Source organism: Sebastes fasciatus, chromosome 14 (genome assembly GCF_043250625.1).
Source record: "Sebastes fasciatus isolate fSebFas1 chromosome 14, fSebFas1.pri, whole genome shotgun sequence".
NCBI classification, from domain to species: domain Eukaryota; kingdom Metazoa; phylum Chordata; class Actinopteri; order Perciformes; family Sebastidae; genus Sebastes; species Sebastes fasciatus.
The window spans coordinates 16,873,024-17,154,348 of NC_133808.1; the positions used below are offsets into that span (position 1 = coordinate 16,873,024).

Sequence of the window (281,325 nt, forward strand, 5' to 3'; positions counted from 1 at the left end):
AACTTACCATGGCTTTCATCTGTCTGTTGATCACACTCGTCTCAAACCCGCTGCATGTATCCTCCTCTGATGATGATGAAGCCTTGAACATCTTTGGTTTCTCTGCCATCCTCCTACTGGATCTTAAGATGCTCCTCTAAAACACGGGACACAATCATTTAGTTGCAGATGGTGTTGCAAAGACCTCACACATTTCATTACCATTTAATAAGAATGAGAAGATTTTAATTGTTACCGTATTTGCAAAGCCTCCATCAGAGCCAAAGCTATCGCAGCTGTCATCAGACGAAGAAGAGGAGGAGGTCTCCATGGGAACCAGAGGGACATTGCGGAAGCTCCTCAGACTCATCCTGGTAGATGGAGGCTGGGCTGCCAGTGTCTGTAAATGATAACAAGGTAAATGAGCCTTTTTATATAACCAGCTACAAATGTTCCTTTTGGGTCTATAAGTTTATCAAACATCAGAGGATACCATTGACCTCTGAACTGAGCAGACACAGTATCAGGTCAGTTCAGACAACTTTATTTATCCCCAAGGTGGCAATTCATTTGTAGCATTCCCAGTCAATACATCCATACATACAACAGACAACCAATAATTAGTTAAGTCAAAGGAAACATATTAAAGGCATGGGGCAGTTGGAGGGACAAGTTACAATAAGACCCATATAAATACATAGGATTATGGCAATAAAGGACAAAATAAGAAACAATATATAAGAACAACATATCTTCCGTATCAGTATCAAATAAGCTTGTGTTACAAATATAGGCACCAAGTTATATATTATAATAGCTAATAATTGTATGTTTTTTCAAGAGATCTTGCTTGCAAGGCTTCCAATGGATTATGGTAGGGCTAAGTAATGATTACTCTCATTATAAATTAAGTTATTGATTAATATTAATGGTCTAAAAGTGAGTTTAGCTGATGTTACACACCCCTGCTGGCAAACTTAGCCTTATTTTGTGGCTTATATCACTCGATTTGATCATGTTTGGAGCCAGTACATTAACTTTAGAGTTTAAATACCAGCCTTGGTAACAGTTACAAAGTGGTCCTAACAGGATGTTCTATTATCAAGAATATAACACAATATTGCAGATAATGTGATGAGTGAAGATGCATATTAAGTTGTTTTTCTTACCTTGGAGCGGGTGGATGGCATTTTTCTTTTTTAAAACTATGTAGCACACACACACACAGAGAGAGACAGACAACCTGGTTTGTGCAGCAGCTCTGCAGTAACAATGCAGGTCCTGCAGCTGCAGGCGGGCAACACACGCTGTTCATTTCCCGCGCCACCGGAAAGTCCTGAAAGATGTATAAAACAAAGTCAGGTAGTTTAACAAAAAAAATACACTTCTTGTAACACACTGGAACCAAAATGTTTAATTAAGATTTTAAAATGTGTCTGAGAATTATTTGAAGAATACATTTATTAATTTATGAGGCATTTAGGTAATAAGAGTGGTGTCTCTTCCAGGTACTGCGCCGTGGCGCGAGTTTTTCATTTGTGAATTTGCATGCAAGGCGCGTAAAATGTTGAGCTCTGTCCAACTGTGTCCAACCATAGACATACTGTATATACATAGGTATGTATGTATGTATGCATGTGTGCAACTATTGCAAACTTTAAAAGGTCATTTTCAGACTGAAGAACAGCAGTCACTCACATTATAGCAGACAGGACATAGTAATAATAACATATATGCATGCTTTGTTCAGACTTTATAAAATATGAATATGTCAGTTACACTTTATGTGGGTTTGAGTTGATAAAGGAATTAAAGGAGGGAGATTTATAAGCAAAAGGAAACGGGGAGATATGGGGATTTCTTTCAATAAAGCTGAATCAAATAATAAAAGATAGCACTAAAGACTGGTAACAAAGATGAGATAAGACAGAAAGAGGGTGACTTGAACAGCAGGAAGTGAATGATTGAAGCATGAACATAACAAGGCTGGGCTGGGGCACACTAGACGTAATAAAACTTTGCACTTCTGGGTTTATAAAGTTTACTTTTACATTATACTATATATCTAATACTATGTTATATTATGGTTTGTTGATAGGTTATACTCTTTTAGTACATTATATACTTCTATATTAATACAAACACTATCATTAATCATATTATGTATTAGTCTGGTGTATGCTGTTTATATACACATGCTGACTCTGCTGTTACTAATCACATCCCACCGCTGTCACGTTTGCCTTGTAATGTTGTCTTTAGTGCTCTGTAGTTTCTTTTTTTAACTTCTATTCTTATTTTAGTTTTTTATACCTCTTATTATTTATTTTCTACTATTTGTCCGTACTTCTGTCCTTGTGCTGCTGCAACAACCGAAATTTCCCCACTGGGGATCCATAAAGGCGTATCTTATCTTATCTTATGTGACATTGTCAAACAATGGATTCAGTAGATTATGTTATATTTCTGTGCCAAAAATACTCCACAGAAAGAGACACACTAAAGAGGCAACTCAGAAAGTATGGATTTGAAGAAATAGACATTTTGCAATGGGGTGTTATAACAGTTTATTTGAAACCGGGCTGATAAATAAAATAAAATAAAAAAATGTAATAACTCTGTTTGCCATCTGCTGTTTAATAGAAGGAAGAAAGTGAAGAACAAGGACTGAAATGTTCATTTTTATAATGATAATAAATCATTTTGTATTCACCTGACAGGAGTCAGTTTTTAAAAAATAAAACCTTATCTTCATACTTATATACATCATAGGCATCAGTGCGATTTTCTTACAACAAGCAGTTCATTTTGAGCATGTAAGCAGGCATAATTCATATGTAAAACCTTTTCAGCGCATGATATGTTAAGAAGCTGTCAGTTCATGTGTGGCCCACATTAAGTTCTTCCTCCAGCACCGCGGCCTCCCCTGCCCCCTCTCCTCTGTCGACCTCTGACTTGTTTATTGTCCTGACGTGGTAATCTTTTCTGTCGCTCCACTTTGATCCACCCTCCATCGCTGGCTTTGGCCCCCTCTTTTTCCTCACCGGGGTTTTCTGTCACAGACAATATACCTGGTATCATGGAGGGGCGGTTCTGTGGTGCGCCACTGTAACTGTTGGACCGTGGCCTCCATGGCGTTCGTGAGGTTTTGCTGGTTTTATTATGAACATAGTTACCTCTAGTATTGGTCCATGCATGCCCCCTACCCTGCCCCCCTTCCACAGTTAATGTGTTGCCAAAGTAGCGGTTCCTGCGGTGGTCGTGCACTGCTCCAGCGCTCTGTGGGCGCTCTCGTTCCCTCTCTGAGGCGCTCTCCGACGTAGTGCTGGAAGGGCTGCTGCCCTTTGACCCAAGATGGAGCGAGGAGAGTTTGGCCGACAGGCTGGTGGTTGGCGAGGAGCTGCGTGAGTCAATCCAAGGAGATGTATGGACGCGGCTCGGAGAGCGACGCAAAGCTGCAGCATAAGAACACCCCTGGCTTTCATGTGCAGACAGGAACTGAGGCAGAGTGCGGGCGTCGGAGCGAGTGAAGGCAGTCAGAGCGGCTTTCGTCTGCGGGGATTTCTGGGTCATCAACTGCTTCTGCCTAACGTTGTACATCCATGTGGGATCAATATCTAAAAAAGAAGATATATATTGATAAATATAGGAGCACAGTCTGGGTTTAATACTGTTAAATATATATCTTGATATCTTGAAATGAGGAAATTCATCAATCTTTATTTGTCCAGCAGTGAAAAATTGTTGCTTTGGCACTCTTCAGGTCAACAAAACTATAAATAACACAATTACCAGAGTAAGACTGGTCCATGGGGCTCCAGTCGATGTTAGCTGGTGTTGTTTCGATGACCAGCTCCATAGTCTTGATCACGTCCTGTCCCCCGCTGGGACTCCACGTCACTGCACAGCTGTGTCTGGTCGACTTTGGTGACTTGACATCATTCTGAAGTCAGAAGAAAAGGAGACTATGAGGATATTTAGTGTCAGAAATACGTATACTTGTTGCACTGGATTATATGATGCATTTGATGCATTTTAAAACGTATATTTCAAATGGCTGATGTGCATGTTTGCTTTGTTTTGTGAGGTGCCTCTCACAGCTGCTAGAATGACTCACCTCATAATTGACTGTGTAGTCCACTTTCTGGTTCTGCTGTATTCCAACGATCCATTTGTCCATCACAAAAGGAGGCTGCATTGCAACGACATTAGTTTAAAAAATAATCTGAGCATGCAAACACAATACAACAAATGCAGTCAGTTAGGTCAGAAACATAGACAACATTTAACAGATTCAAACATGAGTGTTTCTGACGACACCTTAGTCATTCGCAGGATTTCCACATCTTGTCTGTTGGCGTTAAAGATCACATCTTTGATGTAGGTTACTGCGACGTCATCTCCATCAAGTTCCATGTACATTTTCCATTTGCAGTCCTTGAAAGAAAAAAATAAATAATGGTGAGATAATGTAGATCTGGTCTGGTGCTCTGAGAAACAACACCTGATTGTATGGAAAAGTTTATAATTGCAGTATTCTGTGTGGAGAACTTGGTTACTCTTGTATATAAACCAACAGCACAACCTAGAGGTAGTTTAGTGGTAGTGGTGAGTTATTGGCCACAAAGCCTCTTAGTGTGGGGGGAGGACAGAAATTATAACATTGCAAGGGGATGAAAAATTAGAAATATCAAATGCAGTTTGTATGCAATATTAATAATATTATCGGAAATCCGTCCTAATACCTCAACATTGTAGTGAGAATTGTCACATTTCATAAAATTACTATAACAGAGAGATAGAAACAAATCACAACAGTAGCAAATATTTTTCTGTAGACGCTGTAAATTCCTTGTCAGTCACTTGATGTTATTATTCTCCCAGGATTAATTTCTTGGAGCATGAATCGGGTCGATTTTAGGTGATAAGGGTGAAGGTTTTTCCTCATGAGTTGCTGCATGCGGCACACATCAAATCCTCACTAGGAGGCACGAATCTGAACAATTCCCCAGACCTCTTCTCCTGCATACTGAATGCTGACGAAGCAGTAATGATTCTGCCAATCCCCAAAAGCCGGCCACGAAGCCACAGGTCACCGCTTAACCACACAGGGTTCATGGCACAGGCCAATCCATTGTGTAGTGATCACAGAGAAAGACATCAGAGGAGTGGCACTAACACACTCGTCTGAGGAGCCTTCGCCCTCTCCTGCATCGTCCCCAGGGGCTGGAGACGGCTCAAAGGGGAAGCTTCAGCAAGCCTCTGGCTCGGAAACATACCAGTGGCCCCGCGCTGGCCTGTTGTCGGCACTGGACGGTCGCACCGGGGCTCCCAGGTCCATGCTAGTCTAATCACTCCAGCAGAAACAATGTCTGGTAATGATGCCTAGGACCCGAGTGCGTCTAATGACAACTCATACATAATTCAGCACCTTTCACTTGGCTGCACGGTGATATCCTCATTAGTAGGGGACCCTCAGTGGCTGTCAGATGGTGGCCGCACAATCGCAGGCCCTCATTTTGTCTTTGAGAAGTGCAGCTGCTTCCATGACATCGCCAGCAAAGAGGGGCGAAGAAAAAAATGCAGTGCGGGTTTGTTTTATTTAGTGCAAAAAACCTTCCAGTTTGTAAAAACAAGGCTGACACGGAACCTGACACCAGGCAGGGGAAAATAATTAGCTCTCATTTTCTCAGCCTCCTGTTTCCTTCTCCCTGCTGTGTTTTCTACCCACTAAACCACCACATGTCAGAAGAAATGGGAGGCAATTAGCAGGCTCGTTTCAGCCCTGCCGAACACACTGAAAGAGGACTATTTATGATGGGACAATGAACAGCTGAAAGATTAAATAACGTTTGCCTTTTAAAAAGAAAATGACTTCTGGCTAAATGGGCTATTTTTGATTAAATTCAAACAGCAAGTGAAGAGCCACCCTTTCTCCACAGTTTGAGACCCTAACAAAGGGCTGTGAGCGAGTCGAGGTGGATGTGGTACATGGCTGAGAATGAAATGTTTATTTGTCTGGTTTTATGCATGTCTAGTGATGCCTTCAATGGTCAGTATAACAGCCATCATCATGAATCCTCAGAACAAACAGCTTCAATACAAGGAGGCTGATTCAATCATGGCAAAAACTTCTGTACTATTTACGAAGGAACAATTATTACCAAACTTATTAAAGATGTTAACAATTAATAATTAAAGCAGATTTCAGGGCTGTCAAAATTAATGCGACAACGACGCATTAACGCAAATTCGTTTGAACGCCACTAATTTCTTTAATGCATTAACGCAACTTGCGATTTTTAGGTTGTAGCGGGCTCAGTTTTAAAGCTAGAGTGAAGATACTGGCATCATATAAAATTAGAAATCCACAAGGTATCCATTGGTACCAACCATGTCATACTAGCTTGTTGCGAAGGAGGTTAAATAACCCTCCAAACCAACGCTACATTTTGGCGAGAAAAAACTGGCATGGCTATTTTCAAAGGGGTCCCTTGACCTCTGACCTTAAGATATGTGAATGAAAATGGGTTCTATGGTTATCCACGATTCTCCCCTTTACAGACATGCCCACTTTATGATAATCACATGCAGTTTGAGGCAAGTAGTAGTCAAGTCAGCACACTGACACACTGACAGCTGTTGTTGCCTGTTGGGCTGCAGTTTACCATGTTATGATTTGAGCATATTTTTTTATGCTAAATGCAGTACCTATGAGGGTTTCTGGACAATATTTGTCATTGTTTTGTGTTGTTAATTGATTTATAATAATAAATATATCCATATATTTGCATAAAGCAGCATATTTGCCCATTTCCATGTTGATAAGAGTATTAAATGATTGACAAATTTCCCTTTAAGGTACATACACAGATAAAAAATGGGTGATTAATTTGCGATTATCTATTGACAATCAGTTGGTACACAGCCCTAGTACATACATTTAATTGTGATTGTCCTCATTTTTTTTGGTTGCCCTTCACAGAACAAATCTACATCTGATGCTCACAGCTGCAGAATATGTTGATGCAGCCAGTGTGTGTGTGTGTGTGTGTGTGTGTGTGTGTCACTACAAAACTTACAGATTTCCCAGTTCCTGGTTTCCAGTGATACCCAAACACCAGCTCCAGATTTACAGTTTTACCCTTCTCCACCTCCTTTCCCAGCTCATCCTAGAAAGAAATGAGAGTTTAGGCACCAAATATGCACAAAAAAATAACTCTTCCTGAAGATAAAGAATAAACTTTTATACCTTTAACAGAGGTGGGAAATGGACCATCCCCAGGTAGTCATTCGTTAGCTTTTCAATTTCACCCTGTGAAAGAGAAAATGTGAGATTCACTGTAATTCCAAATATCAATGCGATATTATGTTTTGTGATACTGTATCGATTCTCAAAAACTAATGATTTTTAATGAATAGTTTACATGCAAAGATGAACTCAGTCAAAACTTGATTTCATTTGCAAAGAGATGCACCCTCTCAGTGTATGTGTCCTCTCAAAGTAGTGCTATGATGTTGGATGTTACAGGGACTGTGATAAATGCAGATCCCACTGTTCTGATTGCATAAAAAAGTAAACTTCTTTTTAGTTTATACATACGTATGGTGGTGTGCTCTTTATACTCTGACAGTTTACCTAAAATTTGATTTAAAAATCACAATACATCGCCTTGCTTACAGTATCACAATATATCGCAATATATCAAATCGTTACCCCTGTATCATGATACGTATCGTATCGCCAGATTCTTCCAACACACAGCCCAAATGAAAAGAAATAAGACAGTTGTGGTTAATGGTTAACTGTGCCTTACCTTAAGGTGCATGACGTGACCTTTGGACTTGACCCCCATGTCCCGCATGTCGTTCTCCGTGAGCAATAGCAACCTCTGTCCAGTGATGTGATTTTCTTTAAACAGGTCAGCGTAGAGCTGCATGCCACACGGGCCCTCCCCTGAGATAGAAAAAGGATAGTTTTTAAACAACAGATCACAAATAAATTGAGTCTGAAGATGCCAAAGTTGGATTAAAGATGAAGTAAATGGACAAACCTGCTCCAAATATTTGCTGCATCCAGAAATACTGAAGGAATAAAACAGTAACATATTAGTTTTAATTAGGGCTGCAACTAACGATTATTTTGATTGTTGATTAATCTGTTGATTATTTTCTTGATTAATCGATTAGTTGTTTGGTCTATAAAATGTCAGAAAATTGTGAAATCAATTGAAATTGCAGCTCTAGTTTTAATAGTAATAGTATGTGAACATTTTTATTAATATACTAGTTATGAGGTAAATACAATGATACTGACCACATGCTCCTCTGTCCATGTATAGATGTCTAGGGTGGGCAGCAACTGCATAAAAACAAAAGACAAATAGACGTAACAGCAATAAAATACAGACAGTATGACACATGTGTGTATTCATGACAGACAGATTTAAAAGTAAAAATCACAAGACTTAAGTAAATGTTATTAAAATGGAAAATAGCCATGTTTTCCCTGTCTGCGAAGCCATTACTTTTCCGGTTATTATGCTCGCCTCTAATGGTCTATATCAAACCGAAATGTCCGTCTGACTGATCTAACGTGATCTGTCTGAATGATAAATCATTTATTGCTCATTAAATGTAATCAGGCAGAAACTTGCCAGCCAAAATAAAGATTTCATCATTGTGATCATGAGACTGGTGTGTAATGACAGAAATAATGCAATGGAAAATTGGAGGAAAGATGACTAAATGAATGAGTAATCCCCCATTCACTGTCTTCTTCCCACGACATCTGATAACAGCTCAGATTATGAGCTGAATGCCGGTCTCAATAGAGACAGTCGCTGCCATACATTCAGTGCAGCCCCGCCGCCTCATAAAGCCACTCAGCCCTGCAGCGTTTTCCGCCTCCTCCAGTGCTGCAGTTCGGAAGTAAACAGATTCAGAAACACTCTGCCGCTGCCAAAGTCTCATTGGAGTGACTTAACATCACTTTTCAAGCAGCATATTGTATTTCACAAATGTGCTGCCATGCTTTTTTTCTCAAATTCAAAATGGGGAGCACAGTTTTTGTGTTTATGATATGTGTGTGTGGAATCTGCAGGGAGAAAAAAGACTCTGAGTTGGGTTTAGTTCACACAATTCTGCCCCCATGTGGCAAGTAGATGACGGGTAACCAGACCATGAATACTGGGAGTTACAAAGTGCCATCAAGTTAATATCACAAGAAACAGCTCAATGTAAATGCCTAGTGAAGCAATATATTTTACAATCGTATTAAAATGGGTTTAGTCGCGCTCTGTTCTGTCTTCTCTCATAAAAGGTTTAGTAATAATAGCAGTAATACAACATAATTCTCATGAAACAGATCAGCAGAGAGTTGAAAGATTTATTAAGAAAACAGTGAAGGATCCAGGAAAATAAGTCACATCAAGAAGCTGCTGGTTGTATGATTTTGGTGAAAGCTTTAAGTGTGGAGGCTGAATGTTTATGAAGTGTCTGCATTTCACACAGGGAAATGTAAATATTGGTAAGAGCCTGTGTTAATTGTCTAGTCTAGTGTGTGTATAGGGCTTGATGGCGATGTTTGAATATTAGCTCATGGCAGGATGCTAACAAGCAACAACACAGGAATACAGAGGATTACGTCCTCATGAGACTGACTGATGATAACAAGCCAAGGGGACAATTTAATGTGCTACGCTCAAGGAAGCATGTCCTTCCCCCAGATGAAGCCTAATACCTAACTGAACACTAATGCTAATACGATTTTCTCTACTGTAAAGTGCAGGTCTTGAGGCTAATATTCAGTTAGACCGTATGGTGTGATCCTGTGGGTAAAATCTATGTTTGGTCAAATCTGTGACTTCTGATTGAGGCCTTTTAACCTTTTTAGGGATGCAGGATATATATCCGGTCCAATAAATTATCGGCCTTTAATGGGAAATTATTTATATTATTATGTATTATTCCCATAAGGAAATTAGAGTCGATAAATTATCAGCTGATAATACGAAGCATAATTGCTTTCATTAACTTAAAGGACCAGTGTGTAACATTTAGGGGGATCTATTGGCAGAAATGGAATATAATATAATAAGTATGTTTTCTTTTACTGTATAATCAGATGATAATAAGAATCGTTGTGTTTTCATTACCTTAAGCTGTTTATATCTACGTAGGGAGCGGGTCAGCTCTCCATGGAATTCGCCATGTTTCTACAGTAGCCCAGAACGGACAAACCAAACTCTGTTAACTTTTCTTGCTTGGGCCGGAGTCCATAACGTTACTCACTGCCGTCACCGCCACTCTCTCTCTCTCTTGCTTCATCACTCACTTCCCGCGTACACATAGGCCTACACTCTACACACTGGCTCTGCTCCAAATGACCTACGCTACTTTTACAACAACTGACTTTAGAGAGGGCCATTAGCGTTTTTGCGTCGGCCACCACAGTTCTCCTACACGCTTGGCACACGGGAGAAGTTTCAGTTGGTTGCAATCTGCAACCTCACCGCTAGATACCGCCAGATCCTAGACACTGCTCCTTTAACAAGCGCTATCTACAGTAGGTGGAGGTATGCACTTTTAAAGTTGGTTTTGCAATCCGCCAATAAACACAGAAAAGAAGAAGAACAAGTGCAGCCAAACATGTCGTTGCTGGTGTGGATGTGTTTCAGAGGAAGTCAACACAATTTGCAATTTGCAATACAATTGTTTTTGATGCATTTTACTAGAAATGAAGAAATGAAGAAGAAGAACTGTTCTTTGTTTTTGTTGTGTTAAAAATAGTGATGTCAGTAAGATTTGGTTAGGTCAGAGCTATGGAATATTAAATCATCCATCTTTGCTCACTATATCTTAGCTGTTCTTACCCTCAGGTGTGCATTAACTACCGGTTATGAACTTCACTTTAAAATACAAAAATGTAAAATGATCTTATCGGTATCGGTGTAGAGAAGCAGATAATTAACGGTTATCAGTATCGGCTGAAAAAAATCCATATCCAATCCTAATTGTTATTATTCATTCTTTCTTAATTTTTTAAATCTTGTCAGGCCTAAGCAAGAAGCCTGTCTTGAAAAGTAAAACGTAAAATGAGAGAATGAAGCTGACAGTCACACAGCAAAGTCCCTCTCCTGCTGTTTTGAACCCGGGTCAGTCAGAGGAAAAAACATGTACTTTCTCATCCTGGTAGGAGACTGCGTCTCAACAACTGCACTCCACCACATCCAGAACAAATTGGCCAATCTTAATGTCAGCAAAATGTCACTTCATCATAAAAGCCTGGCCTTCTCTAAGCAACTGGCTCGTGTGGCTCTTTCTTCACAGCATGGCACTATACATCCAGTAGATTAGGCATACGGTAAATGACATCCATAATATCCATAGGTGGAGGGCTACAAATATATTCTATAATATCTCTGTGCTACATTTCTTAATACAACTTGAAAGCAGAAGAAACAGGAAGCCAAGATATGTTTTCTGGTGTTTCTCATGATTATTGAAATTATCAAAATAATCATGACTTAACAAGCAATTCATTATGAAATAGAGCTTCCACAACACCAATAATGCATTAATCGAGATTACAGTATTTGACAGATGCAGCTGTGGCGACACAGAGCGTCGGAGAGCTTTATTCACTGTCGTCAGACCAAGTGAAGCGTCCCATCCCCAGAGTCGTGTTGATTTTGTGTCCTTCTCTGACACAGCTCGACACGGAGGAGTTCTGCCTGGCCTGCATGTCGACCTGCATGCCCGAGTGCAGGACGGGCCGGCCAAAGTCCAAGGAAAACATGTCCTCAAAGCCCTTCATCACAGACTGCAGATTCACCTCCTTGTTACCAGAGGTTGTGATCTGACATGACATCTGTGAACTGTTTGATTCCTCCGTCTTAGACCGATAGAACGACTGAGCGCTTATCTTTTTTGCCACAGGTAAGAGGAGCTGAGAGGCAGAAACAGTGGAGAGAGCAGGGAAAGAAGAGAAGAGAGGATAGAAAAGAAAAGGAAGTAAGTAATCAGTTTCAAACCACAAAATAGCTGTAAATAAAGTAAAGTGGATAATTTTAACCCCCGAACCAAGAAGAAATAGAAAAGAAAGAATAAGGGGAGGATAGAAAAAGAAAGGAAACACAGGAAGTGATTTCAGTGTACTCGATCCAAAGGTGTTCAAGTTATCTATACTGTACACTACTGTGGCATTCGGTCACACACGATTTTGAGGAAAACAACCGTGTTTCGTTCACAGGAACACAAAGTGCAAACAATGATATAATCTGTTGTGTCATTTGCATGCAATGCAAGGAAACAAAAGCCAACAGCAAAGCTGTGTGAACTGCAGTTCTGCAACGCTCACAATTCAATATGAATTCTAGTGAGAAATGCAGCATTCACTCTGTGCATCATGATGCAAATGTACTTGTAGGGCAACCATGCACTACACTGCACATAAATGAAGTAGTGCCAATAATATACACTGCGCATTATGTTCTCATAATGTGCTTTTCCCTTCACTTCTCATTCCACACTTTTTATTTTCATTTCACTGCTTTCCCATTTCCATGTCGCCCCAGAGGAGGATCAGGGGAATTCTGTCCCTCTCCCAGTGGGACTGAGGAAACATGTGAACAGCAGTGTAACAGTAACGTGATGTGCTGCTGCTGCTGTGACCACTGTGGTGGCGGCTGTCCTGAGGGTGAAGGTGGACCAAGGTGGAGAGGAGATAATGAGGAACTCACCGGGGTGCTGGACTGGTCGATGAGTTTGCGCTCCCACATCTTTAGGCGGCGCTCTCGCTCCTTCAGCTCCTGCTCTTTGGTACTCAGGTCTCTCTCCAGCTTCTTAAGTCTCTCAAGTGTAGCTTCAATCTCATACCTGCAGTATACAGTAACAGAACAATGTCAACAACTCACCAAATATCTCCACATTGAATATTTTCCATATGTTAAAGCCATGATAACATGTTTTTCTTTTTATCAACAAATCCCATAAAAAAGACCAAAACCATCAATGTGTTGAAAAAAGGTGCTGGCGCTCAGAAAAGAAAACGCTATATGGACACTCAGCATTAGTCCGTCTCTTAATGCTTTCTAACTTCCCTACCCTGTCTGTGGTACTCAGCTCCAAGCCTATTTCTTCCTTATAAAAAGGTAAATCTTTATGGGTCGCAAATATATATTTTTTTAAAAAGGCTGTCTTATGTCCTAAAACAGCTGGGCACGGTAGTTTTTAGCAAAACGTCTCAAACAGGACTAAATAGTGCATTTGTTGGGAACTATTTTCAGCTGCGGATTAATACACATTTGGTGCCCTGCAGACAATTTTTGCAGCAGGATGTGTAGGTGGGATTGACTCAGTAAACTACAGTGTTGACTGAAATGAAGGAATGTGTCATCCAGTGCAACGCTGTGACTCATTAATGTGTTTCAACCATAGACTGTATATAAGAAGTGGATGTAGTCAACGTGACGTCAGCCATTGGTTTGTGGACTACTGGTTTGAAGCCTCGAGTTCGGCATTTTGGCTGTTGCCATCTTGTTTTTTTGCAACCAGAAGAGACACGAGAGGACAATCGAATGCTGAATAAGACATTTTTAGGCAACCAAAAACATTATAATTAACTTTTTACGAATTGAAAACATACTGTGAAAAGGTTAAAGTTGTAAGACGAATACGCGGACAACTCCCAGACCGGACAACGCCGTGGTAGCGACCTGTCAATCACAAGGTAGCCATTTATGGTCATTTTGACTCTAAATGGGACCATAATTTACTAAATGAACATCATGCTGTATTGAAAAAGACTTCAAACTAGCGATTGAGACCATAAACTCATGTTTACAATGTTTACTGAGGTGATAAATCAAGTGAGAAGTAGGCTCATTTTCTCATAGACTTCTATACAATCACACTTCTTTTTGCAACCAGAGGAGTCGCCCCCTGTTGGCTATTAGAAAGAATAGAAGTTGAAGGCACTTGGAGGTTGCCCACTGGTTTCAACCCCTAACAATCCAGGTTTCCCTACTTATTTTCTTTAACTTAATTAGCTTTAAGGTTAACTGTCATATAATATGTGTAAGAGTCCATGTTTTTTACGGCTGCATCATACCATTCAATGTAAATATTTGGCATCTTTGGAAACTTTAGGATTTCCACTGGAATTTGAAATTAAGTTATGCGATTCAGCCGCACAGCAGTTGTTTGCAATGAGTAACTCACCAGCAGGTCAGTGTGGTTTAAGAGTGAGTTCTTAGCTTAAGTTTTGTGTTATTTCATTGGATTTGTTGACAATAAGAAAATATAAAATATCACCAGCATTATCCTTTAAACAACCCAGAGTAAAGAATAGTGAAATTAGTCTCAATTAGAGTACTAGGGCAGTAAGCAGTGACATATACTAGAACAAAATAGAACTGTAAACAACACCAGTGATGCCCTGCAGTCAGAAGGTGATTAGTCTGTGTCTGAAGCTTCGAATGCCAAGAACAGAACAATGTCTCATGTTCACTTCACGTTGGGGGAAGTTTGTTTTGCCCAGCAGGTGGGGTTGCACAGTGTGTCGTGGAAATCCATGCTGAGCTTCTGCCCAACAAAAACTTAGTTCTCACACTTTCTGTTCATAAACACATGAGGCAGGAAAGCCCATCCTTACTCCTCCCGGTCCTCCGGATCCTCCAACCCAAAGCCTCCCACTTCAAACAATTCCTATTCTTGCTCAACTTCCCAAATGATTTGCTCTCTTTCCTCCCAATTTCCTGACAAAGGTTTTGGGATTTCACATCGCCCTGTACACTGATGAAGTCTATTTTTTATTAAGTCTGTTCTTATTCTGTCCAAACTGATCTGATACAGAGTGTAACATGGTATTCAATGTGGCTCAGTCTATATTTACTTCTTGGACAGATAATTAGATCACACAACACAGTATATTAATTTACTGGTTGTAAGACAGAGCAACCATTCAACTATATCAGCTGCTTTTGACTATTACACCCTCAGAGTTTGACATTTGATCTTTGTCTGTACAAACTATGTACAGTGCAGAATGTAAGTACAACAACACTGGATCTGGCATGAAACAATGAATGTCAGGATGAAGTAGTGACTCTCCTGTTTAATTTAGCATCTAAACAGTGAGTGTGTAAGTTAAAATGCAGTGATGATGGAGAGCAGGAGAGACTGTCTGCTGCACTGCTCGACACATGTTGGCTGTCATCAAGTTTTTCTTATTCAACAACAAGAAAAAAAAAGAAAATTTGTATTACGCAAGTGTTTATGTGTGTTTTTGTTATTGCTGCTGCGTACTCTCTTGTTTCGGTCTAGTTCTCTGGCTTTTCTTGAGCTGTGTCATATGTTTTATATGTTTGTTTGCATGTTGCTTACTTGTATTGCACTATAAACAAACAAAACAAAAAAGATAGATATAAATTAGAATACATAACCTTCAGTATAGTATAAAATAGAATATGAAACATAAATAAGTCAATTCATTTTATTTTCTGGGAACATTTAGTAGTCAAATTAGTAGTACATTTCTCAATGGTTCAAGAAATTAAATTGATATTGCTAAAGTATTGGTTTAGTGTCTCAAATCGACTAACAAAATATACTTTACATATTCCTGGCACATGTTTTATGTACAATGTCATGTGATGTAATTAAAAAGAGAGAGAGGAAACAAGTTTTTTGCTGTTCATTCACATCCCCCTCAGGATGAATTGTAATAACCTCACCGACTTTTCTTTTAGCACCATCATCAGGTCAAAATTTTTAATTTGTCCAATACTTTGATGTATGACAAAAAGCCTGAAAATCTAATGACATTCCCATCAGCCTCAGTTGTACCTTGTGTCTAGTGCTAATTAGCAAATGTTTTAGCATGCTAACACACTAAACTTGGATGGTGAACATGGTAAACATTATATCTGCTAAACATCAGTATGTTAACATCATTGAGAGCATGTCAACATGCTGATGTTAGCATTTAGCTCAAAGCACCGCCGTATGCGTAAGTGCAGCCCATGGATGTATACTGGATACGGTGACGCCGCTCAGCCTTGATTTCCCTTTTTTTCCAGTAGCCTCTCACCGTATTGCAGCGAAAAGTCTGCGGCCCAAAAGGTATTTTCCCCATAGACCACTATTGTTAAAGAGACGTCTGTAAAACTGTTGGAGGACACCTCAAACTGCAAACAAGTTTGATTATGACTCTTTCTATTATGATTTTTTTAATCCATGGAGGTATTATAATTGTATAACTTTCCTCGATTTTAAAATCTGTGACGTCATCACAATGTAAAGTCTATAGGCTGAGCAGGAGCTTGTGGGTTAAGGCCAGTGGGAGAAACACTACTAAGCATATTCAGTGGGCCGCAAACCCAAGAGTATTGATTGGAGGCTGGGACACGGTCTTAAGTTACGGGGTATGACAAAAGCCAAAAGTTAGCACTTTAACCGTACACTTTTAAGTTTGCACTATATGCTCTATCTATTTCTTGGTAATTCTGCGGCAATGCAAATGAGCTAACTGAGAGAAATAGTAACAAGAGATCAGTCAGATCTCACTGCTCTGAGGCCAACATAACATCTCTCCGCCCTCTCTGGTGAAGCTCCCTCCTGCTCTGATTACCCACAAGCCTCTCCTTCCACTTTCAGCCAGCTAATGCTCATACTATCAAACCTCTTGAGCTACAACAAATGCGTCTTTCTGTGTCACACATTCTCAGTTTCTGTTTTCCAGCAGCGAGATTCACTCCGACCTGATCCACCTGCAGATGGCTGCCTGGACATGATGCCACCAGCACAACTTCTGAGGGAAAAACCTCAGAGCACAGACAAGCCCCGCAGAGAGGCAGACAGAGAATAAAGTAACAGCTGAGACTCAGGCTGTGCTGAACACCACCAAACCTCCAGCTGCTCATACAACCCAATTAAACACTTCTACTTGAAAAAGATGGTGATTATTTTTAGGGCCTTATGGGTAAAGAGAGGAAGTATATCCAGATGGATGATTCTTTGGAGGTTTTCATGCCTTTATGTAGCTATCAGTGTAATTATTAAAGATCTATATGCACGATCTCAAGTCCTTTTTTGTATTTCATGGCCCCCATCAGCTACATTTCCACATCATTCTTTGAAAACAGTTGCACATTTCCTTAGGCTGAGGCAGTATATTGGTGAAAAAAAGAGAGTTATAAATTCATTTACTGGGCCTGGGAGAATCACATTACCTCCATTCAGCCTTGTTGTGAAGGAAAGAGTTGCACTGTTGAGGAAGTTGGCTGTCGTTAGACATGGACTCCAGAGTAGAGAGGATCTGCTTGAACATTGGCCTTTCCTAAATCAACACACAAACATTTTCTCTGTATGATCCAAATGAAAGCATACATGTGTTGTCAATTTGCATGCTAATGGGACTGAGCGGATCACTCACTTTTGGCTCTGTTGCCCAGCAGTTCCTCATGAGCTCAGCAAAGCTGGCAGGACAGCCACTCGGGATGGTTAACCTCTGAAAGACACACAGTCAGATGTAGGATGAGCTGCTGATTTAAAGGAATAGTTTGACATTTTGGAATATATAAGCTTATTCACTTTCTTGCTGAGAGTTAAAGGGATAGTTCGGGTGTTTTGAAGTGGGGTTGTACGAGGTACTGATCCATAGTCAGTGTATTACCTACAGTAGATGACGGTCAACACGCCCCCATCGGTTAATAAACTTGTGACAACACCGATGTTACCGATTACACCAGACATTTTACAAGAAAAGATGATATTCGATATCTGTAGAGCGCTTACTAATAACTAATAACTGAGAAAGAAATTACAGAAATGGTAAGAACGGCCCTAAACTTTGACTCATCAGTCAAAAAATTCTTAGTTAAAAAGTAAAACTGCGCAACTTTGTATAAACAAGCTGAAAGTGACTTTTTGCAGTCTAAATTGGCCAGTATACTATACAAAACTGCTTGTCGAATAGTCGGATTGTAGACATCTGGAGCTCTAATTTGGGAGATGGGATCAAGTCATAACATAACGTTGGATGGATGTGTGTTTGACCTCTTCGGACTTCGCTGCGCACACCGGCTGTAACTCACCGGCTGTCCTCCGCACGGCTTCATACCAAACATTTACAGATTGCCTCATTAACATTATGGTTCCCTTATAGCATTGGACTTAAATCCGAAATATTGCCAAATAGGTGCTTTTGTTTTTCGCTCTGACACCAAATCCTTCGCCTCCTCTCTCGTCCTGCCTCATGCTACTCTGTGCTGAGACGCTGTGACACTTTCACTTTCAGTTCTGTCTGACGGCAAGATAAAACCGTGAAAATAAAAATGGCTAAAATATGTTTTGCTATCGGCTCCATCCACAGTAGTACATTGCTTTGGTAACTCCTGTCTGTTTCTCCAAACCGGGGGCGTGCTGACCGTCATCTACTGTAGGTAATACACTGACTATGGATAAGAACCTCATATATACATATGTACTGTATATATATACATATATATATATATTATAGATCTGTGATACTCTACTCTACTATCTACTATTAATATAGAACTAAAATAGGAAGGAAGTTTATTTAACTGGACAATAATGATTCCCCAGTTCCAAGTGTGAATACTGTATACGGTATATATTGTACAGGTAATCACACACTACAGTACCTCGTTTTTCTCCACCACGAGCCAGGCCACTTGTAAACCTTCCAGGCCTTTGAAAGGAATCTCACGGGTGAGCATTTCCCAAAGCACCTGCCACAGAAGTCAAGAGCCAAGGTCAGTAAACAAACAAGTTATAATAGTGTACAATTATACACATACATATGTGTATGCTCTGTCAACATGCACAGCATCTATAAATCTTCTACTTAACCTCTAGGTTGGCTTTCACTAAAGGTATAAATACATAAATATTATATAAGTAGTTTTTATCTGTTTGTACAGCATGTGCATTCATATACAAATAAACATTAAAAACACTTTTCTTTCTTTCTTGGAGACCAAATGAAACATACATAATAGACAAAAAGATGAATTTTAGATTTCCAACAACGATTAAAGGCTGCTGTGATTTCTGAAGTACAATAACAGTACTCCCTTAATAATTTAGGTGCTTCTCAGTTGGTATTCAGCAGTGTCAGAAATAACAACCTGCGTCGACATGTTTGAAAAATTAGACCGTGAAAAGGTGAAGGAGAGTCATTTTTCAAACACCCAAGGGCTCTACTGTATATGTCGTGTACCATATTTCTGCATTTCTGCACTCGCCAGCTGCCTCTCATTACATGTACTGTATGTATTTAACTGCAGAAATCAGCTCCTCAGAAAAGTGTCTGCATACTTACTGTAACTCTGCAATCATTTTGCAGTACCTCTGACATAGGAAGCACTCATTGCAATCATAAACATTGTCTGTTTTGCTTGTAAAATCCTACCTACTGTATATCTGAGGACATATTTATTATGAATTTATATCAAAAATGTACTCTTGTATTATAGGAACTGACATTTTTAAGCTGGTAACTGGTTTCCATTTTGAAACTATTCCCAAAAGTCTTTAGTCAGCAACTTCACAAGAGTTTCAGGAAGAAGAAAGACACAGAAAGTTACTTCTGCAGAGGTCAAAATAACTTCTACTTTCCACTTAAGCAGAGAAAAAAATGTAGGAATGAAAATAACAGAGGGACTGGTTGACTGACAGTTGTTGTTTTTTGAGCCGTGAGTGTCTTCAATGCAATTCCTACAAATGCATTGAACTTATTTGATTCAATTTAACACAGGTTTGTCTTTTAAGGCTTTGTAAATTTGTAGACCTTTTACATGCACAAAAAACGATATAACATACAAGGGAAAGAGGAAAAGAACAAAAGCATAATGGGTCCTCTTTAATTCTAAGAATAAGGGCAACTGTCCTAGACCCTATATGTCAGTCTGATGATTGCTGGCTCTTACCCTGAAGAAGACAATAAGCGCCAAAACAATGATCAATAGAATCTAAAATGTAAAACTTATATCAGCGTTATGAGATTGCTACTTTCCCCTCCTTCCCTTCTTGTCACTCACCACACCGTAGGAGAAAGTGTCACACTGTTCAGACACAGGCAGACTCTGGATCACCTCCGGAGCCATCCAGGGAAACGTGCCCACCAAGGACATGTGCGTTGTGTGGGTCAGGAACTTGGATGCCCCAAAATCACAGATCTGAAGTGACAAAAAACAGAGCTGAGATTATCTTTGCAACTAAATCTAAATGTTTGTTTTTGGTATCCATAACCACCATCCATATAACAATGTACTTATTATGCACTAATCAAACTAGCAATGCAGATTTGTGTCTGTAATAATCTGCAAGTGTGCATCTGGTGGTGATGCTGGTGTTAGTAAATGCTACAAATGTGGGTTTCTACTGTACTGTAATCACATCATTAAGGCCTGGGCTCAATTGCTATTTTCGTCACTGCAATTTGGCACATTATGCTCTTGTCTCTATGATACATCTGATACATACAAAAGAGGCTTCAGAATATGTCTGGAGTTCTTGAATAGTTGTTCATACTATACTACCTCTCTTTCAAATAAAATGTACAATATATTGTGAGGAGTTCTTGTTAAATCTCCTTTCTACTAGTCTCATATACTGTGATGCTGTCAGTTCTTATACATGCTAAGTTAGTCACTGCCCTCTTGTGTCCACATACTGTAGGTAAATAACGTACCAGTATTTCATGCTCATATTCCTCTCAAATTCAACGATGAAACAATCAGCTACCAGACAATATCACCTCATTAAAAAGAGCCTATTGTGCAACAAAATGTATCTGAGATGAAACTTTACAGGTTATAAGTCATAATGAAAACCCACCTTGAGAACTTTGTCTGCTGCCACAACAACTGGAAGAGAAAATAAAAGTGTGTATTCACTTTTAAAGAATATGAAGCATTCATGTATAAACACATAAAATGATTCTAGAAATCAAATCAGTTACCATTCCTGGACTTTAGGTCTCTGTGGATCACCTTAACGGGGGCCTCTGAATGTAAATAGTGCATTCCTAAAACAGAAATAAAGAGATGTATTTCAGAGGCAGATCACTGGAAACGTATATATACCGTATACACTGGTGGCTCTGATCAATCACAGGAGAAAATAATGCATCTTTCATCCTGTTTGAAATACTGTATGTGCAGAGCAATGAGAGCTGCTTTGAGTGTAAATGTATACTATTAGGATTTTATTAATGAGCAATATCAAGACTCATTGACTCCTGTTTATTTAAATTTCCATGTAAAAGTAGACCTAGAGTGCCTGCACACACACACACACACTGTTCATCAGTGTGAACATCTATAATGACTGCAACGAATGCGGACTTGAGCCAGGAGCCAAACATTTTTTGTAAAACTTTGAGTACTTTCCCAGCCGTGGCTGTTTCTTGTTTCATAATTATAAATGATGTTTGAGGTTGTTTAAGGGCAGGAAACGCCCACGGTTTGACAGTTGAATAGGCCTGTACTACTATATATGATGGACAAATGTAGAAACAATTGATCTTGTGCTTAATAATTTGCTCAGTTTTGATTGCATCCAACAATCACTCATCAATCTAAATCTTGTATAAAACGAACATATAAAAATAGAGAATCTTTGTGCTTTTCTCGATCTTTTCTTCCATTTATTCACAATATTTTGAATGTTTATAAAATAACAAAGTATCTTGACTTTTGGGGAGATATCAAGCTGTCTTTTAGGGTCATATTCAAGGAAGAGACATAGAAGCTTAAATTCAAAGTTGACTTTTATATAGAAACAGAAAATGTTTCACTGAAGAAGGTAGTAAACAATTGTTCCCGGCTTCATTTCGTGTAACTATTGACATTGCTGGCATAGTTTATAAGCATATATCACAGTTTTATTATAACTGTTTGCTATCCAAACAAAACATCTCTATAGACAACAAGCAGCGCTGCCTTGTTTTCATTTATAAAACCCTGACACAAAACATATCGCACCAGCCTTTAAATTCTAGCTGCTGTCTTTCTCATATTTTATTTGTCATATTACAACCATCGTCTACATTTAGTATAAATTGTAGTTGTTCAGTGGGATTTCATCATCATGAACCACATGTGTGTAACCTATTGATATTTTGTAAAACTCTGCTTGCTCTCAATGACTTACCCCTGCAAAAAAGAAGGTTTCCAATTAATTAATTAAAACAAAGACACTGTTATTGGCAGGTACGATTCTTTTGCTGTTATTTACTGATATAATCAAGAAGATAAAATAATTGTCATATTTACCTCTGGCGATCTCTGCAGCCCATGTCATGATCTGCCCCATGTCCATTTCCTCACTCTCAGCGCTGGACAGGTAATCATACAACGCTCCACCGCTTGCATACTCTGTGGACAAATGTCATTATGTTTGACAGTTTGTGATGGTGAACTATCTTACATGGACAAAACTGCTCTCTTGAGGCGTTGCATTGTACATGTGAGTGCAGTATGTGAGAGCATTACGTGAAAACAATTGGAAATTGAAATTCTGCCAGAGGACTCCTGGAAGCCAGCTGACAGCGTCTTGTTTACAGATTGCTCCTGTCACTGACCTGCCGCTGTGGATGAGCTCAATTTATCACAGCGTAACTGAACACTGCTCCCTCAGGAGCCCATGTGTTATTAGCTTGGCTAATCAACTCTATCTAAAACACAAATTAAAAGCCTTTCTGCTCTGTTTTCTAAAGTTTAATGCACTTCGAATGGGGCCCTTCATGTCATTCAACCATGTAGCCCACCCTCACAAAACTGTCCAACACATACAGATAAAGCTTTGATTAAACAACAAAGATAAGTAGAACAGGCAGATCAACATTTTTGCTATCTGTAGACAGCCTTCGTGTGAGGTAAAGTGCCTGAATAAAGATAAACAAGCTCTATCATACCAGCTAAAACAGCAGGAAACCTCTGTTTGTGCATAATAACGATAATAACCCAATCATGTACCACCACAGTGTAAACATGCACAGGCGCCAAGACAGCAGTCTAATTAACAATCATAAAATACACCAATGTTTTTTTTTATTATTATGAATTTTGCTTTTTTTATTTGCATTGTAGCAAAAGCTGGCTGACAGCAGACGTACAAATAAAGCTCACCTGACTTCACCTGTGTGTGCAAGTGAAAACTTGTGGCTCCTGTGATTACTGTAATGTGTTCATCCACATTCCACGGATAATATGTGGCTCTGTTGTAAACTGCACTTTCGTTTTAATCTCATCCATTTAGTCTAGTGTCATTGATGAGTTTCAATCAGTTTGTGTGAAACAACAAAGCAGCAGAGGTGTGGACTCGAGTCACATGACTTAGACTCGAAACAACCAGTGATCATTAACAGTTAAGTGAAAGCATATGAAGTTGTGATCACTAAAAAGGAAAAGCTCATGGCACCTCAGCAGCTGCTGTAGTATTTTGCAAATGTGAAAGAGAATGGTTTTGTTGTTGTCAAGGAGCTGGTCGATGTCTCTGTTTATCAAAGCAGAATCTAATTAGCACCAGATACAGGAAAAAATGTTTATGGCCATCCTGACCATGCCATGTCCACATTCATCAGCTCTGTTATAAATTTCCTCTGTCTGTTGACATACATCATGAGGCCGGGCAGTTCCCTCTTTCTGGCAGCCAATATCTACAAGCTATCTGAGAAACCTGCTCGTTAACCTGCATCATGAGTTTAACGAGATCTGCTGTCACTCAGCTGCCTCATAAAACTGATGAATCACAGTACGGTTAGTTATTGTTTCAGGGTAAAGGTACATTCACCTGTGAGATACATTGCAAGGCAGAGGACGGACCAAGTCATTGTTTTACAAGTCACAAGTACATCATAAGTAAATCTCAAGTCTTTGCACTCAAGTCCCAAGTCAAGACTGACAAGTCGTAAGTCAAATCCCAAGTCAAGTCCCAGTGAGTTTTGAGTCCTAAGCAAGTCATAATGTGCTCTTCAGCAATGTAATGTCATTTGCGTCTCCGTCTGTAATTTTCGACCCTCATGTTTTCTGTTGACCACCGCGTAGTTTTTGTGTCTTTGGTATATTTTTTTCCTAACTGCTGCTCAGTAACGTAACGTTAGTTCTTTATGGTTTTCTCCTGCAACTTGATTGGATGCTGTCGGATTGGTTCAGACAAACTGGATCTGGTAAATTGGGTGTTGACTTAAAAATAAATAATAAAATAAATAAATGAATAAATTACTCAATAAATACATTAATATAAAATGTACCAAAATAATATAAAAAATAAATGTCGGCATTAATTAATTTATAAAATGTGTCATGAATTGATATTTCTGTTTTGATTTGCTTTGTATTTATGCACCTTTGTATTAATTCCCCTATTTATCTAATCTTATATTTAATTTCCCCTATTATTTATCTATTTATTTTTACTAACTTAAATGTATTTATTTATTTTTGCATTTATTTTTTATTCATTTAAAATGTATTTATTTATTAATTAATGTATTCATTTATTTATTTATTTGTTCAATTTTTTATTTATTTATTTTTATTAACTTAAATGTATTTATTTATTTATCCAATTTTTTATTCATTTAAAATGTTTTTATTTATTAATTCATATATTTATTTTTTAATTTATTCATTCATTCATTCATTTATTTTTTATTTTTATTTTGGCAGGCTCTGTCCTCCATAGTAAGTTGGCCTCTGGTGTTTGCTAAATAAATAAACAAAGAGGATAAACACCTGCAGGACATGGAGCAGCTGTGTGAATGTAAGGGAAAGTATGGGAAGTAGTAGACTCTATAGTGGCAGCAGTTGCCCAACGTTGTTACAGTGTCATATTGTTGCCCAACGTTGTTACAGTGTCATATTGTACAATGTGAGATTTCATAATACTGTAATGTCCATTGCTCAATAAAAGTACAATTATTTCAGCATGGTGATGGGAATTTTTACAAACACAAATCTCACGTCCCTGAGGTTATGGACTTGACCTGAGATGATGATGCCATCATGCCAACGATGGATGTGTCACACAGGAAACATTTCAGTGGGTGTGATGTGGAGAAAAATATAGACCCGGATGTAAATAACAGGGAAGTTTACAGTAGAAAAATAGAAATGCAAAATAGACAGACCAACAAATGCGGGGCTCTTTCTATAACGTCTTTAAAGAAAAAGCACAACCACGACCTCTCAGTGTTTATCATTCACCTTTAACCCTCCACATAGCCTCACATCAACACATGCTTGTGTGTTTAGGAAGCCAAAGCTCTTGTTCTTCTGGAGTTTGAATGCATTTAGTCTGAGGTGCTTCAGACTTAAGATTCTGTCAATAACTCTAATGTAATGTAACAACACAACGGGTTGTGGGAAAGAAACAGATCTCAGTTTACTGCATTAGATAACACCCCATGAAGACATTTGATTTAGTGAGGACAAATGTGAACTATGGGCTCTTTTATTTATCGGTTTCATTGTTCGCCGGAACAAAGAACGTCTTGTATGTGTTTGAGCTGCACTGTGGGATTCTGTGTGTTGTCTCCCTGTTCAGGATTTGAGGAGGCTGCTACAACTTTCACTGACAGTGTGCTCAACTCCTGGACAAGACATTACAATTTTATGACTTGAGTCACAATGTTTCAGTAATCCCTGAATGCCACAGACATTTTAATAATAGCTGGACTTTCAGTTGGTGGAGCTCTGATGTTTCAATGAAAAGAGTTTTGTTTGTTTTGCTTTTCAGAGATCGAATCGTCTTCATTTGAGCATTTGAAATCTCAATTACATATAGTGCTTAAATAATTAGTTGATTAATTGATTGACAGAAAACAAATGGCCAACAATTTTTTTAAATCACTTAATTGTTTAAATTCATTAATAAAGTTTCAAATATCAAACGTTTGCTGTTTCCAGTTTATTATATCATTGAATATCTTTCTGCGGTTGGTCGGACAAAACAAGGAATTTTAAGATGTCATCTTGGGTTGGGAAATTGTGATTTTTATTTTTTATTATTATATTATATTATTATATTTTTTATTTTATTTTACTACTGTTTATGCTTGCGGTGAGTTTTTGTGTTTATAGATATGTTTGTGTTATGTGTTCTTTATTTGTTTTTTGTTGTGTTTTGCTTTAGAAGATTATTAATGTCATTTTTTTTATTTGTTTAAATATGGAGGACTTTCTTCTAATGAACTGAAATCACTGTTTTCTCCTATTGTATGTATTTTATATCCAAATAATTGTGCAAATAGATAAAAACCTGTGGTGGATATTTGGCCACTAATTTCTTTATTATTATTATTATTTGGCATTTTCGCCTTTATTGGACATTGGATGTAATTGACAGATTAATCATAATTGGAAAAGTAATTGGTAATTGCAGCCCTAACTACATTAGCTATATGCTACCTGTGTAGTTGATTATCATTAGCCTGTGATTTGGGGCATCATCCGTACAGTGAACAGCACAACAACACTCACATAACTCATATAACATAAGAGTGTAGGACAGCGTTGGCGTTAAGGGCGGGCCTTGGGGGTCCAGGCCCGTCCAAAAAAGGTCACTGTTCCCACTCAGCTGAATTCTCTCCTGACAAAAAAACTAAACTGAAATACTTTTACAGTTAGGCTATAAGTAAAATTAAGTCATACAGTTTGGTAATGGAAGGACTTAACACTGCAATGCAAAATAAGGCACAAAACAGTGCTAGTTTTGCATTTATGAAACAACTACGACATGTACTTGGGCTTGATTACATTGTTTTTTTATTGGAGTGTCCTAACTGGCTGTGAGCACAGAAGATGCAGTATCGTGGAATAAAACAATTGACTGATGTTACATTATACAGCAAGCTGAGCAGGGACAATAACTGGGGAGCGAAACATCCACATTTAGTCTTTATTAACTTAAATTGTGTTGGATTAATGTGTTGTTTAACTCCCTGTTTATCTCGGCACCTGTCTGTGTGCACATTTTGACCTTGGCACGAGCAAGACACAGGGCGTGCCTGAGGAGTTATCTGTAGCCTACAACACCTCCTCATTTTACTACAGAAACCATTTAGGTGTCAGCTGGCTGGAGAAGATCGCTAGATAACAACCTACCTGCTCTTGGCTATATCGTATGTTATTTCCAGTAAATATCACAATATAAAACATGTGTTTTCTGATTAAAAAGTAGGCTACAAAAGTAGGAAGATAACAACTAACCCATCTTTGAAGTGGTTACGTCTCCAGCTCCAGTCTGATATGGAGCTCACAGCAGATATGTACGTGGTTTGTTTACATGACGTAACAGAAGTGCAGATTTAACGTATTCAGTGTGGACAGAGAGCGTCCGATGCGCGATGTGGCGCCACAGTCGGACGCTCTCATCCAGTTAGGACACGGTGTTAGTTTCTAACCTGTTTTTGTGGACATAATAGCATGTGTATGCGTGCGTGCGAGCCTGTCCGCCCCTAATACTCTGGCGCCGACCCTAGTGTACTGTATACTATAACAGTAAGAAACACAAAACAGCAACAGAAGAGAGAGTTTAAAATACAATAAAACTTAAACTACATCTCCACAGCAAAGTGAAAGTTTGTGCAGAGGCACCGATCGAGGGCCCCACGCTACAGGAGCGTTATTCTTCTCAGCCTCTAACCTAAACACATACAAAAACACAGCTACTGTATCAATGTGTGCACTTCCTGAACCCTCTGGCATTCACTAACGCTCCCATAGAAACCTCTGCACCATTCAGTGTTGAGCAAACTGCAGCTGATGCAAACAGATTCAGCTGCTGCGTTTTCTATCAGGATGTAGCCCGGCAGCTCCGGTGTACAGTACACTGATTATCACTGAGACATACTGTATTTATGACACGGTCAATATGAAGGCTTTAAATAATCTTACCGGTGACGATTCCATAGTTGGGAGCCTCGACAATGGCGCCGTAAAACTGGATGATGTTACGGTGGCTGAGGACACTGAGGATTTCAGCCTTAACAATAAACACACAACAGGAAAACATAACATGAACGTTTTGATGATAATGCTCCCCATATATGAACATCATTATATCTAAAGAAACAAGAGTCTGCAGCTATGCTAGTGGCTAGTGGTGCTTTGAGCTAAATGGTAATGTCAGAATGCTAACATGCTGATGCTAAGGAGGTGTAATGTTTACCATGTTTACTGTCTTAGTTTAGCGTGTTAGCTAGGGCTGCCCCGCTCTTAGTCGATTTTGACGACTAATCGGTTAGTTGATTTCATCGACAGATCTGTAAAACTGAGTTTTTCCACAAAGAATCACAAAAAAAGCGCCACTTTAAATCTTGTGTTTACCAGAAAGGTGCTCATAAGTTTCTTAGAAATATGTGATAAGTCATTCAGCATGAAAAAAGCCTAAAAAATGACTTAGACTTAGACCAAAACGACCGATTAGTAGACTAAGAATTTCTTTGGTCGAGGACAGACCTAGTGTTAGCATTTCGTTATTAGCACTAAACTAAACGCAAAGTACAGCTGAGGCTGATGGGAATGTCATTAGTTTTGCAGGTATTTGGTCATGAACCAAAGTACTATGTATAAATATATCCAAGATGAGTGTGATGATCATGTCATGCAACTGCTGAATTAGGGTCCTAACTCTTTTTTTGGTCCAATTCAGGCACTGGTCTGGACCAAAATAGTGGACCGTACGACAGACGAACATAGAGCCATGCCGCAAGCATGGGACTAAAGGTATATATAAATATATATTAATATAACATACTGGCCCAGGAAGATCACTGTGAAACCATTCCTAGAATGAACAGAAACCTGACAAAACCAATTCATTTAATTGTAGCCAAACACTGTAATTAAATGAACAATTGGTTCAATGTGAAAAGATTACATTATGATTTTCACTGAACAATCATCTCTCCAACACTTGAGTGAAGTTGAATGGATATCTGTGATCTTTTACAATTTCAAAAAAGAAAACCATGAATCACTTTTCTGAACATCCCATCACAGGCCTACAAATGTAATACAATTTCCCTGACAGGATTTCAAAGATAATTCTTTTTTTGTCTGTAAGACAATGAGCCAGAGCTTTCAAAGAACAGTCCCTGCTGTAATTGGGCCAAACACGTTCTTTCATTTGGAAATACTGTTTCTTTCACATTTCTTAGAGTGGGGGTGTATAATGACCACGAGTGATGGGTACTGAAGTCACCACATCCCGCTAAATGGGTATAGCAATTAAAATGATTACTACACTGACAATTAAAAAGTATATGAAAAGCAATTATGACTTCTACCTCGTTTTCAATCTTGAGCAGTTTCTTCACCGCCACCTCTTTGTCCTGGGAGATCCACCTGGCTCGGTACACACTCCCGAAGCTGCCGCCGCCACAGTTCTCGAAGAAGAGGACGTCATCGAACTTGATTTGCACGAAGGAGGCGCTTGGAGACGACATCTCATAATGACACTCAGCACCAACTCTGCTTCTGAGAAGTGGAAGGGAAGGGAGGAAGTCTGGCTCACTCAACAAAGTCCTGTATGGTAAAACAAACGTCCTCATGCTGTGCTTCAAAGAATAGCTTCACTCTGAAACACCCCGTTTGAGAGTGTGACTCCAACATGTGGCTGATATCCCTGGTTTTAGCTCTGTCATTCACTGACCATCTCTTTTCTCCCTCCTCCTCATCAGTACCAGTAAGCACTGAGCTCACGATCCAGACTCTGCTTGTATAAGGACGATGGCATGCCTGGTATGCTGCGATCATGCAGACAAAGTCACACACTATTCCAGCTCCAGCTACTGTGTTCGGTGCAAGTAAGGCCACAAGTAAAGAGAGCAACAAAATGATCCGTCTCTGACTGTTTCAAGACAAAAACACAGAGAAAAACCTCATATTCTCTGAGGTCATACATGCGGTTTTTGTGTTAAAACGTAATGCTCCAAAACTGGATTGATTATAACACCCTTTTGTTTGTCCGTAAGAGCATCTTGTAAAAGACATAATTCCATCATTACAGGAAATTGTAGCTCTGTTATTGTTCATAGGTTTCCCATTTCAAGCTGAGCAATTATGGCTTTTAAAAGGCTGTTACCTGGGCATTCATTGGGATTGCTATCCATCCCAGCGGGGAATGCCTCCATTGTCACAAAGGGGGGTCATTGCTTTCTGCTGATTTACTTGTATGCATGCTATACTTAGCCTCGCAACAATCTGCTCAGTGTGGACCAGCCCACAGTGTTGTCCGTCCACTCAAGAAGCCAGGGTTACTGGGATATGGTAGCACTCCTGCACTCCTTCCTGCCTGTTCTCACTTCATAGCAAACACTGCAACAATAACGGCCTGATAGCCATATGTCAAACCACAGATAGTCACTGTAATCAAAACTAAATGAAAAACAAATCACACACAGATAGCAGATAGTAGGGTCAGCTGTCAGCTTCAAGTTCACAACCGAACAGTCTGCAGCTTATTTAATCACAGACACATCCAGATGTTGATATCACAATCTTAAAGGTATAATATGTACAGTATCTGTTGTTGGTTGCTGTTTGTAAACGCACAGCATTCAAAGTTGGCCACACCTCCACAGCTCAACGAGCCAAGAGGGAGAGAGAGAGCAGCGACGGTTCGAGCGAGCTATAGAGTGACTGAAGAGAGGGAGCGGCGTTAGTGAGAACAAAGCAGCAAATCAGAGGAATAAAACTTTGTTTTCTGATTGTTTCCCAGCGGTTACGTTCTTAAACACACAACTAACTCCGCACAACTGGGAAGATGCAGAGTTGCTGGATTTTTAATGCTGCTATCATTGAACTACAGACATAAACCGATCATAGTTGCACTCACAGCACAGAGAGGAGCAGGGGGATCACTGGAGCACATGCACATAACACAACCCATTCTCATCCGTGAAATACGGCCGCTTTGTATCTAAAGCTGGGCATACACTGTACGATTTTAGTCCATTTCTGGCCCGAATTTCGAGCTGCGCGACTCATTTTAGAGTCTGACCGAATTTCAGTTTCATCGGGCATCCTTTACCGTGCAGTGTATAGGGGGCACAAAGGACCGATTAACTCCTCCCGACCGGCCATTGGACAGTCGGATGAATTTCGGACGTGTCCAAAATTTTGGTCGGCCGTCCACAAGCTCTTGCACAGTTGAGCCACGAGCCGATTCCCCAACGTCATTGTTTTTTTTTCTACTTTTTTTACAGTAATCAGAGCGTAGCTATCAATATAACAATGTACTAGGGCATCACGTTTCTGCCTTGTTAGCATTATTGTGACCCGTACAGACGTCTGCTAGCAAACAAACTTTACCTGCCTCGGAGCTTTCAAACAAATCTTGATTGATAACTGTCAATAACCAGAACGGCCCTCAGGAGCCGACAGGCTGTTTTTTTTTCTATTTTACATGTACAGTGTGAGCACTCAAATCGCAGGCTGACAATCGGACCGTACAGTGTAAGTACATAAATCGTGACATTTGGCTTCACATTGCAAACGATCTACTCGTACAGTAGGAGTAGGAAGTACACAATAACATTTTTCAAATCGTACAATGTATGCCCAGTTTAACAGAGTAAAGGGGGACTTGTGAGTCAGTATCAGAAGCCAAGCGGCGATATTTGACCACCTGAACGGGCTGCGTGCTGTTATTGGCTGGGGGTTACACCCCCACGTGGGGCCTAAAGGCTGTTTGCAGACGTCCAGCAGCATCCCGAGTAAATCAAACTAAGAAGAAAATAGAAAATACAAGCAGAGGGCTGCAGGATCTCTGCAGAAACAGACACCACCTCACACTTCTAGTGGGGCTTAAGTTTGAGAGGGATCATTTTTTCATAATTTTTTTTGTTAATTCTTATATATTATTCCTTTAAATACATGGTATTGATTATGCTCCGTGTGGCTTAGATCAGTGGTTTTCAAAGTGGGGTCGGGGGACCCCCAGGGGTCCTTGAGGGATTTTCAGGGGGTCCCCCAGCAAAAAGGTTGAATACATTATTTTCACTATAAATCCACCCATGAATAACACAATGACAGCATGCATGACTATTCTGGTCATGGGTTTCATACGCTTTCTGTAATAAAACATCTAAAAGCAAAATCAGATGGGAGACAAAATCTTTGTCAAAAACAAAAACAAAGTTTGGAAACCACTGGCTTAGATTACCGACTAACATGTCTATATAAAGACATGATGCACTGCACACATCTCACAATATTCAAACCTGGAATAGCCAAGGATAGTTTAATGCATAAGGGAAAAATAACATGCATTACTTTCACTATTATTATGACTGTACTTGTTTTCATTACACTTTCACAGAAGCCCTTGATAAACACTCAACAGCTCCTAAACAACCTGTAAACATGTATAAATATCATGTGAATCATGCTGTACATGATAAAGCAGCCTCCCAGGAGACTTGTAGCTCACATGGAGGCCAGTCAGCCTCCATGTGAATACTGTCTCTAACTTTTTACTCTCTGAAATTGTATAAACATAACGTTACATACCGACATGAAGGGCGAGGTTTTCCTCTTCAGAGCAGCTCGTCGTCGGTGGAAAAACGTTTACAAACGTCCTTGTAAAGAAAAACCGGAGAAGTTTTAAGAGTTCCGGGAATCTCATGTGACGTTTCTTCTTTACCGTCTCCAACTCCTCTCTCTCTGTTCGAGGTGGTTTTACTGGTTGCACAACTTCTCCCACTAACAGCAGCAGCAGCAGCTCAGCACTGACTGGACTCAGTTACTGTCTCCATCCTGATGAGACAACAGCGCCCCCAGCCGGACCTCAGCAGGACACACTCCCAGGGGCTGCTGCACTGTTGTTGTTGTTTTCCTGCACCGTCCTGGGACAGTGGGGCTCAATGTGTGGTCCGCGGACCAGTCGAGGTCCCCACTAATATGTTGCATGGGTCCCTTAAAGGTCCCATATCGTGCTCATTTTCAGGTTCATACTTGTATATTGTGTTTCTACTAGAACATGTTTACATGCTGTAATGTTAAAAAAAACAACTTTATTTTCCTCGTACTGTCTGCCAGAATATGCCTTTATTTACCCTCTGTCTGAAACGCTCCATTTTAGCGCATTTTGACGGAATTGCAACGGAATTGCAACAGAATTGCGTTGCTTGGCAACAGCTTGGGTCCATGTGTACTTCCTGTCAGCTGCAGACATTCACATACACTGCAACCAAGGCCTATGGAAAGGAGGCTGGGTCACGCGTCATCAACGTGTCATATCTTTGGGGTATAGCACATGCGCAGTAAAATCTGGTCTGCACTCGCCAAAATTGAGCCAATCGTAACGCACGACCGCAGCTTCTGTTACACTGCGCATGTGTTATACTCCATACCTTAAGACCCATGTCCGCCCGTGACCCAGCCTCCTTTCCATAGGCCTTGACAGCAACCAGGAATAAACTGGGACACATTTAGAATGTTTACGTTTAAAATTGTGTCAAGGGTCTAAATATTGTATATTTGTGACATCACAAATGGGCAGAAATCCTGACAGCTTGTTTCAAATGCAGAGTTTCTGAATACGGGCTGTGTGTATTTCCCTTGCTCCAAATATTGTGCTCCTCTCCTCCTCAGTCCTCTCATATGATGACATCTTTGACAAACCTGAATGAAACTTTATACTATTTTAACATGCCATGATTTTAAACAATGTATTAACGAAACAATACCAAACAATTATGACAATACGACGCACAAATACATCTAAAATATTTAATACTTTCAGCACACAAAAGGTTTTCAGACATTTACTGCATCTCCGGAGAAAAATGTGCTCACATGAATAATAAAAAGGCAAACGATCATAATAACTCTTTGCATGCTGATGTCAAAATAAATATTTGTTTACAGTTTACAACGCAAAAGATTCTCACAAACTTAAATATGTATAAATATTGTTTGATACAAAAGATATGAAACAACTGAATATCAGGAAATATCAAGACTTTGCATTTTTAAAGCATCACATAGTGTTTACATCTGAAATGTTAATCTGATGAATGAGATCCCCCCCCCGAAGACTGTTAATTCCTTCAATTGTTGCTCTTGTTTGACTAGGAGATGATGGTGCAGCACAGTGATACGAGAGGTACTTCACCCACCAACAATTACTGCTGTTAAAGTATCACAAATTACTGTAATAAAAGGCTTAACAAGTCAGGCATCTGAAACAATATCTCATTATCTGATACGTCATTGGGTCCTCCATGTGATTGCCTGTGTTGGAGTAAATTCATCCCAATGTAAGTGCGTGTCATGTCATGTAGTGCAGCAGCATCAGAGTATAACATTTCTGTCCCTGAGTGGTTTCAAGTCCTGCGGGGCTCGAGTCCATGAGAGAGCTGAGTCAGCGTCCTTTGGTTGTCGATCACGTTGAGCTGACGTACGTACGTCCGAACTTCTGGGTGGTTCTTGCTGGCCACAGGTGAATCTGGACCTGATTAACGTGGAAAGAGTAAAAATGGAGTTAGGCATGGGACGATATGAAAATTTCAGGTCCCGATTATCCTGGCCAAAATAATTGCGATTCACGATATTATCCTGATAATAATGAAAACATGCTTAAAATTCTTAAAATTGCACTAAATCATACTGGAATCACTACATTTTGCTAAGAAACAAATATGTATATAGCAGGTAAACACAAATCTTGTTTTAGTGAGCATCCTTTTTAGTGAAAAACAATCAATCTTAAATAAGGTAATCATAAATCATAAGGTCCCCCTGCATAAATAAAGGATAAATAAATGAAAAAATTAGCAACATTGTGTGAGTCGGTTCTCTCTTATGTGATAATACCTGTATTTTTAACTCAGGCTCTATTTTTCACTTCTTTACCATGATAGCTAGACAGCTTTGTCAAGTCACTCGTGACCATATTCATGATTATCCCGATGATGGAAATTCATCATGATCAACTTATTGTGAGTGTTTTTTATTGCAATCGGCGACATAATCCTATAACATCCCATCCCTAATTGGAGTCTAATTCCAATTCATTATTTGTTATCAAACCATCTGATATTTCCTCCCAATTTTCATGGCCGTGAAATAAACCTTTGGGATGCACACTCACTGAATGGTTGGCTCCTACAGAATCTCACTATCTTCAACGTGTTAGCGATCATCCGCTGAAAGACAAAGAGCTATAATCAGCAACAGATATCAGCAATTAACTGAATGGTTAAAAATAGATTTACACCAACTGACAATAATGTCCACCTCCAGAGCCTCACCATTTTCTCAAAATTGACCAAATAGTCGATAAACGTCTTGTTGCCCTCGTGAGTGAATGTCATGTCTGGAAAAGACCAATTGTTTAGATGGTTAAAGCTGTTGAACAACAACAGAACAACTGTGTCGTACAGGTCAAAATTATGTTGCATTAAAAATAAATGGTCATAAAAAAAACAAAAAACAACTCTGACCTTTGATCAGCAGCGGCATGAAGGGAATGATGGGAGGCTCCAGCTTGGCAACTGTCAGTCGGTACGCCCGGTGGTTCCTGGACGGGTCCTGTGGAAACAATCACACTGTTCTGAGATCTGCCGTCGGCGTGTTAAACACATCCATCACAGGATGATGCTGCTAAACCCTCGCTGGACCAGCTGACAGCGCAGGATATGCTGATTTTAGACAGAAAACACTACAACTCAAAGATGGAGACGCTTTGAAGTACAAAATGAGTCGTTTCAACTTACCATCATGTTCTCAAATTCACCATAAAACTTCTTGAATTTGCTGGGAAGTTTCTGTGAAAACAGACGACACTAAAGGTTAACTTGCAGTTAGGATAAGAATAGTTTTGACACAGACAGGTACCCACCTCCCAGGTCTGATTCAGTCTGCACACTGCTGGGTTACTCAGGCCCATAATGACAGCAAAGAAGGCGTTCAGATTCCTGTACTCCTTGCAGCTTTGACAGAAAACATGAAAAGGTATTTTAGAGTGGTGAATAAACAAAACTGCAAAGAAAGGCAGAATAGAAATCAGGTCCACTTACTGGGCGGCAATCTTGAGGAACTTCTTGAGAAGTTGCACCCTCTTGCTGAGCTGAGAACACAGACACATCTCTGTGATCACCCAAAACTGAATTTCATTAAACCTCCTCAGGAACAGGTCCAGGTTCACCGTGGTTTTCTTCACGTTTTGCCTCCCAAATGTGTGGTAGATGAGCTCAAGCTGTTGGACACCAAAGAAAAACACAAAATAGTGGATAAAGTGAGAGTAAACCAAACCAAATTTTCTTTAATTTATACTATAACACTAAAAAAGGTGCACTAGTAATGAATCAGTTCTGCTGATGGCACTTGGTCTCACAGTCGTACCTCATGAACACAGTGAAACAGCTCCCAGTCATAGGAAGTCATGTGGTACGCCACATCCTTGGAGCTCATCATCTCAAAGCTGGCCAACAGCCCCGTAGAGCAACCCTCCTGCTCGGCTAGAGGGGTCTAGAAAATAAGAAGACAGCCTTTTATATTTGATAATCATGTAATCTACTGTTTCAGGGAATCTTGTTTTGCAATTTGAAAAAATGATGATGTTGCTAAGACCAAAAGAGGCATACAGTATGTCCTCTTGTGACATGAACATGAAAATATTGGTAAAGAAAAGACAAGACAGTAGTTGAGCTGCTTATAAGAGTAAACACTGCAGTTTGGCTTTACAATGAATACAAAACAATCTGCACATTCACTAGGTTGCTTAAAAGCTAGCTGGATTTTAAAAGCATAAACATTTACACATGAGAAAAGTGTTTACAGCACCAGACATCAACCCACCAAAGAATCCAACTGATCCCTCCGGCAGGCAAACAGCCGTCCATTTACACTGAGAGTGGAGAACACTGAAACATCGTTGGGCTTGAAGATGACTTTCTCTATAGAACAAAAACACAACACACAAGGAGTGTAAAAAGATTTAAATTTGTAATTGTCCTTTTATGGAAAATGTTGCACACCATCAGTTTGATGTAATGTTAGATCCTTCTATAAAACAACTCCAAAAAACACTAGAAATCACATGAAAAGGACAAAGTGAGGACTCTCTACAGCCTTCTTTAGCCATGCTAACACGGCATATGACGGTCTGTCTACCACTTTGGTGCAGATTGAAATATCTAAATAACTAACCCTACTATATGGATTACCAAACCAGAACAATCACGGTTCCCAGACGATGAATCCTACAGACTTTTTCTATAGCGCCACAATGTTTTTTAGTGACGTGCCTCGACAACTATTTGATGGATTACCATGAAATTTGGTTCAGACATTGATATTTCCCCTAGGATGAATCATAATAACTTTGGTGATCCCTTCACTTTTCATCTAGCGTCATCATCAAGTCCAAATTTTAAACTTTTTTACTATCCATTTGTACAAATACTCGCAAAACTATGACATTCTCATCAACCTCAGCTTTGTGTTTAGTGCTAATCACCAAATGTCAGCACGCTAACACACTAAACTATGATGGTGAACATGTTAAACATTATACCTGATAAACAACAGCTTGTTAGCATTGTTATTAAGAGCATGTTAGCATGCTAATGTTAGCCTTTAGCTCAAATTGTAGCCTCACAGAGCCGCTAGCGTTGCTAAAGAATCAGTTGTTTTTTTAACCTTTTTCCACTGGGCTGTTTAAGGGGAGATAGCAGGTCAACAGTATATGTAACATATAGAAGTCATCTGAGTGCGGGGAACCAGAGTATTAACTTGATATTCAGCTCAGCACTGTGTGTCAAGTTGCTCTTGTCATAAATCATAAATAAAAATATAATTAATCAATTAAAAGAAATTGTAAAAGTGTATAAGGGTTTTAGAACATTATGATAGAAGTATATGATGGTCATTCCCATGCTCACTTATGTCTCATAAGTTCAAACTGTATGTGATTATCATAAAGTGGGCATGTCTTTAAAGGGGAGACTCGTGGGTACCCATAAAACCAGTTTTCATTCACAGAGGTCAGAGGTCAAGGGACCCCTTTTAAAATCCTCACCTATTTAGCCTCCTTGGTGACACCAGTACCTTCACTCTAGCTCTACAACCCGAGCCTGCTACAGCCTCTGAAAGTTTTCATTTCTAAAAATACTGTGTGGTTGAGGTAGTTATGGTATTGGACAACACCTTATACCATTACAATATGATACTATCTGTCCAACAAGAGCTCTCTCATGCTACATTGTATGTGATTAGTTAGGGTTAGCCTTGGTTTTTCCTTGCAAAGCTAAAGTTAATTTGTTAGAGATACAGTATTTGAGCTGTATAATGAGCTCTGTATCTGTTTACTGGCTTTGATAAGGAAAGTGCAAGGTCAGGTGTGGAAGAGTGAGAGCTGCATTAGAGCTTTCTGGCAGAGACAGTGGAACATTACTACAATAAGGAGCAGCCAACAGCCTCATGCTGAACGTCATGAGAAAGACTGAGCTCAGGTTTTTCTCATGCTGCTTTAAAGGCCATTCTTTAGCACCTGCTGTCTGCAAAAGGAAGTTAATTCCTCACTAAATCAGCCGTGGATTCATTAGTATATCAGCCTGCTTGGGCTCTCCCTTGTGCCGCCTCCAATCATTTGATTAACACGTAGCTGCCGCCGCTCTCACCTCCTGCCGAACTGAGGTTGACCAGGAGCAGATCCTCCGCCGACCCCAGCTTGTCGGCCACAGCACCGATGACCTCCCTGACCGAGGCGGCCACAGGGACGCGGATCGTTGTGTAGGTGTGGTCACAGCAGTAGACTTTGAACAGAACTGGAGGCATGAATCAGAGCAAATATGGGACTGTCAGCGACAAGGAAACAAGGAGCGGTAAAGCAGCGCAGGAAAGTTGGAGGCAGTTGGATTAATACTATAGTTCCACACCTACGGGTCACAAAACAAAAACAAACCATATTTGTAAAAATGTTTCTCTAATCTTTGTGAATCTTGTAAAATCCTCTGCAGTTTTACCTACATGTAAATGAAACAACACATACTGCTTTATTTTAAGAGGTCATGAGCCAAACAATTAGGATTTACCAACAAGAACTGACTTTGACTAAGCATATGCAAACATTAAATGTCCATTTGTGTTACTGTGAGTCACTGCAAAAGAGGTAATGAACACCAATGACTCATTTCCTCTTACTCAGAAAGAAAAGCCACATTAGATAAGGAAATCCGCTCTGCCAACGAAGGTGTGAGTGTAGTTTTACATAGACATCAGTTGGCAGGTAGAAACCAAACTTAAAGGTACAGTGTGTACGATTTGGCGACATCTAGTGGTGTGGTTGCATAATGCAACCAACTGAGTACCCCTCCGCTCACTCCTCCCTTTCCAAGACTGTGGTAACGTGAGCCGCCGAGTGCAAAATCGTGGTAATGCCGTTCGCCTCGCTCAGAGGCCGTCCCTACCATGATAACACTACTTTAAGAGCAACGGAAGTCAGATGGTGGCTGGCATGAGCGTTGTCAAAAATATATCGATACATATCGTTACTCAATATTTGAAATGGTTTTAATACCCTATTTCTTCAGTATCGATACAGGTAAAAGCTGCGATTTCTGCTCTCTCTACACTGACAAAAATGTTACGCCCTCAATGTTGTTTAAATTTTTTCCCGTGGTATCGAAAATGGTATTGAATATCCATAATTTTCAATGTATTGTATCGAAGTTAGAAATTCCAGTATCGTGACAACACTAGCTTGCACTCTGCGGTTTACATTACCGCAGTTTCACATTACCGTGAAGAGCACCCGCTCCCTATGTAGATATGAAGGGCTCATTCTAAGCTAACGAAAACAAAACAATTCTTAGTTTCAGATGCTTATGCTCTAATGAAAACACAGTTGTGAATATTATATTACATTTCTGTTAATAGATCCCCTGAAATGTTACACACTGTTCCTTTAAAACAAACAGGCGTGTTTGTCTAATGAAGACCTGATTGCTAAATAAAAGTTTCAAATAACGGATATAATGTAATAGTGACAGACAGCAGCGTGCAGCAACAATATACTGTTTATGATGCTTACTCTGAGAAAAAATGTTGTGTCACACACTGATCCAAACATGTGGAGACACATCTGTTACTCACTTTCATCATTACTCTTGATGGGCTGACGTTTCTGAAGCTTCTCATCTCCCATACTGAACTGCCGCAGTAGGACTTTGTGCTGCGACAAAGTTTAACAGATTCAGATATTTTCGCACGACACAACAAAATCTACACAACAACTTTAATTTGAAAGGATAACAGTCGGTATCTGACCTTTTTCTGTGAACCTCTGGCATCTTCAGTGCTATAACGTTAAGAAATATGCAGAAATTAAGCTAAAGTTCTGTATGTTTGTTCATTTACCAATAAAACTTGCCCATTGCTTTTTAATTATGTGCAAATACAGACGGCCAGCTTTAGGATTAAGATTCATTCATTCATTTACTTTTGCTTTATACTTCTCTCCAGTTCTGTGAGTTGATCCCTGAGGGCTGGAATCACTTTGGCATCATTAGATACCGCCATGAGAAACTCCTGAAAAACAGGACAAGCTCTGAATAAAAAGAAGCATTTAGTAAACAAAAAGTAACATTCAGGATCTGGAGTCATATCATAGACACAAATCGAAGAACAAACATGTAAATGCAGTCAATATTCATCCCCCGGTCTTATTGCTCAGGGCAGCCAATAAGAATAAATTAGATAAGCAGTCAGTACAACTGTGCACACATTCTACCATGTTGTAAACGTTTAATAGGAGTCATTCGTATTCTGAATCCCCAAACCAATTTTGAAATAAATTTGTTTTATACCATGGTCACCATGGGAGAATTCTCTACTCTGATTGGTTGGCAGGTCTCCATTTATAACAGGACACCTCTGACGCAGGTGTTTGCTTTCGTAAATGAAGGTGCCAGTAGTAAACTCAAGGTAAAGACAGCGACAGTGAGACTTACCTGAGGAGTTTGGAGCCAGTGTTATTTGTGTAACCAACATTTTCTTTTAAAAAAGACACTTAGTTGATCTGAATTTAATTTAATTTGTGTGACAAGTTGATTTGGACGTCCAGATTCACGCAAGATTCTCACAAACGTCCGCTTTGCCTACCTGCATTAATTACAATCATGAAATGATTATTCCATATTTGACCTCCCTAAATGCATTTGTATGTACTATTTACATGACTGTTATTGCATAGTTGTTTTACTTGACGAGTTTTACAAATAACAAAACGATTAATTCATTTTAAAAAAAGTAAATCCTGAGGGTTTTTATGTTTTATGTCACTTCTGACTTAAAGTGGCAGTAGACAGTATATTTTTGGCATCGTTTGGCAAAAACTCCATAATAACCTCTCAGCCTGGTGTTTTTTATACACCCATACACCCGACCTCCTCCCTATGTGGCGTTTGTCACTCTTTATACTTCCTGGTTCACGATTACGTGGATTTCATATGAATTGATTTTGCGGGATATATACAAATTACAGTGCATTACTTTTCGTACAAACGATGTATGAGAACAGCCTGTGTATCTCTATGCTGACCTCTATGAAGGACATAGAGACTTCTTCCTCCTGCAGGTTATCTCCGTGTACAGCAGCCCACTGCATCACCAGGCGGATCACCCTGCGCTTGTTGTTGAGTGTGTAGTCCAGCTTCTCCTGCTCAGAGCCCTGCGAGGCCAGGGCATGGTAGGTGCACCGCAGTTAAAGATCAAAACAATGCAAGTAGAGCAGAGTAGGAAGAGGTCAGTTCCACATTTAACAACTTTAGGTAACAGAGTGCTGAAAGGATATTGGGCCATCAACACCGGACAAAGTTGACTGTTTGGGATGAAGACACAGTGCATGAGCACAAAGTCCTCTAAAGCTGAGTCTGTGACAAATCAAAAGAAAGGAAAGGTTACGTTCAAACACCTGCGTACGGGCAGATCAAAGAGCGTCCAGAGCCATCAGGCCTTGATCCTACATGGCGCTGTCTCTGTCACCTCTGCAGACAAATGAAAACCATATGTGTCCAGACTAGCGAGAGTAATTAGATCAGTTCTGTGACGTGTGGCTAATTATAGATGAGAACAAACAGGTCAGTGCAGAGCAGCCGGCAGAGGACAGAGGACAGAAGAGAATAAATACACTGCATAGGAGAAAACCCTTCACAGTGAATGATCATCACACTGATAGATTGTATTAGACGGCACTAATCTGACATGCTGAATGCTGCATGCTGAGCAGTACCTGACTCTGTGAATTGAGAATCCAATCGCATCATTTCGAGGAGGTGCTCCAAAATCTTCTCCGGAGTCCCCGACATTACCTTGTATCTGGAGCAACACAGGATAAAACACACCCTTCACTAATCAAGACACGCTGGCTCTTAATACTCCGTGGCACCTCCACGGCCCTCGACTGATTTGTCTTACTTGAACGCGTGTCTGTGATTGCTTCATTTGATAACAATCCTATTTACAATCACAGGGTTCTTGGCCCGGTTGAAGATTAAGGGGAGTCTGGGCTAAGAGCTGTCAGAGAAGCCAAAATAAAAAATGTAGGGGCATCTTCTCTGTGAAGGAGAATCAACACAATCCTGCCTCGGTTGTTTTCATTACTGGATCACAAGAGGGAGCTGCACAAGAAGACATGTTGTGTCTTCCCCACAGTCTTGACACTCTCATGTGTGAGGAGCCGAGTTGATTATAGGGCGACCCCAAACAAGTAATTGTGACTTGCCAGGCCTTCTTTTTCCCCTAGGAGCTAGGGCCATCATTACCATTAATGTGTCCCTCTGTATTACAGCAGCCGTGGTGCAGTGACAGATGCCTCTATTACGATAACGCTCATCGGCTGCAGTGCACAGGATTGCTCTGTGCTGCCCACATGGTCGGGAGGCATTTTCATCTGCTGGTCACACTGACTGATAGAGTCCAGTATTCACCAGACATTTTCAATGTTTTTAAGGATAAAGCTGGTGATGTTATATATTTTCATTATTGTCAACAAATCTCATGAAAAGACCAAAACCAACAATGAACCAACAAAGTATTATATGTGTAGCCAAAGATTGAAATATCTTCCACCACCACCATCTCCTCCAGAAACAAAAATAGCGAGTAGTTAATTCTGAGTAAATCACACATACATAAACGCTGCCATAAAATATCACTTGAACACCAAATGTGTATTAATCCACAGCTGAAAATAGTCCCCAATAAATGCATAATTTACTCCTTTTTGGGTAATGTTTGCTACAAACTACAGTGCCTAACTCTTTTAGGAAATTATTCAGCCTTTTTTAAAAGTGAAACCATAAATATGTGACCCGTTTTTTAAACATTAATGTCCTCAGTAGGAATGTATGGTGACACTGTTTGGCTCTCTGGGAAGTGAGATCCAAAAACACTCCTTCAATTACTGCTTAACGACAATGGTGCCACCAAAGAGAACAAAACGGAGATTTTCGAGATTGTAACTTGAGATTTGTTGATAGAAAGAAAAAAGAATAAAGAAGAAAGACAAAATACTACTACAGTATTATTTGTCCGGACTCGCACCGCGCTGGTGCAAGCAGGAGACGGTAGTGGAGGAAGTGTTTTAAATAGTACGAATTTGGCAAAAATGCATGTGTTTGGGAAGTAGTGAGCATACGAGTGGATAAATGAGACTTGGATTATACTGCAAGAGTTGTGTGGGAGTTTTGTAAATGGATGTTTTGATATAGTTTTGGTGTTGTGAAACCTGGCTTCCATTTACTTCAATTCATCAAGGATTTAATCCATTTTTGGAATCTCCGTTCACCGAGGAGGCATGTGAGAAAAACAAAGTTTACTTCAGGATTTCAAGGTAACACACACAGGATGAGTAATTGATATACAAATGGTCATTTTGTGGGTGAAGTATTCCTTTAAGTTCCCCTATTTAGCATTTATAAGCAGGATATAAAGGTTTAATAAATGGATTCATAACACACTATGATGTCTTTAGATACATATAAAAGGCATTTGTCAGTATTTGTCCACAATTATAACTTCTCCTATGATGATGTCAATCTTTATATCCTGCTTAATAACACTAAATAGGGGAACTTAAATTGTGCCATTTTAACAAACACCTGCCAGACAATTATAAGTGAGTACACACACACTGTATTTAAATCTTCCCTGTGTAACGTGCAGTGGCTTGTGGGTAGATTTACTTGTAATGGGAGGTCGAGGCTCCACGGCTGGAGGTTCGACTGCAGCTGAGACTCTTCTCTAACACCAGAACATCCTGACCATGCTCCTTCAGACGCACCGTGTTGGCCTCCACGTCCTTCACACAAATACACACACAGTGCATACACATGAGAAATGCACTTTAATATACAGTATGAGCAATGAACAATGAAAGAGCTATAATAATGTTTACGACACACTGGACGGTTGTGTGCAGTTTTATCTGAGCCTGTTTCTGTTTTAGTGAATATGAGCTGTGTCTTCCACTACCAACACGTCATAAACTGAACACAACGTTTACACCATCACACAATCATCTCAACACTGCAGAGAGGTTTTACTCCTCTCTGCTCTGTGAATCAGAGCTAGTCGTCATTTTCTCCCCGCTGCAGAGACGGCGGCATGACGCTGGGCTCTGGTCACTGAGCAGAGTGGATTAGTTGGCTTGTCCGGTGTTTAGTCAGCACACAACCTCGCTAACCGCAGCAAACAGGAGGCTTAAACTAAGTTCCTGACAATGCAGTGATGCCAAATAATATTTTGTAAGTCTTAACACAGTCTAGGGTGGTGATTGTTACTTCATAAGCATGTGAGTATAATTAATATAGAGATAAAAATAAATCAAGTTATCATTTTAAACACAATTTATGAGTAGTCCAGACCTGTCGTAGTAGTCATGTGGAATTAGCCTGCTGTTATCCAAACCTAAGGTTTCACTAATGGATTGTATATTTCATTACTTTGAAGCAATTTTGAGTTTAAAAATCCTATATAAATTACATTTCATAATCATGTTGTCATTTTCCTGTTTGACTCTTCAATTCAAACTATAATATAATTCTAAATGTGTTCATATAGGCTAATGATATCATCATTAATTTAAATTGGCAATTGATGCTATTGTATGTCACTACAATATCAATATGAACATCTCAAACTGCAAAACAACTTAAATCGTGTACTAATTTAAGGTTAATTTATCTCTGTATATAATAGGGTCAAAGGGGGAGTATAACCAGGTTTGTCATGGCTGACACAGGTGGCATTCATCATGTTTATGCGAGTCATTTGCACACTTATTTGAAGTTAGGAGTGTTTGCTGAATCTGACGAGGCACATTCGTACGAGCCCACGGTACGAAAATAAGTAAGAGAAAGTTAAGATAAGATTACAAAAATGTTCTTGCATGAGGCCCATTGTTCCTAGATTTCTACTTTTTTACATACAGACCTGCTGGAGCATCACATTCATCCACATCCCGGTTCATACTGTCAAATCTCTGCTGCTTTATTTCAGCCTGAACAGGAAATTCATGACTCCCAGATGGAAGTTTTCCACACAACAAGTTTGCATCCACAGCTAATTAACCCCAGATCTGCCTTTAATCTCTAGCTTGAAGTAACACAAGTCATTACCAACATATTTCATATTTAGATGACTAAGCTAATGGGGTGCAGAGGGCTGGAGTACCATCTCAAAGGATACATTAAATTACTTTTATGGCTGCATTGCTGAGGTTTTGCCAACAGAGGGCAATAGAGCTTTTTCAAATGTTACTGTAAAAGATTTTAAACAGAAGCTCACACTCAAAATCCTGTTGAAGTCCTCCTTGTCAACCCTCAGGAAGTGACAGTTGTCCTCTCGCAGGACAATGGAAGCAGCACGGGGGGCGTCATTGACGAGAGCGAGCTTTCCAAAGTCGTCTCCCTCATGAAGAGTGCAAACAACACCCTGCGACGACACAGCGTACTGATCAGTTACTGACTAATGAATCAATCAGAGCAACATAATCATGTTTTTGTTTATAGAAATAATAATAATGTGATCTCATCTGGAGAAATACCTACTTTTCCATAGATGACAACGTTGACTGAGCCCTTCAAAATAATGTACCATGATGTGCCCTCCTCCCCCTGACTGAACACTGAGAGAGAAACGAAACAAAGAAAAACTTTGGTAATCTGGTATACCCTAATCTGGGATTTGTTGGATTAATTCTGACTCGCATTCCTTACACACTGTTCCTGCCTTTGCATGAGACTCAAAGATCAGCACTCCTGCCAGTTCTCTCTTTACCTGCAGAGGAGACAGATTTATAGCTCAGGAAGATCAATAATAACACAAATTCATTTTACTTACTTGTAACAGGGAGCAACCAGAAAGAGTACAACCATCCAAAGTAAAACAGATTTTCCTAAAATTGAATCGGAGCTAAAAATCTATTAAAAAAAGGCATGCAGTTTTCAGAAATTCTCACATAACTTGTTTTTCAATTTGAGTGAAACCCAGCAGCAACGCAAATTAATGATTTTACTTGCAGAATATGTTAATAAATATGTGATAATCAGTACTGAGGCACCCGATTCAACTGTTATCAGGCCATTAAATAGGCGTTATCAGTCACTATAAGCACCATAGATGTGGGTAATTAGGGGCCTACTATGCCTACTACATTTTAAAAGTGAAAGCGAAACTTAAAAGCAACACAAAACTGACTGAAACATTACTTTTTTAACACAAACAAGTGTAGCGGGGCCCTACTGACCCACATCTATGGGGCTTATAACCACCGATAATGCCTATTTAACGGCCTGATAACAGTCTAATCGTGCAGTTTGCATGCTTGCATCTTTTCCTTCTCTCTGCTCTTAAATGTCTGAGGAACTGAGCATGTTTTTACTGCCACAAGAGACAGAAAGAAGCATTTTTAAGGTCTGCACATTGACAACAGGGTTCATAAGGTCACATAAGACACAGAACTGACCGTGGTGGATAGGTGAGATAAGGCCTTAATATGGAGCAGCTCCTCATAAATGATCTCCAAATCATCAGCTATTCTTTCAGACGGACTGAAAAACAGGAAATATGTTAAGGAAGTCGTAACACCATCACACTGATTCACTTTAGTTGATATTGCTTTAGAGATTATTGCTTTATAGCCGTACTGTTTCCTCAGAATCATCCTCATGTGGGCGTCGGGTCCAATCTGCGAGAGGAGGAGCAGGGTGTCCTGCAGCTCCTCTTGGCTCTCCCTCCTCTCCTCCTCCCCCGGTAGAGGAGCGTCCTCCTGCTCGTCATCCAGGAAGCGGTAGAAAAGGTACTTGTCCTGGAAGCTCAGCTCCTGGTCCACTGCGTCACAACAACACAGACACAGACACAGACACAGACAGCAGGGCTCGCATTTATTTAGAAATCACTGCTTCGCACGTACATGTGGTGCAGACACAGACGTCACACAGAGTCTCACCATGGTTGAGAACACCTTCTTCCAGCAGCACCTGCCACATGCCCACAGCCTGAATACGAGAGTGGACGCATGAACTCTGCTGCATTTGCCAGTCAACCAGCTCTGTCCCCACACAGCACTGACTATAGGAAAGACAGGAATGGACTATATAAGATCTTATACAAGGCTGAGCAGTTATGTAATATGTTTTGTCTGATTTTAGTCATTGTTTCTGTTGTTTTACTAAACTGTTAACAGGGCGTTGCCATAAAAGAGTCTGCACGTTCAGACAGGGAGTTAAATAAGATAAATAAATATCAAGGTGTTACATTTTATTGTGTTTTACAATTTTTTACTACTCGAGAATTGATAAAAAATGATCAGAAATCCCTAAAAAATTCCACATTAAAGGGGAGACTCGTGGGTACCGATAGAACCCATTTTCATTCAGATATCTTGAGGTCAGAGGTCAAGGGACCCCTTTGAAAATGGCCATGCCAGTTTTTGCTCGCCAAAATTTAGCATAACTTTGGAGTGTTATTTAGCCTTCTCCGCGACAGACTAGTATGACATGGTTGGTACCAATTGATTCCTTAGGTTTTATAGTTTCATATGATACCAGTATCTTCATGCTAGCTTTAAAACTGAAACTAGTGGCGTTAAAACAAATTTGCGTTAATGCATTATCGCGTTAACTTTGACAGCCCTAATATATACTGTATATATATACATACACATATCATATTTGTGTTGCTTTCATGTGTGTGAATTAACTGTTTATGTGTTTTTGCTTGCTTCACATTGCCCCTTGAGGGATGAATATAGTAGTAGCTTTTGTTAAAGGAACAATGCGTAGTATTTAGGGGGATCTAATGGCAGAAATGTAATATAATATTAATAAGTATGTTTTCTTTAGTGTATTATCACCCGAAAATAAGAATCATTGTGTTTTTGTTACCTTAGAATGAGTCGTTTATATCTACATACAGAGCGGGTCCACTTCACAGAGCATGCCGCCATGTTTCTACAGTAGGCCTGAACAAACCAAACACTGGCTCTAGATAGGGACATTCACGTTTTCACGTTGGATACCGTATTTCTCCTAAACACTCGGCACACGGGAGAAGTTTCAGTTGGTAGATGCCGCCAGATCCTACACACTGCACCTTTATATAATATCTTTTAGGACTTTTATTGCCTTTATTAGAGCAGCTGGAGAACGACAGGAAATGAGTGAGAAAGCAGGGCTGACACGCAGCAAAGGGCCGGGTCCGGGTGAACTAGAGGTCGCCCCCGTATTGAGTATTTTGAATCAAATTGAATTGAATGATGCAATTTTCCACAAATATTAATATTAAGATGCCAACTAACCTGTACGTCTTCAAATGGTACTTCCTGTCTCTGATCATGTGAGGCGCCGTGGAGAGGATGGCGTTACGGATAATCTTCCCCGCCCGCAGTATCTTCTCAGAGGGGACCTGCACGGAAGAAATCCAGTTAAATCTCAGCACAGTAGAGTCCTACTGAGTACCTGAGTGCCACACAAACAGGTAATGATTGGTCCCCAGATACAGAAGGTTGGTTGAGTTTACTACCTGAGAAATGCATTTAAGGTGGGATTTGGCTGGACTTTCAATGAATGACTTCTGCAAAATAAAAATGAAACAAAATATAAGAGGAATTGAAATAATACACATCATGGATGACAATGAAACTGAGGCTCAACTTCACAGAAATCGGGTGAAATTAAAGGTTTGTTGTTGCAGGAAACAACAATCCAGTAATTGGCAATAAAAGACATCAGGGAAACAACAACATGTCAGACAAGTCAAGTGTTTTTCCCTCTCACAGGATGTCTTCCTCTCTGCTACTGTATGACTCACAGCTGACATTAGCTGTCAACTTTAATTGAACTTATGGCTTTCTATATTGCTTCTCGGTTAAAATAATAATCTGTTATCAGACTCTTGACTGACGCATTCAATTGCTTAAATGGGACACAGATAGTGTGAATTACTGTATGGGAATGTTTTGTTTTTTCCCCACTAGGGCCATGGGGTGGGCTGCGGGGCTGTGACATTTAAAGTGCATCCTGCATGCTTCAGAGAGCAGCGTAACACGTGCATTTATGTGACGGCTTTAAAGTTCATTACTTATTTACAAGAAAATGAGTCCACTCAGCACCCAAAGAAGCTGGGCTGTTTTATACGTAATATTTATATATGTAAACATAAATTAGAGCTGTTTGTTACATAAAAAGCTATTTTTAAATAACAGAACAATCATGTTGTGACTAAACTGTATGTAGGAGCAAAGCACAGGGCACCATAAATCTGCTGTAGTGCCACGTTATCAACCCGGTGGTCAGGAAACGGCAACAGGAGAAAGGTGGGACAGGAACTGTTATGGATGGAGACAAAACCTCCAGTCATCTTGTTTATATTTAGACCAACTTTTAAACAAACTTCACATTCCACGCTCTTTTCCATCCTCCGTTGGAGAGGCGAGTAACAGTAAAGGATGCCGTTACGTCAGTCGAGATAGAAGCACAGAGTGAGTTATAACCTGGAGGTTTGAGAGCCAAACTGTTCGCTTACAGTAACTCTGCTAGACAGGAACAAGGTCAATAAACCAGCATCATCTCAGCCTCTCAGCCTCTCTCTTTCTCTTTCATAACTTGTGGTAATAGTAAATCATATAAATAATTCATGTGTGTCAGGTAAACTACCTTATTCTGATGTTTGGAGACTGAAACAAATGAATTGTTGCTTATGTTCTCTTTGTCCGGCATTCCTGGTGGAAAAAAACAGAGAGTATAAAGTGACGTAGGATCTTTGACAAACAGAGATCACTGAGAAGTGTGTCCTATTCTCTAACTATACCCAGAGGAAATGTACAGTAGAGAGCCCCTGCAGGTTTGTGTAAAGCACACTTTAATCCCTAAAAGGGATTTAAAAGTAACTAAATACAGAACAACAACATATTGTATACATAAACATATTTAGTATTTAAAACAAGACTTTAAAACAATGAAATAGATGCAAAATACCATAAATGACCTTGAGAGTACAAAATACTATAGAATCTTTATACTATGCTTAATGTGCATTTTGCATATTCCTAGAAAAGTTGTTGTGGTTGAAAAGTGTCCTCTTATATTACTTCAGATCTGTATTTCTGGTTTAAACGTCAGATCATCATATTGTATTTTATTCCTCTTAATTGATGTTTTTCTTTTGCTTTCCCAATCTAAAAAAAATTTCATTTATTTATTTATTTATTATCTTTATCAGTGGCCAATTTAATCAAATTTCTATCTCCTTTAAATGACTATCCTATTTTAGTTTTCAATTATTGTTCTGACATTATAAATAATTTAGGCTTATATGCGTTTACCTTTGGGAGAAAGTTGTCTATCTTAACAAATCTATACTAAAAATAGTGTTCTAATTTACATTTCTCCTTAAAGGGATAGTTCGGGTGTTTTGAAGTGAGGTTGTATGAGGTACTTATCCATAGTCAGTGTATTACCTACAGTAGATGACGGTCAGCACGCCTCCAGCTTGAAGAAGCAGACAGGAGTACCAACATGTACTGTCTATGAATCCAAACTAGTTACACAATAACACAAACAAACTAACCGATTGAGGCAGCAGTAGACCAGCAACCCCCGTGTTCTGCGAGGTCAAATTTAATTTTTTCAATGGAGTCTGGTTGCTTTGGCGAGAGCATAAATAACAGCTTCAGTTCCCCATTGGAAATATACTGTATAACTGTCTGACGGCAAGGTAAACCGGCGAAGATATTCTAAATATAGCGTATACTTAAACTGATATTGATTTTTTTAGGTGGGCCTTTTTCTTTAGGAGGCTAAAATATGTTTTGCTGCCGGCCCCGTCCACAGCAGTATATTGCTTTGCTCCTGTGTGGTAACTCCTGTCTGTTTCTCCAAACTGGGGGCGTGCTGACCATCATATAGGTAATATACTGATTATGGACTATAAACTATTGATGAACATGGACTAGTTATTTAAATATAAATGCAATTAGACTTTATTACTCTGTTGGTTACTGTACATGAGCAAGTGTTGTTAAAAAAAAAAAAAGGAAATCAATGAGGAAATGTGACAGTCCTGCAGAGGGTTTTTTAGGGTGCGTTTATTTCTCAGTGTTAGTAGCTGTAAGTATGTACAGTTCCCCTCCAGGACAAATAGCATAATCAGTCAGAGCTACAGTACTCAGTCACAACTGTATCTGCAGGCAAAAACTCAGCTATTCTTAGACGTGCTTTTCGGACCGCTGATACGACAAAAACAGATAAAGAATCCACAAAATACATAGAAAGTGGAACAAAGCTAGAAGTGGAACATTGTGCTCCTGGCTACACATCCAGGATAAAACTCGAGCATCTGTATGACTTTGTTCACAAAGCTCTCTGTAATTCCTGGCTACTTTAAAATCCTGGTTCTTTCTGTAAATGTTCTTTGCTGTAAAGAGTTTTCTATTGTTACCTTCATGTTGCATAATAAAGTGTCAGCGTTTAGACCACCTAACCACTGGGCAAACACTGTCCAGGGAAAATAATGATGGAAAAGTTGGCAAAAATAAAAATGTAGAAAAATGGGTCAACTGCCAGATTGATTATCAGGTTTTTTTTTTTTAGTACAAAGACCAACACTGTCAGCAATAATGTTGCTGGTAAAAAGAAAGTTTGCTTACATCAGCAACATTTGTGTGCAGTGAAGTAAAAACCAACTAAGTACAATCTTTCCCTAACCTTAAACAATAGTTTTAATTTCCTAAATTTAACTAAATTACTCATTTGAATCAAAGTTTTAATGGTCCTTTTAGAAAGCAATGACAAAAAACTAGGGCTGTCAAAGTTAACACGATAATAACGCGTTAACTAAACGCCACTTATTTGTTTAACACATTAATGCAACTTGCGATTTTCAGATTGTAGCCTCAGTTTTAAAGCTAGAAGATACTGGCATCAGATGAAACTAAAAACCTAAGGAATCCATTGGTACCAACCATGTCATACTAGCTTGTCGTGAAGGAGGTTAAATAACGCTCCAAACTTGCTCTAAATTTTTTGGCAACAATGACATATCATCACTTTTTAAGTCCTTCCTTGTAGAAAACAGTTGCTTATTTACACAGCAGTTATGGAGCAACATTGTTTGGAGTCGTGTTTCTGTCCAGCTGTTGAATCTAAGTCCAATATCCCCTCTCTATTTGCTCTGGTTTTGGTCTCCACCAACTCCTGAGGGAAATATCTGGCTCTTTACCGGCTAAATGCTCCACTATGTTCACCAGTTGTGTCTGTTTGGTGCTGAAGGTTATCACATTGTTTTTCACATTATCATTTAATACATTGTTATTATAAAAATATTTATCATAGCAACTTTAAAGAAGAGTCTCATTTTGGTGTCTGTCATCTTCTTATACACTCTTGGGCTGCATTTCTATTTACAGAATCAGTGCTTGTTTATTGATTTGTTTATTTAGAAGTTAACACAGCCGTCCATTATTTTATTTGTGATGCTGCCTTGCTGGTCCGCGTGACATCACGCCACTCATTCAGGTGTCACATCAGTTCAATCATAGTGTACAGTATAGATGTGAGAGATGTTACAAAAATCTAAAATTGAATTTGTTGGTAAAAGATCAGATCTAGATTGAGTATGAGAGCAAAGTGTTTTGTTTTATTGAACAATACTGGAAAAGCAAGTGTGCTTTAAAGAGTGCTCAGGTAAAGTGGTAACTAAGTACTGAATGCATGACTGAATGAAACAATGCTGACTCTAAAAGCTCCACCTGTTTGCACCAAAGTGCTGTAAAAGCATCCAGCGTTGTTGTAACTAAGAAAAACTATTTAGAATATGTTTAATTCATTTTCCACTACAGTTACAGAACCACTAAGCTACTGTGGATGAACTGTACAGGAGAGTGCATCAGCCTCCAGCTGCTTGATGCTGATGTGATTTCTGTCTTAGTGTATTCATGCATAAAGAGTACATATTGTAAATCCCCTTAGTACTGTACTGTATACTGCAAAGAATACTCAAGAGCCTTGCTCTTACAGTGCTGCTCCACAGCACGTAACACTGATGGATACTACAGCGGACACATGAACTTTAAAGCAGCCCAAAAGGCTACAGTAGTCAATCAAATCCTCTTTGTTTGGAACATAAACCAGAGAAACATTTTCTTTATAAACTTTTTTAAAAATACATTAGAACATACAGTGAACGAGCTGCCAGTAAACCTACAGACTCTCTGGATTTTCTCACTGCTGTTCATCATTTTTATGGTTCATGACTGTGAAGCACGTTAAGTGCTCTGTTTGAGCTAAACAAAAGTCAATATTGAGTTAAATTGCAATAAAAAAAACAAATAAAAGTATCAGCCAAAAAGTATCACAATGCAAGAGGAAGGACAGTAAGGGAGTTAGGCAGACAAAAGTATTATTACATATTGTACAAAATAAGATGATCTATATTATATTAAAGATTGTGAAATCTCATAATACAAACAAAATCAAAGAGTTACTTCTGGGAATGTTTGTCAAGTAAAGTGACGCCATTTACTGTAAACAGTGTTCTTCATCTTGATAAATTCCTACATCGAAGACAATCTCCATACAAACATACTTCAGTTAAGTTTTATTCCTTATCTGTACCTTTAAATCTTGACTTACTAATGTGAGAGCAGCTGAAAGGAAACCAAAAGCACTGTTGCTCCTGTTTCTGATGATGTAATGCTGTCACTGAACATCCCACCAAACCGTGTGCACCAACTGCAACATTTGAACATTGGGAGCGCCTACACTGTGATATATTTTACAGTCAAATGTTCAGATAATGCTTTCAAATCTCCCACGGCCCGTACTGCGTGAAGGTTACTACAACCGCTACAGTAAAAGAAACTGTGACAAATGTATGAATAAAATGTGTGATTGCTGCTGAGCCTAAACCAATCAGAAATGTAAGCAGTAATACTTACTGTCACCGCTTTCCATCACACCATACGGTGGGGCGAGCAGTCCAGCCATGCACTGATGATATTTCTGTGAAAATAAAGAAAATACAAGAACAAATCAGTCAAGAAATTATCAATTTTACAGAAATGTGTGATTCAGTAGTGATAGGATTGCAGCACATTATGCGTCAATAAGAGGACTGTAGCATAATTGGGTAAAGAAACCATTGTCTTTGTGTCTCATCACTTTATCAACTTGGCCATGGGAGGCCAAGGTAATGTCCCATGGCCAAGTGTGTGAGGTAACGTGCTGCAGCTCCACAGTTGACATTCACAGCTGGTAATTCAGATAAATACTATAGATCTTGCCTTTTTCATTAAACTGCTCACACACAGCTCAACAGGGCAGGATCACCATCAGTGAAGATGTACTCCAAAACAATCAATATAACAATGTAAAAATGATCAGCAAATGTATTTTAAGTCTCAAAAGTACTCGTTCTGCAGTAGAATATGACCCCCGTGACTGATGTATTATTATACACTCAGTTGCCAGTTTATTAGGTACACCAAACTAATGCAGTCTAATACAATAGTGCTGCAGTAAATCCTACCTTCATGAGAGAGGTGTTCTTGTTATTTAGTCTACTCACATTGATATAAATGGGGTGGACAAAATAATAGAAACACCTGTCAGTTCTGACAGGTGTTTCTATTCTGCTATTCAGCAGCGACTTTGTGCTCCACTTATTGCAGGGGTGTCCAAACTACGGCCCGCGGGCCAACTGCGGCCCGTGGTCCATTTTTAATTGGCCTGCAGCAAATTCTCAAAATATAATGGAATATGGCCCACACATGAAACTAGCAGTTGCGAAAACTGTCAACATAGTTCGAGCACGAGGGCTCCACCACAGAGAATTTCAAGCTTTCCTATCTGATGTTGATGCTGAATACGGGGACCTACTCTATCATTCTGATGTGCGCTGGCTCAGTCGAGGCTCCGTGCTGCAGCGGTTTTATTTCCTGAGATCAGAAATTGACCAGTTTTTGAAAGAGAAGGACCGACCTCTTCATGATCTGAGTGACCTTCTATGGTTGGTAGACCTGGCATTTCTAATTGATCTTACTGATCATCTCAACACATGGAACAAAAGCCTGCAAGGCAAAGACCAGCTTGTACCACAACTTTACACACACATGAAAGCATTCTGTGTGAAGCTTAGTCTCTTTGAGACACAACTACGCAACTTCAATGTTGCGCACTTCCCCACACTGTCCGAAATCAAAGTTGCTTTTCCAGAGGTTAACCTTCCTGCTAAAAAAGGGGAAATATGTGTCTGTCATCACATCTCTCATGACAGAATTCAGTCACCGCTTCCAAGATTTTTCTGTCATTGAGAAAGAAATCAAGCTGTTCTCGACTCCCTTCCTGATGGATGCAGAGGAAGTGGAAGAGAGTCTGCAATTAGAACTGATCAAAATGCAGTGTGATGATTCTCTGAAGAATCAGCATCAGCTTCTCTCCCTACCAGACTTCTACCCGAGCTTGGAAAAGGCCAAGTTTCCTCTGATGCGACGCCACGCAGAACGAATGATGAGTCTGTTCGGCTCAACATACATATGTGAGCAAACATTTTCTCTGTTAACTCTGAACAAAATGACACTGAGAACCAAAATGACCGACAGCCATCTCTATGATGTCCTTCGCATCTCAACCACCAAACTTACTCCTGACCTGCCAGCCATCCTTCAGTCCAAAGTGCAGCATCACTGCTCCCACTAAGTGCAGCGCTGTTCCCATTATAGGTGAGTTAAAATATATTACACAGTATTCATGTGTTCACAAGCCCAATTACTTAATAATTTCAGTCAATTAAAGTTGATTACATTTTATAACAAACGTTAGTTGATTTGTTAACAACCCCAATAACTTATTTGCATAACTGGCTTAAATATACCCATCCCCTTGTCCCCTTATTGTCCCCCTGTATACAGGGCTGTGAAGGGGGATCACCATCCTGACTAAGAAGCAATCTCAGGCTGCTGTTTGGAGAATGAGCTGCCAACCCTTTTTGTAACAAAATAAATGAAAACCCATTAATGGAAAGTTGTGATTTAGGATGTTTTTTTTCTTTAAGCATATTCAAATATCAAGCATAATTTACCTCATTTGATTAATTTTGTTAAATTTAATACACTAGAGGTGAGGTGATTTTTCTCACATTGCTTATATTTCTGTACTTATATTGCTCAGATTCTGCACTTGTTATCGCTGATGTTTATTACTAATCTTTTATCTCACTCGTACCTTATTTATTCCTTGTAAATATGTGTGGAGTCTTTAACGTAATGCATCATTTGAAGTTGACGCAACTGCAATTTTGTTATGCTTGCATAATGACAATAAAGTTCTTGATTGTTGATTTTTATAACAAACCACAAACTGCATCCTCCAAAATGATCTTACAATTGAATCAGCATCTCTCTGAAACAGTTTCAGCAAAAACTGAACATCGTAAGTTGTTGTTTTTTTCTTAGGCAGTGGTCTAAGATGCACATTATGAAACTGAATTGTCCCTGGTTTGATTCTGGCTGGGAATAAATGTCAATAAATGTTATTATTTCCCTTGCTGTATTCCAACATTTCCTGTCTCTGCCTCTCATTAATGTGCTGTCTCATAAAGGCAAAGCACCACCACCCCCCAAAAAAACATCAACATTACGTGTCTCCAGGCTTGAGGACAAAGAAAAAGGTCAATGAGAGTTTGGGGTGTTTGCTGATATTTCGTCTCCATTCAGCCTGACATGCAAATATAGGTAGGGTTCAATGAACACAAAGAAAAGTCATTATTATACTTATTGTAAAAACTGTAATACAGCTTGGTCCCAACATCGTTGGTGTACATTTGACACTTGAAGAATATTAAATATAACTTCTTTTGCTCAATTCTAAATCTCCGTTTCTAGTCCTCTGTTATTTGCTTGTTTCGATTAGTCGTGAAGTACTTACTCCTTAATGTTGTGTAAGATGAGCAGAGAGCCGCAGAGCAAACAGAGCATGACAATATAAATGTGCATGCCTTTTACAGTACCATCACTGTGCCCTGCAGCGTCACAGATGTTATGTAATGAATATCATGCTGCATCCATGCACTCTTAGAAATGTCATGTCTTTCGTCACACTGGTGTACAAAGACGTCAATCCAACCGTAGAAAATGAGCCATAAAAAATATATTGCCTTACACACTAGCATTGATGGCCCCTTTAAAAAGCTGGGTTTAGCATACATCAGCTAATAAAATATACCAACCTATTTGGAATATGCAAACAGAGGTTGTCCATTTAATTATTAGTATGTAATAAGGCTTTCTATTCTGGATGCTTTTCTCTTACAGAAGGTACTCAATCTGATATCTGATTTTTAAACAATTTGTCAAGTAGACTGATCCAGATTCAAGATTAACCTGCGGTACAAGGCCAACAAAAACTGATTATGTGCCGAAGCAGTCGATAAAAAGCTGATTGAGGACCACTTAGTGACCGACCAGCTCTCTCTACCTTCCTATCATCTGGTCAGAGGAGACCGAACCAATGCTACAGCTATAGAGCCATTTGTTCCTGGATGTGTAATGTACTCTCAGAGGTCATGTTGTAAATTCAATTCTACCCCCTGAAGTCAGTTAATCACTTTAGTAACCCTTTAGGGGCACACAGCTTTTTCCCTCAATTAAGAAGCAGTTTAGAAACGTCTCAGTGACCTCAGGTTTTAAACCACGTATGAGGATTGACTTGCTGCTCATTAAGACACTAAAAGATATTGATTAATGTCAACTAACGCCACACTCAGGTTATTAAAATGTCTCGTTTTGTGGAGGGGATTTTGTACACCTGCAAACAACAGATTTAAATATTCTATCTGTGTATATCTTTGTTGACAATTAAAGGATTTAGGATTAGGGAGGTGCACTTAAACTGAGCAGCACATGAACAAATGAACTCAACACCTCTGAGCCAATAAAGCCGGGCTCCCAGAGGAGTTGAGTCCAGTACGCAGGGCGGGGGTGTTGTTTTAGAGGAGGTTTAGGATTATTGTCAGGTGTGTAGAAAGCACTCAGTTTCTATTGTGTTAGTAATGATGTCTCTGACTCTAATGACACACAATGCATTTGTTTCTTTTACAACCTCAAACCATTAAGTCACTGACAATTTATTTTTTATTTTGTTGACATATCTGCGCAGTTTATCTGAGCAGAAACCATTTGTCGATTCATCTATTAGTCGATCAAAACAAAATAAATCAGCAACAATTTTGATCATCGATTCATCCTTTAAGTCATTTTTTTAAATGTCATTGTGGTCTTTACAGGGATGGAGTTTTTCCCCCCGGACTTTCTGAGATTTTACGGACCAAATGTTTAATCAATGAATTGAGAAAATAAAAATAAAAATAATCAGAATCAGTCCTGCTCTTGTCTGTCCATATTCTTGTCTTTGTTTGTGCTCTGTGAAGCACTCTTTGTAACTGTTGTTTTGATAAAATAGTTGATTATTATGATTATGATGCACGCCTTCATTTGAGTCTGTTTTCTCTATAACGCCACACACACAATCATGTCAAATTACGGTACATCTCAGTTTTAACATTAACGCTCTTGGAGACATGTGACAGGGAGATTTGGGATTCCACATTCATTGTTACTTCTGAATTACTGAATAGGGTTAAACTAATGTTTTGACATTTTGGGACATTCGCTTATTCGCTTACTTGCAGAGAGTCAGATGAGAAGAATGAGCATAGCTTAGCATAAAGACGGGAAACAGCTAACCTGGCTCTGTCAAAGGTAACAAAATCCACCAACCAAGCTAAGCTAATAAGCTAAATAATTGAAACTTTAAATCTCGTTCAATACATACATTTGGACAGAGCCAGGCTAACTGTTTCCAGTCTTTAAACTACGCTAAGTTAACCGGCTGCTGGCTGTACCTTCATATAGAGATAATTGAGTGGTATCGACCTTTTCATCTAACACTTGACAAGAAAGCGTTTTTTTCCCCAAAATGTCTAACTATTCCTTTATATCAGGACTGCCCAAAGTGGGCCCTGCGGGCCAAAATCGGCCTGCAATAAGATTTGATTTGGCCCGCCAGATGTTTGTAACGAAAAATAAATAAATAAATATGAATACAAAATTATAATATATTCTCTTTAAGTATGTTCTTTGCGCAAGTTTGGCGTGAGTGAGGTCGGGGAAAAATGGAGAGGCAGAGACATTGCTACACGGACAAAAGGAACTTCAATGTGAACTTGGGATTTGCTTTTGTCCCGTGGCCCATCATTAACTTTCTGTTTTGGCCCCCCAAGGGAAAAAGTTTAGGCACCCCTGCTTTAAATGAATCAGTTTAATCCTGGAAGATTATTAAAGCATTAAATCATTTCACACTTCAAGTAGAGAGATTTTAAATTGCAGATATACTAGAATTGTGACAAAATGTTATAATAAATACATAAAAGGCCCAACTTAAAGATTTATAAGCTTTGCTTTATAAAGAACTAAATGTGTCGCAAATTCAAATATTCATGACAACACTTCTGGCTGTGATTTATGCCGTAGTCTCTGACTTTATAACCATAATACCAACAGAGATGTCTTTATCGTCTCCAGTAGTAGAGGAAAGACAGACCTGTAAATGCTTTTTAAAATCACTAAGTTGTTAACTACACATCAGCATTTACTGACAAATGGCCAGTCAATAGTCATAAGGCACAAACAAGCTCCACTGGGACTCTCAGACAGCTCTGAACAGAACGTCCTTTTTATATTAGCGGTACAAATGTTTCTGACCGCACACACTGTGTGAAGCACGGTTACACCTTTAGGCGTGTTCGACCGGGTCAAATAATCCTTCACGATCTGACATCCAGGAAGCAAGCACAATGGTGTAGTCAGACAGCTTATAGCGTCAGCCTCTTACGAATTATTGTGTTATTTCTATAAGCTGATTCCATTGCATTAAAGGAGATTGTGATCTGTTTCTTCAAGCGGATTTACTCCACAACACAACACTTCCACAATAAGACGGAGTCTAAATCCAACCTTTTGACAAATTTCAACCTGACATAAAATTCATCACGAACAGACAGCAGAATCATTAACATATATTTTCCTCATTTGGAGTAGAGGTTTCTGCCAAGTTGGAGAACTAAGAAATCTTTTTAGATCTTTAGCAGCTCACATAGCTCAAAGATTATGAGAGTTAAGCAAGAATATTTGTACATAAAAAAAATATCTTGAAACGAAGATACAACAACAACTAAAGAATTATGTTGAATGTGATCAACCATTAGCAAGTGCACAAGCTCTCTTAATGTTTTAGGAGCTATTACAAATGTACTTATTTTTCAGAGTGGATTTACAGCACAACAACACACAAGAAACTGTATTTGACCTCAGTGTGATGCCACAGATGACAGAATCAAACCTTTTCATTTACCAGAGTTATGTATCTCCATGTTTATAACATATTCAATTTCAGCTTTTTCTAACTAATTTATGTCACTTGTGGTTATTTGGCTGTCAACAGAAACACTGTTTTGTAGTTTGCGAACCATAAAAGGATTAAGAAGAAGAGGGTTAATAATTTTTCTAAAGTTCAGATGTTTCACTGTGGACGGAGGTCTTTACAAAAGCAACCTGAGGATGTTTGTGTGGATGTATGTTGTTGTCACATGTAAACAGCTGTTGAAAAGTTACCTGGCTAGTGTGGACCATAGACTGTATATAAGAAGTGGACGTAGTTATCGTGACGTCACTCATTGGTTTGTGGACTGTCGTTTTGAAGCCTCGAGTTCGGCATTTTGGCCGTCGCCATGTTGTTGTTTTTCCAAAATGACTAAAGAGGGTGGAGCTAAGTACAACCGACGCTGAATAAGACATTTCTGGGAGACCAAAATGTTACAATTAACTTTCATGAACTGAAAACACACTGTGAAAGGGTTAAAGTTGTAAGACAAAAACACAAACTCCCAGACCGGACAACGCCGTGGCAGCGACCTGTCAATCACAAGGTGGCCACGCCCTAAAGCATACCCTGCTTTATGGTCTATTTGACTCTAAATGGGACCATAATTTACTAAATGAACATCATGCTGTATTGAAGAAGACTTGAAACTAGCGATTGAGACCATAAACTCATGTTTACAATGTTTACTGAGGTAATAAATCAAGTGAGAAGTAGGCGCATTTTCTCATAGACTTCTATACAATCAGACTTCTTTTTGCAACCAGAGGAGTCGCCCCCTGCTGGAAAGAATGCAAGTTTAAGGCACTTCAGCATTGGCTTCACTTCTCAGACCCGGAGGTTTAGTTGCCCGATGGTGTGGACATATAGTCACAGCATGTAGGCAAAGTGGTTTCTTGAATGACATGACAGTAGTTACATTCTGGCCAACCGTAATAAATATTTCAGATATATTTCTAAGAAACCACATTTCCATCCTTCAGTTTGAGTATGACAAATGGCTCTAAATACAGTACCCACCAACAACAGCATGACCAGCCAAACACGTTAGTCAGAGCTGTGGCAAATTCAGAATAATTATAATCAGTAACAAGTCACTGCACCGTAGTTAAAATGAGCTAAATTCATTCATAATTGACCCAGATTCCAAAAGTGTATTAACTTAAAAAGCTGAATGTATTTACATGGTTCTAATATCTAATTTCTAACTTTAGCCCATAATTTTAAGCTTTGTGACGGGATGTTTGATACTTTGGAGTCTTGGTTGTCTTGTACCTTTAACTTTTTTTATCAAAGATCCAGATTTTTATTGCGGTTTCTCATTTTAAATAACGATGACTCAAACAGAAAAATGTAAGTGCTAAATGCAGTACCTGTGAGGGTTTCTGTACATAGTTTGTCATTGTTTGTGTTGTTAATTGATTTCTAATAATATATATACAGTATACTTACATTTGCATAAAGCAAGCATATTTGCCCACTCCCATGTTGATAAGTACTTTAAGTAAGTTAAATACTTGATAAATCTCCCTTTAAGGTACATTTTGAACAGATAAGAAATGTGAGATTCATTTGCGATTAATCACGATTAACCGGTGGACAATCATGCAATTAATCACAGTTAAATATTTTAATCGATTGACAGCCCTAACTGGAAGTGATATTTTCTGAAACATAGGATGTTCAAACTGTTTGAAGTAGTAATAATTGATGTACTTGACTTATAATCAGGTAAATGTAGCGTATACAGATATCTCACAGTCATTTGCGCATGAGAGCTCTTACATATCCTTTAACCCCACCTTCTACTAATACTGTTTATTTTTTCCCTTACACAACTTGTGTATAAAAACAGTGTAAAGATTGTCGCCATGGAGTGAGTCCATATCTCTATATGATACATGTGGTTGCTATGCTTTAAAGAGTCCACAGATAAGTTTAATCTTATCATCAGTGAAGATATTAACCATGTCATCTCAGTGCAGTTCAAGCTCCTCCTCTGTCTTTCATGCTTGAACACATTATTGCATTGTGAGCATCAATGTGCATGAATGCACCGCTGTATTTTGAATAATTCACCCCAGATTACATAACCTACAAAGTGCAAACTGTTCTCAAAGCAGGCACTGATTATTCTCAACTCCGACAGGCACACTTCAGGCCACTCGAGGGAAACAATTGGGAGGAAAACCCCTCCCAAGAGTTTCACTTCTCTTCTGCTCTGCTAGATTTACCCCCCAAAACAGAAACAGTTCGAATGTAAATTCTACATTTTCATACTTTTAGTAGGAAAATGCTGAATTTTACTTTTGACTTTTGAATTGCAAATTCAGAATTTCCAGATAGTTCTGCAAAAATCCTGCACAAATTTCTATCCAGCATCACTTTCCTCATATATTACACAGAGTTTCTCATGCAACAAATGCATTAGATTGTTGAAAAGTTTGACAAAGATTACCTAAAGATGCTACCAGCGTCCCATGCAGCCTATTATTGTTGTTAATGACTGGAAGATCCTCCACACCCTCTTAATCCAGGGGTTAACAAACACTCCAAGTATGTAAATCCAGTTTTAAGAGTCACATTGAGCGTGATCCAGCATGATCCAGCATCTCCGTCACCGCAGCCTGCACGCCACTCAGAGCAGAGCCGACTGTGTCAGCCCAGCAGAACGCCAGTCAGCCGCTGACTTCTTCTGAGCAGCAGTTGCTAGGTGATTACTCAACTCCAGTCACTGAGCACACAGGAGAGCATGCTGTGTGTGTGTATGTGTGTCTCTCTCTCTCTCTCTCTCTCTCTCTCTCTCTCTCTATCTATCTATCACAAGGCTTAGCTAATCTTCACACATAATACAGAGTAGTTGCTCATTTTCAGCTTCACAAAGGAAGAGTTAAAGCAAAGTCTCGCAGGATGTGAAGACCAATAATCAGAAATATCAAAAGGAATATTGAAAAAATGTCTTTCATCAACTCAGTGAGACATTTTCCTACTGGCAGAATTGAATTAAACGTGTGAATTTTCCTTTGTGCATCCAATCCAATTCTAAAATGTCCAGACAGTACCATCCAGTATCCTGTTCCTATCACTGGGCTCCTTCCTCTCAAGGACACAGACCAGATGGCGTCTTATCTTTGACCTTGTTACGTATCAAATCCACAAGACGGCTGCATTGAACTCCCCAAGAAGTTAATCACACCATCAAGAGCTTGTATTATGTTTGCCTCCCCAACATTTTGTTTTAAAGTAATATATATACTGTATATAGCAGTGTTTCCCAAACTTTTTTTTCTGGGGACCCACTTTTAAAAAAATGACAAACCATTGCGATGAAAAAAACATCTCAATAGGCCTAATTTATAAATTGTGAGAAAAGCGAATTTGTGCATAAATTAACAGTCTTGACCATTTTTACTGCCATTTCCACATCACCTTATATTATCTTGAATAGGTAAACCAGTCATGTCGAAGAGATACACGTTTGATAAATCCCAACTTTGTTTTATGCATTTGTTATTGAAAACATATACACATCAAATACTTTATAGAGTTGAAGGGAAATCTCAAACACCTCAGACAATAACCACATCAATTATTAACTAATGCATCCTTAAAATGAGACAAATAATATATGTCAACATATATATATAATTCATGAATATATACTATATACCAGTGATTCCCAAAGACTGGGTCTGAACCCACAGGCGGGTTGTAGGAAATTTTATTAAGGTCGTCAAATAGATTTGCAGAATTTCTTCCCTAGTCTTTTATTTAACATTTATATCTGCAGTACACATTTGGGCCACATGAGGGAGCCTGAATGTTCGTATTGTTCTGATAATTGTAGCCTACTTATAACATTGAATCTACTATGAAAGGCTAGCGTACATTGTATGTTTATAAGTGAGACCAAATAAATGCATTTAGGCGGAGTTAACAGGTTATTTCCTCTCATATAAATGTCATGTAAACCCAATTTTATTGTCACACATTGTCCATAGCACAGCCCACAGTGAACTTTAGCTACTGCATTTAACACATCCTATATTAAGAGCAGGGGGCACCTACTATACAACGCCCGGGTAGCAGTTCTAAGGGGTCGGTACCTTGCTCAAGAGCACCTCGGCAGTGCCCAAGAGGCAAACTGGCACCTCTCCAGTGTACGCTAGCCTTTCATATTAGATTCAATGTTATAAGTAAGCTACAATTATTAGAACAATACGAACATTCAGACTCCCTCATGTGGCTCAAAGCTGTACTGCAGATATAAATGTTGAATAAAAGACCATGGAAGGAAATCTGCTAATTTATTTGGCGACCCCAATAAAATCTCCTGCGACCCCCCTGTGGGTTCAGACCCAGTCTTTGGGAATCACTGGTATATAGTATATATTTATAAATTATATATATGTTGACATATATCATTTGTCTCATTTCAGGATGCTTTAATTAATAATTGATGTGGTTATTTTCTCCGGTGTTTGAGATTTCCATTTATCTTTAATTTGCTGTTGCAGCGTGTGGCTTTAGTGTAAAGATGTTGTTTCATAATGACAATTTGATGCCTGATGCGAGGTCCATGTGGAAATGTTGAATACCTAATAAGTGTGAAGTAATTTAACCCTTTCTTTTAAACACAACAGCTTCATCAGCTCATATAGTAATTGCTGCTTTTAACAGGTTGCAATAGTGAATTTTGGAAAATAGTCAGTGATGGCTCATAAAATGCTCATTGAGTAAATTTGACCAAATTTAGCAAATTCCCATGGGTTTTGTACATTTTCTTCCATATGTGTTCATGCCACATGTTTGACCCCTAACAGAGTATTGGGGAAGTTAAAAACATAACCTTATACATGCCATTTTTTGTTCACTTTTATTTAACTCTTTTGTTATTTCTACATCTACAGTATATCTCCATTTATCACATTAAGAAAAGGTGAAAACATCAAAAAAGTGACTTATGAGTAAATTGCCATCTTACTGATTTAGAGTCAAGAGATATAGAAGGGTTTGGATGTAACAAACAAACAGAGATGGGGCTGAGCAGGTGTAGATGTGTGTCACTGAATCACCACATCAAATCACACCTTGTCACTGACGGAACAAACCAAAACAGCTCAGCTGGTGCTAACCTCTCAGTAAAACAACATGTGATGCGAAATGATGTCTTATTTTGGATGTAACATTGGTCATCCTGAATTTGATGGAATAAAGGTTTGTACTGAACAGGCACAAATTTAAGACCGGGAAATTTTATAAAATGTATTTTGAACGTCAGTATGATGGACTGAGGCACTGGAGAGAGAACATCTTCCATTTTCCTTCTTTAATCCCCATGCCAGTAACAAATTTGATTCGATATTTGAAATTGATTTACTGTTGTTTTTTTTGTTTGAATTCGGTTTAGTCAGCTCATCATGCTGTGGTTTAACTTAAAGATACAGATCAACAAAAAGACAAAAACATTTGACACATGTGCAAACGCGTAAACAAGGCGATGATATGGAACATTAAAGCTGAAAGAAATCTAGTTTGTGTGCCAGCTGAGCATTGTTCTTTCTACTGGACACGTTATTCTGTACAGAAATGTGTTGGTGTGAGTTTACAGTTTGCTGTAACTCTTATCTTTCTATCTCATTGATCTAATTTCAGCTAAATCTCACTAAAATCTTACATAAATCCTGTTAAACAACAAAACTTATCACTTTGTGGACTAAATTAAGATGCAAAAATTAAGCTGATAATAAAAATCTGCATGGCCGGCTGCAGTTTGCATGTTTTATTTACCAGGTTGGAGTTCAGATTGTGGGCTTCTGATGATGTAACGACTCTGCGAGCAGAGATAAGAGAATAAAACAGAAATGTTTTGATAAAATCTTCCTGCCCTTTCCGTGCACATATCCGCTGTGCACTAGGAGGGACTCTGGCCCTGGATCATGTGGCACACTACTTTGATGCCGAACCACCAGAGGATCCATGTGGCCTCGTTTTTTCCAACCCCCCTCCACCCAATCCTCAGACACCAGAGGGCACGCTGCGTCCCTGCCACTTCCTGTTCATCAGCCTTCTCCACTGGCTGCCCACCAGGCTTCTTCTATGGACTGATGACACACCAATCCCTCCCACCCTCTCTCTCTGCTCAGCACCCAACAGATATTGCCTCGAGCTTAAACATGCATGCAAAATACATACAACTGAAATAACATAATGTTACTCAAAGCATGTGCAGTGCTTATAAAACTGTAATTTGTCACATCTAATCCAAAATATCAGAGCTTTCAGATCATGAAAACAGGTCTGTTCAGGCCACATGCAGGCTGACGTGACTGTACGAGAGCTGTCTTATGACCCTTTAAACTAAAATCACAGCGGTGTTGTTTCAATCACAGCGCCCATCGGAAGCAGGAAACAAAGGGAAAAACAAATTGATGATCAGGCCATCTAAGCTTTGGTCAGCGTGCCCGTGTGTGCTGAGCTCGGCTCATGTCTGCTCTGTTAAACAAACAGCACGCGGCCGCTCGTTCCCAGCAGTCAGCAGCATAAGAAAATAAATGTTCACGTTGCATGCATGAGTTGTACCAATAGACACTAATACATGCAGTGACTTTGCCATGTGTACTTGTCATACACCACAGTCACATGCAAGAAACATTCAAACAAACACAAATACATCTAACTATAAAGCAAAGAATCTCTCTCTGCATGTCTGTATGTCCTTTGCATATCTCAAGAACCGTTCCTTCGATCTACTTCACACTTAGCAGGTGTATTGCTGGGTACTCAAGGGAGTGCAGTGTCGAATGTGGGGCAATTTGGCCAGATGGTGGCGCAATATCAATGAACTCTACGTTTTGGCCTGTAACTTTTGAACCGCAAGTCTCAGAAACAAAATTATTTTATCCCTGGATTTTGTGGCTTGAGACGAATCTACGTATCTATATAAGTCACATTCATTGTTGATTGATTAGGGCTGTCAAAGTTAACACGATTATAACGTGTTACTGCAAATTCATTTTAACGCCACTAATTTCTTCAACACATTAACACAACTTGTAGCGGGCTCAGTTATAAAGCTAGATTGAAGATACTGGCATCATATGAAACTAGAAAAACCTAAGGTATCCATTGGTACCAACCATGTCATACTAGCTTGTTGCGAAAGAGGCTAAACAATGCTCCAAACTTCGACCACATTTGGTGGACATGTGTAGATGTGAAATCTGAGTGACCAAGACAAGTTTGTATGTATGTATGCATGCATGACTGTCCTTCGCTTATATCTTGAGAACCGTTCCTTCAATCAACTGCACACTTGGTGGTTAGCAAGTTCTCCGCGGTTCTCGATAACGCTGCAAGCAGCACTACTGGGGGCCGAGCAATCAGCCTGTTCTGGACCTCAAATTTGCTGACCAATTACAGATTTCAGGAGAAAGAGGGAAAACTGGAGAAAAAAATGCACTGAATAATTGACATGGACAGTCATGAATAAATAATATTATCTATTGGTTCATTAGGGCAATTCTGTGCTCACTGTGGCATAGTTTTGTAAGAGTGCTCGGCCACAGGAGGACAGATCTGTGTGGGAGGAGGAGGAAGAGGAGGAGGAGGAGGTGTGTAACTTTGTTTCAGGGCTTTGTCCTCAGCTTGAAGCAGGGTAGGTGGTAACTTTCCTTTAACATCACTCCTTTGCTATCTCCCCACATCAACTGGCATCAATCAATGAAGCATTTCTCTGTTCACCCAAGCAATAAAAATACTGATCTCATGCAGCTTAAGGTTATTCATGCACCACAAAATGTATTCCAGCTTTAATAAAGCCAGTGTGATGTAGATGAACTTCATTTATTCAAACAGCCAGGAAGATACCCAGGGAAGCTGGAGGCAGTTTATCGCCACAGCACATCAGAACTGGCAGATAAAGTCTGAAGTCTGATGCCACCAGTAACAAGATACTACATAAGCAATTGTTCTGCACTGCGGCAATACAGGGAGGAATAAATGAGCACCGGTGCCAGGCAGAATAATTTGGTGAAACTGTTGTTCGAACAACAAATTGTAAAATACTGGGAGCTAGAGTAATGATTATCTGTCAACAAGCTGATAATGTGAATGTTAACTCGACAGCCCTTCAGTCACAGCTTGGCCGACTTGCGAGACAAAGCCAGCTCAGCACATCTACCAACAGAAAATCCATGTATTGATGCTGATGTTGTAAATGGTTGTCATGGCGAAGTACATCGAAATGCAACATTACTGAGGGCAAATAGAGAGAATATCTCATTTGGAGAACCTGGACCGAAACTGATGCAAACATTTCATAAGGAAACATCCACACGTTTTCAGTCTCTGCTTGGAATAATGATTTCTGTTGTGTTTACCTTGTTAAAAAATTTTCAAATTACATCTACTCCTCCTCCCTCGTTGAAAAGTCCACAATCTATAAGTATGTAAACTGTTGTTGTAAATTGTTTTACTGCTGGACAAATGAAGTCTGCTACTTTGCTGAAAAGTCAATTCTCAATGTGTGTGCACTGGAGGTTTCAAGTTAACACATCGCACTTGTGTACGTTGTGTAAAACTCAGGTTTACGCTGAGCACGGAGAAAGTTTCCCTCCTCAACAGATAAATGTGAAAACAGTCTTTTAGTGTCAAACTTCTGCACAGTGAAGGTCAAACATCCAAGTGAAGTAACAATAATCAAAACACATTTTATGAGTGGAGGGGAGCTTTAACATGATACAGTGGGTGCTTATAACGCTGTCAAAAAAATGATTCTCCAACAGTTTAATATCAGAAACTATTCATGATTTTGTCGATCAATTTGTTTCTAATGACTTCATATATCATTGTTTCCTCTTTCTGTTTTAATTAGTGCTTTTTAAAAATACCAATGTAATGGGTTCCAGTCAAAAGCACCCAATTCCGCCTATGCAGTTTTAATAGACGGAACTATTTATTGAGTTCATGTTTGCATGGGTCCCAATTTAAAGTATCACACACTATCAGGGGGGTAGAGCATGGATGTATAATAAGAACTGGATACTGAACCCCAAGATGGCACCTATTCAGTCCAATGAGAATTGCTCGCCTGGCGCATATGCCAAAAAAGTTTTCTAGCTTCCGGGTTTGTATTCGGGGTATACGGTCCACTGAGTATGCACAGTAGCGTTACTCCCGCTGGCCCCGCCCACGGGTTCCCGCTTGCCCCATAGACTTTACATTGTGATGACGTCAGATGTTCAAGTTTTACAATATAAAACCTCCATGGATCAAAAATTCACAATAGAAAGAGTCATAATCAACCTTGTTTGCAGTTCAAGGTGTCCTGTCAACAGTTTTACAGATGTCATTTTTACACTAATTGTCTATTGCTTTTTGGGTTGCAGGGGGATTTTTCGCTGCCAGTGGCCACTAGACAAAAAAATGGAAGCAATGCTAAGCAGCGGCACCGTATCCAGGTCTTATTATACATCCATGGGGTAGGGGCACTATACTGACTGTCAGTCATTTAAAAGAAGACAGACACAGATGCAGCAGACACAGATTTCCTCATGTGCACTATTTTTATTTTACACAATAAAGTGTAACCTTCCTAAAATAATAATAATAATCTGTTTATTTTTGGTTTTCTTCTAATAATATTTTGCTATGATGGTTGTTTCTTACAGTAGTTTATTCAGTTGGTAGTCCTTGTATGTTAAATATGTTGGTATATGAGAGTTAAACCAACATACAATGAACAAAACTGCAGCTGCACTTGTTTAAATGTGTGATATGAAGAGAGTATTTGCTTCTTCATACCTTGATTATAGAAATAACACTGCAACCCCGCCAGATACTTTCCAAAGAAAAGCAGTCCCATAATATCTGTTAACTAACTATTCTGTGCACAAACTACATCTTAACGCAGTCATGTCATTAATTCACAAAACAACCAATAGGACAAGATACAACAATGAAAACATAGAAGCCATAAAATCTCATCTGAAACACACCTTACTGAAGAGGTCGCCTCAGGGCACAGGTGAAATGTGCAGCCTAGTAGTACGTGCACGTGATCCTCAGCGCACATCCAGACAGGGTTAAGTATCCGGACTCACTGCTGCTGGCCAGTACATTGACACAGACACACAGCCCATAATCTAACAGCCCCTTATGCCCTCCGGTCCCAGAGGAAATGGGCTGTCTCTCCCAGTAAACCAGCCCATTGCAGAGGGGGAGCTGAGAGAGGAGAGGGGCCTCTACACAGCATGAAACCTACCAACTAACATGCATGAGATGGAGGGATGACTGGTGCATAGTGACCAACCTTAAACAATACTGTTTCCCTTGTCACAATTAATCTACTCTTACAAATATTTACAGTATGTTGAATTTCATGATTGTCCTGAAACAGCGAGATGTACTTCCATAGTATCATGTTATGTTATCTGAATAGTGGATCTGTGTTATACTAGTGTTGAGTGCAGAAGCAGCTCTGCGCTTCCATCTAGTGGTCAGGAAATTAAAGGATGAATGGACAGAGATGCATGCTGCTTTTAAGTGACCCATTCAGCTGTTAAGTATCTACTTTATGTGTGCAATCGATGACTTTAACAATGAAAAAAGTCACATTCTTTACTTTAAGTACAGTGATGGACCCCTTATATAGATAAAGAATCTTGGGACAGAATCATTCCTATACACATGCTTGTAGTAATCAAGTAGTCCGCTTACAGTGTTCATTTTTGGTCTTTTCATACATGACAACTTACAGAAAAACATTTTAAAACTACAGTAATTCTATTTTTTTCCCATTACAATGTATTTCATGAATATGTTTGTTTTCAAACTCTGCTACCAGTTCAGCATTGATAGCCTACAGTTTATTTCCAAGCATATACAAAATTTAGAAATACACTGAAACTACCGCCAAACTGTGGCTTACTAGCCTATTTGCACTACTGATGTGACTGTATTTGTAAACAGCACAATACTGTTTTAGGCTATAGCATAATTATAATTTAAGTTAAGTTAAGTAAGTTATATTTCATATACAGTACTGTATTATATAATAATTAATTAATTAATTACATACAGTACAGTAATATAATTTGTATAGTACTGTAATTTGAAAAGAAATAGCTGCAGGCTACTGTATTTAAACAGTCAATAAAATTCAGTAAATAGCAAAGCTGTCCGTTTCACTACTTTATATTTATTTAATAAATTTACAAATGTAATTTAGATGGTAATCTGCATTACAAATAAAGATAAAGAAATCAGTTATAATAATCATCCGCTTATAGTGATCAATTTGACCCCGACAGATGTGCTCACACTACAAGGTTTCCACTGTACATAAAAATAGCCATATTTATTTAGTTTTTAATAATAGTATTTAGTTATTATTGGTGATTCTACATATAGGATTCCTGTTTCATTATAGCCTCATCATCGGGCTGAATTTTGTTTTCAACTCATTATTTGAATTGAAAAAAAGGGGAGTCAGCAGAGATTCAAAGATCTGGGACCGGGCTAGATTCATTCCAGAAAATGTAGTTAAATGCATCCTTGTCATTTATGTTTTAAAAAATGTGTATATTTTTTGTAAGGTCTCTAATTTTAGTCCTATGACTAAAAGGACACAAAGTCAGACTAAAGAAAAAGACAAAGAAGTGCTTGGACATATTTTGCTAGCAGTGGTCATGTCTATAATGTTAAATCCAGCGGTACATGTCCACCAGGTCCAGCAAGGACACTAGAGCAGCTATTCTCAACCACTGGGCCGGGACCCACTGGTGGGCCTCAGAGAGCCACCTAGTGGGCCGGGAAGGTGCTGCCAAATGCTTAGATTAACCGCTATTCTGTATTTCAGAGGTTGTAGCGGCTCACTTTAAAGCTAGAGTGAAAATATTGGCATTATATGAAACTAGAAAAACCTAATGAATCCATTGGTACCAACCATGTCATGCGAGCTTGTCGGGAAGGAGGCTAAATGACGCTCCAAAATTACGCTAAATTAAAAAAAGAAATACGCTATGGAAAAACTGCCATGGCAATTTTCAAAGGGGTCCCTTAACCTCTGACCTTAAGATATGTGAATGAAAATGGGTTCTATGGGTACCCACGAGTCTCCCCTTCACAGACATATATGTCACAGCTGCATGGACACAAAATCGAGCAAATTTTGAAACCAGTAAAAGTGTGTGGTGAGGAAATATGACCCTGAATAGTTTGGATTCATAATGGCAGGCAGTGATGGGTGAGGGTAAGCTGAATATGTATGTGGGTCATTACACCTGACAGTTGCATCACACATATTTATAGCCCAGTTTGTCATTTATTTGGGGAAGGTGGTCCTTGGAAATTTTTTAACAATCGGAAGTGGGCCTCGAGTTACAAAAGGTTGAGAACCCCTGCACTAGAGGACACGCCACTCCACTCAACTGTCCGTTCAAGCGGTGACGTACCCTATCTTGGAATGCACCTGATTGGTTCCTGGTTTTCTGCTTACCGTTTCAAACAGTCACTCTATGACAGACTTTTGCGTTTGTAGGGCTTGCCCTCTGCGGTCCAGCCAAAAAAATCCATACAGGAATGCACTACTGTTTTTGTTTTGCTTTGTCATGTTTTTCTTGTGTAGTGTAAATGGACTAGGCTACAACTGCATTTCATTGTGCAACCCTGTGTTGCAGAATGACAATAAATGATCCTTGAGATCTCTTGATAAAGCACCTACCTTGAGTTAATCTCGGAGATGTGTCACAAACTGCCATGTAGCCACAAAATGTCTGTAGAATGATACAAGTACAGATGGAGCAGACAGAAGTACTCACCTCCCACAGAGACCTGAACTCCCTCTGCTCGATGCGTAGCAGCTCACTGAATTCCCGTGTGACAATGGTGGCGTGCCGGGGGGTGTTATCCAGGATCGACTCCCCAAATGCCGTGCCGGTGCCCAGCGTGCATATAGTAACAGCATCCTGTAACAGAAACAGAGATAGATGCTCCACATGGACCATTCCTCCAGAAAGAAACCTGTAATCCTATGCTAAAGTAATGTCTTTGTTCTGCTGGAAAAAAGGCTTTTGTGTGAGGCACTTGAGGAGCGCCGATCAGATCACTTTCAAAGGCTACGGGCAATCACTTGTGGTAGATAGAAGGACACACTTCAATCTGCAAAGAAATTACTCCAATCAGCACACAGACAAACTGACTGAGGGGCACGAAGCTGCGGTATTAAAAACTAATTACAAATGTAATGCAATAAGCAAAATGCTCTTTACAGTCCACACTCCAAACAAGCTGGAGGTTGGATGTAAATTCTTTTGCATGCGTGATGAATTTCAAGTGTACCTTAACTGACGAAATCATTCACATCTTCACAGAAAGATTGTAAATTTTAGAAGATTATGCAGATGTATGCCCAAATGTAGTAAATTAGCACATCAAATTACCATTAATTTAATCAGTTGTACCTGATAACATGCTGTCTCTGAAACTCTGACATCCAGTGAACCAGAGAGGACAGCATACCAGCTGGTACCAATGTCTCCTTGGCGATACACTAAAAAACACAGCAAAGTAAAAAAAAATCAGCATGTTTGAAAAGAAACATCCTTTTATTTTGGTGCCAGATATACAGTATGACCCTTTCAGAGCCCGTAGTTTGACCTACAGGTGATGCCTTTCTCCAAGCACTCATAGAATCCACACAGGCAAATCTGCTGCAGCAAACTGGGGTGGAATCTCTCGAATGCCTTCACGTTTTTCAGACGTGCTAGGATTATGTCAACATCTTCCCCAGAGCGCTCTGCTGGTCTGGAGAAACAAAAAGAAAAGGGGTCAATATACAGGTAACTGAAAATAAATGTACATAAGGCACCCTAGATAGGCTGCAGAGCTTGAGTCAGCACAAATGCATCTTGGCCTGGATTCTGAAAACATCTGAAGCTTTGCAGGAGGGATGTGACATCAATTTATCCCTGAGGAACACTGTCCTCTGGTTTCCTGTTACAACTCTTATGTCATAACTTAAACGTACAGTTGCACGGCAGCGCCCTGGACACAAGGTCAGAATTCACAACTGTACGCCATCGTAGTCTTCATGACCTTAGACAACAAACAATCAAGATCAAGAAACACATGTAGAATGGTAACAATATTTTTATTCACTTATCACCAGTGTTATACTCAAGAAGACCACCTAAACCAGACCAAGTCATGACCAAGACCAGAGTGTATTGAGACAGAGACAAAAACTTTGAGGGGTTGAGACCAAGACCAAGACCAAGGCAGGGCGAGTCCCACATTGCAATCTCGGAACCCATCGGCTATTGGTCTAACAACTGATAAGTCTAAGGGGCGATATTTCAGGGGCAAAAGCCAGCGGATATCCGGGGCCAAGACTTCCTTTTCTGTGCGTTGCTCATTGTTTACAGTCCGATTAGCAACTTCAGATGCGAGACTGGAGTTGGAGTTGAGAAACAACGTGTACGATCAGATTGTTTCACAAGTAGCCAGTTTATAAGCAAATTTTAAACCAATAAAAAGCTAAACAATTGTGAGACGGACTGTTTACCTGCATTCAACCAAAGCCTACTCAAGCGTGATTGGTCAATACTACTCGGACTACAAACGGAAACCAGAACATTTCACGTTTGTAGTCCCGTTGCCTACAGATTCTGCATAGAAATCAATGCTACACTCGTCTCAAGACCGATCTCGAGTACTACAACACTGCTTATCACTTCCTGTGCAGCACCGTAGATTCACAGCAGAGTAATAATGCTTAGAAAAAGTCCAGTCGAGAAGAGTATCTTTCCTTTCCCAACTCCGCTGACTGAGGGCACTCACACTTTTCATTTCAACCTATCAGATTTCACCACAACCTGTGAGCAAATAATCTAATTGCTGTCAAATGTGAAATGATGATGCATCTAATCGCCAAAGTTTAGAAGTAAATTGCTAAACATTAAAAGTCTTGATTTCACTATGAAAAGTCACTCAGAGCTTTGCAAGCGTTTGTGAAACTTATCTCTTTAGTCTTTATACAAATTGGCTCCTTCTCACCAAACTGCTCACTGATCATTTGTTTCAGGTGGATCAGGCAAAAAGAGACTATTTACATAAATTCTATCACATCAAGCTCTAATGTAATGATAATGCGGATCATGTTGTCACAGATGCGTCAGTGTATGTTTTAATGCCTCTCACTCCTCTGCTGCCTATATTACACTGCCCCAAATTTGTTTTACTGAATCTGGAGCCTCTGATGTAACATGTGGGTGGCTGTACTGTAGCTTACATCACCTTTGAATCCATATCCATCCTTTAACAAAAAATGAAACCAAACAGTATCAATAATTCAGAGAGGGAAACAAGTGCTTTCTTCACCGCTACCGCAACAATCCTCTGACATAATGTAGCTCTGAAAATGATTGATTGTACTATCTGTCACAGTGTACAATAAAAGTGTTATCACTAAGCTTCATCATGTATTCCCTGGCAACCTTTCAACTCACAGCAGTCACATTAAAGCATCTCTTTACTATGCTCATCATGATTGGATTGTATAATCACACCTGAGAGCCCCTGGTCCACTCCCTAGGAAACCTAGCCTGCATTATTTCAGCACTGCGTACTTTATCAAACAAGCTGCACAGTGAGGACAACAAGGCAACAGAGGGATGTGTGGGAGTCTGAGTTTCAAAGCCAAGGTGTCTATTTGGAAAGCTACCAAGTCAACAAAAAAAAGCTTTCAAAAGGTGCTGATTTAGCATCCAAGTGAGGACAGAATGTTTTCATCACAAGGCAGCTTGTTGCAGTGTGAAGACTACAAACGGTGATGAACCTAACGTGGCAACTGTTTCTAATTTACAGTTCATTTACAGAGCGAGACATACACTCATAAACTGTTTAAGTGACTCCTGTGGTTTTTGTGCCCATTTATATTTTGTAATAAGTCCAATGAGTTTTGAAATGGAGAGAGGATATGCATGGAAACATACATATTCATCACCTGACTTGAAAAGCAGAACAATAAAATTAAACATACATGCTACAAGTAATTGCTCGGAAAAAGTGACTCATACGAGAACCGTTTGATTTGAGCGACACAGGTGGCTTCTAGGACTAACCAGGGGATATTACTGTGTAAACACACCTGGCACACTGCGTCACTTTGCTGTTTATAGCTGATGGCTGATGCACTTTGGACCTTTTCTTCGACACTGCCCCTCTTTCTGGTTTGTTTACACCTGAGCTGTGTGTCAAACATCCCTGCCTGTTTGACTCCTAAAGCACTAATGTTCACTTTCCACTAATTTTGAGCCTGAGCGTGTACTTCAAAGAGTAAAATGTATGCACTAGGAAGTGCTAACACAAATGGAATTAATCAATTAATGTTTCAGTTCTTTGCTGTAGGTGATGTACATCACAGTTCTGCAACACTGCAAATGTCAGTAGTGATGCACAATGATGATTCATAAAAATCTGAGAGACTATTCAGTTTTTATAGCTTTCAAAATCTGGTGTTGTTATGAGATGACTTTTTATAGCAGCTCTTTGCAGCTGCTTGGTGGTTTAAATCCTCCTCTGGCAGGTGTTCATGCAGTAGTTTCACCTGCTGGTCGAGTGTTATACAGTGATTTGGAGCAGAATTTAGTCTTAAGCTAAGATACTTCAAAATAGCATATAATGATCAGAGCTATCCACATGGCATGTTAAATATTTTATTGGCTTATTGACAATATTTTTGGTCGCAGGAATAATCTTGTGGTATATTTAAAAAACAGAAATCTGCAGGGCTGTTATGCTGAGTTGTATAAATATTGTACTTAATGTGTCAAATAATCAGGTATCTCAGGGTATATGCACATTATCCAAGCAGTGTGGCTCCTTTTCTGTGCCAAGGGACCTTTCTATTTAAATGTCTTTTAGAAACTTTTACTTGTTCTTGTTAATCCAAATTGAGCCATCGCAGTATTTGTCCTGGACATTAACAAATATCACTATAAGTGTGTAACTGAAACAGCTGGAAGGTATACAGCAGGTGATAAGATAAGATAAGATATGATATTCCTTTATTAATCCCTCAGTGGGGAAATTTGCAGTGTACAGCAGCAAAGGGGATAGTGCAAAAAACAAGATGCATCAGCTAACACAGTAAAAAAAAAGAGAAAATATGAACCATTTAAATAGAAGGAAGTATAAAAATAGGATCAGTATATACAGTACTGACAATAAACAGACTATTAACAACATTGCACAAGTGGAAAATGATATTGCACAGTGAGAATAGAAATGAAATTCCACCTGAAAATATCAGATTATTGTCAGTTTTTGGTGTGTAAGTGTAAGTGGTCTACTGGGAGCAGTGCTGGTCTGACAGCTTTAGTCACTGCAGTGGTGCAAAATACATATTTTAACAGCATATCAAACGCCTTGCTTAAAGTTAGTAGCCTTGTTTCTTGGATTATATACTTAATTACTGTTTGCTGTAATATTTCACCTGTGATTTAGTGTGACCAGAGCTACAGTTGCAGGTAGTAATATTGCCTGACTGTCCTGATATAACCGCAGTAACTGTATGTATGCTACACATGGTGCTTTTCAAGGATGCCCTAATTCAAGCTCTGGAGCATTAATTCTGTTGGGAAATTAAAACTACAGTGTTTTGATTCAGCTATACACAACGCCCCAAGCTCTGGTGGAAAAACATAGCGTTAATATATCCCATCATGTCGCTCGCACAGTTGCATAAAAAAATGAGTTGCAGTGACATGATGTATGTAAATACCTCTTATCCAGACAAATAATCCACTCTGCAGATTCCGAGGAATGTGAAGAAGTGTGCGCTGCAACCATCTTGAGATGCTGCTGCTTGCTGCGGAGGTTGAGAGGGCTGGACCACAACACTTCATCTGCCTTCACTCATTCACTGCTGACAGTCCATATATACTGTCTGCCTGCCTCTGTGATGCTGCTGCTGCTGCTGCTGCTGCCTCATGTACCTGACCAGGAGCAGCACCAACAGGAAATACATTAGAGGGCTGTAATGAATGCCAAGCCAGTAATAAAAGTAATGATGCTCAGTTTGTTTTGAGGAAAAAACGTGACTCACTTTGCTGAAAAAAAGGCAATTGATTGAGTTTATCCATCATTTCAAGTTGTTCAATTTAAACATCACATGATGCTTAGAAAGAGTGTTTTAATGGGGTTTTTATAACGTTTACAGCACTGTGCCAACTGCTAATTGAGTATTTTATCACAGTTAATGTATTTTAAAGGTCCCATATTATGCTCATTTTCAGGTTCATACTTGTATTTTGTGTTTCTACTAGAACATGTTTACATGCTTTTATGTTAAAAAAACAACTTTATTTTCCTCATACTGTCTGCCTGAATATACCTGTATTTACCCTCTGTCTGAAACGCTCCGTTTTAGTGCATTTCAATGGAATTGCAACAGAATTGTGTTGCCTGGCAACTGTTTGGTTCCATGTTTACTTCCTGTCAGCTGATGACATTCACATACACTGCAACCAGGAATAAACTGGTACACATTTAGTATGTTTACGTTTAAAACTGTGTAATGGTCTAAATATTGTATATTTGTGACATCACAAATGGACAGAAATCCTAACGGCTTATTTCAAACGCACAATTTCTGAATACGGGCTGTGTGTATTTCTCTGTATATTGAGCCCTTCGATACTTTGACAGTACAGTATTTATAAAGCATTTAAACCTGCTTTATAATATAAAATACATGAAAATCTTACTTTTTACAATATGGGACCTTTAACATACACAATTGCCCTGAGTGAAGTAGTCACGATAACCGTCTTGAGTCTGTGTAATAGAACATGCGTCAATTTGATCATAAATGTAGTTATAGAGATATTATGGTTAGTTGTTGTGTCTTTATAGCCAAACAGCTACCGTGGTGCTAACATAGCAGCCAGGTGGCTCAAGCTAACAAGCTACAGTCGTGCTTGGCTCATGATTGGCTCTGTCGGGTGTGTGGGTGGGACCTCGATACCATGGCTCCAGGCTCAAATACAAATAATAACAATAACATATATAAGTTCCAAGAACAAAATAGGAGACAAAATGCCAGGGAATTAATTGATGACTTAAAAAAAAAAAAATGTAAAGAAACATTCGGTTTAGGGATTGTGCAAGTAGCTTTTTACATTCAATAAAAACAAAACAAATAGGATGAAATGGCCCCTGATCAACAGACTCTGGCAAATGAGTATCTGTATGCGGGATATTTTGGCTTCAATTTGTACAGTGGGAGGAAGTGGAGATGCATCATTCATCTATATATACAGTCTATGCTCTGGATATGTATAGAGCACCTTTAAAGACACCTCTTAGTATAACTGATTCAACAAACCTTCATGAAGTTAGTATCTATTACAGGGCTATTAGATTGCATTAGTTTGAGCTATGTTGTCCTAATAATATCAGACAACTGTAGTGTAAATCAAATTGTTTCGAGAATATGCTTGAATAGCTGTGTGAATTAAATGTTGTTTGTGAGTTAGAGTGTCCCACCCTGATATAGATGGTCTTGCTTGTTAACTAATACAACATAAGTTGTGAAATATAACAATGATTTTTAACAGTTTTTAAAAGTGTGAAATGTATCACACATTGAGTCACTGCACAAAGATAACTACTGTCTGCTCAGTACAGTGATTTTCTCATTGAAGCAGCCTTGAGATTGTGGGAGAAATATCATGTTGGCACGTGCATGACTGCATACTTTGACCATGAAGCAATTGGCAGCTGTCTGCAGGTGGAGGACATGGGTACATGTGCCTTGAATAAAGAGGCCAGTCAGCACAATGAGTGACTTCTCTACAGCAGGATATTTGCATCCTGATGCAAAGGGGTGACCTTATAGAATAACACCCACATTATCATCAAGAGCATCCACATGATAGCTCATCAGGAATATACAGAGACTCAAGAATTACATCAACTCGTTGCATAAATCTGCTTGTATAACTGACTGCAACTGCCTCCTGCAGCACTTTCTATAGGGGCTGATGGCTTGCCTTCTATCAAAGTGGGAGCATGTTCATAATGGCCCTGAGAAAATGATGCTTTGTAATAAGAGGCCACATAATGAAAGGGTCATTGGTCCCTCTCAGTTACCTTGGCAACAAACCGCCACAGAGACAGAAGTAAGGAGACTCAGTGGTGCAGCTCCACAATGCCTTCTGTGCTGACGAAAGTGTGAAGAAAACTGTTTGTGTGCTTCTTTCTTTCTCATCACTTTAAACTGAGGGCTGAGTTTTTTTGTATTACTATTAAGAGGGTTTTTTTTCTCTCATTTTCCATAATTATATATAACACCAAAACATCACAAATCAAAAGAATAAAATAAACATAAAATTGCTTTTAAAGCTGTTTCATGTTTCATGTATCATGTAACCACAATACCTATTGTGACCAAAGTAAAAATGAAAAGGTTTTATTGTGAAAGCTTTACTTATTAAAGGCCCAATTAGTAGTTTTTATCATCTGAATTACAAGTATATTCACATGTTCAGTTGAAAAGTTTAGATATAATAGATAAAAAACAACTGGTGTGTCTCTTACCAGATGATAATGGAACATTACTGATACGAACAAATCTTTAACTGCCATAATTAATAACTTTAGTCGCTGCAGTGTCCGCTCTCTATTTAAAGACCTAATACTCAACGTGGGAGTGACAGCATGTGGTGAGGCACAGATTGTGCCTTTGTGTCTGAAAGAAATCCAGAAAACTACTGATCAAATGGTTGTCAGTGATGGCTTAGAGGCAGATGTTGTTAAGCCACAAAATGGGTTTTAACTGTTTTACTGGGTTGGATAGAGCATACATAAATAATGTTGTTTTTTTTTATTTTGAGGGGTATGGGGATGAAGATGCAAGTTAGCACTGCTTCATCACATTTTGGGATCAATATTTTAAATCCTGTACTTTTGTCTGCCACTAGATGACAGCATATTCTCTGTAAAAGGTAAGAGGATGAGCATATCAGTGCAGAATGCGATTCAACTCTCCATTAGAGAGAAAAAGGAGGATCATTCTTCCTTGACATCGTTTTAAAAGATTGTTTGGGAATGTAACCAAGGCTTCAGTCTGACACTGAAATATTGAGGGTTCAGCATGAGCAAAAATGTGCACAACACTGTGTGGTTTCCTTAAAATGTTTTGCATCTTACATTAATTTTGAAAAAAAAATTTAGTGCCACAGTTGTCCACATTTTATAAATTGTTAATGTCTGCATGAATATTCTCTCTTGTACCTGGAAAGAATTGTAAAACAATATATATGTTAACTAAAGATCCACTTAGGCTACTAGATTTTCATTTACTTTGTCAAATTACTGTTCCAATAGTCAAGAATGAACCCACCCACATTTTGAAGGTGCACATGTTCATCTTTTACATGTACCCTTCCCATTACATTGTTTGCCCATCTCTTGCAAAGATAAATGAGGATGCAGGATAGAGTTCAGGCCAGGGCATGTAAAACACAAAACACACATTCCTGTAACGCTGCATGCCACAAACTCACAGCTGCAACAGACCAACACATAACAATGTCAATATGCACTGCAGTAATTTGCCAATATATGCCTTTGTTTATTACATCTTGTACACTACCAGCTCACAAACCACTGCAACCTACTGTTCTCTCAGAGAAACCATTAAATCACACACATCTGCATGAAGGTTCAAGTGGGTAATTCATAACTTTATCCTTTGCAATAAGTGTGCAAACAATCCTGTATCCTGAAAAGGATATAGAACTGCCATTCATACTGAAAAGCACCCCACTGACAGCAGCAATATTTAAACATCACATCCTCTACAGCAAGAAGAAACAACGCCAGGTGTGGGGACAGTTTTGCTCTGTTAGTTGTGCCTGGCTGGATTGAGTTTGAGACATTATCTCAAAGCATCCACTTGCTACTCTGACCTGCTCTTCACCTGCTCCCGTTTCCATTTGGTTTGACTTGTTCATTGGATGTTGTTTAAGGGTTGCCATAGGGACCGCTGGCTTGGCTGCGGCGTGCCATGTTACCCCTGGGAGAAAGCCCACTGACTGTGTATATATGGCTTTTCAGACCCGCGGTTGCTAGGAGATGATCCAGCAAGCTGGAAATGGTAAACACACAGACACATGCGACCCTTATGTGCACACACAGCATAATTTCAAATGCTGATCAGCATTTGGAAAAATATGTGCTACTGTTGGTATGCAGTACTCTTATAAGTATAAAACAGTGAATGCTCAGTGTCAAACTTCTATTAAAATGTATTTGTTTCTTCTTGTCATTCGAATGATGATGAATTTTGAGATGTTGTTGAAGTCATGAGTCAAAGTACAAATTCCAGAGTCAAAGGAAATGATGTTTAAAACAGTGCGCTCCATAATTGACACTGTTCAGATTTTTCACTCCTGCTCTGAGAGCTCCCATCCCCAGAGCCAAATGTCACTGGATTTACATAAAACACATGAAGACAGAGCACATTAGAAAGCCATAAAGTAAAATGTAAACAAACAGACACTCACATAAATTATGTACAACTGAGTGGTTATTCAAAGCTATAAAAAAGCTCATATATCAGATAACCACGTCTCAAATGGAATGTGAGGTCAGATAACTCCAGAGGAAATGCCTGAGGACTGGACCTTTTCCAGAGACGTCTCAGTGAATGTTTTAATTTACAACGTTGATATGATGGGCCGAAATAGCCCAAAATTAATCACTATTTTCATAATTTGCTCATAATTCGTTCATCTAATAATCGAGGGCAAAAGGTAATGCTCTCTGGAAGAAAAAAAGCTCAGTGTTGAGGGTTTAATATTTCATGTTTTGTGGGATTAAAAATGTAAATGGGATTACACTTTAGGCAACTGAAAAATGCTCATGCCTTCTAAATAGATCACCATCTGCTAAGGCCTCTTACTGCAGTCTGGTTCACATTTATCAATAATTACATCCCTCTTTGCATTTTGTTACATAATTCTCCTCATTTAGTTTAGTTCCATACATGGTCACGAAAGAGTGTAGTTTCAAAATGTATGAAAAACATAACAATATATACTTCTAAAATATGTAAAAATGTATTTCAAGCTTTAAGTCTGTTATTCTTATATAAGTCTGATAAATGTGTTATTAAAATTTAGATTTAAAAGCATCATCTTGTAAAAATGTTCAGATATTCAGTTGAGATCAGAGAGTATCTTCTCCCACATGATCTGACTTCTAGGTCAGTTTGATTGGATGATATTTTAGTAATGTAGGTTCTCAGCCACCGAGGGAATCTGACTTTCATTCAGTAGCTTTGTGGCAGATCTCAATGAAAACAGCATCTCTGTATTTTGTGAATCAAGCAGGCAGCATACGTATTGAAGGAAATGCCTGTTCTGCAAAATAGGAGCTAACTTGCACAGTATTGCTCTCTGGAGAGAGAACCTGATTTTAAATATGACTGGCAAGTAAAAACTAAACACATTACACTTTGAGATATTTTATCCATCTATACTTCCGTCCTTTGAAATAACTTCAACTTCACGATATGGGACCTTTAAAGTCTGAATTATATGTTCTCCACTGCTTTTGACCAAGCATTGAGCACTCATCATCTGCTTTGCATTTTCATATTTATCTTTAATTTTTTTTTTCCCAAATTGTTTTTTGTCCTTTAATTTGTGTCTCTGTGTTTTATCCTGCATTTCATGTTTAATATTTTTGATATATTATATAAAGCACTTGACATACTTTATGAAATGTGCTACACTAATAAACTTGCTTTGCCTTCTTGTAGATTTTTGCTTTTTTTCTTGTGAAACGATCTGAGAAGGAGAAATCACTCTTTGGTTGAACTACGTTCACGATAACCTATGACGGGTCACAAGTGCATTGTCTCATTTTACCCATCAGGGATCCATTCCCTGAACCATGGAGCCTCATAATCAGCCTATCACCAGTAACTGCGCCAGTGTGCCAAGTCATGACCAGATTTACCAGTCAGGGGGCACCGGGGCTAACATTTGCTGTTGGGCTCCAGTGGACCCCCCACCTCCACCATCCTCTGTGCATTGTATATGTACCCTGCTGCCTCCAAGTTCCCATTAGGTGCAGTGCACACAGAAGATTTGTTTTCATTCATTACAGTTTCATTATATGACCAGACACCAATCCAAATCCTAACTTTATTTGGGAATATGCACCATGCAAACATGATGTAAGCACAATTGAATTTCCCCAATGAAGGATTAGTTAAGTACTTCTAAAAAACAAAAGGGCTAGATTCGACAGGGGGCTCGTGTACAAAAGAAGATAATAATGCAAGACCTACCGAAGTCAATACTGTAGGACTAATTTTAGGGTGCAAATTCCCTTTCTCACAGCAGACTATATTTTACAGTACTAATAACATTACAAAGGCTCTGTTCTATTCAAGTGTCCCAAGAAGCAGTGTGACAGTGAGCCAGCATACATTACATTTACATTACTTTGCATTTATTTAGCTGACGCTTTTATACAAAGCGACTCACAATTAGTGCATTCAACCACCAGGACCCTGGTAGGGTCAGGCTGAAACCAAGACTGAAGCAGCTAAAAGAAGTTGATTGATGGACTGATTTAATCACTTTAAACAGTGCTTTCCCTATTATGTCAAAATATCTTCTGTGGAAAAGGCCTATTAATCAGATAACCAAAACCCATTGACCTGCTTTGGGGTCCCTGGGGGTTTGGGGCACTGAGGTAGTTGTCTGCTCTGTCCAGTTGGTAATCCAGCCTTGGCCAATTCTATTTCCAATATCCATAGTAGGCCTATATTGTTACACAATTAGAAAACTGTTGTTTCAGCAAAGTATCCAGAAATTTGGTATTGCTCGGCCATTAAGTTAAGGGAATCAAAAAAGACAAAACGAAGCAGCAACGGCCGAGATATCAAGTTACAAGCTACAAACAGTGGAAGTTACAATATCCATGATGCAACTCAATAGCTTCTTGTATTTTCTGCCTCCTCATGTAAATTCCTTTCAAACCCACACAGCCAGTTTATTATGTAGATTTTCTGTTTGAAGTGTCAAGCCTAGGGCAAGATAACCGTGACGACATCACCAGTACTCCCTTCAGGGCCAGAGAAGACTTTTAGAGTTGTATAATGAGAGTAGTAGGCTACTGCCTGTGACAAGTAAACTGAACTTCATATGTAAAATATATTACTGTGCTATATATATATATGTATATTAGGACTGTCAATTGATTAAAATATTTAATCGTGATTAATCGCATGATTGTCCATAGTTTTCTGTTCAAAATGTACCTTAAAGGGAGATTTGTCAAGTATTTAATACTCTTATCAACATGGGAGTGGGCAAATATGCTTTCTTTATACAAATGTATGTATATATTTATTATTGGAAATGAATTAACAACACAAAACTATGACAAATATTGTCCAGAAACCCTTACAGGTACTGGATTTTGGGCATGTCTGTAAAGGGGAGACTCGTGGGTACCCATAGAACCCATTTTCATTCAAATATCTTGAGGTCAGAGGTCAAGGGACCCCTTTGAAAATGGCCATGCCAGTTTTTCCTCACCAAAATTAAGTGTAAGTTTGGAGCGTTATTTAGCCTCCTTCGCGACAAGCTAGTATGACATGGTTGTTACCAATGGATTTCATATGATACCAGTATCTTCACTCTAGCTTTAAAACTGAGACCGCTACAACCTAAAAATCGCAAGTTTTTTTTTCTTTACATTTATTTTATTTATTTATTTATTTAAGGTTTCTATCTTACCACCATGAACTATACTAATGTAGTACTTATTACTTTTAATTCTAACTAACTAATTAAATTATTTTAAAGAAGGCTGGACCTGTCTCTGTGTGGGAGTGGGAGGCGATGTGTATGTGTGTATTTATGTATGTACATATTAAATGTTAAATGTAAGACATAGTTTGTTTTTGTATCATGGCACTGGTGTTATGTTTTGTTATGTTTGATATGCTATGTTTGGAAAAAAGGAATAAAAAGAATTTTCAAAAAACAACAACGCAAGTTGCGTTAATGCGTTAAGGACATTAGTGGCATTAAAACTAATTTGCGTTAACTTGTTATTATCACATAAACTTTAACAGCCCTAATATACAGTATATATATATAAATAAATAAATAATGGGTGGAGTGCCCCTTTAATGCTAATATATTATCAATCTCTCAGAGAAAACAGTGCATAGACTAGGGGGAAGTTTTAAAGGCCCCTCTCCATGTGTACTATACAACTTTTTCCAGCCCTGGTTGTACTACATGCTCACTGTACTGGACTGTAGTGAGTTGTTTTTGTAGTCTAGTCTAGGTGTGGACTGGTGCCCGTGCAGAGGTCTAATAGGTGAGCTCAGATATACAGTAAGCTCTCTTTCCCACGCCTTTCTTTCTCCCACAATTCCTCGTGTCTGTCTGTTGCAGGCTGTGGAGAAAGAGGAGAAAGAGGAGGAGGAGGAGGAGGAGGAGGAGGAGGGTGCAGCATGGTGGTGGTGGGTTACAGTCCTGGAATGTGTGCGCGCCCCCGATTCCCTCTCTCTGTTCTCGTCGAGACTCGTGAACGCGCCGCGCAGCCCCGCGTCAGGTCTGGAAGTGCAAGGAGGAGGAGGAGGCAGAGAGGAACAACGCTGCTGGAGCTGAGCGGAGTGGAGCGGGGAATGATGGCGGTGAGAGAGGAACAAGGGAGAAGTTTAGTACTGTAAAACACTGGGGACATTGTGGGCGATCGATCGGGCGCCTAACACGATGAAACAAGTAGGAGGTAAGAGCCGTAAAAAGTATAGTTTGAGCGCTGTTGTGTTGTGTTGTGTGTGTAGAGAGAGACGGAGAGTTCCCGACGGCTCGTAGTTGAACTGCCACAATGAAGAGTTGAGACTAACTAACGCTGCTGGCCCAGTTTAACTTTATTATACCTGTGATCGAGCCTCTCTAACACTAACAACGTTTAGTCCAGGGGTCAGCAACCTTTACTATCAAAAGAGACATTTTAGGGGAAAAAATCAGTAAAGATCTGTCAGGAGCTGCAAAACATTTGATCATTGTGATGAAGGTAACACAGTTTATAGTCTAAGTATATAGTTTATAAGTCTAATGCAGTGAGGGCCAAGAGACAATGTACTTTGGAGTATTAGGGCCACATTAAGGGGGAAAAAGTGATGAGAATTACAGAATAAAGTCATAACTTTACGAGAATAAAGTCATATTACCAGAAAAAAGTCTGAATTTTACAAGAAAAAAGTCGTAATATTAAGAGAATTAAGTCATAACTTTACGAGGAAAAAGTCGTAATATTACAAGAATAAAGTCCTAATTTTACAAGAACAAAATCATAACTATGCGAGAAAACAAGTCGTAATATTACGAGAATAAAGTCATAACTTAACAAGAAAAAAGTCATAATATTACGAGAATAAAGTCAACTTTACGAGAAAAAAGAAAATAACATGTAAAATTACTACTTTATAATATTATGACTTTATTCTCATAATATTAAGATTTTTTTCTCATAAACCTTTGACTTTATTTTCATAATATTACGACTATTTTTTCTCAATGTGGCCCTAATACTCCGTTGTACTACCATAGGCCTACAACAATGATAAATAAAAATGAAAATGTAAACAAAAAACAGTTATTCTTTTCCATTTTTAAAAGTCCACAGGGAGCCACTGGAGAGGAGCTAAAGAGCCGCATCAGGCTCCGGAGCTGCAGGTTGCTGACCCCTGGTCTAACCAATTGAATAGTACTATTGAAGTTAATAGCTGGTTAAAGTTACTCTCCATTCAACAGCATGCCAACGTTCATGATCTAACTCACCTTTTCATGTTTTAATCTTATTTACACACTGTTTTGGTTTGCATACAGACAGAGATCATTGTGTATGAACTCATTTTAAATGAAGCATAGTGACAATTATTATTGTTAATAGTCTGTTTATTGTCAATACTGTATATGCTGCTCCTATTTTTATACTTCCTTCTATTTAAATGGTTCATATTTTGTTACACTTTGTTTAGCTCACTTTGGTTAGCAGATGCATCTTGTTTTTTGCACTATCCCCTTTGCTGCTGTACACTGTGGGACTAATAAAGGAATATCTTATCTTATGATGAATATTAACAGATTTTATTCATTATTTTACTGTCCGTCTCTCTCTCTCTTTAGATGACTTTGCTGTGAGTGTTTAGTATAAGAAGATCCACCGGACCCATGGCACCGCTTGCTTAAAAGTCGAGGGATAATAGTTCACCACAGTCTCTCCAAAAAACCCGGCTTTTCTAACTTGGACTGAAGTCACAAACAAGCTAAACATGATCAAAGCGGAAAGCAAAGGAGGTGAGAGGACCTTGAGGAGCGCATCCCCTCACAGAAATGCTTACAAGTCTGACTTCCACGCCATTAAGTGCAACTTTGATGGGTCCAAATCATCCGAGGGCGACGCCAAATCATATGCAAATGGCTCCAGCCCGGACACCCGGGAGGACTCGAGGGGGAGGCCTTTTGGCACCAGAGTGAACAAGATAAAGAACATATTCCTACAGATGGATGGTCAGCAACAGGAGTGCCAGGAGGTGAAAGTGACCCCAAAGCCCGATGTGTCCCCGGTGTCCCCAACGAAGCTGCAATTTCCGGCCAACACTCCCAGAGCTACCCCTAACAGTGCCATAAGCCCAGAATCACAAAATTTGGATAAAACACCCAAGGGGGAAGATGTTGAGATTGACAAAGTGGCTTTGGCGGAGAAGTTTTCAGTGACCAGAAAACTCTTTGAGAGGGGCATCAAAGAGCAGCCTGCAGCTGAAAAACAGTCTCCAAACAGAGTAGTAAATCGTCTGTCCCTGGGAAGTGCGTCTGATGAGGGGAAAAGCACAAGGAGAGCATCGGGATCCTCTGAGACCACTATCAAATCAGAGCAAACTCCAACATCAACAGTCAAATGTCAAGCGGATGAGAAGGCTGATAGTGAGAAAAAGCATGTGTCTAGAGTGTCGTTGAATGCAGGACCCATGTCCAAAAGGTTGGATAGTTATGGTGCAGAGAATGACTCTGAAGACAACACCACAGCTGCCGCAAAGGGAGGAAAGGCGTCTGCTAAACAACACAGCACGACTGAACACTCACTGCCCGTCTCTCCAACAAGGGACAGCTCAAACAAATCTCCTGTTAAAGAAGCCACTAACTCCACCCCTGTGATTGATGCCACTACTAAAAATACATCCCAGTCGGCGTGTGTCAGTAACAAACCAACATCTTTGGGGTCTAGTGTTAAAACAACAGTCCCAGTTACCAATGCAGCATACAAATCTAATTCTCCAACAACTGATGCCAGTCACAAAGCCCTCTCAACAGAAAAAACAAGCCCAGTTAGCCATGGCTACAAACACTCCTCATCATCCAGTGATGGATTTAGTAGGACATCTGTTGGTGGGGATCTACATAGTCCGCCCCCAAGGGATGTGAAGCAGCCTCTTCCATCAGCTGGTGGGTTTCAGAACACTAACAGGGCTAAATACCCTGAAAAGACCAGGAGTAATGACAAGCCGTCCAGCCAGAGCTCATCGCTGGACTCCAGGGGGGTGGGCGTGGTACGGGCAGAACTGGTAGTGGTTCAGAACGAGTCCTCAGAGAGCGAGGAGAACGAAGATGAGAACGTTGAAGATAGTGTGTTTGAGGAACAGAAGGTGCAAAGCCCCAAAGAGGACCCGCTAGCAGACCTGAGGAGAACCTCTCCACCGGAAAAACTGAACTGTAACCCTGCTCATCTTCTCTTAGCGAGAGACAAAGAGACGCAAAGGATAGCAGAGACCGTGGGCGAAGGTAGACTCTTGGAGGACGACGATCGATTTGGGTCGAAAAGGGAGAGACGGGAAGACGTTGTGAATCGAGATGGCGACGATGATCGCGAGGAAGACGAGGAGGAGAGTGAGCTGGAGGAGCAGGTGGGCCGGAGCATCCTGGATAGAGCCTCACCGGTAGTGTACGGTATTGAGAATGCGGCATTTGTGGATGACAGAGATGTGGACCAGGTCCTTAGAGAAGAAGAAGAAGAGGAGGAGGAAGAAGAGGAGGAAGATCATATGTATGGGGATTATGACGACTGTTACGAGACCACTGGGCTGTCGGATGAGGAGGAGCCTCCACCAAAGAGGAAAATCAAGTTCTCCACACACCCCATTCAGGTTAGTATTATGTGCTGTGTTGTTTACATCTGAGCCTAAAAACATATTGCACTGTACCACCGTCATTATAAACCACCGTCACTGCTGATTCAGCAACTGTCTGACCTAGGTGTTTCCCTGCAGACGTGAGACAAATTAGTGGAGGCTGAGAATGAATGCTTTAGTTGGGCATGTTAACGTCACAGCTGCTGCACTGTATCATCATCCCAGTTCGTAAACTGACTGAGGTTTATTTCATCTTAGTGAGCAGGGAGGCAGGTAGTTTGACAGCCTCATCACCTAAAGTTTGCAAGTGATCAGGACAGAGAGGGGAGACGTTTGCTGGCAACACTGTTTGTGGTATTTTTGGAGATATTGTTGACATTGCATAAGAGCTTGTGAAAGAAGGAGCAGTGAGATGGAACTGTACAGTAAAAAAAAAAATCATTGCCACCCCTGAGTCACTGCACTGTGTGGGTATTTTTACTCATTTAGAGTGGTTCCCCTCTGCTAGTGAATCATGTGTTGCACACTCATGAGGGACTTTTTCCCTCCAACATGGATATGAGGAATTCAGGGATTATATTCACCCATACGATCTATTTTACAGACCATGGCTAAGTTATCTTATTACAGCTGGGGAATTCCTGATCTATTTAACCATCCATTAAACCTGCAGTAGGCAGAATATTTTTGGCATCATTGGGCAAAGATTCCATAATTATCTTTCAGCATATTGTAATTCAAGTGTTCTGAGAGAAAACTAGACTTCTGCACCTCCTCATGGCTCTGTTTTCAGGCTTTAAAAAATCTTTGGCCAAAATTGACTTTGGCCAATCACAGGTCATTTCAGAGAGCAAGCGTTCCTATTGGCTGTTCATTCAATGGAGACAGCTGTCACTAACTCGCAATCTCTGATCAAACGGTCGAACTAGGCAGTGCTGATCAAATATGAATCAATATTCTGTTACTGTAATGTCTATTACCCGACAGCCATGTCATCTCATTTTAAAGCTAAACAGTACACTACAAGATATTTATGAAAACATTTGAAGTGAGAAATAGACATTACAGTAACAGAATATTGATTCATATTTGATCAGCGTTGCCTAGTTTGACCGTTTGATCAGAGTTCACGAGTGATTGACAGCTGCTCAGAGACGGCAGGCTCCAGCTCGGCTCTGATTGGTTGTTTTCCTCCAGTCTGTGAAATCTTGCAGATGCCATTAGGAGCACCGGAGGACACAGAGGCACATGATTATTTTCAGATTATTATAATTTATAAGGATATGAATCTTTAGTGAAAAGCAGGAAGTCCTACAATTGGGTTTGTAGAGTTGTGTGATTGACAGAATAACTCATATTTTGCCTTTGACCATTGTTAAATATGACATTAGATGCTTTCATACACTATCTAATCTCAACTAGGGATGTTCCAAATAGTCTGTGTACACTCAGCATCACCAATATAAGTGATGATTTGTTTTATCCTTCCTTGAACAAATAAGTTCGGAGAAACAGACTGCAATTTTGATATATCTTCAGGCTTTACAGATTTGTGCTCCGAACTGATTTTACAGCTGGTGTAATGTCTTTTGGTATTGCCACACATCACTTGTTGTAAACGTTGCCATGGTGTATTTAAGGGGTGTGGTGGAAGTGGAGGTTATAATTTTTACTATAGATATTCCACAACCACCATATCGACACAACATTTGGCTAAAGCAGGGAAAAACAAATCACTCCAGAGCATTCCACATAGCTTGTAAACAGCTCAGTGTTTATCCAGGCCTTAAAATGCACTGTTATCTCAGGGTGTGGACCCCCCCATCCCAGTCATCCTGGCAGGGGGTCCTGGGAGAGGGGACCAGAAGCTGACCCTAGACTGGACACAAACAACAGTGCGCCTCCTCCGCCCCAAAATGGAGCTTTGACAGAGATAAACTCAGCTTTACAGTTCACAACAATATGGTAGACTGTGTCACCTCTATGTAGCAGTTCACATACTGCTCAGAACAACAATGAGAGGAGGACTTTATGCAAAACAGAAATAGCCGATACAAGGTTGTATTGTTGTTCATGCCAGATTGTATCAATTTACATCCCCCAAGATATTAGCTGTACAAACCGTGTACAAATAATATGTGCAGTGCTAGTATGGCAATTTAGTATGTGAAAGGTATGAGTAAGCAGACAGCATTGGCAAATATTATGAGTGAAGTTGATGGATCTGGAATGTAGGGCTGCAACCAACTAATTATTGTTTTCAAAATCAATTAATCAGACAATTTTCTATTCTCAATTAAAGCTGCAGTGGGTAAAAATGGAGCAAATAACCGCAAACTCGGATCAAACGGTCAAACTAGGCAGCGCTGATCAATATGAATCAATATTCTGTTACCGTAATGAACATTTCTCGCCTCAAATGTTTTCAGAAACATCTTGTAGTGTACTGTTTAGCTGTAAAATGAGAAAGTTGGTGACCCGGCAGCCATGTTGAGATCAGTTGAGGAAATACCAAGCACCGCCCACCAGCCGGAGCACAGCCAATAGGAACACTCTCTCTGAAATGGCCTGTGATTGGTCAAGGCCATAGATTTTTTAAGCCTGAAAACAGAGCCATGAGGAGGTGCAGAAGTCTAGTTGGCTTTTAAAATGTCAGAACATTTCCTAAAGGCCAAGGTAACGTCTTCAAATCACATGTTTTGTCCAACCAACAATGCAAAACTTAAAGATATTCAGTTTACTATCACATAAGACAAAGAAAAAGCAGCAAATTGTCAGCAAGTTGAGAAACTAGAGCTCATGTTCAAGATTTATGCTTAAAAAATAACTTATATGATTATCGATTATTAAAGTAGTAGCAGATTAATTTTCTGTCAATTGACTAATTCAGGGTTCTCACGTGTCCCAGAAAAGCTGTAAAACAGATGACCAGATATTTTCCAGTCATGGAAAATGGAGAGGAAAAAGTCAAATGTCCTGGAAAATCTTATGTTGTCCTTGAAAATTATTTCTCCTATTTTCCTTCAGCTGAGAATGAACTACTAGTCTATTTATCAAAGCTCCTCAAACCGGATAACATTGCCATATGAAAGGGCAAAGATATATTCAGTTTCATATTAACGTTCAGTTGGTAGTTTATGGACGAGACTGTCATACCAGCGAGATCATCACTGAAAATGTCCTGGAAAATGATCTCTAGAAAAGAGTGGGAACCCTGTAATTGATTAATCTACTAATCGTTTAAGATCTACTAGAATGATCAAACTGTCCCGTGATCCTCGTACCTCGTCGTTCCCATAACAAAAACCTGCTCAGTGGACCACAAGATAAATAATTATCCATGTTGACCAGTTCAAGCTATGATGTACATTTCTAACCTTTCTTTATACAGTGAGGATGTAAATTTCAGTTCAATAATTATTGAATTATATGGACTAATAGTATGTAGTAAGTAATTAGTAAATGCTTTTAATATTAGGATGTACAATGCCCAGTTTTATTTCCCCAGTCCGTGTTCTACCCACCAGGCTGCTGTCAGAGCACCTAGGGGAAAGTAAAGGATATACCGGTATGCAACAACAAATGAACAACTGTGATGTGAAGATAACTAGCAAGTCCAAAAATGTCCAAGCATCCTTTTAAGTTTCCAATTACCTTTTTTTATACAAATGCATGACTGAGTGCATGCAATGGACAGGCTGGAAAGAACACAGAGAGATTTGTCAAAACAATGACATGCGCTTGGATTAAACCCACGGGGTCAAGGTTACGTGGTATGCCTGTTTGCCAATTAAGTCACATAAATGTCCCTCAGCCAACCTTTCTACTACCTGTGGCCTGGCTGACAAAGGGAGGCCTCCCCGCTAGCACTGCATCATTCTCCACAGTCTGCTGGTCAGAGCCGGCACTGGGATCGAGCACTCGAGTCGCAGCTAACAAGGAGAGAGGAAGTGCTTTGTGCTTCTGGCTCACAACGGGATTAGGTCCCGACGTAACCCGAGGCTTCTTGACAGAGGAGGTGTCCTGTGTGGAAGAAAGGTCCTCTTTGTGAAGTAAAAGAGACGTCCAGTTTAGTAGTACATGCATCAGGGTTGAAAAACAAACTTGGTTAAAGAGGACATTAGTGCACACACTTTCAGTAATTGCTAAAAGTGAAAGTCGTGTGTCGAGACAAATATTTAGGGCTGCAACTAACGATTATTTTCATGATTAATCCATTAGTTTTTGGGTCTATGAAATGTCAGAAAAAAGTGAAAAATGTCCATGGGTGGTTCCCAAAGCCCAAGATGACGTCCTCAAATGTTTTGTTTTGTTCACGAATCAAAGACATTTAGTTTACTGTCATAGAGAAAATATTATAGAAGCCGGAATTGGAAAATTGAAACTTTTTTTTTCTTAAAAAATTACTCAAATAGATTATCAGAATAGTAAATGAAGTGAATCTAATAGTTGACAAATAATCGATTTATCATTGCAGCTTTACAAATATTGGATGTTTATGGTTGCTAAATGCATTTGATGTACTTGGTATAGTTGCATTGTGATGAAAATACTCAAAATGTGCAATGTAGGAAAGAAATAGCTAATAAATAAATGCACGGTGTTGTTGAAAAAGCTATTATTTAATACATTTTGTTTTGTGAGAAGATTCTCCTGTATATGTGGTAACACAGACTCAAACTTTAGTAGGGCATTGAAATGCTGCAATCCCATTGCTGCTGTGTCAGTATATAAGTTTGCTATACCCTCTGGCTGTATGAGCAGTACAAATATTGCACCACTGCTCATACTGATTATATCTTTGGTGTTAGTGAGGACGTTGTTTCCTTTATAACTGCAAATAAAAACCAGGCCTGTAATATTAGTGTGTCTAGGCTTGTCCTTATCCAAAGAAACTTTTAAACCTCAAATCATTTTTATTTTTTTTTAGAAGTTTATAGGTTTGCATCTACTGGAATTCACCGTCGCTCTGAACCCTGTAGTTTGTGAAAAAGCCAAGAGTGATTGAATGATTAACGCTCCCTGCTGTAGGCGTGTTATCTGCTTGGGGACAAAGACTGCAGTCATTTTCAGGAGTAGTTATGTGGGATCTCTAGATAGGTTGTCTTGGGTCTTGGTGTGTCGTGTTGCACACGAAGACATATAGAACAGGAGTCAAAAACCGGTTCGCCGTAACAGAAAAGAAAATGTCTAAAAGCAGGATCTGCACCTGCTGCTTTGCCCCGCCCTCGCAGAGTCACAAGAAATACCCCCAGCAGTTTATTGGTCAAGTGAGCACATGGTGCCGTCTCCAAACACACGGGGTGTGGTGAAGGATTGCAGAGTTCATTGTAACTGAAAGAATTCTGCATTTTGTTCTTTGTTTGCACTGTAGATAATTACTGTCCACATTGGTCACTGTTCAAGTATACACGTCCTTTTGTCAGTTAGGATTCCCATATGCCCGCGGCAAAACTTTGTTTAGTATCTGCAGACATTTCACCTTTGTAGTTTGTAGACATAGAGTGGAGCAGGAATGAGTCCTAAAACCAGGATATGAGTTTGCATTTTAGCACTTCTGGTTCTCTCATCTGGAAGTCAATGAGTTTTTGAGTGGGTTTTTTAGTTAGATGCCTGAAATGAGGTCTGTGGTTAACACAAGCTTAAGAGATTTTAACGTTTTGTTTGTTTCAGTAAATATCCCACATGTGAATTTGGAAGCTTTTACGTGTCTTTTACAGCTTCGTTGTTTATACTCGCGTTCATGCAGCCGTGGCGTAGTTCGTTTATAGCCTCACGTTAGCTTTTTACTTCTGGCGACTGCATTCACGCTGGTGTTCATTCGTGGAGATTATTTTAGGGCACAAAACGTGTAAGTATCATTAACGTTTGTTTGCCACAGAGCTTATTTTCTGCAATAATCCAAAACAAAATGGAAAAATCCCATTGGCTTTTTCTCGAAGGGAACCCAGGGCGATGCTAACTTCCTGATTGGCCTACAAAAACTGCATCACTCCATTGATGTGGAGCCTGATAACAAGAGTTTCATAGGTGCCCCTGTGGTGTTTCTGCAGAAGTCTTGGAACGGGAGTTTACGGCTATTTGCATGCCTTAAAAAACAGTCTGATGGGGTACAAAGTATCCACAAAATACTTCACTTTCATCATGCAAAGCTAATATTATTCTATCCAAAATGCACCCAAACACTTGCCTTTTGTGAAGATGGACTAAAAGATAACTCTTTCATGTTAGCGCCAACAACAACATCGGTCAGGAGCTGTGCTATTGCGATGGAGTTAATCTTTTTTCGTTCCGTCAACATAACTTTATCAACAACTTACAAAAATCTATTGTGAATCGACTCAAAATCACGATCCTTAAGTAAACTCATCTTCCCCCCACCCCTATTCTTTACAGACACTGGAAAGTTAAGATTTAATCTCTACTCTTCTATCTGTGTTTCATGTGATTAGTGCAAAGCAAAAGGGGCAAACTCCACATTTGGTCTCTGGCCTCTGTGGCCAACCCATCCCATAGTGTTATGCTTTCCATTTCCTATCTGAGACGGGTCTTCTGCCGGTCAGAGGAATGTGTCTGACGAGACTCCACCCTCGTCCAACCAGCAGACAGGCCCTCCCCTTGTGGGATCTGAGTTCCCTCCAGCCACCTGGGCAAGTTGGTGACTATCCGACAAAATGGGGAGGAATACTAATGCAGTCGCCTCAATGCTGTTCATTAAACAACTTGGCCTGGGATGAGTCTGGGGCTGATTGTGATTGCCTTAAATGCTTTCATTATGTGATTACAGACAAACCCATTAGCAGACACTGTGTGTTTTCACTGAAAGTTAGCAGTAATTGTGTGTTAAAAGTTTTCCAGCAGGACAAGAGGAGCTTTTGTGGGCCATCTATATCCTGCTCAACCTGTTTTTGTTTGCACTTCTTTCGAAATGGGATTCCATTATGGCACTCAGACTCCACCTCTTCCTGCTGTAGGCCATACACTAACACTTAAAACCTAAATATTGTTGTTTCAGATACAGTCAATCATTGTGACCTTAACAGAGTGTTAATAATTCCATACAGGAAGTACTATATTTTGTTCTTTTTCCCTGGTGTGTTTACACAAGATCTAAAAACTGGGCCCCATGCCTTCTTCCCTAATTATTCTATGATCTGCGCCAGGCCGCCAGGCCGCCACCCCTGCCACGGCCTGCTCTCACAGCATGTTTTTGATTTCTTGTCTTTTTGTAAGCCCGCTTACATTACAAGCTTCCCAATCCAGTGGTCAGCCCTCGTTTTTGGACTGGCAAGAGATTTCTCTGGTTTGCTTTTTCCTCGCAGCTGCTGACTCATTTCCCACATTGGTATTCAGCGGTGTGGGGAGGGGAATGAGGGAAAGATGGAGTTGGGAAGGGTTTTCAATTTGGGTGTGGGCATGTGTTCATGTGTGCATGTGAGCACACGTAGACCACTGCAGTTGTTGGAGATGGATGAAAAAGCCCACACATGCTGCTGTTGGAGGGAATGGAAATATGAAAATGGCATAGCAGTCAGTTGACACACATCACGACGTCAGTGACCGCGGTGATAAAACATGTTAAATGCCATGTTCTGTATACATTTGAGGAGAGATTGTTAGTTCTTCGTTGGTCTCTCATTCTTGTCGGAGATTTTGAACTTGAGTGTGTTGGTTTGAGCTGATGGTGGACTGGGCATGGTCCTGAAAAACAAAGGAAAATGGGCGTTTAGTGTGATAACTGGAGACAGCGATAATAGTGTGAGCTCACTGAGCTGTGTATAAGGCTTGTTTGTGAGGGAGAGGCTAATAAAGAGATTGATTTCTGTCTTTCTCGCAGAGAAAAAACAGTTGTTGAGTGATTAGGTTTCAGCAAAGAACAGGACATTGTTCGAAAAAGGCCTGGGAGTCCATGGCAACAGGGAAGTCAGACTTTGGAGTCGTGGGGAGGTAGAGAGGAGAAGCCAGTCGGGACTGCTGCTGCTCAGCTAACGCCGGGACCAAGGATGCAGACGGTGGTGCTCCCAATATTCCATTAGCCTACATTTTCAACCCTTCATTACTAAAGTCTCCAATGTCTAAACTAAAAAGCATCTTTTGATCCTTAATGAAATTCCCGTCTGCTCTAGTTCTGTGAATCCATTTTTAACTGTCTAGATTAGAAGTTGATATGCTTTGTCTTGCCTATTTATAGAAGCGCTTTCAAGCTTGTTGTTCAGAGACATGCAAAACAAGTTTCAGGACAAAAATGTCTTGAGTTGCTTGTTTAAAAAGTTTTCAGTGCTCTCCGGCGCTGTGTGCACTGGCCTCACCTTTGTGTGACAAAGATAACAGCACCAGATATAGGTCATAGACGATAAAACCTTTGGCAGTATGTATAAAAGGAAGGAGGAGGATTTTAGACGGAGGAGGACTGACTCCCTCGGGTTGATGGAGGGTCGAGGCCCCATGAATAGCATTCCTGCGTGCACCACAGAGCTGCAGTAGTGCGCATAATCCTCAAGTTTCTAATCTGCTTTCATTTGGTTTGGGAGGCTACATGGGAAGAGGTACCAGCCCGCAAAAGTACCAAACCAGTACATGTACATCTTGTTTCCAAGATAACACAATATGATTCATTCCACTTGGATAAGTGTCTGTGAAAAATCAGCAGAAACAGTTGTAGGAATTCACTTTAACAAATTGAACAGAGTGAGATAATCTGGAAAAGTACTCTCTGCACTGTTTTGGGCTGATGTCCAAACTAAGGTTACAAAGTGAGGAGACAGAAAGGAGATCGTTTGTGGTTCCTCAAGTCTTGACACGCTGCAGGACCTAGACCTCAGATTGTTGCCCAGAGTGGAAAAGTTTACTCGATTACATCACACGTCCTCTTAGCCAATGTCTCAATCAATCCTGTAATCCTATAGTAAACCGTTACACCTTGTTGTTAGATGCTTTTATTGTGTTAACCACAAACCTGGGTTGTACTCTCAATATGATGGGAGCACAACTCAAACATTTGTCACAGGGATTAGTGATGTCTCTCACATATCCGAGGTTGCACACTAGAATACAACATACCTAGAAGTCAGGAAGACTACTTCATTCATTCTTTCCCTTTATTCATTTATATTCTACCTGCGGCTCATATCCGTTCCCGTGTCCTCCCACATTCCTGTGTATGATTTCCAAAAGCAAACTCTCCTGCTTTACTCCATCCAATTAGTATTCGGAAAAACTACAACTCCCTTCCTTCTCATACGCACAGTAGAGCAGATGATGCTTGTCATTAACTCAGTCAGCAGTACCTGGGCACTGATGCCAGCATCCTGCCACCACCACCATTATCATCATGACTCCACCCAGATTAAGACTAATGATGACCAAGCAGGGGGTTTGTGTTACAGACCCACTGTTGGGTTCATCCCCATAATCAGGCATTAGCCCCCTGATGGAGTCTGCCGAACTCTAATCTACTTTTTTAGCTTCTCTATAAACTAGTCTCACTCTCCTTGTTTTGTTAGGACTGTGTTAGGTCCAATGATCAAGAGTCTAACTAGTTATCCAACAACTAGTTCGGTGACAGAAAATTAATAGGCAACTACTGTAGTTTGATAACAAATACTCATTATTTATTTAAATTGTTTTAGGTTTTCATATCATTCTGTAGCTTCCCAGTGGTGTTCCTTATGTATTCAAATCCGAACATTCAAATGTATGTATGTTTTAGCGGTAGACCAGCAACTCCCGTGTTCTGTGAGGTAAAATGAAATGGGAATGTAGTCTGGTCTGGTCTTGAAGACTGCAATATAACGACTTCAGTTCCCCATCGGAGAGGTCTGTCTGATGGTAAAGTAAAGTGGTGAAAGTATTCTAAATATAGCGTACGCTTAAACTGATATTGATTTTATTTTTTAGGTGGCTAAAATGTGTTTTCCTGCTGCTCCCGTCCACAGACGCTTTACCTCACTGTCGGACAGCCCTTACTGACGGGGAATTGAAGCCGTTATATATCGCTCTCTTCACACAACCCCACTTCAAAAAACCCAAATTAACCCTTTCTGTTATTTCCAGCTAACTTTGACTCAGCCAGTCCTTAAACATTATTCCTAACCTTATTGATTAGCTCTGATTAGCCTACTTTGGTAACCTACGTCGTTGCTTTTTGCAACGGCTGTGCATTTCCATTTGAAAAGCGGAACACAACGCATGTAGGCAAACCCTTTAAGGAGTTATTTTAAGCATAGATTCACTGCGATTTGACTTTTTAAACTTGAAGATTTGCTGGTTTTCTAAGTCCTAATGTTGTTAATGTTAAGTTAATCTTTGGGTTTTGCCTCCTTGGCCCTCTGGGAAACTCCGATGGACATTTTCTTTCACTATGTTTTCTGTGTTTTTGTTGAAAAGATGAACCAAGAAACAATCAGCACATTAATCAATAATGAAAATAGTTGTTTGCTGCAGCCCTGGTGCTAACCTTGTCTTGACACTGAATGAACTGTGAACTCTTATTACACTGTAGTAGTAACTCAGTCACAACACATGGTCATCCCCAGTCCATTTCATGCTGAATATTGCAGCGCTCACTCGAGTGTTGTTCAGAGTGGATTACGAATACCATTCCTGTTTGGTGGTATCCGTGGTATTCAAGGTAAATGGCACATAGTGGTGTTGTATGCAATAACCCTTAAGGCTGATGTTGACTGAAGGTTAAGGGATTACTTTGTTTCCTTTGTATAGCTCTTTATTATATTTCTTTGTACTGTGCTGCTGACAACACTTGTCACCTCCGAGCATTGATCTTTTTGCTACATCCACTGCTCAGCTCTCAGCCCAGCTGTGCCCTACTTTCCACGCTGCTCATGTTCTGCTCTACTGTGTGTATCTGCTTTATAATTCCAACCCGAAAAACGGCCTCTGGGGGCACATCCAGTGCTTTGCGAGGCCTTGCCTGCTAAATTCACAACTTCTGAAAAACTCTGATGAAAGTCCTCAAGGGTTATGTCTCGGGAATGCATCTGCCGCTTCAGTGTCGCTGAGAGGCTTGATTTACAGCTGTTGAAAAAAATGTGATTGATAAATCTTTCATAAAAGATTGCAAAAGATCACCAACAAGAGTTGACAATGCAGTCTATATGGTTGGATAACTAAAGACCATCAAGCTTCATAATCCCTGTCAGATACTATTGTGAGAGCAGATGCCACAGTTTGATAAATAAATGAGTGAATTTCAATGCTAGTGGTCCAAATCATCATCAGAGGGCTCTGCTGTCCCTCAGCAGCTGTTGAAGTGTGCTTCAGTAGTGCTCTGGCACTTTAATTTCCCTCATAACGGTCCAAAGTAAGAGTGTAATCCTCCCTCCCCATGCAGTTTCTCTCAAATGAAAAATGTCTCCTTATTCAGCCTGCCAAGATGAATAAGAACTCAAAAGTGAAAACAATATGCCTAATATGTCTGCGCACATCCTCTAGATACCCCTCAACATGTATCTGTCTGATGGTTAGCTACTTGGTAAGGCGGTATACTGAAGCTATGCACTTGATATTTTGACCATCGCAGGTCTTCAGTACCTTCTCCAATGAGGAATATGATCGGCGCAACGATGACGTGGATCCAGTGGCGGCGTCTGCGGAGTATGAGCTGGAGAAGAGAGTGGAGAAGATGGATGTGTTCCCTGTGGAGATAGAGAAAGGTGAGTTTAGTAAACATCAGTCATAAAGCAACCAGTGAGAAACATAATCACTTAATCTTTATACATGATCTTTATTATATCTTTATATGCTTGTCAAGGCATCAACATGTGGACTTGATGCTTTTTGTATGCAGTTCTTTCTACCCACTCTTCGTAATTTCTCTGCATTTTAGAAGACAATGGACTTGGCATCAGTATCATAGGAATGGGAGTGGGAGCTGACCAGGGTCTGGAGAAGCTGGGCATTTTTGTGAAAACAATAACGGAGCAAGGAGCTGCGGAGAATGACGGACGGTGAGTAAGAGCGCTGAAACCTCTTTTTTTGCACAACCCCACATTTAAGTCAAAGAGTCACTGCTAATGTTTTGTATATACAACCGGAAACATGGTACTCAGTGTACACTGCTCCACCACGAGAGTTTTTTAATGTCGCACTCTAGGAATTGCTCATTCCCCCAGAGCCCAGTGACACACAAGACACAAACAACCAGATTTATTTATAGCCGCACTAGGAAGCTAAAGAAAATAGTTGCTACTTCAATTTCCCAGGCATTTTTTCGATTCGATTTATTGCCAACTGCATTGAAACTACTGTGTTTTTTCCATCTTTACTACTCCCAACTCTTCTGTTGAAATGCTTTGAAAACCTCTCCTTATATTTACCATCTTCTGTGTCTCCAGCATACAGGTGAATGACCAGATCGTGGAGGTTGATGGTGTCAGTCTGGTGGGCGTCACCCAACTGTTTGCTGCAACGGTCCTGAAGAACACCAAAGGCACCGTGAGGTCAGCTCAAAGCCCGTCTCCTAGACCCCCGTAAAATCAAGACAGAGCCACTGTTATCACAATTAGAAATAAGTGGTAAACAGTTGAGTCTTTTTTATCTCCTGAGAGTCCAGAGGCCATGAATGATTATTTCGTTAAAGTGAAAATAGGCAACACAAAGTATTGTGGCATGTTAATGATCTGAAATTAAACACCCACACGGTGACAGCACAAGGCCTAACATTGCATCTGAAAATTTGCATTTCCCTGTAGCAAGTATACCTGACAGAAGCTGCAGTGAGGTATTTTCAGCCAACATGTAAAATATGTTTACATGTTATGGCGCACTAACAAATTGCATTTTAAAAAAACAAACAGGTTTCTGATTGGACGGGAGAAGCCAGGCACGCAAAGCGAGGTGGCCCGCCTCATAAGCGAGACACTAGAGCAGGAGAAGAACCAGCAGGAACAGCAAGAACACCTGGATGACCCCTATGAGCACTCAACAGAGGAGGTGAGTTGGGACTTCGTTAGAAAGAAAGCTTTCAACGTCGCTGCTCAACCTTAAACCATGCTAATGTCATATGGGATGGATGGTAGAGATTGGAAAGATGCTTGACTTGTGAGCGTTCCCATCAAGACGGATTATTAGTGTGGTTTTCAGGTACTTCTGTGTGACTAAGTACCCAGTTGGATATACCGGACTTTCCCGGTTGGAATTATGACTTGGATGTTGATGTGAATGCTATTTACAAGCAGGACACTCATAATGAAGTTGACTCTGACATGACATGAACTCGGTATTAGCCCCCTTTGCCACGCCTGCCCTGCAAGCCCACTCAGCTCAACCAGGAAACAAGCAGCTGGCTGGGAAGTTAAGCCATGTGTCACCATTCTGCTGCGTTGGAAGTTGTTCAGTCGACCGCCGCCGCCTGTCTGCCAGAGTTGTGAAATGTTTGCTTCCTGAAGTTCAAGCAGCCACAAGCCTCTGTTTTTTACGATAGAGAGACTGGGCAGAGAATATAAGAGGGATTTACTGCCGGAGCAGCCAAAGACAAAAAAGGGAATGTTGCATAACTTTAAGTGAGGAAGTGGACAAGGTTTCTAGTGGCTCTGTGGTTATGCAAAGTGTGTAGGTGTGATGAATATTGTTCAAGTTAATGTGTTCGATGCTACAGACATGTATGTGTAACTCCCACAGTGCCTCTGCCTGAACCACCCACCAATGTTTGGTTATGATGTATTGATTACAACGTTCCCCTCCAGACTGTGGTGAACTGGGAGTGTTGTTGACGCATGCTGAGCATGTTCCTGGGCATGCAGGGTGTGTCGGTGTTTGCATTATGTGATGCCATGTGTGATGTCATACTTCAGGAGGAGCGCTACGAGGAGGAGGACGACAGAGTGGAAGAGAGGATTCTGTGCTCCAATTTCTCTCCGGGGCAGAACGTAGAGATGTTTGAGCTGCCCGATTCAGAGGCTTTGTTTATGCCGAGCAACATGGACGGCTCTCAGATGGTCTTCAAGTTCAAAGAGGTATCACCCGCTCCGTGACTTTCATTTAAAATACATATCAAAAGTTTCAGTATTCTGTGTGGACAACCAAAGATTATTAATAACATACAGTAATGGATGTAACCAAATCTTTTATTTTCCTCTTATTGTTCCTTAGCTGCAGCACAAACACAGCGTTGCCGCAGCTGAAATAAATCAACTGAAGGAAAAGGTATGACGAAGATGAAGATATTCTCATAATATACAAGAGAAATACATATATAAGTTTCTTCTATTAGTATTAAACTGTATATATGGGACGTTTTGTTTTTTGAGAGTGCTGGTTTCTTCGCAGCCTTTTTGCTTCTCAACTTTTAACTTTTATGTACTCACATTGAGATGATTATTCCTAAGATACTTATACTGACAGCCTCTTGGCAGGCTGTACACTTAAATTCTATAGTAGGTGCATTTACAGTAGGTTGTTGAAGAACAACCAGCAGACAAAATGTGAGATCTACGTCTTTTAAATGACTATTAAATACTACAAGTAACACAGAGGCTGTCCGAGGCCAACTCAATTTAGCTCATCTACTGTAAGTAACATGTCACCATCTCTGTACAGCTAAGGGGTTCCGAGGAGGACAGGTCATTGTGGGATGCCAGGGAGTCCGCACTGGAGCAGAAGATCGAGGATAACGACGACAAAATCCTCAAGTTGGAGAGTTACTGGCTGGAAGCCCAGGGTCTGTGCAAGACTGTGAATGAACAATTAGCTGAGACTCAGGCCCAGCATGAGACCCTGGACAAGAAGTACAACAAGGCCAAGAAGCTGCTCAAGGACTACCAGCAGAAGTGAGTTTGTCTTGAGTCACACAACGCTTTAGTGGTGGAGGGTGCAATGCTGCTGGATTCAGTGGTTTTACTCAAGTCAAATTAAATATTGTTAAACTAAGGTATAAGATCTGATTTAAATTCTGAGATTAAGTGGTTTAGTAGCTAAAGAACTGGTGGGAAACCACACTTCCTTGTTTTCTCCCCAGAGAGATTGACTTTGTGAAGAAAGAAGAGGAGCTGAAAAAAAGCCTCGATGAAAAAGACAAGTGGTATAAGGAGCAGCTGGAGAGCTTGCAGAACAGGGTAAGACCCCAGCTTGAAAAAAAAAGAATAGCTTATACACCACAGCAGACTCGCTAGAGACACTGAAATGAGTTGTTTTGTCCACAGATAGCTGTCCTGGAGTCCAGAGGGCCGTCAGACGTGGAGCGTCAGAGTGGTCAGGACTCGGCAGCAGACGAGAGATTACTCGGCCAAGACCCAGTCACCAACACGCAATCTGTTGACTCACTACTAGGTACAAAGGGTTACTACAATACAATCTAGTTTAAAACGGAAGTACACACGTCACCCTTTCATTGATGTGATCTGTTAAACATTCACAGGCACACATCATAAACTCCAGTGACCCTGGTAAATAATTAAAACCAGTATCTTATGACTTATTTGGTATGTTTGTTTGTTGTTTTTTCTCTCCTGTGTAGAACAAGACTGGAGTGAGTTGGTCCCTGAGACTGAGCGCTTGGACACCAGTGCACACCGGGCGAAAGGCCTGCTGGCCCAGAAGGCCAAACGTCAGCCTCCTTCTCGGAGCAAACTGAAGGAGAACTTCGCGGTGGCTTCGAGTCACTCTCAGGTCAGCCAGGAAACAGCTGATAGTGATACGTTGCTGTGTTGTATATGAGCATGTAATTGGATTGAACAGTCGGCCACCTGAGGCCAGATGTAAGGTATGACATGAAACATGAAACCCCATCAAGGTGTCACACTCAAAATGATATCCTGGAGGTGAAACTAATGGTGACAAAACACCCTGTGTCTCCCTTTTTATAGAAGAAGCAGAGCACATACTAACTTATATTAAAGTTTGTGAGCTGAACAATAAAATGCAGGATTTCATGCGGTGATGCTGGCTGACAATTTTACCGAATCTGTCTTGTTATGTCAAAACAAAATTGAGAATTCACTGTTGTGCTGCTTGAGGCAGCACTTTTCCTAAAATTGCCGTAAGATACTCACAGCTGTTCTAAAATACTAGAGGGAACATCCTTGAGTGTCTTTTTGTGCTTTTACAAAACAATATTGCACCTTTTTATAGTGTTTGTGTACATGACTCAGCCAATCGGTACTGAAGAGCAGAGCTTTCAGTTATATAATAAGCTTTTTATCCTCTCTTCCTCGCATTGTCCTTGTAAATAATTAGCTTTGTCCCCACAGGAAACTGAAGAAGAAGAGGAGGAGGAGCAGGAATCTCCCAGGAGGAGGAGGTCCATCCAGGAGAGCCTGTCCCTTCCGGTGCCCGTCTGCTATCCTGAGAATGGACCGAAAGATGATCCAGGAGAGACGAGGGATGCGTCCAGGAGTAAGGCAGAGCTCTCCAGCAGCCCGTCTTTGTCGCCATCCCAGGGAGACAGCATTGAAAGCAGCGGAAGTCCTCCTTTGTCCTCTCCAAAAGACGCCTCGTCGCCACATTCGCCCTCCGGACTCATGCGCAATGTCAAGAAAAGGGAGTCCAAAGGGAAGAGCAAAGGTATGCGAGAGCAAAATGCGATGGCTGCAATATCGACGCTTCTGTTGCATCGTTACTAAGTCTATCGTTTCATTGCAGAGGAGCTAAATGAGCCGTCGTCAGCAGGAAAACCTAAAAGACGATTTCCAGACTTTGGGTAAGTCTCCACAGTGATCACCGTCATTCATCTCCAAGTTACCATCATTTTTGCACTAACACAAAAATTGTTTTTACTACATCAACAGAGGCCTCCGGAAGTCAGGTGGCAAAGGGAAAAAACATGACAAGGAAGCGATGAGAGCGTCTTTGGACAGCAGGTACGTTATCACTTTACTTTAAAGGTGACAGATATTCCAAAATATCTGTTGAGTTGTTGTGGTTCCATGTTTTCTAACACATTTGTTGGAGTTGCTACGTGTTGCTGTAAATGGTGGTGCAAGTGCCAAAGATAGATGTCCAAATTCTTTTTTTAACTGGATTATTAATAGAAACAATGTTATTCAAACAAACAAAGGCTTGTGTACAGTAAATGGCTGAACTCCATGAAGACGTTAACTGCAGTATTACTGGAATCCACGTTAGTCTGTGGGTGTAAATGTTGAGCTACACAAGACCAAGGGCCAGTTGTATAAACTTAGATTAAGACTAGTCTTGGGTTTACACTGGTCTTAGATTGTGAGGTTAGATTAGTCTAATTAAGCCTGTCTGAAACATAAATATTAAGACTGATTTAATTTTTACATTTAGCTAACTATGTCAACAGTTCATCCTTTACTTTTAACTATTTAAATTGTTCATCCATTACTTTTAGATAACTTTTTGCTAACTTTTTACATTTACATGTATCCTGCTTACCTTTTCTGATGTTTTCTCCCACACTTGCTGTGGTGTCGCTGTTGCTGTTGTATTTGCCATTTTTTCCTCTTCTGTTAAGTGTCTTATTTCACCCATAATGCATTGCGTCTTCTTTGTTGGAGTTTTATGGTGGTTGGCAAACAACTTTATGATGCATTGCCGCCACCAACTGGTAGCAGTGTGGATCAGGATACTAACTATCACTAGTTTTACTACTAAAGAAAACGAAAAGTCAGTATTACATTAGTCACTCATAGGGAAGCGTTATGCAACAGGTAAACAGGTAAATTGTATTTAAGACAAAGACTAGGTCTATCTTTATGCAACCGGCCCCTTTCTACTTTCTTGTATCTGATGGTTATTACCTACTGAGTCATTTTAACAACAACACATGGTGTATTAAGCTGTCACATGAGTGTAATGTGAGTGTGGATAACTGCATCTTTGTTATTTCTCCAATGCCCAGAGGGTCGGCAGAGTTACTGGAGGAGTCTGGAGGGAACCTGTCTCCTGCAGATTCAATGACTTCCATCCCCACCTGTATGCCCTTCAACTGGTTCGGAGACAAAGAGAGGGACAGAGACAGAGAGCCCTCGTCGTCCAGCAGCAGTCTGCCGTACGTTGCAACTGAGACCAGCAGTGAGCAAAGCCAGGACCGCAAGAATAAGGTTTGTAACTTGTATGTGAACATAAATATTGGACATAGAGAGTATTAGCATCCAGCAAAACGTTGATAAGATATCTAGTATTGAGATATAACAACATCAGAGGGGGTCACAAACTTGATCCCCATGGCCAGCTGTAGAACAGTCCTCATCTGTCCTCCATCATCATGATATATTTCTATCTTCACTGAAAGAGTAAAACTAGTAGGAACATAATGGGAGGCAGTTTCAAGACATGTTCCGATTCAAATGCTGCAATAACTGGATACATATGTTAGCCAGAGAGCTGGCACGGAAGTATTTGGTGGCTTTTCAACAAGTTTGCAAATAGTGACACATCAAACGAACCCAGTGAACCGCGTGGCGAACTGTCACACACATGCTGCGGTCGGGCTGGTGTTCCCACGATGCCGTTTTAACGAGATCAAGACACGGGCTGAACCGAGAAGAAACTGATTACTAAGAGAGAGGTTTTTGGTTTTGCTGCTGTGTGCATTATAATGGTAGGTGCTTTGCTGCCTGGACATTTTAATCTCACTGAACCGTGTTTCCTTTAAACAGACAAATCTCTCCTGGTCCTCTTTATTCAGTCGCTCATTAGATTTGGTACAGTATACGCACTTTTTGTTTTTTACGCTTTTGATTTTAGATGCCACAGTAGAGCATTACTAACAAATAGAGTTCTGTGATTTTCAATGTCTCACCTCAGCACATCCTATGAATACATCATGTTTCATTTTTGAACTGGGTATGTGGTAGTGTTACATAAGAAACTAATGTTATCTAATTATCCTTTTATCCACATTCAGACAGCCTCGTGGCCTGTTTTAGAGGAAACGGACGAATCCAAAAGTAGTTTCTAGGGCTCGTTGCACCAGCTAACCGGACGCTTGATCAGATATAACAGCAACACTAACTGCTACTGTAACTAACTTTTAGTGCGCAACCTGTTTGGAGTGTAATTCTTACGCTACATTGAAATTAAACTGCATATTAAACTTGCACATAGCTGGTGCAATAGCCTGCAGGTTCCAAATTGAACCCACATTTGTGCCACATTTTTAACTTTTAGACCGCATAAAAAAATAAATCACCTGATGAATCAAATAGTTGATCTCACAGCATCTCCCCAACTAAATTAAAAACATTACCCCATACCTGAATTTGTGTGCGCTTGTGTGTTTCATTAGAAGTAGTTAGTTGTTGTAGTTTAGAGGTTGTGTAGTTTTGGTGGTGGATTAGTGTGCTGAAGATCACTTACTGCTCAAATCAATTACTTGGATTGCTGCCACTGAAATCACAGTTTTAATCATTTATCATAATCAGTTCTTATGGTTCTCACCAGGCCATCACACCTGTATGTTTTGGCACAGAACTGTTGTTGTTGGTGATGTGTTGCTTTAGTAAATTGCGTTCCTTGTTTCCACTTGTTCCAGAGTTTTTCAGTCATAGATGATTCTAACCCCGCCTGTCCCAGTTCAGACATCTCTGGGTTAGTCGCTGAACCCAATCTGTCTGGGCGCTCACACACTTTAATCTTCTCTTCCAGCGAGGTGAGTGCTCTCCTTGTTGCGCCGTCACAAAAGCCGTGTGGGACGCCTTGATGCGGCTGAAAGGGGACATTCTCAAGCATGCTCTTTGAGCCTTTCCCCTCCTCCTTTTGTCATAGCTTAGATTAAATTGTGAATGCAGTGATGACAGAAGAGAGCTGCATGTGTGTGTGTGTGTGTGTTAAAGCTATTTTGTTTTGTGTAGAAACAAGTCTCGTGGCTTAGCTTTTTCTTGAGTCAGCTGTGATGTTAATAGTTTGTACTTTTGCCTCTGTGAAACCGTCAACCAGTGCTTCATGTTCTTTACAAGCTTTGGCAGACCACATGACGACGTCGACTGCTCCGCTGCCTGCTCAGCAGCAGTTTGCTCTGATATTATAGTTTCCAGTCTCTCTCAGTAAAACATGCAGTATGAAAACACACACATAGACCTGCATCTGAGAATGTAAATGGTATTTTGCCGTCATTGCACGCATGTTTTCTTTGTGCTAGCTTGGGAAATTTGTACACAGTTTTTTTTGTTGTATGGCTTCACTTTTTTATTTTGGTCCCCCAGCCTTGCCCGTCACTAAGCTGAACTGCTTTTCAGCAATTTCTCCACCTATAGAAACAATACATTTACTCAGACGAAATTTATTTAAGTGATTTTTGTGAATGAAGTGTATTTCACCATTCGTCACTTAACTGTGCTTTAGGAACATTGATTAAAACTGACACATAACATAACACATACAGTACAATCCATGGCATCGAATGGCTGTTGCACGTCGTTGGAAGGCTTCAACTATATATATTTTTTGGTATAAGTATTTTTCCATGTACCAGACATGAGTAATCTTTTTTCACACAAGGTGCTTGAACTCACTCAGACTTTCAGAATCCTGCACAGAAATTTTAATAAAAAATTCAATTAATTTACAAGAAGTATAAATGATGATGCTCTTCACTAAAGCGACAGTATGTTTTCTTTTCTAATATCTGTTTGTATTATCTGTGTTTTCTGTAGACTTTGGATGATGAACCGGTAGCTACAGGGAAAGAATATCAGTGGCAGAACCGGCCCATCCCTGACTGGACCAATCAGCAGGTCTGTCACTGGTTGATGGGCATGAACATGGACCAATACACACCTGAATTCACAGCTAAGGGAGTGGACGGCCAGCAGCTCTTGTACTTGGACAGTGACAAGTTGAAGGTAAAAAACACAAAAGAGCATGATGATGATAATTAACTTTGAATTACCTGTATAATAATAATATTTGAATCATATAAGATCTTTTTCACTGCTAGAGAAGTCATTATTTAGTCGAGCCTCATCAACCTCTGACTGCCACCTTGTGGCCAGAATATGGTTCCATTATTTTGCACTAAATCTGTGCCCTTTTTCCTTCAGGCCCTCGGTGTGTCGAGTCAGAGCGACCGTTCAACTATCAAGAAGAAGCTGAAGGACATGCGTAAGACCCAGGAGAAGATTGAGAAACAGCGAGAGAAAAGAGAGAAGGAGGTCCGACGCAGCGGGAGACTGCCGGCCAGTACTGACTCTGTCTGCTGATGTAGCAGCTCTGTTCTCTCAATCCATGCAGCTCATAGAAGTTCAACACTAGCAGAACCCTGACCAACCCTCTTTTATACTTTTTGGTGCCATGAAGTTCATGTCACATGACTGCCAGGAGTGTAACCTGTGTCGACTGAGGTGCCAGTTGTGATTTATGTTCATACATCAATGTTTCTCCTGAACGTTTTTACAAACTTCAGCTCAAAGCATTTTAACTGAAAGATGGGGAATGTCAAAAACACAAGTTGGATATGTGACCAAAAAGGAATCCTAATATTTTTTACCACTAAAAAGCTAGAAGCTATGATTATTAAAAAAAAGAAAAGAATCTAATATAGTTCAGATCATGCACACATTTACCTAACGGAAGTCAAATGTATACTGCTTTTTCAGCATTTTATATTTTTGCTAGTATAACTTGCCATGTACAACTCTCCTGCAGGAACGGTGATTGTACAGTTCAGATAAAAAGCACTATATTTGTCTTTAAAGCTTCAATGGGCGACAAGGTTTTAAATGTATAAATGGGTTTTATACATGTGCTTATTAACTGCATATCTTTTTTTTTTTTTACTTAAATACCATTGTTCATTTTATACTATATGAATTTTTCTACTAAGTAGAATAGTTAGGCCGTCGTTTTTGCTGAATGAAAAGCAACAAACAAATCATGTGGGGACGAGGTGAATGCTGCTTCTGCTGTCCCTGACTCCGGCTGTGTGTGGCTGAGATGGTACCACAACGCTCCATGTAAATACACACAGCACGCAGGTCTGCTACACGCACACCTCGCCGCCGCTCCGTTAGACGGTCAGATGTGCCTATGACAAGGACTTGTGTGAGTCGGGAGCACAGCGTCGTGTATGAATGTGAGGCTGAACAATGCCAGCCAAACCCAAGTGCTTCCTTTCTTCTTCTTTTTCTCATGCATGACTCCATGTTCTGTATACAATACGACATGTTGGACTGCAAGAAAATAATGTTTCCCACCTCCACCTTGTGAACCGGAGAAACATTTCTTGGTACATACAACATCAATAAACTAATTTTCACTTTATGTAGTATGCTTGTATTGTTTTCTAGTCTCACAGCTCCTCCTGCTTCAGTTATAAGGGGACACACTTCAGGTGAATAAGGTAAACATTTTTAACTAATAGATATCACCATGGAACTTCCCCAGTTGATTACTTACATTAAGACAATTATTTTTTGTATTACAAGTTTTCTGAAAATTTGATGTTTTAATGTGCAAATGAGGAATTATATAATGCAAACTTTTGGTGAATTTAGGAGAAATCTACAGACAAATAGATAAATTGCAGTAAAATAAACACCTAAATATGTATTTTGGATGTTTTCTTTCCACTAGTCTGAAAGAAGACATGTTATGGAAGCAAAATCAGTAATCAGTAATGGATTAGGCTCCTTTACTTTTTGTGCAATCACTTAATTTACCATCGGATATGCAGTGAAAATTTTTTTTACACTCTACATTCTTTTACACAAAGTCTGTCTATTAAGGATGACACACAGTGGACTTTAATGATGTACCACTCTGGATACATATATACTGTATATACTGTAATACTCACACAGTAACTATGATTTTATCTCAATGCCGCCAAGTAAATAGTGTTAGCATTCAACTTGAACATAGCGTTCACTGTACTTTTTTAAAAGTGAGATTGCACAGCCAACGGGTGGAGTTAACACTGTATAGATGTTGCACCGTTTAAACCAAACACAGGACAGAAACCTGTGATCATAAATATCGTGATATCTAGTTTCCACCAGTATTTCCATCCACCATCACTCTCACACTCAGGTATTTTACACAAATACACATCTGTCTGTCTGAAATATTTATTTTTCACTGAACACAATGAATACAGAAGAGCTGCTTCAGTGTAACATGGATTATAGCTTATTTGACAGGATGAGTCTTAATGATACAACCACAACAACCCAAATAATATCTTGCTCTTATACCGTATGTGATGCAACTCTTGAGAAAAGATACGCACCTTAATTGCAAAGTAACTGAGAACTTAAGAAGAAAACAAAATATGTTGAAAACCCAAGAAAACATATGTTGAATATCAATTATTCAGTTTCCTTATATTACATAAAGTAAAAATAAGTGCTAAATTCCCCTTTACAGACGGTAAATCAGTCTGTTTTTGACCACGTTGCTTGTATATATCACCCAACCGAAAAATAAATGCCCTAAATGAAGACATATTAACCAATAAGACATATTTAAAAACAAGCAGCGACTAATTGTGTAACAAGTTTTCCTTTTCTGACAAACTTCACGCGGAGCAGAAGAGACGAGCAGAGCTGAACAAACTCTGCATGACACAGACGGACTGTAACAGTTCAAGATCAAGATCAACTTTCAGCAAAATAAAAGCAGCTATGCATTTAATGGAAAGTTGTAAACCAGCAGAGCTTCAAAACGAACAATACAAACACAGTTCATGGATAGTTTCTGTTGCTGAGGGTTTTGAGTTGATGGGATTTAGTTTGTTCTTCTCAAAGCATCAAAAAATGACATTTCAACTGAATTCATCGCCTGTTTATCACAGATATATTGTTGATCTATATGGTTGATAAATAATAAATAACAGGACAGAAATACATAGTTTGTCCACCAGATACGTCAGCTCAGACATCGTCACAATTATTTAACCCATTTGTGCCCGAAGACTATATTTAGTATGATCAGGAAAAATGCCACAACATTTGTTCCGGTTGGTTAAAACTCTTGAAATCTGGTACGGACATGCTGTGGGCAAGTATCTAACAGTAAAACTTTGAAGTTTTTAGATCACATGAAAAATCACAGTTTTATTATTAGTCAAAGTCCGAATTTTTTTGAAGAATTAGGAAAAATGCTAACATTGTGTTTATTTAATGTTTTCCATATGAAATATTTCTGATATTGAACTTGTTATGAGTTCAGAGATACCAAATACTTGTACTCCTCGTTGGTACAACTGTCTTTTCCTAAAATATAATCGAGTCTATTGCAAAAACAGTAGTCCCATGTGCCCAAACACTGGATATATTATGATAAGAAAAACTCACTTTCAGCCAAATGGTTTGACCGATTTTGAAAATTTCTTCACATTTGTGCTCAGGCAAGCTCAAAGAACATTTCAGTCACGGGCACAAAAGGGTTAATAACCATCCTTAATGAAAAAGTGTAGGTTATGTTACATGGCCAATATGTTATCAGGATTTTTTTAAACTTAAATATCAATATTGGTATTAGCCGGAAAAATCCAGGTTGGCTTTTACTTTCAACAACAATGTGGCTTTCCAGAAACCTGGTCCTGGTTACTCCCAGTCATTACTATTAAAGGTGCTAAATACGGGATTGGGTGCATTTTTATGGCCTCTCAACGGCTCTCGACATGGCGAAGTCGAGACAGTGACTCACAGCTAACAGTGCTAACGGTGCTAACCATGGTGAAAGTGCTGACAGACACATGCACGATCATGAACTAAATGGCACGCACCCCAGCCTGGCTATGTCAGAGAAGCTCTGATTACAACACACACAGAGGGAGAGCGACTACATTCTCTGCTCAGGTAGACATTACTCCTCTATATCTTTACATAGACAATAGTTGCTATGTAAAGCTTCTACATTGATGCTCTGGATATCCAATTTAGCACCTTTAATAGTACCAGTAGGAGTTAGAAGGAAAAAAGTTTTTTAATTGAGGGCTGCTGCACTCTGAAATCGTCATCATAACAAAACTGTTGACCTCTATGAAGAAAATGGCACAAAATCTTTGTTCTGTTATTTGATAACTTTCTGTACAAAGAAATCTGGACCGATTAAATGCCATCACACGCACGCACGCACACACACACACACACACACACACACACACGCACACTCTCACATACACACACACACGCACGCACACACACACACACACACACACACACACACACACACACACACACAACTACCTCTCTTGCACACATTGCCACGGGAAAAGCAGCCATTTGGATCTAGAAGCTGCGAAACGTCGTCATGTCCTTTGGCTCTTTGCTGGGGATGCACCAGTCGTCGGCCTCGTGGATCGTCTTGTAGTGTTTCCACACCGACTTGTTGTACACGGGGAGCCTCTCGATGGACTCTGTGGAGAGGGCCTAACAACAAGATGGAGAGGATAAAGTTAAAACACTGTGTAAATAATGAATGCACGCATACTGTTACTGTTGATGTAAAACTCAATTACCCGAATGTAGATCACAGCATCAGTTCCATAACCCTCCAGAGAGTACAGCTTCAGGTCCCCTTGAAAGTAGCGGGCGTAGAGTCGGGAGATGGGCAGTCCATACCCGTAACCAGCCTGGACACAAATAACAACAGAGCAGTTAAAGAGCAAATAACACCAGAGTCATGTGTGTTAGAGTCTAGACTGTGAACTTAGTCTGGCACTGGAACAAACTGATAATACATACTGATTTTTTGCTGTATACAAGATCAGGAGGGGAAATTACAGAAATGCTTTCATATATTTTTCTCTCTCCTTGAAGCAATGTCACAATAAGAAGACCATGTGACACAAGACTTTACTTTAAAACTTAACTTTCAAGCCAATTAGTACAATCGTAGAATGAAGCATTGGTACATTTTTCTGTATAAGGCCATATTAAACGGACTGCATCCTTATTTATTTTCTCTATTGACGCCAAAAAATATCAGTGGCTGCAACCTCCTTTCATGCGGACAAATTAGGTACGTTGTTCCTAGAACCTGCACCGTTTTTGTTGAACGTTTTTGGACCCCCATCTTGGTGTGAGACATTTATGTTTTTAAAGTTCTGCTTTTTTGTTTTTAAGTCTGTTATTTGTGTTTTAATGAAACTTTTAAGCTTCCATCTTGGTCAAGACCAAGTCCTTAAAGTGCTGTGGATTAAACCATAACTGCATTTCAACATCTCAAGGACAACTGAGCAAACTTCCTCCACTCTAGAAGACTGTCTGATGTGGTCGAAAGCTCTGGAAAAAGCTAGTATAATAAGGTCATTGAGTTGGAACTGTTTTGTCATCTAATTATTCAGTCATTTCAGTAAGGGGACAGACAAAGATCATGATATAGGGATGTATGCAAAAGTCACTTTTTAATTATTATTACTTTCTGCTCTGACGAGTCAAAATGTCTGCTGTGAAAAAGGTCTAGACCAGGTTATATCACTGATTCTTATGTTCTGAAGCACGGCGGAGAATGTCAGAGGAATTGATCAGCTGTTTTTAAGATTTTGATGTTGCCGAGAATTTGATAGCAAAGTCAGAAGAGCGAGCTCACATCCATCCTCATGAATTCATTGATCACACATCAGAACTACTGACCAGAGGAGCAGCGCGGGCCCCGTCCATGCTGGGTCGAGGAGCTGTGGAGTACGTGTAGGTAAACAACCTGTCGATCTTGCGCAGCGGCACGCCTCCTCCGCGATCACTCACCTGAAGAAGAACATCTCGTTTAGTTTACACTGGTACGTTTTGGTATAAAAAGACTTGTGAGCGCAGCACAGCTTTACCTTGACCGTCAGATCTTCAGTTCCCAGAGCGACCTGTGCATGGACAGGAGGATAATCCATGGCATCGCCGTATAACTCCATGGTGGCCCGCATGGCGTTCTGCAACAATGAAAGCACACATAACAGTTTAACATAAAAGAGAAAGACAACAACAAGCGGTCCAATTATGAGTTCTAAAAGCAGATCCTACCTTAAAAAGTTCAAACACCATATGATACAAATGAGACGGGACATAGACCACAGTGCTGTGTTGGACTGTCGGGACAAACACACGATCAAAGATTACACTCAATTTGATCAGATATGTTTGAATCAAGCAATTCAGATTTATGTATAATTCAATTTAAAGTGCAAACAAATGTGTGTGCTTGTAATGTTCATAATTAAAGTGTTGCTGTTTTCTGACTAACATCCAATCAAATTACCGTTGAATTCCTCCAGCACCAGCTCAGGAGAGCTCATGTAGTACCGGTCACAAAGGTTTCGTGCATTTTCGTAGGCGTCTACAAGGAAGAGATTTGTTTTCAGGGAAGAACACAAACGACGCTTGAATACTTGAACGATGACATATTATCTGAGCACTGCGTGTTCCTGTTTGTGATCTTGTTCCTGTTTGTGATCTTACCTCTGATGACGTCGCTGACCCGACAGTTTGGATCAATACTGCCGATCTGTTTGGGATGAGCTGGGTTCACCTTCACCTTCCCACCGAAGAGGAGAGCTGGAATAAAACACACAGGGGCACAACACCATATCAACTGTTAATTTGTTGACATATTCCTCTCTTGTCTTAAAAATGCAACATTTAATCAGCAACTGGAGATTTTCACTGTGATGTACTTTAACCTGGAAATCAATTATCTCAATGATTTTTTGTCTCGTAAATTGTTTTGTTTTTCTGAACTGGAAACCTAAAATTCTGACACACTTTCACTCCTTCTGGACTGGAAGTGTGACGACTCAAAGCTAAAACTTTCTAGCTCTCTAATCTTCAGACAATACAGAGAGGCCCATTCTTAATGTTGTTTCTTACTTTTAACACTTAAAGTTGATTAGAAAACTTTTTTTTTTATGTCAGTTACATCAAAAGATACAACAATACAATTACCAGACAATAAAACATCCAAATTATAAACATTATAAATTATGGAAAGCAATTATCCATGAGTGGTAAAGCATACAGGAAAAACAAAGGATGAAATTAAATTTTAAAGGAGTACAGTTGTTGTTGTTGTTGTTGTAAGTTGACAGAGGCAAACCAACTATTCCAACTGATATAATACTCCTAAAAGTTTTGTAAATATTGGACAAAAGCTGAGATCATGAGCCTCTGTAACTTCATGATGCATATTGTTGAATAAAGTTTTGTGTCAAACTTTGTTCGCTTCTTTCTTTTCCTTCTTTTCTTTTGTTCTCATTATGTTTTGTTTTGTTTTATTATTATTATTATTATCATTAATAGTAGTAGTAGTAGTAGTAGTAGTAGTAGTATTATAACAATAATAAGAAGAAGAAGAATGATAAGGGTAATAATAATTGTTGTGGTTATTATTATTATTATTATTATTAATAAGAATAATATTAATATTATTATTATTATTATTACTAATAGTAATAATATTAATATTAATATCAATATTAATATTATTATTATTATTATTATCATTATTATTATAACATCCAGGTCTAGGCATGTTGACTCTCTCTTTGCCCTTTAATGTCTCACACTTAAATAAACAATTCACTTGTTCAAAGGTGTAGATACGATACAAGTCATTTCAAGTTCATTTTAAAAATATCTAATCAACATCGCTGGCCTGACCTTTATCAGAATAATAAACCTCTGGTTTCCTGTTAGTGGAGCAACCCAACTCTTGGTGACAAATCTACACACAAGCACAACTGTTGTTAGCACATTATATTACTCATGACTGACAAAAAGAGATCATCTCTTATCGGGTAGAAGAGGATCTACTCACTGTGCTGGTTGAGCAGCATCCTGATGGATATCCTGCTCATGTAGAAACGATCTAGAAAATACTGAACGTTTTGGCTGACGACTGGGTCCGTGCCGTAGGTCTCCTTGTACTCCACAACTCCCTGAGCCATGGTGGGAATGACGTCATTGTGCCGATTTCTGATCTTTATCACTGCATCTGTGAAACTAAATAAAGACATAATGATTACGGCAAGGCGTTAAAAATAAAACCATGGAACTGGATCATCATAAATAGAAGAAATAAAACTTAATTTACTTACTCATATGTGATTTTCTCATCATCTGCATTTTTATCTTTGAACTCGAGAATCTCCTCAAGACTTTGCACGTACCTGCACATGAAAAATCATCACTATCTATTTGTAGGCATCAGCGTGATTTGAGAGATAACTAAGACATAGGAGACCAAAGCCTCTGCGTACCAGCCCTGGACCAACCGCACCGATGGAGTCCTCAGTAAGTTGTCTGGCAACAAGTTGATCTCTTTCATGATGTTCGCCAACCTCACAGGTAACTCCTGTCTGAGGAAGGCGAAGGACGTTTTCTCACATGCATTTTCTGAGCCTGGAGGGTGTAAACACATACAGGAATATCTTGTTATTTATTTATTTTTAAAAAAAAAAATTTAAATAGTATAGGAGACAAAAGTTGTCACAAAAATGATTTATCAATGATGCTGTTGTGTTTTCAGCCTGTGCTGTGGGTTGGGTGATATTTGTATACCGTAAATTTGCAATACAGCTCATACTGTGACAGCTATCTTTAGGCCATTGTGGGAAATGTTGCAAATGAATGACCCAGATCGCTTTGTATGTCAATATTGGATTTTTATGATGACAGTGTGTAGGATTTGGCGCGGCTAGTGGTGTGGTTGCAGATTGCAACCAACTGAGTACCCCTCCGCTCACTCCTCCCTTTCAATACTGCGATAACGTGAGCTGCCGGGTGCAAAACAGTGGTAACGTCGTAATCCTCGCTCAGAGGCCATCCTTACCATAATAACACTACTTTAGGAGCAACGGAAGTCAGACGATGGCTGGCTGTACCACGGTTTTGCACTCTGCAGCTCATGTTACCGCCTTCATGTAACGTAAAAACGTAAAAGTCTCTCTGTAGAGTCAGAGTTTGGTTTGTACGTTCTGGGCTACTGTAGAAACATGGAAGAGCAACATGACAGACTCCATGAAGAGGACCCGCTCCTTATGTAGATATGAAGGACTCATTCTAATCTAACGAAAACACAATGATTCTTATTTACAGGTGATTATACAGTAATGAAAACCTAGTTATGAATATTATATTACATTCCTGCCAATAGATTCCCCAAAATGTTACATACTGTTCCTTTAATTTGTCAGGTATTTTATTTGCTGCATTAGTTAAAAACATACATTCCTGTCTGGTTATTCTAAATAGAAACAGTTTCTAAATCATCCAGTAAATTGACTACATCATGATATACAATATATCAATATTGTGATATAAAATGCATGTCAAGTCACATCAAGTTAAGTCAATTATAGCCCAATATCACAACTTTGCCTCAGCAAATCTGTACAGCATATGCCACCCTCTTTCCTTGGATCCTCCCAGGGGGTGAGGAAATACTCAACCAAAAAAATACCTTTAAAAAGGGTTATATTAAAAAAAGTAATATTATTTATTTATATTAATCTTGTCTCTAGGTGGAGGCTTCAGATAAGCCCAGTGTTTATTTATTTTTTGTTATGTTGTAAATTCTTAAATTGTGCAAAATAAATAAACAAAAATTTTAACATATGGTAGTTTTAAAAAAATGCACATTTGTTTAGTAAGATGCAACACTAAGCACAATATAAACTGAAAGAGCAATGGCCTTAAAGTGGCTCCTGTATTTTTATATGATCTTGAGTTCCTATCTTGCTGGTATGCTTTCATGTGCATCATTGGTGTAATTAAGATAAGATAAGATAAGATATTCCTTTATTAGTCCTGCAGTGGGGAAATGTGCAGTGTAGAGCAGCAAAGGGGATAGTGCAAAAAACAAGATGCATCAGATAACACAGTAAAAAAAAAGAGCTAAACAAAGTGAAACAAAATATGAACCATTTAAATAGAAGGAAGTATAAAAATAGGAGCAGTATATACAGTATTGACAATAAACAGACTATTAACCAAATTGCACAAGTGGAAAATGATATTGCACAGTGAGAATTAAATGAAATTCCACCTGAAAATATTGCACAGTATGAATTACACCTTAGTAGTAATAATGATAATGATATTGCACAGTCATTATACAGTATAGTGCAGTTATTGTCAGTTTTTTTGGTGAGTAAGTGATCTACTGAGAGCAGTGCTGGTTGTGGAGTCTGACAGCTGCAGGAAGGAATTCATAATTTGTGTTCAATAAAAAAATACCACAATTAACTGACCCACAGGTTGTTAAATGCTACACATGTATGCACAGGTGTGTTTGTAGTGTGTGTGACACCTCTTACCAAAATCCAGAAACTGCTTCATTGACAGAGGAGAGGGTGAAAACTTGGAGTAATAGTCAATGTCCTTCCCTATGGACACGCTGCTCCTCAGAAACCTTAAGATCCTCATGGTGACAGCTCCTGTGGTAGCTCCTGTTGTTCAGCTGGTTGTGTTTAGTAAGTCTAACTACAGGTGACATCCACAGCACAAGTTAGCTAGTTAGCTAATCTGTGTTGACATTAGCTTCCAAGCTAACTTCAGCAGCTGGGGAACACACTGGTGTTATTACCGCTCTGTTATTGAGTGGTTTGATGATATATGTGCGTCCATAGTCACCCGCAAAGTATTTCTAAGTCGCTCTTTACTTTAATTGTTCATAGCTAAGTGGAGAAACATGCCACCATGCTGAGCAGGCTGTGAGGGTACTCAGTGTACAGGTAGTTAACCCAGAGAGTCATGACAGCGTCAAGAGAGTACTGCTCCACTTACTGAAAAAAACAAAAAACTCTAACCCGGAGAGTCATAACAGCGTCAAGAGAGTACTGCTCCACTTACTGAAAAACAACTTTATTGATCAAAATATGTTTTAATGGTTATAAAAAAGTAAAATAAACTAGAAATTTCCGAAATCACATACTATGCACTAAATACCCAACATGTGTACTATCGTTTAACATACTTTTGTGTGAATAAACAGTAGTATTTATATATATTTTCGGACGCACTGAGCAGTTAATTTACGTAACGTCGTCACTTCCTGAGAGCCTCCTTGCTGCCGGTTGGAGCATTCATCCATGGGTTGGAGACGTGTAACCATGGTAACCTGAGCCAGGTTATAGTTATAAAAAAGTAAAATAAACTAGAAATACATACCAACATGCGTAATATTGTTTAACATACTTTAATGTGAATAAAAAGTAGTATATATATATATATTTTTCGGACGCACTGAGCAATAATTTATGTCGTCACTTCCTGCAAGGGCCTCCTTGCCGGTTGGAGACGTGTAACCATGGTAACCTGAGCCAACCCCATGTGACCAAAACGACGTTTTGTGAGAATCAAAGTAATTTAATTTAAATTAATTATTTATTAAATATGTATTAAATTATTTAATTTAAATTTAAAATATATATTACGACTAGCAAATTAAAAATGTTATACTTCCAGTTATATTAAAGCGTTACTGATGTTACAGAGCTGTCCGTCAACGTCTGTTGTGAACGTTGTCGTCACGACCGCAATGCATTGTGGGATATGTATGCTTAAGATTTGGGACATACCAAAATAGTATAGAGGTTCGGACGCAACCAAAGAGAAAAAGGGAAAGCATAATGTCAGATCAGATTCAATTTGAAATATATATTCTTTAATTATATTTAAAAAAAAAAAAAGTATTGTGTACAATATTTAAGGAAAACATAAGCATGGGAATTATTTCAGATAAAAAAATACATTTGTGAAGCAAACCGTCGCACCCGTTAAGAACACGAGACATTGTTATCAGATAACGCTAACAATAACTGAACAACTTGTCTTGTCGTAGTATTCTTTGGTGAACTGATGGTATATTTTCCCTGAGGCATGTTTTTCAGGGAGCAAGCTCTAACCAATCAGATTTTAGTTGGGGTCCGATCTGGATTCTGATTGGACATTGGAGCTGTCAATCTGTAGGGAGGCGGGATTAGTGCACTGGCAGACAATACTCAGGGCTAACGTAACTACCATGCTTGGTCCCGTCATTTCCGTTATAGTCGTCTAAGGAAATGCCTGCTTGAAAGAAAGTGCGAGGCAGCGGGCCACGTTTTTATGAAGCATGTTTTGTTAGTTTTAACTCTTCTTCTGGGTCAACGGAATGGTAACAAACCTGTTAATGACTTTCTATTAACCGCTGACGTCTGGAAAGTCATCGTAATAGAGAAACTGTGTCCTAGATAGTGGTTAAACCAGCTCGTTTATTAGTCACCCGCCAAAAGCCTGAAGAGAAGTTCAGCGAGGAAGTGACCATTTTGTGAGTCGATATATTGGATTTTGTTCTTCTGTAGAACCGAAAATGAGCGGTGGATTCAACTTCGGGCAAGCCTCTACTGGAGGTTTCGCTTTCGGAGCTCCGAAGCCGGCAGCAGCAGCCCCGACCCCGGCTACAGGCTTCGGGATGACCGGCTCCATGCCACCGGCAGCAGCTCCAGGAGGAGGAGGCTTCGCTTTCGGCTCCTCCACTCAGCCCACCAACAACCCAGCCGGCTCCTTCAGCTTCGGCACCCCAGCAAAGAGCACAGCAGCAGCAGCAGCACCCGCAGGAGGAGGTGGCTTCTCCTTTGGGACCCCCACAGCCTCCTTTGGTATGGCCACCCCTCATACAGCAGCAGCAGCACCACCAGGGCTGACTCTGGGTTCAGTTCCAGCTGGGTTCGGCATGGGTCCGGGTTTATCCGCCCCACAGACTGTCAACATGGCAGGAGGAGGTGGGTTCGCCTTTGGGACCCCTTCTCAAGCTCAACAACAACAACAACAACAGCAACAACAGCAACAACAACAACAACAGCAACAACAACAACAACAACAACAACTACTTGCAGCTCAACTCCAACCTGCTGCACAACCACCAACAGCAGCTGTGACAGCAACCCAAGGAGCAGGTGGCCTCGGTTTTGGGTTCAACTTTGGAGCAACTAAAGTCCAGGCGACCACAGCTGCAGCCCCTGTTGCTGCTGCTGCACCAGGAGGAGGGTTCAGCTTTGGCACCAGTGCTCCAGCCAACCTCACCCTGGGCATGCAGCTGCAGCAAGCACCCACTGCTGCTGCAGCCATGACAGCTCAGGGTGGAGGATTTGCCTTTGGTATCAAACCCTCATCCACCCCAGCTCCTCCTGCATCCACCCAGGCAGCTCTAGCTCCAGCTCCAGGCCCGTCTCTCTTTGCTACACCCGTCTCTACGGCTGCTGCTGCCGCTGCTGCATCTGTAGCTGCAGCTGCTGCTGGTGCCGCTGCAATGGGTACAGGCTTTACTATGGGTGCAGTTCCAACTTTAGCAGCGAGCACCGTCCCTCCATCGACCACAGCAGCCGGTGGAGGTCTGGCTTTTATGCTTAAACCTCTGGGGGCAGCCACCATCACCTCCGCCTCCGCCCCAGTCCCTGCCCATACTGCCACCATTGCAGCTGCCACAACAGGTGCTGTTCCCGGCTTCACACTGGGGCTCAAACCTCCAGTCGGCGCAAGCATCACAACAATCGCTACAGCAGCAACAATGCCCACAACCACTGCTCCTCCAGTGATGACCTACGCCCAGCTAGAGGGGCTCATCAACAAGTGGAGTCTTGAGCTGGAGGACCAGGAGAGACATTTCTTACAGCAGGCCACTCAGGTGAACGCCTGGGACCGCATGCTGGTGGAGAACGGCGAGAAGATCACCGCCCTGCACAAGGAGATGGAGAAGGTGAAGCTGGACCAGAGGAGGCTAAACCAGGAGCTGGACTTCATCCTGTCCCAGCAGAAGGAGCTAGAGGACTTGCTCTGCCCGCTCGAGGAGTCGGTGAAGGAGCAGAGCGGAACCATCTACATGCAGAACGCCGACGAGGAACGCGAAAGAACGTACAAGCTCGCCGAGAACGTGGACGCACAGCTGAAGAGGATGTCGCAGGACCTGAAGGAGATCATCGAGCATCTGAACACATCCAGTGGCCCAGCAGATACCAGTGATCCAGTAAGATGAGACCTGTTAAACCTTCCTAGACACATTTTTGTTGCAAAATTAAATTAACTTCTGCCTCTCTATTTGTTCTTTTCTCCTTCTCAGCTTCAGCAGATCTGTAAAATCCTCAACACCCACATGGATTCACTTCAGTGGATCGATCAGAACTCGGTTCTCCTGCAGAGAAGAGTGGAGGAAGTGTCCAAACAGTGCGACAACCAGCGCAAGGACCAGGAGAAAACCTTTCGTTTAACATTTGACTGATCTGGAATAAATATGTTGACATGTATATTGACATAATCCGTTTATTCAGTTATCCTAAAGACTTTTTAGGGGTTGATGTATTTTTGGATGCAAAACATTCACAATTCCTGTTAACTTGCTTTTTTTCCTTCAGCTGAGCCGTTTGGTTGCATAAAGATTCATATTTTCAACGCGATAGCTTTTATATAGTAGTAGTGAAGCTAATATGTTCCCATGTAAATGCTCTGGTTGTTCTAAATAATATGATTAAATACATCTCTGGATTAAGGCTCTGTTTTATTGGTTAGGAAATAAGCATCACTGCCTTTTATTTCAGTGGCTATTTTGTAGTTTTTTTTTTTTTTAAAGTTATTTTTTTGGGGGCATTTTGTAGTTTTTTTTTATTGAGGACAGTGGATAGAGTCTTGAAAGGGGGGAGAGAGAGAGTGGATGCGGAAAGGGCCACAGGCCGGATTCGAACCCGGGCCGCCGCAGTCAGGACCAAGCCTTGATACATGGACGCCCACTCTACCAACTGAGCTAACCCAGGCGCCCATATGTTGTAGTTTTTGTCGAGAGAAACAACTACTTAGTTGATTGATGGAAAATTTTATTGTCACTTCCTTTTTTTTCTAGCAAAAAAGCCAAACATCTAGTTCCAGCTTCTCAGTTGTGAGTTTTTGCTGCTTTTCTTTGTATTCTCTGACAGTAAACTGATAATATCTTTGGGTTCTGACTGTTGGTCGAACAAAACACGTAATTTGAAGATGTGCGTTCTAATACTCATACTACCATACTATCTAGTACGCCAGAAAAACATTTAATATGCAAAAAGTACCAGGATGTCCCATTACATCTGGTCGCATTTTGCAGTATGTAAGCCAGCAGCTTTTCTGAGTATTCTGACCCACAATCCTCAGAGCAGATATATGAGGAGCAAAAGGGTCAAAGTTCAAGGTGCAATGCTGTGACAAAGTAGTTATGTCCCAGTTGTATGCATACTGCATGCAACCGTACACACTTTGTAAGGGCAGCTGCAGTATGTACTAAAAATAAAAATAAAAAGTATGTGATTTGGAACGCACCCAAGATGTCATGTTGGGCTTCAGGAAATTGTGATGGGCATCTTTCACTATTTTCTGAAAGCTTAAATTAAAGGTACATTGTGTAGGATTTGGAAACATCTAGTGGTAACGTGAGCCGCTGAGTGCAAAACCGCGGTAACGCCGTTTGCCTTGCTCAGACGCCATCCTTACCATAATACTACTTTAGGAGCAACGGAAGTCAGACGGTGGCTGGCGGTACCACGGTTTTGCACCCTGCGGCTCACATTACCCCAATTTCACAAGCGTGTCAGAACTACGGTGGCCTTCAGGTAACGTAAAAACATGAAAGTCTCTCTCTAGAACCAGTGTTTGGTTTGTCTGTTCTGGGCTACTGTAGAAACATGTTGGACGCTGTAGATATGAAGGGCTCATTCTAAGCTAACGAAAACACAATGATTATTAGTTTCAGGTGATTATACACTAATGAAAACATAGTTATGAATATTATATTACATTTCTGCAAAGATCCTCCAAAATGTTTCACAGAAGAAAACAGATCAATAGTAGCAGCCCTACATTTATACAGGATTATACTTGTAATAGTATTGAAAATCAGCAGTAGCAATCAGCTTTTTAGCATTTTATTACACTTGACAATTCAACAAGACTTTGAATCTATAAAACAAACATTTCAGTTTCTATTGCCCATCTTCCCTTTGGATTCCTAACATGGAACTTCAGTGATGACCTACAGTACAGTGGATGCTACCTGAACACCACTACAGTGAGAAGAATCAATCAGATTTATGCACCTTTAATTATTGTGAAATTATAATGTACCTAAATGTCATTCCAAATTGAACAGAAGCATTTTGTTGAAAAGTACTGACACATGAAACACAACAGAAAAAAAAATACTGATTTATATTCACATGACACTGAGATAGCTGTACCGTCCTTGCATAGACTTTCAGCTTTTAGTGAGACAGCACAACTCCATAGAAACAGTAGTAAACTTTGTCCTTTGTCCATCTGCTCGAGGACACACATAAGACTAAAAACAAATTCTTTGGCTGCATCAAATTATTTTTTATCAAAAAATAAATATACAGTGTGCAGAAGTATTTAAATATATACAAAACTTACATTAAAGAAACATTTCATCATCTATACAGTGTAAAAAAAAACAGACATGAACCCAACTAATTCCTGAAAAGGAAAATCACTGCTGTTCACCGAGTGAACAAGAAAAGCAAAGTTCATCGTGTTTGTGGCTTGAGACTGTTTGCAAAAATCATTTGAACAGAAAAAATCAGTCATGAGTAACTTTCATCGTCGACCCAAGTCGTCATCCACTGCTTTTTCTCAAAAGGATCGAGCTTGGCTTTTCCATCTTTATACTCAGGAGGAGTTTCCTTTCTTATCCGCACCGCGTGGTAGCGAGGGACGCTGTCCTCTTGTTTGGAGCGTTTGAAGAATCCACACTGGGAGGGGAGATTTTAAGAAACACGATGCATCATTAAAAACTGAAAAATGTCTCAAATGTTCATGCACACTGTAAACAACAAGAGGAGAGAAGTGCAGGAATGTTAAGCATGCTTTGCGGTTTTTAATTCAAACAGCCAAGCAGTAAAAGCGATGTCAGCAAAAGCACCTGCAGAGCAGAAAATATTAAGCCTGCTGGTAAGAAAATGCATTAATTTCTTGGCAAAATTCAGAGACACATATTGTACGAATATTACTTTATCAATACAATATTTATTTTATGTTACATTTAGGCTAAAAAGTTTTTGGTTAATGTAAATTTTCCTCAGTACAATATGTGTCTGATTGAATTTTTCTGCATGAAGTCAGCGGATTTGTCTGTGAAGTGAGTTCATTAGTTAGTTGCTGCAGTAGTCACACTCCATGCGGACAGCTGTTTTTTTTACCCCTGTTCAGAGAGGATAAATCAGGCCTCAGCAGACAGTTTGTCTTTGTCAGAGGGCTGAACATGGATCTCTGCCTTTTGATACGCAGCATCGTATTGGTCTTTTGTTGCTCTCTTGAAGAAACCACACTGAGGGGGAGCAACAAGGTGATCAAGTGTTAAGAGTGACAAACTGAATCAGTGATAATAGTCAATATGGCTGTTATGATTTTATCAAAATCTCAGAGAAAATACATTTTATTAACATAATACGTTATCTGGAGAGTCCAGTGTTGATGCTCAAATGTCACCTGACAAACACTAAATGTTACTTGCATAGCAGAACATCTACAGGATATTGTAACCTCTAAGTCACCGGCTGAATGAATGAATTCATTCTTTCTTCAGACAATAAACAGTGTGCGTTATGAACAAAGTAGGGCTGACCCCGACCAAAGAAACGCTTAGTCGAATAACACTCTAGATTTTGTCGACTAATCGATAAGTTGATTTAATCAACAGATCTGTAAAACTGAGTTTCTCCACAAAGAATCAGAAAAAGAAAACCACTTTAAATCTTGCGTTCACCAGAGATGTGCTCATAAGTTTCATAAGCAAAGCATGAAAAATGAATAATTCAATTAAGAAATCTTAGTCGACTAAAGGCCCTGACGCATCAAGTCGACGGTTTGCCATCGGACAGTTTGTGGCCATCGGTAAGCGTCTGTCGGCCTAGTTCTTCCGTTGGCTCTAGTCTGCCCGTGTCGGAGGCTTTTTGGCCAATTCAGCATGTTGAGTCGTTGGCGGAGTTCGTCGGTGAGAGAAATCACTCTGATTGGCTGTTCAGCTTAAACGAATCAGTACACGAGAAGAGAAACGGATGGGAGGAAGGCAAGCCAACGAGTAAAGTCACGAGGAAAAACACAGAAGGCTCTTCTCATTTTTCATCTTCGTCTCATCTCGACAAACACCGCTTTGTTTCACGTACGTATCATAACAACGGCTTGTATATCCGCTGTCCTCTGTCTTCCTGTTTCCCTTTTTGAAAGACGAATACAGACTACCGGCGCATGCTGGTGTGGAGAGTTATTTACTCTCACGCAAGAGCAGAACATGCGTGGTAACTGGCCGTTGGCTGTAGTCTTTGCGGTGTGTCCAAATGCAACTTGTCAGCCAAAATAAAAAGGAGATGTGAGGCGACGCAACAGTCGGCCTTCATCTAGTGATCTGATGTTGGGGCCTTAAGAGCAAAACGACCGATGAGTCCACTAATCTAAAGAGGGGGCCCTAGAAATAGCCCTAGAACAAAGCATCTGTCCGGTTGCTCTACTTTTTATAATTGTTCTAATTGTAATTTGTATTATAAAGAATATAATATAAAATCACAAGTACAACTGCAATTTTCCCTTTAAATGTTGATTAATCTCCTATATTTTGATTTTCAATTAATCAAATTAGTGTTTAGTCTTGAAATGTAAAACATAATGGTTACCACAGCCCACTGTGAGGCCTTTAAAATTCATATTTTGACAGCCCAAAAATGTATATAAAAGGTATTCACAGTAATATGAAACCACAGATTGTTTTTAAATCTGTAACCAGCAAATAAAAACTAGCAAGTAAAGTGAATATATTCATTTTTCAAGTTTACAACGTTTTTCACATCTTTTACTCTTCACAGACTACACCTTGTCTGATCTAATGTCCTAAAATAAGGGCTCAATAGAGTTTATGTTTTATCTCTATATATTTTCATCCTGAATTACTAAACATGGGTGACGTGAAGGTGTAACGTCTCTGTGCTGTACTCACCTTCCAGAGCAGAAACACCAATAAAGCCAAAATCAAGATGCCTGCTAGAACAGCCACCAGTATGATCCACCAGGGAACTCCAGTGTGCTGCGCTACGGCACCTTCAGGGGACACTGACACTGTCACCTGCAATAAAACACCAGAAACCAAGAGACCAGGTGAGTTAGGACCAAGATAAAAATGTTAATAATTAGTTGATAGCTGTTGAGCTGCTTACATCAGTGTGAGGAGTTCTCAGGATCATGTTTTTAGCCTGAGTGTGGAAGACGAGGGAGGCCTTCACAACGATATACATGTTTGAAATAGAGGCGTAATCCTGTGTGAAAACAAAAACAAAGGTAAGACGGTGATACCAAATCACAGATGAGACGCGTGGAAACAATTAAAATAGTGTGTGTCACCTCAATAAAGGTCGAGTTCCAGAGACGAGATCTCAGCTCTACTGTGGTACCGTCCAGGCCCTGTAGGGGGCACCGGAGCACCACACATATGATCCCACTGTCACACGTCTGGGAAGAAGAGAGACATCAACAATCTATTACACCTTTAAAAACAGTGATGGAGGAAGTATTCACATCCTCAAGTCCGTTCAGTTTCTGTGGTTCAATGTAACGAAAGTTGAGGGAATTTCATGCTGTCTCCTTTTTCAGTAGTGATACAATAAAGTTAAAAACTAAAACTGAAATTAATTTATGTTCATTTTCATTTTATTATTTAATTTAATTTTTTTTATCCAGGCAATATCATTTCAGTTTAGTTTTAGTGTTTCTTTTCTAGGATATAGTTTTATTTAGTTTCAGTGTACAAAAAATATTTTTCACTGCTTATTTTAGTTTTAGTTTACGATATTAACCCTGGCACAGTACACTTGAGTAAAGTTAGTTACATTTCGCAACTGTTTATAAACAAATGTGAATATATCCATACAAAGACTCACCAAAACTTGTTTCTTGTCTGACAGTGAAGACATTTTGCCAACAGTTTTTCTTTCTCCAATTTCCCGTTTTGTCCTGAACGTCTCCTGAAAGAACATTTCTTCTCATTAATTTAAAGAGGAATTAAGCAATGCAGGTTTGCTGTAATGGCTGACTTCTAGTCAATGCATGTAAGTAAAGGTTTAAAACTCCTACCTGGATGTGTTTGAGAGAGTTGATTTCAGACTCGGGAGAGCAAAAGACCTCCTCCGGTCCTGTAGCCGTGATCTTCACCAGGTACAGAAGCCATTTACCGTTTTTGTTATATTTGGGCCAATGAATGTGAAGCGAGGCTTTGACTGAAGGCTGCAAAGACTTCCACAAGTTGTTTATCTGAAGGAGAAATCAATATGTTACCATACTAAGACTATCATATGATATGACAGCAGTGATATAATAATAATAATAAATAGAAGCAGGTCAGATGAATAAACTTACTCTGAATTTATAAGTAATCAAACTTCCAATCTCTTCTTCTGTCTTCATGGCACTTTCACCTTTCACAACACCTCCAAAAGAAACCTGATTAGGGCTGGCCTCCCTGATGAAAACAAGCAAACATCTTTATTTCACATACTGTTGGAGGCACTTTATGTTTATTAGTAGTCAAACAACAGTTTAACACTCTTACCCACTGACCGTCAACGGCAATTCAATGATTACTTTAGCCTTCACTTTAACAGGGGCAATGTTTTCTTGCACACTTGTTCTGAAAGAAACAAAAATACACCAATATAGTACAATACTTGCATTTATGTTAATGAGAACTTATCTTCAAATACAGGAAAAAGTATGCAGCAGCAGTGTTTACGTTTGGAGCTGCAGGTCGATGTCAATCTCTGTGGTGTCGAGAGTCATACCCACAGTGCTCAGGATGATGTAAAATGTAGCCTGAAGGAAAATAAAACACATCTGTCACATTTGAAGTACAACAACGAAGTGGCAGTATGAATATGTGAAACAAGTCGGTACCTTTGAGTCTCTCTTAAAAGGATTCCCCAGCTCACAGTCTGCTTGAGAGCCGTTCTGATTGGCTGTACAGATGATCGGCTTTTCCATCTGGAAAGGAACACATTTTACACCTGGATGGTCACTATACAATTAGTAAGTCAGAAAGTACTTAGAATATGTAGTAGTTCTTCTGGCATACATTTTTAAACATTCTTACTTTTTTTCAGTGGTATTTCACGAGGCAATGGCCAATCGGCTGATTTATGTCCACAACTATTAGACGTATATAATATTTATGATCCCCAGAGGATGAATCCTAATGGCTTTAAAGATCCACTAACTTTTCATCTAGCGCCACCATGAGGTCCAAATTTACACTCGTAAAACACTCGTTGAAGTACCTTAAACTTGCATTCTTTCTAATAGCCAGCAGGCGGCGACTCCTCTGGTTGCAAAAAGAAGTCTGATTGTATAGAAGAACGAGAAAATGAGCCTACTTTTCACTTGATTTATTACCTCAGTAAACATTGTAAACATGAGTTTATGGTCTCTATCACTAATTTCAAGTCTTCCCTCAATACAGCATGATGTTCATTTAGTAAATTATGGTCCAATTTAGAGTAAAATAGACCATAAAGCAGGGGATGCTTTAGGGCGTGGCTACCTTGTGATTGACAGGTCGCTACCATGGCGTTGTCTGGTCTGGGAGTTGTCCGTGTTTTTGTCTTACAACTTTAACCCTTTCACAGTGTGTTTTCAGTTCATAACATTATAACCTTTTTGGTCGACTAAAAATGTCGTATTCAGCGTTCGGTTGCTCCACCCTCTCGTATCAATTCTGGTTGCAAAAACCAAGATGGCGACGGCCAAAATCCCCAGCCCATGTTAAAATGGTAACGATAAAATTTAAGCGCCACCCTCAGGCCAAATCTTACTTTTTGCTCCACTAGTGGAGCAACAGTTTATCTCATTTGTAGGTGGTATTCGTGCACGTGGGTTCCCTAGTGTTGCTGTAACGTTGCACTTATACTTTTGTTCAGGGGTGGTCTTGTTTACCGTTGTTTGATGTGAGCGCACTCCAGAATAAGACAGCGTATCTGGGAAAGTCCCCACCAGCTTTGCCTCGTAAGCATCATCTTCATTCATGTTGTTGACTGTCACACGCACAGCCAAGTCCTTCCTCTCGTAATTCAGATGAAACACAGGGACGTTGTTCTTGCTGCAAATACACAAACATAACCACACACCTCAAGTTGAGTTTGATGGAAAAAAGCATTTCAAATGTTGAATATATTTATGTTTTCATATATTAAAATTGGCTTATCAAGCTGTTATGACAAACATTTTATGAAAACCATTGCCCACTTGTACATCCAGCAGACACAGAGCAACATACATGTAGGTGGAGCAGCATTAGAGTCATGTTTCTGGTGAATGTAAGTTATATTTTCTGGCTTTGCTTTCATATCAGTGGTTTGTTGGAACAGTGAGACTCCACCATACTGCCTACAGTATGTGTGACCCAAAAACCAAAACAAACAGTTAATTGTGGCTGAGCTAGATGTTGACTCTCATTGGGATTGGAAATACAAGCGGTTGTTTAACTTTACACAAAGTCATGTGATTGTTAATATTAAAAATGTTGAATGCAGATTTAATTAATGAATTTGACCTCATTTTAAGATCACATTTTACTCACGTGGGTAATGGGGAGTAAACGTCTAGGTTGCTTTGTTTGTAGTATAATTTGTATTCCATCTTCAGGTTACTCCGGCAGATATGATCTCTTCCACATCCCTCTTTTACAAAGTTGACCTGCAGCAACAATAAATAACAACAAAACTAAATACAAACTTTGCTTTTGTCATTAATTTAATAATAAATGTTGTAGTGTGAATGTTTACCTCAATGACGTCTTTGCTCGGTTGAGAGGAGTCTAATATGGGCATGAGTTGAGGGAGGCCGTTCCTCGTCTTCTGTCGTTTAGTACCCACAATGTCTGCAGACACCTCGATGGGAATGCTGCGCATCTTGTCCTTAATGTTGTCCTGTGCAAATCAGAAACAAATAACATAGTATGGAGCATAAAATTTACTTCTACGCAGGGTTTTATTATACAGAGGAAATCTTTCTCTGTTTACATTTTCCAAAAAATCAATCCGTTGCTGTAGACATTTTTGGAAAAACTAACTGCAGTCTATATCACAACTGGCTCCTGATTGGCTCTCCTCAGTGCTGCCTGAGCGGCTCAACGAGTGTGTGCGAGTGCTCAGATGTGTTGCTACAAAAATACCTAAATATACTGTTCTGTTTTACTAGCTCCAACATATTTTGCAAGAAGCATTGGCTGAGTGTGATCATATCTTTCAGTAAATTCCTCCAACAAGCGCCGCAGACCAACTCAGATTGTTCCTGACTGTTGCTCTCTCTAAATTGTGGTGTAACTATATGGGAGATATGTTTCACCTTTAGTTTGGCTGTTATCTTGATGCATGATTTCTGGTTTTGGCCGCGGAGGTCCAAGGTGCCGTTAAACTGGAAGTCTGTTTCAGTGCGGGATTTGTTGAGGAACATCACTCTGGAGGGAAGCCCGTGTTTCCTGCGATCTCCGTCCGCCTCGACAGAGTAGCCGAGAGCTGCAGTGAAGAGGGAAGCAGGTTTAAGTAAGAACAACTGAATAAATCTGGGATTTGTAACAGAAGGTGTTTTTTTGTTTTTTTTTACCATTTCACTTACTTAGTCTTGGGTTGTAAGATGCAGGGTTTGCTTTGCAGGTGAAGCATGCCTCCACAGTGAAACTAAGGACAGGACATGGATTTATTAACAATTCTAACAGAGGAAGTTTTGATTATGAGGTCTGTTGAAATGTAAGAATATTAAAACACCTACCAAATGCTGTTACCACAGGTTTTGATTGTAAGGTCAATTTCCTGTGGAGATATTTTGACATCTCTCCTGAGGCTAATGACTGGCCGTGCCCTGAGAGAAAGGTTGTTAAATGAATTTGTGGTACAAATCAGTGAGGTTTAAATTGACTTCTAATATGTAATAACTACCTGTAGATCAGAGCTGTGTCCGTCAGAGAGCCGACAGCCACGTCTGGATACGAGTTACTGTCCAAGTCCATGTTCCCTGCCAGAGAATATCCAAAGAGTCGCACGTTGTGCTCTTTTCCTGAAAGGACCTGTAATGAAGGAGGAGTAATTTAAGAGAGAATTAAAACTTTAAAAAAAACTTTATAAAATAACATAACATTGAAATGTTACTTCTTTAGCATCAGGAGCCGAAATGAGTTGCAGACCTTTGATAAGGAGTACCTCAATAAGTCTGGTTCCAGAGCGAGACTATGTATTAATGAAATGCTTTATTGATCTTTATTGGGCCTCAAAACAAATCAATGTTTTGAACATATGAAAAGTTTCTTATACAGATGCAGCCACCTAGAATTTCCCCTCCCAGCCGACTGCCAGCGGTTGCAAATTGACGCTTCGCTAAGCCCCGCCCCCCACTGCTACGCCGTCAAGCTGTCAGAGCTACCATAGTCCCACACCGTCACTAACTGCACTTTCAGAGAGAAGCAGACAGAATGGTCTACACTATGTTTTTGAGGGAAGATGTCAAACTGATTCCGCAGCGAAAAACTGCATCCACATCCAGCCACATCACCTGGCGATCGGGTACTTAATCACTCGGCTGTCGAGCCATTTTGGCCTCATGCGCCACTGAGCAACTCTCATAGAAGTGAACGGGAGCCCGCCTACAACGCTGTATCCAGTTCTCTTTATACATCCATGGTTTCCCCCCTCCTCCTGTTTCCTGACAGGGCATGTCTAGAGAGCTCAAACCTGCAATAACTGACATTTTGGCCACTTGTGGGCAGCAGAAATAAGCTGTGAACACAACACTGACAAATTATCAGCTTTCAAAGGGGTCCCCCAGTGATTTAGTATCCGTATGTGATCCGTTGTTTATATGAAAATATTGATTACAGCCGGTTTACTAAACAAAGCTCCACAACACCGACCTGTGCAGGGCTGGTTTTGATTCCTTGTGCAGAGCCATGATAGATGTAGACTTTCCCTGCACCGCCGTCATCATGAGGAGCTCCGACGGCAATGTCTGCATGAGAAAGAAACCAGTTTATGTGACAAACGCTAAAAGAGAAAACACTAATAAGCAACAAAATGACAGCTAAATTACCTTCATATGAGTCTTGGTTGATGTCTCCAATGTTCTCCACTGCCAGTCCAAACATGGAGTCTTTGGTCCCGTTTAGACGGATGGGAGTGACTCCTTCCCACCTTCCTGCCTGGTTGATGTAGACGTAAGCAGCTCCTCCAACGTCTCTGTCTTTCATGTAGAACTGAGGGGCTCCTACAACTATGTCTTGCCATCTAGATCAAAGAAGGGAGGTAAATATTTACAAGTCTCATATAGAACATGACCTCCCATTGAAACAGATAAGATACCATTACAATAAAGTGACCTTAAAGGAAGTCAGGATTTTAAAATCTCAAAGCTTTTACAGATGTTTCTCTGACAAATTAAATCAAGGCGGTGAAAAAGTTTCGTACCCATCACCATTCAGGTCCACCACCGCCACATCGTAGCCAAAGGAGGATGCGAGTCCTGGCCCGTACAGGGTGTGCTCCACCAGTAGTCTGCTGGAGGCTTCGCTCTGTTTCTTCAACAGGACCACAGCTCCACTGTGATTGGCTCTGGGTGCTCCAGCCACCACCGTCAGGCCACGACTCAGGGTGATGCTGTGTCCCGTGTCGAGGGAGAACCCTTCAGAGAGAAAGATGTTGTAAGACATAAATATCCGATTTTACGCTGAAGAACAGGTTTCTTTTACCCCCTTTTCTCCCTGATCTGGAACAGTGAGTTCCCCAGCGCTACCTGCCATTGTTGGCCTGGTTCTAATATGCAAATTTATGTTAACTGCAGTGGCTCCAAACCTTTAGCAGAAATGTAATCAACTGGTAACAATACTGTGGAAACTACTAACAAAAGGAGTGATGAATTTCATTAAAAAATATAATCAAAAACCTGAGCTGCATGTTCCCTCTCAAGCATGTTTCTCATTTCAGATGTGCAGATGAAAAATACCGTTTTGCCCAAACTACCAGAGTATAGTCTTCCACCGGCATGTATGTAAATAGGCCCACAGCAGCCTTTTCACAGGTGTAATTAATCAAATTAATTATGGCCCTGTTCCATTTAGGTGGGCCAGGACCCTGGTAGTGTGCATGCTGCGTCACTGGAATGGCTGTGACACACTAAATAGAATGTGACCATAATTGATTAGATCAATTACACCTGTGTTTACCCTGCTATGACATGTCCAGGACAAAAAAATAGAAACACCTCTCAATATAATGTAGTCCAGTACATCAGCTCCTTTAACTATGACCTCAGTAACACATTAATTGAATTAACACATTTACAGTAAAGTCATATAAACATATAAACTTTGTAAAGGCAGAATTTATGGCAGAGCTGTTGTACTGAATTGCAATAGATTGCTCAGGTGTGCCCAATAAAGTGGCCACTCGGTGTATTCTTGGTCATTTTATGCCTTTATAGGACTTTTTCACGGAAGACATTTTAACACGTCGCGGTAGGAAAAGCACAGGTGTAAATAATGAAAATAGTGATGGCAGAATTTTATATAGCTGCTTTGATTTCAGGATCCAGGTATTGTGTGTATTGTGCTGATTTATGGTCAATCTCACTGGGACACTTGAATAGAACAGAGCCATTGTTAGTGTTATTAGTAACACCTGTACTTTTCCCATTATGACAAGTCAAAATATCTGCTGAAAAGGCCTTTTACTGCAATGCAGCAATTGATTATGTTATGAGTTACTCCTGTTTGACAAGTCAAAATGTCTGCTTTCTAGTTGACTTTAGTTTCACTCCAAATTTCCCCCTCTGATCACGTGTCTTCAGCAGTAAAAAAAACAAAGATTTTCCCGCAATAATAAACACTAATCTCAAGGGAAAACTACAAAACATATCAGTAAAATGTGCCAGATTGTAAGCAATGCTACAGAGGAAGTAACCACAGTGCATCACTGAACCAACCACAGGATACATGTGACCCACACATGTGCAGTTGCTACATCCGTTTTGTGGGCAGACACTCACCGAGGTAGCTGTTGGCAGGTACAGGCACAAGCTCAGGGTTCAAGAGATGTTCATCTCCAACTTCAAACGGGCCGTCATCGTACACTCCCATCTCTAGCAAAGTGTTGTTCTTTTGCTCCACTCTTACAATGCCTTAGAATAAAAAAACAGAGTACAAACAACCCATTACTTATTTTAACAGAATGAGAAAGTTGACTCTCCCAGTAAATACTGTAAAGCACTGTGTGTGTGTGTGTGTGTGTGTGTGTGTGTGTGTGTGTGTGTGTGTGTGTGTGTGTGTGTGTGTGTGTGTGTGTGTGTGTGTGTATGTGTGTGTGTGTTGTTAGTGACCTTTCCAGTTGTAAGCTCCTGGTGCTCCAAACACCACATAATGGTAGTCCTTGGTGAAGGTGGCAGCCAATCCCTGCTGGCAAGATCCGAACATCTCGTGGCCTCTGGCTCGGCCCTCGCAGAAGTTCCAGTTACCTCCATCCTCATCAGAGGACGAGTCGATGGTCAGGTCCTGACTCAGGACGTAACAGCGTCCGGTGATGTCCCGGGACTCCTGAGGCGTGTTCACAAACATGCGCCTCTGATAGCGATGAGCACAAGTCTGAAATTTCAAAACGCAGCTGAGTTTAACTTCATACCTCAGTAGCAGATAGACCACACCAGGACTGACGCTCAGTTTGACTCACCACAATCTTTCCCCCAGGTCCCTGGCTCTGAACCGTCACCCCCATCCACTGATTCTCCTTGTTCTCGACACGTACGTTCTCTTTCAAAATTCAGCAACACAAGACAAAGGGGTGAGCGTTTATATTCATTGTAGACCTTTTGAAACAGTACAGTATATGTAGAGAGACAAACAGATAACTCACCTTCATTATCAAACTCAATGCGCTCACAATCATTGGACTGACTGATTTCACATTTATAAAGGCCTCCTGTTATGTTGGCGGTCTGTTTTCCCAACGCTCTGGCTCTGGGTGCTCCAATCAACAGCCTGAAGAAAAAAAAACATATAATCAAATTATTATTTTCTGAAGCATTCCAAGACTAAATACTGAGATTTACTTTTTGATGTAGCTACCGGTCATCACCTTCAGCAGCTTCTTGAATTTAATACATGTATGTGAGAAGATAGACTATTCTGATAGTGACAGTGATGGCATTTCCGGTCGGCTGTCTTGCAAAGCTGATATTGTTGCTACGGTTGTTAGGGTAATTGGTTTCACTTCTTCATTTCATCGTCAAAGTTAAGTCTAGAAAACAGCCCACTGACAGTAAAAGGTGACATGTGTTTCAGATGAACATTTTTCTCCAATTAAATTACATGTAGCTGTGCTGCAAATACCTCTATAATTGTCGTATCAACAATAATTAAGAACAATGTAGGGCCTAATGGTGAAGTTAAGGTCATACCCCCATACCCCTCTCTCTCTCTCTCTCTCTCTCTCTCTCTGTTTCATGTCTATATCTAAACTGAGACTATCAAATAAAAGCAATAAATGAATTAATAACAATATAAATAGGTGACAAATTAAAGGAAATCTTCATTGAGGATGAAGAGGAGTTGCTATGTCTCAATTAGTTCCTATGTGGGACTAATTGAGTGTTATAGGAAGAGATTTAAAAGATGATTCTGACTTTGGCGGGTCCTTCCAGAGCCTGTAAGCTCTGTCCCCTCTGGTGCTATTACTTAATAGTAGTAAAAATGAACATAACAGACATAAAGCTGTTTCTCTACATGTCTTTGATTAATGCACATATTGCATATTTAACAGGAAGGATGATTTAGCAGGCTGTGAAAAGCTGGTTGTGTACAAAGAGCTGTTGTATTTTGTGATAAGAAACAAAACCTCGTTACGGGACAGTAGACTATTGTCCTGTCATTCTGCGGAGGGCAAAGAAGCAGTGAAGCAGACAATTTGGAGCATGTTCAGCTCAAACAGAGTTCATTGAACACAGCGTCTCCCCTAAACCCACATCCTCTCGCAGCCTCAACCAGCATGAAGAGACGATGTGTTTCAAGGGTGACAACCGCCTCTGGGATGACATCAGCAACACTTATCTGATGAAAGGGGTTCATCAACTTTTCTTTTACACAACTTGACACAGACAAAATATCTGAGATATCTCTCACAGAATGTGATTTTAAATGAACTCAGATCACAATATTTGTGAATTTGGAGTTTTATCTACAATTTGATGTAATGAATGACTTGGGACCTGACTAAATCTGCAGGTAAAAAAATATAAATGGAAAAAATCTTAATAATGTAACTAGCCTATTATTCATTTACTGGAGATGTTCTGGACGGCAGAACAACAACACTGGATTATTTAATTTGGTTGCTTTCTCTTTGTGTATTATCACGTCTTTTTGCAGCACATCAAATGAACATAATTGAAATGTGGTGACAACTTGCTGATCTTGCAAGCTGTATATTGCAGAACTTGAGAGATGGAGAGAGAAAACCAAAACAGGTTGTATTATTTCCTGTCAGTGGCAGCCTGAGTTCATCCTGCATAGAAAAGTCATAACGAGAAATCAACAGAGAAGCACATTTCCCTCAAAGAATAAAAGTCCACTTGGAATCACCTTATATTAGACTACATTTTCTATTTCTCACAACAAGTTCATAGTTTTGTATTTAACCTTCGAATTGCCACAACATCTTGTTCACCGTGAACCGCCAACACCGCTTCTGTTGTTATGTCTGTCTTTCTGCTCTTGCACGGTACATACGCAGTTTACATGACAATGGAGACATGTCTGTCACTCTAATTTCTTAGTAATTTTTAAACAATGGGTTCTTAATTTCAGACAAAAACAAACAAAGGCCGGTTTTCCACTTTTAGCTGATGACCGCCAGTTTTAAATAAATATAAGGCAATGATGGACCGAACTTGCATAGCTGCAGTATGATTATGCATATCAATTAAAGAGACTTTGTGTCATGGCTATTAAACAACTCAACTATACATCTAAACTATTAACACACAATTCTGAAATGTGACATTTGGTGAGCATCCAGACTTAAACTGACTCACCATGGACTTATAAAGACTTGAGACTTGGGCTTGATTTGGACTTAAAACTGTTCCTCCATCTCTGAAAACTTCTACTGTAACCTTGAAAACTACCGGATCCATCAGTCACTAATGACTGGGTAGCCCAAGTCAATTTAAAAAAAAAAAAAAATCTGTCTGATGAGGCCACATAAGATGTTTCACACTAAAGTATAGTATCATTAGTATGATTGTCAAAATTACTGAAATAAGAGTTTTTACCTTTGTGATTTGGGGTAAATGAGTGCTGACCAAAGAAAGTCTTAGTCGACTAACACTTGTACGATTTTGTCAACTAATCAATTAGTTAATTTAATCGACAGATCTATAAAACTGAGTTTCTCCACAAAGAATCACACACTTTAAATCTTGTGTTTACCAGAAATGATCATACGTTTCTTGGAAAGAAGTCATTCAGCATGAAAAAAAGCATAAAAAATGACTAATCGAATGAAGAAATCTTAGTCGACTAAGACCAAAACGACTGATTAGTCGACTAATCGACTGAGAGGGGGCAGCCCTATGGAACAATAATGCAAATAGCACATGACACAATGGTAAGCTGCACCATCATGTGTGAGCTGACCAGCATTCTTACTGTATTGGAATTTTCTCAAAGGGTGGAGAGGAAATCCTCTCCACCCTTTTCTCTTCCCTGTGACTCTGAAGTTCCCCCAGTAACCTACTGATCTGTGGGACCATACGGCTCCGTGGCTCTTCATTTGTTAAACGAGGACTCTCCTGAGGAGGTCTGATGTGAGACTGAAGACCAAACAGCAAACTCTCTCCTCAAACAAAGCCCAGTGATATGCAAATACAAACAAGAGCCTTTACAAAGTGAGATTCAGTTTGACATTTCAGCTTCTGAGCTACAGTAGTTTAGAGCTACAAGAACTACGGAACATTAGGCACATTGATGATGTTGTTATTTTATATTTGATATACAGATATATATTATATAATAATATTTTCCAACATAACACCACTGCAATCTACAGACTCGGAGATTACCTCAGAGTTGAAACAATACATTAAATGAGACTGCTTTAGATTAAGAGCAGCAAAGATTAATTGATTAGTCAATCAACAGAAAATGAATCAGCTTCTCAAATGTCAGGATTTGATGCTTTTCTTTGTCATATATGACAGTAAACAGAATATTTTTGGGTTTGGACTGCACCCGATTCAACTGTTATCAGATCATTAAATGTATAAGCCTCATACATGTGGTTCAGCAGGGGCCTGCTACGCCTACTACGCTGTAAAAGTGAAACTTAAAAGAAACTTCCAACACATTGTAAAACTGAATGAAACGTTACATTCTGAACACAAACAAAACAGCTTGTTTAGCTTTAGGCAACAAAACCACTTAAGTTTAGGGAAAAAGATTGTGTTTCGGCTTAAAACAATTACGTTTGAAAAGTGAAACTTAACGCTTTGAAAACAAAGACAACTACACACATGGGATGTGAATCCCGGGTTCCTGGGTGAAAACCCTGTGTTTTGTGTTCCATCCATCGCCCCCGACCTCCACCCATTTTGCTCCTGTCATACTATTACTACGGTCGCGGTCATGGTCACGCTGCGCTGTCGTCTTCTTTTATTTCTTCTTTCGGTGATCGACCATGTTAATCGCTGATAAAACCTACCTGTGGGTGTAGCAGGCCCCTTCTGACCCTCATCTATAAGGCTTATAACCACTGTGTTGCCTTTCAAGGCATTTATTTAATTTGTTCTTCTTTAAGCATATATATGTAAAAAACGAGATGGGAATAATTAATTTACAGTTAAAGAAATTCATGTGTGAATTCATATTATTTGTCAGTTCCTGTCATTCACGGACTACAAAAGGCGCCTTTTGTAGTCTATCTTCAGAACATTGTAGTTTCACCACGGCAGACTTGCGTCACTAACATCCGCCGCTGTCGCATCATAATTACGGAGCCTAGTGAAAGTGCAGTCGGATTCTCTGAACACCGCGGTTGTCTTTTCCTAAGTCCTTATGAATTCTCCTGCTCATCTTTCCTTGACCTCATGACGTTTTCCATCGAGGTCATGGAAAAGTGGTTAGGAAAAGACGTTAGGACGTAATTTTTGGACTTCTCGAACGCAACTCTGGTTTAGTAGAAAGCATGGCAGACGTGAGCACGGTCTGAATTCAATCCGCTAGCATCCACATTGAAGCATCATAGAGGCAATGCCATAAGTTGATTCATTTGATGGTAGACACGTTAAGGATCATATAGTAGTCAAGATTTCGGATAAGTTTGATAAGTTGTTTAAAAACGTTTTTGTTTACAATTGTATACAAGCTAAAACAATGCCAGTAGCCATGATAACTGCTACTATAGAGTGTATATTCATATTTACAGCTACTGTATGGACAATGCATTTAGTTAAAAAACAGACTGAATATTTTTGTATTCTTTTATTTAAGGTTTTCACCAGCATGTCAATGAGGAAGTGTGACAGTAAATGGTCAACCTCACTACGACTCTGTCTTCATTGGCTGCGGTTTAACTTGGTATTTTAGTCAGAGTTTCAACGCACTGCATGAGAACACTACAACCACTGATATCTCACATTTAATGACTTGATAACAGTCTAACCGGCTGGTTTGTCAAATTCAACAAGCTATCAAATTAGATAACCTTCAGTTGTGGGAAATTTCAACAGGATTTTTCCACTATTTCCTGACATCTTATACACAAAGTGATTATCAAGATATCTTTAACGAAAATATTTGTTAGTTTCAGCCCTATTTAGATTTCACAGGTGGTTATGCAGGAAGGCACCACATTTATGAAGAGACAGTAACACAGGTGAAGGAAAACTCCTTCGATTTAATAGCAGAGCTACTCTGGAAAGTGACAGTTGTAGAATTTAGCAAGTAACTGGCAATGCAACACGCCCGTCTAGCAGACACTAGTTTTTCAGTTTGGAAACAGGCGTAATTCCTGTAGTTTATCTTACTTCCTGCAGCAGAAATGAATGCAATGTTTGCATGCAATGCTGATATAGACTCCTACACTACAACCGCTACAGAGTCTGAATCCAGCATCGGCCAGGCAACAGTGTGTGAAACCACGTCCCATCATGCAGCGTGTCTTTCAGTGTAGTGTAAATGCGAACACACAGTGACTGGTGTGGGTTTACACAGTGATCTCACTGGTCTTTGTTAACAGATGTGGTCCAGTGCTCTCACAGCTGTGCACTCAAAGCCACAAGAACTGCTGCAGCTGTTCTAACTGTTTCAGTTTACACACACACACGCATACTTTGATTGGTGCTGATTGGCTGGGTACACATCACAGAAGAAATCATGAATATTCACTACAGATCAAGATCAACTTTAAGTAAAGAATAAAGTTTAAAACAAAGACAAAGTCGCCTTTGTTTATTAACCATATTTTCAATCTCTTTCAAACTTCAGAGGGAAGTTTGTCAGGAATGTCTCGACTAATGATTCACTGATGCGTTTTAATCTATCAGGTTACATGTGCACAGATGGCCGTGCATGTCCAGTCAAATGTCCCTTTTTCTCTGGTTTCATTCAGAGGATGTTATATCCACATCATTAACCCGACACATTATTCATGGAAGAGGCATCCAGTTGCCTCTCTGCGAGACGCCACATTATGTTCAGTCTCATGTTGAAACATGGATGTCCGTGTTTCTTCCTCCCATCACAAACCAATGTGAGAAGGAAGGCCTAATAACACCATAAACACTGTGAGAAGCTGCTTTCAATGAACCCATTAGAGGAACAACATGGGGAGAGTTGCACAAATGGTTGTAAGCAATATGAAAAACAAATCACTTTAATCGCCAGAAGATTTGTTTTTTAATTGCAGTAAAGTGGGTTTGGCTTTTAGCTCTGAAGGGATGAAAGGCCAGTTGGGGGTTTGACATTAGAGTATATTACTGTACGCAGTGACAGCCTGTAGAGTTTTACAGCTGCTAGTGATCATCAGAAACATGTTCATATAAGAACAAAAAGAGACAGATGCAGAGTGTGTGACGCGTTGCTGGCTTCAATGTGGCTCGCAGCTTTAAGTTAGACAGGGCTGCTGTTCATTACCTACTCCTGAGTGCTCTACTGAGCTCTCACTTGACTCGTCCGGCTGATAATCTCAGGGTCACATGAGGATTTGGAGCTGAGATCGTGGCCGTGGAGGGGGAACTTCTGTCAGTTACAATAACGTGCAGCGTTGAGCGTTTCGTTACAGTAACACAGTAACATACGGTATGTTGTTGTAAATAAGTTAATTGTCAGTAGAGCTGAAACAATTATAGTTGATTATTCATTAGTAGGACTGTCCCGAATACCATTTTTTGGGCTTCGAAGCTTCGATGAGAAATATTCGAAGTTTCGTGGTGCAGCGCGGCAAAGCAGGTTAACATGTTCTTCTGTTTGTCTCCATCTCCCCCGTTTCAGACAGTGCCGCTGCCGCACAACTGTACACACACGCACCTCTAGAATAACTAATAATAATTCGTGTTGAATATGAATAATGAAAATGTTGTGAGATTATTCCTTATTACATGGGTTATTTGGGGATTTATACATTATTATAACATACTTTCATACTAAAAAAACAAACAAAGCATTCAAATACTGATTTGGAGTATGATTACCATGGCAACGGTCGAAGCTTCGAAGCATTTGGGTCGACAATGAATAGGAAACAATTTTTTCACTTTTTAAGCAAAAATGACAAACTTTCACTAATTCAAGCTTCTTAATCACGAGGATGTTATGCGTTCTTTGTCAAGTGTGATTGTAAACTGAATATTTCTCAGTTTTGGTGGCTCAGACAACAAGAACATTTGACGGTGTCATCTTGCGTAATTTTTCACAATTTTTCTATTTTCTATTTTTTTATTTTCTAGTGTTGAAGCTATAGTTGATACGCCTATAAAATGTCCGAGAATAGTAAAAATGCCCATTTTAAGTGTCCAGAACCCAAGGTGATGTCTTAAGAGTTATTTTTTTGTCTGAACAAAAGTTCAAAACTCCAAAATATTCAGTTTACTATCATATATGATGAAAAAGCATGTAAATCTTCACATTTGAGAGGTCAGAACCAGACATTTATTTAGCATTTTCCTTGAAAACAATTAGAGCTGCAACGATTAATTGATAAGATGTCAACTATTAAATCGATCGCCAACTAGACCAAACAACTAATTGGGAATATAATCAACAGATTAACAATGGAAATAATCGTTAGTTGCAGCCTTTAAAAAAACTATTAGCAAAATTGTTGCTGATTAATTTCTTTCATTCGAATAATCAATAGTGCCTCCAATCCCCAAAAATAATGAGCTGATGCATTAATGCTGTTTGTTTCTGTTCTCAAGAAGCAGTTTTTGCACGTGTCTTGTGAAGATTTTGTGAAGTATGTAGTAAAACTGGAGCAGCTTCCTCACAGATCCTCATGTAAGAGAAGTGAATCTTCACTCTCCTCTTACTTTTACTGGCTGAAAACCAAACTATCAGACCAGTGTCACATTTCGAGCCTCTGTTTGCCCGACAAATATGACTTTCGCTCTCTTGACTCTTGTCAACTCTGACAAATGTCAAGGATGCCGGCTTCTTTGTGCACAGAAGAATCTTTGTAAGACATCTTTTTCAGGTTTTGCATGGCCAGTAGACTCACGACTACACCATGAGCTGCCTTTGCACAGTAGTCAAAACACTTGTTAGATAAAGATTTCACATATTGAGCCTAATCTATGTGATCTTTGGGAAATTTCTCCCAGTCCTGTTATCAGGGCTTCTTATCCGGGCTCTCTGTTTCTCAACATGCTGCAGGGTCTTATGTCTGCTAACCAGTGGATAACAAAGCAGCTCTTGCATGCAGCCTCACGCAGGTCGCAGGCTTTGACATGCCATCCCCTCTCTTCACTTTACCCCTGTTACACTCTGTGTGGCAGGTTGACCATGCAGGATCACTACACTGCTGTCTGTTCTCCTCCCTCAGGGCTGGCCAAAGGGAATTATTTACTGTAGCATAGGCAGGAATCCTTGAAATGCTGCTTTACAATCTAACCACTGTTTTACTCTTATTTGGGCACGTGTGAATGTCTGCCTGAAATGTGTAACAGCTGAGAACAGAGGATGCATTAGTCAACTTAACACTCACTGAAGTCATCCCTCCTCAGTGCCGCTCATAAATCAAACTTTACAGGTTTATTTGGTGTGGAAATACACCTGCTTACTGTTGAACAGTTTTACAGAGAACCCCACCAAACACCACTCATTGGCAGGAAATAAAGGATATTAACAGTGAAAAAACTAAATGTAACTCACTAAATACTTTGAGAAAAAGCTGTGACTTCAAAAAAAGTTTAAATATCAATCATTTATCTTTGGTTTATAACCATTATTTTAAATATAAATTAATCTATCAATTCTTTTTTTTTATTATTAGTCAATAACATGTCAGAAAATAGGGTGCAAATTGCTCGTTTACTCTCACAAACAGTCCAAAGCTGCTTAATTTACAATGTTATAAAAATGAGTAAAGCAGCAAATCCCCACAAGCGATCCAGATAATCACTACTTACTTCTTGTCTTGATAAATTGCCTAAATTATCAATTGATTCACAAAATAGTGTATATAATAACCGATTAATCGACCAACAGCTGCAACACTACAGCTCTCCTCTCAGTGCTCCTTCAGTTTGACCTTATTTGCATCACAGTTATAACCATTGTTTATTCACTTGTTGTCTTTAGGGTGTTTAACATTTTGTATGTAAAGCACCACAGGGAGACTTCTATTGAAAATTAGAACAAAACATGACAAAAACACAAAAACACAGTTACTACAGTAACTTTTATAGGTTGCCTGACATCACAACCAGCGGATGTAAATCAGTTTATTATTCTTGCAAAGGCAGAATCTCTAAATTAACAAAATGCTTCCTGCACAAGATGACCTTTTAGACAGATGGAAATTAAGTTATGGATCTTTTAAAAGTTAAGATTGACTTCTGTGAGTAATTTAACTGAACTTGTCCCTTCAGGTGGACTTTTAACAACCACAACCAGAGGCAGATGAAAGCACACAGAGCAGTAGAGAGAGTTAAATGCATTACTCACATTGTTTTATCCGGGTTGAGCTGCCGGTGCATGGCGAGAGAAAACCCGAACAGACTCCCAGGCTCTCCGGCTTTCCTGATGACATGACTGGTGTCCAGGTTGAAGGCATGCACCAAAGTTGGCTCCAGAAAATGAAATAATAAAAGTGCAACATAAGCAGCAGAGGGTCCTCTCTGCAGCAACAGCAGCATTGCAGCGTATAGTCCAGATGTGTTGCAGTGGTCCAAAGTTCTGAGCCGCTGACCCGCTGCTCCTCTCCGCTCTGCCCGGTGCTGTTTGACTGAAGGGTAGGCTGAAGCTGCTGGTTGATCTCCAGCCGGGCTCTGAGCTCCACAGCGCCGCCTCCGGCCACCAGGGCCAACAGCAGGAAGAACAGCAGCCTGTTACAGTAAAGGGACAGTCAGCATTTTTTTAGATCATATAAAATTTGAGGTATATGTTTACATGTATAACCTACGACGGAGTATTAGGGCCACATTGAGGTAAAAAAAACTAAATTTGAGATTTCAAGAATAAAGTCATAATGTTACGAGAATAAAGTCAGAAGTTTATGGAAAAAAAGTTGTAATATAATGAGAGTAAAGTCAGAAGTTTATGAGAATTTTTTTTGTCAGAGATAGTTGAGAACAGCAGCCTATTTTGGGAATTTTGGATATCCCGTTTCATCACAAATATAAATAGATAAATAAATCAGAAAATACCATCAACAGCCATAAAAAGTCAATTTTCGCCATGTTTTTAGGAATATAATGTTGTATAAATCAGGCTATGAATGATATATGAACAAACCCCTCTGTAAAAACCTTCAGAATATAGATAGGAATGACACTGGAAAGTTTGGTGTATGCTATTAATGTGGAGATTTACATGTATAACCTACGACGGAGTATTAGGGCCACATTGAGGGGAAAAAAGAAACTAAATTTGAAATTTCGAGATAAAGAAATAATATTACGAGAATAAAGTAATAGGTTTACGAGGAAAAAAGTTGGAATATTATGAGAATAAAGTCAGAAGTTTACGAGAAAAAAATCTTAATATTATGAGAATAAAGTCAGAAGTTTACAAGAAAAGATTGTGTCAGAGATGGTTGAGAAATAATAGAATAGCTTTTGACAAAATGATATCACCAAGATCAAATCTTATCTTCCTGTATATCATATGACAATTTAAATGAATTTCTCCTTTTCCTTCTAAATGCCTTATTCAAAGACTCAAAAACAATAAACAATAAAACAATAATGCCATTAGAATCAAACTATGATATATGAAATCTGTATTTTAACATTGCGTAGCTTGAGTTGTTTTATATACAGTATATATATATATATATATATATAAATAAAAGACAGGGCTGTGATCAGTCGTATACAAAGTATCTATAGGTTTATATACAAGAAGACAAATGACACACTAAGGTTGTTTTGCTATTTCAGTTGGGTGGAAGCAGATAAACAACAAGTGTTTCACTCAGCTGAACAAATAAACCTCCCAGATTCAGCCAGAGAAGGAGACAAGTGGCTGTCGGTCACTAACAGGCTGAACTATCTTTGGATGGGATGGCATTTCAGTCACTATCAGGATTTATTAGGAAAAAAAACAGATTTACTGTGTGACCACTTGAAAATGGACAATACAGTCTGGTTTAGGGCATCCAAGAATGAATAAAATATTAATGCATGCTCTCATTAATAACACCTGCTAAGGACCATGTTCATAAATAAGTAATAATATACAGAAAAGGTTTTGTGGTTCTGTGTTCATGAGAGAGATGTTCAGTCACCTCAGGACATCCCAACACTGACTTCACATCAAAAAGCTCATCATTGCTGTTTTTGTGGTGCTTTGTGGTGTTTATCATCATCCAGGTTTAAGAAATTCTTTATCCTAAAGTATGAAGATGATCCTTCATAGCTCCTGAAAAGCCGGCATTTAAGAGGTTTGATGTTTCCACCCACCAGCAGCAGTGATATGAGCCGGCAGCTTTGTTGTCGTCCGAACCTGCAGGAAACATAAAACAGCTTCATTGTATCGCCCGCTCACTTTATCAAAGTATCTGTTTGATGCTGGTGTGAAGTTTGAACCAGTCTGAGCCACAATCCCTCAGCAGAACACAACACAATGTGGGCATTGTTGAAGTCAGAAAGTGTGTGTTTCTCTGTGTGTTGGCAGGCAGTGGCAGAGGGGTGTGTGTTGCGGTTTAAACCACATTCCTAATTGCAGCAAATGACTTTGGGAGGGTTTTGGTGTGAGAAATATGTGAATGGCATCTCTGTTGCTGTGGGTTTGGTAACAGATGCATCACAAGCCTCTTCACTGATGTAACCATTCCAGTGACCTCTTATTAATGAAAGATAATTCTTTCATTGATAAAGATGCGTCACCTCATTCATACAACTAGGCGTCCCAGTCTCTGTCGGACACTCCAGGTGAATAGGGTAAAATATTAAACTAATAGATATTACCATGAAACTTCCCCAGTTGATTACTTACATTAAGACAAATATTTTTTGTATTACAAGTTTTCTGAATTTTTCATGTTTAAATATGAAAACAAGGCATTATCTTATTAAATATGTGCTAATTTGCATCAATTTACAGAACAAAAATCTGAACGTTGGCTAAAGCCAGGTTCAAAAAGTTTAATTTTGTTGACATATTAAAGTCAAAGGTTTTTACCGAGGGATTTTTGGATATCCCTTTTTATCACAATAATAAATAGATAAATAAATCAGAAAATACCATCAACAGCAATAAAAAGTAAATTTTCGCCATGTTTTTAGGAATATAATGTTGTATAAATCATGCTATGAATGATATATGAACAAACCCCTCTGTAAAAACCTTCAGAATATAGATATGAATGACACTGGAAAGTTTGGTGTAAGTAAGTGCTATTAAAGTGGAGATTTCTGGCTCACAGTGTGAGAAGAAACTCATTTTGAGAAAACGGCCTTTAAAGATATGGATTGTAAAATGCCATACATTTTGAAGACACCGCAGGTGAATATGGTAAAGAAAATTTAACTAATAGATAACACCATGAAACTTTCCCAGTTCTTTTTTATGAAATCCTTCACCTGTTTCTCTCTGTCCTAAATCGTCACATTTCACTTTGAAGTACTGTGCAGTATCTTAGATCTGGTCCTAATGTTTAATCCTTAGAGTCATAATCCTTAGTGTCTATCTGACAAACATGATGTGGAGCAGTACAAGTCCACTATACAGTCAGGATCCGACATTTGTATGCTCCATATTAACCCAGTAGAATCAGCAATTGTGCAATGACAATAAAACATTTTATGACCTTTAGAAATTGTATCCCTCAATTGAATTAAATATTAATTAGACACTGATTAACACTGATTGCATCATTATTCCTGCTATTTCACGGTAATTTTGATGAGCCAATCAAAACAAATTAAGAGCTTTTATATGGACAGATACACATCATATCATGCATGGCATGGCTTACATAGCCGAAGCTAATTTGCAGTGCATTTATATTTGTTTTATAGGAACAGATGAGTAAAACAGCAATGATAATCGATTAGTTGCCAACTATTTTGATAATCGATTAATTGGTTTGTGTAATTTTTTAAGAAAACAAAGCAAAAGTTCTCTGATTCCAGCTTCTTAAATGTGAATATTTTCTGGTTTCTTTACTCCTCTATGACAGTAAACTGAATATCTTTGAGTTGTGGACAAAACCAAACATTTGAGGACGTCATCTTGGGCTTTGGGAAACACTGATTGATCGATTAATCCAGAAAATAATCAACAGATTAATCGACAATCAAAATAATTGTTAGTTGCAGCACTACAGATGCAACCTACAAAAATTACATTCCAACACAACTGATGAGGTACAGTGTAGAGATATGACAAATGTAAGTACATCTTTGCATGCTTGCAAAACTGTAAATCTTCTATTGATAAATCTAAAGAACAAACAATCGATTGCTTAAATTGCTTGCTGAGTATGGTCTGTGTGTGTCTCTGTAGATGTGTAGCTGCCTTTACCTGGTTTCACCCATCCATACAAACAGCACTTTCATGTCCACTTTAGCCCTGGGTGGTTGTGTAACACGATCTGTGAGAGGAGGTGAAGCTGCCCGGCCTCGTATTGTCTCAGGTCAGTGGGAACAGAGAAACCGGAGAGATGGTGCAGGTCGAACAGGTGGACCCCTGCAGGTGACGAGGCTTTTCTTCACAGATTAGCTGCACTTTAGTACGAACAAAGTGAACGCTGACTTGAGGAAGGTCTGTGTGGCCCCCCTGGTCAAATCACTGGTGAAGAAGATATTAAGTTTCATTTGTGGGTAAGGAATCAGAGCCCTTTTCTAATGTTACACATATATATTCCATAGGTTTGATAATTGGTAGAAGTTAAACAGTTAAAGGTAAATGTTGCTCACATAATCTACGTCTCAATCCGATAAACAACAGTGGCTTCCTCCTATACAGTGTGATTTAAACTTTCAAGTTTGAGGGAAATTCACACTAAAAACTGTTATTTCCTTTCATTCTAATCTACAAACTAAATTTCAGATCTTTTAATTTCATATGTGAACACGGGTTTTGTTCAGATTTTGTTGAGATGTAAATTGTTAGTTATTGTTGATAGTTGTAATTCACCTTCATGCTAAAATTATTAGACATTAGAAGCTCTGAAACTCCAAATCTGGTGAGCCAGAAGGGCCAGCTTCTTGAGTTACAAAGTGATGAAGTCAACATGACAGAGACTGGTGGAGGAAACCAAACCCCAAAGTTTTCAGAGAGGCGAGGAAACACGCCCAAAATGCACAGTTGGCATTGGCATAAAACCATAGTGATGTCTACAATGTAGTGCAAACAGATGGGTGTTGTTATTTTAAACGTAATACTTAAATTTAGGCCCAGTCTAATTGATAGTGACATTTATACAGCACACAGAGGCATGTCAAATTTATTACATTTCATGCTGATTTAGCAATCCTGTGACGATTTTACATCTTTGTAGCAATCTGGTGCCAGTGTTAAAGGTTGGATTTCACTGATTTGCCACCTTCATGCTGAAATGATTAAGTCTTAAAAGCTCTGAAACTCAAACCCCGGTGAGACAGAAGGGCCAGCTCCTTCTGTTTCACAGTAATGAAGTCAATATAACAGAGATGGGTGGAGGAAACCAAACCCACAAGCTATTGGAGAGACATGGGAGCATGCCCAGCATGCACAGTTGGCCTAGGCATTTCTTTTTTTTGGCTGGTGGGCCAAGAAACCTACTAATAACCAGAATGCAAAGTTGAAACAGATGGCTGTTTTTGCAATAAAATAAAGGACTTCTGATAGACTGAAGTCAATGCCCACCCCTTCTGATAATTACATTTATATAGCACCACAGAGGCATGTAAAATTGATGCGGATTCGTCTACATCTTAGATTATAGTATTGCTTACTGCGGTTGATATGGCAATAAATTATTGAATGTAGAGTATTACTTATCACACAAAATCTGTGATGACATGGTCTAAAATATGAGGGCATGTCAGGGAAGTTAAGAGATAATAGGGTTGGGCGATATGGCCAAAATCATAGGTCATTTCATATCTCAACAACGATATGTATCACAATATAGCATGTTGCCGCCATGGGTTTCCATTGTAGTTAATAGAAAGCCCAGTTCGTCGCTAAAGGGTGCCTTGTGTGGTGGTATTGAACGCTGACAGCCGTGACAAAGCGTCTGCAATTGACGCCCTAGAGAACGGGATGAATAACCACGTGGTAAAGCCTGTTGTTGTATACTTATTTTCTCATTTTAAGAGGTGCTTGCGAGCAAAATTAACATAACAGTTTTAAGTGATACTATGGAGAAAAAAGAAATAAATATAGGCCTAGCCTATGTCTCAACAGAAACAATATAGAAAAATATATACTATAGACAATTTGACATCGTTTTGACAATATCTTTCCTCATATTGCCTAGCCCTAAGAGAATAGGTCATAAATATTGGACTTCTGGTCCTACAGCATGATAGTAAGACTGGAATTAATGTAATGTAAGCAAAAGTAAGTCAGTAGACTACAAGATAAGTCATCTTAGTGGTGGTTGTATCCAGAGATAGGTCGGAGAGCCCTCTCATATAGATGCTGAGTGGCTGCAGAAGTTGTGTCTGCATCAGTGTCTGTGTGAAGCATGGCGTTAAATCACACTGTGTGAAAGAGGCAGCAGCTGATCCTGGTCCTGTTGTGACAGTGCCGTGGTCCTTTGTGGGGAGACCATCCGCAGTAAATCTGCTCCACTCCCCTCGCACAAAGGGCTGCCTCCATTTATGGGTCCTGGGTGGGGGTGTGTGCCGCTGAATCAACAATGAAGGGAGCGGGACCTCGCAGACCTCTCTGAATTCTTTCTCAGGCGGGCCGCGCAGATGACACAGGGAATTCTGGGGATTCCTTTGTTATCCCTGCAAAGAGCAAACCCATTTTTTTGCATTAGTGCGAAGGAATTCCCTCTAGGGCGTATTATCATTATGTCATGGCAATCATACAGCAGGCAGGGAATTTACTTGAGTTGGGACTTTGTGAAAACCACAAATCTTTCAACATAATCAGATTTTAATGAGGATGTTTTCACATCGGGCACCAAGCAGTTTTTTTAATTATTTCAGTGGAGGTTTTAGACCATCCCAAGAGGTTGTGGACATTTTTCAAACTGCTGAGGACAATGCAATCATTCTAGGGCTGCAACTAAAGACTATTTTCATTGTTCATTAGTTATTTGGTCTATAACATTTCAGAAAATGGTGAAAAATGTCAATCAGTGTTTCCCAAAGCCCCAGATGACGTCCTCAAACGTCTGGTTTTGTCCACGACTCAAAGATATTCAGTTTAGTGTCACAGAGGAGTAAAGAAACCAGAAAATATTCACATTTTAGAAGCTTGAATCAGAGAATTTTCACTATTTTTCCCTTAAAAACATACTCAAATGATTAATTGATTATCAAAATAGTTGGCAATTAATTTAATAGTTGACAACTACTGTAATTGATTAATTGCAGCCACTCTAAATCATTCAAATAAAAGAAACATATAGCATAGGTTAAGGGTTTTTATACAACAGCAGCAATTGATCAATTACGTACATTAAAGATTGTAATGTAAAATATGCTTTGTTAGTAAATCAAACATAACAGACTGTCCTATTGTGGAGCATCAAACATTAACCTTACATCTGTTATGAGCTCAAAACTGAACACTTCCTTTCAATTGTTATCCTCTACCCGTGCTCGTCATTAAGGCCTTTGTTGTTAAAAATAACTTCTCCTCAGAGGAAAAGCCGTGACTAATTCTTAGGAAACACATGCTCAATCATGAACACCACGGCGAGGGTTTCCACCTTCAGCTCCACTCATGTCCGCAGCCATGCAGCACAGGCTCAACCTTTCAGACGGAGAGGTCAAGAAACACTTGGTAAATCATTTCCATGTTTGCAAAGAAGCACATGAGGTGGACGTGCACACCTCATATGCTGACTCTGTGTCTTGGAAACAATGGATAAACCCTCCTACTGTTACTTGTTTAAAAGCATTTCATGGAGGTATTTAAACTTTTAAGCCAAAGCTGAAAAACTTGCAGTTATGTGATTTGACTAAAAGGGTGAGTTGCCAAGGTGATGAATGCTCCAGTAGACCCAGCAGGAGATCAGCGAAGAGAAACCACCAACAGCCAAATCACTCTGCTGAGCTAGAAACCATTACTGCCCCTGTTCACCCCGAGTACAGTACATAACTGCAAACACCTTACATCTATTTACCGTCTAAAATATATATATATATATTCAAATATTATTATTATTATTATTATTATGTGTTGTTTTTTATGTTATTGAAAATAAGTATGTCTTAAGCTGTAATAAATTGAAACCACTTTAGTTGCACTTTGTATATTAAAAACTGTACTTAAAGCTGCAGTAGGTAGAATTGGAGCAAATATGATTGAAAAAAGTTATTTTTATAAAACGGGTCAATACATCCTGACAGTAGTGCATGAGACAGGTAAAAAATCATGTGCATCTGTGTCCTCCGGTGCCAATAAACAGCATCTGCCAGATTTCACAGACCGGAGGAAAACAACCAATCAGAGCCGAGCTGGAGCCTGCCGTGTCTGAGCAGCTGTCAATCACTCGCGAACTCTGATCAAACGGTCACACTAGGCAGCGCTGAAGAAAAAAAGTTTGTGACTGAATAAATAAATAGGTTAATATTCAGTGCAACATCCGTTCTAGGTGGGAAGAGTTTTCCTCCGCCTCTCCTGTATTGCAAATTGTACCCAATGTCATTTTTGTACTGGATAATGCCATTCCTATTGTAAACACAGTATACACTGTGGTCATGGAGTGCTCTGTTGATTTCTGCTACTCCTTTATTGAGCTCTGAGTTCTGTTAGTATTTCTGAAACGTCAACTCATGGTGTGCAAATTGTGTGTCATTGAAAAGATCTCAGCTTTTGTTTGCCTTTTGAGCTTCTGCAACACAAAAAAAACAAGATAACAGATGCTCAAGATCAATAACTCCCCAGAATGTCAGGGTTGTTATCTTTCACAATGACTTCCTGTTTTGTGCACTTTGATTCCTCAAGACAAAAATGTCAATATCAGCCAGCGTTGCCTTTTTATGAGCGCATGTTTTCTCTCTAATGGGAACACCGAGGTTGAAAAGACGTATGGGCTGTAATCCAAAACAGGCTACATTATAATCATATGGATTGTACTACATACTGTATATAGCAAGAATGTCTCCACTACGAGTATGAGATCTTTTTTTCACCCGTTTGCAAATGTTGTGAGCTCTGTTCATACTTATACTTACAGTATACTGATAACAGATGTACTAGAATCAGCAAGTACTGTCTTTGTCAAGCATGTTGAATTGAGTAATTAAAAACAAACTGACATTATACAATGATAATATTTAGGTTAATAATGTGTGGCAACTTGCCAACTTCCTCTAACAGTCAAGGAAATATTAAATAATGGATAGTCATTTCAATAAGCATTAAGTTAAATTATTGATAGCAGAGCAAAAGACAAAGAGATGTGCTTCTATTATGTACAGTGTAGTTTTGTCCTTCTTTTACACCGTGAATAAACAACAATATGAACTGGAAGAAAAAGAAGCTGAATACATATAAAAAGCTGTCTGGCTGGTGTGCTATAGTCCAAGTCAAGAGAAGCTCCTGTATAAATGTGAATTTGGACTGCATGATAAAAGCCGCTTACATCTGTGTTCTGTCATTTGGCATCATGTTCATGTCATTGAACACTGGGAGGATCCACTACACCAGCTGCTCTGCAGCAGAGGATCTAAATTACAATCAACCAACTGGGCGTGACTGTGAGGAACTTAAGCAGCAATAACAACATGAAAAACTGAAAGAAAGGGTATGATAATAACTGTGTTGCACAACACCTGATGTTGACTGTGAACTCTGAGACTGGAGAATTATGTTATGAAATCCTCCCTGACCACTGTCTAAAAATCTGATGACTTGTGCATTCTCCAGAGGAACCTCCTGTTTCTCTCAATCAATATCTCAATTAAGGCCGTCACAATATCAGATTTTCACTACACAATTAACGTGGCCAAAAGAAGTCACAATAACGATATTATGTATCGAGGTCACCCGCCTGAAGCATTCGCGCACGGCCACAGCTAGTCAGCGAGAGAGACTCACAGCTGCCAATCATAGCGTCTCACCCCCTTTTATAATAACTAATTAAAACCAAACTTATCAGAAAAATGAACACTTTAACATACATCACCTTGATAAGAACTACCTAAATTGACAGAAACCATCTTTGGGAAAAATGTATTTGACGTGTACTTTAACTATTTAGTTTAGCTCATTCTCCCATCCGCTAACATGGAGGAGGCCGGATTTATGACCTATACCGCAGCCAGCCACCAGGGGGCAATCAGGATGTTTTGGCTTCATTTTGGGGAACTGTCATGTCGTCCATCTTTATATACAGTCTATGGTCAATACCGGTTTATCGAGACACCCCTAATCTCAATATAACACAGGTCCTGTATGTGGCATAAGTTACATAGGTTTTCGTGAAAAGGCCCTTTTTCCAGGATGCAAAAACGTACCTATGCAAACAATATTGAGAAGTATGAAAAGTTATTAAAATGAAAAATGATTTGTATTTTTTATCCAGAAAAGCACCTCATCAACCGAACTTTGATGAAAAGAATCCTGAACAGAGAAGATAATTGCTCACATGACTTCCATGGTTAACTATGAGAATAATTAATTAGAGAAACAGTCTTTTTCTGCTTCTATGTGACTCTGACTGGAGACCTTTTGCTCACTGTGGCTCTGAATACAGAGACTGTGCTCCACTAATGAGCAGTGACATGCAGCCCCACTGGCCCATGGTGGGAGAGGATTGCTGGCCTTTCAGGAAAACAATGGGCACATAGAAGCCTCCCTGGACTGGATCTATGGGGTCTCGTCATGCCCTCACTGATGGGCAGGATAAAAGAAAATAACAACAATGTGTAAATAAATGGATCAAAAAGAATAGTTATTCACTGAAAAAGAAAAAGAATAGCAACTGATCAAAGAAATTAAAAAAGTTATTCCACCAATTTTACACAAGGATTAGTTTACCCATCATAGGGAGGACTGCACAGACTGGAAACAATCGTATAATGTTGGCTCTGGAGGAGTTTTCTTAAGTCTGAGAAAACTAGACATCATCCAGGTATCTTGTTTTTTATAACAGAAAGCCTGTGTTACAAACTGGGTGCATTGAGTTTGAAAGATGTGGGCGTGTACCAGGCTATATCTTGTAAATTACTATGGAGTTGCATTAGGATCCAGCATTTCCGGAACTTGACCCATAGGGACTAAAAGTCAGTGTATCTCGGCCTCTGCTGCTTTGATTTGGAACAGTGTCTTTTAAATATATGTATGTCTTTTGCGAGTCTCCTACACTAAATTGCTGGAGTGCTCCTTTAATTAAGATTGTGTCAATTGGTTCTTTTATTTACTTGAAACGGGTGACGTCCAACTAGTTTTGTGTTTTGTTAAGTATTGGGAAGAGATCAACTTTCATCTTCAGATTTAAGAAATGGGGAAATGTGAACCTCACACCCCATGGTCCATCAGAGTATGTCTAACTTTTATCTAAAAACCTGGACAATACTCAATGAAACAGCCATGCCAACAAACCAGAATCAGAAACAGGTTTATTGCTAAGTAAATAGCAAATAGCCTATAGCTTTATGAAAGTTATAATGTGACTTTGACTGTGGCGTTATTTTGTAATTGGTGTTATTTCAAATATTGGAGACAATACAACAACAAATTCAAAAACCTGTCTCTAACAGACAGAGAAGCTTCATAAAGACAGTATTGGGCTATTGTTTTGGTTTTGCATTACATTGTAAAAGTGTCATTTTGTCAATCCCTGTATATCCATGACACTGTCTGGAGTGCTTAGTGATCAAATTTAAAAAAAACAAACAACACTCTGATTCCAGCTAAATATGAATATTTTTTGTTTTTCTATACTCCTGTATGACAGTATAAGCTGAATATCGTTGAGTTGTTGTCTAAACAAGACATTTGAGGACGTCATCTTGGGCTTTGGGAAACACTGATCAACCATTTTTCACCATTTTCTGACACTTTATAGACTAAACAACTAATTGATTCATTGAGAAAATAATCGACAGATTAATCAACAATGAAAATAATCGTTAGTTGCAGCCCTAGTCTGATCAATACATGCAGTGGCATTATAGAAACCTGCTAAACTCTCTCCCAGTTGTGTTAATAAAAAAAACTATGCTGCCATCTTGTGGTGGTTAATACAGGCGCCTCAACAACTCTGTTATCACATAAACTTCTGCACTTCAAGAAAACTAAACACATCTGGACCCCATGTGAAGGTGTAGAGGTGAACCGTAGTCCTGCAAACATCTTCACACATAAGGGAGTTTGTTTATAAGGTGGTTCATGTTTCTGTTCAATGCAGACAAAAGGACATGCAAAAGGAAAAGGGCTGTAAGTCAAATGTCCAACACGTGGAGGCGCTGTAGCTATCTCCTATAGTCACCACCTTCAGCATCATTCATAGGGTTTAATCTTTATCAACACATTTAGATCTCCCTTTGACCTAGACCTAATCCCCAGTTCATCCCTTTCTCTGTGTTTCCAAATGGTTTTATAGGCTACTTGTCACTTAGTTTTCTCAGTTTTTTTTTTACAAAAATTATAACAAGTATAGTATATAGTATAATAATACTATACTATACTATATATATATAATATATATATATATATTGTAATTGTACGCATGTCAGTAGATTATAGTCTGTGATTCAGTACATTGTGTTAGATTTGGTGGAGCCACAGGCCTTTTTGATGCTTGTTATACTATATATACTATATACTATACATATACCATACCATACCATACCATACCATACATATACATATACATATACATATACATATACATATACATATACATATACATATACATATACCATACCATACATATATATATATATATATATACTATATACTATACATTGTGTTAGCTTTGGTGGAGCCACAGGCCTTTTTGATGCTTGTTATATAGTATAACAAGCATCAAAAAGGCCTGTGGCTCCACCAAAGCTAACACAATGTACTGAATCACAGACTATAATCTGCTACTGACATGCGTAAAATTGAAATAAAGAGGGCTAACCGCAATGCCATTGAAAACTAATTTGCAGCACCAAATTAATGGTGCATTTTTTTCTGTATATGTTGAGGTCACATTATGGCACACAGAGATGAATTAAGTCTGTGTTATAGGAGCAGACCTGTTGGACTTGCAGGTTTGGTACCTTTCTCTGATTCTTCTGAGATGCTTTGATGGAAAACTCTCTGCAGATAACCAGGACAGACAGACCTGAACACATAATGGAGGGTGGACTTGGTGGGGTGTAGTCAGTCGTGCAGCTCTTATTACTCATTGGTTGCCTCAAACACAGCAGCTCTCCCTCTTCTCTCTCTCTCATAAATGCGCTCCCACCGTCGACCAGAGCAGATAATCACAGGCCACTGAGAGAGAGAGGACACACCTTCAGCTGATTTTTGCTCACAGTTTACTCGGGGGATGCGTTTCGTTTCACGAAAAGGTGTCATCAAGATTTGAGTCGTGTTTTCAGCTTCTCTATTTTTGCGCATAGGTTATCCTGAGGCTGCTTTGCTCCAAGTCGAAGATGACTGGTGTTTTTGAGAACTTAAATACTGATATGCATACGAACCAGATTACCTCAAGCAATTACCACAGCTTGCACAAATCGCAGGAGAGCCCGACTCTGCCAGTGTCCACGGCCACGGACAGCAGCTATTACAACAGCCAGCAGCCTGGCCATTGCGCAGGCTCTCCGTTTGGCCAACTTGGCTCCTACCAGTACCACGCCAACGCCACGAGCACTGTGCCATACAACGCCAAGGCATACGACCTTGGTTTCAACTCAACGTATGGTGCATACAGCTCCTACGTCTCCAACTCCTCTCCTACTCCAGCAGATACAGGTAAGGAAGCTCTTAAACAGATTTTTTTTAAAATACATTTTAATTAATTTCATGCTTTTGTATGTCAAATGTATGAGGAGCAATTTGAATCATGCATAACACATAATGAACGAGATAATTAGCCTATCATTGCACACTTTTGAACAGATGCGCACTAAACACTGATGGTGACTGTTCAGTTAATGTATAGGCATATTGTTAAACACAAAAATACATTTTAATTAATTTCATGGTTTATTTTAAACCTCAAAAGGATTTTATTGGCATTAAATGTATGAGGAGCAATTTGAATCATGCATAACACATAATGGACGAGATAATTAGCTTATTATGTGTTCAGACATCATTACACACTTTTTGCACAGATGCGCACAAAACACTGATGGTGACTGTTCAATTTATGTATTGTTAAACACAAATCTCAAGCAAACTTCAGATTTTTTTTGTAGGCATTATAATAAACAAATCTGATAAAAAAACAAAACAAATTAATTATCAGGTGTTTCCTACACATATCTGCTAAACACTAACAAATAAAAACGTACTTCTGCACAGATGCGCACAAAACATTGATGGTGACTGTTCAATTAATGTAGGTATATTATTAAACACAAATCTCAAGCAAACTTATGATATTTTTTTTATAGGCATTATAATATACAAATCTGATAAAAAAATAAAATAATAATTATCAGGTGTTTCCTATAGCCTACACATATCTGCTAAACACTAACAAATATAGAGGGATAGTTTATATATTATATTATATTATCATTCTATGATATATGAATTATTAGAGGAAAGGGGAGAAAGGGTTATAGGGAAATATAAGTTTTACTTCTTCCTACTCCTTTTCGGACACTATTACTCTTGTTTTTTTTATTATTTTGTATCTGTTTTTATTTATTTTATGTTCGAAATAAAGTCTTTCATTCATTCAAATAAAAACTGATAAATGCGTAATAGTTCTATGCTGTGAATTATTTTTTGGATGTTCCCTCAGAGAAAGAAGAGCGTGAGCCAGAAGTCCGGATGGTTAATGGAAAACCAAAGAAGGTCAGAAAACCTCGAACCATTTACTCCAGCTTCCAACTGGCTGCACTTCAACGGAGGTTTCAGAAGACGCAGTATTTGGCTCTACCAGAGCGGGCTGAGTTGGCAGCCTCCATGGGCCTGACGCAAACACAGGTGGGTGCATCTAAAGACATGGATTCATGCAATGTCAAATAGACGATACGATACGATACAACTTTAGTTTGCACTGAAATTCATTTTGCATCCATAGGCAGCTCAGTTTGAGAAAAAGTACACATACAATAGACATACTGTTACCATAGACAGACAGACAAAAAACAAAACACATCACAATTATTCATACATAATCCATTACAAAAATTACCATCTGTCCTCTGGATTTACACTTACTTTATACATCCTATATACCACTTTATAGACTGCACATATGCACATATTACATTTATTTATTGCACATACTATATTTATTTATTGACGGACTGTACACACTACGTTCACCCATTCACTCTGTATCTTTTATATCTCTATTTATTGTTTTTATAATTCTTGTATACCTTTAACTCTCCTGTGTTTCACTCTGTTTGCTGATGTTGCTGCTTTGACACCTGAATTTCCCTCCGGGGATTAATAAAGGTTCATTTTATTTTATCTTATCTTATCTTATCTTTAGCAGCACATTAATTATTATTTAGCAACAAGATGGACTGATGGACAAAAGCCTTCTTTACCCTGATGCAGGTTAAATGTAGGGACTCTGAATCTCGTCTTGGAGTTGCAGAAGTTGATATTTAAAACATGTAAGGGATCAGAAGAGATGCTGTTGGCAAGTCTGAGCAGACTCTTGTTGTGAGTTGCTTGAAAGGAGGCTGTCCCAGGTTGGCCAATGATCTTCGCACAGATTTTGATTTTGATATAAAGTTTAGTTTTACGTTTTAAAGATATACTACTGGACACTCTGAATCACTAAACTGAAAAATAGAAAACATAATCTGGCTACTGGCTCCAAATGATCTGCGAAGAAAGTAAATGCTGCTGCTGTATCTTCTTACAAGTAAATTCAATGTGAGGGGACCATGATAGGGTGGAGTCTATATCATAACTCCCAGGTATTTGTTTGAAGAGACCTGTTTAATTATAAATATCCACTAATGTGAAGAGAAATTAAAAACTGTGAGGGGATGATTTGAGCCGGAAAATAATGATTTTAGTCAATATCCTCAGTAAAATAGGGGGCACCGAGCACCAAAAACAGCCCTCCTTAATCAGAACCTGAGCTTATTGCTTGACAATCCATTGACAAATGGCACATCCGTGAAGAGGACCCACTCCCTATGTAGATATGAAGGGCTCATTCTAAGCTAACGAAAACACAATGCTTTTAAGTTTCAGGTGATTATACACTAATGAAAACATAGTGATGAATATTATGTTCTATTTCTGCTAATAGATCCCCCAAAATGTTACACACTGTTCCATCATCATTATTCTGCACATGATTATGGCAGATTACGCAGAAACACTCTATAATGAACATATTTTCAGGTTTATTTAGGGTTTCAGACTTTCCACTAGGTCTTGAAATCAATGACAGTTTGTATCTGAATAAATAAATAGGTTAATATTCAGTGCAACATACGTTCTAGGTGAGTTTTCCTCCGCCTCTGGCTCCTGTATTGCAAATTGTACCCATTGTCATTTTTGTACTGGACAATGCCATTACAATTGTAAACACAGTATACACTGTGGTCGTGGTTCTGCACATGATTATGGAACACACTATATTGAACATATTTTCAGGCTTATTTATGGTTTCAGACTTCCCACTATGTCGTGAAACACAGTATACACTGTGGTCACGGAGCGCTCTGTTGATTTCTGCTACTTCTCTGTTGAGCTCTGAGTTCTGTTAGTATTTCTGAAACGTCAACTCGTGGTGTGCAAATGGTGTGTCATTGAAAAGATCTCAGCTTTTGTTTGCCTTTCGAGCTTCTGCAACACAAAAAAACAAGATAACAGATGCAGAAACACACTATATTAAAAATAATGATTGTATTGTTCTTTCTCCAGGTCAAAATCTGGTTCCAAAACCGACGCTCCAAGTTCAAGAAGTTGTGGAAAAGTGGAGAACTCCCCCCAGACATGCTTGGTGCTTCCAGTGAATCTCCCCCCTGCACTCCGCCAACTACTGCCTGGGACTTTCCACAGACTCAAAGAATGAACAGTGTCAACTCCAGTTTACCTCAGAGCAGCAGCAGCAGCAGCCCTCCCAACACGACTGCAGCGCCTTCATCGTTTTTGGCCAACTACTCCTGGTACTCCACCACGAACTCTGCTGCGCATCTGCAGCCTCTCATCCAGCATCACCACAACAACGCCATAAGCGCTGGGACGATATTCTGAAACAAAACAAACAAAATCGGGTTAAAATCGGACAATACTGGTGAAAAAACAACAAAAAAAAAGCTAATATCTTCATTTTACAGACCTCGAGTGTGTGCGTCATAACAACTTTACGCGCCATAAGAACTTTACGCGCCTTAAGAACTTTTACGCACAAGCATCTAGGAAGTTAATGGAGCCAGACAAGGCTTATGGATTTTGCCAGTTTTTGGTAAAATGGGTAGTCACAGATTTCTACAGTTATTTTTGTATTTATTTATTTTGTTAATGTCGAGGGATGAGTGAACCACTATTACCCAAAGCAATCCACACAGTGTGGGCGCTATAAGCCTACTTTTACGTCACTTTTTTTTCTCTTTTTTTTTGCCATTTTCTGCAAAAACAAAAAACATTCATCTGCAGGACACGCTGTCACAAATGTAGCACAAGTTTAACTGTATCGTGCCTTTTTTCTCAATATGACCTCATTTTGTTGTGCGATAAAACAGTAATTAATACCTTTTATCAATTCCTTATTATGTCATTAGTTGATTTGAATATAGGCCTACTAAGTGTCTGAACCCACGTTTGTAAATATTTTACCACAGCTTTTTTGATAGTCCATGTCGCTTTGACTCTCTTTTTTTTAGGCTATTTGGTGCAAATCCATTAACCCACCGTAAGCTACTGATTGTCCTACCCTCTGATTTAGGCTACTTGTATCACACTTAATTGTATTTTTGTCTTATTTATTTTAGCAGTGTTCCATATATGGCCAGACGTTATTTAAATAAAAATGTTTTCTGTGAATTTTGCATCCCTCAATTTCTTTAAAAATGGTTTCTGTGCATTTATTTTTCTTTTCCTAACAGGCATATGTATGACTGCCTTATTAGTTTTGCAATGAGCCTGCATAGGGATTTTTTGTTTGCATGCATATTGTTGGTAGTTTATTTTAGCCTACTTTATTTTACAGCAATTCAGGCTTTTTTTTTTTTTTTTAAAGCATACAATTAATGCATGATTTTCCCACGTCAAAGTAGCTTTAGCTATTTCAGAAAATGATAGCTTAATATTAAAAACTTAACGTGTTGTTGAAAAAAAAAAAAAAAACTTAACCTGTTATGGGAATTTAATACAACCAGGATGACACAAACATGTTACAGTGATTTATTTAAACTAGTTACCTGCTTGTAATAAGGCAAGGCAAGGCAAGTCTATTTATATAGCACATTTCATTAATTTAAAGAGCTTTACATATATAAAAGCAAGATAAAAGACCACAAAGTGCATAAGATAAAAAACGAATAAAAGAATATAAAAGTATAAGTTAAAAGAGAAAAAATTAAAAGGATATAATAAAAACAATCAAAATACAGTAAAGTGCAGCATTTGATCAATTAAGAAAAGTGTCTGAGAACAGTTTTTGGTCTTGAGTCTAGATTTGAAAGTGGCCACTTGTTGGTGCATCTTTGATCTCATCTGGAAGTTTTGTGAATAAGCTGAAACTCGTTGAAAATGACCCTAGTGGGGAAATTTGCAGTGTACAGCAGCAAAGGGGATAGTGCAAAAAAACAAGATGCATCAGCTAACACAGTAAAAAAAAAAAAGAGCTAAACAAGGTGTAACAAAATATGAACCATTTAAATAGAAGGAAGTATAAAAATAGGAGCAGTATATACAGTATTGACAATAAACAGACTATTAACAAAATTGCACAAGTGGGAAATGATATTGCACAGTGAGAATGAATGAAATTCCACCTGAAAATATCAGGTTATTGTCAGTTTGTTGGTGTGTAAGTGGTCTACTGGCAGCAGTGCTGGTTGTGGAGTCTGACTGATTAATATTACAAAGTTAACCTGTCTTTAATATAGACTGGGGAAAAAACTCAATAAATATATTGGAAAAAAAAAAATACAACCAGACTGACACAAACATGTTACAGTGATTTATTTAAACTAGTTACCTGCTTGGAATAAGCTGAAACTCGTTGAAAATTACCAAGTAAACGCACACCTGTAGCTAACTAACACACTGAATAAGCTTATTATGCTAACCTCTAGCTGCGTTGCTAGGCGACAACCATTTTAAAGGTCCCATATTATGCTCATTTTCAGGTTCATACTTGTATTTTGTGTTTCTACTAGAACATCTTTACATGCTGTAATGTTAAAAAAAGAACTTTATTTTCCTCATAGTGTCAGCTTGAATATACCTGTATTTACCGTCTGTCTGAAACGCTCCGTTTTAGCACATTTTGACGGAATTGCGACAGAATTGCGTTGCTAGGCAACAGCTTATGTCCATGTGTACTTCCTGTCAGCTGATGACATTCACATACACTGCAACAGGAATAAACTGGGACACATTTATAATGTTTACGTTTAAATCTGTGTAAATGGTCTAAATATTGTATATTTGTGACATCACAAATGGGCAGAAATCCTGACAGCTTGCTTCAAATGCAGAGTTTCTGAATACGGGCTGTGTGTATTTCCCTGTGGATTGAGTGTTTCGGTACTTTCACAGTATTTATATAGGACTTGAGCCTGCTTTATAATAAAAAAACATGAAAATCTCACTTTTTTTATAACGTGGGACCTTTAAGCTAGTTAACTTTTAAGATAGCTAACGTTACACTGATTAAAAGCTATTTCTTATATACTAGGTGCTATCACAAGTGTGGAGATTAGCGTAAACAGCTGTTATTTTTACCCGGTTCAGTCAGCAAGATGATCAGCCGAACCGTGGCTCATTCAGGGCAGAGACAGGCCGAGGCAGGCAGACAGAGAGGCCCGGGGCTCAGTGCTCAGAGGACGGGGAGGCGACACAACAACACGCCCTGGCATGCGGAGAGGAGGGAAGACTTCCTCAGACTCTGTGGAGTCAGGGAGTCGCTCTCCAGACGTTTTATGAACTCAGACTAACAAGAGAAAAAGGAGAGGAACTAGGTCCAGAGACAGCCTGGAGCTACTACAACATCATGGAAACATTTCTCAACAAGTAGGCTGACGTTAAAGCCTCTGATCTCTGCAGACGAGCAGCTTGACCTACATTGTTTATGTGGCTCATGCAGGGCCTGCTGGCTTTGTATAGCTACATGCTTATGGAGGACTGAACCTGCCAAAATAAAACCAAATTAATTGATAAAATGTGACATGAATTGATATTTCTGTTTTAATTTGCTTCTTTATTTATCTTTGTTTTAATTCCTGTATTTATTTACTCTTCTGTTGATTTTTTCCCATAACATATTCACTTTATGTATTTATTTTTATAAATTCTTTAGTGTGTTTATTTTGCATTCATTATTTTCTATTTATTTTAAATGTGTATATTTATTTAATTTATGTTTTTAATTTTAATTTATTTATTTTCACATATATAAAACTGCACATAATCCAGTCAATGAAAAAAAAAAAAAAAAGTGTCAGGATAGGTCAAGAAGCCACAGGCTTATACAAAGGGCCTCCCCCCAACCCCAGGAGAAAAAAAATAATATCAAAAAAGGAAGAAAGGTCTAAAATAAAATTTTTAAAAATACAACAAAAGTTAAACAAAAACAAGAAGTAAACAAAAAGTGCAAAAAAACAACCAAACAGTGGAAAGCAAATCAATAAAAACAATGAAATACATACAAAAAACAGTACAGAAAAAAAGAAAATGTATCTAAACATTTATTTATGCATGGTTTTCCCCTTTGTATTTCAGCCCCTATTTATTTCCCAAAACTTATTTGTCTGTATTCTTTTCTTTATACATTTCTTTATGCATTTCTGCCTCATAATGCAAATGAGGGGGCTGTCACTCTGGTGTCATTCATAAATAAATACAAAGTAGTACAAGTAAATAAAAAAAATAAATGCAAAACTAAATTTTAAAAAGAATAAAAAATAAATACATAAATAAATAAAAAGAAAAATTAAACAGAAGAGTAATACATAAGGGAATCAATACAAAGATAAATAAATAAAGAAGCAAATTAAAACAGAAATATAAATTGATGTCACATTTTTATCAATCAATTAATGGCTACATTTATTTTCAATATTATTTTTACTGCATTTAATGACATTTATTTATTTATCGAGTCATTTATTTATATATTCATTTATTTTTTTATTTTGGCAGATTCCATCCTCCATACATGGTAAGACACACGTCCAAAAACTAAATATATTGCTGCCAGGAAAAACTTTTTTTTTTATTTTAGATATTTTATCAGAGCTATTTTGACTCAGAGGGGGGCTTATTATTAATACACAGTCCCATCACTTAGTTCTCATTCATGATCATCACTGTCTATCCCACACGCTTCCCTTCAAACAACCACGGGCCATAAAGTGGGATCGTTTCCTTGTAGCCTACAACATAATTAGGACTGTAGCTTGTCAGCGGTTTGCTATATCTCCATGATGGAGCTGACAGGAGCAGATCTCAGGCTCATGCTGCAGGTCTGTGCAGCGCACCAACACATTACATCTACACATATAGTTTGGATAGTGTGGATAGTTTGCTGCAGATTTAATTTGTCTATACTGTTGTAATTAAACAGAGAGTATAACATGCATGACAGACCTGCATGATCACTGCACCATTGACTGAAATAACAATATTAGCTGGTTTTCACTTATGTGTGGTTATGACAGCTGTGAAGTAATCAGCACAAATGTATGAATATGCTACTATTTATCGATTTTGTCCTAAAAAAATAATATAAATAAGTGATTTCTGGATGTTTTCTGTTGCTCCATATATATATATATATATATTTAAATATATATATATATATATTGTGTGGATGGTTTGCTGCAGATTTTATTAATCTATACTGTTATTGTACAGAGAGTATAACATGCATGCTGCATGATCACTGCACCCTTGACTGAAATAACAATATTAGTTGGTTTTCACTTATGTGTGGTTATGACAGCTGTGACGTAATCAGCACAAATTGATGAATATTACTGCTATTTATCGATTTTGTCCTAAAAAAATACTATAAATAAATGATTTCTGGATGTTTTCTGTTGCTCTATGTGACTTCATTGGTGAATTACAGCCACTGTGGTTTAAAGGCCTACTTTTGCATTTCTCCAGGCAACTTGTAAATGCCATACCCCCCTATCCTAATTTATACCCTGATCTGTAATTTCATCCACATTTGAGCATTCTGGCTTTCAAATCTGAAAGCCTGCAATTACTATATAATTCTTCGCAATTTTAGATGTCCTAATATGGGGTGTTATTTTTACACAAGACAATTTCCCGCTAGTTCAAGCATCAAAATTGTCAAAGTTGTATGTACATAATAAATGGGGAATATATCAATGCATATTTTTTTTTTGTGCCTAACATCTTGACTCAACGATAATTATATCCGTGTGGAGCCTACGCAGAATTAGCCTGAATTGCATGGTAACTGCTGCTTTAAATTTTAAAAAATTACTCATAATTTACCCCAAAGATTACCAAGATCTCGAGTGCACAATGTCATCAGCGTAATGAGGAGTAAACATTTATGCTAATAATCCTACATTTTTTTCCCCTAACGGCTATAAAGAGGGGAAATAAAGCAGACATTTTCCAGTCATATTCTGAACTCTGCTGCTATAGCTTAGACACCAACACATGGGACACATTTAGTGGGATTTAAGCGTTTATCTTGTGTCTGCTGCTGCAGGATGCTGCAGGATGCTGCTGCTGCTCATCATGCTTTCATGCTGATTCCTGCAAAGACTGAGCTTGCCTCTTCATTTTCAAGCTGAAAGGTGTGTATTAAATGTTTATATCTTAAATATGCACTGGAAGTACGATTGAATGCATGTCAGATAAGAAGCAAAAAAAACAGGAAGATTCATTAGGCATCCTTTTATTCATGCATTTATTTATTTTAATGCTTAGTCAAATCTGTGACTCTTTCATGATATAAAACTAAAGATCTTGTAACTTTGATTTTAAAAATAATCCAGTGTATTTAATGTGCTGCTTTTGGTGAAAAAAAGAAGTCCTATAGTAAAAGAAAGCTGTAGAGGATGTAAGGAAAAGGAGGCAACACATGTTCTCTCATCTCGTCGCTGCTCTCATTACTCTTACATTGTGCTTTGCTAATTTTGAAGCCTCTTCGCATTGACACAACTCCGTGATGTACACCTGCAAGCAATTTGCCAGCCTTACACATAAGGCTAAGTCTAAGGGAACAGTGACGAAATGGCAGCTCACCTATTTCGCTTTTTTCTCCCCCCCCTCTTCTCCTTCCTATTGCAGCAGCACATTTTCTTTCAGAGCACTATCTCTTTTGTCCAAGGCAGAAAGATCCTCCGTGCGAGAAGAGAAAAAAAAATGCTCATAATTACCTCAGAGATAGGAAACTGCATTAGAATAAATAAGGGGCGAAATTACTGTAATTATGCTGTGGTTTGATGGGCTCAGCTCGTATAATCAAGAGGAGAATACATGCGAAATAACGCTGACCCTCTTGGATGTGCAGCTGCGCCTTTCTGGGTCTAGGTAGGCAGATTTATGTTCACAGCAGCACAATTCATATTCTTTCTTAATGGTATCGAAATATAGGCCTATTCTACTTCTGTAGGCGTGTGCACAAAGGACCGTATATGTTCTCAGTTTTATATTAAAATAACAATAGAGAGGGATGTTATACAAGGAGCAGACATTATAAACTAGGCCAGAGCTCATTTCTTCTTAGTCCCTCTGAAGATGAATATATATTTTTTTAAACTGATGGTGTTGCTGTATCAAAACTGTGCCAGCATTCAAATAATAATAATAATAATAATAATAATAATAATAGTAATAATAATAATAATAACAATAACAATAACAATAATAACAATAGTTATACTAATAATAATAATAATAATAATAATAATAATAATAATAATAATAATAATAATAATAATAATAATGATGGTCTGATTTGCCATTTTAACATAAATGAATAAATGAAACAAATAAGAAAATAATTAAATGCTGGGTTATAATGTGATGTATACAGGCTAATGCCTGTCTGGGTCGTGTTAAAGAGAAGCTTTGCAGGCCGCACAAATTGCATCAAATTTGTCAGTGCAACTGCAAAATATGTATTTATTCATAGATATATTGCAGCTGGAGGAGAGCGAGTATAGGCTACAATTGGCGCATCTGAATTTCTTTATTTCATTCTTTGTTTCTCCTCAGGCATGAACATTGTCATTTCCAGATTCATCGTTTGTTCTGTTTTCTCGAATATTTTGCCTTATTTTTTTATATTCTTATTTTCTTTTTCTTTTTTTTTTCATTTTCTTTTTTTTTTCATTAATAGTGTTTTTGCCCAATGTATAACCAGTCCAGTGTTAATGGTGTTTGAATGGACAGGTTAATTCCACCATGTGTGAAAGACATTTTCTAAAAAAAATGCTAATAAATAAAATGCACAAAATACATTTTTTTAAATTATATTTAACCAAACTAGTGGAATTTTAACAAATTTTACAATAAAAAAAAAAAAAATTATAATTAAAAAGGCTTACTGCACGATTGCGTAACTAGAGTAAATGAATAAAGTGTGAAGGCCTTTGAACTTTTTCACTTTCACTGATCTCCATCTGATCCGCCCTCTGATCCAGTCTTTTTGCAGCACCTGCCTCTTGCGCAGATTATTCACTTAACACACACAGTTGATCTCTCCCATTCAGGGCAGAAAAGGGGGATTGTAGACAAATAGAAAAGAAGATTATCTTTAAGAAAAGCTGAAAAGAAATAAGCGATGTTGTTGAATGAATCCAGGTCTCCCGCACCGCCACGGTTTAATCCCAATAATAGAAATGATCTCGGCCAAATGAGGTTTCTGCCCTTTTTTAAAAAATTCATGTTCTTTTTTGTATTTTCCATTTAATAAAATGCAGCAGTAAAAGACATTTTCGTGAGTCCGATTTTCTTAGATGCAACGTCAGATTTCTATAATTCTTATAGGTCACTCCAGATGTTTGACAACATCTGCAACCAGTGAGCAGCTCAGCAGGAAAAGCATGTAGGCTAAACGCTAAACACGACCATAAATCTAACCGACGAGCCTTTTGCAGCTCACACGGTGTCTGCTACAATAACCAACATGATACTGCTTTGTGTCAGCTCACATTAAACCTGCACCATGCTGAAGCCTTTTCTTTTCACATGAGAGGAGGAGGAGGAGGGTGGTGGAGGAGTGAATGGTGAAGGGTTGAATCAGACACCTTTTCTTGACATAATTTAAATCATTATTTTACTGCTTTTGGAAATTTTGCACATTATGTACATAAACTTCAGAAACAGATCAATAAATTAAAGTGATCAATACAAAACTAAATATTTTCTATGTTGACTAAACACATCTCGACGAATACAGAAAGCCTAAAACCCTTTTTCACAGCGTATCCAGTATACAGCACAAAAAAACTGAAAATTATGTACAAAATACAGTGACAAATGAGCTGCTCACCCTCGGGATATTTTTTTTTTCTTCTTCTAAAAGCAGCAAAATTGTCAGGCCTTTTACATTTTTCACATAACATTGGGGCATCACGGCATAGAAAAAGCTTTGCTTGCGTTAGTGCAGCATTAACAACACAGTGTTGTTATTTCAAAAAACACACTTACAAAAATGAACACAGACTGACCTCGACAGAAAAAACTAGTCTGAATAATTTAACTTAAATAACAAACACTTAAAACAACATAGTATAGCGATTTGAGGCTTTTTGCACAATATGGTTGAATGTGCTTTAAGCATAATTATGGAATTTATTAAGTATTATTTGGTTAAGGAAACACCCCTATATGGCCAGATTTTCACTTTCACTTTGGGCCCAACACATCTGGTGTAAACAAACACGTGTTTTTCTTATAATAAACAGAATAACTCACACAAATATGATTTCATACTAGCGATTTGAGGCTTTTTGCACAATATGGTTGAATGTGCATTTAAGCATAATGGTGGAATTTATTAAGTATTATTTGGTTAAAGAAACACCCCTATATATGGTCAGATTTTCACTTTCACTTTGGGCCTAACACATCTGGTGTAAACAAACACGTGTTTTTCTTATAATAAACAGAATAACTCACACAAATATGATTTAAAAAACAAACAAAATAGACACAAAAGGGATAAACAGCAGCCCCAAAAAAAGGATCCATTGGTCTACTATTTCCTCTGACTGTCACAGACTTGTTGCCCTTGGACACATTGCCTTTCAGTCTCTCAGCTTCTTCATCTTCCTCTTCTAGCTGCTTGCTGTCCTCCAGTATGAGGAGGAGGCCACTGTTGCAGCAAAACTCTGGGGTTGTTGTTGTTGTTGTTGTGTATTCTCAGTGCTGAGAACCCTTCACCATCCAGATACACTGAGCCATGGGTGTCTTTGAGGTCTCTGTTCACATGAGCTGTGACTGTTGCATAGACTCTTGGTGCGTGGTTGGGTACCATGAGGTGTAGCTGGGAATGTAAGATCCGGTCGTCCCCACCGAGGTCTTCACGGTGGTCGGAGAGGTCCACACCGGAGCCACCACCGAGGGAGAACCGCTCGACAGGCCGCGGCCGGTGGCCAAAGCGTTGGCGTCGATTGTGCCACCGCCTTGTTTCATCAGCTTCTTGAATTTAGAGCGTTTATTCTGGAACCAAATCTTCACCTGCAGGGAACAAAGGAAATCATTAGAAAATGGACTGTTATGGAAGAATTACGCACGTTTTACGCACGCATGCAGCAGGTTTTATCATACAAAGTCAAGAGTAAAAAAAAAAAAAATTAACAGGCCTATTATATATTGCCCTTAATTATGTTATTACTGTGTTATCATTGGTATAGGCTAATATTCAGACAAACAAAATAAATCCTTAATTTGGTGTCAAACGTTGAATATTATTGTTTTGATATGTTGTGCCAGATGAATTGTAATAATTGAATAATAATAATAATAATAATAATGATAATAATAATAATAATAATAATAATAATAATAATAATAATAATAATAATAATGCATGTTGTGAAAAAAAATTACATTTAAAATATGTAAAAAAAAATGCGTGATGGTTTATTTGTTTATTTGTTTTGCACAATTTAAGACTATACAACATAACAAAAAAAAAAATGAATAGTATAAAGTGCAGGAAGAGGTAAGAAAAAAAACCACTGGGCTTATCTGAAGCCTCCACCGTTAGAGACAAGATTAATATAAAGAAATAATATGACTACATAATAGTGATAACAAAACAATTAGGATAAGATATATTTATAATAACAACAATAACAATACAATAGATATATATAAAAAAGATAAGGTGCTGCTGCAGAGTGGAGCTATTTCCATGGATATATTATTGTTTGATATGTTGTGCCATATGAATTGTAATAATAATGATAATAATAATGATAATAATAATGCATGCTGTGAAAACAAATGACATTTAAAATGTGTAAAAAATGCCTGATGGAGCAGCTGCAGAGTGGAGGTATTTTTCCATGGACTTGCCTGTGTCTGAGTGAGTCCCAGCGACGCTGCCAGCTCAGCTCTCTCCGGTAGCGCCAAATATTGAGTCTGTTGAAATCTCCTGTTCAGAGCTTGAAGTTGTAAACTGGAATAAATAGTCCTTGGTTTTCTAATCTTTTTCCCTTTCCCGTTGAATCGCACCTCTCCACCTTCCACCACTGTGTTTTTCTCTGTTTCTGGTGCTGAGAAACAAAACAGAAAAGAGCAAAGAGAGAAGAGAAGACGAAAAAATGAGGAGGTAGTTGAAGCCAACAGTGCTGCATGCTCAGCTATGAATACTCCAGCTCCAAGTTTTACAGCCTGTACTTTAGGTATAATTACCCTTAATTGCATACATTGTTTATAGCGTTACGCAATAAATAATTACCAGAGCCTAATTCCAACATCTGGGTCGTCTTTTTCTCTGCAGCAGAGGACTGTATATACAGATTTGGAAAGAGCCTGTGCCAAAAGGGTTCATAATTTAAGATGCAAAGATGCTGTTGCACACTTACCTGTCTCCTCTAGCCGCGTCTGTGTGAGCGCAGAGCTGTTTTGGTAGGTCTGTACTGTGCTGAGATATGGACTGGTGGAGTGGCTGCCGACGGAGTTCACGTATGGATAAGCCAGAGATCTTGGAAACGACGAGGCTGGACTGTAGCTGTCGTGCTGGGTATGACCTGCAGAATGTAAACAGTGCATTGGGTAGTGTCCGTGAGACATGGAGGAAGGAGACATTTGTTGACTCGGGGGTCCAAACTCCATGAAAACGGTTTTTCCTGAGGCAGGGCTATTAAGACTTTCTGGGATTGTAGTCATTGTCATCTCTTCTGGCGGATCCCCTCGTCTCTCCTCTTTTGTTGTTTTCCTTCTATGATCTCAGTGAAGGATGGGTCCCAATTTAAAGCCGAACTGATTTTTTCTCTTTCCATTCATAAGAAAATGTAGTTTGTTGCATGTGAAAAGTCCTAGGTGTGATGCTGTGGGACCAAGACAAACTCAGCTCAAAAGGTTTGAATCTCGGACTCATGAATATTCATCAAAGACTGTCGCTGATTGGTCCACTCTCTCCAAGAGGGAAGCCGATTGGCGACGCTGGGGCTGGGTCCGAACAACCTGGGGAAGTCAAGGAAAAACCACCAAAACCTAAGATTCCTCTTGACATGGCAAGATTCACTATTATTGGTTTTATTATTATTATTATTATAATAGGAAAACCACCAAAACCTAAGATTCCTCTTGACATGGCAAGATTCAGTATTATTATTATAATAAAACACATTATTATTATTTACAGTTCGTCAAATAAAAGCATCATAACATAAATATTAGGCACCAAATTTCCTTATTATTGTTATTATTATTATTATAATAATAATAGGAAATCCACCAAAACCTAAGATTCCTCTTGACATGGCAAGATTCATTATTATTATTATTATTATTATTATAATAGGAAAAACACCAAAACCTATAGATTCCTCTTGACATGGCAAGATTCATTATTATTGTTTTTTTTTTTATTATTATAATAATAGGAAAACCACCAAAACCTAAGATTCCTCTTGACATGGCAAGATTAATTGTTATTGTTATTATTATTATAATAATAATAATAATAATAGGAAAACCACCAAAACCTAAGATTCCTCCTGACATGTCAAGATTCATTATTATTGTTATAATAATAATAATAATAATAATAATAATAGGAAAACCACCAAAACCTAAGATTCCTCTTGACATGTCAAGATTCATTATTATTGTTTTTATTATTATAATAATAAATATTATTATTATTTACAATTCAGCAAATAACAGCATCATAACATAAAAATTAGGCACCCATTTTTTTTATAATACTGCATACTATACCACAAGGTGATAACACCTGATCCATGTTGTCTCAGCACTATCCACATTTTTAATATTTAATAAAAAATATTGTCATCGGTGTAGCGCTGGGTAATACAGTACAATCGGGTTTTGTAATTGTATTAAAAAGGCCTTTATATGTTAAATAATATTTCCAGCCTCGTTAAAGCTGCTCTCTTTTCTGGCTGGCCAGTTTGATTAAAGCTCTTTTTTGATTAAAGCTCTATCTGGAGGAAGGTGTATATTAGCATAACACTAGTGTTCAATTTTCATAAGTAGGTCTGTAATTAGTCATGTATTTAACACTTGGGTCTCAGTTACACCTGGCAGCACGTGGGACGGTAAAAACAGCTCGTGCTCTGATGTCAAATGAGGTTTTGCTGGTTCAGGTATTAAAGGCCTAATGAGGCTTCATAACGCCTGGAAACATATATAGATCATCAAATAGCACAAAACAATATTTTCTGAATTAACAGACACGTTTTAAACAATTTCAAACAGTTTTAAATAATAATTATTTCATAACAATGTGATATATAATGGTGCAGAATTGTTGGTTATATATTTTCTAGCTTCTCTCAGAGCTGTTCCCTGTTTTATAACACAGCCACGAATGCGCATAGGCCCTATTTTCTGATAACATTTAAATGCTTTTCCAAACGACTTTACGCACCTTCTATCGCAATCAATTAATGGCCACAGTTTTGTTAAACACTGGCACCTTTGATTAGCATGAATCTAAGTGAGGATGGGGGGTGCGGCCAGCCTCCCACAGACCTAACAAGAATAATTATCCATGGCCATTTGATTTAATTGAACTGACGACTGACAGGAGACGTTTTCTTTCTTGAGCTGCAGGTTTAGACCAACTCAAAAAAAGGCTCAAGACAGGATCACTGTGTCTAAGTATAGAGTTTAAACCACAAATAAGATCTTTAATTTCAATCAGCATACTTACTTTTAAAAAAATCAAGTGATGGGAAAAGAAGAAGCAGATAAATCCAGAGAGTCTCCGCCTGGTGAAAGAAGAAGAAGAAGAAAGTGTCCAGGATGTCTTCATTTTATTAGGATTCATTTGCAGGCTGCAGCTCTTGTTCTGGTGTCTGATCCGAGTAGAAACACAGCCCATACTGCTCCACACACAGCTCCTCCATCTCCACCTGAATAACAAATTATAGGCAGTTAAATTCCGTCACTGTGATTATCAGTGTAATTGCATAATTAAACTCAAAACAGAGCTTTGCAAGTTGCACAAAATGTGTTATCAAAAAATGCAGGCGCGCGCTGACATCACTGCACGTGTTGCCACCGTGTGCCACGCGGCTGCTGCGGATGGATGCCTGGATTTAAAGATTTCTGTGCAATATTAAGCTGCTATAACGAAAAGCTTTGTTGTCCCCCCCTAAAATAGGCCAATTTGAAGTGATTTCTCTCCGGAATTACTTTGGAAAAAACGCTTCAAGATTTCCTCTATCAACAACGACAATGATAATGGTAGTACAACCAATAATTATCATCTTCCAGAACAGAGGACAGATTTTTTATGGGTACTTGGTGGGTGCGACTGATAACTGTCATTATTTTCCCACGATTATAGTATCTGCAAATTGACACGCGGCTGTGACCAAAACCATTAACTAGAATAGAGGCATGAAAAAGTGTAAAATAACACCACCAGTAATACTAATAATAGCAATAATAATTACAGTTTTTTTTGTTGGATTCATGGGGCTTCAGAGCAGACTCACCAAATATATGCCTGCATAAATCATCATTTTACCAACATTTACAAAGTGTTTATTTGATTGCAACCTCAAAGGATTAACTCTTTATTTGAGGAGATTTTCTCCAGTGTCATTAGGATGAGCATGGCGTGTGATAATATTACCACTTTAATTTATAATGTGACTGGTGCGTTCACTGCAGGAGGTGCAGGCCACACAGCAGTGCATCCTGCAGGCAGCATCCTGCAGCCAGCAGCAGCATCATCAGCAGGGCTCTAACTAGCCACACTAAAAATAAAGTCCTCCATGCATGGATGGAGCTTGGAGGCAGCACTCATTAGGAGTGAGTAGCTCTGTGGCTGAGGGTGTTTTAACACCTGCTGCTCTTCACCTGAGGGTTAGTGCAGAGGTGGAGAGACAGAGAGAGGAGGGGTGGTGGTTGGTTGGGTGGGTGGAGGTGGTGGTGGAGGGGTAAACGGGCCAAGATGTCACAGACTTCATTTCAGTCCGGTGATCGAAAGCCCTCCTCAACTGCCATGCCAACCCACATTTTCACAGCCACCACCAAATATTATCCCGACCGCGGTGCATTGGTAAACTGTGCGTCCATGCTGTGTTGAAGGCACAGCTCCATGTGCAGCCCTGCAGACTCTGGATGTGAGCAGTGATTAATTATTGTCACTGGAGGTGCAGTTTTCTTTTTGTTTATTTTCCCCTTCCTTATAGAGGAGATAATACAGGTGTTTTTATTATTGGATGGATTTATGTGATTTCCCCCCCCCCCTGATGACATCTAATAATTTCTGCAAATTAAAAAAGAGTGTAAAATTACAATTTCAATCATTTTCCAAAACTATTTTTTAAAATGAACTCAACATCATGATGCATAAATATATCAATCTCAAATATATTAATTCATAGCAGCAAAAATAAACTTAATACAGTATAGCTCATCATGTCTGAAACTGCCCATTATGGACATTATTACCACATGATCTCCAATGCAAATGTAATTTCTGTGAGTGACTTCCAGCAGAAATCATGTCACACTATATGAAGGTGTTATTTCACTTTTTAAAAGCGGTGGATCAAACAAGTGAAATTGCCTTTTGTTCTGCTCTTCCTTCTCTGGCTTTGCTGCTCACTGCCATCCTGTAATTTGCAGCAGCAGCGTCAATGAACGCAAACTAGATGCACTACAATTAACTCGATTCACTGTCTATTTTCATGTTCAATGTGGCATCAAAATGTGAATTGATTTTGTTTACTGAGTAACGTGTAAACAAAAAATAAATCATAATATCTGAGAAACTAGATTGTTATATTGGTTAATTGATTGCATTATCATAAGGGCCAGGAGGGACACAGGGGGAAAATGAAATGATGTGAAGTTGTTTTTTTTATTGTTTTCAGAAAATACAGAGCAATACAAATTATTTTGGACAGTAAAAAACAAGTTCACTGTCTCACAATAATTTGATGTGTTTAAACACATTATTGGCTACTTTACTTTTGTGTGATTATCAGATTTGAATACTTTATTTTATTAATTTTATTATTATTATCTGGTTTCTGAAATTATATTACACAAAGAATGATTGGTGCTTTTTTTTAAGGGGCATATAAATTAAGTATTTATTCAAATAATTTGACTTCTTAATAAAAATGTTTCTCATTTGATAATAATTGAGTGTTTATAAACATCAGGAAATATTGAGTGATAGCAGGCTCAACTCCTGTTTCAAATATTGGTGTTGGGGGCTACTATTTTGTTTATATTTGGATCACATATTTTGCCTTTAATACCTACTAAAAAGTAGAATAATTTCCCTTTGACTGACAAAATATTTTAAATGTTTTCTACAGCAATTAAATCATGAAAATGTTACTTTTTGTTGTTGTATTTTTTAAATGTGTTAAGGATAATAATGATAGTTTTGTTTGCTTTTAGGCATCGATGACTGCGAGGAATCTGCATCCTATCAGGTCGGGATGTACTGACCAAATGCTGCTTGGACTCCAAACTGGACTTGTTGCTCTGTAGACGACTTCCACCGTCGTTGAGTCTTGAAGCCTGGGGATAATAGAAATAAGGAGGCATTCAATTAAATACTAATATAAATCTTTTTTTTTATCTGGCATTTTTTTCCCTCCTTCATACATGTTGTTCCTTATCACATACATATTATTTTGAACCTAAGTGAACCTTTTATTCCCAGCAAATTAAATCTCTAACGGCAAAAACTTCTTCTGTGGATGAAAAGGACTCTATAATCAACACGTGAGTAATAGGACTTAAAGCTGGTCATTGCAGAGCTGAGAAGTCATATTTCAACTCCTTTTCTCCCCCCTTCAGTGTTCAGAGCAGCTCTCTCCTCAGAAAGCTGTGGGTCACGGTGTGGAAAAGCCCCCAACGAACTGGTAGAAATGCTGTCCCCATTACGGCAGCAGCAGGGGTCAGGCCATGGCAGCAAGCATCCAACCTGCCCCGAAATTGGCTGCAAAATGACCAATTACCTGAGTGAAGGCTGGGGAGAAAGGACTTGGAAAAATATGGCTTTTACTTAATTCAGCTAAACTGTAAAAGAAACTAGTGTCACATTGACGCTTTCGTTCTGGCTACATGTTACAGTTTCCTCACCTGTTAAGAGTGAAGATCAAATCGTCAACTAATCAGAAAATCAATTTTAAAGATGATCGAAATTTAATCAACTCTTAGTCGTGTAGTGATGGGAAAAGAGCCGGAGGAGTAGAATCCATATAACACAGCTATAAGCATGGGGAATTATTTCTCCAACACTAAAACAACGATTGATTAAACATCTTTACATGTAGGTCTTATTGAATTAATTTCCCCTGCAAATGGAAAACATGCAAATTCGCCAATTAAGTCATTTGCCCATGGAGAGCCGGGCTGCTTGACGTTCAGCTGCCACTGCGCCTTTAGTCTGAAACCCCTTTTTAGTTTTTGTTAAGAGTTAAGTCTCCAACAAAGACGGGAAGGAGGTCAGCACTCAGCCAACACCTGAATGCGCCTCTCTTTTTTGTGCTCCCCTTGATCCCCACAGTCTGTGCCTGTCATTAGTCTTAATGATGGAAAATTGTCATGTTGATACAAGTCTTGCTCTCCCCCTCTCTTCTTTGTATAAGTAGAAGGTGGAAGCTCCATTCGTAACAAAACCGTGGACACTGCATTTGTGCCGGGGGAGAAAAAAGGCTTTAGATGCTCTTTCCATAGCTGGGATAATTATTCCTACTGTGACCTTAATGATTCTCTCTGTTCATCCTGCATCTCATCCACGCGCCAGGCCCTCAGCGAAGCCCAGTGTCAGGGAATATGAAAAACCCATATAATGAAACCATTTTGGCTGATGGAAAAAAAGGGCTACTGAAGCTGCACTTGCTACAAAGACGGCTCAATTATATGAGTAATTGTGATAATTTCCCCTCCATTCACTGCTTTCTCTGAAAGGTAAAAAACACAGATGCTGAAAGGGAAATTACTTGGACAATATATAATCTGTGAAATGGTCACAACAGAAAAAAAAAGATGACTGTAAGAAAGTGTAGGGACTATAAATAGGTATGTTAATGCAGGGCACATAAACACACCCTTAGAAGCTCACAGCACTACGCTGTCCAAGCTCATGTGAATAGAAAAAAAACAACAAATGACCATTGAAAAAAAGCATGATAAAAGTAGATATGCAGCTGCCAGAAAATTAAACCTCCTTCTCCTTCCAATTGACAAATTTCAGCTCCTGAAAATGCACCCCCATAGTTGGCTATCATTTGTTGTTCTCTGACAGGAAAAGGATAATTACCTCTCTCAGAGGCAGGAGGACTGACATGCCCTTTAGACTTTGCCATGAATGCAGAAAGCTTGATAGAAAGCTTGAGGAATAATTTTCTTCTTTGCCTTTCCTTTATGTTCAAGAGCATGTTTTGTTCAGGAGAACTTGGAGATGGCAGTATTGTAGAGTGCATTAAACCATGGGTGTTCATACTGTAAATATGACATCCGCCGTGCCTATCAGCTTCTCCATTCGAGGGGAAAAACTCTGAAATGCATTAAAATTTCAATTTCATCTCGCCGGGAGACAGGCGAGATAGTGAGATATGCATTACTTTTTCCTTTCACAGTGGGTATTGGATTAAACATTTCCTCTTCCTTGCTGAAAAAAAGAGCTTTCTGTCAGACAGGAGTGAGGCCGCAAATTCAAGTTTTGTGGAGAAAGAAATTCATTGTATTCTAGGAAGAAGTGTGCAACACATGTACATCTGCATGGAAGCAAATGCTAAATTAACTTGTCTTGTAAGAGATCTCCATGCTTTGTTTCTGCCGATACGATAGTTAATACATCGTTTTTCTCTTGCATGTTGTTTCATTAAGTCCACAACCTCTTCCCCCAAAAGTGCATTTTCTTCCCCAGAGAAACCTCCCACATGTACGGACGCCGACCCCTCAGGCCTGCAATCTGGAATAAATCTTTCCAGACAAGCCGACCAACATTACAGCCTTTGCAGCTCAAAATACTTGTATCACACTCAAATGATGAGTCTCTGTCACACACCATGTCATCTGTTTCACCCCAACCCTCCAATAACTTCCGTCCCATTGAGCAGCCTCGTGTGTTACGGGGGCCAAGACAGCCAGAGACCCCCTGGTCCTACCTGATTGTGCCTCCTGTAACACGGAGAAGCAGCCTGGGCCCAACACCAGCCTATACTGAGCATCGCTTTTTTGTGTAGCACACAAATACACGCACACAAATACACACACACACACACACAAACCACCAATCTCAATTCAGTGCACCCCACTGTGCACTTCCTGACAGCCTCCAGAAATGTTTTCAAGTTGTCAAGTCTCTGCAGTAATAGTAGTGGAGAATACAACAAAACAATAATCATGTGATCAGAAATTTAGCTTATGTAAAGACGGCGAGAATAAAACTGTTTGGGTTGCTTCTTACAGCCTCTTTCATTTGCTGTTGTCACTTTGCTTCACATTGAAATCTGCCATAATGTTTTCACTATTTGGTCACTTTGACACTGAACCAAATTGGCTCCTTAAATCAAAGTCTTTGAGTTGCAGCAGCTGATATTTGAGCACAAATAAATTTTTACAAACAGATTTATTTAGCTTGACAGAGGTAAGGGACTGTATAAAAATGATTAGGGAGAGGGGACGGCTATGTGTTTTTGTCTTTTTGCTGTAGGCTGGGAAACCTGTCTTCGTTTTCTCAGCCCAGATTACTATTTCATATTTTATTTATTCTCACACATATCAGGCTACAACATCATCTGATATAACTTTCAACAACAGTGATAATAATGGTTAATTTAAAAGCTTTCGGTTTGAAAAAAGCTGTAATGTTCGTTTAACAGGATGCCTATGCTACGCTAACGTTGCCAAAAGCAAATTCTACTTGGTGGCTATGTGAAAGTTAACGCTCTGTTAACATATTAAGGTTTAAAAAGCAGTAGGCCATCTTAAAGGAACAGTGTGTAACATTAAGGGGGATCTATTGGCAAAAATTGAATATATTAATCATAACTATGTTTTCTTTGGTGTTTAATCACCTGAAACTAAGAATCGTGTTTCCGTTAGCTTAGAATGAGCCCTTCATATCTATATAGGGAACGGGTCCTCTTCACTGAGTCCGCCCTGTTGCTACTGTAGCCCAGAATGGAAAAAACAAACACTGGCTCTAGAGAGAGCCTTTTATGTTTTGCGTTACCTGAAGGCCACCGCAGTTCTCCGACACGCTCTTGAAACTGCGATAATGTGAGCCTACAGTAGTGTTATTATGGTAAGGATGGCCTCTGAGTGAGGCAAACGGTGTTACCACGGTTTTGCACTCGGCGGCTCCCGTTACCACAGTCTTTGAAAGGGAGGAGTGAGCACAGGGGTACTCAGTTGGTTGCAATCTGCACACACCACTAGATGTTGCCAAATTCTACACACTGTACCTTTAATGCTCTGTTAACATATTAAGGTTTAAATAGAAGTTCACAATCATACATTATTTATGCCCTTTTAGTTTCTAATGGCAAACAAACAAATAGTTCCAACTTAATGAAGCTGTATTATTTTAAGACACTGGAGAGAGGGTGTTGGAATAATTTTCTAAGTCAAGAAGGTGATCCAAAGAGAATATGAAAAACATCAGAGAGGGTTTTTACTTTTTAAAAATATGACTCAAGTTTCAGCTCCCCTCACCACCCCAATCATTTTTGTGTGCTGTGCATAATGAAACAACACTACACTAAAATAATAATAATAATGCTGCTGTGGTCCGGTGAAACCCTTAAAAGTCTAACAATCGTCGTTTTCACATACTAGATAGTTATTTAATCTTTACATGCTCTTCGGTGGAGGGTCTAAAGATAGCATGTGTTGCATGCTGCACAAATTTTAAAGCCCTATGAGGAAAATATGCAATTTGTGATTTTATATAAATAAAACTGCAAACTCTGGCATAAAGAAAGCTTTTAAAACCCTTCAGTTAAATCCAAAATGCATGTTGGTCAAGCCAAAAGTGAAAGGGGGCTGTTTTCCTTAGGGGCTGTACGAAAATTATTAGGGTGGGGAGGGGGGATTGAACGTCATAGCTCACTTTTTTTAAACGTAAAAACTAAGACATTATTATTTTCTTTGGACCTTGCTCCTTGACCCAATATTCCAGTACTTTCTTATATGATGCTTATAACATTTTTTGACACATTAGCCGTGTTTCCATTCAATTATTAAGCGAATTTTAAGCACACTTTTGCAATGCTGCAAAAAAAGAAAGGTGAATTTGGCTTGTTTCCATCAACTGGTTTTGAGTGAATAAACTCAGCTACAGCGTAATTTGGTCAGTAGTTTGGCGCTATAAACTACGCATGGTTGTAATCCGCCAGTAAACAGATCTTAGAAGAAGTAGAGGCTGCGAACCAGAAACAAAACAAGTCGCCTTGGCTATCTAACCCATGTAGGAGAGAAAAATGGAAAAAGATCATCAGGAATTTGATTCAGTATTGGTCATGTTTCATGTTGTCTGGAGACGAAGACAAGCACTTTCCGCGTTATGGGAATATCCGAGAAGATGCCGACAGCGGAAACAGCTGATCAGTTATGCGAGTTATTTGTTACGTCAGAATTTATTCAGCAAAGGCGTTTCCATAATCCATTTAGCACATCAACATTTTCGATAAAAAAACCTCAAGCAAACGTAAAAACGTTTTTTCACAATTGAGGAAGTTTTATTGAATTTTGCCGTTTCCATACAGATTTTCTAAGGCGATACTTCAAAATACGAATACAAATATGTGAATGGAAACAGCTATTTACTGTAGGTCTGCTTTCTGTTAAGATGCTGAATAAAGTGAAGGTAGCGTTCAATCATTAATTAGTTTGACATATCTATCCTGTTAGCTTCTAGCTGATTTTGATGAGGACAATAAATCTCTAATACAGAGACATGATTGTTGTCCTCATATGGAAAAATGGACCTTTAGGTGCACACTAAATCCAAATTTTTGATGAAAATATTTGATCACATTTGTTTTTTTAAATAAAACAAAATCTAACCCTCCCTTCAGCAAAAAGTAGAAAGATCCCATCATTTTCATACTGTCCCTAACCTCACAGTTTTGAAATATGATTTTTTCCCCCTGACAGTGGCAGCTTGAAAACTCCTGATCATACACGCATGATTCATAGATTTATAGGCATAAATGTAGGGTCTATACTGCTGCACAGACACTGACCCTCAGAGAGAGGTTGCCTGATTTTGTTCTTCATCGCCAGCAGTCTGATATAAACCAGTCTGACCTACAGCTGTACCTCACCGATATTACTAGCCAGGAACAGAGAGCCTCGTCTTCCAATTACACCGCTGCACCGCTGCCTGAAGCTCAGCCATCTATGGAGAAAGCTAAGACAAGGCTGTCAGAGATTTTAATAAATGTAGGGAACACTGCATGGGAAAAGTGTTGCTGTCTCAATAGAGTGACACAGACAGGCCAAGGCTGTCAATGGAGCCCCTAATGACAGAGCAAGATAATGACAGACCCCAGTTAGAATCAGCAGGAAGAGGAAGATCAATCTGCAGCCAGAGAGGGAGGGATGTGAGGAGGGGGACCAAACTGTGGGCTCTTTCTTTTCTATTTTCTCAGTTTTAGCTCATCTCATACATATATCTCTCTGCTGCAGCTGGCTCCGCGTCGTGGCGGGGCAGCTCTGCATTAAGCGCACAGTGGATCAATAGCCATTACAACTCCCTCACAGCCTGACACATCACAGGGCCACAGTTGACATTTCACTCAGGGCCGCATTGATCCCCAGTGCACAATATTCCAGCCCCCAGTTAGTGGCCGAGCCTGGGGTCTGGCTGGAATTGAAAAGCAACGGAGGGGGGTGTAAACGGCAGAGGGGCGGCTAACCAGCTGCACCGCGCTACAAGTAAACAGCACACCCCTTGATGCATTCCTCATTTTCAATCTACTGGTTTTCCTGCCACTACTGGCAATCCGAGAGGCTGTATCAGAGGATCAAAGCTTGACCTTATGTGAATTATTTATACATGCAGATCAGTGTATATGTGTGTGTGTGTGTGTGTGTGTGTATGAGGCAGAAATAGCCACACTGACATCATTGTTGATAGCATCTATAGCGTTTTGCAGACCAGTGGAATCTGGTACAAAAAAACATCTAAAATAAGCATCTAGTGTAATCAAAAAGTGGGAGTTTCCAAGAAACCTCAAAATAAACACGGAAAAATCGCAGACAACACAAAATTAGAGTTAATTTCTTTTTAATTGCCATCTGAGGCCTAAGATGCTATCTCTGTGGTCAGTTTTACTTCTGCAGAATAACCACTAAAACTGGTACAGTGTTGAACTCATTCACTCATAGAGTAGCTGCAAAATGTGTAAATCCTTATCCAAAAATATAAATAAAAGTTCAACAATATCTCGTGTTCGTCTACAGCCACATTAAAGATGTCAAGACGACCTTATAACAAAAATATATTACAAATTCATGCAATACTACCTCTATATTGCATGTATAACCTGCCTCTCTGTCGTTTGTATTGTTTTTGCCACAATCACCTTTTTGAAAAGAAAACATCATCTATATCGTCACAGAAATGCTCCTTATCTAGTGCACAAAAGCTTGTGTGTTCGCTGTGTGAGTTCTCGAAGCGTTGTAGTTAGATAGGGGGAAAAAAAAGGGATGTTCTCATAACTCCTCTGCCAGTGAACACCGCTCCCAGGTTTGATTTCTAAATTGCACTTCATAATTGTAAGAGAGGGGAATTCCCAGATAAAATGGCTACAAGAGATTAAATACCTGTCAGGTGTAGTGTGACTGCATTGTTCACTGTGAAGTATGATGGAGGGAAATTTCTGTGGAGAAGAAACATAAAAAAAGTGTTATTTTCTTTTTTTCTGAACAGTTTATCTGAACGATTTCAGTCTTAATAAAAGATGCAGGTTGTTTTCTACTTGTTGTCTCTACTGTATATTTAATGTATGTGTGTGATCACTTGTTCAGAAAATCTACATTCAAACCGTGCGCCCTGCCTTAACATCAGATATTGAAAATCTCTCACATGTGAAACCTCTGCACCTCCTCCTAACATGTCTAAAAAAAAATCACATAAATAAGTTAAATTATAGGGATTCACACTATAAATATATCACAGTTTACACAGTCTACATGTGAAGGCATGAATGTATCAGATTGCAGGTCTAATGCCGTAATTGAATTCTTGCTCTGGGCAAATTTGATTTAATCAATTGCTACCACCTGGCTCCGTGTTTGCAACAACACGGGAGACCGCACACACAGAATCAGAATATAAAAAGTGATTTAATAAACATTAAACCAAACAACAGATACACATATGTGCACACCTTAAATATCGCTGGACACAGTGACACCATAGGGCAGAAAAAGACCTGCAGCTGCCTCTGAATCAGATCTTTAATTTCTATGTGGTCGGATACAATGCCTGTCGTCACATAGTCTGGGGTCATTATGTACTGGGAGAGGGAGAAAAAAAGAAAGTGTACATGAAGATGAGAGCAGGTCTGCAGTCACAATGCTTCCATTTAACATGGCGGGTTGATGGCGGGGGGTTGTGGAGCGGCGTCTCGCCCTCTCAGCCCAATCGTGCGACCCGGGACGGCCCGGCAGAGAGACACCGGAGCCCCGCGGGCTGACAGAGGACTCTCCCCATCAACACTCACATAATGCTGCTTTGGCACACACTCACAAGTAAGACAAGGCTTTACTCCGAGAGCTGCTGGCACGAGTCCATGTGGACGTTTGCCAGGGCAGAGGATACACCTAATGTTTAGAGTGTGCATATTGTTTGAATTGTTAACTGCCACACAGGATTAAATACAAATGTCAACCATTATATTGAATTTATAGGGTGAAAATCTGTAATTTATATATCAATTATGGATTTGACAAGCCAGTTTTAGCATTGGTGGAATGTAACTAAGTACATTAACTCAAGTAATATACTTTAGTACAATTTTGCAATTCTTGTACTGGAGTATTTCCATTTTATGCTTCTTTATACTTCTGCTCCACTACAATTCAGAGGCAAATGTTGTATTTTTTTTTTACTTCAGTACATTTTTATTACAGTTTTAGTTACTAATTAAGATTATTAATACAAAATATAAATCCACTTATACATTATTATATATTATTTTAGGTTAAGTTACCCAGCAATATATAAAGTATGACTATGTAGGACATTGGAGCAGAACAAAGGAGACGGATGTCAAAGAAGACAGGAATCAGAATCAAGTTTCGCCTTGAGATTTCTGACAAAAAAATTTAATTTGAAATGTAGCGTGTACAAAATGTTTAAAACTCAGTGGTGGAAGACATAATATACAATATTTACTCACTTTTATTCATCTTTTACTTAAGTAAAAAGAGCAATACTACTACTACTAAAAAAAACATGCTAAACTCTTGCTAACTAGCTCAGCAGAGTAGCAGTAGGCTAACTGCCATCTCAGCTTTTGACTTCTAGTGAAGTTCATGCGATTTGTGGTTAAGCGACCATCACATATTTAATTGTGTTAAATAGCAGATTTGATCATTATATTGATTTAAATATACTGTAAATATTAACAGCATATGGATAGACATACACAAAGTTGTTAAAATGAACAATAATGCTAACATTAATGCGACGTACACATAGTTATATAATATATATGATTCAGAAATGGGCCGTTCTGTAAAATTAATACTTTTACTTATTGTACTTTAGGCATATTTTGAGGTGACACTTGATTCTGACTCCTGTCTTCTTTGAGGTCCGCCTTTTTTGTTCCGCTCCAAAGTCACTTGTTCGACTGGTCAATTACTATGTTTTTCTCTCTCGCATCGTCACAAAAGTCAAAATAGATGTTTTCGCAGCTCCATCTTATGACGATGTTTGTGTGAATTATTCAACTTTTGCTTTTTATCAAATAACAACTTGAAATACCTTTAATGCAAAAAATAGCAATTGAGGGACAAGACTCAAACTCACTTTCCATACGTCTGTCATCTTTCTCAGAAAACTCCAACATCATTCACCTCCGTTGTATTGTGATGGAAGCACACAATGCTTTGATATACAGTAGCTAGTGATATATTGCATGTGTGTTTTATATTAAGAGCTTAAGGGTTGAGTTTCACATTGAAGATGACTGTTGAGAGTCACCTTTTGGACAGTGAAGGCAGCACTCTGCCCTGACTCTGCTCAACAGGAAACACCTGCAGAGAGCAACACATGTTGGTCTGCAGGGAAACCTCCGCTGTCTAATCTTTGCACTGATGAAATACCCCTGAGTAAAGAGGATTGTGACCTTGTTCTGATCATGTGTAGCTCTGGATAATGTTCAAACGCACCACCAGGGAAAGCCTGACGGAGAGGCATGTAGTGTTAGCGGAGCTTTTTTGAGCAGCTTGATGGAGGGCAACAAGCTGAAGCCTGGGAGGAGCTTTAGCTGTGCAGGAGCTCTGCTTCTTCAGGCTGTGTGAGAAAGTTTTCTCCCTCCATGCAGCCTGGTTAAATTAGCCCCAGAGCCAGAGTGTGGACAGCAGCTGGAGTGCAAGAGTCAGCTCTGGCAGTGGTGATAATCAGCAGGGAGGATGTGGAGAGAGAAACCCTCAGGGAGGAGGGGGATGGCAGAGAGGAGGGGTGGTGGTGGTGGTGGTGGTGGTGGTGGTGGTGGTGGCTGTGATCTTACAGGCCCAATCAGAACCCAAGTGGAGCCGAGGCCTCATGCAGTGTAACAGCACACCATCGCGCCGCAGCACTCAACATCCTGGACACAGAGCAGGTCTCCTCCCTAACCGGCTGCTTAACCCTTTCAGAGTGTGTGTGTGTGCGCGGCTCCCCCGGCCCTCATTCGCTCATCACCGCACTAATCAGCCTCAGAGACAGCAGCTGCAGGGAGCCCCACTCCTAACCTGGGCTGGAGAGGCTGTTATCCTCAGCAAGAGGACTGCAAATACAGAGCTTAGTGTTCTCAACAGGGACCGCAGAGCATCCACATGTCTGACACTGGCTGCTTCCTCTATTGTGTCACAGTCAACTCAATCGTCAGACAGGCTAAACAATGTCAGCAGATAATGTGGCTATTTATCAGACAGCAGGGGTGGAAGACATACTCAGATGATCCTTTACTTAAGTAAAAGTAGCAATATTAGAATCTAAAAATACATAGAGTAGCATTCATAATTTTACTAATGTTATATTACTAAAGTCAGTTTCCATGTAATGCCATGCAGAAATAAAAGCATGGCACAGAAAAACCTAACTAAACTAAACTAAACTAACAGCCAGCCACCAGCCGGTGATCAAGATGTTTTGGCTTCACTTTTTGGTATAGATATTATCTATAAAACCAATGTGTTTATGATTAAATTGAGAGCATAGAATTGTCTATTATTATCTAGTTCTTATTGATGCTAATTTTGCTCTCGAAGTGCACCGGATTGAAGCATTTAACTTTAAAATATAGCCAGCAAAGGGGTAGTGTGAATATTCCTGTGTTTTTTCATATTGCAATATATATAGCAGTAAAAAAATATTGTAATGTCAGTTTTTTCCAACGTCGTTTGGCCCTAATTTGTACATTAACAGAGATGTAGCAGAGTATGGAAGTGAAAACAGTGCTCTGTTTATTTTAATGTGAAAATGCAATAAAAATAAGTTGTCGCTTAAATCAATGAATAATCGGGATAAATAATCGGGATCTCAATATTGATTAAAATAATCGGGATTATCATTTTGGCCATAATCGTGCAGCCCTACTAACACATATATAAAAACAAAAACTTCAACCTTCATTTCATATAACATAGCCTATGTTTATGTGCAAAACTTCAAGATGTTGCACCAAAAAGTAGAAGAAAGAAATGCTACAAGCCCCAGGTTTATTCTGATAAATCACTTTTGCCTAAACCATAGAAATGTATGATTTCCATGAAATCAGCAAGTAACATGAGCAGTAACTGATCTAAAAACCAGGAGTAGTCTAGTAACTGCACTTTGTCGCAGAGAAACAGCAAACTAGGCGGCTCCGCCACATAATGTGAAAGCTAACTGGTGAGGTCGTCATTGTCGTCATAGCTACCGTTAGCTAAAGCTCAACGTCACTCAGCTCTCTGCCTCTGTATGGTATGTATAATTGTATTATGATCATTGATGCAATGACGTATACACAGCATTTAAATGTTGTTATTGGTCCAGATGAGGCTAATTTGAACTACTTTATATATTGCTGGATAGTTTCGTCTACAACTATACATTATATTTTATTTGTTGATGTTCTTCTAAGTACAGTAACCACCTATAGCTGTCAGATAAATGCAGTAGAATAAAAAGTACAATATTTCACTGCGAAATGTAAAGGTGTAAAAGTAGAAATAGTCAAGTAAACTACAAGTACCTGAAAATTGTACTGAATTGTGTATTTATGATGTTCTTGTTTTCTGTCCATTTATTGCACAGCTCGAGTGGCCACAGGTCAACAGTAAATCAGCGTGAGTTTAAATAAAGCACTGATTAAAAAGAATAATGTACTGTAGTAGTAGTTCCTACAGTACTGGTAGTCGTGGCATATCCTCACTAAATCAGACTGCGGGTCAAACCAGCTCAGAGGTTACACGCGACCAGCGGTTCATCAGCGTGTGCATGACACATGGACATGACGGAGGGTGAGGAAGAACGTCCGGACAGGTAGGGTCAGAGCCAGGTCTGATTACACAGCTGCTGATCCTCCACAAAAACCCAGAGACAAACCAGCACCCCATTCCTGCTCCGGTCCTTGAATCCATCCATCCGCTGATGAAACAGAGCCAACCTCAGATACTCCACACTGCCTCGTGGTGAGGGATACAAAGTTTCGTAAGAAAACACTAACTTAGGTTGACTTTCTGCAGAACAGTTTGTTTTTGTGTCGCTGTGTAAAGGCAACAAATGTGTTCAGAGTTCACACAAATGAATTACTCACAGTCAACGTCTAGTCCAAGAAACACTTCTACCAAAGAATTGAGTGATACTGGCAGAGCCGATGCGATCTCCGAAGCCCAGCTTGACATGACATGAAGCAACGATTTTATGTTGTCTGTCAAATATACGGGGAAAGGAAAATCAATGCAACTTGACAGCATTACATAAAGAGCTTTTGTGCCTTGATATTTCTTTTCTGCCAGTGTACTTTTGTCTGGGGTGTACAGAGTCGTTCTCAAGGCCCAGGGGGAGCAGAGCTGGCGAGAACAATGTGGGAACCCGAGGAGGAAACTGCACATGTTGTCTTTTCTCTACAGTTTCTGCTGTGACTCCAAAAGAGGCTGCATCTTTACAGACCATTTCATACGGCAACATCATCCATCAATGCAGACAGCTACAACTGCACCTTCTGCACAACTTGACCCACCGAATTCTTCTGAGATGGAGACGTTCAAAATCAACAGCGCCATGGATGTGAAACCCTTCAAAATACGGGATTAATGTGCAGGATTGTGATCAAATCAATTTAACATTGTTTTTGGAAATGTTACACTCAACGTTTGTTTTCCTAATCTCTCTTCGTTATTTTCTGCGCTGCCAAGTGCATTTTGTGGCCTTGTAATGAGCATTTTTGTAAATGAACAGTGATACACTGTATAAATTGCTAAATTGACATTTAAGTGCACAATTGCATCAAAACACTCATTCAATATAACCAAATTAAGTGCATCCATCTGCACATCATTAACTACAGGAACAGTCCACATTTACAGTTTCATGGAATACGGGAAAAAAGGTTTGTGGGGAAACTGACCACTTACTGCAGCAGCGTCCATATAATCTGATTACGGCTAAAACCAGAGTTTAGTGCTGGTGACGAGGCTACGAGCGCTACTGACTGCCCAGGTGCAGCCAGGGAGAGCTGGGTGTGTCTGTGTGGCCCTGCATCACTCCAGGCTTCACCCAGCAGAGCCTCCGCCATGGCTGAATGCAACCGCCTGCCCACTCTCCCCTCTCGTCTAGAAGAGGATCAGCGGCGGCTTAGAGCTGCCCGGGCTGGGAGGTGAACAAGTGGGGCTTTGAGGAGCCCTCTGCCAGTCAGACGGAGAGCTCCAGGCCTCCAGCCCTCAGGGGTTAACCTCTCAGACTGCCAAGCAAAATACTGCAAGAGTCTCGCAATTACAGAGACAGTCAAAGGCCACACGCAATTTCCAGAGCTATTTACACAGTTAGACGGCCCCCCTCCAGAACTGCCAAAGAATAGGCATAATTAAGACGGTAGAGAGGTACGCTAGGCTTTTAAATACACTTTGCCCTCCTATAGCTGCAATTCATTCACAAAGAAACTGATGGCTAACACGAATAATAGAATATGTCTGCAACGCCTGACGCATGCAGCATATATATAGAATACAGATATACATTCAAAAATATGTTTTTAAATTCAGAGTTTACACGCTTACAGGAACACCTGTTACAATATAAGAGGGCTCAAATAAAGGTTTTATTAATGAACCTTTGGGAAGCTTAAAATGTTGGATCAGCTTAGTTGTAGGGGTTGGATGATATAGATTAAAAAAACAAACACAATATTGATATATAAAGTGAATGATATAATAAATTAGTTGAAAAATCAATGGAGAATTTGTTAATAGATTAAAAATTTGCCAGGAATGTTTGTTTTTGGCTAATTATATTGATTATATTATATTACATGATATATAAAAAAAAATCCAATATTGCCATAAAACCGTCCTGCTAATTGATTTTCAACATTGCTCACCATGGTTTGAAATAGTAGTTCTCGACCTATGGGTCAGGTCTGCAAATTAATCCAAAATAGATTTGAGGGGTAACCAGATGAAAAAAATCCAACCCGGTATCACGCCAAAGCGCCTGTTCACCAGAATATAGCGTGTCAGTGTCAGGTTTGTCTCGCCGAGGCTTGAATATTACACACGTGTATGAAGGTGCAGTAATAGCAGAAAGGCAACAAAATCACTCACTTAGGATTAGGCAACCAAACCACTTAGTTAGGTTTAGGAAAAACGTCATGGTTGGCCTTAAAATAAGTACGTAAACTAAGTAAAATATGTATGGAAACAACGAAACAAACATACAGAAAATGCGTCACTAAAAAACACGTCACAAACGTCACTTATAAAACAAAACACCGGTTTCGAACACCAGTCTCCTGGTTGAAAGTCCTGTGTTTGTTGGACCCATCCACCTCGCCTTATTCTACATCACTTTTTATGTTCACACTAAGAAAATAACTTGTGATCAGTAGACACATCGCTTAATTTTAAGGGGTCACAGGCAGAGGTTGTGAACCAATGGTCTAAGTTATTCTCATGGTATATATAGTCTATAGTAGGGCTGTGTATTGGCAAGAATCTGGCATGATACAGTATCATGATACAGGGGTTACAGTTCAATATATTGCGATACTATAAGCAGGCGATATATTGCAATTTTTTAAATCTAATTTTAGGAAAACTGTCACAGTATAAAGAAAACCCCACCATATGCATCCAATTAGAGTAAAAAAAAAAAATTTTTTATGCGATCAGAACAGTGGGATCTGCATTTGCATTTACAACAGTATCTGTAGCATCCAACATCATAGCACTAGTTTGAGAGGACACATACACTGAGAGGGGGCATCTCTTTGCAGATAAAATAAAGTATTTACTGAGTTAATCTTTGCATGCAAACTATTAATTAAAAATCAATATAGTTTTTGAGAATCGATACAGTATCACATAACATAGTATCACAATATTCAATATTTTCTTGCATCCCTAGTCCATCGTGTCATTTATTGGATGTACTGTGTTATATTGTAAGCATCCACGTCCGCTGTATTAAACAGTGTATCCAGCCACCTGGCTTGGTCCTGCTGTGCAGCAGCCTATGAGGAGGTCTGTAGAAGAACTAGTTGTCGCTCCTGGCAGGCCAGTGCAGCGGTGCTCTCGGTGGACCGCGGGGCCCCCCGGCAGCCTCTAACCCGCACAGCTGTTCTCCAGGTCTAGAGCCTCTCCAGAGCCCGGCAGTTCCTCCTGCTTTGGGGACCGCCCGCCCAGGGGGCACGGAGCACTAATAATAACAACATCCAACATGCAGGCCCGGGGTCAGACGCAAAGCGTGACCCTCCCCATCACAGCACCAGAACCTGGACAGGAGCCAGGACACAGAGCCACGCTGCAGCCTGGGAGAGCTGGGTGAGGAGCGGGGAGGGGTGGGTCTGTGGGTGGCTGGAGCTTTCAGGTCTCCTTTCACTTCCTGCTTAGTGCCCCAGCACCACCACCACCATTTTGGGGGTGGAGGAGGGTTTGCAGAGAGGATCATTATGCAGGAGGGAGGGACAGGTCTTTGGATATGGGTGGATTATATTTGGAAGCTTGTAGGCGGTATGGTGGCTTAGATTTGAAAACGTGGAGGCTAGATGATAAACGATGAATGTCATACCTGAAAAGGATAATGTGCCGATGGCAAACTGCTGAAAATAGCAACGAGGCGAAAGCATTTCGCTTCTCGGCACCTGCGTTTTGCTGTGGCTCACCCACACAGGCAGCAAGAACGTAAGTATCTTAAATGACAGAGTGGAGAGGCAGAGCAATATCTGCTCATGCATCTAACTGGAGCTTCTGGGAGATCCTGCTGGATTTAACACTCATGTTTATAAGTAAAATACATTGTAAATTGTTTATTTGGCTTCCAAATCAACAGATTAATCAAAAAATTGTGACTTAAATCAAAGAACCCATATGCTTCTCCTTGTATGAAAACTGAAACAACAAATTCCTGCTCTGAATAACAATCCTGAGTTTGTTATGTTCAAGCGTTCAGAGTACAAACACAAGAGCTCCTCCCCAGTCAGGTCTTACAGGTCGGCCAGCGGTGCACTTGTGGTTTCTCACACACTCCATATGAGGGGGAATGCTTGGTCCTAATTAGCACCGAGCATCTGGCAAATGTCAGTGTGTGTCTGTGTGCAGCATTCCTATTTACTTAGTAAGCTCGCTGGAAAAAAACACGGTGAGAGCGTCGCAGTGTTTCAGACCGGGGTCCTGGGAGTGTTTTGTTATCATATTGTGAGTGACATATGTGTAATTTAATAGCAGTCTTCTCACTATCCCCTGATTCTTGTGTACGGTTAAGGTTTACTGGGCATTTCTCATTCTACTGTAGGTCACACCCCACCAGCATATCCATTACTGTGTTAGCTTAGGACACTTGTATAAATCTTCTGAATGGCCTTCGCTACTGAATTTGATTTTGTCATCTCACTCCTCTTTAGCAGATCTGTTACTTAAACCGTTCAGTATGAAATGGATAATGTTGCCTGTCTGTTTGCCCTGCAGCCAAATAATATTTTAATCGCTTGTGATTGTGGGGAAGCAGTTGAAACTGAGAACATCACATATGAAGAGAAAGTTTAAAACGGCACATAATCTGACTGGATTTTGGTTCCCATGAACGCAGCCGAGAAACAACCTGTCTTCACATGTTTAGCTTCTACTGGTGTTATTCAGCCCGTTCGCACGAAAAGGCGTATGAATGACACAATAATGTGCAAGGCATTTAGTGTGCTGTGATGGTCAGCACAAAATCACTTCGTATGTAATCCACGTAATTGTAAACTGGGAAGTATAGAGACCGGCGAACCCCGCATAGGGAGGAGGTCGGTGTGGAGGGGTGGGTCAAAAAACACAGGACTTTCACCCAGGAGACCGGTGTTCATGTCCCGTATGAAACCACAAGTCAACATTGATTCATTTGTAACGTAACTTCCTTACTCAAGTTACACCACTTCCGATGTTATTTCGACCCAAACCGCGATCTTTTCCTAAACCTAACTAGGTAGTTTTGTTGCCTAAACCTAACCAAGTCGATCTATTCCTAAACTTAACTAAGTAGTTTTATTTTGAAAAAACGGGAGCAGAAATTGAGACGTGCATCATGTGTTGCTAGGAAAACACATGAAAAATACATTGTTGAAAGGCGTGCCGAGCTTCACGAAAAAAATAATAATTTATGTCTATGCACACGAATCAAATAGATAGATAGAACGGTGTTTTGTTTTGTAAGTTACGTTAGTCACATGTTTTTTAGTGACAGGTTTTCCGTACTTATGTTAGGTTGTTTACGTGCATATTTGACTTAGTTTATGTATTTATTTTAAGCCCAACCGTGACGTTTTTCCTAAACCTAAACTAAGTGGTTTTCTTGCCTAAACCTAAATGAGTGGTTTTGTCAATCTAACTGCGGACGTTACCATAAATTTGGTGCGTGGGTACAAATCACAAGCGAAAAGTGGCGTACAAATGACACGCAAAATGTCCCTGTAATTTCATGTTATTTATACGCCTTCCTGTGAGACCGGGCTGTGTTATTCTACCTCCTGACTTTTAACATAAACTAACCACATACACACTCAGATACTCTTTGTACACACTGATCACAACCATAACACTCTACTTGCCTTTTATACAAAGTTGAAAATATTCCAACATGTAAACACCCAGGTGAAACAACAAAGATAAGAGTTCACATTAGTTCAGTATACTGGCTCTGAAGCTACAGTACAGAAGCAGACAAGTAGAGTTCAGTCCAGTTGGCTTGATCGCAGCCGCGATCTCCAACCTGACAAGATTACACAGAGGCTTCCTGTCTCCTCGGCCCCCGATACCATCTCAGTCTGACTTCTCGCTCCCCCCGCATGCGGCTCCGTCCTAGCCTCAGATAGCACCAATTACAGCCTAATGGGACGGTTTTAATTAGAAAACTACATCTAGGAGAGCACATGTTCGTCCAACTCCACATCACGGCTCATTTGAGAGATTAATACGGAGGCAAGGTCGCGCAGTACAAGAAAAGTCAGTGCTGAAAAATAACAGCAAGTCAAGGAGGCCATTCATGTGCAGATCAAAACTAAAAGCCCACCCTTCGAGTTTTCTGTTGATTTTTTTTTACAGAAATAACTTCACAATTAAACCCTCCATGCTGCGCAGCACATTGGCACATGAATGTTCTTCCAACTAATAACTCATTTTCTTTTAAAGCACACATTGAAAATTAGTCCTCCATGGCTTTACACCAAACTTCCTGGTAGATGTTGTTATGCCATATTTTAGTACTACACATGGAGTAAATGAAAACCAAATGCCACAGCAGGTTCCAGTCATTGATGATTATATGTAGCATGATGACTCAAAACTCACAGGGCCATTTGCATTTGTTCAAGTCAATTAAAAAAGCACAACAGGAAGAAAGGTTTTCAGTAAGCTACATCATCTTCATCGGGCTGTAATGAAGGACAGGATTATTTCTGCAAACACGCATCACTTGTGACAAAAATAACACGTCTCGTCACGCAGCTGCTCGCTCACTGTCAATCACGATAACAAAATCCAGCGCTTTATGTGCACTAACTGGTCTATTTGTATGTTATCTAAATAGAAATCTGGCTTAATACACACTCGATTTCGAAGTGCACCATAAACCCAAATCATTTAGCCGACAGATGCAATCATAACCACGAGCTCTGGTCGTACACAGATGGAAATCAATTACCGTGAATATTGCAAAAAAATTAAATAAAAACACTGGCATATTCAGGACTTATTCATTTCATGCACATCTGCCATTTATTCTTCATCATAATGAACATTTGCATCTGTTTATTGCAGGAGATTAAAATGTCCTATCTAAAAACAAACCCTAATTGTTGCTGCTATTTTTAGATTTGCCGTCACTTAAGGCGATTTACAGAAACAAATACTGTTTAAATATGCACTGCCAGAGGAATCGTGTCATGTTTATGGAGAGGGGAACTATCAGACTGGACGAGGGAGTTCTAAACTATCAACACCACCACTTTCATCACATCCTTCACTTGAGCAAATTACCATATCAGCAACGTGATCTGAAAGCAGTCCAACAAACCACAATCTCTGCCTTCTAACGCACAATTAAAAGATGTCAAACTCGGTTTCTTTTACACTGTTTTGGTTCTGGCTGTCAGCGCATCAAACATTATCTTAAAGAGGACTCATTTAGCAGAGAAAAGGGACCGGGCCAGGTTCACTGACGGTGAAGAGGGGGCTCGGTAGCCTCGGGGTATGTGGGTAAGCAAGGAGCACAAAAGAAATGTGAACACGATAAGAAAAGCAGTGATGGTGGGAGGGGTGGTGGGGGGGTGGCAGGCTCTCTCCTGGGAACCTGGGGGCTAAGACGCTGGAGCTCCTCCACACAGGTATCATATTCAGCAGGTCCCTCAGTACAGCTGGGCTCCGGTCCAAAACTCCCTCACTGTCTGTCTCAGTGGAGAGATGTGGAGGCGCCATAAGGTAACAGTAGCAGAAAACGCCAACAGGTGAAACCAAATATTCAAGTCAAGCTTGATACTGTTGTTGTGTCATTTCACAGAATAATGGCCTTTCTGCCTGCTTTAATGTAAGTTACATGGAATTATTTGCATGATTAAACTTGCTAGGGAAAAGCGAGGAAACGCGAGCATTAATGGATGTTCCTCCCCTTTTTTTTCTTGTGAAATAATAAAAGTGAGAGAGGGTAGATTGAAACCCATGACAGTTTCAGACATAAATCAACCTCCCACATCTCCACTCTGACACAACATAATAGACAGACTGTGTTCCCCCTTACAAAAGCGCAGCGACTGAGGGCCCACTGCTGGATCCACTGTAATAGCCTCGACTCCAGAAGAAAGTGCACTGCCTTCTTTAGATTTCAATCCACCGCACCTGAATGGCTGATAGACTGCAGAGGGGGAATAAGCTGAAATAGATGTGTTGAATATTGCACTTTTCAGCCTGGATGTAGCTTTGTTTTTTAGACATATAGACACTTCTATGACATCTTAAACACTAGAAGACAGAAATGTTCTTCATGATCAAGACAGGTGATGCAACAGCTTCGTAGTGTATTTCATGACTACAGCACATGGTATTCAAACTGAATACATGTGCTATTTCATGGTATTCAGTTTGGATTGAAAATAAAGCTGCCTTCACATTACACAAAAATGATAATCGTGATTATTTTTTATCAATCACGATTATTTATCACGATTATTCATAGATTTTAACAACAAAATATTTTTATAGCACTTTCACATTAAAATAAACAGAGCAGTGCTCTCACTTCCATGTTGTGCTACATTTCTGCTAATATTCAAATTAGGGCTGCATGATGTTGGAAAATACTGACATTGCAATATACTTTTTTTCCTGCAATGTATATTGCAATATGATAAAATACAGAAATATTCCCCCTAAATTTTGTAGGCTACATTTTAAAGTTAATTGCATCAATCTGGTGCACTTCGAGAGCAAAATTAGCAACATTAACAGGCTAGATAAACAATTTTATGCTCTCAATTTAATCATAAACATATTGGTTGCATAGATAATATCTATCCCCAAAAGTGAAGCCAAAACCTCTGGATCGCTGGCTGTTAGTTTAGGAAGCACTTCATTTGATATGCAGAGTTTTCTATGAGCAGAGCACGCATCAATATCGCAGGCGATCATGTTCATTTAATTGTGGGAAGCCAAAATCGTGATCACGATGTGCAGCCCTACTTCACAAGATTTGCTCTACACTCAGAGCGAGGTGTGGTGCAGAGACTTGCAGAGGCAGCAGGTAAAATATCTCCCCAAAAAGAGTGTAAGGAATGCCATTCACTGTTTCTAGGCAACAACAACAGTTGCACATGATCTCATTGGGTGAGCTTTGAAAAGTCAGCGGCAACCAAGGTCAGAGTTGAAATAATTTGAACTTCGAGCGCCGAGTGTAGCGCTTCCCTCTAGTCGGGCGGCACCACTCTCTCCATAGGAAGACAATGGCACAGTCAGCGCAGAACGATTCCACCGCTGATCATGTGTACACAGCTTAAAGGGAATACAATTTAAAAAGTCTACAGAGAGTAAACTGTTGCTGATTGTTTACTAAAAAAAGGTATTTTCAAAAACACCACTTGTGATGTATCAGAAGTAGTGCTGCAAGTAACGATTAATTTCATTATCGATTAGTCTGCCAATCAACTATTGGTCCGACCAACAGTCCAAAACCCAAAGATTTTCAATTTACTGTAATGTAATGAAGAAAAGCAGCAAATATTCACATTCAGACAGAAGTTGGAACAATAGCATGTTTACTATTTTTTGCTTGAAATTACTATCTAAATCGCTCCAAATTACAATACATTTTTGGTCAATTGACTAATTGATTAATCGACTACTCGTTTAAGCTCTAATCAGAAGTGCATACTCCATACTGAACCGGGGGGCGCTGCTTTTAAAGTAAGACAAAAATCAAGCACAGTAACAAGATGTTTCAGGTAAGATCACAATTTTGCAATCACCGCTTATTTTTAAGGTTGTTAAAAATTACTAAATATTATGTGCAGGGTGATTGCTGCTTTATGAGCGGTTATGTGCCGGACTATTCCTTGGTTAGGACTCAGCTGGTTGCTGGGCCACTGTTCGTCTAACTCTGTGCAAGAAAGCGGATGTGCATATTGGTGCCTTCAAATGACACTTGTGAGCTCATCTTTACAACATGGGAAGTCGTGTACACGATATGCTCGGCGTTCAATTGCTTAAGTCGTGAGAAAACCGCTGCTAAGCAACGGCAATATTAACGTTACTGTCGGCATCTCGAAGCCACAGAGGCTAACAATTAAGCAAGCGGGTAACATAATGTAAATGCAAATACATAATGACAAGATGAGGCCGGAATATCAACTTTTTCCTTAGACATATTATAAAATTACAAAGAAAAACAATAAACGATGAAAATTACAATATATTAACTTATTATGCACCGAAAAATTAACTTCCATGGCCTCCGCCATTTCTGACAACGTTGACAAACACGTCACAACTCGTAACCTCTGAGCTTTCAGAAACTTTCCACTTACGAGGTCATGAATACCACAAGAGGGGGGCGTTCATATGGACTCCTCTCATAAACACAGTAAACACGACCCCATTTGAAGGCACCATATTTCCCAAAATGCCGAGCTTTTCCTTTAAATAAAACAATCTCCTTTATGCTTTGAGTATTTGCAGACAGGTGCAATGTGACATGAGGGCCCAGGATAGACTTAGTGTGTGAACTGTGGGGGTAATAATTAAGCTTCTGTAAACTCCACTGTGTGGTCTGAAGGAGCAAAAGGGGTTTCACAACCTTCTGACAACTACACAGAGGCCTGCAGATCGTCCAAACAATCCACATCTACACCAGTTTGCTCACCAGATACAGTATGTAAGGACTGGAGTAGGGGCATCGACATGCTGCATAAAAACCTGACGATGATGGCTCTATTAAACAGTCGTGTACTGCTGGTGGAATTAATGAGATAGCACATGTACCTACTAAACAATAATGTCACTTCCCACTAGCAGGTCAGTCGGCTGAGCTTGTGCAGTGCAATGTGAAATGTGCACTCACAGCAGAAAAAAGCAGAGAGAACTACAGTGAGATGAGGCCCCTTGTGGCCACGAGTGGATTCAATCAATCTGAATTAGAGATGTGAAGGGTTCCAAGGTTTTGTCTTGTTTCATGTGAAGAGGGGGAAAAAATTGAAAATTGACCCGGCAGCCTTCATTTAGAGACAATGTGCTAAAGTATCATAAAGTATGATGGGTATTCATCACAGTGATCTGCACAAGCGGGGGCAATACAGTGGCCCAAAGGTTTTCAATTGAAAACCATAATACTCATTAGTGTAACACTCAACATCAGCGGCAATCAGAAGTTGCATTAGCCGTGAGAGGGTGCCTGGACAAAATTACATCTCTCAAACGGCTCAAATATATAAAACACATACTGGAAAATCCATTAATCAGGCTAGCTGGGATCTATAGCATAGGGTTATGCACTGATATTTCAAATCCTATATGAATGTCTATAGATTGTCTCCTCAAGTGTTGAACTTTTCAGTTTCTACAGCCCCTGACAAGCTTCTTTGCAATTTCACGTTATTCATCATATAAGGGAGGATGTGATAATTCCCTCAAATACAACGATACGATACTTTATTGTCAGACAGATCTGAAATGTGTTTTGCATCACGGCAGCTCCATTTGCAACATCACAAAAAGGACAAAGACAAGAAACAAGGATACGTACATTTAAACATTACAATCACAGAAGACGATATTCAGGGCCCTTCAACGTACATTTGATCTGGGATTAGGCTCCATATTTAGTTTCAGGATTGACTGGTGTACAAAAGAGAGCTTCAGTCTAACCTTATTAAATCGTGGAACCCTGTATCTCCGATTTGATGGTAACAATTCATATTCACTGTTCAAAACATGGTTGGGGTCAGAGACGATGGTGTTAGCCAGCCTTAATATATTATTATGATAGGCTGATTCATAGATTTTCTCAAGGGGTTGACCTACAATCTTTGAGCAGATTTTCATTTGGTGGAGCAGTTTTGAATGCTAAAGAATGCCGCAAACAGAATAAAGGAAATAAGTGAATCATTAATACAACATCATGATTTTCAAGCAACAATAAAGCAATAAGTCAAATATCCTGAAGTGTTTGAGGAACTGAAATAACAATTTATTCAACTGATAAAAGGAACATTTGGAAATATTTACAGCTAAGGACCATAGTGTGGTCTGTCATTGGGTTTAAATTAAATTATATTTCATTCTGCATCAGTAGCCTATTTTATTAAATAACTTATTTAATACTCACACTATGTTATGCAAATGCCTGAGATTAATATGGAAATTAATAAGATATATAGAGTGAGATGACTGAATTGTACACTGATTTTTTTTAATTGACTATATGTATATGTGTTTTTTGTATGTGTATATAGTGTGTGTGCGTACATGTGTATGTAAGTATGTATGTATACAGGATATATATATGTATATAAATAGATTTTATTTTATTTTATTGTTTTTAATTATATTGTTTTTACTTATTTATGTTTTTTTTGTATATAATATGTTTTTCCTGTATCTATACTGGCTTATTTTATATTAATACAAATTATACAAAAGTTGTATAAAGACACTTGTGACTCCAGAAGGAGCTGCACTACAAGTGTGGAAATACATTTAATATTCAGTTTCCGTTAGAAAGAGTAAGTGAGCTTACCAGACCTTCGTAGCTGCTCGTCTCTGCTCGAGGATACTAGCCGCTACTAGCATAACCATGGTAACGAACCAGAACCTCAGACAGGTGTTGGAGTTGCATTGTGGGTAATGTAGGCGCCATGTTTTGACAGGGAAGAAGAATGGGCCAACCATAATAAAACATATCTAGGGCTCTGCTGCATCAAGTTTAGTAATGTTTTAGCCATGTTAGCTAGACCTTTTTATTTTTTTAAAATCTTTTTTCACTTTTTCTTCGACATACTATAAATTTCTTTTAAAAAAATGTTTTCATACTATACATGACCTTTTTTTTTTTTTTTTTTTTTACTTTTCGACACAATATACCATGACTTTTCATTACTTTTTTTGATATAATATACTATAACTTTTTTCTTACTTTATTACACATTACTTTTTTTTACCTTTTTGACATACTACACTATGACTTTTTTTCGACATGACTATTTTTTTTTACTTTTTTCGTCATTCTGTAGACTTTTTTTGACATACTGTAGTATAGTATGTTTTTTTTAAGCATATTATACTATGGCTTTTTAAAAAAAACTAATTTTTTCACTTTTTCTTCGACATACTATAAATTTCTTTTAAAAGTTTTTTCTCGTACTATACCATGACTTACTTTTTTTTTTTTTTACTTTTTGACACAATATACCATGACTTTTCATTACTTTTTTTGATATACTATACATTAACTTTTTTATTTCTTTTTTATTTACTTTTTTGACATTTTTGATAAACTACACTATAACTTTTTTATTACTTTATTACACATAACTTTTTTGACTTTTTTTCGACCTGACTATTTTTTTTACTTTTTTCGTCATTCTCTACTGACTTTTTTTTTAAATAGTATAGTAAGATTTTTTTATACATATTATACTATGACGTTTTTATGACTTTTTTTGAAATATTATACTATGACTTTTTTAAAAAACTTTTTTTCACTTTTTCTTCGACATGCTATACATTTTAAAACTTTTTTCTTGTACTATACCATGATTTTTTTTTTTTTACTTTTTTCGTCATTCTGTACGGACTTTTTTGACATAGTATAGTATCTTTTTTTTAGACATATTATACTATGACGTTTTTATGACTTTTTTCAAAATACTATACTATGGCTTTTCGATATACTGTACTACTATACTATACTATGACTCCTAGGCAAACGTGACAACATAAACCATAGAAATAAATTAAGGACACTTCTATTTTGTTTCTATGACAAAAACATTCTAAATGGGCCCTTTTGTATTCCTGTTGCAATGTTTGCTAATGCAGTAGATGACAGGAAGTAAACTTGGACCAAAGCTGTTGCCCTAGGCAACAGAATGGCAATGAGGTTTATATTCTGTGAAATATCTCAGCATCTACTTGAAGGAATGGCACCGTTTGTACAGATATTCATGGTTCCCAAATGATGTATTCTATTAACCTAACTGAGTTAGGTCATTAGATGGATTCCCATATGTCATTTGGTACAGAACGTCTTGGTTCCCACGATGAATTGTAAAAACTTTGATCCCCTGACCTTTTGTCTTGCACCATCATGGAATTGCATTGCTGGACAACAGCTTCGGTTCATGTCCTTCCTGTTAGCTGATGTCATTCACATACACTGCAACAGGAAATAAACTGAGACACATCTGGAATGTTTACGTTTACAAGTGAAAGGTCTATATTTTCGTTTATGACAAAACACATGAAAAACTGACATTCCCATCGTCCTCATCTTTATGTTTTGTGCTAATTAGCAAAATATTAGCATGCTAATACTATACCATTATACCTGCTAAACATCAACATGCTAGTATTATTATTATGACCAAGTTAGCAGGCTAATCTGAGCATTTCAAATTATTATTTGGCTTCAGTGTGGCTGTACTCTTAATCTGTCATTTGTGAGTCAAACTATTATAGAGATGTGGTGGAGTACTTTTATTGTGCAACATCCTAAAGGTATGGAGTATTAGTTAGCAGCACACATCTGGGTGAAAGGGTTGTTCTAATTGACTGCCTATTATGTTTAGTTATTACTTTATCTCTTGTATTTATTCTTTGTTTGCTTGTCTTGTGTCCAAATTAAATGCAAGCAAGTTTGTATTTGTTTTATGTTGTACGGTGTCAAAATGTTCAAATCAAAACCTAAATGAAAAAAGATACAGAATTGCTATTTTTTATTTTTTTAATCTACAATAACAATCACACCATTTGAGCAATATACAAAACGTATTTTTTTTATTTTCAGTATGAAGTGCTTCAAAACACACATTGGGAACTGTTTTGACAAAAGATCTTAAAAAATTGTCTACTGATGGAGAAGAAGCAGGGTAGTGGACCTCCTATCACCTGTGAAAAATTACACATCAGTTAATCCCACACAATGTGATTACACTCATGGGACAAACAGGAAGTCTCAACCCTCCAGCTGCACCATTCTCCTCTACTGTATCAACATCAGCTGGGAAACAGACAGATCTTCTCCACTGCAATCTATCCAACGACTCAGCCACAATAAACCTGTAACACTCTTTAATTAAAACAGCGATTTTGTTACATCAAGTTTCCTCTTGGTTGCAGCTAAAGTCTGTGTTGTTGTGGGCTTTGTACAGACAGGGCAGACCACCTGTATGATTGAGAGGGGTGGGCTCCAGGCCGGCAGCATCTCAGAGTCTGATCAGGCCTGCGCCGCAATCCTCTCAATGATTCTCCTGTAGTCTTCCACAACGACCTGATAACTCTTCTCCAGCTCCTCGTGCTGCGTCTGAGTGTCCATCTGATCCATGTGGGACACCAGCTCCTCCGGCCGCAGGCACTTCCTCATCTTCGTCAGCTCCCTCTGGTTCTTCTGCACATCAACGGCACAAAACGCACACAGGTGAGGTGTTGAATCAGTTTGGTCACTTCCTCCAATGGCATATAAACCTGCTCAGTAATTCATCAGCATTTAGGTACTACTTTCTCATAAGGAATATGTTATAAAGGATTTATAAGTAGGGCTGGGCGATATGGCCAAAGTCTTCTATCACAATATAGGTAATTTCATTTCTCGATAACTATATATATCACGATATAGCATGTTTTCTGGTAGTTCAATAAATAAATAACAAGTCTATATGAAATAAACACGTGGTAAAGCCTATTTTTTGTATATACTCCTGTGTGAATTAAATTCTTGACAAATGAAAAGTATGGAGTATTTTCTCATTTAATTAGAGAAAATTTAGAGAAATTATAGAGAAAAAAATGAATATTTTCAGCTTTAAACTGACTATGTTTACATGCATGCACACTAATACAGAGTAATTAGATTAAGACAATAGTTAGATTTAACATTTGATGAGTTTGATCAGATTTTCTGAGAAATTTGAGTTTGTATGTGCTTGTTATTATCGATTTAGATAACGCGATTGTGTATCACGATATCAATATTAGATTTCGTCACGATACGATTCCATTGAAAGACAATAAATAATCATATCAAATTATCGCCCAGCCCTATTTATAACTACAACTAAGCTAAACTACTACATCTACAACTAATTGGAGAGATATGGATAAGATGTCAGAACCGAGACTGATGTATATTGTACCATATTCATAGTGGTTATGGTGGCTATAATCATCATTACCAATGGATGTATCTGATCTGATCACTAACTTCTGCTTTTGGATCATATTCGGCCTGTTACTAATGAACTAATATGAACTCTTCACTGAAAAACTGTTTTCCGCATCAAAACAGGAAGGAAGTGGTAAAGTAGTAAAGCCTGCCTCTTGCTTGATTTCCTTGGCTGCCTGGGTCAAGTGTGACACTGACGAGAGGTGTGACTCCGCGCCTGGCACTGAAAACTTGAGAAAATGTTTGACTTTTATGCACATCTAAAGAAATCGGTAGAAAAACGCGACGCAAGAGAGGAACGCACGGCAGGAACGCACGGCAGGCGCGCTGTACCATAGGAAACAATGGTTTTGCGGGCAATGCATTTCTAGCGACGTGTCTCGGAAGTGGTTGAGATGTCCATTGAGGGATCTTTCTGCATGATGAATTAAAGACAAAGTATGTTATGCAAGATAAGGATATAGACCAGGCAATGTACCTGGCAAACAAAATGGTATTAATGGCTTATTGCTGATCTTGAAAGCATTAGCAACTTATTTATTAACAATTAAGGAATCCATTAGTTACAGTTTATAAAGTATGCATTATTAGAAAGTGGGACAAACAGTGGAAGTTCTGAAAGGTGCTGGATATGGACGAACAAAGTACACATTCACTCAGTCGAGTGCAATCTGCTGCTTGAAAAATCCTGCACGCACATGTATGCAGACGTGCTCCCTGGGGATTTGGGGGTAAGAGCAGAAATGTATAATCCCCCTCACATTCACAGAGCAGCGGCTTCTGCCATTCGACTAACTACATGCTAAATCTCCTCAGGGAAGGAAAAAACGCTCTGCATCTGGCCACCAGATCTTTTCTTGCCACTCTCCCAAGGAATTCCTACTTCCCGCTTCACCACATAGGTCATTTCCACGTCAGACTCTGCCTTTTTTTGGAGACATGTGGTTACTTCGCTGACAGCAAATTCTCTAATGGCTGGTATGCAAAGTCTCAGCGAGCAGCTCAAACATAAAATGTCTCAAGCAAAACAGGATGTAGGGTGTTACATGTTGGTGCACACAGATCTGCTCAGTATTTCCTACTGTCAAGTGTGGTGAAACAGAATCAGAGAAGCTTATGATATTCTGTTCGCCAGGCTTAAGTCTGTTACACTAAATCTCTGAAACTCACATAAAACTTGGCCAGAAGAAACATGAGAAAATAACAAAAGCGATTTCATAAAATTGCGCTGTTTTCCTGATGAAGTTCGAAAAGCGCTGCAAGAGCAAAGCTACAGAAGTCTGAATAGAGGCAGCTTTCTGACAAAGTGCTTCAAACACACTTTCATGAAAATTATTTCTCCCAAAGAAATGCAAATCCTGACTAATGACATGTGCCTGAATAGAAAAAAGCTCCAGCAGCAGCAAAACCTCAGATGCCTGGTGCGCCCTATTGTGGCTGCAACAATACGGCACTAGTAATCTATCAATTTTAACGGGACTGAAGATCAATTTTTCCGCTGTTTTAAAAGGTAACATAATAAACAGTGACAATACGGAGCTGTAAGCCGATCAAGTGTATGCCACACACTTGGCTTCCTGCACCGAACAGCTGTAATGTTATGCTAACAAAAGGTAGAGGACTGCACACTGGATTCTTGTTTGATAGCAACAGAGTTGACATTCAGATTTATTTCTGAATAAATCAGGAAATCACTTAATCAGAAAGTCATTCTGCATGCACTTTTTTAACCCCTCTTCACACTGGCATGTGAGCCACTCTGAAGCTGTGATGATTAAAAGCTCACCCTGTATGGTCCAAATAGCCTCTTCTTCACCTCCAAACGGTATTCTCTTGCTTTTTCTTCATCACTCATGTCTGTTGCTCTCAGACGCAGGATTTCATACACCCGCCTTGCATGTTTCTGTAGAGAAGGAGGAAAAATTATATGAACAAAACTGGTATGCCTCATTGTGCACAGCACAATAGCTACAGGAGGTTCTAAGCTATTCAGGGCTTATGATAAATCAGGCCTCTAGTTATCTGTTGAGGAGAGCAACGTTTTCTCAAGAAAAGCCACCGCGTAATCCATTTACATCACAGTTTCCACGCTATGATAACCAGTGACATGAAACAAAATAGAATCAAATAGTAGTAGTTTTAGCAATACTCTGATCATGGCCACCGTTCTCTAGTCTCAAAAGGATGTGATTGAATCTCATTTCATGAGTTTATATAACGGATACAGGTGAGTGAAATGATCAGTAAAGGCCTCCATCTGCTAAAGACCTGGTAACCCTCATGACCACCTAGGTTTACAATCAAACATACTGTAAAGCTTAAAGTTAGAGTCTTAATGTTGAAGCGGTTGCATTTGGGATTAACGGTCAATTAATGGATTAGTTGACAGACAACAATTTTGATAATCCATAAGTCATTTATCAATACAAACATAATGTGGTTCCAACATCTCAAATGTGAAGATTTGCTGCTTTTCTGTTTTATGTAATCCCTGTACAATGAATATTTTGGAGTTTTGGACTTATCTGGACAAAACACGAACTATAAAGTTCAAATTGGGGTTCTACAAAATTGTGACGGGCTTTCTCCACTATTTTCTGACATTTTATAGACAAAACTATTTATTGAACACAAACAAAAAGAATCATCTGTTGCAGCCTCATACAGCACCTTGTTAATCTTCAACTTCTCTTGAGCCTCTTTGGCCATGTCGGCTGAGAAGCCGAGGTGCAGCTTGTCCGCGGCGAAGGGCGGCAGGCCTTGACAAAACTTGACCAGCACGTAGTCTCTCAGCTTCACGTAGCTCTCAGAGGGATCTTCAGCTGATAACAAACACAAATAAACTCACTTAACAGTTTTCAAATCATTTACAATATACCTCATAGCTTGGGTCAACACAGTTTATATAGTGGTCAGCGGGGAAAGGATTTTTTGGTCTACAAAAAAAGACAAAAACTGACATTTCGAATATTTTCAAAACTTTTTCAAGAAGCTAATTATAACTAACAATGAATAAATATTAGTCGAGGCCAGACGAACTTTTAGCAGGAATGTTGTGCCTATTCAGCTGCTAAATGTTAAGTTCTTTCTTGAAAAGGATTCCTCTCTCAAAGGACGCCTCTTTAGTATTCATCCTCTGTCTCCATGCAAAGAAACTATTTCGATCCAACTAGTTTCAATAGAGCCTCGGCACATTCTGGTATACATGCCAGCCCTCCAAATGAACTCAACCCCTGGATCCACCAACTGCAGAGAGAAATCATTTTAACTGTTTGTGGGAGACGTGAGGATCTCAGATTAAATGTTCATCCTTCCACGCCTTCTTCAACGCCGTAAATGCTAAAAAAAAAAAAAAAATCAAGAAGCTCACCTGTGATGTCTTGCACTTTGGGCAGGCTGCAGTAAAATCTGTGCACTGCCTCCAGAAGCTGAGCTCCATGACCTTCTCCTTGGAACGGAGGCAGGATCAACATTTGGCTGTTTAGTTAAAAGTGCAGACGCAAACACAGAGCCAATGAGGAAACAGGTTGGTTCAAAATTAGTCACAAAAACAAATTTATGTGGTAATTCTGAGCAGGAAATAATAGATTTGTTATCCTGATCCACCAATGCAACAAATCAAATCACATCAAAGGCTTATCTATAAAGTTGTTTTCAGATACAAATCACCCTGGTTTGGTAATGAAACAAAATCTGGTTGAATGGTTGGCTATATAAGCCAGTAATTTGGGCTCTTTGGGAAGAGGATAAAGAAATGTATAATTTTCCACTCCTTTTCCATACAAAAGAATGGGAAGGCACGTGCTGCCCCGGCAATTACCTTACACGTGGTCGGGTTTTGTCTGGGTACACGTAGTAATTATAAACTGTCATGTAGCCAACAGTTGCGTAGAGAGTCTCCCCATCTTTATTGTACTTTTCAAATCTGCAGATAAAACACAAAGGCAAACAGGTCAATTACAGGCACACTCCCATGCAGTGTCCATTTTAGCCTCTCTGTTCTCGTGCCCACCCCTCGCCCCCCGCCTCCCCTAACGTCAGCATGTTAGAGCAGCCAGGCCCCGATTGGTACACCTGCTACAACCTGAATACACTATGCACTTAATTGGAGTACTGCAACTTAGAGGAAGAGAAGGGGTTGGAGGAGGGACTGAGCTCCTCAACATCACTTCAGTCCATTTTCCCCATTGTCAGTATTAATAGTTGCCAGGGTAAAGAAAACACTGGCAGAGGCTCTTTTTACTGTTAAGACATTGTTCAGTGTTTCAAAAGACAACAGTATTCAATTCAGCTCTTGCCCCTGAAAAATCTGAAAAGGGCTTTTGGCACAAAGGAAGCTCTTGCCTGATCAACAATTCTCCTACAGGGGCAATATAATCAAACTGGCCTGGTAATTGGTCACAAGCGCCACAAAGGGGGGCTTTGTTTTTCAATGACACAATAAAGGCTTTAGGGTAGGGGTGGGCGTAGAGGAGGGTGTGTGTGGGGGGGTATGATGTCAATTAAGGAGGGCACTCACACAAGAAAGAAGTCCCAACGATCGTCGTCTGCATCGATGTAACTGGCAGTCTCTATGAACCACATGAGGAAGGTCTGCAGGCGCTCGTGGTACTCTTGGAATCCCGGGCAGGTGATGTCAGCCTGGGGGCGAATACGGCAAAAACAGATATGGTTTATGACTTACCCAAAACTGCATGTGATTATCATAAAGTGGGCATGTCTGTAAAGGGGAGACCCATAGAACCCATTTTCATTCACATATCTTGAGGTCAGAGGTCAAGGGACTGATTTGAAAATGGCCATGCCAGTTTTTCCTCGCCAAACTTTAGCATAACTTTGGAGCGTTATTTAACCTCCTTTGTGGCAAGCTAGAGTGACATCGTTGGTACCAATGGATTCCTTAGGTTTCACAGAGTCATATGATACCAGTATCTTCACTCTAGCTTTAAAACGGAGCCCGCTACAACCTAAAAATCACACGTTGTGTTTAGTGGCGTTAAAACGAATTTGCCATAACGTGTTATTGTAGAGTTTACTTTGACAGCCCTAAAATGAATATGATCGACGGTGATATTGACGTTTAATAACAGCCAGCCAACAGGGGGCGATCAAGATGTTTTGGCTTCACTTTTGGGGGAGCTGTCATGCCCATGCGCGCGTACCCTATACTGTGCAAACCTGTGAACAACTTTCCTGAATGCTGTGGCTGCAGTCCAGACTAGAAGAGTAATGTAATGTATATTTCTGTTATATAACAGAGAGCAGATGGCAAAATGAAAATGCACTGAATTCAGGTGAAAGGGAACTTTATTTGAAATCTTATTTTGATGCAAAAAGATTTGTTAATTAGCAGGAATGTTTGCACAACATGAAAGTGACAGCAGTGCTCTGTTGATTTCATTTTGGGTAAAAAGTTTTGATACAATTTTAGTTACATTTTGCTTATAGTGAATAAGGACCAGTTTTATTTTGATTCAAAGATTCATAGGCTACATAAGCAGGATGTAGCATAACATTGAAGTGAAAGCAGTGCTAATGTGAAAGTGCAATAAAAGTAGATCGTCCCTAAATTTAATGAATAATCGTGATCTCAATACTGATAAAAATAATCGTGATTATAATTTTGGCCATAATCGTGCAGCACTAGTTTAGAGTTTAATCTCATCCCTGCCTTTAAATCGAAAGAGTAACGGCGACTATAAAAAGTTACAGACTGATATCAAAAGCTTGGTGAGGCAGTGAGTGATGCTTGTACCTTGTGAATCTGGTACGTGAGGTCTCCTGCCTCCTCGCTGTGGACTGTGTACGTGTGAAGCAGGGTGCCGAAGGGCTTGAAATTGGCGTCCTTCTCCAGCAGCGAGATGAAGTCGTCGGCGTTGCAGGTGAACCCAGCGGGGACGATTTCCCGGATTTTCCCTTCGATATCATCTGGCTGGAAAACACAACGTGCATGAATTTAGTCAATCTAGCATAAGTTTGTAAGACTTGTTTTCATAAATGTCACCAGTGAGGTGTTTTTAAATCAGAGCTTTTTGTCTTGTAAACAGATTGTATGTTCATAGAGGTGGAACAAGTGCAACAAATCCTATAAAATAAAACTGGAAGCATACAAGTTTTGTGCCAATGAAAAGAAAACCATTAGGCAATTAAAACTGTCAGCTGAGCAGAGACCACCGCAGCACCCCCCCCCCCCTCCCTGCTGAAAAGACCACTTAAATCAGTACATTTACTACTTATGTTAAACCATGAATATGTGATGAAGTTGCCACAATAAACGCATTTCTGCTTCTCACTGGGAAATAAAATCGTATGAATTGATCTCAACTTAACAAACCTTTGGGGCATCCATAATAGAGGCCTCTCCTCTAATCCTGCCAAGTGAACCCAATCAAATGAATTTGCCCCCGCGCTTTTCAAAGAGCCTCGGAGACAAAGGGGCCCTACCCTTGGACTTTTTACTCAGTGCAACCTGTGGTTAGTTCAGCTGTAATGTTTGCATTGTATCCATTTCCACAAGGATTGACATGAGAACACTTTGCTGAGCAGCCCTTTCACACCATTTACATGTGTGATGGGCATTATTTCAGCACAGAGACCCTTGCTGCTCGGCATTGAAAACTGGGAAATGAAGAAGGTCTGAGCAAAATGCACTACAAAAGGCTAATACAACATACTGCTAATTCCCCCTCCTTTCAGACATCAGCTAATATCTAACTGGAAGTAATGCACCTGCAGCTGAATGCCTCTTAACCATTGTAATTGTTCAGCCACATTTCTAAGGAACAAGGAGCATACTTAAAAGGCCATGGACAAACAAGTCCCTTTGTCCCGAGCACTCTCCTACATACTAGACACTAAATTGCACAGCCTTCCAGAATAGATGCCTTAGTTTGGCATGAATATAACTTAACAAAGTACCTTTAGAACATTTTGTTAATGTCTTTGATTTCTAACAATAAGCACAAAGGGAGTACAAACTATCTAATTTGTTGTGTTGGTGTTATTTCATCGCATTAATCTACTCCAAAGACCGTACTACATTCAAAATTTGCAGTCATTTTTTCTGCTTAGAATTATTTGTAAAGTATTGGCTTTATTTTTTTGTAAGTTACACATCCATATTGATTATGAATGTAATAGAAATAATGACATAACTACTATGAGCATTCAGCAGTTTCCAGCCCATGCGCACAAAAGGCCTGGCACTAAAAATCAGCATTTTCTGTGAGAGGTCCAGCGCCACGGTGTTTTTGGCTGATTTAAAGGGGAGAAGGTGATGCGATGATGAGAGTCTTGTATCAACGTGGCAGCTGCATAAACTCCATCTCTACCTCCCTCTCGTCTCTCGCGCTCTTCTCTCACCAGCTGCACCGCACCCCGACCGTCCACATGCACTCAGAGACAAACACTCTTCAGATGCAGCCTGAACTCTGCTGCTCCCCTCGCTCGCTCTACCTCTACACCAGCTGCACTCAAACCCTTAACAAGGTGAACACTCAGGGGTCAACGCTCAACACTAAAGTAGTGGCACACAGACAGACAGTAAGCCAGCCATCACATTTCAGTCTGAATATCAGCTTCAAACTATGTTCCCAAAAGTCTAATGGCTCTCTTTAGCTTTAAAAACAGTCAATTGGTTGCCATGGAAGTTTTTTTTTTTTCCGGAGTTACCAGAGATAAAAGTAATGCCTATCGGAAGGAAACATGGCTGTCACCATGGGGTTATTTATAGGGATGCACCGATACCGGACAGGATATTGGTCCGATACTGACTTGAATAGCTGGATCGGGTATCGGTGACGATGGAGCCGATATACTCAATTCAATTCGATGTTTATATACTATATACATTATATACTGGAGTTTTGATTCCTGTTTAAGTTTTGACTAATTTGTTGCAATTTGTAATTAATGTAAATAATTCCTGTTAATTTTGAAGATTCTTTACCAAGTTGCTGGCGTGTGATTTATTATTATAATAATAAATAACAATTCGGTAAATTTATATCTAGGTTATGTATTTATTTGTTACTGGGGCAGTCAGTCGATTAAAATATTTAAATCACATGATTGCACATAGTTAATCGTGATTAATTACAACTTAATCACACATTTTTATCTGTTCAAAATGTACTTTAAAAAGGAGATTTGTCAAGTATTTAATACTTTTATCAACATGGGAGTGGACAATTATGGTTGCTTTATGCAAATGTATATATATATTTATTATTGGAAATCAATTAACAACACAAAATAATGACAGATATTGTCCAGAAACCCTCTCAGCTACTGCATTTAGCATAAACAATATATGCTCAAATCAGAACATGGCAAACTCAAACCCAACAAGCAACAACAGCTCTCAGTGTGTTCACTTGACTATGAATTGCCCCAAAACTGCATGTGATTATCATAAAGTGGGCATGTCTGTAAAGGGGAGACTCGTGGGTACCCATAGAACCCATTTACATTCACATATCTTGAGGTCAGAGGTCAAGGGACCCCTTTAAAAATGGCCATTCCAGCTTTTCCTTGCCAAAATGTAGCCTAAGTTTGGAGCGTTATTTACTCTCCTTCGCTACAAGCTAGTATGACATGGTTGGTACCAATGGATTCCTATGGTGTTATAGTTTCATATGATAGCAGTATCTTCACTCTAGCTTTAAAACTGAGTCCGCTACAACCTAAAAATCTCAAGATGCGTTAATGCGTTACAGAAATTAGTGCGTTAAAACAAATATGCGTTAACGCGTAATAATCGCGTTTGACAGCCCTATTTGTTACATTTAGTTTTACAAAGTTAGGAAAGCAATGTTTAAGTCAAGCCTGATGTTGCCTTACACATAAAAGAATGATCCCAGTCACTTCCACACAGCGAGGCATACAGCTTATTAATTAAACACTGGTATCAGATTGGTACTCGGTATCGGCCGATACCCAAAGCCCAGGTATCGCTATCGGGACTGAAAAAGTCTGATTGGTGCATCCCTATTTATTTATAATTTGAGTGCATCCACAGAAACACCAAATCCTGGTGAGTTTATAAGTTGCTCCCACTACCACCAGTTGAAGGCCACATTGTCCAGGGGGGGAGCCCCTGCTGTTCCCAGACAGGACAGATGTCCCAGAGTTGAATCATCTGACCTCAATAGGGGCCCGGGCTACTTCTTGTATTCGTTTTGCGTGTTTGTCGCATTGACAGCTTCAGGAAATAGTCAAAGCTGCCAGTGGCCTTTTGTGAAGTCTCAGAGAAGGAGCATTTAAAGCATTTCAATTTACTGTCCGTTTTTGTCCAAATACTGGCTGTTGATATGTAAATTATTATGTGTGGCAATTAAAAAAAGCAGAAACTTTTACATACTAAGCAGCGCAACTCTCAGAGGAACATTAAAACCAAGTGTCAAGTCATTAACAGAGTAATAAAGTTCCATCATTACATAAAAAGGGTTGTCTCGTATTAAATACCTGAATATCATAAACCTACTGAAGATATTCTACCTCAACAATTTTGATTGTTGATGACTTGAGCAACAATTCGCTCAGTGGAAATATATATACAAGATATCCAACCGTGTCACATTACTCCTCCCGCTGATTCAATCACACAAACCTCTAAAAAAAATCAATGCCTCACGTTAGACCCCATGTATAAAACCTTTTTAAAACCCTCCTCTTCCGACAGGGAGGAGTAGGATTAGTGTGCTGGCACGGGGGGGCCGCGGTGGGCTCAGATTTAGTCTAACAAAACAGGAGATCTCTTACAGGAATAATGCCACCACCCAGAGAGCCTCTGAGTTACTTCAGTACGTGAAGAAACAACATTATGGTGACAAAAAAAAGAGCACCTTAGGTCCATCTACTAGCTGTAAAAAATAATTGATAGCACAATCCTTCTGTCATACAATAACTACTTCACAATATTATGACACATAAAAAATGAAATCCTGTTCCATTTTCATTTTTTGCTGTCGCCTGCTGTTAGTTTTTCCAAAACACAAATTATATGTGACACGGGGTATCAAAACTAACATTTTCACAACTACACGCAAAATACGCCAAATGTCTTTTTCTTCATTTTACCAACATGCTACAGCATGTTTTTTATGTTTTACTGTTTCGCAATACTTACATTTTAGAGGTCATCAGAAAAGCCTCTTTAATGGTAAAGTAAAAACAAATCTTTATATTAATAATACCAATAGTTTGTCTATTCTTATCGATTATAAATGTAAATAAATGAATAAGTGCAATAAATGTAAATATTAGAAACATTCATTATAATTAGATAAGTTTAGATTTTGCATCTAACCAGAGTGCAAACTAGTAAAGTGCTGATAAGACAGTATATACAAATGAGGATATATTGGTGCATGTGTGCATATGCATATACATATACATATATACAGATAGTAATTAAAGTGTAAGTGATCGACATGTGTTATATTCTGATGAATAATGCAATTCAACAGCACCACACAGCCTCCAAAAGGATCATAAAGTTGAGTCAACATCTCTCTTTAACAGCTTCAACTGAAACTGAACATTATAACCTTCATGAAGGTAGCATTTACTGCAGGGTCCGCATTAGTTTTAGCCAGGTGTACCTAACAAACGGGCAACTGAGAGTAAATCTTCTCCCCAACTTGTAGTTCTCTTGCAGAGTACAGTAGGTTTTCCTCTGGGATTTTTCTGTAATACACTGCTTTCATTTTGCTGTCCACTAGTATGCTGGCCCAAAAGCTTGATTTTGATCATAGAATAATCGTCCACTTTGAAGCATTCAGTCAACGACTGTCTAATGCACGGTGTCTCTCAGCCCTGGCACCCTGTAGCTCCTTCAGAGACTCCACAGACCATTTGGTGGCCTCCCTCATCAGTGTCTTCCTCAAGCAAACGGCATGAGTCAGATTACAGCTGTGCCATATTTTTTCAGTTTGTCTTAAATTATTTACCTCTCGGACGTTTTGCTTGCCACCTTCCCCTGATTCAACCTCATGGATTTGTTTACAATGGTGTGTGTGTAATGCCTGCAATGCTGGAGCAAACATTTCTCATATTCGGGCACACTTGTAGCAAACAGGTACCTTCTTATGCCAAGTTCACACCAGAGCAGCGGCCTGCAGCGAGCTGCCATGCAATGTCTACGGAATGAGCTACGACTCTTTAATTCTGCGGTGAAGTACGGCCAAACTAAAAGTTGGGGAAAGTTTAACTTTGATTGGTGAAGTGGGGCCAAAGAGCACCTGCAGCCAATCAGGAAACAGACCCTGTGACATGTGGACCTTTGTTACAAAGAATTTCTTCCCGCCTGAAACACATGAACGCGCCTCCAAGCCGCAGAAAAATGTGATTATCACTTTGCTGCTGTCTGGTGTGAATTCTGTGTAACATCCAGCAGACACAGAGTAACATACTGTAACATCCCATTGGATTCCTGTTATCAGCCACCTCATGACTGGAAGCCCAACATTCACCCGCCATTAAGCTTTGGTAACATTTTGGCAAAATCTCTTGGTCTTTAGCTGCTGGATGCTGGACTTTGGTTATCAGTCATCAACTAAACTAAAAAAAAACTTCAACTAAGTTATCCAGTTAGTGACATCACACAATCATCACCTCAAAAAATTGGTGAAAGACTGAGTTGGTACCAACTTCATGATTCAACAGCACGTCAAAATCCACCCCAAGATCAGACAGTTGTGTTAAAGCATGTTGGAGCAGCTTTGATAAAAACGTGTTTAGATCACACCTTGATTCTTGTGCATGTTTAAGGGATATGTCGTTTATACTGGTAGACAATAAGCACCACACACGGCTTTGTTGAATACTCAATTCATTGGTCAATTACAGCATTTTACAGTCTGTTATTTCTGAGTAGCAGACCGCTGCTATGGACGCAGTTCTGATCGTAGACTTGAGGACAATTTTTAAATCAACATTTTGTGTCAAATTATTGAGTTCTTTAGTAAGTAGCCATGTAATAAGCAGGATAATGTACAGCGAGCGGGTCATTATGGGTGGTGATGCCGGACCCCGATGCGCTGTACATTATCCCTTACATGGTTACCCATCATCATTGCAATAACACAAGAAAATGGCTCTCACAAGTATAATAAGCAGTGATCCTGCCACAGCACTAATAGTCACATTTAAGGGTGCTAGAACATCTAAACTAAAAGGGATAAAGAAATGCATGTCCTACCTCCACACAATCAAACACCTCGGTGACTTTTGAGGCATATTTCACTTTGAAGAGGGTGCTCAGGTTCCCAGCAGTGTAGAAGAGCTGTATCTGAAGACCTTTGTATCCAAAAGCGACCTCACTGCAGACAAAGCGATTGGAATCAATAAAAAGGTTACCTATTGTTTTTTTAAAAATAAAACAGTGGCTTGCAAACAGAAAATAACAAAACAGCCAACACTTTATGCTTTGTGCAGTCTAGGATGAATTCATATCAGGGGGACAATTAATAACATCTGATTATTTCTATTTACTGACTTTTATTAAATTTACACCTGGAGTAAACTTACTGTAGGTCCGTCTGGCATTGCATTGCATTGTTTCTTTCACCACTACATCACTGGCAGTTTATAGCAAAATAGATTTCATCATTATGCAACTGTGTGATTGAGCTTTACTAGCAATTACGCTTGCTGAAATAATTAATGCCCCAATTACCGAGTTCCCTTTGAGCTGATTGCAGCAAGTGCAAAAATAACCAATCCTAGTTTTGACTAATTTGGAAATGCAATTTAGAGCATAACGACACGCGACTGTAAGCCTACACACAGACACAGGTGTCACTGCCAATAATGTAGTGAGCAGCAATGCCTCTTTGTGCATCACATTAGGGTTATAATGGGACTAAAATAACATGCAAGACAGATCTTTGTTCATGTTCACATGATTTAACCTTTGCAGAAAACATCAAATCTGTAGCGGCACAGTTTTCTGTAAATACTCAAAGGGATCAGCAAGTTACAGGGAAAGGCAGGTGCTTAAAGGTCAGAGAAAGTGGTTTGGTTAGGTAAGGTTACTGAATCAAATCCCTGGCTTCACCAAGCCAACCCACGTTTATTGATTCACGATGTGATAATGATGCGATTCAACACTGGAGAACATGCCAAATCCAAAATAAGTATGCTGGAGCCCTTGCTGCTATCTCACTGCTAAGCTTTTGTTCTTTGAACAATGATCCCTATTTTCTTGTATCATGTGTGACACACATAAAGCACACATGTTCTGTTGTACTAAGCAATGTCAGTGTTGTAAAGTAAGTATGTTGTTGGGTTTAGATAGTATACCTATATTGTGTTTAGATCCAGTAGAGATAGACTGCAGATGGGCCTGTCGCAATTACTACACAAATTGCCTGATCGCGATTATTTGAAGTGAACGCAACCATTTTGCATAATGGTTGGATTCCACAATCTGTGAATTTAAAGCCAATGTTACAAACGTGGCAACAAATAGAAAGTGAATCAGGGGTGTTTCCGTCAGCTGGGTAAATAAAGTGTCTACCTGAGCATACGGTTCCAATGTCAGGAAAAAAAACCTGGAAAGAGAGCTTGGCTGTCCAGATCTTACTGCTGTTGGGTAGGTTCTTCTGTTCTGGCTCATATGAGAGAGTATTTGCTGCTATCCGAAGCAACAAAATGACAGAGAGGTGCTGATAACGGTTCTCTTGATTTATAGCGGAGAGTCTCCCCTTATGGATGCAGCTGTGCATTTGACAGTGCTGGGGAAAGTTATGCTGGAGTCGTCATTTCCATCCAGCTTTTCTAATTAGATAATTCACATAAAAAAGTTTTGATGGAAATGTGTTATAAGAGTAAGGTGGGTGCGATCAGAGCAGACAGATGTTGCCGGTCAGAGCAGAAGAGAAATTAGCAGTAAAGTTGTCAAGTAATAGTGATGTACACTACAGTTACGGTTTCAGTTTCTCTACCCCGTTGCATCCTTCTACATTAATTAATGGTCTTGAACCACCTTTTCGATACTATATTAGGTCGGCCTACACAACAGTTTTAGAACAAGCTATCTAAAATAAATCTATGTGCAGCAGAGCCAGAGGTGAAAGATTATTTCAGCAAATTATCTGAAGATGAATAGACACTCATTTGCCAACGATCGCATCATTTTAATAAGCAGGAATTGAAATTACCAACAATTGAATCGTTAATTGCAACTATTTGTATTACAATTAATCGTCAATTAAAATTTCATAATTGTGACAGCCCTTCACCCGAAACCAAAACATATCTCAAATACCTCTCAAGAAACCACTCTTATCATTTTCCGGCTCACGTTTGATTGTATATGACCACACATTTTCACTGAGGTTTGCAGCAACTTTCACAAATCAGCTACTATTTTATTAGTTTGAATTCATCCTATAATTACAAATAGTTTTTAGATACTTCCATTTCACATGTTATGACTGAGGGAGGATTTTTCTACTAGCACTACACTAGCTTATTTTAAGTCAACCTTTGATAAAAGAATTGTGAGTTTATCGAACTATGAGCCACGTATTACGTATTAAACTGAATTGTGAACCGTCATTATACTCCCATTCCAGACACATTTTAGTGTGAACAGAGCCACAGGATTCGTTTCAGCCAAATTTACATTAAAAACCTATCATCAAGGTGCCCTCGGGCAAAGCACATTGGCCCACTATTGCTCCTGGGTGTCTGCTAAAAGTCAAATGGTTAAACAAGTTGTTCGTGGCAGTTCACAGGTGTGAATATAATATTTGGATTAATGTAAAGCGAGGCATGGCCTTCTTTGCTCAGGGAAAACTATGTGAAATTTCTGTATCATTATAACAAGTAGGGAAAAATAACAATGACAAAAAAAATACTCACTCGTCCCCATAAATTTGGTGGCTGTACTCAGGGTGGAAAGTAGTGCCATCATCCTCAACATCCTCCGGAAAGCGAACTGGGAGAAGACGGGGTTCAATCAGTTTAAGTCACAATACATTGGCAATCATATTCATTTACAAAACATATACAATAAAGCGAAAATAAACCTACCCAGCTTCAAGCATATAGCTTCATTGGTGTCACACTTGTATTCAGCCAGTTTCTTCTCCATGGTATTTACGGCTGAGGAAACACATAAACACACAAACCATGTGGAAAATGAAGAGTTTTCTTGTCAGTTTTTAACAATTTTTTTTCCTAACGAACCAATCTCTACTTCTCCATTTAATCTTGAGAGTTTAATGATTTAATCTGTTTCTCGCTGCACAATAACAAGCGGTGCAGGTTTCTTAAAAAGAAAAGCAAATCTCCAATGATCACTGAAACGTTACCAGCGGATTGAGACATCAGAAATGTTTAGCAAGCTGGGTATCACTCTGAAACAAATGTGATCAAATAAAACTATTTAGATTCGAATTTAAATCAAAACACGGATCAAAAGCAGACAGCTAAAGACCCAGCAACCATGTTGGAGGCTCTGTGGCAATCTGGAGGCCAACCATACCCATGTTTTCTGGAGCTGCACTAAACTAAAGCCTTTCTGGAATGATGTAAATGTAACTATTAATGACATTATGGGATATGCTATTCCAAACAATTGTGCTGTAATGTACCTAGGGAACATTGAAGAGGTTGTGCATAGAGCAGATAGATATCTGGCAAAAATTCTGATGCTCCTATGTGTGCCTGATGTTATCAACACTTCTTCTGTCATCAGAAACATGCAGGATAAAAACACAAGCAGCCCATGCTGACCAATCACAGTACTTGTGGACTCTATAATAACCCCCTTAATCCATTCCCAACTTGTAGGTACATTAGCTTCATCTAAGCACTCCATGGAGTAACATAGAAAGGTCATGAATGGCTTGAAAAGGTATATAGCTAGATTCAGTGTCCTGTGTTTAATGTTAGCTGCTCTACAAGGATAACCTAAGCAGGTTAGTGTAAGTTATGGCATGTGGGAAAAGGTATAGAATAGAATAGAAAGCTTTATTGTCACTGTATTAAATACAACGAGATTCACAGTTGCCACTTCTGGTCAGTGCTTTAAAAAAAATACTTGACAAGACTAAACGAGGCAGATAAAACATATAACAGGTAAAACACACACAGTTATAAAGCATATAAAACAGGTAAAGTAGATGTAATAAATAAATATACACAGAAGTGTTACACTAGAAGTATAAAATATAAAAAATAGATGTAATGTAAACAGAGGTAATTGCAATTGTAAAATAGGTAGGGTAGATGTAATAAATAAAATGTAAACAAAGGTAGTTGCACTTGAGGTGTATATTGCATCAAGGATGTGTTGCACAGACAAATGTATTTCACATTCAGTGTATTAATATTGCACAGATTTATTTTACACACATTATTGTCACAGTTTTGATATTGTTGTTGCTTTTTAAACTTTGATATTTATTTTTCATAAAGTCTATATTTTATATTTTTTTATTTTGCATAAAGTCTAGATACAATATATTGCATGACTGAGTAAAAACGTATACACACATTATTGTCAGTTTTGATATTGTTTTTTTTGTTGTTTTTTAAACTTTGATATTTATTTTGCATAAAGTCTATATTTTTTTATATTTTTATTTTGTATTTTTAATATATTTTTTTTATTCTGCATAAAGTCTAGATACAATAAAACAAATAGATGTAATGTAAACAGAGGTAACTGCACTTGTAAAATAGGTAGGGTAGATGTAATAAATCAAATGTAAACAAAGGTAGTTGCACTTGAGGTGTATATTGCATCAAGGATGTGTTGCACAGACAAATGTATTTCACATTCAGTGCATTAATATTGCACAGATGTATTGTTTGTTCAGTGTCCGTATGTCCCAGGGAAAGAAACTGTACTACCTACTCAAAGTAAGTATTTCAGCATCCATCCATATACTCTAGGCACGCATTCAACTGGATAACCAGGCGTTACATAAACACACAAACACACTGCATGCTATGACAGCCTGATAGCATGCTACTAGCAGGCCCTTCCTGCTGCTATACAATGTACCTGTTAGCTTAGCCAGCTATTGTTGTGAACACATCACACAGGCTCAGTTTACAACTCCAGCGGGCTTAAAGCGGGACGTGCATGTGTCGGTGAATACGCATTAAAACGAAGACAACAGTATTAAAGCATGAAAGCGTTTTAGCCACTTACCCGCCATTTCTGCACCCTGATGTGTGTTGTAGCTGTGTTGTCCCAAAAGACCCGCGGAATCACGACCACTTCCGGGTCCGGGTGCTTCCGGTTAAAACCGGATGTAGTTGTTTTTGTTTTCTTAATGCTCCTGTTAGATTTTAATAAAACAAATTTACCAAAAAAAAGCCTAATTTCTTTGTATTTATGAAAGAAATGGAATTATATGTGTCAACAATTTCTTCCTCACATAACAAAAAAGCAATGAAAACAATGAATGTATGCAAGATCTGTGTATAAGTGATATTATTGTCATACTCTCGCGTGGTCTTTTTTATTATTATTATCTACTTATTTATTTATTTTTATTGTGTGTTTTTTTTATTTTATGTTTTTTTTTTTTTCATTTCTGTCGTCCTTTTGTGTTTGTGTTCTTTGTTTATGTTTTCGCAATGCTTCTTTTGTATGTAAATGTTTTTAATGTTTTCTGCTGTTACTATGTATACTGTAATTTTGAAATAAAAAAAAAAGATTTTAATAAAACAACTGTCAAAGTTGTTTTTATTAAAATCAGTATCTTTAAAAGTATGAAAGGAGGGTACCTTTTATACTTTTAAAGATACTGATTTAAAAAAATAATTGACTATGATTGAAAACTTAAAACTCAAATTCTTAATTGGCAAAAACTATTAGATTGTTTAGACATTTCACAAATGTATTCCAATTGTTTATCTAACAGACCATCTATTGTTTGTTTGTTTTTTATTTATCTTTCTTTTCCCTCCATTTTATTTGTGGTATAGTTTATTTTTATATTATTTTTATACTGTAAAATATATTTGCTGATTTTTTTTTGTAATAAAAAATCTGAACATGTTTATGTAACTACTGCCTTGAACTTTAGAAATAAAGTATTAAACAAAGGGAACAGCTAGCAAGCTAAACTAATAGAACAAATCGAAAATGTATATATATAAATATATATATACATTTATATAGTCATAACTATGTTAACAAATCAATTTAAGAATCCTGAGATATCGTTTTCTTCTTTTCTGGTATTTTATAAAGTGAACAATTAGCTGGCTTAAAAGAACACCCTCCTTTTATACTTTTAAAGATACTGATTTTAAAACATATTTGACTGTGATTGAAAACTTAAAACTCAAATTCTAAATTGGCAAAAACTACTAGATTGTTTTTAGACATTTCAGAAATGTATTTCCAATTGTTTAACAGACCATCTATTGTTTCTTTTGTTTGTATTCTTGTTGTATCTTTTCCTTTCCTTACATGTTATTTGTTGTATAGTTTATTTTATTTATATATTACTTTTATACTGTAAAATATATATATTATTTGTAATAAAAAAAACTACTTCCGGTGGAAACCGGAAGTAGTTTTTTTCCTGTAGATTTATATAAAACAAACTGTTAAAGTTGTGACTTTACTACTATTATAACTCCGTAATGTGAATAAACATGAACAAAGAATTACTGGAAGACAGTGAGGTGAGTTCAACGGAAAAAACGCCCTGTTACAGACAGAAATGAGTTATATTAGGTCTGCAAATAGTGATTATTTTAGTTATGGATTGATTTCAATTTAGCATAACGCTAATTGTTTTGTTTTTTCGATTAGCTTACCTAACTAGCTGTTCACTTTTTTCCATACTTTATTTCAAAAGTTCAACGCAGTTTTTTTTTATTTTTTATTTGCACATATATAAAACTGCACAAAATCCAGTCAATGAAAAAAAAAACAAGAAATATGTCAGGAGAGGTCAAGAAGCCACAGGCTTATACAAAGGACCTCCCCCCAACCCCAGGAGAAAAAAAACAATAACAAAAAAGGAAGAAAAATCTAAACTAACAATTTTAAAAATACAACAAAAGTTAAACAACAACAAGAAGTTCACAAAATGTGCAGAAAAACCTTACCAAACAGTGGAAAACAATCCAATAAAAACAATGAAATACATACAAAAAAAACAGTACAGTAGTTACATAAACATGTTCAGATTTTTTATTACAAAAAAAATCAGCAAATATATTTTACAGTATAAAATTACATAAAAAATAAAATAAACTATACAACAAATAAAATGTAAGGAAAGGAAAAGATGAATAAAAACAAACAATCGGGGTCTGTTAAACAATTGGAAATACATTTGAAATGTCTAAACAATCTAATAGTTTTTGCCAATTTAGAATTTGAGTTTTAAGTTTTCAATCGTAGTCAAATATGTTTTAAAATCAGTATCTTTAAAAGTATAAAAGGAGGGTATTCTTTTAAGCCAGCTAACTGTTCACTCTATAAAATACCAGAAAATGATATCTCAGGATTCTTAAATTGATTTGCTAACATAGTTATGACAATATATGTATATATATATACTGTATATACTAGAATTGATATATTAGCTTTGCTATCATATCAAGTTTTACACATGCATGAAACATAGAGCAACTGTATACAACACCACATAACACCAACACGTCCAATATGACCCCCTTGGAACACTCTTAAAAACTTTTACTCCATTTATTAAAACACACATTAAAACTACATTAAAACTATTGGGTAATTACAAAAGCTAAGCAGTTGTGTTATCCTTACAAATGTAATCCTATAGCTTAATTTAGTGTCATTACTCAGACAAATTATATCATTGGTAGTATAAAGCTAATTACATTACTCTATGTAAAATACTTGGTAAATACAATACAACCATGAAATGTCTATATTGAACAATGTTCACTGCCAGCATTTCTTTTCTGATAACTAATTAAAGGATTTTATGCTTTAGAGACCAACAAGTTTTGCTCTGACCAGACAAAGCCTGATTCAAGTTTTGAGAGCACTTACAAGTTTATATTTATTACTATAAAAAGTCTCAGTACACATCTTGGTAACAATTCTTTAATAACCAAATTTAACATTTCTCAAATATCGGACTCAAAAAAACCTTATTAGTGTGGCTATATAATGTTTAGGCAACAAATAAACCTTAAGGCTCGGGATATATTGTGGTCATGGAAAGAAATGTATAGTTAAGATACAGTTAAGTTTGGTGCCTAAAATACATAATTAGAACTTTGAAAACCATTTTGTTGTTTGTCATTTTATTGTATTGTGTTTGCTTGATGCAGCACAGAACACCTATAGCGAAAATCATTTTTTGCTGAGTCAGGGCAGTGATTTGTTGTGTTTTCTTCCTGATACCATTAAAAAAAATCCAGTGAAATGGAAATGGAGTTTGTATTGTTGTACAAATGTGGGATAAACAGCACATTTTGGATACAATCCCACCTCATTTGGACAAGTAAGTGAGAATAAAGAAACTCTTCATTCAGAAAGTGGTTAAATTAGACTACAGCGACATCTCAATAAAATAAAAACAGAAATTGACTCTTCAGGGGAAAGTGCAATTGCGAACATCCCTCTGAGCCCAGGTAATGCTGGGCTATCATCCTACCCTCAGCTATTCTGTCCTCCAGGTGCACCAATGAATGACCTACCGTACCCAGTCATGTTTAAGCCACTGTAATTTTACCTCTGCTACAGCACTAGATTATCCCTTTCCTGAACAATTGAATGTTATATTGTCTAATGTCGACTCAACACAGAAGTCACTTCCACATTTAAGTGAGCACATGATGTGTACAATAAGTGTTGTAGGGTTAACTCTAACAGCCAAAATGTGTATGAAGAGGTGGAAAGTAGACTACATTCACTTAACAGTATTTTTATTTTATTGTTTTACACTTGAATTTTTGTTTCACATTTGGTTACTTGAGTTAAGATTATTGCTTCAGCAGGATAAGTTTTACTAATAATGCTAATCCTTAAGATTTCAGTCCTGGTGAATTTGGCGACACCCCAGAAGTCAGTGCTAACTTCCGTGATGGAGAATAAACAGTCAACAGCGAGGCTGCTATCACTGAGATCAAATTAAAAACTATACTGCTGAATTGCATGCTGCAGTCTCCTGTAAATCCCCTGTAGGCAAGTAACAGAATATTGATTCATATTTGATCAGCGCTGTCTAGTTTGACCGTTTGATCGGAGTTCACGAGTGATTGACAGCTACTCAGAGACGGCAGGCTCCAGCTCGGGTCTGATTGGTTGTTTTCCTCCGGTCTGTGAAGTCTTTCAGATGCCATTAGGAGCATCGGACAGAGATGCCAGGTCCGCTTATTATAAGCGACTTTGGGCTGGTTTTCCTGAAATGTCGCTTACAAATATTGGTAGTCGTTGCTTATTTGGGCTTGCTCCTGTCTCTCTCCGACGATTCGCATGGCAGCTTGCCGTAATTGTAAGTGTGATATACAAGCACATCATGCCGATCTGGTTCAAAATTTTAGCACTGAAAAACATTAGAAGAAATGCAGCACCGTTCTCTTTAATGAGGATTATCGACATTGGATTCACGGTCTTTGCAAAAATGAAATGAAATGCAAAAATTAAATTAAATAACATCGTCAACCCTGCCTTTAAGTTTAGTTGACAAGAAAAATGTAAAGTTACAAGCTAAAAAAATATACAAAAATGAAATAAAATGTTCTACTACTTTAAGTTTAGTTGACAAGAAAAATTTAAAGTAAAAATATATACAAAAATGAAATAAATAAAATGTTCTACAAGAAAAATGTAAAGTAAAAATGCATACAAAAATGATATAAAATGTTCTACTACTTCAAGTTTAATTGACAAGAAAAATGTAAAGTTACAAGCTAAAAAAAAATACAAAGAATTAAATAAAATATTCTACTACTTTAAGTTTAGTTGACAAGAAAAATTTAAAGTAAAAATATATACAAAAATGAAATAAATAAAATGTTCTACAAGAAAAATGTAAAGTAAAAATGCATACAAAAATTATATAAAATGTTCTACTACTTCAAGTGTAATTGACAAGAAAAATGTAAAGTTACAAGCTAAAAATTGATGCAAAAATGCAATGCAATGCATGTAATCCAAAATAAATGTATACATATATATGAAGTGATCAAGTGGTAGGGAGGTAAGGTTGCTTTTTTGGGCTTGTTTCTATAGACCTGGTTGTTTGTTTCTCTTGCAAGATCTGGCACAGAGACAGATTATTTTGTCTCAGATTACCTGTCTCATGCACTACTATCAGGACATAGTGACCGTTTTATAAAAATAACTTTTTAAAATCATATTTGCTCCAATTTCTACCCACTGCTGCTTTAAACCCCTTGTTTTCCATCCCTCCTCCTTGGTCAGTGAACGCATCCCTTGCAGCCTACACTGTGCTGTCCTGTTTTATTGTCTGCAGGAACAGTGAACCGTGTCCTCGTGTGACCCGAGCAGACCGGAAATGCTGTAACACACACACATCTCCTGGACCAGAGTCTCTCTCTGTCCGGAGCCGACACACCGACACACACCGCCCTGCAGACAGAGAGGGACAATACTCTGCTAAATATACATGTGGTGTCTCAGACCTCGGCGGTCCTGTCATGCTCTCCTCTCTCCCAGCGCCTGCGCTAGTCCACTGCAGCTGACGTCACACCCAGCATGGCGGTCAAGGTGACTCTGTCAATATTTCTTATTCAGATATTAATTTTTAAAAGGCAGTAAAGCGGCCGTCGGATACAGCATGGAGGACAGCATGTCAGTGCGGACGCGTGGGTTTAAAGCTCTTGTCACAAATGCAGCGGAGTCTCTCACTCCTGTATTGTTTCTGCAGCTTTACATAGATGCATCTCTGCAGGCCTCGCAGAGACAACTGTAATTCCTCTTTTGCATGTCCAATATGAGAGATGTTGGCTTGAAGGGGGCTTTATTTACGGTTATTGTCACATGCATGGTGTTGTAGTTGTTCTTACAGTCGTCTGTGATCGATATGCTAAAATAAATCAAAGCTAAACAGTGACAGCCTGAATTTAGTGATTAACATGTTGAACATTATAGGTACAGTATCCTTAATTGTTTAGGCACCACTGTGATAATCTGAATTTTCCTTATAGCAAATTCCAATTTATGTGTTATAGGTGCAATCAACAAAAAGAGGTGACCCACATGACTTGAAGACTATATTTTTGAAGGTAAGAATGTGGAGCTTTAACCTACTTGTCAACAACACAAATACATATAGAAACTGTGTGTTACAAGTCTATTACATGTGGAGCTTTAACCTACTTGTCAACAACACAAATACATATAGAAACTGTGTGTTACAAGTCTATTACATGTGGAGCTTTAACCTACATGTCAACAACACAAATACATATAGAAACTGTGTTACAAGTCTATTACATGTGGAGCTTTAACCTACTTGTCAACAACACAAATACATATAGAAACTGTGTGTTAAAAGTCTACTAACGTGTTGTAGTCAGTGACTAGTTTCTCCGTGGTGTCCATTTGGATAAATAGTTCACAAAAGGTCACACAAATGCTTAGACTAATTTTGGATCTGCTTCAACAGAGAATCTTCCACTCGCTTTGACTTCATGTGTGCTTTGATCTCCAGCTTGTCATTGGATTTCTCATCACGCTCCGTTCGCTACCATTAGTGTGTAGGCTTGTTTACCCCCACATGTCTTGTTTGGAGTATAAACTTGTTCCTGAAAGTAGGGACTCTGTTTGAGGTACAAGTCGCCCTCCACATCTCTTGACTCCACTATAAGAGGGCTGCTTAATTTGTAATGCATATTCAGGTGGAAGAGTTAATTACTGGAAGCTCATTCTGACTGCCTGTATAATTTGATTAAGAACTACTTGAGGCCTACTGTGAGGGTAAATGGATACACAATCATGTGATGGAGTAATGTGGCAATAAATTGCTTGGAATTAATATTTTCACTTAAAACATTAATTCAGCAGAGTGCATTGAATTGTAGCCCTGAAAACACTTGGCGTGAAGGTCTCCTCCCACACTCTTTCTCTGTTTATCCCATGCTCTCTCTATCTGAGCTTGGCTCAGACTCATGAGCGTGGCCTTTCTCTTGCCAGTTCATGTGGCGCTTGTGTTTCCAGATCTATCTCTGTTCCAACTTGAAACCCAAACCAGGCTCTATAAATGACCTTACGTCTTAAAGCCCGACTGAGATCTCAGGTTTAGCACAGCGCTGGGCTGACTGTGCATGTTTTTGCTTCAGTCAAGGGAAACAGTCGCAACACAACGCTTGCAAGGCAATAGTTATTGATTATATCATGTGTGCAATGCATTTTATCAATTCAAACTTGATCTGGGTGTTATGACAAAATATATCGTGAGACAACTGAAGTTTGTTGACTGTCAGAAATGTTTCTGTACCATTTATACCGAGGTATTCCTTTAAGACAGGAGCTACAGTCTCTGGAACTCCCTCCCTCCACACATCCGACAGTATGACACTATCACAACATTCAAATCCCACCTCACCTGTTCACACTGGCCTACTCACTGTAGCGTCCATCATTCTGTGTCCTTCCTTTAACATTGGTCTGTTTTATTCCCCCCTCATATATGTCTGTCTAAATGTCTCTTGTTATGTTTGCTCTACTGGTGTTTCCGTCGTGTTTGGCTGTTTTTATCCTGAAAGGCGCCACCAAATATCATGTATAATTATTATTATTATATTACAGTCTCTGGTTGTTTCAGGTCATTGCGAATCAATGAGCAGGACAGATTTACGTTAATATTAGACTCACAGGAGTTTTACTTTTATGTGATGAAGCACCTTTTTTCAGGCATTTAAATCAATAGATTAGCCAAAAATAATCATTCTCATCGGCATACAGTATTCATAAATGGGTAATAAGTTAATTTCCAGAAAATTTTGTATATCACAATTTATATCATTATGGCATGATAGAAGATTTTATACATATCGCTCACTCAATTTTCGGTAGTGTTGGCCTTAAGGTTAGAGAATTGGAAGGTCCCGGTTTAACCCCCAGACCGACAGGATACAATTTGGGTGGAGAAACCTAAAGAGCAACACTTACTCATCCCAGAGGTTCCCTCCAGCCAGACCCTGAACCCCAAAATGCTCCAGTGGAGCGAGCAGATTGTACTGGGCAGCTTGAGGTTTGAGATTTATTTGTTCGCATAATAAAACAAAGCAGCAGAAATACAACAACAAAAGAAAAAGTTGTGCAGGTGAGATTAAAACAAGGGGTTTATAGAACGAATCTTACCTCAATAAGCCTCATAAGCAAATACAAAAGTCATATAATCAACAAAAGTTAACAAATGAGCAAATCTAAAATCAAAATGTAAAGTAAGCAACACAAATCTAGCAGAAACATAAAATATTCCAGGTGTGAATATGTGCAACTGTGTGAGTGAACAGGGTGTTCTTGATCCTGGCTCTGAGCAGTACTTCCCTGGACTAAATAAAGGTTAAAACTCAATTATACACTGTCACCAAAACACTAATCATGCAATATATTGCAGGACAGCATAGCATGCACCATTTCTGTTGTATGTTATGTTGTGTATCTGATGTTTTTCTTTTTAAATGTAATTGTTGTAATTGTCTCCATCTGTTAATGAGATGGATATGGTCATATTAGGGGACGTGTCTCTGCCCTTCATTAAGTCAAAGGATGACAATGATTTGAAAGAGACTGATGCTTTTCAATGCATTTTATCATGATGTGATGCAGGGAAGCATTGGATAAATTTAAAATACTGTGTACCGCCAGTAAACCACGTGTGCTGGTATAGAAAACTGTACACAAACACCTTATTGTCACAAAGAAAAGCAATTGAGCGACCTGCAGTAAAAGCAGACTTGTTTTTCTCTCTCTCTCAGTGCTCCACATCATTGTCTTTCTATGCACACAATGGAAAATTCGACCCTACCGCGTCCTAATCTAAACCCACATTATGTACATTATATCCATGTTGTTTACAGCTTTTCCTGTGTCTCCTCTGCAGTATGCCAGTGTGGTGGAGGATGGAGAGCGTTACATGACCCCCGGGGACTTTGTGCAGAGTTACCTGGGTCTGCATGCACAGCCTCAGCATAATCCCAAAACAGTGGAGCTGATAGCTGGAGTGGCTGACACTACTAAAGATGGGTGAGTGCCTACAGTGATGTAAGGAACGTTGCTGTAGAAGTTGATGCAGAGATTATGTTAATACATGTTTGTGTCTGTATTTCCTCAGAAAATGTTTTGTAGACCTCGTTTCTTTTTTTTTTCATTTTCGGAGCGCAGGTTTCCTCACACTTAAATTCCCAGTGTCAGCTGTAATAAATTGTTTTGGTCTAAAATAGCCTCTTGGTATTTCTTTATACATTAACCGTCAATTTTATTTTAAAAATCTCCTTTGGTAAACAACATGATTTTTCCATTATCTTGACATTTCTCCAGCAGTGGTGACAGTTTTGCCGGTGGAGGCCACCGCTGCTACTTAAATGTATATAAAAGTAAATATTACATGTCATAGTTTGTTATCCTGAGTGAGCATTGCAGATTACATGCTGTCAGCACAGTACTGCTGTACATGAGTTGGTATTATTTCACAAGACCAAAGCACAGCAGTAGCTGTTATGTGAGGATTATGTTGTGTTTAATGTACTTATATAATGTCAGTACAGGTTCTGTTGGTTTCTGAACTTGTGTCACAAATACCTGTGCATGTATTGCTGCAATAAACCGGTGCCTTGGCCAAAATCTCATTTGCCCCCTTGACTTCCATCCATTTAGAACCAGATAAATGTAGTTTTTATGGGTATTTACCACAAAGCAAAGCATGTATTCCTGTTTCACCAGGTTCTTAAGGCACTTTCAAGTCAACAAACCATCTGGATATCACATGATTAAGCAGCAATTAACCTTTAAGACCACTTTGACACCCAATTTTCATAATCTGTGTATAATCTTCTCAGTGCCTCACCTGTTTCGCTCTGTTGATTCTTCAGATTCACCGAGGCAGTGTGCCACCAACATGTGTAGTTATGTGCCAAAGAGCCTGTTAATGATTTATCTCAATGATGTTTGCGGAGTAAATAAGTATCTTATCAGTCAGTTTTACACCACAGCTGATCGATTTAAAATCCAGTGATATGATAAGCCATTCTAGCTGCACGTGTAACCTTTAATGAAGAGTGCAGCGCAGCAGTTAGACCTCATAAACACAATTAAAAAAGGTCCATAGATGTTCAAATCCCCCTTTTTTTGAGCATATTAAGGACTTCTCATCCTTGTTGGCTTAAAAGTTGAACTCCGAAGTTCATTCTAATTTATTGTTAATAGTAATACATGTATATAGTTTATAATGAACTCTGAAGCTCAACATGGACCTACAAATGGGCAAACACCTTTTGCTGATGAAGATCATGTGATATGATTGAAAGCTCCATTAAAGCTGCTAAATGGACCTTGTTGGAGATATTTTGTTTTTGTCAAATGCTATTTCCAAGGCCAAGAATTAACTTTGAAGCTTAGCGGAAAAATAGGTTTCGGATCACATTCCTGCATTTGCTTGCTCTCCATGTGTTTAATGTTTTTTTTTGGGTAATTTTGTCAAAGATACTTTGTTCAGATAGCACTCTTTCTTTCTTGTCCAAACAGACTGATCTCTTTCCAGGAGTTTCTGGCCTTTGAATCAGTTCTGTGTGCCCCGGATGCCCTGTTCATAGTTGCCTTTCAGTTGTTTGACAAGACCGGCACAGGGAACATCTCATTTGGTATGTACATGGTGGTGCACGCTGGTGTGGGGGTGTCCGTCATGCTCGACTACAGGGGACTACGCATCATGTTATGTACACATAGTTTAAACACCATAATATTAGAATGACTTGACTAAAGATGTTGACACCACGTAGGTAATGAAAGGCATTTAAAGGGATAGTTCAGGTGTTTTGTAGTAGGGTTGTATGATGTACTTATCCATAGTCAGTGTATTACCAGTGTATTAGATGGCGGTCGGCACGTCCCCAACTTGGAGAAACAGACAGGAGAACCAAAGCAATGTACTACTGTGGACGGGGCTGGCAGTAAACCTATTTTAGCCACCTAAAAGAAAGGCTCATCTAAAAAAATTAATATCAGTTTAAGTGTACGCTATATTTAAGATATTTTCACCGGTTTACCTTACCGTCAGACAGCTATACAGTCTTTGTTTCCGACGGGGAAATGAAGCTGTTATCTATGTTCTTGCCAAAGCAACCAGACTCCATTGAAAAAGACTGTAATTCTTCCTCGCAGAACACGGGGGTTGCTGGTCTACCACTACCTCGATCGGTTTAGTTTGATTTAATTTTTTTTCAATTCAATGACATTTTTTTCAATGGAGTCTGGTGGCTTCGGCGAGAGCATAGATTGATACAAAGGCTTCAGTTCCCTGTCGGAAATGGCTGTCTGACGGCAAGGTATAGCGGTGAAAGTATTCTAAATATAGCGTAAACTGATACTGATTTTTTTTCAGGTGGGCCTTTCTTGTAGGTGTCTAAAATATGTTTTGCTGCCGGCCCCGTCCATAGCAGTACATTGCTTTGGTTCTGTGTGGTAACTCCTGTCTGTTTCTCTAAACTGGGGGCGTGCCGACTGTCATCTACTGTATGTAACACACTGACTATGGATAAGTACCTCATACAACCCCACTTCAAAACACCTGAACTAATCCCTCTAATATATTTTTGTTGTAGTTTAAATGAATAAGTAATAGAAAACAGTGATGATAGAAAATCCTAAAAACAACTGCAAGAGGGGGGTTCAAGGCGCGTTTGAGTGTGACATTGAACGTTGTGGGTTGCACGTGCTATTCTCACTAAAGCATGTATTGCTAATAAATGTAGCAGCAGCATTATATATGTTAGCAGCAAGTCTCATCTCAGGGCGGTACAGCAAGCGAGCTGTGTGGAACATCACATTATAACCAGCTCCATCTGACAAGCAGAGAAATGAATCCAGCATGTCATAAACCAAGAGATACAGAGTCTTACAAAGAAGCTGCTGCTACACTCCGTCTGTGCAATGAGCCTCCATAAAGGCGACTGAAATTGAGGGCAGTGCTTATGCAGACAATTTCCTGGATGGACTCAAAACCCTCAAAATGTAAAAGGAGTGAGACTGTCAAGCAGCCTATTCAGCTTCGCCGTCCAAATGGACTCCTTCCTCTACTTTAACGAGGTTCTCTTCAAATGGAATGAGGACGTGAGATGGATGTTACAATTGCATCTTGCATGTTTTCTGCTCTGTCTCTTGTTATTACTCACTCGTCTTTCACTCTTTACAGAGAATGTACGCGACATCTTCAGCCAGACCACAGTTCATCACCACATCCCCTTCAACTGGGAGTGTGAGTTCATCAGGCTACACTTTGGCCATGGAAGGAACAAGAATCTCAGCTACACAGAGTTCACCCAGTTTCTGCAGGTATACATTTAAATCTATACCGTCGTCGGTTTTTATTTTAGAACCGATGAGCTGCTTGACAAACTTGTGCCAAGTGTCGCAGACAAGCAGTCTAATATGCTTATTCGCTTTCCTGCCGAGAGTTAGATTGATTCTTCGACTCTCATGTCTGTGCCCCACCCAAGGAGGGTGAAAAGAGGAGATGTCACGTTTCATCATCTTGTCATATCTTTGGGGTAGAACACATGCACAGTAAAATCGAAATTGAGCCAATAGCAACACACGACCGCAGCACCAGACCAGTTACACTGTGCATGTGTTATACCCCATAGCTCAAGATCGTGTCCCAGCCTCTTTCAATAAGCCTTGGCCCCACCAGCAGCCAGTTAGCTTAGCTTAGCATAGTGACTGGAAACAGTGGGAAACAGCTAGCCTGGCTCTGTCCAAGGTATTGTAAAAAAGAATCTTCCTACCAGCACCGTTAAAGCTCACTAATTAGTAGATTTATCAGTCAATCAACAGAAAATTAATTGGCAACTATTTTGTTAATCGTTTCATTGTTAAGTAGAACATTTTAACATTTTTCAACAAGTGTGAAAATTTGCTGCTTTTATTGCGGAGGGTGTCTTCCTTTCAGTCTGGACCTTCATTTACATCAATAACATTCAATGCAAGTGAGGATAAGTGCATTTCTTTTGTTTATATTGCTTAAATCTAGCCTTTAATTTGAATGAGAAAAATTGTAAAATTGTATTTCTATGTTTAAAAGTTGAATAGTCTGAGAACGGTGTAACTTCATTGACCTCAGCAGCTCATAAGAAGAGCTTCAGCTAAACAGTTCTATAAGTAAATGCGAAATGACAAAACATTGACAACACACAGAATGCATTTTTCACTTATTTTTCCAACATCTTAGAAAGTGCGCGTCATTATATGTGAAACTATTCATAATGATCACCTTCATCCTGTGTCGAGGTGTTTTCATCCTGCTGATGGACAAATGGAAAAGACGTGACGTGAACTACATGCCATACATTATATGATCTCTTAAGATAATGGAGTTGTGGTGTGGAGTTGCATCTTTAGTGTTTCATCTCTTCATCTGTTCTGGTGGTTTGCGGTAGCCCAGTGTGCCATTAAGACACTTAGCGTTGTTGTTGTGCTTTATTGGTTGTTGCCTGTATCTCACTGAGACCTCTGTGTTGTTAAATCAGCAGCAGTACGGTCATGGAGGACCCTGGTTTGGAGTCGAGGGCTGTGGTCTCAGGCAGAAGCTGGGTGGTCCCAGACTTAGACAGGCTGCGCTGCAGTGTGGGATCCCTCAGAGCACTTTGTGGTTTATCATACTTGACTAGGGCTTCCCACCGCTACACCAAAGACTTGTGTGCGCAGGATTTAATTTGCATCAATCATTATTACTGTCTTGTTTTTCTGTCATGTCCAAGCACATTTCATTTCTTGTAACCGAGTATCACTTGAAATGCAAAACAGTGCAGATCTATGTGTAGATTTGATTGTTTGTTTTTCAAACAGCCTTGGCTCTGCCACCTTGTGGTTGTTGCAGTATCTGTACTTGAAACTTCAATGAGGTAGAGCATTTGTAAGAATGAAAAAGTATAATGTTTGTGAGGCGACAAAGCATCATCATGAGTTTTCAACAATATAATCAGCAAACATTGTGAGAATTAATCTGCAGCAACAATCCACTGATTAGGTTATCAGAACCCGAGTGTAAAGATGAAGTAACAGCTGAATATTGCGGTGACGTTTCTCTGTGATCCTCTGGTTGTACGCGATGAGCTCTGACAGCAGACATTGACCCGGGGTCAACCTCCCCCTGCATCCCCATTTGATTGCGTGGTTGTCATATTGAATCATTTTCCTGCGGACACACCTGCCGGCCGCCTCACCAAAAACGCACGGCTCGGCTCCGGGATCAGACTTCTCGGGACATGGTTTCCATTAGTCTCCAGAGAGACGGTGGTGATTACAAAAGCCAGTGTCTGACACTGTCACATCTGATGACTTTCACATCTGTCCAACGCTGACATTATTACACTTTCATCCTCTAAACTTCTATTTCGCTGTTCCCTGTAATGCGATGCTCCTCATCACGGGAACACATTCTTTGCCTCTTTTGTCAGCTAACAGCTTGACCTCCTCTCTTTGTGTGCGTTGCTGTAGGAGCTGCAGTTGGAGCATGCCCGCCAGGCGTTTGCACAAAAGGACAAGAACAAAAGTGGCACCATCACTGCCTTGGACTTCAGCGACATCATGGCCACCATCAGACACCACATGCTGACTCCATTTGTAGAGGAGAACCTGGTTTCAGTGAGTTTAAGACCTACACCAGTTGTTAAACATTTAAAGCAGCTATATCAATATTTTTATAATACAGAAGTTTCAGCTTATTGTTTAGCTCTCCGGCCTGCAACTTTACTGTTTTGGTTCACTGTCACCGCTCTCATAACATCTTTTTTCAGCTCAAAAGCTCTAAAAACCCACAGTGCACTATGTGTTTAGCAGCAGACAGACACAGTTGGCGTCTAGCTGGAGAACATAGTGGAACATTTAGCAGCTAAAGAACCAGATATTTCCCTCAGGAGTTGGTAGAGACCAAAAACAGAGCTAAAAGGAGAGTGAATATTAGGCCTTGTTAGGGCTGGGCAATATATCAATATTATATTGATATCGTCTTAGATTTTGGATATCGTAATACCATACTATGTGTTGTCTTTTCCTGGTTTTCAAGGCTGCATTACAGTAAAGTGATGTCATTTACTGAACCTACCAGACTGTTCTAGCTGTTCTATCATTTGTCTTTACCCACTTACTCATTATTATCCACATTACTGATGATTATTTTTGTGTAAATATTTTGTGAAAGCACCAATAGTCAGGCCTACAACATCGTCACAATATTGATATCGAGTTATGTGGTCAAAAATATTGTGATATTTGATTTTTTCCATATCGCCAAGCCCTACGCCTTGTCCACACGTACGTAGGTATTTTTGTAAACTTAAATTTTCTATGCATTTTGGGCTTTCGTCCACACCCAAACGCTGTTTTAGGTCACTGAATACTGAGCTTTTGTAAAACTCTGGCCAGGACGAAGATTTACAGGAACTGAGTTTTTGGCTTGTAGCATCAGAGTGTGGGCCGTTATTTCCTTAGTGAGGCGTCACTAATGAGGCGTCATGTCGTGCAACGGCAGCTTAAATACAATCCATGAACGGCGGATGTGGCCAAATAACCTTGCTATCAGGACTTTTCACATATTTACACATAAATATAAGCTACAGTTACTCCTCCACTATATTGAGGAACAGAGGCGTCAGAGTGCGTTACGGAGGTCACTGCTACTTATCCAATGCAACACTCCCACGACACAGACCCCATCGCCGGTGTGTGTGTGTGTGTGTGTGTGTCTGTGTGTGTGTGTGTGTGTGTGTGTGTGTGGCCCAATCTGCCCACTGGCCTTGACAGCGCTTCAATTGTGTTTTTGCGTTTGTGTTTTTAAAACTGTGCTTGTGTGGATGGGATTTTTTTAAGAACGGAGGAAAAACATTGTTTACAAAAATACCCGTCTACGTGTGGACTAGCCCTTTGACTTACATTCACCATGTGTGGAGAAACACAACTCCAAATGAATGAAAGACAATGTTGCTCTGCAACTGCTGGATGTATAAATAAGCAACTGTTTGCTCACAAGTTCGCCATATGAACCTAATAAGTAATATGTCAATGTTGTGTTCATAAATTGTTTCTGCTACCCCCAAATGGCCAAATTATATAGAAAATATTTACAAGAAAGTAAAAGATTTAGCCAAGTTGATTTTATTTTTATAGCCCAATGTTACAAATTTGCCTCAAGGGGCTTTTATTAGGATCCAGTGAGTCAGTTAGCTTGGACATCCATGTTAGTAATTTATATTTTCAAGTTCTTCCCACACAGAAGCAATGACAGATTTTGGATGTTTCTCCAGGTTGCAGGAGGCAGCACCTCCCACATGGTGAGCTTCTCCTACTTCAATGCCTTCAATGCCCTCCTCAACAACATGGAGCTGGTCCGCAAGATTTACAGCACCCTCGCCGGCACTTACAGAGACACGCTCGTTACCAAAGGTACACCTGAGATGCTCCCCGCATCACTGAAATGAGTCACGTTTCACATGTGATATGAAATGTAGCTGTGCGATGATGTCTTAACTTTCTTGACAGAGTGGTGTGAGCGAACACACAGGGAGCATTTACTGTAGCGATAAATTACGAAGGTAAATGAACATTTTTAACCTGGCAATCAGATCACCTCCTACATGTAGACCTGTGTAACTGATAGTGGTACTGTCAGTCACATCTGCTCCTAATTGTGTTTTCCCATTGAGATGTAGACTGTTCCTCTACTTTCTCCCTGTGGTTTTTCCTCCTTCTAGAAAAGATTTTGGGCAAATAGTATTTGCAAATAATTCTTGTTATTTGTATTACCAAACAGATTGAGTGTAAAGCAAACACTCACATGTCATCTGTGGCAGAAAAATGTGTCATTGCAGTACTTGAGATCAGAGAAGCAGGCTCGTAACCGAAGGTTGCAATCCTTGGACCTGACAGGAAGGTCTTTGTGGAGGGAAGTGAATAACTAACTCTTTTCCCTCCTTCAACAGCTACCATTAGGTTTCCTTTGAGAAAGACCACCTGATGGTAATGGAGCTTCTCAGCATGCAACAGTGAAGAACTGAATTTAAAGCACATATAAAAGAGTGATGCAGGGTGCTGCTGAGAGAATGCATGCTCAGTTAGTGTACTCCAGGCACATACACAATTTGGTTAATGGTTTATATTAAATAGACCATCCTCCCCCCAAAAACGGCCATATAGGTCGTCTGACCGTTTCAGAATGTGCGCCTGTTGCCGGTAATCTCAAGCAGTCACGCATGTTGTTTTGGAAGTCATTGGCAAACGACCTATTCTGTCGTTTAGGTATGAGGATGTGTTGACAATAACACTAAAACAAGCAAGGAACAGTATTTGCAGATACTATTTGCTGTATAGAAAATCCCTGCCGTGGCTAACCCCTCAGCTTCCTGAAGTCCTGTTTTGCATCATTTAATTTCCTCTTCTCTTTATTGCGTTGTAGAGGAGTTTGTTCATGCTGCAAATAAATTTGGTCAAATCACTCCGATGGAGATCGACATCCTGTACCAGCTCGTTGGTCTCCACTCTCACTCCGGGTAAGAATCACTCTGGAGTCCATCTATGTGTCTCTGTGAATACACTGAACATGTTTTATTTACTATAACATAGCTTTATTCATATATCAGTTTAAAGTGGGGCTTTCACACAGTTTCTCATTATGTCTGTAGACCATGAAACACAGAAGGGAGTCTTTAAAACTGTGAGTTATTTATATTTATACAAGCATATGCAGACTTTCATTAAAAAAGGCACAAAAACGAGTTGGAAGAAAATCACTTTACATGTAAATAGGCTGCATTATAGTTTTATTTCTTACATTTGTCGGCTGTATTTGTTAGGGCTGCCCCCTCTTAGTCATTTAGTCAACTAATCGGACGTTTTGACCTTTGTCGACTAAGATTTCTTTAGTCGATTAGTCATTTTTTTTATCCTTTTTCATGCTGAATGACTCATTTCTAAGGAACTTATGAGCACATCTCTGGTAAACACAAGATTTAAAGTGGCACTTTTATGTGATTCTTTGTGGAGAAACTCAGTTTTGCAGATCTGTCGATTAAATCAACTAATCGATTAGTCGACAAAGGATTTATTTGGTCGAGGACAGCCCTAGTAGGCTATTTGTGTGTATAAATAGTGAAATAATATTTTTTTACAACCTAGTACTGTTCTATAATATTAGTTTGAGTGACTAAAGATTTGTAAGTCTTTACAGGCATGTGCCATTTGGGGTCATTTGGGGTCCCTGGCTGCTTAATAAAGGTGTTATAAATCAGACTTATAGCTGAGTTTGTGCTGAAAAGAAGGATATCATGCACGTGGGGTAAGGTTTCAAAATGAATGCTTACAAAGTCAGTAAAAATGAACCAAAATCAACCTGGAAATTGAACCTATCTTTCCACTTTAATCCATGCAATCACCCCGGTAGGTTCTGCTGAGAGTATTCAAAACATTTATACAAAAAACGTGTTATTTTTTTATTCCGCCATGAATGGAATAAATATGTTGCAGGTCTGTTTATTGGCTGTAAAGATAAAGTTATTGCTCATTCAGTTTAACAACAGTGGCTCCAGTGGCTGATTTACAAGACAAACATAAAACATGGATGCAGACTTTATGATGCGTCAGGCCAGTGGGGAATATTTGTGTCTCAAAAACATTTAGTAACAAAACACTTTGTTGGGCCACGGGCACTCATCCAGCTTTGTTTGTCTGTTGTTTATATAAGCTTAAATTAAAGTTGCAGTAACTTCAGGTTATATGCCAGTAAAAAGGTCTGTGGAAAATCTTACATCACTGGAGACGCAGGGCTTTCAGCTTTTTCCTGGCCTAACTCCCTCCCTCCCCTGCTGTTGTGTGTTAAGGCGGCTGAACCATGCAGACATTGAGAGGATAGCCCCGTTGGAGGAAGGAGCCATGCCATACCACCTAGCAGAGGCCCAGAAACAGGTAGCCTGATTGACTCCTCTAATACACCTCACATCCTCCTGCCTTTTATCAAAGCCTTTCCCTCTTCTCACTCGGCTTCCTTCTCAGAAAAGGAGCTAAAAAGGGAGAATGTTCTTGCTGAATTAGCAGAGTGCCCAAGTTTTTCTTCCCTTGTGAAGTGCATTACTTTAACTCCCAGATAAAAGTACACCAATTATAGTTATAGAAGAGGAATGGATTGTTGCGTTGCACCTCGCCATGAAAGGCTTCTCCCCCCCTTTTATTCAGTGTAGCTGCACATACACATGAGCTGCAATCACACATCTGAGAAGCTAATAAGAGGCTTTTATCAGTGTGGGGCTTGAGGAGTTTTAGGAGCCTTTAGAAAAAGTCTGCTAATGGCGGGAGGGGAGTGGGAGTCAAGGTGGATGTGGGAGAACAAAATAGTTCCTGCCTTCACCGGATAACACGGCTCTATATCAGGCTGTGGTCAGAGCTTTCAGGCCACTCATGCTCCTGGGACTCACACTCAGAGGTCTGGAATTTGATTCCTTTGGGGGGGGATGCTGCAATTCTCAGGCCTGCCCTTTAGTGGAAGTAGGCTAATTGTTTAAACCCTTTGATCAAGACCTCGATCTTGTTAGCATGCAACCCTCGGTGGAAGCATCTGGGAAGAGGAAAACCCTGATCTGCTCTACTCCCTTTGCATCTGGTCTGGGAGAAGTTGATCACCGCCTCAACCTGCAGTCCTGCACACACACACACACACACACACACACACACACACACACACACACACACACACACACACACACACACACACACACACACACACACATGCTTTAACAGAGTCTCACTCCAACTGTGTGATATTCATGTAGATGCTTATCTGTACATGGAAAAGGCTTGTGGGGCTAATCTGTTCCCCTTGCACCACAGTGAAAACAAAGCGGCTCCGCTTTCAACATCAAATGCCGATCCAGAGATCAAGTAGATAAGAGAGAAATTATACTTTGTTGTAAAAATAAAAGAAGACCTTTAACTTGTAGCCTCCCACATGCAGCATGTGTGGAAACTTCAGGGTTCACACAGTCATTGACTGTATCAGAGCAGGTCCGTCTATGACATTTAATACATGTCCGCATTCCATCGCCTTCCTCCGTTGTTGAGTACTCCATAGCATTTTTTCTTTCCACAATGTATCTGGTTCGCTATAGTTTAATAGCCAGCCGGTTCATGGTTAGCGTTCTGATCCCCCCCCCCTCCCGTCTTTCTCCAGATTCATTTGACCACCGGTGTCTTTTTCTCCCATACAGCACGCTCACGAAACGTCTCGGCCCGTCTGGCTCCAGGCTGCAGAGTCTGCCTACAGGTTCGGTCTGGGCTCAATCGCTGGAGGTGAGTGACATGTCTGCGCCGGAGCCCCCGGCCCGCCCGAGGGGTAACCTTAGCCGGCCAGACTGGCGCGCTGAGGCCCCGGGGCCGGCCATTGTGCTGCATGGGAGAGGGGTTGTGATGTGAGGCTCCGGCATTGTGCTGCCGTGCCACCGGTGGCTCCAGGCTGTCGTTGGGGTCGGAGCTTTGGAATGACACAAATCTTCCGGAACCGCACTCCCTGGAATCTCCGTCTAATTACGCTGGAAGGAACCGATACAAGGAACGTCTGACATTACTGCACCTCAGATAGCAACACACTCTGACCCTGTGTGTGTGTGTGTGTGTGTGTGTGTGTCCTCTCCCCAGACACACAAAGACTTATCAATCCTCATTCATTCACTCACTCAGGCAGGGTCAAAAAGAGATATATATCATGGAGCCGATGGTGAAACTGCCGATAGATAATGAGCTGTTTCTCACCCGGCCTTCTGTGCTGACCGAGCTGTTTGCATGTTTGAGAGAAGAGTCATTACAGCAGCCTTTGATGTCAGACAAGACAAGGCAAGTTTAGAGTAACTTGCTGCAGCGTTGCCTCCCCAAACAGTTACCAGACTTCCTACTCTGAGCGCAGTAATAGTTTATACACAAACACACTTCTGTTCATTTCTCAGCGACCATTCAACGACCCCTCTACAAGCAAATCTGCTGAATTACTATTGTACAACACTATTGTGTAAGACAGCAAATGAATTAGGGTGACAACATGGCTTATATGTACCAAGAGAACTGTCCAAAATTATATTTTAGAGCTAAAAAAGATTAGCAAATCTATTATTTGAGCAACAGAAAATGTATTTATTAATTAAAAAATCAACTAGGCAGTCATTCTTTAAGAGAAAAGTCCAAATATTCACCAGTTTCAGCTTCTCAAATGTGAGGATTTGTTGCTTTCTTTGTCATATATGACAATAAATAGATTAGCTTTAGTGTTTGGACTGTTGGTCGGACAAAACAAGGAATTTAAAGATGCCACCTTGGGCTCTGTGAAATTAGCATTTTTCTGTCTTTTCTGACATTTAACAGACAAAACAATGAATCGATAATGTAAAGAATTATTAGTTGCAGCCCTAATCCTCACAGTATGTGTCTGAGAAAAAACATACGAGCTAATGAATTTGTAGTAACATAATGTGTAACATGTTGAGATGCTCAGAAATGCTGCCGAAACATCGTTTCTAGAAAAACACAATGATTTCAACCAGTGACTGTGTGTGTTTTGCAGCGACCGGTGCCACGGCTGTGTACCCCATCGACCTGGTGAAGACGCGCATGCAGAACCAACGCTCCACGAGCTCCTTCGTAGGAGAGCTGATGTACAAGAACAGCTTCGACTGTGCGAAGAAAGTGCTCCGTTACGAGGGCTTCTTCGGATTCTACAGAGGTAATCCTTTACAGATTTTATAAAAAGGAAATCTGTGCGCAGGTCTAACATGTGGCTCTCGTGCAAAACAAACCGTCTGATGGGAAAGCATTAGGATTTGTCAGTGTGCTAATATCAGCAGCATGGTTCGCTAATTGATACCAGAAACCTTTGCCCTCCCTGTTCGGCAGTGAATAAAGCAACACCCAGGGGTCGCGTTTTCATTATCTCGATACCTGGGAGAGCTCCCCGAGGAAAATGACCAGCAGAATTCATGTAGTAGCGCTGTCTGATCTGCCTCTGCCCGGCTGTGTGATAATGGTGCTGAAGGCTTGTGATATACAACACTTCTACCCTCAGGCTGCTCATATGAAGGAAGTCAAGACTGCCATCTACTGCTACCTCCACCACTGCAGCTCTTTGTTGCTCTGATCCCTCTGCCTTCCTTCCTCCTCTCTTGCACCTGATAAGAGGCTGATTGACTCAGAGACAGACACGCTCGGCTGTTTTCTGGCCGCATACCAGCAGCAGTCACTCAGCAGCTCCTTCAGAAGTTTATCTGGCTCGATGAAGGACAGACGGTGAAACAGTATGGCGGTTATCGCCACCGTAGCACCCGGCCCCCCCCGATCTTGTCCGTTGACCACACAGCTCTCTCTGTTCCCCACCAACAGTGGGATCAGGCCTCAACAATGCTGATCCCATACGCACCAGCAGTGTCATATTTTTGCACTTTTGTTCACTTTCAATAGGACCTTTGTGTCGTGGTGCATCAGATGTATCAGCCACATCTGTAAATATTTATGGGTTTGTTTTACGCACACAAGGACCCTGCAGCTTACATTGTTCTAGCTGTCAGTGGATGTATTCATTCAGCAGAGATAAAAATGTGCATTCATTTGGAGCCAGGCGTTGTCTCTCTCTCTCTCTCTCTCTCTCTCTCTCTCTCTCTCTGTCAGGTATTCTAATGGTATCTATGAATAATATTTTGCAGGTCTGCTCCCGCAGCTCATCGGCGTCGCCCCGGAGAAAGCTATCAAACTCACGGCAAGTCATTCCACTGTGTAGCTCAGAGTGTTCAAAAAAGTTGCTCCGAATGATTCACCCGCGAATGAAAAACATGCATAGAGCACAGAAGAAACGCACTCCTCTCGCAATCAAGATGTGACTGCAACCACAAGTTAACATTAATGCCCCTCTATCAAGATTGGGATTGTGTCTCATCTGCCTTTTTATCTTCATGTCTTCTTTCCTCTTTTTTTTTTTTTCAGATGAATGATTTTGTCAGGGACAAGTTCACCACAGACGATAATGCCATCGTTCTGCCTGCAGAGATTCTCGCTGGTGGATGTGTAAGCATTACTTTTAAATTCAGTCTCTAGATGAACTCGGAAACAAGTAAAGGAACACCTAAAAGACACACAAAATATACACAATATAAGTAATTAATGTGGGTAAAAATCTGAAATTATTTTCCTCCAATTTAAACTAATTTAACTCTTACATTTTAATAATATTTTTTGTGTATATTCAACTTGCTTGTTTGCTTATTTATTTATTTTATTTATTTAAAAAGGATCCCCATTAGCTGATACCAATGGCACCAGCTAGTCTTATAAGATAGATCAATATTTTAGTTCATCAGTAAGTACAGGATGCATATTAGATTCTGCATATTGAATATTGGATGTTTAACAAGATGATATAAATGTTGTACCTGCTACATAGCTGTTTGTTAACAGGCAAGGTCTAATGACTATATACAGTGGTGGATGAAGTATCCAGATCCTCCAGAATGTCACTTAAGTACTAAGTATTATTAGCAAAAAGTACTCTTAACTTAGAAACATGTCCCGCGTGAGTGTTATAATATTATATATTATGTTATTGGATTATTATAACTGATGCATTAATGTGTAGTTAGGTAGCATTGGTCGAGGTTTACACTATTTCATGTACTGTTGAGTAGTTTAATCTATAACAATATCCTTCATATTTTATAAGCTCTTCATATGTTATGTATGTGACTAGTAACTAAAACTGTAGGATAAGTGTAGTGGAGTAAAAAGTACATTTCCTTCTGAACTGTAGTGGAGTAGAATCATAACGTAGCATGAATTGGAAATACTCAAGTACCTCATATTGAGTAATTGAGTGGATGTACTTAGCTACACTCCACCACTGACTATTTTCATCCTGAAATCACACCAGTCAGTTGAACTGAACTAACTTATTTTTTACGTTTCAACCAAGGACACATTTTACCAGATTATTTTGTGGTAATTTATTTAAAATTTGAGATTTCTGTCACATGATTCTCATTTAAAAAGTCTAAGTGAGTTTGTGTGAGAGATTATAATTACGTAGCTTCTTATGTCAGATAATCTTCCTGACATCCTACATGAATACAGAAGTTAACTTTCATCCCTTAATCATCTAAATTGGGACTTTTCAAAAAAAAAAATCTTGGCCAAATTACAACATAATAACATCTTTTGAGTGCATCACTAGATTAAAGATGTAATTCCTTCACTCTGCGTCTCCACTGGCTGTGGTGAAGCGAAACAGGCCGGGCCTGGCAGCAGAGCCCGCAGGTTGCTCACAGAGAAGCGGGGTCTGCGGGGTCGTGACCCCTGTCAGGGTGTAATTGTAGGAAGAGGCCCCGGAGGGTCCTGGATGAAGCTGGCTCTGGCTCAGTGTGATTGAGTTTGACAACGCGGTGCATACCTGAGGTGTGTTCACAGTGCAGGTCCCCACACACAGGACAACAGGGATGTTTCCAATACACAATCAGGATACATCCCATCTATGGCCTGCGTGCTCATTTAGATTTATATTTGTTGATATGAATTGGACTTTATTTTACGAAAGTTAAAAGTCTGGTTAATCTGACGTCTTGTTAAATTATCGCTCCCATCGGACTGGAGAAGATAAAAGAGATGCATCAATCTTCAGAGCAGCGGATATTCCCCCCTCCACTTTGAAAATGACTAAATGTGCCAGAGCTTTTTTTAGCCCTTTGCTCGGATGTTTACAGATAAGACCCCTGCCCTGAATGTCACCAGCAGCCATCCTGGGGCCTGATTAGATTCGGGGAGGGTGATAAATGTGCCCGAGTCAGAGGGTGTCATGCCTTCAGGGCAGTGCGAGCCGTCCGGGTGATTCAGCGCTCTCTCCCCTGGGAATGGGGGTGAATTGGGGAAGTGTGTGCGAGGCGAGGCCAGGCTGGGCCGCTCACCCTGCCACAGGAGGTGCCTCAGGGGAGGCGAGGGGGCAGAGGGCTGGTGCCAGGGTCAGAGCCTCCCGACCATGAGCCGGGGCTTCTCTTCACCCTACGCCTGCTCTGCTCTGACCCCGGTTGTTCCTCTATCAATGCTTGCTTTTTCCTCCTCCTGTCAAGGCCACTCTCTTACTTTATGAAATCAGTGGGGAAAAAAGCGCCTTTTGTGCTGAAGTTTACTGAGATAATTAGAAAACTCTGCTTACACATCATTACATTTTCACCCAAAGTTCACCCCTTAGAGATGTGTAAACTCACTCAATCTCGGTGTGCATATAAACCACACTCATCAGTTATTTCTTTATCCTGCAGGCCGGAGCTTCCCAGGTGATTTTCACCAATCCTCTGGAGATCGTTAAGATCCGTCTGCAGGTGGCTGGAGAGATCACCACAGGCCCCAGGGTCAAAGCCCTCAGTGTTGTGAGGGACCTGGGCTTCTTTGGCCTCTACAAGGTAGGTCAGCACCTCTGCAGCACCGTGACGTCTGCAGCATCAACCTCTGTTATACAAGGGCAGTGAAAGGTGCTCTCATGTTCCTGAGATACAACACTGAAAACACGGGGAGTTTATTTATTGTTCACTTCAGTTCATACAGTAACAATGGAAGACATTTTCAGACGTTAATCTACCAATGATTCAAATTGAAAAATCAGGTGTTTTGTTTTTGTCCACTATTCAAAAAGAGATTCAATTTACTTTCACATAAGACAAAGAACAACAGCAAATCCTCACAAATAAGGTGGAACTAAGCAATTTTATTTTTGTTTCAAAAATTACATAAACCATTAATTGAATTAAAATAGTTGCAGATTCATTTGATTGTGATTAATCAAATAAACATTTCAGCTCTACTTTGAAGTAATAGTTGTAATACTACAATGGAACAGCACTTAGCCGCAGGTAAAGTTCCTCCATGCAAAATACTACCTTAAACAAGTATAAAAATATTACCAGAATAATGTACTTAAGTATCACAAGTAAAAGTAATTATTTTGCAAAGTGTAATATAAAGTGGTGCAGGAATCCGTCCTAAAACCCGGAAATGAGTTCGCATTTTAGCACTTCCGGTTCCCTCGTCTGGAAGTCAATGTTTTTTTTTACTGGGTTTTTAGTTAGATGCCAGAAATAAAGTCTGTGGTTAACACCAGTTTAAGAGATTTTAACGTTTTGTTCTACGACATAAAATACATTAATAAATACCTCACTCGTGAATTTGAAGCCTTTATGTGTCTTTTAAAAAGGCGTTTGCTAACAAGTGGCTAAATGAGACTACTAAACGTCATCACGCTTTACAGCCTTGTTGTGTATACCTGCGTTCATTCGACCGTGTTGTAGTTTGTTTATAGCCTAACGTTAGCTTTTTACTTCTGGCGATTGCATTCATGTTTCAAAAATCATAGAAGTGGTGTTCATTTGTGGAGATTATCTTGCTGAACAAAACGTGCAAGTATCATAAACGTTTGTTTGCCACAGAGCTTATTTTCTGCAATAATCCAAAACTCAAAGGAAAAATCCCATTGGCTTTTTGTCGAGGGAACCCGGGCGATGCTAACCTCCTGGTTGGCTTACAAAAATACGTCATCCCTGGAGCACTCTATCATGTTCAACGCTGTTTTGGAAAATTGCAAACAGTCAGCAAAAGGACTGTTTGATATTCAAATTTGCGATCCTGACCTCCATTATGTCTGTATACACAAACAAATGTTTGTATCATTACAGGAAAGAACATTATGTTAATAAACAACTCAAGTAGCCTACTGTTTTTCACTTGAGTATGTCCTTTTATGTTACTTTATTGTACTAATATTGTACTTTTTACTCCACTATATGTGCTGTATTTGACAGCTACAGTGATTTGTTGTTCTGTAGATTTAGATTTTTCACAAAAAAAAAAAATGGTTCGGTAGAGTACGGTCTTGACCTGCTCTATATGAAAACCATCTGACAATATATAAAAATAAAAATAAATTATAAATGATTTTATTGGATTGTTATGAATAGTGCATTCACTTTTAAAAAGCTTTTTAATCCGGTAGTAGGTTATGGTAGAGTTACTTTTAGCTGTATTGTTTGGTACTTTAATCTTTAACATCGCGTCTGTTTTTAGGAGAACCATTGTGAAGTAAAAAGTACAATATTAGTACAATAAAGTAACATTGAAGGACATACTCAAGTAAAATACAGTACTTGAGTTGTATATTAACATAATGTTTTTTCCTGTAATGATACACAGATGAAATACTACTGTATTTGAACAAACATTTGTGTGTGTGTGTATACAGACATAATGGAGGTCAGGATCACAAATTTGAAGATCAAACAGTCCTTTTGCTGACTGGTTGCAATTTTCCAAAACAGCGTTGCAACATGCAGAAAGGAGCTGTGGCCGACAACCAACAGCAAATTAGTGAGAGATTATGCTTTGCTACTGCTCCTTTTCCAGATCCTTGTGGGTTTACTTACAGCTCATAGAGTCATGTGCTCATACTCCATATTTTAATGAGTAGCAGACAGTGTGTGGCTTGTTAAAAAAAAAAAAAAAAAAGCTGATTTCCTCTTGGCAGAAGGACCAAGCACACCGGGGTCCATGGCAGTGATCTGTGTGTGTGTGCCTGTGTGTGTGTGTGTGATGGATCTCTCTCTGGAGGCCCCGTGCTGCAGCTCTGCCTGGGGGCTCTTTGGCTCCATCATCAGCACTAAAGCCCCCTGTAGGTTGAACAAGACAGCTCCCAGACCACTTAATCCTCAAGACAAACCTCCTCAACCGCCGCCTCTGACTGTGGCCATGATGTGTATTTAAATTGATCTTTTTTTTTTCTTTTTTTCTGTCAGGGAGCCAAAGCGTGCTTCCTGCGCGACATCCCCTTCTCCGCCATCTACTTTCCTGTTTATGCCCACACCAAGGCGAAACTGGCGGATGAGGACGGAAGCCTGGGGGCGCTACAGCTGCTCACTGCTGGAGCTATTGCAGGTAACAAACATCTGGAAAGCTCAGCAACATGCGAGATTAATTCAGGGATTTGTCACAATTTCTGCTCCAAGAACTGCGTTTTGGTTTCTGCTTTCCTGTTTGAATCACACAATACCCTGGCTGTATATCTATCCATCTATCTATCTATATCTATATCTATATTTATATCTATCTACTGTATATCTATCTCTATATCTATCGTTCTCTATCTATCTATCTATCTCTATATCTACAGTATCTATCTATCTCTCTCTACTGTATATATACACCGATCAGCCATAACATTATGACAGCATGGGCACCCTGACCGGTCTGCGGCTACGCAACCCCATACGCAACAAACTGCGATGCACTGTGTGTCCTACACCTTTCTATCGGAAACCAGCATTAACTTTTTCAGCAATTTGAGCTACAGGAGCTCTTCTATTGGATCGGACAACACGGGCCAGCCTTTGCTCACGTGCATCAATGAGCCTTGGGTTTGGGTCTGACCCTGTCGCCGGTTCACCGGTTTTCCTTCGTTGGACCACTTTTGGCAGGTCCTGACCACTGCAGACCGGGAACATCCCACAAGAGCTGCAGTTTTGGAGATGCTCTGACCCAGTCGTCTAGCCATCACAATTTGGCCCTCGTCAAAGTCGCTCACATTCTTACGCTTGCCCAGTTTTTCTGCTTACAACACAAAGTTCAAAGTTCAAAATGTTCACTTGCTGTCTAATATATCCCACCCCACTGCCAGATGCCATTGTAACGAGATAATCAATGTTATCCACTTCCCCTCTCTGTGGTCTTAATGTTATGGCTGATCGGTGTATATATATATATCTATATCTGTATATACGTATATACAGTACTTGTGTCATATACTATACAGCTCTACCCATTTCAGGCCCTGCATGATGCTGCTGCAGGGATGTGAGGATGAGACATCCATCCGTACATAGTGAAAGCGCTACATTATGTCTGTTGTGAAACGTCTCTGAAGGTATACCGGCGGCTTCGCTGGTGACCCCTGCTGATGTCATCAAGACCAGGCTCCAGGTGGCGGCCCGAGCCGGCCAGACGTCATACAGCGGAGTCATCGACTGCTTTAGGAAGATCCTCAAGGAGGAAGGGTTCAGGGCGTTTTGGAAGGGCGCGGGAGGTAAACGCACACACACTCAACATCCCTATGAGTGGTTTCATGACTGGGAAATGAGGCTCGCCGTGGCGGCTGTAATTGTCTAGAAGGCACCGCAAGAATATTAAAAACCCTCATTGTAATTTTCAAACTATTTTCCATTAGCTCGCGTGTGCAGATCATCACCGCAGTTCGGTGTGACCCTGGTGACCTATGAACTGTTACAGAGGTGGCTGTACGTTGACTTCGGAGGACAGTAAGTACTTTTAACCCCGTTTGCGCAGGTACGTACCTCTCGTCAGTGTCGAGAAGTACGTCTTACACTGATCTGACTCTCTCCTCAGTCGTCCTGCCGGCTCGGAGCCCACTCCCGTACCCACCATGAAGGACCTCCCGTCTGTGACCGCAGACCACGTAGGCGGCTACCATCTGGCTGCCGCAACCTTCGCCGGCGTGGAGAGAAAGTTTGGTCTGCACCTGCCCAAGTTCAAGCCTTCTGAAGAGCCGACAATCAAACCAGCGGAGGCTTCATAAAGCTGCATGCTCCAGAACGGTTTTATTGAGCCACGTTTATCTTAAAACACATCTGAGCGGTTGTCTTACTTTAAATGCTGCATGGGTATGGCTTTATTGCGTTTTCTTTTGCATAGCTTGCACAACTTTATAGTACATATTGTACTTCTCTACAGAGGGACATTATGGGCATGACGAAGGATTGTAACTGCGTTTTCTGAGTGTGCAATAGCTTTGGTGTGCATGTGTGAAGTTAAAAACTTCAGAGACACAAAGAATGTACAGATGTTTTCAAAAGTGTTTATTTTGAAATCATGACCAGGGCACTCTGGAAATAATTTAAATGTATTTATTGTATTTTATTGAAATAAATCATTCAAAGTGGTTGCTTCTACAGTGTGAAAAGTACATTCTCAGTTTTTGACACCAAGCTTTGAGATTCTTCATTAAACAAACGATCTTTGACACATCACTGTGCAGTTACAGCATACATGATCATCGTCTTAGGCATTGAGGATATTCCACTATGTCCAGTCTAACCAGCTGCACTGATTTAAGTGGAAACTGGTGCAGTATAGAACAATATAGAAAGTAGAAAGACATCTGGGTTTTGGACATTTCAGTATTTTACAAACAAGTGAATATTTAGGTTATCAAATCTGAAAGGAACGGAGATGACAACATGGTTCTACAGTTATAGGAAGTTTTAAAGATGTGATTGCTTTACTACAACTTTGGTGGAAATGGAACTCGGCTACGAGTGTTACCTATTTGGATTGACAAACTAAAAATTAAGGCTCATGTATGTTAACATGCCCTAAATGAACACATGTAAGATTTTACAATCAAAATTAAAGTTTAAGGCATCTGGCTGGAGAAAGGACGACCGGTTTTGTGAATATGGCTTAATGTTAGTGTCTGAGGTCGATAGCCCTGTCGGCCGTGTTAATCCAAGGAAGACTGGTAGAAGACGGTCCAGCTAACTGAGAAGGCAAAGTTGTCCGAATAAAGAAAGGTGTAAGAAATCAAAAGATGTCCATACTTCTCTCTCTCTGATTCATCTTTTTTCCTTCCATCAAAAAACAAGGCTGATATTAACAAGCGCGCCACTGGTCCCCTTAAACATCGCCTCCGTGGCGAGTAGATCAGGCAGCCAGGCGCTGAGCTGCCAGCTCCTCTGCGTCGTCTCTGTTCTCGTTGATCTCTGCCAGCGTGCGAACAAAACGAGTCCACTCGTCGTTTCGTGGAACCGCAGTTTGCTGGGTGGGGGGGGGTAGAACAGAGAAATGACTTAAATCTCAAAAACAGGCTTCTGTGGTGGCACAAGATCACAGGTAATGCTCTATATGCTTATTTACGGACTTGTGGAGAATTACATACTCAAACCATCAAGAAACATTTGAGTTAAATCCGCGAGACGCTGTGCAATCAATCACTAAAGCTGAATCATGTGATTATGAATAAAAAACAGAACACTCAAGAGAAACTTGATGGTAAAAAGTCATGAGTCATGCCTGCTCACCTCTCCAATATCGTACACAAGAACTCGTCCATCAGAGTCTCCCACGGCAATTTCTCTGCCAGAATGAGCCCATCTGACCCTGTTGAGAGCCGGGTTACCGTCCACTGTGACGCTGGCGGTAGGAACCTACAACAACAACAACATAAAATACCAATTAGAAGAATGGAAACATGCTCTGCAACCTCTATTCTGCTACCACAAGTTAAAAAAAAGTAGATAAACGTCTGAGATTTGAGTGTGGCTCTGCTACAAAGATGTAAAGGGAAACTAAAAATCAAAGTGGTGAAATGTGTGTGTGTGCTGTCAGTAGGACTGTAATACCTCGGTGTCGTTGTTGAGGTTCCACAGGTCGAGATGACCCACGCCGTCCACACAAGCAAACAGAGCGGGGTGAGTCGGAGACCACATGACGTCATACACGTAATCAGAGTTGTCTTCAAATGAGTAGAGCGGCTTGTTGTTCTGCAGACACATTTGAGGGGAAAGAAAGATTAAAAAATATAACATGATTTTAAACTTTGCTGTATGGGTGTCTATCTATGCATCTATTTATACAAAGATATTACAGACCGTTGCTATGTACTGTATCACAGACTGTTGCTATGGAAAAAAACTGCTGTTTGCAGTGCTAAACTAAGATGATAAACATCAGGAGTGCAGGTATCAGCCTCGCAGAGCTTTTAGTGTCTGTGAGACTCTTATGCTTGTTAAATTAGAGGGAACAAATGAGTTATTTTGGCTGAACGGGTTCTAAAATCAACATAACAAGAAACATAATTACCCTGAACTATACAGCAGTTGAAAATGAACAAAAGCTGGATTATAGAGACACAAAACACACAAGAGGGAGGAAACTTTTTCCTACACACAGACGTGTCTTTTCAGCCAAATCAAAATAATCCTGGGGTTTCCTAGATGTGCTCTAACCTTGGTGCTCCACAGCTTGACGGTCCAGTCAAAGGAGGAGGTGACAAACAGGTGGGAGAAGTCCAGCGGCCCTGCAGCTGTGTGGCAGTGGATCCCTGTGATGGGCCCGTGGTGGCCCTCGAACATCTCACTGATGCCCGCTTTGCTGTGAAGCACACCATAAAAAAATGAAGTGTTGAGTTGAGTGCTGACGGATTAAATCGAGCATGAGAAATTTTAATTTTCCAAAAAAGCAGCACATGTTGAGCGACAAACTCCAGCCGTGATCACGTTTGAATATACATTTCTGTGCACTGCATGCAGGGGAACAAACAAAGAAAAACAGTTAACACTCCTGCGTTTGTGTATTACATTAAGCATGAAAGAAATCAACAGGCGCAGACGGACCTCTGATGGATTCACATTAATCATTTACTTATATCATGCGATTACCAGCAGGGTGGCAAAAGTGCCTGCAACCCCTCAACCACATGTTGCAGAGCTGTTACCCGACGGAGGCTCTGATAATTAACGTAGAGAGGTAAATACTCAGCATGAGTGATGCTTATGCATTATTAACTGCGATGAGAGTATCATACCATTGTAAATGAGGTGGAAAATTATTCCCCCAATTACAGAGGTGATGCTGCAGTGCAAAGCCTAGCAGCTATCCCCTCTCTGCGGTCTCTGGGCTTACTGCAGGACATTCACACGCTACTCAGTGGCAGCTCTGATTTAAGCCACGTCTCTTTGCTTCTTCACCAGAGGACCAACCGCCATGAAAGAGAGGAGCCCCGGTGTCTTAAATGAGAACATTGTGGGATGAAGTGCAGTTTTAATTCTCCCCGGGAAGACCGACTGTAAACAAACTCTCTCACCCAAAGAAACATACTGAGACGAAGAAGAAGAAAAAAAAAAGCACAGGGGAAAAAATGATTTGTTTCCCCTGCATGTGTGCCCTGTTTATGTTGAGCGACCTTTACAAACACAACTGACAAGCGGAAAAGAAAAACAGGATGACTGGGCAGGAGTGAAACCTCAAACAGCAGGCGATCAAGTGTTGGATTTGCGTTGCACTGGGAAGTGAGTGGGCTATATTTATTTGACACTCGGTCCGAGGTGGGCCTTAACAAGCCGCCTCAGTTTCCTGGCGGTGTTTTTCGGGAGGGACGCCGGGGGAACCGCAGTTTTGCTTGCGAACACACCTTCCATGACGACACGACATGTAGACGGAGCCGTCCTCGCTGCCCACCGCGAAATTGTTGACATCTCCGAGAGGGAAAGACATGGAGGTGACAGCTACGGCTTTGGACTGCTTGAACACCAGCTCCATGCTGTCCTGCGGGAGGGGAAGGCGACATGGAACAACATGTTTAACAAGCTCCCTGCTCGGGGCTCTATGTTAAACACACACGCTGCCAAGCACAACCTATAAAAATCACTTGACAGTTTATTAATGTATAATCTAAATTCAACTAGCACTTTATAAAAAATGGAAGTTTGACATTGAGGTCTTGGCAGCGCCAAGTGAAATGACACAGCTAGCAAAGTTAATTTCCTTGAAAGTGAAAAATGAGTTGTAGAAAAAAAAAATAGCAAACTGGAATGTTCAAACGAAGGAGTCCGGCCAAAATGTTTGACATTTAGCATGAAAAGGAGGGACAGGAAGTGTGAGGAATGGGAGACTAAAGAGACAGAAAGTACATAAAATGTAAAAACTAAGCTCTAATCTTTAAAATGATTAACACTGCAATTAACTGTTATGGTTAAATCTTTAACCCTGAGTCTTTAATGTACTTCAGAAACATTCCTCTGACCACCCATGGGAGAAAAATAACACACACGTGCATATACAGTATATACAGTATAGGTTACCTGCGGCTGAGAGAGCATGTCCAGACTCCAGGAGCAAATCTTGCCATCAGTGGAGATGCTAATGAGGTTGTGGGCGTTCTGGGTGCCAACCACATTCACACAGTACACTGGGTGCTGCAAAGAGAGCGAGGGAGGAGTGTTATTCTTCTGCTGTATTAGAATAACAGAAGTATAAGCCCGCTGTGTCGGTTGCTTCGTGTACCGTGTGTGCTGCTGCTGACAGGGGAGTCCTCTGCACCGGGGTCCTCTTGTTGCTCCTGTTGTCCCACAGCACAATCTGCCCAGAGTACGTGCCCCCCACCACCATGTTGGGGTGGAACTTGGCAAACGCAGCCGACATAACAGCAGACTGTCAGAAAGAGGGAAAGAAAAGGCAATGTTTAGCTTCTCTAGTGATGAAAAAGTAAATGTTTATGGTGAGACAGCCCGGCGACAGGTCTCTAGAAATACCATCATGTACAATCAAAAAAGCAAGACTGCATCCAAAGAGGTGTTGATTCAACTTCATGATCATTCTGGAGGATGTAGTTTGTGATAATGTTGAACTGTATAGTGTTTTACTTGCAGGTGTTTCTATTATTTTGTCCACTCCATTTATGTTAACTAGTGCAGTGCCTGTTCGGAGCGGGCAGACAGCTTTACCCCCCGGAAGTGCTGCTTGCAGCGTTGTCGAGAACTGACTGTTGACTCCAGGGACGCAAAGTTGGTTGTAATGTTTGTATATCCAGCATCAAAAGAAGTCAATGAGCCGCGGTCTGCCCGCTGCAGACGACATGCTCGAGTCTGCAGAGCCCTGAAGCCCCGCCCCCCCGCTGCTGCACAGAGCGCTGTTCGCTTGTTTATTCAAAGTTTGTGAATATTGAATATGTCGCATGTCCAAATTACACCAAATTCGACACGGCACTCCCTTGGGTGCCCAGAAATACTGCCGCCGAGTGTGAAGTAGATCGAATGAGGGGTTCTTGAGATATGAGAAGGACAGACAGACAGAGATTCATTGCTTTATAGTTAGATGAGGGGGGGGCTCAACTATCTAAAACAGTTTTAACAAAAACTGAACATTATAACCGTCATCTATAACAGCTGCATTATACTGCATTAGTTTTAGCTAGGTGTACCTAATAAACTGACAACTGAGTGTAATAATGCAGAACATAAATAAATCTAGAGTCAAAATAACTATTAATAATAGCTTGAATGTTCCACTGAGGTAACTGACCACAAGGCAAACCTGTATAAAATCAGGTTTTGGCTAGATAGATAGATGCAAAATACTGCTTCATAAGTAATAATTAAGCTTAATTAAGCTTCATAACGGCAATAATCAGATCGTGGAAATCATCAAACTTGAACCTGCTTCATCTCAAAGTTATAGAACTGTTCTGTGCAAAACAAATCTCGACACTGGTCAATGGGACTACTTATTTTTGTATTGTGATTTTTGTTGGTTTAAAAGTGGCCTACACACTCATCACTTCTCCTGTCACAATCTTACCTCAATATTTTTTCTAAAGGGACTTTCCTTGACAAAAATTGTGACGCACAGTTCAGGAAAAATCTCACTATGAGCCGACTTTGAGGCACACAGAGAAAACTGCGTTCACACTTCTGTTCAGTTTTATTCATCTGAGCAATACGCCTGCATCTACATCCGCTCTGGCGGCAACAACATGTGGTTCTACTCAACTCGTCTTGGCGAAGGAGCCTCGGGGCAGGCATTATAATAAGGCAAAGCAGAGGAGCTGTGCTGCTCGTCTGAACACAGGGCCCTTGTTTGGATGCACATGATAACCAGCCCTGCCCCGCACACTTAATCCGGCTGCAGCGCTCGGATTCCATTCAACTCCCCGCGCCACAGGTCTTCTCCGGCGCCTCACGAACATGTGTTTGCGGATAGATGTGGTGGAGGTGGATGCCAGTACGGTGAACTCACAATGTGGATGAAGGCGGAGGAAAGGGGGGGGGTTGGTTGGCGGCGTTCCACGCATGTCATGGAAGAAGCCACCCGTGAGGATGTGGGGGAGAGAGGTGGGAGAAAGAAGCAGAGAGGCTTTTGGGTACCTGACAGTGGAAGACGTACTCCGGTGTGGGCTTCTTGTACTTCATGTTCCACACTAAGGCCACGCCGTCTGGCTCGTGTGGAGCGTCCTCGTTGTTGTTGTATGAGGCAAGCAGGAGTTCAGGATACTGGTGACAGAAAGAAAAAAAAAATCAGCCCAAATGAATGTCGGGGGGGGGGGGGGGGGGGGCAGACATGCCCCCCAGGCTTGGCTCCATGTGGAAAAGCCTCGCCTGCCCTGTGTGGTGCTTCTGAATGCCTTAAAGAATGAGTAACCTTTCCTCAAGATTTATGGTTTGTTTAATTAGCCCTACCCCCCCCTTAAGAACTTTTGCGTTTTTATTTCCTTTCATAATTTTCACCAAAAGCTACGGTTCTGAAAGCGCTCAGAGGAACAGCGGCGGACTAAAACAGAGCAGCTCATTGAGAATCTAAAACCAAACAGAAAACGACTACAGAAACACCACCCAGATGTAAACAAACCGTTAACCACTGCTGCTTCTAAATACTTGATCTGAGATTTACAGTTTGTGAATTAACAATTTCAAAATGACAAGGATGTGGATGGATCTCGCTCTGAGCTGGTAAATACTGTGAACAAAGGGTTGGTGTTCAATCACTGTCAGAAGTCGTTGCAGAATCAGGCATTAAATGACCTCAGACACCAGAGGAAACAAATCATTACGGCCCCCGACTGAGTGACAATGTGTGGGACATAACTTACTTCTCCTGGGGGACTTGTGGCGAAAAGCAAATCCTGTCAAACTCAAGCTATGTAATCATAAAGCATTATGGCTGTGCAAAGTTAAGTTGTTTCAACAGCCAATTAGCAACACGGATGCACATATTCTATTTTACCTCGGGCTGTCAATCAATTAAAAATATTTAATTGTGATTAATCGCATGATTGTCCGTAGTTAATCGTGATTAATCGCTAATCTTTTATCTGTTCAAAATGTACCTTAAAGGGAGATTTGTCAAGTATTTAATACTCTTATCAACATGGGAGTGGGAAAATATGCTGCTTTATGCAAATGTATGTATATATTTATTATTGGAAATCAATTAACAACACAAAACAATGACAGATATAGTCCAGAAACCCTCACAGGTACGGAATTTAGAATAAAAAAATATGCTCAAATCATAACATGGCAAACTCAAGTCCAACAGGCAACAACAGCAGTCAGTGTGTCAGTGTGCTGACTTGACTATGACTTGCCCCAAACTGCATGTGATTATCATAAAGTGGGCATGTCTGTAAAGAGGAGACTCGTGGGTACCCATAGAACCCATTTTCATTCACATATCTTGAGGTCAGAGGTCAAGGGACCCCTTTGAAAATGGCCATGCCAGATTTTCCTCGCCAAAATTTAGTGCAAGTTCGGAGCGCTATTTATCCTCCTTTGCGCTTCACAAGCTAGTATGACATGATACCAATGGATTGCTTAGGATTTTTAGTTCCATATGATGCCAGTATCTTCACCCTAGCTTTAAAACTGTGCCCGCCATAACCTAAAAATCGCAAGTTGCGTTAATGCGTTTAAGAAACTTAGTGGCGCTAAAATGAATTTGCGTTAACGCGTTATTATCGCGTTAACTTTAACAGCACTAATTTTAACACAATAAATCAATTCTTATTTCAACTTCCAAATGCTGCTCTGGAAAATGTGCTCAACTGTTGGTTTAATTACAAAAAGCTGTTTTAAAGAAAATGACCTGGAGGGACCAGTCCAGGCAGGTGACGACGCGATGCTTGGACCAGCGCTCATCCATGAACTGCCTGTTGAGAGAGAGCTTTGTTCCAGCCTGGATTTCACTGGGGGAAAACAAAGAAACACGGATCAATAAAAACACTTCTTCAAAAACCAATTACCGTGTTTTTTTGTTTTTTGTTTTTTTTAACACTAGTTGTCCAATTATTACCCCTCCTTCTCCTCCAGGTCACGACCGCTGTAGTCGAAGAAGAGGTCCACATGCTCCGATAGAGCCCGCTCAATAATGCGTGTGCTGTGGTCGAAGAAATCCACAAACTCTTCGGAGTGCAGGATCTGGAGTTTTTCCTCCTCTGTCAGCTCGTGGGGGAGTGCTGCACAGAGGAATACAAACTGAAATGTGGTAGGGATCCCTGCTGCTCGTTACCATTACGATATAGCATGTGATGCACTGCTTTACAGGAATAGAAACCTCTTTGCATGCTGCAGAAACTATTATAAAAATCCCTAGAAGAACTGAAGGGGCTCAATTTGTGTTGCAAGTATGCATCATCAGTGGTGGTGAAGTACCTTCCTCCTCCTCCTTCTGGTCCAGTTTCTCAATCTGATTCTCCACTACTGGTTGAGCTGGAGCACTTTCTTCCTCTTCTTCTTCCTCTGTTGATCAGAAAGTGAAACTATGTGAAACACTGGAAAATACACACAGTTAGGTTGTATACACCAAGGTTCCTACTAAAATCCTATTCAGTACGCTAAAACAGTATAAATGTCCCAAAATGCAATGCGGTAGTGACAACAACAGACGTTGACCGACAGCTCTGTAACATCAATAACGCTTCGATTTAAGTTAGTAAGCATAGTGTCCTTTCAAAATAAACTTCCATTTGCACAGGAAGTTAGGTTGAGGCAACACAACCACTTAGTTAGGGTTAGGTTAACTTCACTGACTAACGACTGACGTGACTGGCGATACTAACGAGTCACGTGACTAACGATTGACAAAATAAGTCAACGTGACTTTTAGTTTTACACGGGACACAAACAGCGGTCTCCTGGTTGGAAGTCTTGTGTTCGTTTGTGTGGAGTTAGTTGAAAGCCCGGTTTCGTTACATACTGACGTTTAAGGGTGCAACGTTTTTCGATGCCGAGGGGCGGTGCCCGATCCCCGGTATTTGACGAGTCGGGAGTGAGACCGGGTTGAATCAACATCATTCCTACGCAAGAAATCATAAATAAATTTTGTTTACGATATCAATTTTGTCAAAACTTCAAAAGATAAACAGGGAACAAAAATAAATTCTGAGTAACAACGTTCACACAACGGGCCTCCATACAGACGTTTCACACCTTTTGGTCACTACGTCTTTCACCTCCATTATTTCCTTTTTTCAATAAAAGCTCCACCCAGTGATTATGGGCACGGCAAAAGACTGATTTTGTATCTGTGCCTTGCATTTGTTTGGTTTGTCTGCACAATGTCGCCTTTCAAAAAGGGAACCTGCTCCTCTAAAGCAGGGAAGTTTGTCATTTGTGTTAAAGGGACACAGCGCAGCGGGTGTCTTGTTGTCATAGGGACCCCTGTCCTTCCCAACTGTTAATGAGACTCTATCCATTCAATAGAAAGTGTAGCTGTCAGTGTAGCTGTTTCCTCTGTGTCCCAGTAGCAGGTTGCCCCCTTCTAGGCCACGGGGCAGCGGGGCAGAGGGTGTGGAGCAGCTGCCCCGAGCCCGTCCCATTGGTCCGGCCAGATGACGGCATGGTGCAAAAGCAGATGGTGATGCTGGGATTGTCTTGTGCTCTTCAGAGGTGGCATGGGGATGGCACAGAGGTTTTCCGCCTGGCTGCCCCGAGACAAGCTTCTCCCTGAACAGCAAGCCTGTGCAATTACCGTCCTAGCAGGAGGTCCTGCAACTCCTATTCAACCTCAGAGAATGTACAACAAAATACAGGCCGGACCAGCTGGCAAACTGCACACCGGGTCTACCTCAAAGAAGATTTCAAAACACATCTCCTAGAGACGGTATATAGCCTATGCTTTCAATGTAAAAATAAGAGCAAAAGCAGGACAAAACAGATTCATGAGGAGAGGGGAAATACTCGCCTGGTTCCTACAAGCATATCTTGGTATGAGCCTTATAGTTAATCTAAGACGACAGCACCGCATGCCAGAATTTCCTTCCTACGGAGATAATCTAAATGATAATGTCATCTGTCACGTTGTCCATAAAGTGATTTATCCCCTTTCTCAGATGGAGGTTTGGGGGAAGAGGGTTACCGGGTACACTGATGAGTTTACAGAACTGGGTTGATGACACAAGCCATTTCGATGTACAGCCATACTCTGCAACCAACAGGAGAAGGTTAAAATCTTTCCTTTCAAGGGCCTCAATCAGGCTTAAAGGAAAACAGTAATCACTGTCTTTCAGCTAGTCCCGGCCGTGCTCGTCAGCCCTTTCCCCGGTGAGGCAGCCAGAGCAATCAACCTGCCATGCATTAGGAGCGGATAGACAATCTGAAAATAAAGGGTATAATGCACCTGCCAGCCAAAATGGCCATTTGGAGAAAAGCTAGTGATCCTGGTGACCCCGCTGGGGATGTGTAGGGGGGTAGGAGCGCCTAGCGCTGCTGGGTGGTGGAGGAAGGGGAGGAACGGGAGGGGAGGGGGGGGTTGCATTTAACAGAATTCACCCGGATCACCGATGTCCCATACACTGACACCTCCTCTCAAAGCAGGCTCAATTATGGCTTTTGTACCACTTAAGAAATAAAAGCTTTTTTGGGGGGGGGGTGGAGCTCTGGACAGGAAGGGAGGGGGCTAATCACAGGTCTCAGTCAATGGACAATATATATTAATGCAAACACGGTATGTACAAAGTCTAATACGAAATGACCTTTGCTCTCCGCTGCAGGTGTCTTCCACTTTCTATATGTCCCTTCACAATAAGGGTCTGACTGTCTGACTTCAGCACGTGCAACTGTTAGTTTTTTTTTTTCTTCCTGCTTGTATAAAGGCCACAGAAAACACAACTGCCAATACATTCACAAACACACACAAACATGTGCCCTATCATTTCTTGTTTTTTTAAAATAGAGTACCTCTAGCCCCAGTTTACAAAATGCACTTAAAAAAACTGCGATCAACTATTTTGCATATGGCGCAACATCAACATCTGTGGTTGTGTGTGCAGCAAATTCAGAATGTCTGCAAGGCGAATAAAAACAAAAGACATCTGCAGTCAGACTTCTGTCAATCTGATAACACTCTTTAAGACTTAGTCATCCGTGAAACAGGAGGCTATTGTTTTCAACTTGTTCAACACGGTTACGCATGTCTCTAATGACACCGAGGTCTAAAGATCACAAAACAGACCGACGGGGAGCAGAAATCCAAAACCAGCACTCTCCTCCTTAAGAAAAACGTCTGTCACAGATCATATACGAACCCATAATATTGTCAAATGAGATTAAGAACAAAAAAACAGGTTGTAAAGGTGCAAATACTCACTCAGAAAAAAAAGGAGAATATGCCAGATTCTCCATTCAAAATGAATGACAGAGGGATACAATAGATATTTAACAGTACTAATCATCAAGTGCATAAAAGCTGACCACGATTACAAGTGGCACTTCGAACAAGAAGGCCATTAAGGGCTTTTGTGATGAAAAAGTTGTGACCTGCCTCTGAATTCAGAGTGATTAAAACAATCGAATTCAATTAAATATTAGATTTACTAAACTGCTCTACATACTCATATTCCTGACGAGCCTTTTTAAAACGCTGCACCAGACCAACCACTCCACACACACACACACACACCACCACCACCACCCAACCTCCAACAATATCTTACTCCATAATTACAGCCTCTTGTTGAGGAGTGCATACTGATGCTGCATATTACCTACTAGTACAGTGTGAGCGGCGGCGGCACAGAAATTCACCAATCTAATGGCTTAAATCAACAAATTTTCTGAAACTAAATAGAGATGGAATTCAAGTCTAAAAGAAATGCATCTATGCTGCAACATCAGGTCACAAACTTGGCAATTAAAGATGAATTAATATCAGTCCGACATGGACATCTGAGAGGAGATTTCAGGGCACATTGGGCTAATAAAGACCAATTCATGACGCCATACTGAACGCATTAATAATCAAATGTTATAACCGGATGATGCGTTCTCCTTGTCTGTTCAGGGGTTTTTCTTTGGGTCAACAGGGCAGGTGATGTTAAATCTTTTACTCCTTTCTCCGAGATGTCTTGCACACACCGTGGGGAACCCTCGGTTTGCAGCAGCCGGGGCACGCCAGCCGCTCCCTCTAATGCCACCGCCTGCTGACCTTGAGAGTGCTGCGCCGTTGCCTCCTTTTGACAACATGATAAATCGCTCAATCAGAGAACAGGCCCGACGCCACCCCACACATCAAAAATGCGCCGAGGGGAGCAAAGCCGGGGAAGGGGATGCCGTCTCATCGAGTGCCAGAAGTGATGGTGTGAAAATGCACAATGTCACTGAGTGTGTTTTGTTATGTGCCTGTTCGGTGAAGGGAGAAGACAGGGAAGCGAGGGAGTTGATGAAATGATTACATAGTGGCGAAGAGGGGAAGGGGGCCTCGTGTTGAACAGCTGGCAGAAACCACCGTTGTTTAACACAGTTTTACAATGCCCAGTAGAGTCCGGAGTAAAGAGCGACGAGGAACACGGGGATGCTCTTCATCCTTCACTAGCTCTGCTCATAGTTTTCCACAAAATCACACAATTTCATCGTGTGCTCGTGTCGCACGCCACCTCAGGATTTACTGCACATCACCTGATGGGACAACAACCAACAATCCGCACACTGTTTAAAACCCTAACCAGGCTTTCAAGGATGCTTAAAAAGGCGTGTTAGCTGATGCAAATAAATGGAGCAAACAGCTAAAAAGACTCCAAGAGTTGCAGTTTTGTAGAATAGTTCTGATATTTCTTTGAAAAAAGCAAAACAGAAACACAAAACAAAAATCGGGATTTCAGTCGAGCGCATTATTCGCCATCTGTCATTACAAGAACAAGCAGCACACCCACAAGTATTGCATATTTTATGGAACATGTGTTCAACATGTGGTGTCAGTAAGTAGCAAATATTCTCTTTTTCGCCGACCGCATGAGAGCTCCAGTGCAGCAATTACATACATATCGACATGCTTCAGAGGCAGTGAGCAGTCGTACGCGCAGAGCTTCATATCTTCCCCCTCGATCGCATTTCTCCTTCCCGTCACTGCTTTTCTCATCCTGCTCATTAATTACACCGAAGCGGAGTTGGTTGTGAGGTTGAGAGGAGCGGGGCTTGTCTGAATTTAATCTTTCCTTTGACTTCTTGTGTTTCCTGGGCCTCATTTTATCTTTGCTTTCATCTCAAATCAAATCTTTTCCACTTGTGTTTCACTTCCGGTACGCACTTGTCCGCTCATACAGCACCACAACACCCGTTATGAATACAAGTGGTGTACCATTCTTGCAGCAAATTAAAACATTTGTTAGCAAGGAAGTTACACATCTTAGACCAATACGTTCTTTATGCATCCACATATTCAATCAGTTAGGTTGATATACCCTAGAGATGTTCCAATATCATGTTTTCCTTCCCGGTAGCGATTCCGATACCTGAACTTGCAGTATCAGCCGATACCGAGTACAGATTTGATGCCCGCGTGATAACAAATATATAGTTATTATTATTATTTAACAGCTGTTTACTACTGACCATGTATGGATGTGATTGCTATCTTTGTTATATGGCCTGGCTCAGGTTAAACCCTTTGTAAAACATGAACAAATACATAAAGTGAATGCAATAGAACTTTCTTTTATTATTCAGTTCGTCGGTTACAAAGAACATGATTAAATGAAGCTAGGTATAAATAACAATTCCGCTGCGAAGAAGAATTGTTTTACTGTTAAACAAGTTGATTTTTTTCTGGGTTAATAAATCAAGGTATCGGTTCAGTGCATAGACAGGCGTACTCGCCAATGACCAATCCTGAATTTTGGGCAGTATCGGACGCATTTCGGATACTGGTATCGGAACAACTCTAATATACACACAGGTTTTGTCCATTTTTCAAGGTTAAAGCTAGAGTTGGTAATCTTCTCCAAAAACATTTCTGTTATATTTGTTGAAATTCTCATTAGATCCCGACAGCAATCAATAAATCAAATGCTCTGACAAAAAAAGAATCTAGTATCTGTGGCTGTTGCAGGACTGTAATAAACCTACTTACCTGTATGCACTCTGCTCGTGCACTCATTGTGCGTCACCGGAGTCTTACACAAGTTGTTAGCTCGACAGCTGCGAGTACTAACAATAGCCATGTTCGTTGTTTACGTTCATTATGATAATTTGGGGGCGTGGCTTTGGAGGGAGGCCGGAAGCGACGGACTGTCAGCGTTGCCAACTTGGCAAATTTCTTGCTAGATTTATGGACTTTTGGAGCTAATGCTGCTAGCTAATTCCATTGGTAAATGGTATTTATATAATGCTTTTCTAGTTTTCCGACCACTCAAAACACTTTACACTACATGTCAGAACTACATGTCATTGGAAAAGAGTTGGCAACACTGGGCTGAGTTTTTCGGTGGGATTTTAAAAATCTAGTGTACTCTTGCTGGTTTCTTAAGATTACCAAACCTAGCTTTAACATATGTAATAATATGCGAGAATCACCTTCTTTTTGCTGAGTCACGACAGGTGTCTGGGTCTCTTTTGTGTAGGACACAGTCTCACGTGGAGGGAAGTCCACTTGTGTGACTTTGGCCATCGCCAGTTTTGGAGTTCCACGCCTAAAAGCACAAAACAACTCAAACTTTGCACAGCTCAATATTACCACAATGATATTAACAAGAGTCAGTCATTCTGCTAATCACTGTTCTCATCTGCTTTTGTAACAATTTTCATCTCCTTGCAAGTGGAATCAATGTAAGTCAGTAAATGAGTGTTGCATGGGATGGCAGAGAGACTTCAGATTAGTGTAGCAACCAGTGTGAATCAATTGAAAAGGTTGTTGTCTGACCACTCTTGCATGCACGACGTGACTGTTTTCCTGGACTGCATTAACCGAATAATGACTTTGGAAGACAGCAATCATGCCAAAGATTGAGAGAAGGGAAAATGACCAGGAAAGGAGAGAAGAGAGTGTCCAGTACCCCAGCTCAGAATCAGAGTGAAGTTGAAGAGTGGACGGGTCAGAGTCCCAGTGCAGAGTCCTGGTTAGTGTCACAGCAACAAGGCGGCATTAGTGAGAGAGAGAGAGACAAGCGGGCACAAATGAGGAGAGGAAATAAAGTTAGCGTTATGGCACACAACATGCTGATTGGTCACAAATCAGTTATCAAAACACACTTAAAACTGGATATGTTTTTTGCAGTTCAAGCTTAGAATCTGCCTGCACAACGCTCAGAGAACATATCTGCTTAAAATGCATGGACACACAGCCTCCCAGAGTGAGATGACACAGGGTGTAATGTGCAGCCTGCGGGGCTGATACAGCCTGAACTGTGTCACACCAAAGACTCGGAGTGTTGTGCAGACAGAGAGGAGAGAGAGGGAGAGAGAGAGAGAGTGAGAGAGAGAGAGAGAGAGAGAGAGAGAGAGGGAGAGAGAGAGAGAAAGAGAGAAAGAGAGAGGGGGAGAGAGAGAGAGAGAGAGAGAGAGAGAGAGGGAGAACCCTGAGGGAGAAAACATGACCTCCATGTGTGTAGGAAATGGCCATGCTGGTGAGGGAAATGAGTCAACACGTAGGGGGAACAGCTCCCTGGGCCTGATGGGACACTGGGGGAGCTTGAGTTTCAGCCCAGGGAAGGGGCTCTAATTAGGGGTTAAGAAGTCCCCCAGGCATCACAGCAGCCTGCTGTTTTATTGTTAATTTAGGATCGTCCTAATTCAACGGCACACAAATTAAATAAACATGCACTCAGTTGGCATAAACTTGTCATTATTCACTGTAATGGTATGAGACTTTCCAAAAGATTTTTTTACCTCAGTTGTGCTTAGTGTAATCATGCTTTAAATACATTCACAGCCTTTGTCTGGAGTTGATGCAAAGCGTATATAAAGCAAAAATAGACCTACATTTTTCTAAGCATTATTCAGAATACTTCAGAACTAATCTGCTTGAGAGGCTGTGAGTGAGAAGGACGCCGAAATCACATTCTTGCAGGCATAAGCATAACTGAGCACATAAAAAGCACAAAAAGCACTTTTTGAGACGACATATAAAGCTCAATAAAGCATTTAAACACGTTGCCTCAGGTGGAGAAATAGCCATGAATTCTTGATAAACAGGGATGTTGGCATTGTTTCCACGCTTGTAATGTACTGTACTAGAAGCGGGGGGAAACAATGTTGTTACTCAATCTGTTGCTGAGGAGTGTGTGTGTGTGTGTGTGTGTGTGTGTGTGTGTGTGTGTGTGTGTGTGTGTGTACCTGTGTCCCACGGCTCCATCAGAGTCTTGGCTCCCCGCCTCACTCGGTGTGCCCGCCGATTTGGGAGTTGGGGAGACGGGAAGAGGGACTGCACACAGCGAGACAGACAAGAATCATCTGTTACAGTGTGAAGACACTCAGCTATGCACAACAGAGTGCAAAATGCATCCAAAATGCATCATTATTAGCAAGTTAGTTAAATCAGTGTGTACATAACAGACTTCTGCTATGGCAAGATCAGCACATATTAGGAAATAATCTTTAATAACTTCCTTTGTCTTTATTAAATGAGTTTTTTTCATTTCTGTTTCTAGCTTGTTTGCATCCTGAGAGACTTGTGAGGATTTTCTTATGGATCTCTTCTGCCACCTGCTGTTTGCAACACGTCAGTGCTCTAACAATCCTGCTCCGGATGAACTCCAATGTTAATACAGTCTATACTGCTATTATTTTACAAATATTTGTCTTTTTTTTAATCAGTGCTTCCCCTTCTACAGCACAGGTGTTCATGTACATTTTTATGAAATCTATAGGAAATATTAGAAAACTGAGAAATCTAAAGTAAGACTCATGTTTGAGAGGTTATTTAACCCATTTGTATCTGCAACTGAAATTTTTAATTTAAAAAAAAAAGTGTTCTCTGGGCTTGTCTAAGCACAAATGTGAAGAAATATTCAAAATCTGTCAAACCATTAGGCTGAAGAGGTCTTATTAACTGACTATGGGGTTAAAGTGCTGGCTTTCAGATGAGGCTGTTTGCATCCACACCAGATGAACAGTATGAATATGCCTTTAATATAAACATGAATCCATTTTTTTAGGGGACAGAAAGTAATAGCACAAGTAAACACAAAGTTATTATATCTAATATTATGCTGCACATACATTGAAGTCAATGACTGTCCGAAGGTTACCACAGCCATATTCACCTCTTGCTTGTTTCTGAGCTTTTTGCCTTCAGTTTAGTCAAACACATGATCAGCTTTACTGAGCTCTGGCGACTGAGTCAGCCTGTAAAGAACAGTCCACTGTTTGGCCATTAAAATCTGTATGTTTTATTTCAATATCCTACTGCTTAGATCTGCTTTGGGGCACATAAAATAATAAATGTAATGATTTGAACGCTGCTCACCCAGAATGAATGTTAACACCCTCAAACCCTAGTCAAAGAGCCAAAACACTGAATAAAAATACTGACTGTACTAATACAATGACTGCAATGTATGTGAAATATAATGTCAAATCAGCGACTGTACTTGTTTCGTTTATGAACAGGTATTTACGGGAATATATGAAACAATATGTATGAAAATGAAATATCTAGGAACCCTGTGGATGTGCCTGTTTTTTCCCCTAGCGTTACAGAATTTAAAAGCAGACATCACAGACGTTAAGTATGTACTGTTAATATAAAACATACCAGCAGGAGTATCTGGTGTTATGCCCATACTCTGTAGCAGAGCCTCAGCCTCACGTCTTTTTTTATCCAGGTCAGAATCATCCTGGTGATGTGCAGCCTCTTTCAATTGGTCCGCCTGGAAACATACAATATCCATATTACATTGCTATTTCCAGACCAAGAAAAGGTTTAATAAAGCATTCAACTCTCAAAGACATTATTCCTGCTGGTATCTGCACAAACAAAATGAGATATAAGACTGAACTATCAGGACTTATTTTCTTATCTTGGGTACAAACAGTACTGTCAATCATTGTGGTACGTTTAAAAAAACACCTTATAGACATCTAAAAAATGGACCCAGTCAGATATTACATGACAGTAAACAAGGACTCCTTTCGTTATTATTGGATTAAGCCCAAATTGAGCATTTTCATACACTTTACTTATTGTCAAAAAACAATCCTTGATAAAGATTTTCTTTTGCTAGATTTATTTTGACATATTAAATCATCAATGTTCAAATGTATTTGCTACACAAATCACAGACATATATAAACAGCACAAATCTGAAATCCTTGATGACAATTGTGATATAGAGAACGTAATAAAAAAAATCAACAATTTTAATGTTACTTTGCATCTCAACTCGCACATAATCTGGGCCATTAGAAAGATTTTTACATTTCGTATACATCTCACAGCTAGTTCTGTAACAAAATATCAACTTTAATAACTGAGCTGCATCTCATTCACTAGGGAGTTTAACAAATACAAACCAGTTATTGTTATTAGGGCTGTCACGAATACCATTTTTTGGGCTTCGAAGCTTCAGTGAGAAATATTCAAAGGTATTTGAAACTTCACAGAGCGGAGTAGCGCAGCAGGCTGACATGTTCTTCTGTCTGTCTGTCTGTCTGTCTGTCTGTCTCCCCAATTACAGCGCCGCTGCCGCACTACTGTACGCACACGCACTTCTACACATAACAAACAGCAATATCATTCTGAGAATAACTAATAATTAATGTTGAATAATGGATAATGTGGGATTATTCTGTATTTCATGGGCTATTTCTGGATTTATACTTTATTATTGCATACTTATATATAAAAAATGTAAGTAAGTAAGTAAGTAAACCTTTATTTATATAGCACCTTTTAAAACTCACCGTTACAAAGTGCTTCACACACAAAATGAAACATCAAACAATGAAAAATTACAATATGACACACAGAAACAATGAGAAACAGATCAAACAAAAACAGACAAACACACATGTGGATGAGGCCTATAGAAAGGCTTGCCTATAGAGATGGGATTTTAGAAGCTGCTTAAAACAGTCCAGAGATTCAGCAGCTCTAATAGATTGGGGGAGGTGATTCCAGAGAGTTGGGGCTAAGACAGAAAAGGCCCGATCACCTTTTGTTTTGCAGTTTGAGTGGAGGATGGATAAAAGGCCGAGATTAGAGGATCGAAGTGTTCGACAGGTCGTTTAAAAACGAAGCATTCGAATAGTGATTTGAAGGACGGATACCATGGGCAAGGGTCGAAGCTTCAAAGCATTCGGGTCAGCCCTCATTGTTATGAACGGTATTATTATTTTTAAACAATGCCTCTTATTGAAAGATCAACCTGCAAACTTTCTCAGAAGGACCCTAAATCTTTCTAAGAAGCCTTGGAGCCTGTTGTGTACGTCTGTCAACATAACCATCAGTCGTCTTAAGCTCTTAACTGCATTTGACTCAGATGCAGATAGTGGCCTTCAGTGATTTCTTGCAGCATCTTGAATATCAAAACTGAAAAAATATTGCAATGCTCACACTGAGCCATTTCTGGTTTTGATGCTGTTCATTCTCCATTTAAATTTTTTGCATTCAATATCAGAGAAAAATTCAAAGCATTGCAAAATGTTACACATACCGCTAGCTTCTTGCGCTCCTCCTCCTTCCTCTTCTTCTCCTCTCTGATTTGTGCCAGGCGTTGCTTCTTCCTCTCAAGCTCTGCTTTCAGCTCACTTTTGTCAGACATGATGCCACAGCTGTATACAAACAACACATTTTTGTTTGTCTTACATCGAGAATACACTATAAAAAATAATGCACTTTGAGTTTACGTGTAATGAAATGTGCTATATAATAAAATTGCCATTGCCATTACATTGTTTAAACCTGCAATAGGCAGAATGTTTTTGGCATCATTGAGCAAAAAAAGACTTGAAACTTGACTTTGACTTGTAAAAAATGACTTGTGAGCATCTCTGCTTTTTAGTTCATGAAAGTATACAAAGTATACTTTCATGAACTTTAAGTACACTTTAAGTATACTTGTCAGTATGAGCCAAGTACACATAGACTTTTAAGTATACTTGTCAGTATAAGCCAAGTATATCAGATAAAAAACAAGCATCAATGGTTTGTGTTTGTACTGTGTACTGATAAACAAAGACTTTAAAATTAAAAAAAATAATTAATAAAAATCCTAGCATCTCCTGACAGCTGATGCTCTCAGCTTCAGCACCATCTTGCACAGCAATGGAGACAGCTAGACCTCATCTAGCTGTTAAAATGACCATCCAATAGTATTTTTCAGTATTTTTTCTGACTTCTCTGCAGCTGAGTGAGTTAAACATCTTGACTGATTGGAGACAAATACTCTCAGCCACATATACTTCCTGCAGCTGTCGGACTCCACAACCAGCACTGCTCCCAGTAGACCACTTATACACCAAAACACTGACAATAACCTGATATTTTCAGGTGGAATTTCATTCATTCATTCATTCATTCATTCTCACTGTGCAATATTATTTTCCACTTGTGCAATTTTGTTAACAGTCTGTTTATTGTCAATACTGTTTATACTGCTCCTATTTTTATACTTCCTTCTATTTAGATGGTTCATATTTTGTTACACTTTGTTTAGCTCTTTTTTTACTGTGTTAGCTGATGCATCTTATTTTATTGCACTATCCCCTTTGCCGCTGTACACTGCACATTTCCCCACTGCAGGACTAATAAAGGAATATCTTATCTTATATATAGCGTAGACCACTTACACATACACACCAAAAAACTGACAAGAACTGCACTTTACTGTACACCAACTGTCTATCAGTACTACTCAGGTGTAATTCATACTGTGCAATATCATTTTCCACTTGTGCAATTTTGTTAACAGTGTTTATTGTCAATACTGTATATACTGCTCCTATTTTTATACTTCCTTCTATTTAAATGGTTCATATTTTGTTACACTTTGTTTAACTCTTTTTTTTTTTTTTACTGTGTTTGCTGATGCATCTTGTTTTTTTTTCACTATTCCCTTTGCTGCTGTACACTGCACATTTCCCCACTGTTGGACTAATAAAGTCATATCTTATCTTATCAGCTGATGCTCTCAGCTTCAGCACCACCTTGCACAGCAGTGGACACAGCTAGACCTCACCTAGCTGTTAAAATGAGTATTTTTCTGACTTCTCCTGCAGCTGAGTGAGTTAAACATCTTGACTCATTGGAGACAAATACTCTCAGCTGCATGCAACACTAATAAAACCACCAGTCATTGTCAGCTAACAGAGAGAGCCCCACCCTACCATGTTGGTACAGCCGGTTAGCTTAGCATAGCTTAGCTTGTCCGTCTCTGTCACATGTTTCTGGTTCTTATCAGCTTGTTTTATACGCCTTCACACAACAAACCTGCTCCATGTTAATATGAGGTGTTATTGTACTAATAACACCGTGGTTTCATTGATAAAACCCCACAATGTTCGCATCCAGTCGGCCTTCCTTGTTGCCATTAGCTACAGAGCTAGCTCAGCCTTCACTGCTACACAATGAATAAAGCAGGTTGAGCTACAAACAGCGACGAATACAGAATACATGTTACAAGTGTGTACTTCTACAGCTAACATGATATTGATGTGTGAGATTACAAACCTTTAAAGCAGGTTTCCAGACCTGACACCAAATCAAAATGACTACAACAACCAGCCACAACAAACGAGCTGCCAACACAACTCCCTACAGGAGCCTGGAGGAGACACGAGAGAAGCGCTTCGCGTTTTGACGTCACTCTGCTGCTGTCAACTGAGGTCAAAGATGGAGAGTTGTGAGTTTGATTAAATCTCAAAAAGGCACCGATAAAGTGTGACATTAGTTATTAATGTTAGTGGTTCATATTGTGAATTAATGTTATATTATCTTTGAAAGGTATTAATAGAGCAGGAAACCAGAGCACTAAAGGTTAAAAGGTCCCACATTGTAAAAAGTGAAATTTTTTCATGTCTTTTATATCATAAAGCAGGTTTAAAGGGACTATTTGTAACTTTCAGAAATGCTTCTTAACAGCGACACCTGTGGCCGTGAAATCAACGAAAGTCAGCGTCGGGCTCGCGCCTGCTTGCTCTAAATATACCTGAACGAGCATCGCGCAAAACAGTGAGGCCATGAACATGATTTAGATCTGATCTTAGTGTAGGCTTTTACTGCTTCAGCGCAGGCTGATGCAGCGGGGCTCTGCAGTGCGTCTCCCTGCTCTCTCCGCCCGCAGCCGGAGAGAGCAGAGGTGACACCGGCACCCGGTCGGTAACGAGACGATAACGTTACTAGCTGAGGAGCTCCGACACTTCACAAGACACGGGAAACCTCTGTTGGTCTGGAGGAGCTGCAGCAGTTATTTCTGCAAAATCACTAGATATTCTCAGAGCTAAACTAACTCTTCTGCAGTGAGGAGTGAGCGCGCGTTCACGTCTAGAGGTGGAGCGAGCTGAGAACGCGCGCGCTCTCTGAGTGAAGGCAGGCAGGCAGAGGAGGAAAGGCAGCTGCCACACGCGAACGCGCATATGCGAGCGCGCATGTGTGGCGACCCGCTACATTTATACGCTTAAAAAGTTACAAATAGTCCCTTTAAGTGCTTTATAAATACTGTTAAACTATCAAAACGCTCAATTTACGGAGATATACACACAGCCCATATTCAGAAATTGTGTGTTTGAAACAAGCCGTTAGGATTTCTGTCCATTTGTGATGTCACAAATATAAAATATATAGATCATTACAGTTTTAAATGTAAACATTCTAAATGTGTCTGTTTATATTCCTGGTTGCAGTGTATGTGAATGACATCAGCTGACAGGATGTAAACATGAACCAAACTGTTACCTAGCAACGCAATTCTGTTGCAATTCCGTTGAAATGCACTAAAACGGAGCGTTTCAGACAGAGTAAATGCAGGTATATTCAAGCAGACACTATGAGGAAAATAAAGTTTTTTTGAACATTACAGCATGTAAACATGTGTTTGTAGAAACACAAAATACAAGTATGAACCTGAAAATGAGCACGATATGGGACCTTTAATGTGGTCACCGCAACAATCACAAATTGATGCTCAGTTTATTTAAAGCTTCAGTATGCAGAAGGTTTTTGGCATCATTGGGCAGAAATTCCATAATAACCTTTCAGCATATTGTAATTCAAGTGTTTTGAGAGAAAAGTAGACCTCTGCACCTCCTCATGGCTCTGTTTTCAGACTTTAAAAAATCTAGCTCTGCTGGGCGACTTTGACTAATCACAGGCCATTTCAGAGACAGCGTTCCTATTGGCTGTGCTCCGGCTGGTGGAAGGTGCTTGGTATTTCCTCAAGAGATCTCAACATGGCTGCCGGGGCACAACATTTCTAATTTTACAGCTAAACAGTACACTACATGATGTTTCTGAAAACATTTGAGGAGAGAAATAGACATTACAGTAACAGAATATTGATTCATATTTGATCAGCACTGCCTAGTTTGACCGTTTGATCGGAGTTGGCGAGTGATTGACAGCTGCTCAGAGACGGCAGGCTCCAGCTCGGCTCTGATTGGTTGTTTTCCTCCGATCTGTGAAAT

The 281,325-nt window shown here is 39.6% G+C and overlaps 12 protein-coding genes and 1 long non-coding RNA gene across 30 annotated transcripts in view; 4 read left to right on the forward strand and 9 right to left on the reverse strand.

Annotated features, from left to right (window-relative positions):
- cdca7a (cell division cycle associated 7a) overlaps positions 1 to 1,294 on the reverse strand; it is a 2,995-nt gene extending 1,701 nt beyond the window's left edge. The window contains exons 1-3 of the mRNA XM_074659298.1: positions 1,149 to 1,294; positions 236 to 379; positions 8 to 136 (exon numbers count right to left, since the gene is read on the reverse strand). Of these exons, the coding sequence (XP_074515399.1) occupies positions 8 to 136; positions 236 to 379; positions 1,149 to 1,169 (294 nt within the window). The 5' untranslated portion in view covers positions 1,170 to 1,294. The remainder of the gene's footprint in view (positions 1 to 7; positions 137 to 235; positions 380 to 1,148) is intronic.
- Positions 1,295 to 2,533: 1,239 nt separating this feature from the next.
- Positions 2,534 to 32,687, reverse strand: map3k20a (mitogen-activated protein kinase kinase kinase 20a). 2 transcript variants are annotated; one of them, XM_074659295.1, is made up of 20 exons: positions 32,532 to 32,687; positions 29,306 to 29,495; positions 27,912 to 27,999; positions 22,287 to 22,388; positions 20,972 to 21,037; positions 20,848 to 20,876; positions 20,049 to 20,186; positions 18,651 to 18,737; positions 17,417 to 17,491; positions 17,214 to 17,320; positions 12,723 to 12,858; positions 8,297 to 8,341; positions 8,034 to 8,064; positions 7,797 to 7,936; positions 7,232 to 7,294; positions 7,062 to 7,151; positions 4,300 to 4,416; positions 4,097 to 4,171; positions 3,772 to 3,922; positions 2,534 to 3,596 (listed from the first exon to the last, which is right to left on the reverse strand). In XM_074659295.1, exons 2-20 carry the CDS (start codon positions 29,462 to 29,464, stop codon positions 2,875 to 2,877), a joined length of 2,421 nt encoding a protein of 806 aa, XP_074515396.1. In that variant the 5' UTR covers positions 29,465 to 29,495; positions 32,532 to 32,687; the 3' UTR covers positions 2,534 to 2,874. The 2 variants fall into 2 exon arrangements, with proteins under 2 accessions (XP_074515396.1, XP_074515398.1); XM_074659297.1 differs by lacking the exons at positions 2,534 to 3,596; positions 3,772 to 3,922; positions 4,097 to 4,171; ... (4 more) ...; positions 8,034 to 8,064; positions 8,297 to 8,341 and adding an exon at positions 9,354 to 11,929.
- A 1,051-nt stretch (positions 32,688 to 33,738) lies between these two features.
- rapgef4a (Rap guanine nucleotide exchange factor 4a) lies at positions 33,739 to 78,953 on the reverse strand. Its single transcript, XM_074659310.1, has 31 exons — positions 78,747 to 78,953; positions 74,625 to 74,767; positions 74,425 to 74,513; positions 73,783 to 73,929; positions 54,466 to 54,529; positions 50,186 to 50,250; positions 49,053 to 49,103; positions 48,829 to 48,935; positions 47,479 to 47,600; positions 47,177 to 47,360; positions 46,996 to 47,080; positions 46,247 to 46,307; positions 46,079 to 46,155; positions 45,816 to 45,962; positions 44,213 to 44,328; positions 42,259 to 42,344; positions 41,821 to 41,899; positions 41,569 to 41,719; positions 40,468 to 40,556; positions 40,296 to 40,326; positions 40,122 to 40,200; positions 38,648 to 38,794; positions 36,825 to 36,922; positions 36,369 to 36,494; positions 36,044 to 36,222; positions 35,866 to 35,956; positions 35,741 to 35,791; positions 35,468 to 35,555; positions 35,276 to 35,340; positions 35,116 to 35,170; positions 33,739 to 34,476 (listed from the first exon to the last, which is right to left on the reverse strand). Exons 1-31 carry the CDS (start codon positions 78,812 to 78,814, stop codon positions 34,349 to 34,351), a joined length of 3,069 nt encoding a protein of 1,022 aa, XP_074515411.1. The 5' UTR covers positions 78,815 to 78,953; the 3' UTR covers positions 33,739 to 34,348.
- Positions 78,954 to 87,614: 8,661 nt separating this feature from the next.
- ppp1r9ala (protein phosphatase 1 regulatory subunit 9A-like A) lies at positions 87,615 to 113,375 on the forward strand. Of its 4 annotated transcripts, XM_074659304.1 has the most exons (20): positions 87,615 to 87,793; positions 89,197 to 91,211; positions 102,736 to 102,868; positions 103,042 to 103,162; positions 103,550 to 103,654; positions 104,012 to 104,147; positions 105,008 to 105,169; positions 105,306 to 105,359; positions 105,753 to 105,982; positions 106,171 to 106,267; positions 106,355 to 106,481; positions 106,669 to 106,820; positions 107,402 to 107,714; positions 107,793 to 107,850; positions 107,939 to 108,010; positions 109,015 to 109,216; positions 109,775 to 109,819; positions 110,650 to 110,766; positions 111,770 to 111,958; positions 112,157 to 113,375. In XM_074659304.1, exons 2-20 carry the CDS (start codon positions 89,343 to 89,345, stop codon positions 112,313 to 112,315), a joined length of 4,341 nt encoding a protein of 1,446 aa, XP_074515405.1. In that variant the 5' UTR covers positions 87,615 to 87,793; positions 89,197 to 89,342; the 3' UTR covers positions 112,316 to 113,375. The 4 variants fall into 4 exon arrangements, with proteins under 4 accessions (XP_074515405.1, XP_074515407.1, XP_074515406.1 ...); XM_074659306.1 differs by lacking the exon at positions 110,650 to 110,766; XM_074659305.1 differs by lacking the exon at positions 109,775 to 109,819.
- LOC141782684 (uncharacterized) lies at positions 110,943 to 111,319 on the reverse strand. The gene is made up of 2 exons (XR_012597156.1): positions 111,189 to 111,319; positions 110,943 to 111,152 (listed from the first exon to the last, which is right to left on the reverse strand). It is a non-coding gene; the product is annotated as an uncharacterized LOC141782684 (long non-coding RNA).
- A 790-nt stretch (positions 113,376 to 114,165) lies between the features above and the next one.
- On the reverse strand, positions 114,166 to 122,828 carry pdk1 (pyruvate dehydrogenase kinase, isozyme 1). Of its 4 annotated transcripts, XR_012597155.1 has the most exons (13): positions 122,362 to 122,828; positions 120,304 to 120,445; positions 120,142 to 120,213; positions 119,862 to 120,046; positions 118,508 to 118,603; positions 118,308 to 118,385; positions 118,073 to 118,137; positions 117,883 to 117,981; positions 117,695 to 117,805; positions 116,578 to 116,691; positions 116,288 to 116,488; positions 115,982 to 116,228; positions 114,166 to 115,848 (listed from the first exon to the last, which is right to left on the reverse strand). XR_012597155.1 is itself a non-coding variant. In XM_074659308.1 (11 exons), the coding sequence occupies exons 1-11, from the start codon at positions 122,468 to 122,470 to the stop codon at positions 116,348 to 116,350; spliced, it is 1,212 nt and encodes a 403-aa protein (XP_074515409.1). In that variant the 5' UTR covers positions 122,471 to 122,828; the 3' UTR covers positions 114,166 to 116,347. The 4 variants fall into 4 exon arrangements, 1 of the variants encoding a protein (XP_074515409.1); XR_012597154.1 differs by having other exon boundaries at positions 114,166 to 116,228; XR_012597153.1 differs by having other exon boundaries at positions 115,982 to 116,488.
- A 1,243-nt stretch (positions 122,829 to 124,071) lies between these two features.
- Positions 124,072 to 126,567, forward strand: nup62l (nucleoporin 62 like). Its single transcript, XM_074659302.1, has 2 exons — positions 124,072 to 126,047; positions 126,141 to 126,567. Exons 1-2 carry the CDS (start codon positions 124,395 to 124,397, stop codon positions 126,297 to 126,299), a joined length of 1,812 nt encoding a protein of 603 aa, XP_074515403.1. The 5' UTR covers positions 124,072 to 124,394; the 3' UTR covers positions 126,300 to 126,567.
- A 1,384-nt stretch (positions 126,568 to 127,951) lies between these two features.
- Positions 127,952 to 149,581, reverse strand: itga6a (integrin, alpha 6a). Of its 3 annotated transcripts, XM_074659301.1 has the most exons (26): positions 149,286 to 149,581; positions 139,981 to 140,105; positions 139,798 to 139,877; positions 139,451 to 139,712; positions 139,121 to 139,252; positions 137,545 to 137,758; positions 137,171 to 137,364; positions 136,995 to 137,089; positions 136,027 to 136,154; positions 135,860 to 135,949; positions 135,707 to 135,768; positions 135,437 to 135,606; positions 134,875 to 135,018; positions 134,670 to 134,785; positions 134,027 to 134,189; positions 132,992 to 133,078; positions 132,831 to 132,910; positions 132,651 to 132,728; positions 132,458 to 132,560; positions 132,170 to 132,352; positions 131,983 to 132,066; positions 131,447 to 131,554; positions 131,263 to 131,361; positions 131,046 to 131,171; positions 129,256 to 129,383; positions 128,669 to 128,808 (listed from the first exon to the last, which is right to left on the reverse strand). In XM_074659301.1, exons 1-25 carry the CDS (start codon positions 149,474 to 149,476, stop codon positions 129,276 to 129,278), a joined length of 3,222 nt encoding a protein of 1,073 aa, XP_074515402.1. In that variant the 5' UTR covers positions 149,477 to 149,581; the 3' UTR covers positions 128,669 to 128,808; positions 129,256 to 129,275. The 3 variants fall into 3 exon arrangements, with proteins under 3 accessions (XP_074515401.1, XP_074515400.1, XP_074515402.1); XM_074659300.1 differs by lacking the exon at positions 129,256 to 129,383 and having other exon boundaries at positions 127,952 to 128,808; positions 132,176 to 132,352; XM_074659299.1 differs by lacking the exon at positions 129,256 to 129,383 and having other exon boundaries at positions 127,952 to 128,808.
- Positions 149,582 to 162,373: 12,792 nt separating this feature from the next.
- Positions 162,374 to 167,093, forward strand: dlx2a (distal-less homeobox 2a). Its single transcript, XM_074659303.1, has 3 exons — positions 162,374 to 162,869; positions 163,873 to 164,057; positions 165,972 to 167,093. Exons 1-3 carry the CDS (start codon positions 162,551 to 162,553, stop codon positions 166,302 to 166,304), a joined length of 837 nt encoding a protein of 278 aa, XP_074515404.1. The 5' UTR covers positions 162,374 to 162,550; the 3' UTR covers positions 166,305 to 167,093.
- A 7,436-nt stretch (positions 167,094 to 174,529) lies between these two features.
- Positions 174,530 to 207,387, reverse strand: dlx1a (distal-less homeobox 1a). 5 transcript variants are annotated; one of them, XM_074659312.1, is made up of 9 exons: positions 207,079 to 207,387; positions 190,301 to 190,429; positions 189,956 to 190,028; positions 189,735 to 189,790; positions 182,394 to 182,465; positions 179,626 to 179,827; positions 177,308 to 177,908; positions 176,796 to 176,995; positions 174,530 to 175,952 (listed from the first exon to the last, which is right to left on the reverse strand). In XM_074659312.1, exons 7-9 carry the CDS (start codon positions 177,615 to 177,617, stop codon positions 175,698 to 175,700), a joined length of 765 nt encoding a protein of 254 aa, XP_074515413.1. In that variant the 5' UTR covers positions 177,618 to 177,908; positions 179,626 to 179,827; positions 182,394 to 182,465; positions 189,735 to 189,790; positions 189,956 to 190,028; positions 190,301 to 190,429; positions 207,079 to 207,387; the 3' UTR covers positions 174,530 to 175,697. The 5 variants fall into 5 exon arrangements, with proteins under 5 accessions (XP_074515413.1, XP_074515415.1, XP_074515414.1 ...); XM_074659314.1 differs by lacking the exons at positions 189,956 to 190,028; positions 190,301 to 190,429 and having other exon boundaries at positions 207,084 to 207,387; XM_074659313.1 differs by lacking the exons at positions 189,956 to 190,028; positions 190,301 to 190,429.
- A 1,881-nt stretch (positions 207,388 to 209,268) lies between these two features.
- hat1 (histone acetyltransferase 1) lies at positions 209,269 to 228,000 on the reverse strand. Of its 4 annotated transcripts, none has more exons than XM_074659318.1 (11): positions 227,894 to 228,000; positions 225,763 to 225,834; positions 225,592 to 225,667; positions 222,923 to 223,043; positions 216,476 to 216,652; positions 215,240 to 215,361; positions 214,541 to 214,645; positions 214,091 to 214,197; positions 213,391 to 213,542; positions 212,507 to 212,623; positions 209,269 to 209,946 (listed from the first exon to the last, which is right to left on the reverse strand). In XM_074659318.1, the coding sequence occupies exons 1-11, from the start codon at positions 227,898 to 227,900 to the stop codon at positions 209,776 to 209,778; spliced, it is 1,227 nt and encodes a 408-aa protein (XP_074515419.1). In that variant the 5' UTR covers positions 227,901 to 228,000; the 3' UTR covers positions 209,269 to 209,775. The 4 variants fall into 4 exon arrangements, with proteins under 4 accessions (XP_074515419.1, XP_074515420.1, XP_074515418.1 ...); XM_074659319.1 differs by lacking the exon at positions 227,894 to 228,000 and adding an exon at positions 227,744 to 227,868; XM_074659317.1 differs by lacking the exon at positions 227,894 to 228,000 and adding an exon at positions 226,044 to 226,074.
- Positions 228,001 to 233,144: 5,144 nt separating this feature from the next.
- Positions 233,145 to 257,883, forward strand: LOC141782693 (electrogenic aspartate/glutamate antiporter SLC25A12, mitochondrial-like). The gene is made up of 18 exons (XM_074659325.1): positions 233,145 to 233,428; positions 233,893 to 233,946; positions 236,772 to 236,914; positions 238,412 to 238,527; positions 240,078 to 240,217; positions 242,381 to 242,527; positions 244,186 to 244,324; positions 245,334 to 245,427; positions 246,754 to 246,838; positions 248,134 to 248,215; positions 249,477 to 249,635; positions 250,609 to 250,661; positions 250,886 to 250,966; positions 253,207 to 253,347; positions 255,727 to 255,865; positions 256,851 to 257,009; positions 257,151 to 257,241; positions 257,330 to 257,883. Exons 1-18 carry the CDS (start codon positions 233,417 to 233,419, stop codon positions 257,517 to 257,519), a joined length of 2,025 nt encoding a protein of 674 aa, XP_074515426.1. The 5' UTR covers positions 233,145 to 233,416; the 3' UTR covers positions 257,520 to 257,883.
- On the reverse strand, positions 257,834 to 279,516 carry LOC141782694 (dynein, cytoplasmic 1, intermediate chain 2a). Of its 2 annotated transcripts, XM_074659326.1 has the most exons (17): positions 279,374 to 279,516; positions 277,359 to 277,476; positions 275,459 to 275,573; positions 274,039 to 274,126; positions 272,760 to 272,819; positions 272,281 to 272,396; positions 266,146 to 266,232; positions 265,787 to 265,949; positions 265,580 to 265,679; positions 263,863 to 263,988; positions 262,004 to 262,150; positions 261,802 to 261,915; positions 261,132 to 261,265; positions 259,948 to 260,092; positions 259,342 to 259,482; positions 259,021 to 259,146; positions 257,834 to 258,757 (listed from the first exon to the last, which is right to left on the reverse strand). In XM_074659326.1, exons 2-17 carry the CDS (start codon positions 277,464 to 277,466, stop codon positions 258,644 to 258,646), a joined length of 1,884 nt encoding a protein of 627 aa, XP_074515427.1. In that variant the 5' UTR covers positions 277,467 to 277,476; positions 279,374 to 279,516; the 3' UTR covers positions 257,834 to 258,643. The 2 variants fall into 2 exon arrangements, with proteins under 2 accessions (XP_074515427.1, XP_074515428.1); XM_074659327.1 differs by lacking the exon at positions 272,760 to 272,819.
- Between the last annotated feature and the right edge of the window lie 1,809 nt (positions 279,517 to 281,325).

Coding starts and splice junctions, on each gene's coding strand:
- dlx2a (XM_074659303.1), top strand. CDS start 162,551: ATGACTGGTGTTTTTGAGAACTTAAATACTGATATGCATACGAACCAG. Junction 162,870..163,872: donor TCCTACTCCAGCAGATACAG/GTAAGGAAGCTC, acceptor ATGTTCCCTCAG/AGAAAGAAGAGCGTGAGCCA. Junction 164,058..165,971: donor TGGGCCTGACGCAAACACAG/GTGGGTGCATCT, acceptor TTCTTTCTCCAG/GTCAAAATCTGGTTCCAAAA.
- dlx1a (XM_074659314.1), bottom strand. CDS start 177,617: ATGACAATGACTACAATCCCAGAAAGTCTTAATAGCCCTGCCTCAGGA. Junction 176,996..177,307: donor GACGCGGCTAGAGGAGACAG/GTAAGTGTGCAA, acceptor TTTGTTTCTCAG/CACCAGAAACAGAGAAAAAC. Junction 175,953..176,795: donor TGGGACTCACTCAGACACAG/GCAAGTCCATGG, acceptor TGTTCCCTGCAG/GTGAAGATTTGGTTCCAGAA.
- pdk1 (XM_074659308.1), bottom strand. CDS start 122,470: ATGAGGATCTTAAGGTTTCTGAGGAGCAGCGTGTCCATAGGGAAGGAC. Junction 120,047..120,141: donor GATGAGAAAATCACATATGA/GTAAGTAAATTA, acceptor GTCTTTATTTAG/TTTCACAGATGCAGTGATAA. Junction 117,806..117,882: donor CTGAAGATCTGACGGTCAAG/GTAAAGCTGTGC, acceptor GTTCTTCTTCAG/GTGAGTGATCGCGGAGGAGG.
- rapgef4a (XM_074659310.1), bottom strand. CDS start 78,814: ATGGTTGCAGCGCACACTTCTTCACATTCCTCGGAATCTGCAGAGTGG. Junction 47,601..48,828: donor TACCATTTGAAGACGTACAG/GTTAGTTGGCAT, acceptor TCTTTCCTATAG/TCAGTGCTGTGTGGGGACAG. Junction 35,957..36,043: donor TTCCTCAAGATTGCCGCCCA/GTAAGTGGACCT, acceptor TTTCTGTCAAAG/CTGCAAGGAGTACAGGAATC.
- hat1 (XM_074659317.1), bottom strand. Junction 214,646..215,239: donor CGTTGGGACTTCTTTCTTGT/GTGAGTGCCCTC, acceptor TTTTATCTGCAG/ATTTGAAAAGTACAATAAAG. Junction 209,947..212,506: donor GGCTATTTGGACCATACAGG/GTGAGCTTTTAA, acceptor GTTGATGTGCAG/AAGAACCAGAGGGAGCTGAC.
- ppp1r9ala (XM_074659304.1), top strand. CDS start 89,343: ATGATCAAAGCGGAAAGCAAAGGAGGTGAGAGGACCTTGAGGAGCGCA. Junction 103,163..103,549: donor GCTGCGGAGAATGACGGACG/GTGAGTAAGAGC, acceptor CTGTGTCTCCAG/CATACAGGTGAATGACCAGA. Junction 105,360..105,752: donor TAAATCAACTGAAGGAAAAG/GTATGACGAAGA, acceptor ATCTCTGTACAG/CTAAGGGGTTCCGAGGAGGA.
- LOC141782693 (XM_074659325.1), top strand. Junction 245,428..246,753: donor GGTCTCCACTCTCACTCCGG/GTAAGAATCACT, acceptor TTGTGTGTTAAG/GCGGCTGAACCATGCAGACA. Junction 257,242..257,329: donor TACGTTGACTTCGGAGGACA/GTAAGTACTTTT, acceptor CTCTCTCCTCAG/TCGTCCTGCCGGCTCGGAGC.
- itga6a (XM_074659299.1), bottom strand. CDS start 149,476: ATGCTGCTGTTGCTGCAGAGAGGACCCTCTGCTGCTTATGTTGCACTT. Junction 134,786..134,874: donor CGAGCAAAGACGTCATTGAG/GTAAACATTCAC, acceptor TTGTTGCTGCAG/GTCAACTTTGTAAAAGAGGG. Junction 131,555..131,982: donor CAGACAAGAAACAAGTTTTG/GTGAGTCTTTGT, acceptor TCTTCTTCCCAG/ACGTGTGACAGTGGGATCAT.
- LOC141782694 (XM_074659326.1), bottom strand. CDS start 277,466: ATGTCTGACAAAAGTGAGCTGAAAGCAGAGCTTGAGAGGAAGAAGCAA. Junction 272,820..274,038: donor GATGGAGCCGTGGGACACAG/GTACACACACAC, acceptor GACACTAACCAG/GACTCTGCACTGGGACTCTG. Junction 272,397..272,759: donor CACTCTGATTCTGAGCTGGG/GTACTGGACACT, acceptor TTGTGCTTTTAG/GCGTGGAACTCCAAAACTGG.
- nup62l (XM_074659302.1), top strand. CDS start 124,395: ATGAGCGGTGGATTCAACTTCGGGCAAGCCTCTACTGGAGGTTTCGCT. Junction 126,048..126,140: donor CAGCAGATACCAGTGATCCA/GTAAGATGAGAC, acceptor TCTCCTTCTCAG/CTTCAGCAGATCTGTAAAAT.
- map3k20a (XM_074659295.1), bottom strand. CDS start 29,464: ATGTCGTCTCCAAGCGCCTCCTTCGTGCAAATCAAGTTCGATGACGTC. Junction 7,152..7,231: donor ATTTCCCACCTCTGTTAAAG/GTATAAAAGTTT, acceptor ATTTCTTTCTAG/GATGAGCTGGGAAAGGAGGT. Junction 4,172..4,299: donor AAATCCTGCGAATGACTAAG/GTGTCGTCAGAA, acceptor GTTGCAATGCAG/CCTCCTTTTGTGATGGACAA.